This window comes from Takifugu flavidus, chromosome 8, assembly GCF_003711565.1.
Source record: "Takifugu flavidus isolate HTHZ2018 chromosome 8, ASM371156v2, whole genome shotgun sequence".
Taxonomy (NCBI): domain Eukaryota; kingdom Metazoa; phylum Chordata; class Actinopteri; order Tetraodontiformes; family Tetraodontidae; genus Takifugu; species Takifugu flavidus.
The window spans coordinates 11,777,377-11,999,376 of NC_079527.1; the positions used below are offsets into that span (position 1 = coordinate 11,777,377).

General features: G+C 48.4%; 17 protein-coding genes and 2 long non-coding RNA genes across 56 annotated transcripts in view; 8 read left to right on the forward strand and 11 right to left on the reverse strand.

Annotated features, from left to right (window-relative positions):
- Positions 1-1,131: 1,131 nt before the first annotated feature.
- Positions 1,132-18,164, reverse strand: fbln2 (fibulin 2). Of its 3 annotated transcripts, none has more exons than XM_057039810.1 (17): positions 18,015-18,164; positions 14,916-16,317; positions 10,351-10,465; positions 10,098-10,227; positions 9,327-9,522; positions 9,030-9,248; positions 8,318-8,428; positions 7,765-7,866; positions 7,039-7,170; positions 5,075-5,209; positions 4,417-4,557; positions 4,113-4,241; positions 3,421-3,546; positions 2,975-3,091; positions 2,735-2,863; positions 2,520-2,643; positions 1,132-2,430 (listed from the first exon to the last, which is right to left on the reverse strand). In XM_057039810.1, the coding sequence occupies exons 2-17, from the start codon at positions 16,198-16,200 to the stop codon at positions 2,073-2,075; spliced, it is 3,549 nt and encodes a 1,182-aa protein (XP_056895790.1). In that variant the 5' UTR covers positions 16,201-16,317; positions 18,015-18,164; the 3' UTR covers positions 1,132-2,072. The 3 variants fall into 3 exon arrangements, with proteins under 3 accessions (XP_056895790.1, XP_056895792.1, XP_056895791.1); XM_057039812.1 differs by having other exon boundaries at positions 18,011-18,084; XM_057039811.1 differs by having other exon boundaries at positions 17,920-18,064.
- A 4,787-nt stretch (positions 18,165-22,951) lies between these two features.
- nup210 (nucleoporin 210) lies at positions 22,952-41,291 on the forward strand. 2 transcript variants are annotated; one of them, XM_057039796.1, is made up of 40 exons: positions 22,952-23,580; positions 23,776-23,912; positions 24,158-24,289; positions 24,888-24,984; positions 25,160-25,310; positions 25,682-25,814; positions 26,338-26,496; positions 26,681-26,749; positions 26,833-26,939; positions 27,303-27,443; positions 27,526-27,663; positions 27,824-27,979; positions 28,241-28,439; positions 29,000-29,145; positions 29,426-29,644; positions 29,744-29,917; positions 29,985-30,177; positions 30,405-30,511; positions 30,775-30,879; positions 31,170-31,271; positions 31,362-31,490; positions 31,748-31,875; positions 32,173-32,308; positions 32,400-32,462; positions 32,886-33,065; positions 33,145-33,225; positions 33,379-33,510; positions 33,760-33,918; positions 34,211-34,302; positions 34,409-34,583; positions 34,781-34,956; positions 36,043-36,263; positions 36,430-36,566; positions 37,199-37,313; positions 37,926-38,072; positions 39,036-39,286; positions 39,662-39,866; positions 39,987-40,109; positions 40,191-40,265; positions 40,357-41,291. In XM_057039796.1, exons 1-40 carry the CDS (start codon positions 23,426-23,428, stop codon positions 40,458-40,460), a joined length of 5,649 nt encoding a protein of 1,882 aa, XP_056895776.1. In that variant the 5' UTR covers positions 22,952-23,425; the 3' UTR covers positions 40,461-41,291. The 2 variants fall into 2 exon arrangements, with proteins under 2 accessions (XP_056895776.1, XP_056895777.1); XM_057039797.1 differs by having other exon boundaries at positions 39,990-40,109.
- Positions 41,292-42,294: 1,003 nt separating this feature from the next.
- Positions 42,295-44,980, reverse strand: LOC130529521 (uncharacterized). Its single transcript, XR_008951596.1, has 2 exons — positions 44,771-44,980; positions 42,295-43,876 (listed from the first exon to the last, which is right to left on the reverse strand). It is a non-coding gene; the product is annotated as an uncharacterized LOC130529521 (long non-coding RNA).
- Positions 44,770-109,055, forward strand: LOC130529505 (IQ motif and SEC7 domain-containing protein 1-like). 11 transcript variants are annotated; one of them, XM_057039798.1, is made up of 15 exons: positions 44,770-45,529; positions 58,037-58,144; positions 96,331-96,610; positions 96,885-98,164; positions 98,473-98,634; positions 98,799-98,921; positions 99,634-99,800; positions 99,910-100,049; positions 100,880-100,909; positions 101,660-101,785; positions 102,195-102,300; positions 102,501-102,662; positions 103,022-103,198; positions 104,443-104,492; positions 105,666-109,055. In XM_057039798.1, the coding sequence occupies exons 1-15, from the start codon at positions 45,231-45,233 to the stop codon at positions 106,200-106,202; spliced, it is 3,747 nt and encodes a 1,248-aa protein (XP_056895778.1). In that variant the 5' UTR covers positions 44,770-45,230; the 3' UTR covers positions 106,203-109,055. The 11 variants fall into 11 exon arrangements, with proteins under 11 accessions (XP_056895778.1, XP_056895779.1, XP_056895787.1 ...); XM_057039799.1 differs by having other exon boundaries at positions 44,771-45,529; positions 102,195-102,294; XM_057039807.1 differs by lacking the exon at positions 104,443-104,492 and having other exon boundaries at positions 44,771-45,529; positions 105,666-105,806.
- LOC130529520 (uncharacterized) lies at positions 107,554-109,741 on the reverse strand. Its single transcript, XR_008951595.1, has 2 exons — positions 109,423-109,741; positions 107,554-108,784 (listed from the first exon to the last, which is right to left on the reverse strand). It is a non-coding gene; the product is annotated as an uncharacterized LOC130529520 (long non-coding RNA).
- A 97-nt stretch (positions 109,742-109,838) lies between these two features.
- gp9 (glycoprotein IX (platelet)) lies at positions 109,839-111,445 on the forward strand. The gene is made up of 2 exons (XM_057039838.1): positions 109,839-109,993; positions 110,213-111,445. Exon 2 carries the CDS (start codon positions 110,214-110,216, stop codon positions 110,979-110,981), a length of 768 nt encoding a protein of 255 aa, XP_056895818.1. The 5' UTR covers positions 109,839-109,993; position 110,213; the 3' UTR covers positions 110,982-111,445.
- LOC130529515 (haloacid dehalogenase-like hydrolase domain-containing 5) lies at positions 111,168-114,381 on the reverse strand. The gene is made up of 8 exons (XM_057039834.1): positions 114,240-114,381; positions 113,550-113,753; positions 113,352-113,464; positions 113,101-113,194; positions 112,980-113,013; positions 112,722-112,896; positions 112,446-112,634; positions 111,168-112,110 (listed from the first exon to the last, which is right to left on the reverse strand). Exons 1-8 carry the CDS (start codon positions 114,354-114,356, stop codon positions 111,714-111,716), a joined length of 1,323 nt encoding a protein of 440 aa, XP_056895814.1. The 5' UTR covers positions 114,357-114,381; the 3' UTR covers positions 111,168-111,713.
- Positions 114,382-114,862: 481 nt separating this feature from the next.
- cnbpa (CCHC-type zinc finger, nucleic acid binding protein a) lies at positions 114,863-118,357 on the reverse strand. Of its 4 annotated transcripts, none has more exons than XM_057039842.1 (5): positions 118,206-118,357; positions 116,469-116,592; positions 116,298-116,363; positions 115,997-116,195; positions 114,863-115,894 (listed from the first exon to the last, which is right to left on the reverse strand). In XM_057039842.1, exons 2-5 carry the CDS (start codon positions 116,587-116,589, stop codon positions 115,777-115,779), a joined length of 504 nt encoding a protein of 167 aa, XP_056895822.1. In that variant the 5' UTR covers positions 116,590-116,592; positions 118,206-118,357; the 3' UTR covers positions 114,863-115,776. The 4 variants fall into 4 exon arrangements, with proteins under 4 accessions (XP_056895822.1, XP_056895819.1, XP_056895821.1 ...); XM_057039839.1 differs by having other exon boundaries at positions 115,997-116,216; XM_057039841.1 differs by having other exon boundaries at positions 115,997-116,216; positions 118,155-118,297.
- Positions 118,358-119,358: 1,001 nt separating this feature from the next.
- Positions 119,359-127,772, forward strand: raf1a (Raf-1 proto-oncogene, serine/threonine kinase a). 8 transcript variants are annotated; one of them, XM_057039822.1, is made up of 18 exons: positions 120,142-120,646; positions 121,745-121,971; positions 122,046-122,158; positions 122,281-122,383; positions 122,469-122,626; positions 122,808-122,897; positions 123,826-123,979; positions 124,366-124,485; positions 124,561-124,585; positions 124,708-124,823; positions 124,934-125,051; positions 125,185-125,269; positions 125,391-125,567; positions 125,650-125,696; positions 125,777-125,895; positions 125,974-126,105; positions 126,676-126,810; positions 126,898-127,772. In XM_057039822.1, exons 2-18 carry the CDS (start codon positions 121,771-121,773, stop codon positions 127,036-127,038), a joined length of 2,034 nt encoding a protein of 677 aa, XP_056895802.1. In that variant the 5' UTR covers positions 120,142-120,646; positions 121,745-121,770; the 3' UTR covers positions 127,039-127,772. The 8 variants fall into 8 exon arrangements, with proteins under 8 accessions (XP_056895799.1, XP_056895801.1, XP_056895800.1 ...); XM_057039823.1 differs by having other exon boundaries at positions 124,711-124,823; XM_057039819.1 differs by lacking the exon at positions 120,142-120,646 and adding an exon at positions 119,359-119,611 and having other exon boundaries at positions 124,366-124,585.
- Positions 127,773-129,106: 1,334 nt separating this feature from the next.
- syn2a (synapsin IIa) lies at positions 129,107-136,229 on the reverse strand. Its single transcript, XM_057039833.1, has 11 exons — positions 135,695-136,229; positions 132,509-132,566; positions 132,313-132,404; positions 131,977-132,133; positions 131,812-131,901; positions 131,676-131,738; positions 131,460-131,602; positions 131,306-131,380; positions 131,125-131,227; positions 130,911-131,057; positions 129,107-130,821 (listed from the first exon to the last, which is right to left on the reverse strand). The coding sequence occupies exons 1-11, from the start codon at positions 136,030-136,032 to the stop codon at positions 130,687-130,689; spliced, it is 1,401 nt and encodes a 466-aa protein (XP_056895813.1). The 5' UTR covers positions 136,033-136,229; the 3' UTR covers positions 129,107-130,686.
- A 197-nt stretch (positions 136,230-136,426) lies between these two features.
- Positions 136,427-141,195, forward strand: vgll4a (vestigial-like family member 4a). 2 transcript variants are annotated; one of them, XM_057039837.1, is made up of 6 exons: positions 136,427-137,247; positions 137,822-137,889; positions 138,205-138,367; positions 139,155-139,380; positions 139,462-139,576; positions 139,686-141,195. In XM_057039837.1, exons 2-6 carry the CDS (start codon positions 137,823-137,825, stop codon positions 139,883-139,885), a joined length of 771 nt encoding a protein of 256 aa, XP_056895817.1. In that variant the 5' UTR covers positions 136,427-137,247; position 137,822; the 3' UTR covers positions 139,886-141,195. The 2 variants fall into 2 exon arrangements, with proteins under 2 accessions (XP_056895817.1, XP_056895816.1); XM_057039836.1 differs by having other exon boundaries at positions 136,430-137,247; positions 137,734-137,889.
- An 8,684-nt stretch (positions 141,196-149,879) lies between these two features.
- On the reverse strand, positions 149,880-158,437 carry slc6a1a (solute carrier family 6 member 1a). 3 transcript variants are annotated; one of them, XM_057041184.1, is made up of 15 exons: positions 158,099-158,437; positions 156,802-157,170; positions 156,473-156,604; positions 156,294-156,394; positions 156,039-156,148; positions 155,769-155,901; positions 155,122-155,256; positions 154,925-155,028; positions 154,092-154,216; positions 153,863-153,975; positions 153,099-153,230; positions 152,915-153,017; positions 152,581-152,681; positions 152,254-152,421; positions 149,880-152,152 (listed from the first exon to the last, which is right to left on the reverse strand). In XM_057041184.1, the coding sequence occupies exons 2-15, from the start codon at positions 157,019-157,021 to the stop codon at positions 151,724-151,726; spliced, it is 2,106 nt and encodes a 701-aa protein (XP_056897164.1). In that variant the 5' UTR covers positions 157,022-157,170; positions 158,099-158,437; the 3' UTR covers positions 149,880-151,723. The 3 variants fall into 3 exon arrangements, with proteins under 3 accessions (XP_056897164.1, XP_056897165.1, XP_056897166.1); XM_057041185.1 differs by lacking the exon at positions 158,099-158,437 and adding an exon at positions 157,953-158,092; XM_057041186.1 differs by lacking the exon at positions 158,099-158,437 and adding an exon at positions 157,637-157,794.
- Positions 158,438-159,009: 572 nt separating this feature from the next.
- tnnc1a (troponin C type 1a (slow)) lies at positions 159,010-172,978 on the forward strand. The gene is made up of 7 exons (XM_057040473.1): positions 159,010-159,230; positions 169,279-170,055; positions 171,106-171,136; positions 171,220-171,366; positions 171,743-171,857; positions 172,212-172,348; positions 172,424-172,978. Exons 2-7 carry the CDS (start codon positions 170,032-170,034, stop codon positions 172,453-172,455), a joined length of 486 nt encoding a protein of 161 aa, XP_056896453.1. The 5' UTR covers positions 159,010-159,230; positions 169,279-170,031; the 3' UTR covers positions 172,456-172,978.
- A 6,135-nt stretch (positions 172,979-179,113) lies between these two features.
- LOC130529843 (dual specificity protein phosphatase 7-like) lies at positions 179,114-182,602 on the reverse strand. Its single transcript, XM_057040472.1, has 3 exons — positions 181,896-182,602; positions 180,965-181,393; positions 179,114-180,420 (listed from the first exon to the last, which is right to left on the reverse strand). The coding sequence occupies exons 1-3, from the start codon at positions 182,263-182,265 to the stop codon at positions 180,107-180,109; spliced, it is 1,113 nt and encodes a 370-aa protein (XP_056896452.1). The 5' UTR covers positions 182,266-182,602; the 3' UTR covers positions 179,114-180,106.
- Positions 182,603-184,328: 1,726 nt separating this feature from the next.
- On the reverse strand, positions 184,329-191,365 carry LOC130529842 (5-aminolevulinate synthase, non-specific, mitochondrial-like). Of its 8 annotated transcripts, none has more exons than XM_057040464.1 (12): positions 191,172-191,365; positions 190,647-190,760; positions 186,713-186,903; positions 186,467-186,631; positions 186,325-186,396; positions 186,024-186,243; positions 185,762-185,946; positions 185,496-185,675; positions 185,203-185,367; positions 184,870-185,138; positions 184,632-184,794; positions 184,329-184,565 (listed from the first exon to the last, which is right to left on the reverse strand). In XM_057040464.1, exons 1-12 carry the CDS (start codon positions 191,282-191,284, stop codon positions 184,405-184,407), a joined length of 1,998 nt encoding a protein of 665 aa, XP_056896444.1. In that variant the 5' UTR covers positions 191,285-191,365; the 3' UTR covers positions 184,329-184,404. The 8 variants fall into 8 exon arrangements, with proteins under 8 accessions (XP_056896444.1, XP_056896447.1, XP_056896450.1 ...); XM_057040467.1 differs by having other exon boundaries at positions 190,647-190,667; positions 191,172-191,364; XM_057040470.1 differs by having other exon boundaries at positions 186,467-186,642; positions 191,176-191,302.
- spo11 (SPO11 initiator of meiotic double stranded breaks) lies at positions 187,533-188,914 on the reverse strand. Its single transcript, XM_057040474.1, has 4 exons — positions 188,661-188,914; positions 188,463-188,539; positions 188,071-188,182; positions 187,533-187,967 (listed from the first exon to the last, which is right to left on the reverse strand). The coding sequence occupies exons 1-4, from the start codon at positions 188,685-188,687 to the stop codon at positions 187,848-187,850; spliced, it is 336 nt and encodes a 111-aa protein (XP_056896454.1). The 5' UTR covers positions 188,688-188,914; the 3' UTR covers positions 187,533-187,847.
- A 4,702-nt stretch (positions 191,366-196,067) lies between the features above and the next one.
- On the forward strand, positions 196,068-211,846 carry bmp7b (bone morphogenetic protein 7b). 2 transcript variants are annotated; one of them, XR_008951626.1, is made up of 8 exons: positions 196,068-196,735; positions 206,924-207,116; positions 207,729-207,877; positions 209,297-209,500; positions 210,416-210,492; positions 210,768-210,878; positions 210,952-211,207; positions 211,511-211,846. XR_008951626.1 is itself a non-coding variant. In XM_057040069.1 (7 exons), exons 1-7 carry the CDS (start codon positions 196,336-196,338, stop codon positions 211,099-211,101), a joined length of 1,284 nt encoding a protein of 427 aa, XP_056896049.1. In that variant the 5' UTR covers positions 196,068-196,335; the 3' UTR covers positions 211,102-211,846. The 2 variants fall into 2 exon arrangements, 1 of the variants encoding a protein (XP_056896049.1); XM_057040069.1 differs by having other exon boundaries at positions 210,952-211,846.
- A 1,410-nt stretch (positions 211,847-213,256) lies between these two features.
- On the forward strand, positions 213,257-217,616 carry irf10 (interferon regulatory factor 10). Its single transcript, XM_057040071.1, has 8 exons — positions 213,257-213,661; positions 214,133-214,328; positions 214,417-214,478; positions 215,206-215,245; positions 215,322-215,426; positions 215,516-215,902; positions 216,010-216,128; positions 216,527-217,616. The coding sequence occupies exons 1-8, from the start codon at positions 213,497-213,499 to the stop codon at positions 216,635-216,637; spliced, it is 1,185 nt and encodes a 394-aa protein (XP_056896051.1). The 5' UTR covers positions 213,257-213,496; the 3' UTR covers positions 216,638-217,616.
- A 395-nt stretch (positions 217,617-218,011) lies between these two features.
- Positions 218,012-222,000, reverse strand: part of zmp:0000000926 (uncharacterized) — a 26,725-nt gene continuing 22,736 nt past the window's right edge. For all 4 annotated transcript variants that reach the window (XM_057040067.1, XM_057040064.1, XM_057040066.1 and 1 more), the window contains exons 2-3: positions 218,939-220,665; positions 218,012-218,756 (exon numbers count right to left, since the gene is read on the reverse strand). In XM_057040067.1, the coding sequence (XP_056896047.1) occupies positions 218,304-218,756; positions 218,939-220,507 (2,022 nt within the window). In that variant the 5' untranslated portion in view covers positions 220,508-220,665 and the 3' untranslated portion in view covers positions 218,012-218,303. The remainder of the gene's footprint in view (positions 218,757-218,938; positions 220,666-222,000) is intronic.

Below are 222,000 nucleotides of genomic sequence, written 5' to 3' on the forward strand. Positions count from 1 at the left end.
GCAGCAACCGCAACAAGGCGATATATTGTGATTTTCTTTTTAAACTGGTCAAATATTAACATCACACATCATCATATTACTTACATTGCTTTAATTTTACTTATATGTGGAATAAAACAAAGGTTTAGGTGCAAATATGTTGTGCGCATTCTCGATTGGACACTTTTCAAAGTTAAGTTGCAAAAAAAACTCGACAAAGATCCACACTCAGACTCGAACCACCAACCAGGCTGAGTCACACTTGGCCCAGTTTTGGTCTGAAGCAGAGGATAGAGTTTACTCAGGACCAACATGTTCTGACCCAGTTATTTTCTCCAGATTACAGTACGGTTACAGGACCACAGCACTGTCTCCTCTCTAACTATCCGCTTCTGTAACCCTCCTTCGGCCCCTCTTCCTTTGTCCTGGAGATTTTAAAACTTCCTGTCAGTGTCCCTAAACCCATAATAGATATGTGTGTGAGTGTGTGTGTGTGCGTGCGTGCATGTGTGTGTGTGTGTGTGTGAGTGAGTGTGTGCGTGTGCATGCTTGCGTGTGTGTCTTACCCTCTGTCCCTGAAACACAGCAGCTAATCTTGAAGAGCAGATAAAGCTAATTAGGGGAAAGACACATCAATCATGGCCACAGGGCTTGTTGTGGACTGTACACAACAACTGTGGCATCTGGGTGGATTTGCAAGCCATCACACACACACACACACACACACACACACACACACACACACACACACACACACTCATGCACACCTGCCCAGGACTTAATGAAGGAGCTGATTGTTCCTCTGAACATTTTTCTGCATTGAGAAGCAATTATTGTCACAAGCGGCTCTGTTAGGATGCACAACCGGCATTAATACAGCTGTCAGGGAGGCAGATGCACACCCTTTCCGATGATTACAAGACCGCTGGAAGGTTCAGGTTCAGTGAACCCTGAGGCAGGGCCAGAGAATCCCCTTGTGGCACAAATTAGAAACAAAGTAAAGTAAAATAATTGAGCTTTTATGTCTATATTGTGCAAAGATATTGTTTTGAGGTTGAATTCATGTCGCCATAACTTCATGGTGTAGAACTGTATTCAGCCTGTAGGTGGCAGTGTAACCCATTGAACAGACCATTGAACAGAGAACAGACATGAATAGAAACACACCATAATAATTTTATGGCAGAAATCAGACGCTACGCGATCGCTGATGGCTCATCTGTGTGCGTGAGTTTGGCACCAGTGACTCAGCTCACAGGCAAGGTGTGAACAGGTACGTGAACAGGTACATAACTAGGCACAGATATTTACGCTGCGACATGCCCCAGCACGACAGGATTGAATAATTCAGGAATAATCTTCACCATTTACATCGGGCGGGCCAGAATCAATGACGTGTCCGGGTCAATGAGGAAATCTAGACAGCGCTGGTGGTTTTTTTTTTTAACATTTTACTAAAATATTTTGCAGCCTGCAATTTAAGCATAAAAATATCATACATCCAAACATAATGTGTCTGATACAAAAAAATACATCATATAAAGTCATAGACAATAACATAATATAAAATACTTCAAGGACAAACTGAAAACAGCAGCGCGGGGGTCAAAGGAAGAGACTTTAAGATTAGGCACTGTAACGTGAAAACCTACAAGCACAGTGTTGTCGTATCATCTGCTGACAGCAAATGGAAAGAAAAAAAAGAACAAGGAAGCAGGTACTGGAAACCAGTGACCGGCTGGTAATTGTGCACAGAAATATCAACGATTTTTAACAGAGGCTCGACTGGTTTCTGATGTGTTTCTAGTTTTAACGCGTGGAATTAAAGAAGTAGTGCTTTGCGATCCTTAAAAAAAAAAAAAAAAAAAAAGACATGCAAATGTAGTGGATGCAACAGAGACGGACGGGAACGCAGAAAAAAAAAAGTCCGGACATCCGACTATTCCTACAGCAACGTAACTTCAACAGTACAAGATCGAGACTAACTAGTCAAACCGTTAAGGACAGATAGTGGTATGCTGGACGACACTGTTAAATACCGATACCGGAAGTCCTCTGTGAACGCATCACGTCCTCGCCGGCGCCGCTGACCCTTACATGGAGTTGCCTGTGATGAAGACGTAGATGCGGGCGTGGAAGGTGGTGAACGTGCCCTGCCGCCACAGCTTCATCTCCACGTTGACGAGGAAGTCCCGCGGCCCTTCGACCTGCCGCTGCAAGTACACGGCGCCGGTGTAGGCGTTGAGCTTCCGCGTGCTGAAGTAGTTGTCCTCGTTGCCCTGCGTGATGCTGATGATTACGTTGTCCCCCGAGTACGCGGGGGAGGGCCCGATGCGGAAGATCTGAGCGGGGATGACGATGTTGGACTGGAAGCTGAGGTAGTAGTAGGTGATTCTGAGGGGGGAGTTCTGACAGTCCAGGTAGTTGGGACAGCTAATCCGCTCACAGCGTCTGCCCGGGGAGGGAGGGACAGGAGGAGGAGAAGAAGAAGGAGTTTCATTAGAGCTCCAGACATATGCGAGACCTTGGGTTTTACGTACGTGTCGGACACTTTGCGGTAGTTCGGTGGACAGTTGAGGGAAAGGCAGCGGTATCCTCCCTGGATGTTGTAGCAGGTCTCAGCCAGAGAGCAGTTATGGGCCCCAGTGGTGCACTCGTCGATGTCTACAACACAGTCAGAGGTCACTTCAACTGACTGGATGAGGGAATCCACTTGTGAATGGCTGCAGAGACGCTCTAAAAACGCTGCGCTCACCCTTGCAAGAGCGTCCATTCGCAGACATGGTGTATCCGTATTCCGGGCAGGCGCACTGGTAGCTCCCGGGGACGTTCTCGCACTTGTAGGTGCACAGATGGCCGATGCTCTGCGAGCACTCGTCGATGTCTGGGCGAGAGGGGAGAATTCCGGTCAGGCGACAACGCTAACCGTGCGGGTCCCAAACACAGGCTTGGCACAATGATGTGACATTTCAGTGAGGGGGGAAGTGTTCCCAACCGTCGCAGGTGTGCCCATCCTGCCTGAGGAAGTAGCCCTGTCGGCAGTAGCACTGGTAGGAGCCGTAGATGTTTGCACACTCCTGGCTGCACGGGCTGGCCAAGCACTCGTTCACATCTGGAGAGTAGAGGTTAGAGCTCATTACTGTCGGAGCCTGATCAAAGAGTTTCCACCCTTACATGTAAACAAGATGATGTTATTCAACCAATTATGCTTTGTGCTCCCAGGCAAGTCACGTACAGAGTCAAACAATTATAAGCCAACCTTGATATGTTACACACCGGCCAGCTTTGATATTCTCTTGCTCGGTGAATCCGTATTGTTCACGCATGCGCGAGCGTGATGCTACAACAACTACTCGCAGCTCCAGGTTCTCAAAAACATACGGCCGCTTGCACAGACACGTACACACGGTTGAAGACACCCATGCAGGTACACACACACACCTTCACAGTTCTTGCCATCGCTGGATAAGCGGAAACCGGAGGTGCACGAGCACTCGTAGGAGCCGGGGGTGTTCTCACACGTCTGGGCACACAGGCGACCCGAGTAGCGCCAGCATTCATTTATATCTGCGAGGAGGACATCGGTGTGAGATCAGCAGGCCCGAGAGACGGCGTCGCTGTGAAGACGCTGCAAAATCTGAACCTTCTGGGAAGAGACAGCTTTAACGGACCTCAAGAGGCAAACTGGGTGTGTAAAGTGAGGGGAAAAAAGTAGGACCAGTGTCCTGAGTTCATTTGGGAATTATAATGTCATAGCGTAACGTAAATACACACAGTGATGCATTAGTGTACTTTCAAATCATTATTACAGGAGGATTAATACCGATGGTGCATTCCATCTGTGCGTGTATGAAGGTAACCAAGCATGAGCATTTTTGCTGCCCCGTGCACGCCTGTGAGAGCGTGTGATGTGAGAGGAGCAGCTGCCTGCAGATGGTCCAAACACCCAGGCAGAGCGCTTTATGATGAGGAGCACACGTGCAGGGAAGCTGGGGCAGGGACAGCGTGCACGAGATGCCCTGCGCCTGCTGCAGGACTCGCCTCTCCCTTTCACCAGAGGAACAAACAGCAGGGGGGCGGATGAACCGGCGATGAAGCCGTGTTTATCTACAAACGTGTCCCGTCGGACGCACCCACGCACGTCCTCCTGAAGGAGTCGTACTCGTATCCTGTCTGGCATTCACAGCGGTAGGATCCGGGCAGATTGTGGCACATCTGGCCGTCTCCGCAGCGATGAGCTCCGCTCTGACACTCGTCCACATCTGCAGGAAACAAATGAAAGAAAGAAACATCAACCTGTTTCTTTGAATCTTTGATTTAAATGCATCCTTCTTAATCCAACACTCTTGCCTGAACTAGACTTTGGTTGTTGTGGTGCTAAAATATGTGGACGCAACATATTAAAGTATCAAACATGCTATATAGTTGAAATCCTACCGACACATCTGGATCCATCGGGACCGGCGTGGTAGCCACGGCTACAAACGAGCTTCCTCTGACACATGTAGGATCCCACAGTGTTGATGCAGTTGAATGCTGGACTGCAGGGTTGAGTGGAGGCGCCACACTCATCAGTATCTGGAACAGAGGAGGACAGCGGAGATGTGCACATGAACGGTGACAAAAGATGCAAGAAAAGGCGCAGGGGTGCAAATTCGGTGCATGGGGTAACAGGGGGAATCACCTTTTCAATCAAAATCGAAGCACGTCGCACGGTTTCATCACAGAAATGTCTCATTGGCCCCTGACATGTCGGCGATTTTGTCATTTCTCACAGTATTGCTTTTGCACTCCTTTTACTGGGGTGTGGGCTGCCTCAACACGCCTTAGTTCCTGTCCCTGGGGGCTAATTCCACTGCATCACTTTGTACTGAAGGACATAGCATTGCCTTTTATCCACCCCTCTGCAACCCCTAACAGCAATTGCTCTGATCTCCTGTCTGGGTGGCATTTAACCCCTGTGCCACAAGCGGCATGGCGTCCAATAAACGGCCATGATTACCTATCAGCTGTGATTCCCTAACTTAAACTTCAAAATGGATGAATCTCAAACAGCTGTATCATGAGGTATTCAGAGGTAGTGAATTTTCCATACCTATACAGTTGCCCTGTGCGTCACGATTAAAGCCCAGCGAACAGCGAGGTTTGGAATTGCACCTGAAGGAGCCCACCGTATTCACACACTCGTCCTGTCCACAGTTATGGCTCTGCTGCGCACATTCGTTGATATCTGAAATGAAATATTTCACCAGACACTCGGAGTGAGGAAACGATTAACAATAAATGAAGCACAAATCCAGCGTGCAGCTGCAGAAATCTGTCGATACCACACTTGACCACACGGTGTCACTGTGGTCAAATGGCTGATTTTATGATTTTATTTGCCGCAGTTCCTTCACGATAAAGGTTTTTCTGCCAACAAAGCTTGATTTAGACTAAAATAATTGGATGATGTTAACAATTACATCTAAACTGAAACGTAAAAACACAAGTGAAGCAGCCAGAATAGCCTTATTTTAGCCTGATGAGTTACAATGTGTCGTATCTTATCTAATTTACTTATTAGTTTTCTGCCGTCTGAATATGAAAATTCACATGGTACTCCACCTACCATCCACTAATGCCTTCACTTTAATCAAAATCCTGCATCTTTGCTGTCATATATGGGTGAAAGATTGATGACCACATTCTCAGAAGGCTGCATAATAGGGTGCATAATAAGTATCAAGGGTGCTTCAGCCCTATAATTGGTCCATAGTGGTCTGGTGTAACCCAGCTCTGGCAGGCAGCCCTGCTCGCCGCTGCACTGGTCTGGTCTCTACACAGCAGATAGTGATTGAGTGTCTCGCTCCTGACAGGAATCTGGCAGGAGCTGACAGAGACAAAGGTAGACAAAAGGCAGGAAGCAGGATAAATGTGTGAGGGGTTGGCAGTGACATGACCTCCCATAATGCACCAGGTTTAAGGCATCACCAGGTGTCAACCAAGTCTTGTGCTTTATGGGAGAATTCAACCTTTTTAACCTTTAAACAGGGCTGCATTCCACATCATTCACTGCTTATGCCGACTGATCTATAAAGGTGAAAGGCAAAAAGAAGGATCCGCCATTTCTTTAGTGGAGTTTGAGTAATTGGTAGAGGAATATCAGGATATTCCCTGAAATACAGATTCTTTAGATTATAACATTGAGAGATGAACGACTCCAAAACAACCCCAACCTTTGTGGGGGTAACTTTTCCTCTAGCACCACCATGAGGTGGAGGGTTATGGCTTCAGGTAAATTATGTGCCACATTGACATGACATTTCCTATCCTACCCTATCCTATCCTATCCTATCCTATCCTAAATTTGATTATCTCGCTCAAGAAACCAACAACATGATTTATTTGGGCTGATTTATGACCTGTCTAATCTTTGAATTGTTGAGTAATGACAGGACTGATGGGTGTGATCTTTGGCACACACTTATTTGTGCATCTGTTATTAAAGACTGAATTTGGCTCTTGGCAGCAAAGTATCGATGAATAAGCCTGCACAATCTTGAGTCACAGTCTTCGTGGAAGAGGACCGAAATTGGCTTCTCGCTGTGAGGTGAAGGCGAAGGGGAAAATGTAAACTATACGATCTCACTTTGCACAGAATTTCGCTTTCTTGCCCCTGGAAACCCCGCTGCAGTTGCAAATCTAAAATCTGTGAACCCAGGCTGTGCCCAAGCCCAATTTAGCAAGGCAATAACAACGCATACGGGGAGGTTTTCTGCACCTCAAAAATGGGCAAGCAAGGAAGAACAACTGCATGTGAGCAGCTCTCTGGTGGGAAATTCCTGATTATTGCCTCTTGACTGTGCTCAACCATGGCATTAGACACTCACAGAAGTGAGGAATATATTAAGAATGTAATCAGGTTTGTAATACCTGCTCTCCATGGTGGCAGAACTGATTGTGTAACTGAACAATGTGCTTTCCTTCCTTTGTGAGCACGCATGTTTACAATGTTGGTACTTACAGTGCACTCACTGTGGGTGGGAGAGACTCGGATGCTGATAAAGAGCGCCGTACCTTCGCAAATACCATTGTTTCGCTGGTATCCCGGGGGGCAGCTCATTTGACTCTGGCACACGTAGTTCCCCACCGTATTCACGCAGCGCTGGTTCGGCTGGCAGGCGCGTGCGGACGAACACTCGTTTACGTCTGTTGTTCAAGGAGAAAAAGCGATCAACGTGTCGGCAAAGGGGGGTCAAAAGGGGAGCTGATAACCTGAACGTGCACCGCAGGAGAATCTGGGTGGATAACTTCAAAAGGAGCAGCATTATCAGCTGAGATCAGCAGTCAAAAGGAGATGAAAGAGACTGGCTGGACACCCCTCAGGGGGGACTCACAGGTGAGACCACCGAGTTGAACAATAAGGAATTTGTCACCATACTGAGCCACTGTGTGTGCTAGCATCATTAAATGTAAAGGTGTCCCAAGGGAGACGGGCCTGACAGAAGACACAGCCAGATCCCTCAGGTAACAACTCTTAATCATCTAATATGTCATTTTTATGATAAGAGTCCTTTGACTGAAGACACTTGGCCTTAAATCGTGGCAGGATGTCTGAAATCTGCTCCAGTAGGAATGTGCTTTCTTAAAATGGAGTTTGCTGTTTAATGGAGCATGACTGTCCTTCCATATCCTGGCCCGGCTCTACAAAGCCTTTACCTGCCTTCTGCCTGGTCAGTGGCCCAAAAAAACCTAAGAAACAAACAAAAAAAACTGTTTTCTCCTATTTCTCCTATTGCTCACCGGCGCAGGAGAGTCCGTCAGTCATCAGAGAGAATCCAGGAAAACAAGAGCAGTGTGGCCTTCCGCCCACTGAGGTGCACTGTTGCTGACAGGGACCATTTCCTGGGTAAAAGAGCAAAAAACACAGGTCAGATGAAATGCACAGCACCACAGATGACAGCTCCCTGGCCTGGGACGGAAAAGGAGAACACTATTGACTGTATTTCTCTTTCCAGGCTGAACCCTGACCTGGTCATATTGTGTTTCCTTTTGGGACCTCCACCCTGGTGCAATGGAAACCAAACAAGAGCAACACAAACGCTGTGACGGGCCGATTGTGATGGGGAGAAGGTGCGAGAATGAGCGGCTGCTGCTGAAAACAAACCAGCTTTTGATAGCATCTCGCTGATTGTGTTGGACATTTGTGGCACAATTAAGTTTCATGGAAAGATTGAGTTTGTTAAAACAAGCCTGGCCCACTTCCCTCTGAACACACTTGGCTGCGTGTTCCAGTTCCTGTTGAAGGCGTAAGGATGGACGAAGGCATTTACTGCAGGCGATTTTCGCTCCTTACCTTCGCAGGGGTCGGCTGGGGCAGGCGGCTCGGTGGGGGGTGGAAGCGGTGACGTGGGCTCCACAGCAGCGCCTTCGGTCTCCTTCAGCCTGTTGTCCTCCTCTGCTGCCTCTGCAGGAACAGGAATGATCTCATCACAGGTGCAGCCACAAAGAATTCCACCTCACCGGCCGCTGCGGCCTCAGTTAGAGGCGGGAACCGCGTGCAACTTTTGCATCGCGACGCTAGCGGCTGCGGATGAAAGCCGGGGAAAACTCACTGCCTGAAGACAAACATTTGGTTTTATTGGCGAGCCATGTCCCTCACTGTAATTTACAAGTTCTGGCATTAAAATCCCGTCGGGGCAGGCTCACGGTGAGGAAGTCTGACACACACGTCATGCAGAATTGCCTGAAAATGCTTTCATTCTCAACATCTGAGGAGCCCAACGCTTGATGAATTTGTCAAATAAAGGAAAGAAGCAAAGAGCAGTGTAGTCCAGGAAAGGGATGTGAGTTTATGATTAAAATAACTATTATTAGACATTATCGGCGCTCGCAGACAGGAAGGAACTCAGTCAGACCAGGAAAATAATACACTGCGAATGTGTAGACAAATCACAACAAATGGGGTCTTCCTGACAGGAACGCACGCTCTAAATCACGTTCCCAACAGCAAATGGCACAGAGCGCCACCCCGGTGACAGAAGGTGATTACCGGTCGTCCCCGTTACCTGGCACACAAGTGAAAGCATCCTCCTGCAGCACGTAACCAGGGAAGCACTCGCACCGGAAGGAGCTGGGCGTGTTGACGCATCTGTGGTGGCAGCTGTTGCCCGCATAAAGCTGGCACTTGTCCATGTCGTCCACCTCAATCGGGCCATCCACTGCGTTGCCCCCGTCCTGCTCCTCGCCAATGGAGAAGGCCTCTCTGGGGAAGGGACTGTCAGATACTGCAGCGCACAGAGAGAACCCCTTTAAATGGTGGTCCCAGATGGAGGATTTCAGGTTCGAGTGGTTGAGCGGTCTACCTTTTTGAAGCGGCGGACTGGAGGTGAAGGTGGGCCTCTCTCTGACGGCGGAGTAGCTCTCCTCGTGACCGCTCTCCTCTTCCTCGCAGCAGCTCAGAAAGACGTGTCTGCAGTGGAATCCCAAGTAGCTGTGGGGCTCGCAGCGACGGCCCTCGGCGCGCAGCTGCAGCCCCAGGAAGCAGCAGTCGCAGCACTCCTGAAGGTCAGACAGCAAGTCTTAACACAGTTCTTCTATCTCTGGACCTTCTCCTGCCACCATCAGACGCTCCCTTCATCTGTGACAGTCTGAGTGCTATATAGGAAGTTAGCTTTGTCGCGCAGCTGATATGATGTTAGCAGATGTGCGCAAAAGGCTCCTGGACTTCACGTTTGAATGATCTTTTGATCCTCTCACTCGGTTGCCCCGCTGCTCTCGGTGAGATCACCAACTGGGGTGTCTGGGAGGATACCAAAACAAAACTAAAATCACAACTACTGTGATGTAACCAGCTATGGGAGGGATGCCATTACTGAGGATCTGAGAAGAAGGGGCTGAAAAACAAATATTTATCAGCTTTACTGCTTTAATGACCCCCATGCTCTTGGGGGAAGGGGTCACATGCTGTTGGTATATTTGGGAAGTGTGAGCAAATATGACATGCCACTGTAATAAATTAACCAAATCACTTCAGCACATGCCGACTGTCAACACAGGAAAGGATGCTGGAATCAACTGTCAGCCTGAAGGTATCAATCCATTTCAACAAAAGACAGCCGGGTCGAAAAACAGACCTTGTATGAATCCGTTCCACATTTGTCGCTGACATTCTTCGGACACGCTTCGCCTCCTCTGGCTGCATTGATCCCAGCCAGGCACTGCTGTTCTCCCAGAGAGCCAACGCAGCACTGTCGCTGGGCGGTCCTGGCGGGGAAATACACAATCAGGTGGACTGAATACCCAATCCCGGTGGAATCAAATCCCATATATATGAGTATTTTAAATAATCCCTAAGGTGCAGAAGTGGGCATTTCCAAAGAGCCTTACCAGCAGATGGAGTGCCTGTCCATAGCGGGTGGCTCCATGTCGTTGCAGTGACCATTACTGGAGGCCCATTTTTCCCCCGTCTCGCAGCAAGTCTGCACCAGCTCCTTGGCGGACACTACATTGAAACACAAACACCAATTTCCAGATTTATCCCGTTCAGTGCAGCCGGCATTTCAGGGGAATTACGAGATGATTCAGCTGGAGGAAGAGAATTCACCATCACCGAATCCCATCAGTGACTGGCTCTAAGATCCTACAGGCTGTTTACGTTGGAAGCGAACGTCTCATCCCCAAAGTTGATTTAGGTGACTGGAGGAGAATGGGAATAGCAAGGAACAAGCTGTGTTTTTCTACTCAGCCTCTCGCTCTCACTGGCTGGCAGCTCTGAAAGCCAAGACTCTATAAAACAGCCTTCAGAGTTGAGCTTTTTGTTGCATCCTGAATAATTGGAGCTGGAGCAAAAAGACAGAGTCGCACATTAGCACTTCATTTCAGTTCGGGTCAGGGAAGAGACAGGAAAACCTCATGCTCCTTCAATAACAGGCCGCTGCATTCCGCCTTTGATTTGTGGCTCCTGACTACTGTAAAACACACAACTCATGACATTCATGCTTTTCCAGTCCATCAAACCTCAGTCCTGTTATCAGTCAAGCCGACCTACGGACACAACAAAAGTGCCTTTAAGGGTTCCAGACGGTCCGGCGGGCCGCCAAGACTTCATTGTCTATTACAGGCTCACCGTTTTAGCCCCACGGGCAACAACCGTTATATAAGCTGTGTGTGAGCAAAGTTGGGGGGGAAAAGTCCATCTTCAGTAAACACATTTTAGCTTTCAATGGACAAACTTTTGATTTCAGATTCAATAACTATCGCAAATCAGGGGTCAAAGGTGAAGCCGTTGCTGGGAGGCTTTAGCTCGGCTTGCGTCCATTTTGTGATCGACTGACTCCGATGCTTGCGCAATCCCAAAAGAATCAATTATAGAAATCACAAATAGATAAAGCTGAACTCTGAATTTGTTCTTAGCTCGCCAGTACATCAACATTATTCAGTACTTTTCCCACTGAAATTGGTAAATGACATCAGCTTTAGGTTAAATGAGTCTCTGATGACTCCAGCATTCAAAAATTCACATCCACCTCTCGATACACCTCTCCTGTAATTTTAGGACGGAATGACTCTTTTAGTTCGAACCAAACCCATTTATTTTCATTTTTTCCTGCCCGTGAATGTCGCACGTGTCGGAATATTTAATGCTCGATTAAAACACACTGCTGCCAGATGAAATCAGCGCTAAACAACTAATACCTACTCGTCTACGTGAGTCTTGTCCCGGTCCACAGACCTTCTAATTAACTCCGCATCGCAACCTGTTCCATCCGGCTATGCAATAATTAGCTCAGCTGATTTATCACGCTTGCACAAATATACACTTGAAAGGTGGCTGAGGTGCAGCATCGCTTTTTCCCCCCGGTCCTGTCATTATGTTTGGCTTTTACACCAGCGCTCCGACCAGATGCTTTCCTCTTTTCCAGATCCAGAACCGATGACATCACACCCCCTGAAAATATGGAGCTAGAATAACAACCAGGAAAGAGGCAGCTCTGGACATGTCTGCAGGTTTGCGTGTAGCCGTGTGCTGCTACTAATCAAGGCTCGGGTGTCATTACGGAGCCTTTGTGGACTCCGAGTGATTTACATCGCAGGTGGACGACGGAGAAGAGCGCCGACATCGTGTGTTGGCGAAGTCACGCGGCTCAAACATGTCGGAGGCTGAGTTTGGTCTGGAAAGACAGTGTCCCCATGACTTCACTCAGGTTTCAATTACTGTCCATTTATGTCCTAATCTCACTGAGGCGGAAAGCCAGTAACAACCTGATCCGTCTTTCTGTCGCCTCGATCGGTGCTCAGGCCCCAGATGATCCAGGTCCAGAGGCCTAAACGTCCTAACCGAAACAACGGACCTCAATAAACCGACGGGGCAGTTAGTTAGCTTGCGTGTCGCGTCTCCTGAAGCCACATGACAAAGCGAGCGCATGCCGGATTCATCTTTGTGCAACCTCAGCATGAGATTCCTCTGACATATTAAATTAATTAAGTGCACTTCGCCGCAAAACTCTGACCGAATATCCACAGTTGTGTAATTGAAGCGGTGATTCGCTGGCTTATTATTTGTTATTCATTCCAAGCTGGGATCACAAGCCAAAACACAGGGAATTAAACGCTGATGTTGGACCTGATGGAAGAAAATAAAAGAGAGCGAAAATATTTCACAATTAACCGTTTCTCAGCTTCCATCCCACTGCACCTTTTATTTTTTTTGCTGTCGTCGGGATAAATGTTGGGATTGACAGAGAAAAAGAAACGAGGAAGGTGATGTCTGCAGTGTCCACAGATGCAGTTCGACTGTATATAAACCAGCTCTGCTTATACTGTGTGTCTATTGTTCGACGGATCCGGAGCGTGTGTTTTTTCCGTCCTTGGACATGTGGTCCATGGAAAAGGACCTGGAAGGCACACTAAACTGAACAGGCCAAGCAATCCCGTTCTAACTGGTCTCCCCTGTAGTGGTACAGTGAAGTCCGTCATGCAGCTCTGGAATGCTCCCTCTGTTTCATCCCAGGGAAAATTATACATCTGTTTAGCCCATCCCCGCGTGCTGCGTGTACCGACAGTCCTGTTGATCCAAACAAGAGCCCCTATTGTGATTTTTGCCCGGGCAGATCCGGACCCCTTCCATTTCACCGTCCGTTCTTCCAGAAGCGTCTCTCTGGGGGACGCACTGAGGTGTTCTCCAAACGAGGCGATTACCGTGGAGACCGGGAAGCCAGCGGCCTCGCGGGACACGGGTAATCGCACCGGCTCACGTGGGAAGCGGGGAGCAGCCGTCGGCAATCAGGCCGCAACAGGGGCTTCATTCATCACATGGGTATTATGCCGCCTGCAGGTACAACCCCCAGGAAATTCTATACCAGGGCCAACCCAGCATCAGAAGGTCTAAACAATCCCAGTCCCTCCACCCCCCCCCCCCCCCCTTTCTGGGTGTACAGTGTGTCTAGTTGGAAAGAGACCGAGCAATTGAACAGGGATTAGTGCCTAAAAATAAATAAATAAAACATTCATCGTGGGCCATAACACACGTTATGTTCATGAAAATCCGTCCCCTCTTCCTTCCCAAACAACTTTCCCGTGTTCTGATGGCAGCGTCGACAAGAGGCGTCATTCCAGACCCTTGTCAGCTGTGCGTTCCTGCTCTTTTTACCTGTCATCACTCTCATTAGCGCAACGACCTTCGACGGCACCAAACAGCGCCGCTGCATCCTGACTGGCTGGAATTTTTGAACTTTTTCTGCCATTAGGGGAAAAAAAAGTTCTGGCTTCCGCTTCCAACTCAGACAGACTTCCATGAGACTCTAATTCACTGGCTTTAATGGCTGGGTTTGGTCCTGTTTATCTGTAAACGCTGAAACTTGAAAACATAAGGAGCAAAACTTCCCCCAACCTGAGCCACAAATGTCAAAATATAATAAAAAAAACAGTGCTTTTACATTCGTTCTTGCACTTCCGGAGTGCAGCCAGGTGGGGCACCTGAACAGGTCGTTTCTTATGGATTCAACATATACTATACATACCAATGGAAGTAGGGTGTTGAAAGGAAAGAAGAGTCCCGACAGGTTTGAACAGACATCATTGTGCTGTAAAGTGGACTAACCACACACCTCCAGACTGTGGGCGGCCGGGTAAAGCGCCACCAATAACAAAAAAGCCTCAAATAATTTAATCAACAACTGAATTAGAGAGGAAATATTTGCCATTGAGTTTAGTCCATTAATAAGATGGGGGAAAACTACCTTGTGTCATGCAGTTGTAAGACACTGGGAACTTATGGTCCAAGGTAACGATCCCTGGCAGGTTTAAGTGCCTAAAATAACATTATTTATTTAATAAAGCACCTTAATTGTTATAGTGTGTAATAGGGATTAGAACTGAGGGGCAATTTATTTTACCTCACGTCATGTTTTGGACTGGAATATGATGTTTTCCAGTCTAGTGTAACCGATCCTCTGGACATCCTTGTAATCACTTCATCATCTTCATTCTTTCCCAGGACTCACAGTTCGGGGGTAAAACCGGAGAACCCTCAGGTAAAAGGAGAGGGGTGTCCCTTTGGGATCTCTCGGATGCTTTAGACTCAGGCTGGAAACATAAGGAGCGGCCTTGGTTTTAATCGCTATTTACTCAACTTTGAAGCACGTGCAGCAGGGCTTCAACCCCAGAAAACAGACCTTTTGTGTTCTGAGCTTTGACTAAGGTAGATAAACGCTATCTAGGGAAAACAGCTTTTCCACGGACAATTGTTTTTCCTGGACCCCTGCCAGTCTGAACAGAGTAATTATGAATTCCTCCTGCTCAGGCAGGATGTGAGAACAAGGAAAGTATGTCTTTTCAAAATGTAGTACCCCCACCTTGTCATTCAGACGTTATATATCACAACCCTGTGTTTGATTTGCAGGAAGTGTTCAGGAGTAGGTCAGACAGACCTGGAGCTCTGTGTCTTGACGTACCTTCCGTGACCCCGTCTCCACCTGGGACCTGGTAGTTGTGGCTCTGGGGGGTGTTTTGGGGCTGGCTGTCCTGTCTCTCCTCCTTTATCCTGACAGGAGCGTGGCTGGTGGGGCTGAACTGTAGCTTGGGATGCTCCCTGAGCTCCACTGAGACCGTTTCTTTTTCGTCAACCACAGATTGGAAGCTGGCGTGGCTCCTGGAGTGAGTTGCTTGGGAAGGTTTTTGATGTTTTGGTGGAGTTGTGTGAAGTAGGTCTTTTAGGGGATCCTGTAAGACGTTTGTGCCCTCATGTTTTAGGGGCCTTTCGCCGACCTCTTTTTTTTGCCCGAGGTTCTCAGTGGTCACCTCCTGTGTGGTCGTCAGCACTGTTGTGGGTTCACTCTGAACCTCTGTGGTGGTTGGACCCATGTCCTGCGTGACCACAGCCTCTCTGGTTTCTTCTGGCTCTCTTAGCTCATGTCTCTGCTCATCGTGGGAGCTGAAGGAAGTGGAGCTTGACTCTGGGTAAGCTGCTGGTACTGTAGTAGATTCCAGAGACTGGGCCAGTTTTTGGACAGTGGAGGACATCGGGCCCGCCAATATGTTGTCGTAATTTGTTGTGCCAAGCCCGTGTGGGTCCTGCTTAAAGAGTGGGAGAGTGTTTCCCAGTGCCAGCTTGGAGTACGGCTCCATTGGGTGTGTTTGACTGGTGACAGGGCGGCTGTTAATTTCTCTGAAACGTCTGTTGTCCTCAGTGGTGGCGGCACGTACGGGCTTATTACCACTGTGAAGGTCACACTCAGGGATAAGGGAGCACATCAGCTTTCCACCTTCATTAGGACAGTGGCAAACCTGACACTCGTCCATCTGAAAGGAGTGTCCCGCCTCGTATTTTTTGTTCCCATGGGCACAGCCAATCCGTTCACACTGCATGCATCCATCTGCTGGCTGTAAAATATCAATGCAGTTGGTGGGCAGTTCAGGGCACGGAATGAAATGACAGATTATCTTCCCTCCCCCCTGAGGACAGGAGCACTCAGTGCTTCCGAAATCCACAAAGTAGGACTCCCCCTCCGGGACTTTCCCTTTCTGGAAGCCGGCCAGGACGCAGTCGTAGTACTGGTAGCCCTCGCAGGTGCAGCCCCTCTGTGTGCAGGTGGGGCAGCAGGCGCCCACCTCTAAAGTGGTCTCGAGGCAGTTGTCCATCAGAGGACAGTCCACACCGGTGCAGTCTCTCTGGCTTAGACAGCTGTCCATGAATAGGAGTGTCCAGCACAAAACTAATGCTGCCCTCTGAAAGTTCATTTTAACTTCTAAGCAAGTATGTGGAATTTTAAGACACTTCCAGTAAGTTGGTGGGTAGAAATCTCTCTTCAGGAGCAGTTTTTCTTTTCCAGGTGAGAGAAATTTGCCTCTTTTAGCCTGTAAAAAGAAACACCGGTTAATGACATCGTCTAGGTTGAGGCTTGATCACAATGAGTGGCCTGTTATTTTTGGTTTGTTTTTAAAAAACCTGTCGGCTCTAATTTGATCACCGGCCGGGGGTGCATTTTTCCATGATTTCTCTCTGACACCACAGGAGATGAAAACCAAAGTCCGACTGAGGGGATAAACAGAGCCGCTCCTGCAAACTGTGTCCGTTCCCCCGAAAAATGCGGAATTTGTACTAATACTTCACAGTTATTTGAGCCTAATATTAAATTGCAGGACGAACACCAGTGCCAAGACGTAGAAGTTTTTGTAAAAGCAAAGGTGAAATAAAGTGTAATGTAAAGCAGGAATCAGAAGCACAGCAAATTAGAATAGGAGAGGCGATATCGAGTGAATGACTGATGTGCTTTCAAATCCGAACACAATCGTAGACAAAAAACAGGTGTTTTCTATTTGACTTTTCCTGTTTTCCCTTACTTTTCTGCATCCGTGCCAATCGCACAAGATGTAGGTGGCATCTTTCCAAAAAAATCTAGTTCAGAACCAGAGATGAACTCAAAATGGTTCTGCACGACAAAGTTCTAGACATTTCCTGCTCGTATGTCTGACAAATTGAAATACTGCTCTTCAGCCCTTTACTTTGTTATCACATTATTAATTTTTTTTGCCAAACTGACTGTCCTTGGAATAGACTCCCACCACATAAGCGGAGGCCAAAGTACGGCTATAATTTGATGTTTGCAAATGACTTGCTCCATAAAGGAGGACTATAGCATTCTGGGAAGACCATGTTTAAAAATTGAAGGAAAGTGGATTGTTTTGAGTGCATTTGTCTGTTTCTGCGCTGGGAATTCCATATTTCCGACCAACGTGCTTCAGCAAAACAGCATTCTGAGATTAATGGAGATTTAATTTAGAGCTCATCTATACGGGCCATCAAAAATAAACATCTGCGGTCCTGCTTTTCTTCATCAAACAGACAAAAGCAGCAGAACATTAAGTGCACTGCAGCTCTATTTAGAGAATCAATGATCTCTTTGTGCACTGCCAGTTCAGAATCATTTTACCAGACCTTGCAGTCCTGAAAAGGCACACTGCCCGACGCTGAGATGTGTTGAGCGCAGCCCCAAACCCCCCCTCACCCCCAAAACCTCTGTTGAACGTTTACATTCCCTTTGGTGAAAAGGAAAGTTTCAACACGGCACAAAGGCCACCTGGTGATAAGAGAATCTCATGCTGTGAGTGTGGAGCTCATCGAGCTCTGCAGACTTTGACAGATTTTTTTGGAGTGAATGTTTGTCCGGCTCTCAGCCCAGAGTCCCGCAACACACCTCGGAACAGCGGCTGCGTGACTTTGCGTCAGAGCTGCCAAAAAACTGACCATTAAACTCCGTGTGCGCGCATGCACGTGCAACCCCGCATCTTTCTTAGGCGTATAATCGCGTCAGTCCCATGTCTAAATGTCAAGAAGTTAATTAAACAAGGCGCAGAACAAGGAAAAGTAGAACTTTGCTAATGACGTCAGAATGACAAAAAGATGACAAAAATGCATGTGCAGCGCAAAATTCTTAATATTATTTATGTTTCACTCACTCAGCTGCTCTGGGCCCGCACCGAAGCGCTCCATGTAATGGTGGATTCAGTTCTGCCTTTGCTTGTTTTGAATCAGTAAAAACCATCTCACCTACCTTGCGTCTCTGGGCTCTCAGCGCTGCTCTCTCCGGTGGAAAAACTTGTGCGTAAAGTTTCGCCCTGACTCCGACTCGGGAGGTTGGAAGCGCCCTCGATCTTGTTTTTTTTTTTTTTTTTTATGGGGGAGGGCGGGACAAATCTCCATAGAATTATTTCCAACTCTCTCAAAAACGTCCCTCTCTGCGCCACACTTATCCAAACCAGGAGAAGCGATGAAACGTGGAAATTTAAGGTGTTGTAGGAAAATGATTTTTGCTGGCTGTAGTTGGCGTGTGTCGCAGCGCTTTACTAATTCCTATGTTGGCTCCTGCTGCAAAGTTTGCCTTGCAGCAGGAGTGTCAGACCTTCACCACTTCATTTGATCCCGTGCTGATCGCATCAGGGGTGACACTTAAACCAGACAAAAGCTGTCTCTGGATGAATGGATCGATCGGGCAGACGTGAGGGGCAACACGGGCCAGTGGCCACTTTGATTCTCGGGTCTCCCTTGACTGATCAACGACAGAGATGAGTCAATGGTCTCATTTTGTGGGGTCACCAATGCAGCTGCCCCGCTCCTGCCTGTCTCGATCAAATCCAGCCTCTCTGTCATCACTTTCACAGATTCCTTCTCACTTTTTTTTAATCTCCCTGCAAACTCCTGAATGATAAACTTTCCTCAAATCAGGTGCCAGCATTTCCTAACTGGGTTTGCATAACTTCATCCACGGTGACGCATTGATTTTAGCTGCTTTCCTTGATTGAATATGTTCTCAGCGTGCTCCAAGTAACTCAACACCTCAGCAGGAGACGCATCCGAGCATGAGTTCAGCTGTAAATCCAGGCCGTCTCCTTATCATTAATAAACTTACTCACTTGAATATTCCCAGCACAGGGAGGCTGTTGTCACCACTCTTGTGCAGCCCTGCCCTAAAACACCCCCACCCACACAAAAAAAACCCACGATCAAATTGTGGAGCCTTTCTTCTGCTTACAGATGTTGGGCGCATGAAGAGATTACATAACGCGCATTACCCATGACCACCTGTGTTCAGTGCATGTCAGAACTAAATCATCCCTCGTGCCATTTCAACACCAGCTGCTTTCTGTTCTGAGTTTCCAATTTTGACAACCTCTTCATGAAAAAAATACCATAAATCATAACTGTGCTTTCTTGTAGAGTATGTAGAAGATTTGAGGCTTTTTTAGCTTCACCAGGTCACAGATAGGGACTGTTTCTTCTGGCGCTGGAAATGGCCCAGGAATAGCCCCTCAGCCTGCAAGATAATGTCATCTGACACACACTGGTCTGGGGAGGTAATTGCACCCCACACTGTTGTAATTTCTCATTCATGCATGTTTGAATGGCAACTTGTGCCACGATTAATCGCCCAGGCCCGCCAGCCGCAACCCTGCCTCATGCACTTTTTTTTAACCCCTAATTTGAGTTAAGGTTAGTTGTTTTTTCGTGCTCCTAACAGAGTGAAGTAATTCGTCTCGCGGCCCTTTGAATGGTGACGCAGCAGCGGTGTTAGTCAGAGTGCAGCGGTGGTGACATCATTGTCTCTTTGGCCCCCTGCTGTAGCAGGATTTTATGTTATCTGTCCATTGTGATGCATTGTCCCCATCTTCTGCTTTTGTTTAAACAGGTGGATGGAGCCTCAGTACTGCAACACTGTAAGGATTGAAAGTGGGAAAACGGGGTGGTCTCAATTGATTTATTGTACACCTCATTCCTCTCTCTCAGTTCATTTAATGACTCATTTCACAACAGCTTCTATATTCTACCATCATAATATCGTGTCAGAATTATGAAAAAAAATCTCACCAACAAAGTCCAGGCTGATGAGTTAATGAACTCTTAAAGAGTCTTGTCAGTTTCTTGACAGTTTCTCACCCTTTTGTGTAAACACACACTGCTGCATGTCTTGGAGTGAAGAGAGGAAGTCTTTAAAGTGAAACAACGCAGACTGGGAACCGTGCCGCTTTTGGGAGCTCTGCTGGGGAATTAAGGCTCAGATGTAATGTGGTGAAAGTGACTGCCCACCTGCGTCTTGTAAAGACTTTCCAGGGTGTAGTTAAATGCCTGCTTTGGGGTTGCAACCCCGCACCACAACAGCTTTTGGCCCTGCTTTATAACCAAAAAATGTTTGTTTCCCTTTCAAGTCAGCATTTTACATACATCAGCAATACGTTCACAGTCTGTAAGAGGTTAAGGAGTTGTATTTGATGTCAGTTTGAATAATAATCTGTATATGTTACATGCGCGGCAGATGGAAGCGTTTTGAAAAGATTATACCTCTATTGTCCGTGATCACGACTGTGGGAGCTGCATAAGCAAAGCCAGTCGTCTGTATCCAGCCAACCTGCACCCCGACCAAATGGCAGGGGAATTCAACACATGTACTGAAGATTAAGGGATTTAATACTCATACAGCACGGCCTCTTGGCCTCCTACTTGATTCAAACCAATCTGAAAATGAGCATTTCATCTCAAAGGAATGTGTGATATTTAAGAAAATAGTTGTGTTTTCATTATAATTGGTAATTCAACAAAATACTGGGAAAAGAGAAAGTCAAGACCTCTCTGGACACCATGGCCTTATCAGATGCTGGAGCCAGCCTCACCATTTTTTTTTTTACATGACTTGAAAAGATACCTCCCTGAGGCACAGGCTGATTTCACAGGCACAGTACCACATTTTATTATGCCTACCTACAGCAGTTTCAACCATGCCTCACACTTAGAGGACCCCTGAGCAGACAGGAGAGGCTGCTAAAACATCACATCAGCCGCTGAACGCTACACAACAACATTACCACCTAGACTGCATATTAAGCAAGCGCCACGGACCTCTACATGCAGTTGTTCCGACCAAGCTGAGCACAGTGGCCAAGAAAAGTTCCCACCAGGAAGGATGTGACTGCTGATGCATGCCAGATGAGCAGGATGCACAAGATGGAATTGCAATGCAGCTGCAGCCGTTTGTGTCACTGTGGAAAATATTGTATCTTATGCAGAAGATGTGGGTGTTGTTGCAGATCTTTTATGGGGAGGGGCGATTTTTGTTATTGTTTTGTGTATATTTCATCAAACCTGATGTGTCCGTTATGCATAAGGCAATAGAATCTGAGAGTTTACCCTTTAAGAAATAATAGATTAAATTATGCACGGCGTTTTTTTAAAAGGTTATGCCATTTAACTCAACAGAACTTGGATGCACAGTCAAACGAATGTAGCAAAAGTTGAGAAGTCATTTCACTTGATATACTGAGCGTTTGCTGAGTGAGCCCCGACTCTGCCAGGTTTGAATGGATTAAATCTCGTAACAGCCTCACCAAGGCCGTGAAAACAAAGCTAGAAATATTTTCCCTTTCAGAGTTCCAGCTGGTGCCGCGCCGCATCAGCACTATGTTGTCTAGACAGGAGCTTCTGTATGATACGCCATAAACAAAGAAATCGACGTTCAGACCTTACATCACTGAAGCCCAACATCAATTATACATTCGGCGTCCATGGTTACGGTCCAGAGGTGGAGCTAAATGCAGCGCTGAGGCCCACACAAAGTGTCAAAATAAACAAAAGTCATACCGTTCTTCTCCAGCTTCTCTCTCAAATGAAGTTATTGTGCAGAAGAAGACTGAAACAGAGTTTTATTTGACTAACATGAACGAGCCACTTCTTCATGTTACCTTGCAGCTGTCTGGTTGCCATTAAGCTGACTGGATCAGAGCACCAGACATTGATGGGCTTTCATGGCTAATGGACTCTGACTAAAAAAAGATGTCACCTTTGGCACGAAGCAGCATTAAGCGAAACAGTTCAAAACCAACAGTCGCTAATCAGGCTGCGCATTTTTCTGTGCTCACTAACTTTGTGGCACAAAGACGGCGAATGCCTGTAATAACTTCAAAGAGGATAAGATCATGGATCAGGAATAATGCAGCCGATGGAAGGGAGACTGCATAATTAACTTTCTGTTAGCAATTTGGGTTTCATCTCAGGGCTATTAATGCCAGAGAATGACCTCATTCACAAACACTCGTAAGGTAAATTGGAATACTACATGTTTGCAGAATTTTCCATTTGTTTATGGAGATAGACAACATTTATATAGCTTACTTACAGTTTTTGGCATATAGATGATGACTACTGATGCCCAGGATAAGGTACCATAATATATGTTATGCAGTTGTCAGTGACACCTAGGGGTGAAAAGTCATGCATTGTGTGTTCTTAAGTGCATGAAGAACACTGTCAGACTCTTGGGTAAACCACAAAGTGCAGAGGATAAACTGCATCAAGTTCATAATTGCTTGCTTCATCTTGGCTATTGAGACTGGTTTATACACAATTTAATTCAATTCACAATGGATAATTCAGTACGCAGTTGTTCATTTGCAAAATTTGTATAATTAAGATTTAAGGGCTCATCACATAAACATTCAGAATTGTACAAAACAATCTTCTGACATATCACTACAATTGTATTTTTTAGTATTGAAACAGTAATCAGCGTCGTCGTGTGACGTGCACAATATTTAATGAATGTATAGTGTCATGTGCAGAGACTCGACAATCATTGAGTGTAATCTATATATTTGAAAGTCAAATGCACAGGCAGACCTTGTGTTAACGTGCAGACGAAGTGACTGGGGTGGATCAGATTACACACTTGTAACCTGGATTGTAATTGGTAACCAACACCACTTTAACCACGACTGTTGTGGAAGCCAGTGAAAGCCAATACCTCTCCCTCATGGCATACAGCTCAGGGATTAAACGAGTATTTTTCAACACAGCATCTGAGCTGGAACGCGGTGTGGAAAAGAGCGTTTCTATTTCCATACAAGCAGAAAACGAATTTAACAGATTTGGAACGAGCGAAAACAAATGCGCCTGCTGCGTCTTTAAGAAAACGCGTCATACTTCCGCTGGTCCGCCCGTGCTGATGACGTATTCCTACTCCCGCATGCACGAGGGAGGTCCAGTTATTGCTAACGGCGGGATTTTGTTCGAAACATTTATATCATACGCTGTATTTATGCACTCTTGAATTTCATATAAAAGTCGCGGTTCCGCACGTATAGTTTGTTTTGATTCGGCAAAAACTACTAGTATAATTAAAGCTAAGAAGTTACATTTGAAAACGTGTGTGTGGGGAGGGGGCGCCGAAACTGTTGTCATGTGGGATTCTAAAGTGAAACATGGGCAGAAGGGCTGCGCGTGTGCGCGCGTGTGAGGCGTGAAATTGCTGGCTTCATTAGCGATGTTTGCTAGCTCGCTTAGACGTCCGCGTCCGGGCCACAGTTGAACCGTTACGGCACAAGCAGAAAGCTCGATGAAGGAAGTTCTGCTGGTCCCAGCAACTTGTTAGCGTTCATTCATTCGAAACCCGGCGAATCTCCGCAAGCTCAAGAACCGGAAATGGCAGCTTCAAAGTTATTAGTGTTGCTGCTATTAATAAGCGGCCTAGGAGTCGAAGGTTCCTCGAAATTAAATATTCCCAAAGTGTTGTTGCCCCTGGCCAGAAGCACGAAAATTAACTTCACGTTGGAGACCACTGAAGGCTGCTACAGATGGTGAGTGTCATGTTTCATGGGGCACATGGTTTGGCTGTACTGTGCACTGTAATGAGTTTATGCCAGTGTGGGGGTGGGGACAGCCACTTCAATTTCCTTTGTTTGATTATTTTTCTTCTGTCTACTCAAAATTTAACTTGCAAAATGTCATCAAACTTGGCGTGCATTGCCTCTTATACTACTTGTGTTCCTAAGGTCTTCCACCAGACCAGAAGTAGCAAGCATCCAGGCTGTGGACGAGGAGAGCAGGGGCTGTTCCCGTAAAGCTGTTCTCCAGGCTCTCTCCACACAGCCTTCCAGACTGACCAGTATCATTTTGGCAGAAGATATTGGTAAATTCCTGCACGCTGTGGGTCACATGTCATTGCTGTCTGTCATATTGGACGTGACGTGCATTTAGAAGAAGTGAAAGCCTTGCGATGGCACGCGCACATCCTCCTGCTGTCCATTCTGTGTGATATGCAAATATGAATCCATGAATATGCCTTACCAATACTGCAGGAGCATTTGTGAGGACTTGAACGATCTCTGCGGGCGTCTGCCTCCTGTATTTACCTCATGCTTCTTGTATTTGCAGTCACTGGACAGGTGTTGCGTTGCGATGCCATTGTCGACATCATCAGTGACATCCTGATTGTGTCGACCACCAGAGAGCTACATCTCGAGGACTCGCCGCTGGAACTCAAAATTCATGCACTGGATTCTGAAGGTGATGAAGATGGCGGGATTCTCTCTAATAGACCTCCAGCGGTGTTGAACGCTTTAGGAAATTATTCTGGAGTTATTAAAACAGGAAATATTAACAATGCTGCATAGTATAATTACTCCATTATCGTGCTGTGAGACATCATCGCTGTCTTTGTCTCCTTTACTCCTCTCCCAGTGATAACTGAGGGTAATAACCGGTTTACTTCCTTCGGGCTGCCGCTCTAAGAAGGCTGTTTGTTCTGTTCGACTGGTTCCATTTAGGACAGACACACTTAGCTTAATGAGCTGCAGCTCGGTCTGATTTTCTTTTGTGATGAGGACTGTTGGGTGTGTTGTCTTCTTTGTTGTTGTTAGCTTTGGTTTAAACAGCATTGTAAATTCCTTAGATGCAGGACACTGAACAAAGCATAAACATAGAATAATCAAATGCCTTTTGGCTTTAAGTAGAGTTTTAGGCTCTGCATTTATGACCTACTTATTTCACAAGTCACCGCCTGTAGTGTGTGTGTGTGTGTGTGTGTGTGTGTGTGTGTGTGTGTGTGTGTGTGTGTGTGTGTGTATGTATATAACTTCACTGGTTACACACCTTTTTGTTACAGGAAACACCTTCAGCACCCTTTCAGGTCTGGTCTTTGACTGGACCATCGTGAAAGATGTAGATGTGAATGGAATCTCTGACTCCTACAATTCCTTACGGTGGGTCTCCATTGACCATAAAAGCTGATGACATTAAATAAATGTGGAGTATTTTTGATGTTATTTAAGTCCTCTGAGAATTGAATCGCTATTGAAATCAAATGCAATGGGGACAAAATGCGATGTGTCTCAAATGCAAACTGATAGAGTGCCCCCCTCTGTTTCTCTTTTTAAGGGTACTGAAATTCTCCGAGTCAACGTACACGCCACCAGCGTATATTTCCGAGATGGAGCGAGTTGGGAAAGAGGGAGATATTATTTTGGTGTCAGGACTGAAAACGGGACATGCCAGGCTGAAGGCCAAAATACAAGAGCCGTTGTATAAGGTGCCTTTTTATGCATGCATCCCTTTTTGTTTCTTTTTTACATTAAGTTTAAATATTCTTTCTGATTCCCACAGTCATATACAGCCTTAGGTTTCTGTGTTCTATTTTTGATAAGAGAAATGAGAAGAGCTGAAGTTCTGATCAAACCGAGCCTCTGTCTGATCTCATATCCTGAAATGCATCATAGGAATAGAGAAAGACATCGTAATTGCGATGACCCCCTTTTTCTCCTGATGTAACGATAATGGTAACAGCTGAGTTAGAACTGTGTCTGTTTTTAATATCCGCGTTGGATCTTTGCGACCCCAGTATTTTTATTATTTTTTTAAAGGCAGGAAGCTGTTGTTCTGTAACCGTTGCCTGTGTTCCAGGATGTGGCAGCAGCAGAAGTGAGGCTGCTGATTTTAGAGAACGTCATGCTGAGTCCCGCTCATGACGTCTACCTGCTGGCTGGAACCTCCATCCGCTACAGGGTCCTGAAGATAAGACAGGGAACCATCACAGGTCTGAGACTTTAGTAGAGTCAAACGCTTTTCATCACTATATGTAAATCCAGAGAAGCTAATATGTGTCATAGCTGGGGGGTTTGAATAATTAAAATGTTAAATTTAGAGTATCTGTGCATTAAACATGATTACACAAATAAACTCTGTTGATTATTGCCAAGAAAAAAAGGTGACAAAAGGTGGAAATAAACATTTAGCCACCAGAATTATTCCCTGGGTAACACATGTTTAGAATGCTTTCTGTGCAAATGGGTACACGCTAATGCATGGTTCCTTCTGTGTTTGTCTTTTTTTCTTCTTTTTTTTGTCTTGTACTCAAACGCATCGCGAATGGCCAGCAGGATAATCTTGTTTTGTCTTATTTTATTTTTTTACCTCTTATCTCTCCACTCAGTTCTTCCTCTATCTATGCTGTCCAGCTACAATGTTAATGCTGCTGGTTGCATGTTCATTCACTCCATTTAAATAAGTAAATAAACAAATTAATAAGCCACAACTGTTTTTCTTTCCTGTTTTTTCAGAGCTCTCTATGCCTTGTGATCAGTATGAACTGCACCTTGAGAACAGTGTGGCTGGTCCAAATGAAAACCCAGACGTTCCTGTGGCCAGTCTGGACCAGAGCACCTCCACAGTCACAGCGGTGCAGCTGGGACACATCAATGTGGTGTTGGATCACAAGAGTATCCTTCTGGAAAATCATCCCGGCACTGTGTCTTTTCTTTTCTTTTATTGGTTCAATTTTGTGTATTATTTTAAAATGGTGTTTTCATCTCAAAATTGAGTTCTTTGGATTTCTTTCATGTGAGATAATATAAATGAGACATTTCAAATTGGTCCCTATTTTCCTTAGTAGAATCTGTGTAGGTCTTCGAATGCAAGGAGTGTCCCGATTACCCAACAGCACCCTGTTTGTTGTTGAACCAGGATATTTGGGTGAGTTTCTCACGCATTACTTCAAAAAAACATCAGGACGGATGTTGTGTAATCTAACTTTGCCTTCCCTGTAATTACTGCAGCTTTTAAAATTCATCCTGGAGAAAGCTGGGTTCTGGAAACGGGAAGACTATATGATATCACTATTGAAGTTTTTGATAAATCTGGCAGGAAGATTTACCTCTCTGATGTAAGTGCACTTAAGTAAAAAAAAAAATATATATATATATATATCTTCTACACTGTTCGAATTGTGTAGCTAATTATTTAAATGTCTATTTTTCTTAAAGGAAAAAGGCAGATATTCAGTGGTCTAGAACATTCTTTCTTTTTCCTCAAATTTATTCCATTCGCTCCCTTTAACTTTGACTTTTATTAGTGTTGATAAATGGAGGACATTCCAACAGTTTAAATGTGATTTTCCAAGTTCAACCATAGACGGCTCCAGCCTGAAATCACAGCTAACAGACACCAGATAAAAGTGATTTTGAGCCATTCATTGTTGCACTTATCACTGACTATTTCCACAAATGATGGAATTTTTTTCCTGCAGAACGTCCGTATTGATACTGGTTTCCCTTCGGAGTACTTTGAGCTCCAGGAGTCTTCTCAGAATGGATCATATCACCGAGTCAAGGCGTTAAAGGCTGGCCTCACTCTCATCGATGCTTCCTTAAGTGCTGTTGTTGATGATGTGAGTGTGTAATATATGGCACCACCTCTGTCCTTTGCTTTATAACGGAGAGGTTGACCGTTTCCTCCTCCTTCCCTCTCAGTCTGGAAAGATCCACACACTTTCCAGCCCGGTCCACAATGAACAGGATGTTGAAATCTATAATCCTATAGTCCTCAGCCCAAGTATTCTCACATTTCCATGGCAACCCAAGATTGGAGCGTATCAGTACAAAATAAAGGTAATTTTTAAAAACCTTTGATATAAATTCATTGTACTCAGATCTTTATTCCAAGCATAGATCTTCTTTGAGGCTGCACTTGTGCCGTCTCCACCTCAGAGGGAGGTTATCCCGGTGCATCTAACACCCACATGAATGTGTTCTTTGGTACCTGTCGCAGGCAACAGGGGGGAGTGGAAATTTCAGTTGGTCGTCTTCTAACACGGCTGTCGCCACGGTGACGGTGAAAGGAGTGATGACAACAAACAGCGACATCGGCGTCAGCGTGGTTTACGCCCATGATTTGCGAAACCCGCTCCATTTCGGGCAGATGAAGGTAGAGTTTGCCACGTTTCTAATGGCTGTTTAGAAATGACTCATTACACCAACTGCCATTACAAAATGACTCCATTTATTGGCCTAATTAAAGAAGTGTCACATTAATTATGAAGAAAGTCATGTTTTTACTCCACAGAGGCAACTCATAAATATTTATTCTTGCAAAAGTTAATAGGTGTGTTTTGAAAAGGTGATTTTTAAGTGTGCCTGGGCTTTTTTAATGGTTTTACTGTATAATTAAATCCCGTATTTCCTCAAGGTGTTTGTTGTCGAGCCTGTGGCCATGGACTTTGCTCCCTGCCCAGTTGAAGCCAGGGTTGGCTTGGTCCTAGATTTGCCCCTCCGGATCTTTGGCCAGATGGAAGAAGTGGAGAATAATCGGGCCATGCTGAGCGACTGCTCGCAGTTCGATCTGCAGTTTGAGGAGGAGAACCGGGGCGTCTTCCAGCTACTGGATGGTGAGTCAAGGGTGATGCGCGTGTGACTGAAAAGCCTCTTCCTTGTCCTTTTATCAAGGCGTTATAAAGCTGTTCCTGGAAGAATATTTTAATCAGGAGCCATCGTTTGTGGGTCGTACCAATATGTCGTTTCATCGCGAAGATAAAAAAAAGTTAATTATCAACTATCATCTCCCAGGCTGTATAATAAAATAACAGTTTTACCATCGAGAAAAAAATATTCTCACTGTTTTCAGTTGAATAATAGATGCCAAACTGTCGCTAGTCAGCCCCCGACCCATAAATGTAGAATAAAAAACCAATCATCTTTCACAGTATGAGCACAGTAATCTAACACGGCATTTTAAATCTTCCATGTTGAGTCATTGCAACATTTATCCATTTAAAGCTGCCCTCATTAGGAAGATCCATGCTCTCCCCCCTCCATGTATTATTATAGAACTGACAGGACTGCTGTGGTCTCCAGTTTAAGTTGTGAGACGAATGAGTTCACCTCAGTTTTAAATGGTATGTGTAGCTTGTTTTGTTGTCTTCACTGATTCTGGCTTGTCCTGATCCAGAGAGGCTGGCTCCAGGTCCGGACCACTGCAGCGGTGTCAAAGCCAAGGCCCTGGCCTCTGGCTACACCGTGCTCACCGTCAGTTACACCCACGGCAACCTTCACCTCAGCGCCAAGATCACCATCGCTGCCTATCTTCCTCTCAAAGTGAGTCCAGAGGTTTGACGTTTTTGGGTCGTCGTCATCGTGAACTCTTGCTCTCTTGGATAGTTTGTTGTTGCACAATTTCTGCCTGAATTTCAGAGAGTATCTGCATTATTTAGCAGTCTAATAATATACTTTGTGTTCTGCCTTCATTCTAATCCTCAAAGCAGAAGATTCAGTTTTTCTTTGCTAAGACATACATTTTTAACCAAAATTCTATGAATTAGCTTATTTCTTTCATTTCTAAAAGCGCCCAGCTGCATATATTGTGTTATTTCGGCAGGCTGTGGACCCTGTGTCTGTGGCTGTGGTGACTCTGGGATCATCCAAAGACATGTTATTTGAGGGGGGGCCCCGACCCTGGGTTCTGGAGCCCTCAAAGTTCTTCTGCAACCTTAAAGCTGAGGATGAGGCCAGCGTGAGCCTTTCCCTCACAAGCCCCTCATCTCACAGCTTCAACCAGCACTGGGTCAGAGCGACCTGCAGAGTGCTTGGAGAGCAGGTGGGATCCGCAGAAATCTCAGAATCATTTTCATTTCAGCTGCAGTAATTCTGTGCTTTTAAAATTAATTCGGTGTTGTTGGTATAATGGCATCTCCAGGTGCTGGAGGTGATGGTGGGAAACGAGGCCAGTGTCACGAATCCTTTTCCTGCTGTGGAGTTGGCGGTGGTCAAATTTGTCTGTGCCCCCCCATCACGCCTCACCTTGGTCCCAGTGTACACCAACCCACAGCTGGACCTCACCTGCCCTCTACTGCAGCAGAACAAACAAGTGGTAGGTGTTTCTTCACCTCTGTGAAAGTAGGACTACACCTCCTTAATTCCTTATATTACCTCTTTAGGTACCGGTGTCAAACTACCGTAACCCCATCCTGGAATTGGCTGCATTTGATCAACAAGGAAGGAAATTTGACAACTTCAGCTCTCTGAGCATCTTGTGGGAGTCGAGCCTGGTGTCCGTGGCGAGTATTGAGCCTACGATGCCCATGGAGCTTCTGTTGTTCAAGGATGGGAACAAACAAATGAAACTTCATGGTAATACACCCGCTCTTGCTTTTAACCATACAGGATGATTTTCTTTGTGTGTATTTTTTTAAAGAATGTTTATGAGCATTAGCAAGTATTTGGCTGATAATTTAATCAAAGCATTTGAAATAGCTCTTCTGGAGATGATTTCTTTAAAGTGTGTGTTGAAATTTGTCTATACAGGTGGGGTTTTTTTTTTGTAAAATTGCTCCTTTTTTTGTTCCCAATGTTGACAGGTCATCAGACGATTCTTGTCCATCATCAGACTGGCATTGCTGCCATCACAGCGACAGCTCTGGGTTACCAGGTTTCCCACCTTGCAGCTGCCAAGGTTCCCAGTCTAGTGAGTGAATATTCAACCATTAAGACTTGCCAGAATGTCCCAGTTGGTTCATAAAAATATTCAAATTATGTTTCTCATCTGGCTCCTTGGTGGTTACTAAGGAGAGATTATTTTTAGAATCAGAATGACTAAATGTCCAATTAAATAGGCAAATCGTTAAAAATCTTGCCTTCTGAAGCATTTATCATTTAACTTAATCAGTCATAACCAGTATGCAATGATGTATAATTCACATTCATAACAATAACCTTTGCTGTTGACAGTATGACCCCCTGATTCCCGTCTCAGCCACTCTGGAGCTGCTTTTAGTGGAAGATGTGAAAATCTCTCCTAACATTCTAACCATATACAACCACCCAGACGTGCAGGTAAGGACAGATTTACCGAGACTGCCGTGAATCTGCACACTTTGCATCACATGTTCAAAAGGATAAGTTTACCGTGCCCCACCAGCTCATGTATGGGAAGTCATGTATGCATAGTTTTGGGCATTTGGAGTCAGATACTGGTTGCTGAAGTGTGTGTCAGAGGATTTTAAACTCTGTTTTAGTTCACCTCCCACCCTGTTAGTGCTATCTGTAAGGCATTTGGGTCATGATAGTTTTAGAGTTTCTTTCATTAAGAATTGTCATTTAATAACTCTACAATTTTTTTGCAGGCAAACTTAGGCCTGCAAGAAGGTTCTGGTTATTTCTTTGTCAACACCAGCTTTAAAGGGATAGTTGATGTGTTGTTCCAGGAAGCCCAAAGTACAGTTCAAGTAAGCCATCTTCAAATGAGACTGGTTATTTTCCACTAAAATCCATAGTGCCCGTTCTAATCCCAAGTGTTGAATCTTTCGTGCGCCAAGGTTTCTCCTACCCACCCAGGGAACGTCAAGGTGATGGTTCATGACCTTTGTCTGGCATTTCAAGCACCTGCCACAGCCATGGTCCACGTTTCCAACATCCTGGAGGTTTCTATTCGAGTGGTCGACAAGGTCAGATTTCATCCCCCCGTAATCCTTCACCTTGGTGGGTCTAGACACTGCATCACCGAGATGATCCCTGTTATCAGGACCTCACATTCCTGAGATGCCTCAGTAATTCCTCAGCAGTGCATATGGTTGTTACCCTTTGAACACTTTCCTTCCTCGTTTTCGTGACAGGCCGTCTTGGATTTACATCATTATGTGTTTGTCCTGCCTGTGAACCAAGAGGATTACTTCACCAGTGATCCGTGTCATTCATCTTACAGGTGGAGATCGGAAAATCTGTGAGGGCTTACGTCAGGGTGTTGGACTCAAATAAGAAACCTTTCCCAGCCAGCTATTTTGAATACATGAATCTCAAACTCAAGGCAGCTTCTGCTATACTCTCTCTGGTGTAAGTAATGAGTTACTACCTTCCATAGTGACCACGACACTCTCGCCTGCCGCAGTATTATGTTAGGAAATGTAGTTGTATTTGCACACAACTGAAACTTTTCACTAGACAGGGTTCGAGTCACCCTAGAACAGATTATGCTTTTGAATTGATTTACATGTGGGACCATATTGTGCATTGTAATGTGACGTCGCATATTGATTTGTAGTGTCAGTTAGCAAACAGGAGGGGGTGCTAATAAGGCAGCTTGTTTCTCCGTATGTGCAGAATTAACGTACATTTTCACTCCATTTACAGACCGTTAGCGGAGTCTACAGAACACGATACCGCTGTTTATCTGGTAAAAGGAGTTTTCATTGGTCAGACGAGTGTGTCAGCCGTTGTTGTGGACAAAGATGGCAGAAAAGTGAATTCCTTACCTCAGCCAATCGAGGTATTATTCTGATGAGTGTCTGGTAAAATCCATCCATATTTTCACCCCTACATGTTCTGCGCTTGTTAATCTTTTTATTTTTGGCTTCCAGGTATTTCCGCCCTTCAAGCTCATCCCCAGGAAAATGACCCTGTTGATTGGAGCGATGATGCAGGTTTGTTTGATGCTAAAGACTCATTTCCAAACAGCTGGTCGCTGCTTATCTGGGCAGATGAATTTTTGTGGTCTTCCAAATGAGCCCTCTGCCATGTCTCCTCTGCAAGACGATATTTGCTTAATTGCTCTTGGTTTGAACTTCAAGCGCACTCTCGTTTGCTTCAACTCCCTTGTTAAAAAGCTTTTACCATCTCCCCAAGAAGCCAGTTCTTCATTATCTTCATTATGTATGTACGCTGATTGACGTTATATCATTTGGATTAGTTTAACATTCGAGCTATAATACCATTGAGCAAATTATTACCAGGTGTTTTACTGACTGGTAGGATGCAGTGTAATACTGATATCTGTTTTTCTTCTCTCCATTCTGTTTCTTTTTCCTTTTCTTCCTCATCTTTTTCATTCCTTCTGTCATTCATAGATCACATCTGAGGGCGGTCCTCAGCCTCAGTCCAATATCCTGTTCTCTATTTCCAATGCCAAAGCTGCTTCCGTCAGTGGCATGGGCCACGTTACCGGTGTTAGTGTTGGCAATGTCACTGTGACCGGACTTGTCCAGGCTGTTGATGCTGAAACTGGGAAGCTCGTTGTTGTGTCCCAGGTAAGTGCAACTCCAGATTGTGAGGGTTGAGGTGTGCCTTTCTTAGCTAATTTTAGATAAAATGTTCATCTGTACTCAGGATCAGGTTGAGGTGGAGGTTGTGCAACTGGTGGCCATTCGAATCAGAGCACCCATCACACGGATGAAGACTGGAACGCAGGTATTATTTTGGTATCATCAAATTACCCATTAGGACTATTGTGCCATCCTAATGCTCAGAACTGAATTATGTGCTGCAGTTAACTGATGGGGGGAGTCAGTGATCAGTGTTATTCATGGCCAATCTAATTTGTTTTCACATCTTTTTCCATAGATGCCTGTCTATGTAATGGGTCTGACCACTAATCAGACCCCCTTTTCCTTCGGTAACACTGTCCCACATCTGACCTTCCACTGGTCCACCACCAAAAGAGACATTCTGGATGTTCAGCCAAGACATACTGAGGTATCGGTATGCATCTGTGACTGAACTGGCCCCCAAAATTTTAGCGTACAGCTGCTCTTTTAACACTTTCATCTGTCTTTTGAATGTCTCCTCCTTCCATTACATCTTAAAAAAACATGCGCTGGCTAAGCCTCTGTTTAAATTCTGCCTCATTCTTTTCCCCACACCCTCTGTTGTTTTTTATTTGATTTACCACTGCTATTTTGTCATTCTTTCTTTTGTCATTCTTCTGGGGCTTGTCACCCTCAGGCTAATGTGGAGCTCCAGTCAGAGCATAATTTTGGAATGAGTGTGACTGCGAGGACAAGAGGGCGAACTGGGCTCAAAGTAGTGCTCAGAGTCACTGACCATAAAGCTGGACAGCTAATGGGGAATCAACAAGAACTCTCAGATGAAATCCAGATCCAGGTAAAAGTAAAAGGAACACTATAAAGATATTTTCAGTGCATAAGCACAGCCCCTTTTACATGCTAATCAGAATCCCCTGCTGCTTTCTCATAAATGATAAGACTATCATAAGACAGCAGCGCTGTAAAGCTGCTGAACATTGAAATATTTGGGGTTGATGACTTGTGAAGTGATTAGACTACAGATTAGTTTCTCCAAGCCTCAAACTACATAAAACTGACTCTTCACTAGTGCGGAAGCATCAAAGGATGATTCAGAAACTCTAATAATTGCAGTTTTTCCTTTCATCAAGGTCTACGACAAGCTGTACATGCTTAATCCTGAAATCAATGCTGAGGAGATACTGATGGCTCCAAACTCAGCCCTCAAACTTCAAACAAACAGGTAAGTTATAGATAAATGTGTTTTTGTCCATTATGATAATGTATGGGTGACGGCAAATGTCGTGAATCAAGTCTGACAAAACGAATTATGTCCCCGCATTTGCTAGAGATGGTGTTGGTGCAGTCTCTTACCGGATGCTGGAATGCCCTGAGCAGATTGTTATCGCTCAAGTGGATGATAAGGGATTGCTCTCTTCTGCCTCTCTCACTGGCATTTCCTCTCTGCTGGTCACCTCGCAAGAGACCTTTGGTGTCAATCAGACTCTTGTCCTCGCTGTGAAGGTCAGCTGAAGAACTGTTGTTTGTTGAGGGTTGACAATAGGCTATGGTGGTATGCTTAAACATTTTCACCCGTTTCAAATTTCAGAGGTTTTTAAACTCCAGTCACTCACTGAGGAAGATGTTGAGTTTAGAAACCTTCCTTCACCTTTCCGTTTTGAAGTGGTTAACTTCTTTGTTCTTTTTCCTGTTCTCCTCAGGTGTTGCCGGTGTCTTATGTTCGCTTCAGTGCCAGCCCTGTTCTCTACACACACACCAGAGAGAGCCTGAAAGCCTTTCCTCTGGGCTTGGCTCTCACCTTCACAGTCCACTTTCATGCCAGCACTGGAGAGATTCTGCACAGTTCCAACTCCCACCTAACATTTTCCACAAACAGGTCTGTCACCACCCTCTTCCTGTTGTTTATGGCATTCTGTGGACTTACTAACATAACTCATAAAGCGAGTGTGTAAATATTCCCCTTGACGGGGAGGGGAGGAAGGTTCCGCTCGACACTCCCTGGTTTCACAGCCATTATCCAGGGTTTGTAAGCTATAAACATCTCTGTATAGATAGTTAGCAAGGCCTCTCTTTTGTGCAAACTCACACAGCCCACATGATCTAACGTCTCCCCGTTTTTCCCCTCCGTCAGACACGTTACATCAACCCCCGAAGTAGCTCGGCAAACACTTTTTTGCAATTGCAAATGAATGAATTCAGGCAAGCGACTCGAGTAACTGATGAAATTATTTCTCACCTTAACTGCAGTGTGGGTATGAGACAAAGCCAGTAGGATACGGAACATGACCCTTCAATAAAATGACTAGATATTAAGTTATGAGTTTCAGCTAGTCTTCTTTAATCTTTTTTTAAGCTTCATATTTGAATAGGTTTATAAAATATAATTTTTGTTTGCTTGCTTCCTCTGTGATTGTGATAGTTTGACAATTATTAGTTATTAAGTTGAACACAGTGGCATTGTCCTCTGTCAGAGTTGGTGCTTGGAAAGTGCCGCGGGGTAACCCAGGTGACGGCAGAGTTTAGAAGCACTTATCACATGATGCTCACAACCTTCATTTAAAGACCGTTCAATCAAGCCCTTTTCAGATTGAGCTTTTTCCCCTTGAGTGAACTAAATTAATCAGTCAAAGAAGAGCACTGCTGCCTTTCCAGTGAGAGACTCCTACATCTTTCTGCCTTGTAAATCGATTTGCTTTTTTTCCTGCAGACGCTGACGGAATGTTTTGGGTAGAAGTATCAAAATTAAAGTTTGATGGTGTTGGGGGATAACCTGTGACTAGATTCACTTGTATCTTATCACAATTGGGATATTTGAGTGTTTAAGATGAAGTGGTGGAACAAATTAGGAGCAGGAGAACATTGAAGGGCTTTAAACAACGCTCAATACAAGCTAGTCAATAATAATTACTGTAATAATTGACTCAACATGGGATGATTCTGTCTGTGCTGCTGCTCTGTGCAGAGATGATCTGGTGCAGGTCGGGGTCGGACCCGGTAACGACACGCTGACCGTGAGGACCATCAACGTGGGGCTGACTCTTCTCGCTGTGCAAGAGAGTGGAAATGTCGGCGTTTTGGACTATGTTCCAATACCTGTGGAGCGTGCTATCCATCCACAGGAGGCCCAGAGCCTGGTGGTCGGGGACGTGGTCTGTTTCAGTGTGCAGTTAACCAACCCAGATGGTGAGACATCCCATACATGGTTTTAGGGTTCACCTATTTATAGTCAGAGAAAGGGGGGGAAACGTGTACTCTTGTAGCTGCCACCATGTTGATGAAGATAGATTAAGAGCTTTGAAGTTTATATGAAACCAGTACATTTGTAGGAACCAATTTACCCTCCCTGCAGGTGGATTCGGGTCTTGGCGCTCCTCAGCTCCGGGTGTCCTGCAGGTGGACCCCAAAAGTGGCGCAGCAGTAGCCAGAGACTCTGGGACGGTTACTCTCTACTACGAGATACCCGGAATTTTGAAAACGTACACAGAGGTACAACTCCAAGCTTATTTCCAACGATTCACTGCCAGACTCTGAGAAACCCCGGTGCGTTCAATAATGAATCTCTGGCTGTGATGAATGAGCTACAAGAACCAGAATCTGAGGGGTATGATTATGCCAACGTTGGTCTTTTTACTTCTCCGGAGATTTGGATCTTCTCTTCAGTGCGATACTCTATCAATCCTGAGGGTAATTCATCATAATGAGGCTGAGACTGCAACACAGAGACGATAGCTCCACTTTTTCATCAACACACAACCTTGTGCATCTGCACGGCTGCTTTTGAGCCTAAGACATGATGGAGTGAGGAAAGTATTAATCAGCTTTGCAGTGTAGCAGGGAGCCAAACCAACAGGTTTATATGAAAATATGAAAATGAGCCAAACGAGAATTAATGAGATTCGGTCAGAGGTATTTTATCTTCAACAACAAGGTGCTAAATATTTAAAAAAAACAGCGTGAAAGAAAACACCAGCAGAGGTAAAAGAGAACAGTTATTACATTACCCAGTGTATTTTAATCTGCTTAGTGTGCTGAGAGTGTGATTGATTGCAAATGAAGATGTAATTATTTATAACCATCATAGGCAAGGCTTGACTTTTTATATTTATATTTCGCTGTAGGTGGTTGTAGAAGCAGCTCCAAGGGCGACAGCGATGGCTCAGCCAACACCAGTGAGGAATGGCAAAGAAACCAAGGTCCTGCTCACCACCAGAGAGAGAGGAACCAATCTGATTGGTACTGACCAGGCTCCCTCTGATCCCAGTATAACTGCATCAGCTCTTGCAGCGCATGTGAAGCATAAAGTTGACAATTTGTGCAGCGTTTGCGTCGAGCCTCTCCAGTCTGTTGTCATTAACCCTCCTGTTTCGGCCTCCTTTCAACCCCCAAGACTAAATCTCGTGCACTGAAACACTCATTAATCAGACCGATCCACCGGTCATTTAGATGTCTGCGCTCTGATGGAGCTCCAGGCTCCCCTTCTCTCAGCAGGGTCTTTATTCTCAATTTTTTCAGCCTGTTCTCAAAAAATACCAACCCAAAATGAAAAATGACGTACTTCAGAAGAGAGGCACCATTTTGAGAGGCACCGGTCTCAAATGTATTTGTTTGTTGATAGGCCTGGCTTTTTGTTAGAAACATATATAAACTGATTATTAGTGATAGATGGGGATTTATTTTTCATTGTGTATTTTGTCTTTGTTGTCTCCGGCCTCATTTCAAAGATAGAAACCTGGCATCAATCTTCTTATTTAACTCTGAGGCAGAAGCTTCCATGCGGTGAACTTTAATTTGTAACTGCCTGGATGAAAGTGGACAGATTAATGCTAATGTTCTTTTGTTTTGCAGGAACCTGCTCTCCTGCCCAGACTGAAGCCATTTCTCAGCTGCACCCAGAAACCTCTCTCAGCTGCCACCTCAGCTTCACGAGTGATGCTATCGACTTTGCTGCTAATGATGTCTTCAAAACACACACCGGCTTTGACACCAGCATCGGTGAGGACCTTTTTTAGTTGGAAGCGAATGTGTTGCTGCATGGAGGAACAGGAAGTGATCATTTTAATTTAAATCATAGACTTAAGGATACCTTAGTAACATTTACATGCCTCTTTGAATATATTGAGAAGCATGTACCAAAGTAAAAGTGATAAAACAGTTAACTGACTGCATGGCTGATGGGAAGATGTGATTGGCCAGGATATAATCAATACTTTCATTGCTCTTGGGGTGAATTTGGTGGATGATACAAAGGGTTATTTTCAACATTATTGATTATGTGATTGTTTTTCTCTTCTTTAAAAATACAATCCTAATTGTTTTTGGGGCTTCGCCCAGGTTTATTGGCTTATATGGGGCGATTCTTCTTGTCTGTACCACCGGGATGAGACTCTTCGAATTGAAATGTGCCACTGAAATAAAGCAAAAAGGAAAAATACACTACATTGAAGACCAGTTGTGCATTAGAAGGCCATCTACAAGTGCCATGGCCTCTGGGGGTTCTGCATGTCTTATATCTGGATCTTGGCAGTTGATCCATGGAGTCCTGCACACAGGAAAATTAGACCTCTGTGGACTGATTTTGTGGCGGAGTTTGGGAACAAATTGGTCTGGCTGGTCAACCCGTCAAGCTCCTTATCACACGGCACCGTTGTCGATGCACCATCCCACAGGGGCGTTTTCAGGAAGAGATGGTGGATTTTACTTGGGAGGAAAGTTTGGGTGCGTTGTCATGGTCAAACAATTTCCCCATGAACGCCACGACTCAAGGTCTCTTGAAGAACATCTATATACAGAGAGTTATTGTGGTTGTTACGCACCAGTTTTAGTGCTGTAGCTGACAGTGTTTTACCTTGAATGCATAATTATGAGCTTACATCAAGGACCTGAGGACCCCACACTCTGACAGCTATCGTCGTTTCTTCTTCTAAACTCATTGATTTCTCTTTGACCTTCCCACAGGCCTCTACACCTGTTCTATCACTTTGCAGCCGATGACTGACCAACAAACCCGGGTGCTCAGCATGTCCATGACCAACCTGCTGGTGAAGGCAGTCCTGGAGGACACTGTCTCCTCTGGGGAGCAAGTCGGCGCCGTCCTGCCCTTAGAGCCAGGCCTATACTCCGACCAGACCGAGCTGCTGCTCTCAAGCCTGCATCCTTTAGCCGAACTCACCATCTATGGCCCAGATGTGGCTCTGTCCAACCTCGAGGTTGGTCAGGACACGTGTTGACAAGCTTTATGTTAACTTGTAGGGGAAGGAAAGGGGAACGGAGGGCTGCAAAGGGTACTGCAGGCAGAACGGATCAGTTGGCAACAAGGATTTTAAAGTGAACGCAGATGTTCTCTCAGGATTCGCTACATGTTCACTATGGAGTGTCAAAGCTGTTTAACCTCTGAGATGTGCAACAGTGCAGAGTTGACATCTGTATAAACCTGAAGTGGTGAAGTGGAGCCGTGCTGCTTCTCCGCCTGTTAATGTAGAAATGAGGACGCAGGAAAAAAAACTCAGTTCTGTTAAAGATTTTACAAAAGAAAAACACTTGTTTGTCTTTGCGGGTGTAATAATGTGTTTCCTCGTCTTCAGGTGGTGTCTACGTCTTCCAACGTTGCCATTGTGGAGAAGGAGGTACACCGAGGCTTCCCCAGTTTCTGCAAGTACACCGTCAGTGCCGTGGACCCCCAGGCGGCGCTCACTGCCTCTGTTTCCATAAGCAGCCCTTCATATGGCCAGACCCTTGTTATCCCAGTCACATTGATCCACGTGGCTGACCCCAGCGCCGCTGCTCAAGGTAGGTGTCCCTTCTGTGAGGTGACGTTCACCAGCATTTCTGTCTTCCATTGACACCAGAGGAGGGTCCTCCTTCAGAGCTTTGACTGGCTTTTGTGTCTCTTTCACCGCTTTCTGTCAGCAGCCGCTGTGCCTGTCGTTGGTATGGAGGGCGGCCACTCCCTGTACAGCTTCATAAACAGCTATCAGATGATGTTCTTCACCCTGTTCGCTCTTCTGGCCAGCACAGCCATCATCATCATCGGTGGGTCACAGTAATTTGCCGTCACTGCCGTAGCTGCTGTTGGTTAAAATGGCTGTTCCCTTTCTGTTCTCTCCCCTGCAGTCCTCCACAATGTGTTCAGCCCAAAAGAACAAAGTTACCCTGCTTTCACCACGAGGACGCCGAAAATGACGTCAAGTACTGTCACTGTTGGCTGTAATTTAAATAAAGCTTGTATACAGCTCATCTCATTCTTGTTTCTTCATCCCCGTTTGTGTTTTTCCCTCAGGTTTTGACTCTCCAGACAGGAATTCCTTCCACCACAGAATGCCTCTGACAGACCCAAAGAGCAGCCCCACGCTGCGTCTGTACTCTCCCGACTACAGATCCTGATGATGCCTGTTAACCATCACCACCATGTGCGTTTGATGCATGTAAAAATGTGCCTCAGTCCATCCGTGTGAATGTATTGTTTTTGTTTTCTTTACATGTTGGTACAGATGTTCAGAACTTCAGGCTGCTGAAAAACTGCATGCGTACAAGAGTGTATATGTGAGGGTGGGTGTGTAGATTGATTTTATAAATTCAAAAAAGCCCCCCTTTATTGACTGGCATCTTCCAAAGTGCTTTAAAGCCCCAAATCTCATTTCTGCTCTTCACTGTGTTGTTGATTTATGTGTTTATCCTTTATTTGTGCTACTTATCATATATAACATGTGAATTTCCATAACTCAGGACCATTATTGGGTAAATCAAACTTTATGAGCGATAAAGACTGTGTTTGGGCTGCAGCTTATTTGTCCTGTGAAGATGCGGTGCATAAACTGGGGAGCGTTTCCCATTATTCAAATACACTGAGTCAATTTTGAGCCGGAACAAGTTCACCTCCGTCCTTCTGTCCTGTGAAATCGTTAAGGAATATGAACCACCATTCCGTTTTAAATCCCGATGTCGTTTCAGTGGCAATCAAATGTGACCTATTCTCATTTCAAGAAGACATCACTGTAGGAGACTATATGTGTGTTTTCCTTTTAATCCAGATGTTTTTTTTGAATTTTCAGGAGTGTGAAAAGGAAACCTATTTATGTTATCTAGTTTTGCAGTGGGACTATTAGATGACTCCAGTATTCTCTCTGTTGATTTAATTTTGCCCGTTAAAGACACAAGTCTGTAAGTTTGTGTGTTTATATGCTTGCCTTTGCCAATTAAAGAACCTAATTCTGACGGCGTTGGCTTTTCTTGGTTATTTAACCAAATCAATTGGTCCTTTTAAAAAAATCGCAGCAATTTCCTCTGTAATTACCGAGCGCGGCTCTGCAGTCTGTCTGAATTGAGGACTTATTTCATTTCCAGTGCTGATTTAGTCTCTGGCGCGCACTCGACCTCCAATCTTCAAAAACATCCCCAAGAATTAATTTCCTGCATCAGTGCAGATTCATTTAACTGCTCTTGTTCTGTTTTCTGTGTTTGTTGACACCTGCTCCCTCCGCTAATCCTCTTTTATATTATTTATCTGCTCAGTTTGTCAGTAAAGGCCACAACCTTTATAAATAGTGGGATAAAACACGTAAATGACCCCACGTTCCAACGCCAGCGAGCTGCTGTTGTGTAGAGGAAACCGAGGGGATTAGGCTGTCGTCTCTGACTCCCGGAGGATGCGTAAAGGTCTGCAGCCGCTAATCAAACATCTCCCCATCTGCCTGCCACGCTGCTGTGTACAGCCGAGACGAGACCTGGTCACAAGGCTAATTTGTAGGCCCGCCACACTCCGGCAACACAACTGAGGAGGTCGCCGGGCTGGAATGGCAACCGTAGAATTACTTGTCATGCGGCCGAAGATGATCCCTCCCCACCTCTCCCCCGTTCTTCACCGCTGTGATGCAATCACAGATCAGCGCTGCATTGTTCTGCTGCATGACCCCGTGACCCCTGTGGGGGATAAAGTGGAAGAAGATTGATGGATTTCTGCGCGGTGGGCGTTTCTGCTCAGGCGGAGCTGCGGTGTGACCACAGCAGGGCCCTCTGAGATGCTCAGAAAAACTCTTATCTCCATTTTGCGTTGGGGGGGGGGCAGGGGGGATTGATCGGCCATCCAGCCCGGCAGGTGTGTGTCGACTTCAGTTTAAATGTGATGCGACTCAAAGGTGGAAATTACCTGTTTTTTTTCAATGGTGGCAGCGTGTGGGTTTAACGGTGTATCCACAGCTCATTAAGGCAGTCGGCCATGTTAAGCTGAAACGACACTCAATTTATTCTCTCCATTAACGCGCGGGAGCCGCACAAGCCCCGTCCTGTCAGCCCCGTGAGCAGCAGGCCTGCGTGGAGGCGTCCAGGGTGAAGGGAAAGCGGATGGGTTAGTGCGCTGTCAGAGGAGGGGATCAATGGAGGGGGGGGGGGGATTGAGCAAGACCTGCATAGGAATTGTTAAAGCTGCTGGTTGCACGTGGGGCGAAACCTGGATGGGTTGAGATGGAGAGCCTCATCTGTCGGGCTGGATGTAGCAGCACTGGTAGCACTTTCCTTGTTGCCTGAGTGGTTGATCGGGAAGAGAAACGGCGGAATGAAAAGGAGAAGCCATCGGGTTTCTGCTCCTAAATTCATATAAAAACACCATTAATGTCACTGCAAACCCAATAAAGCTCCAGCCGTGTTGCTGCTGCTTTGATTTGATAAAGAACTGGATGAAGAGAACATTTCCGTCACAGCTGCTCCGTAAGAAAATCCATACAGCTCGTACAGAGCCGGTATTTGTGACTTTAATTGTGCCTCTTATGACTGTTAGAAGAGCATATTTACCATCTACAACGTTGCTCTTGTGCGGGAGGCAGCTCACATCAATCCTGACTGCACTCAGATTTGAAGTGCTCGGGGGCCCAGCGAAGCTTCTTGGCGTCCTCTGATTAAATGATTTGGGCCCTTCTTTCAGCGTATCCAGCAACCGTTTTATAAGAGCAACTTGGCCCCACCGAGCGGCTTCGGAAAATAAATCTTTGGCTGGTGCTGGGTGATGGGACCGGGCGGCCAAAGGAAGAGCGGAGGGAGCCCGAGAGCAGAGGAGACGGGGCAAACTCCACAGAACAGGAATCAACAATCAAATCATTGTAACTACCAGCAAAGACAAATGAGTCGGGGGAAGTCTAAATATGACTCAAATCAGCCCGACGTCTCCACTTTGCACCTTTGGTTGAGATCCAGATGTAGATCCTGGATCGGTATTCAAGCCTGGACGTGACTCAAAAGCTAATGGATGGTTTTGCTGAAATGTGATGTGTTTCTCTGGGTATTAGGCCAAAGAATAAACTTCAGATCAGAGTTGGCAGCGCTCACACTGAGGTTTTCTCTTTTTTTCCTGCTCTATTTTAGTGTAATTGGACGATATGGGAATGCAGAGTCAAAGATTTTTTGATGTTTGCGGGGGTTTGTTCTTTTCTTACAAACACAAAGCACAAGAGTTTGTGGATACTGAACGTCTGAGCGAGACTCTTTTGCTGATGGAGGGTCCAAGTTTGGTACGCGTTGAATTAAACATGGCGTGCGGCGGCGTCGACGCGCCGTGGGCAGTACATCACTCCGATTGGCGTGTCAGGGCCCTCTCAGCCTGGATTATGGGAGACTCCCTGGAAAAATAAAACCCTCCATCTGCAGTCGGTGTCCTGAACCCCCCCTCCCGCTGCAGCTCGGCCTCCACATTAAACGGGTTTCATCAGTCTGGGTGTTGCCTTCGGGTGCTGAGCCACAAACTTCCAGTCCTGATTTCATCAACACAACATCCAGCCTCTGTTCTCACGGCGTCCCAGAACATCCAAAAACTAAAAGAAAAGAGGAGAAAAGAAGTGTTCCTGTAAGAGAGATGTTCACTTTGTCAAGTTCCTGAGCAAATAATGTCTCCCAAACACTTTCCGAATACTCTCCAGCTGACATTTTCTAACATGAACTGATGTGCAACTGTTGAACTCATATTTGCAACCGATATCTCTGATGCTTCTGATGAGATGCATAAAATAAGAGGTCTATATCAGAGCCGAGGACACTGAAAAGGTCGCAGACACGTCACCCGTCCTCCCACTGTAAAGCCACTGAGCCCAGTGATCCAGTGCTGCTGATCCTGGGTCAGACAGGAGGGATCCGCTCCGTTGGCCGCGCTTCAGTAGCGAGCAGAACCGTCGAACGGGACATTTCGCTCTGCTTTTTGGTGCCAAAGAAGTAAAATCCAATACAGTGTGATTAGACCAAAGAGGCACTTTTGCTCTTTGGATTGGCATGAATGCCATCATGGGGGGGGGGGGGCTGCAAGATGTTTGCCGTCACCCATGAGTAATTCCACTTCCTGTCAGTCTTATTCTACATCAATGAAAAGGAGCAGAATCTAATCCAACCTTGACACTGACTTCATGAAACACTCCTGCACCAGGGGCGCATACATGAGGAGATGTGGTGCCCCCCCCCCCACACACACACACCCGCACACGCACAGATGTGTTTTCTCAAATCCCCCTGCCAGGGCCCTCCGACAGCATCTCTCACTAGAGGGGGGTGCAGCCTGCTGGTGAAAATGACAATCCAGTCGCAGCAGGAAACGCACTCTGCAGCACCAATCTGTACGCGCACGCACTCTCTCTCACAGGCGCGCACGCACACACGCCACAGTACAGCAGCAAAGTAATCGAAACGTGCGATGTTGGCACAGCGGCAGAAGGAGTCACCTGAAATGTGCAGAGACGCGCTCCAAAGTCGCATCCGAGCCTCCAGCAGCCGCGGAGCCGCCAGCTCCGCACGCGCGCCGCGACCCGCGGCTTCATAAAACTTCGTGGCCCCGCCCACCCGACAGCCAGCGTCTGTTTACGAAAAGTCACGGGAGCAGCATGGAGGCAAGCGTGCAGAGACTGTCACAGCGCGCCGCCACTCGGAGCGATCCCAGCGCGATCCGCTCGGCGTGGCGCGTCTTCGCGTGCGTGATTGATCGTTTGACGCGTGCTGACATTCGCATCGGCGCCTAATTAGGAGCTCTGCTTTTTCTGCGGCGGGACTTGGAAAGGCTGGAAGGCGGATTTGGGATTTTGATTGATCACCCGCATCGATTTAAACAATGGCGAGGCGGAAAAGGCGCATCCAGCTGATTTGTGGCGCTTAAACGCCGCCTGGACGCCGCGGAGCCACCTCCGGATGCTTCTGCGTTACAACAGGAACAACTACAGGAGCGGAATGGAGAACCCGAGCGAGAACCCGACGCGGGCTGCGGACTATCTGAAGGAGCTGAACAGGATCATCGACACCCAGCAGGAGTTGCTGGAGAGGCAGAGGGGGCGGATAGAGGAGCTGGAGCAGCAAGTGTCCGACTTGTGCACCGAGAACGCCTGTCTGCAGGAGCGGTACCAGCGGCACCTGGCAACCTGCAGGCTGCTGCAGGGCACCAGCAGCCTGGTCACCCTGGGGGCCATCAAAGAGCACCTCACACAGGAGAAGTAAGACATCATCACTGATCTCTGAGAGTTCCTTCATCTTTAAAGTGGTTGAAGTTTCACTGTGATGCAAAATTTATGTCCAGCACCCCCCCCACCACCACCACCACCACCACATTGGCTGATGGAAGCTAAAATGAGCAGAGGTTTTCCCAGATAATTACCAATGTCGCTGCCCAACATGGTGGAGTGATGAAGGACGGACATGTTGTCTCACATCAGCTCCATTTTTTTGGTTTTTTGAGACTAAACACGTCGCGTTAGGCGTGTTGATGGTTGTATGCCTCCATAAAGGCACCTAAACTGTAGATGTTTGCATTTTCGTGCTTATTCCAACTCTCCCCGTGCTGTAACCCTCCCCAGGCTTAAAGGAGGCTTTCCTGAGCACGGAAAGGCACATTAATCCATGATCTATGGAACGGAATAACGGTAGCCCCCTCGGAGGGCGGCGAGTACTTGCAATGGAACCGTCAGGCAGTTATATTTTAGGGCCGGCTGTATCTGCAGGCGCTGCTTCGGCCCCGGGCAGGTGGGGGGGAGGTGGCGGAGCGCTAACTCAGGAGAGGCTGGTAAGAGACCGTGCTGGTCGGACACGGTGAGGGTAACAAACCCTGCCGCTGTTCCATGTTGTTGACGCCTTTTTCTCCAGAAGACGTGAACTCGCCTTAATCACGCTTGACCTTTGTGCGCCTGATGAGGATCAGTGGCAGCAAATCAATACACATGACTCCCAGCTAGCGTGAATGGGCTGTGACGTATGGCATTAGGGTATATTCACACGTACGATCTGGGACCGTGTCTGGTTTATGTTGGAGAATCGATTTTTACGCGGGGTTGCTGGTTGAACGCTCAGTCGGCCCAGGCGTGGTTGACCGGGACGGAGCGAGGGGAGAACCTGATGGATTATGACAGATGTTAATAATGTACGATGCGATCTGGGCACGATGCAGCATTGAAAATGGCATTTAAGCAATTCAGAGAATTCACCGGTCTCGATCAGGACCCATTCTGCAAAAGGTCATTTCAGAACAGAAAAATTGGATTCGCCTCGGCGTATACTTGGAAATTTAACTGTTCAGCCATCCATTTTTATATATTTGCCAAGGTCAGGGACACATCGGCAACAGAGGGCCAGAGCAGCTCAGCAGATTCATAGTTTTACACATGATTTTGCTCCAGGCTTTTGCCTATTTTGGGGTCTTAATCTCACTTTGGCTGCATATTTCCAGGGGGAGGACGGAGCGGCTGCCACGTGGCTGAAGATAATCTTTAAACTCTCAGGACTTGAATCCTCAGAACGAACCTCAGCTATTTAGATTGTAGTTTGAACACTTTATGATACGATCGTTTTTCCACCCGGACACTATTGCCACCAAATCTTGAAGACACTTTTATTTTGAAAGTCCACCAGCGTGCAAAAACCATCCAGAGGGGACTGGTACCAGACCTGCGATCCCACAGCTCAGTCTAGTTTTGCACTTCCCCTGCAGTGTTGCTGTAATCAGGAACCGAGTGATGATTTAGGGAAGCTGATGAGGCCGAATGGAAAAAGCTTTGTGTCCCTTTAGGTGATGCACGAAACCTAAAAGTTAATGAATTGTTCAGGGTTTTGTGGACTGGGCTCGTTTCCTGTTTTTTGCAGACGTCTGCCTGCTAAATCTGCTGCCTTTAGCTTAGCATGGCTGAACCCAGGACTCCTTACTGGGGGACAACAGTGGAGCGGCACCGAGTTCAGTTAATCCCTCTTTTGCAGGTTTTAAATTTTGTAAGTTAAATTTCATGACCCAAAATGCTGGTCCTCGCCCTCCACAGTAATATGCTGCAAATTTACTATCGGGTCATGGCGCCGCCGGGGGAAACAAATCCAGGCATTAGTTACAGCGGCAGGCTGCTACCCCCCCCCCCCCTCCACGGATCTTTTTTAATCAGCCGGTTCGCTTTTGTAATCTCTCCCTCCATAACAGCGTTTACCACTCGTAAACATTCTAGATCGGAGCGGCGCCCGTGCTGCATGAAGGGAGGGAAAAAATGTGATTCTCCTGGATGATCCGCACACTTGTTCGCCGCTATCTTTGCTAAATGGAACCCCCCCCCCCCCCACACACACACACACACACACACCTGCTGTTAGGAGCAAAATGCAGAGAGCAGGAAACATGATGCATGGCTGATAGTTGGACCCGTGGTGCCACGTCAACACATTTTACTGTAAAGTCCAGAGAGGAGGCGCCTGGGTAGCGCAGCTGCTCGGGTTCTCAGGATAAATGACCGCTGCACAGGTCATGGAAATGGAAACAAACGTGTTTGACGTCACACAGATATTGTTTGTGTTTATGGATTCTGAGGTGCTGCATCGTCAGCCGTTCCTCCCGCTGAGTCTTCCCGATACGCTGACGCTCTGCAGTTTTTCCCTCCTAATGGTGTTTGTTTTTAGCGCCACCCTTGCCCCCCCCCCCCCCCCCACCCACCCCCCCACGGTGGTAAAATGACAGGTGAGGGTGGAGTGACAGGTACCACAGGAGCGCTCATTTGTCCAAGGCGTCGTTTTGGTCGCGCATGGTTCGCTCTGCCAACGGCGCTATTTGGAGTGCCGGATCAGAAGAAGTGGCGAGGAGGGAAAAGAAAAGTTGGGTTTGGAATAACAATGACAGATAAATGTCAGCGTGGATCTGCTGTGATCTCCACCAGCCCTCAGGTGGTGTCACGGTGTTTGTGAGCACCTCCGTTTCAGGTCTATTACCCTTGCTGATCCACCTGCTAGCCTCCATTTAGCGTTGTAGCGTCTGGATAATACTGACCCTCATTTATTCCTTTACGTTTTCTTTACATTTATTCCTTTACATTTTCTTTACATTTATTCCTTTATGTTTTCTTTATTCCTTTATGTTTTCTTTATTTATTCCTTTATGTTTCCCCCCCCCCCCCCATCAATTTCTAAGCTTCCGGCTGTTTATTGCTGATAACCCAATAACTTAAAATGGTTCAGCCATGGAAAAGCAGCACAGCACCAGAATGTCCCGGTTCTTTTCACCATAAACCACTGTGACGTCAAACAGCCTCCTCTGGTTACTGGTGGGTTTTTTTTTACCCCCCCCCCCCAGCGTTCAAACAGCAACGTCTAACGGTCATGCTAGTACCTTGTTTGCGGCCTGCCGAGATATTTATTGAACTTAGCATGTGCAGAAGCTAAAACTGGCCTGTAATCCATAATATTCTGGCCATCTCATGTATCAACTTTAGGATTTAGTAGCTAATATTCTTGTCTTGGTTCAGCAGTTTGTTTCTCTCCTTCCCTCCCCTCACTAAACCCTCTGAATGGAACCTGTACCCTGCAGATTGGCATGTTCATAAATAGTCCCTCCCTAAGCCAGTGGCGGAGCCTCAGCTTGTTGTTTTTAGACCTCTCGGTGGGAAATACTAAAATAATAGAGGCGTACTTTGTGTAAATTCTCGCGGCTCTCTCATTTACCCAGCTATCTGTCGAACGATCGACGAGCCCGGCCAAATTTACAAGCACGCCGCCGCCATCGCTCCAGCAAAACTCCTGATGAAAGACCTCTGCTGGCCGTTGATTTGCTCTCAGATCCATCTGTAAATCAAACACACTTCTAGTCCAAAAGCAGCTCCCGGCGTGCGCCACCCATATTGGACCGTCACCCCTCAGTCGTGCTGCATTAGAGCGGGGGGGGGGGGGGGGGGGGTCAGGAGGCGCCAACCTCTGGTAACCTCGTCGAGGCCTCCAAGGTCGGAGCAAAGGTTGGCTTCTCCCTTTGATGTGTATGGCGTTCCCACAAGGAAGGATAATGGCCTCTTTAATGAGCACCGTCCGCTCTGTGTGAGGGCAGAGCTGGTAAAGGCCGCGCCCAGGGAGGGGGTCATGTGACACCGCCCAGTACCAGCCCGGCTTTTCATCTGAGCTCATCCGAGATTTAGATTTCACTGTAAAATAAATTCCTGTCAGGTGCTGGGAAATGTGGCAGAACTCACGCACAAGTTGTTTCTTTACGGCGTTCACGAGTTCCATTGTGAGGAGAACGAACAGGAACAATAAAGTTTTAGTTCATCATCTGTGGTCCCACCCCCCCTGTTCGCTCTAGCAAAGAAAAAGGAACTAAAACGGGAAGCCAGAGTCAGAGCTCTAAAAAAATATCTGTACTCTTAATGTCAGACTAGCAGAGATGTTGGCAGCTGCAAAGCAAGCAGGCCGTTCACCGGTTCACCGTTTATTCCCTTAGACCCGGACCCATAACCTGACTCCATAACCTGATCAGCTGATGCAGCACAATGATGCAATCTGTAGCAAAGCACCTGTGGGGAACAGTACAGGAAGTGTGTGTGTGTGTGTGTGTGTGTGTGTGTGTGTGTGTGTGGTGTGTGTGTGTGTGTGAGTGTGTGAGTGTGTGAGTGTGTGAGTGTGTGTGTGTGTGTGTGTGTGTCGGGGGCAACTCTATACTGCAGCATCTACTGGAAGAGCTCATTTTCAGTGCTTTTCAGTCCATTCGCATGATATTTGACATCACAGCTCAGGTCAAAGGTCGTTGCTGTTGCGGATAAATGCGTCGTACACAGCGGGATGATTAGCGGCGCGCTTGTCTGATATTGATGTTAGATTTTGGACCAGATCTGAAGAGCTGGCTCGGGTTTCTGTGACAATGGGGCTGATCAATGGGACGGGACATGTCCGCTCCTGTCCTCTTTCACTGTGATGGGTTTTATCGTACGCCGTAGATCACGTTTGACACGGTCTCGATTGAAAGGGAAATTTTAATTCCCGGCTAATGTTGCATTCATCACTGCCAACCCAACCATCCGGTCGGAGCCGGTGCCGTGGTTCCCCATGAGGGCACCTTCAGGACGTCTGTTTATAGTCCAAATACTTCTGCATGCGGGACATAAATGCAGCCGGGACACAGTGGATGTCTTCTAAAGCTCATCAGCGAGGGCAGCGTTCCCCGGCCTGACAGCAATACTGATGAGCGATGGTGCCGGAACATCAATCAAGGTCCGGTTCCTCCACCGGCGCCTTTTGTGCTCTTTGTCTAAATAATACATTGACAATTAGAGCGATGTCAGATGTGCTGATGAGAGATGAAAGAAGCCGGGCGACTGTAGGCACACTTTTCATAATTGTGTGTGTGTGTGTGTGTGTGTGTGTGTGTGTGTGTGTGTGTGTGTGTGAGACCCGCCCTTAATGCCACCGAGGGTCACACACCAGTGACTCCTCACAGATGCCACATGCCACGGTGACAGCGAAACCGGACCGACTCATTAACTCTGCGGCTCGGCCGGACACGTTTCTGCCTGTAATTGGCGGCTAATTAATACAGATCGTTTAGATCGCGCTGGTATGAACCTCACAAGTGTGTGGAATATAAAGGAGCGGCGCCACATGATGAACGCTCTTCATTTATGCGCCCAACTGAGGGAAAAAAGCAGTAAAATGGGGAACGAGTGCAAAGAAAGTAAAGCTCCGCTCATGCATCAAAGACAGGCTGCTGTGTTTCTCCTGAGAAAAATGACTCCCTTAAAGTACAATAACTATAAAATAGCTCACGTCCTGCTCCGCCGTGGGCCTCCGAGGCACCTGTCGGCGTGCGAATGAGCTGCCGCAGCCGAAGAGGCGCCGGGGTCGTTGATCATCTGTCGACACTGCTGTTAGCGGAGGCGAGAGGGGCGAACTGGCGAGAAGCGCTTTTGTGTGTTCCCGTAAATGGCGGTAAATTCGGCCGCGCCGCAGACGTGACACTTTCCCATCCCAGGTCGGCGATGGTTGTCGGTTCGGTTGTTTATCCGCAGCCGTCGTTTGGCCGTCGCAGACGCTGCGTAGTCGGGAAAACCAACCGTTTGTCTGGAATTCAAAAGAAAAATACGACCCGGTTCTGGAACGGAGAAACGAAGACTCCGATGAAGAAACTACGGAATCCAGGACGCTCAGAATCATCAAGTCTTACGACTCTTACGATGTTTTTTCTTCGTGCTTCGTCGCTCTTATCGGTGGTGGTAGAAAACGTCTCGTCTAAAAATGCACAGCGCTGTGGAGACTGTCCTCTGGCTGTAGCGCCGTTGAGCATCTTTGATTCCAAAATCGGAGCCATTTTATTCTAAATCCCTTCATTTCTCCACAGTTTGTTGAAGACTCTCATAAAAATGGAACATTTTGTACTTTCTACAGCGGCAGAGATCTAATATTTATGTTCTTACTCATTTTTTTACTGCTAAAAAAGTCACAAACCATCCAAAAATAGTGAGAGGGGCCTAATTGGGCACACATTAAAGCCCTCAATCACACGTTTGGACGTGATCTCATTACCTGAGACGCTCTTTTGCAAACAGCCCTTGCGTTTATTGCTTGAGCGTCAGATGTTTCCTCTGCTATAACAATCACATTAATGTGATGTAAAGCCACTTCTTTAAGCCTCCACCCTGCTGGATATTTCATAAAGGAACGTTAACACGTCTTTAATTGTGCTCGGGTCCGTCTCTCCTTGCAGGGGCCCGGAAAGTTCAACAGCTTGAAGGGAGAAAACAACTCGGTCTTGATTCCGAGCGCTCCTGTGCTCCTATTGTGGGATAAAAACCGTTAGGGAACAGACCGTGTAGCCGCGTGGTCGGATGTTCTGAGCCTGTGGGGAGGGAGGGGAGCCGTCATTGAGCGGGCAGACTGGCGGGACGCTGCAGCCGAGTCCGGTTGCACTGACAGTTGCAGAAAGGCTAAACGCTGAGTCAGCACTTTTCCTGCGGTGCCCTCTGCCTGTTTTCCCCCCTCACAACAGGAAATAGGTTTTCCTTGTTGAAGCAGGCCTCAGGAACACACGAGTGGCGCTCGGCGACGGCGTTTTAAAACTGGGTCTGGATTAAAGCTTTCTGTTTTCTATCCTCCCACTGGAGATTTTGCTTCTCTTCAGAACGCCATGGGAGAAACCACTCTGTGTGTGTGTGTGTGTGCAGAGGTCCGCCCGTGGGATTTGGCGTCTCGTGCATTATTTAAAAGTCTCCGTTCACATATCCCTCTTCGTAAGCCTGGGAGATGCTGTGGAAAAATCTGGGATTTATTCCTGGCTTGGATAAAGTGGAGAAGCGCCTCCTCTCCGTTGCGGCTTTATCGCAGCTGCTTGTGGACGCGGCGCCGTCCCACAGTGGTACGCGTCCAGTGAAGTGGTCCAGGCTGTGCAGCGCTGATGGCGTTTACCCAAGGATGATTACTACCACAGCCCCTGATCCCGTCCAAGCTCACAGAAACAGCTCGGTCCCATTCCTCCAGGTTTGATCTGAGCCTGAGTCCAGGTCAGAGAGCGTGAGAATCCTCCAGCCCCGTTAGATTTGGACTTCTGAGCGCTTCCACAGTCGCACGGCTGCACACGAGCACGTCTCTGAGAGATCATTTCGGGCCGCTCATTTCTCCCGGCTGATGTATTACAGGCGCTACAATCGATGGCCTCTGTAATTGCTGCGACTGCGGCGTCGGTGCGAGTGGATCTCATCCCGACATCACCGTCTATCGACCCAGCTCCAGCTTTCACCTTAACCTAATTCACGCAGACGTGACGAGCTCGGCGAGGGCGCTCGCACGGCCCTTTACGCACGTTCTTGCGGATGTGCTGGAGTCGCTTTAATCAAAGAAATAAAAGCAGCGCCGAATGATGAAGAGATCCCAGGAACCCCCCTCCAACAACGGAAGTGGCCCTGATGGTGCAGTCACTCGCTCCCACCTTGTTCCCCTCCCAGCTATAATGGACATATATTATTTTTATTCCACTTTTGGGGCCGTGGTTCACGGAACGGGCCGCGGCGTTGCGGCGCTGTTTATTGCAGCCCGTATCTAAAATGGCCTCTTAAATTGTCGTGGCTGAAGAAGCTGAGCACATTAGGCCGCGCACACGTGAGGACGTGCGGCCGGTGTAAAAAGTGATGCATGTGGCTGTAATCGCTGTCCTGGCAGAACTAGCTGTGGTTCAGCTCCGAGCGAGGAGCCATTAAAGGGGATTTAGGGTGCAGTTTGGTGACGGTGATGGACTCTTTATACGTGACCCCGCTGCCTGCCGCGCAGGAAGGTCGCCGCGCTCGGCCAGATGCCCGATTGAACAAATAACTTCAGTGGCCCGTCCTTGTAAATAATGCAACGGCGGTTATAACCGGCCGCTCCGCAGATGAGGGGCCCGTGCCAAAAAAAGCCCCGCGGCACATTTATTAGGATGCTTTTATTGTGCAAATGGAAAAATGCATTATTCATCGTAGAAGGTGGATCCTAACGGGGGCGGTGTGACACGAGCCGATATTTCTACTTGTATTTATTTTAAAAAGAGACACCGTCTTGGCTTTAAACGGGACTTGCGAGGTCTGATGAGTCTGCGTGGTGCGTTCACGATCCCGCGTAAACCACAACCAGATCAGCGGTGCTGTCGGATATCATAAATCTGTCCACTGTCCTGAATTCCTCATTATGCCGCATCGATCGGATCGGAGTGGTATTAAAGTGAGAGCTATGGAAACTTGGCTGCTATGAATTAAAAGCTGGATGGAGTGGGGTGTTTCTGACTGCCTTCATCCCCGTCGTGTCCTCGTTTCTATCTGCTCCACAAAGTCTCCAGACGTTTTTTAACTTATGGGAATGAACTGGGATTCTTGCGATGGGAGGAACTCGGCTTTTCCGGAGAGGACGCTGTGCTAACTGTGTGTCTAGGGTTTGGGCTGGCCTGATGTGGCCCCTGCTGTTGGTGTTTGTGGACACCACAGCGCGCATGTGATGAGATTTCACGTCAAGCGTCGTCCGAGGTCACGGACCTGGCAAACGGGAGCTTTATCTGCAGCTTCTCTCTTTAGCTTTGCTCTGGGATCCTGTTTTCCGCTGCTGTAGCAGGATCTGACTGTGTCTAGACAAGCTAAACGGGATGTTTCAGTGAAAATTTCCAGGCAGTCCTGACCTTCTGGAGTCTTTCTTTATAACGTCACTGTAATAAATTGATGTGTTGACTGTGGCGTCAGCTGACTGCACCAAAGGAAGAAAGAAATCCGTGTTAGGAAAGATTTTATCACAAATTTAGATATTTTATATGTGGAATGTGCGTGCAAAGAGCAATAACCCTGCAGCCATCGACGGCCTCTGACTGTAAGCAGCACATCTGGGCTGTTAGCAGTCGGTATCGGACACTTTCATCCATACTGTGGACGTGCTCCGGCCAGGCTAAGAATACAGATCTTCTATAAGTGAGGTTACGCTAAAAAAAGTGCAAATTTAATAACAAGCGGGTCAAATCTGCGGTTCGATGCCGTTCTGTCTATATTTTATGTAATCAAAACTGAACATGCACAGACATGAGGACAAATATTACTGCTTAAGAGGACCATTAAACCATTATTAGGAGGCGGTGGAGGTGTAATTATTCCCATTACAGCCCAACTGATTTACTTTCAGAGGAGTTCTCCTCATCATCCAGATTTCTACGACAAACAAGCTTTGTAAAAAAGTCGGTGCTGTTTATTCACTCTGGAGACTTTTGTCCCGATATTCCCTGATATTCTGGAGCTCCCCTTTGCTGAGATTTCCCACTTATACCACTCTGATGTTGAAACATAATTGCGTGTAATGCTTTCGTTAACAATGGTTGCTAAAGAAAACAAACCAAAAAACCACTCGCCCACTTTGTAAATGCAGAGCAGGAGGCTGGAATGAAAGCAGCCAGATGATTTCAGACATAACAAGGGTAATTTTCCTGTTGGCATCCTCCTAAAACGACCCTAACAAACCTCCATTTACCGCGTGAGAACAGCTGTAGTTTGGTTTCATATGTGATCTATATGACCTACTGGAACACGCTGTTGCCATTGAAAAGCCCTTTGCAAAATGGAGAACAGATTCATCAGCATTCAAGAAATATTCACATTAATAACCAGATAAGTGCAGTTTGTCCCACATACATAAATAATAACCTGCTTCTGGTTAATTATGAAAAGAAAAAAAAAAATGTGGCCTTGGGCGAGTTTTATGAGCTGTTGAACTGCTGAACGCCATCACTACTTAGTTAATGTCGAGGAAGTGGCTTTAGAATGGTGCACTTATGTGGCATGAAAGGTCTGTTCGATCCAGTGATATTTCATATTTAATAATGTAAGTGACACCCAGATTTATGGTCTGAGAGCTCGGAACCCATATTTTCCCCAAATTTCGCTGCTGTTTCAAAGCGGTTCTGTTAAAGTTGGCTTCAACTGTGAGAGAAAAACTGCTCGTGGACCAGTTGTGATGGGAGAAAAGTGCTTAGACGGCAGAAACCTTGGGCCGGACCCTGGGTCACCTGCCCTTACACGGGAGATGGATTCTGGAGGCAATCACCTGTGGAAGCAGCGTTCCTTTGGTGGTGTCCTTGTTTAGGATCACCTCCGACACCCCGGCGTCAACGCGCAGCGGCCTTGCCGTCGTTTACATGTCCCACGTGTTAGAACGCGGCGCCAGAGCCGGCTGTTTGGAGCGTTGGGCCTTACATTGCTCGCTAGCTTTCATTATCATTAATAATGGAGAAGCCTCTGAACTTGGCACATAAATAAATAAGCCCCGATCCCGGAGGAGCGCTTCGCATCGTTTTGATATAAGTCTGAGCGCCCGTCTGTGGAGGGAAGGGCCCCGGGAAACGGCGGGGGGAGTATCGTCACCTCGTCCGTGGCTAATGAGAGCGGGATGGCAACAAGGCCGTGTTTAATTGCTCCGCTGCTCAGTAATCAGACTGGATGAGTCTGCTGATGTGATTAGGACCCGGGTGAGGGAGTCGCTCTGTGACCCCCCCTCTCCCGCCGATTGGATTGTTCTCTGGCGAAAGTCGTCCCTGCTCCCCGGTGCACATTTGCTCGCGGCGCGTTCATAACGCAGGGGCGGCGTTCACGCCACACACTTCGCCCCCCCCACCCCCACCCCCCACCTGTTTGCTGTGATGGATGGCAGCCGCTTTGATCGAGCGCTCCAACACAGTGAGGCCATTTCACATGTTTGGGGGGGGGGGGGCATCTGTTATTGTTGGAGGCGTTAAGCCGGACGGCTGCGAGCTGAGTGCAAAGCCTTTTGTGGGGACTGTGGCATCTCGGTCTCTGCAGAGTTGTGCAGAAAGAGGGGCAGTGATTCTAAATCCCCCCCCCTGTTATTGTACAGACGACAATGGACAGAATGGGGCTCTGGTTAAATCTGTGCTGCGGTTGTTCCACAACTGTAGACCAATTAATTTAGGGGGGAAAACATGGGCCAGTTTTTGTGTGTTTGATGGTGGCGTCATTATTCTGAACAGGAACAAACAATCGACACTCTTGCAAACGCCTGAACGGACAGTTTTTACTGAAATGTCTATTTTTAGAGGCGGGTTATTTATATATCCCAGACCGGCCTGGACACGATTCGCACAGGAGCCCAAACTAAAGAACGCCAGCCCGGCGTGTCAGGGAGGAGGGTGGACAGTGGGGGGGTCACTTCACCGTTTCTCCGTCGCCATCTCTTGTTGCCCCGACTAAAAACCCTCTCATCTCTGACCTCGTGCAGGTTTCCTCCTCACCAGAAGTGCAGGATGGGTGTTCTTACCCCCACCAAAAGGACTTTCTGTCGCTGGCGTCTGCGCATCAGTCATTCTGAAGGTCTGAGCGCAGCACAATCGGAATAGCTAATGGAAGACAGAGAGGAAGTTTCCAAGTTCCCAGTTAAATTAACATTTTTGAAATGAATAATTGATCACGCCGAAAAACGGCAGCAGCCAATTACCAACAGCGTTACTGAAAGGTGTTGCAGCTTTAGCTTCTCCCACCGGCTGCGTTTGTGCTGCAGGGCTGTGCAGATTGGGAGGTCTTTTCCTCCTGGGGGAGGCTGCTGGACCGTTGCTGTTTGACTGCAGGTTGACAGCCTGACAAATGCACCACACACACACACACACACACACACACACACACACACACTCACACATACACATACACACACTGGAAAAGCACAGAGGTAAGAGCAGATCTGCTCCAGTACGCTGAACAAGCTAATTCTGCCTCCGCGCCAGGCTTAATTTCCTCCGATCCAAAAAGTCGGATTGTTTTGTGACTATGATTTAATAACAACAACATTAGACTTTCTTTACAGTTATGTGATTAGAAAAGTGTGATGATATTACTGTCGCAGCCGCAGGGAAAACAGCGGTTTGGGTTTGAATATCAAGTAGTGAGTTCAGATATAAAGCAGATCGCAGACTCGTTATCCACCAGCACAAAACCTGATGATTAAAGGGTTAAATTGATATTTCCTTTGTCCCTGAATTGCCAGTCTTTACCCTTTTGACTAAATGACATCTTCCTGAACTGGCTGTCTACAGCAGTGGTCAGCACCCCGGTCCTATAAGGACCAGCCGGGTTTTCTGTTCTACTCAGTTTTTACGAAGCAACCAACCAGGTGACAGCAGGCCCGGAACCCTGCTGGAGTCTTGTAGGTCTGGGATGAAGACCACTGGTCCACAGCCTCCAGTCTGGGGTTCCATTCTAATAATGGTTGTTCTCCTGCAGGAAACACGTGTCCCTGCCTGTCGAAGTCCATGGAAATCCCGTCAGGTTGGAGTCAGCGGGCCACAGAAGAGACGTCTCCAGGCGTGCGTGGAAGTCGTCTTCCTTGGGGTACAGTAAGAATTTCCAGCAGGCTCTCCTCTGACTTGTAACCTTAGAGGTCAGTCGGCCTTTTAGACGAATCCGCTGCGACAGCCTGACGTGTCCTCCGCTGCGCTCGCCTCCATCGTGGCTTCTCTCTTAATGATGCCGCCGTTCCATCGCAGCGGCCTTGTTTTCCAGATGTGTTCGCTGAACTGGCGCTATGGTGTAATGCACTGTGGGAAGAGACCATTAGCCTTAATTAAATGTGAGCCCGAGTTTGCGAGCTGCTCAGCCATTAGCCAGTGCTGAGCTCGGAGCTTTAGAGAGCCTCTCAGCAACACGCACACAAAAAAAAAAGACAGAGGAAAGGACGCGGCGGTCCGTTGGTGGGACAGGCTTGTGTGGCTTCAAAGGGCCGGTTTCAAAGTGGCCTCCTGCAGCCATCATCAAAAACCAACGCGCTCCTCATCCACAGCCCGCTTTTAGGATCCTTGTGCAGGCCAAAAATAAACCCCGCTGCATCATGGGAGCGTAAGCTATTTATAAAGAGCAGTTTTTCAGGAGTTTCTGATGAACAGGAACATCTGTGGGTTGTTTTTAGACGCCGGGAACGCTGCAGGAGAGCGAATTCCGGCTGCTCAGCCACGCCGTCCCTGATTGGGTCGGTCTAAATTGTTTTGCAAGTCACTTTGAGGATCAGCTGAGAGCGATCAGACAGGGTTATGGAGGCCATGACTGGGAGCAGCGCGGACGATGCGACGGAGGCCTTTTTTTTTTTTCCTCCCTCCATCGCGGCGTCGTTCTTTCATCTGGCTCCGGCGTTAATCAACCACTAAATCAGCCCGTCAGAGCTCGGCACTTTGGACTTCGCCGATTTGTTTCAGAGTGCGGCTTTATAGTTTTAATTTAAAAACAAGGCGGATATTTTCCTCGTGGAATATTGTTTCACACTCTTGCATCACCCCGTTTCTTGTTCATTTACATTCTTGGTGGGATTTAGCATCTGGGTGATGAAGAGTGGGATTGGCTGCACGAATCCCATAAATGGAGATGGATACATGCCTGACCACCTTTGTTCCCAGTCTCCCTCACACACACACACACCCACACGCACACACACACACACACACACACACACACATCCTTGTGCTTCTGTGAGGACTTTCATAGACCCTAACCATCCTAACTACCCCCCCCAGCCCTAAGCTAAAGCCCACTTTAACCCTCTTAACCCTCAAACAGGCCTTTAAACTCATAAGAACCGGACAAAAAGACCTCCCGTCCCCAAATGTCCTCACTTTCCTTTCAGAGGTTTTCGGATTTGTAGTTTTAGTATTTAATACATAGCGTGTACAAGAGCACAAACAAACACACACCCACACACACAAACACAAACCCACACACACATGTCGGACATCTGTCGGATGTTGCAGTCTTGTAAAAAAAGTTCCAGCGGTCCCTGACTTTCCTCAACTGAGTTAAAGAAAGGAATTAATGGGCCGCCTTTGGAGTCGAAGCGTCTGTTGTCGTCCGCAGAGGCGTCCACGCTCGATGCGTCTGACGCCGGTGCCGCGCTCGTCTCTGGGGGACGACCGTTCATCGGCGGAGGAGCGGCTGCTTGACTGGAATAACAGAACCGCTCCACTGGGATTCGCTTCAGTCGCCACCGCTGATGTTGCTTCCCCTCCCCCGCCCATCGCCTCTTGTTTGCTCTTGTTTCCTACCTTTGGCCTTCTCTCTTATTACCTGAGTCTTTTTCTCCAAGAGCATTTGATCAGCGTTACAGCTTCCCGAGTGAAGCTGCCCCGAAGTTCCACGGCTTATTTCCCCCCTCGACTGGTCGCGCACCTTGGAGTCGATGCAGTTAACTAATGACGCCGTCGTCGGGCTGCTGGTTATGACAGTTTTACCGCTAATATAATCAACAGTGGGTGGGTGGAATAAATGAGCTCTACGACCACAATGAGCGCACAAACCATTCAGACTGATTGCGTTCTTTCCAGCGGCACCACCGTGCAATAGCTCATTGGAATGCTCGGAGCGAAACCGGTCTCGAAGGGGTTTTATGAATGTGGGATTTGTTGCATTGAAGAGGGCAAACAGAGGAGTTCTTACTGAAAACAGAGTAAACAAGACAAAAATGTAATAAACTCTGGTGTTTTGCATATTAAAACATGAGACGTCAGCCGGGTTGGCATCGGATAGACTTTTCCATCTTTCCTGGTTTTCCTGGTTGATATGAAACTTGACTGAGGTCCGTCATTAAACGAGGAGTCACCTGCCTGCTTTAATTCCACATAGCTAAATAGAGATTACAGGATAAAGGGGGATAAATGCTGACTTTTAACTGGATCCCGCTGAAAAGGGGGACTAAACTGGAGTGTTCAGCACCCTGGACAGGGAAAAGAACCTCTGCTTCTCTTTCACTCCACTGCTCCAGCAGCAGGGGGGGGGACACCTGAACCTGGAGGAACGTCCCCCCAGCCTTTATCAGATCACCACACATATTCCTTCTTCTGCAGCACTTTAATAGTCTGACTTGGCTCCTGTCCAGACTCCAGAGGAGGAAGTCGCATGCGAATGCAGCCATGGAAACCACAACTTGGGTTGAAGGCCCGTTCACACGCGTGTCCCGGTGCTTTTCCACTGAAGGAGGTCACGTGTGACTCTTCCCCAGTAAAGCCAGTCAGGACCTAGTTACACAAAGTTTGAGCGGGAACGCTACTGGGAAGCTTCCTGTACCTCAGTGCCTGTACTTATTTCCATTTCTGTCTGGATCAGCTTCTGATCTCCTTTTAATGCCAAAATAGGTGTGTTGAAAATGCTGTAACTGCATTATTACCATCAGAGAAGCGTCACACTTCTGTCTCTGGCCACCTGCTCAAGCTCGGCAACATCCTCCTCTTTTGTGGCCGCTGACGTTTAATTTCTCCAGCTCGCCTGGTCCTCCCGAGGTTGCTGGAAGTGTCTCCATGTCAGGTTGGGAGAATGGAAGTGGAGCAGCCAATCAGACAGACAGACCAGCAGCTTACTGGGAGATAATTGCTCTATATACGCTTGATGCAGTGGAAACGAATCTGAATTCCTCTGAGGGCGACTTGTCTGAAACTTAAAAGGGAATGCCAAAAAAGGGGACGCTGTTTCTGTCTTTTAGTCTCGGGCCAGCTCTAGTGTTATAATGGAGATGACCTCATCAACAGAGGATTTTTTTTAAAAACCCGGCTTCCTGTGTGTGAGCAGCTCGCCTGAAAAGCAGGTTTTATCTGACTGGGGTTTTGTTTGTGCGGCGGCTGCTGCATTCACCGCCTGCAGCTGCCTCCGAGTTCAGTCCCGTCCAGATCTCAGACCTCTCTGCACCCATCAAGCCCAGCTCAAGGCTGAATGAATGCTTTTAAATGCCCAAGATGCTCTCTGTTCCTTTTTCCGCACTTCACGCCTCCCTTTTGATTTTTTTCCCCCTTCATGTGGCCCTTTCTCCCCCCCGACACACACATTCATTCACTCCAAATACATCTGCTTCCTCTCTGACTTGTGTATCTGCTCCTCTCAATTAAAAACCCATCTGATGTGATAAACAGCCACAGAGGCAGAGGTGAGGTTAGCAGGCAGCTCTGATTGGTTGTCTGGTGCCGTATCTGAACCAGGAGCTCCGCTTCACCTCTGAATAATTCAGATGCTTAATGATATTCATTACAATGAATGGCTGTTTCAGACGCCGTGATTATCTCCAGGCCCTGTAATAACACCTCTGCAGAGCCTATCGATTCCCAGGTAACGGCCGCGCGTTCGTGGGATCACGGACGATCTGCCGGCCTCCTGCCGGCGTGTTTTTTGCCGACGACCGGAGGCAGGAACGCAGCTCATTGGGGAGGTTGTGACCTAGCCCTGACAGCGCCTTCGCCGGGGGATCAGAGAAATACGAGCTTTTCATGCCATCATACGTGTGTCCTGTTAGCATTCCCGCTCTGGCGTGTGGTTTTCCAAGTTGCAGTGATGCCAGGAAGAGTTCTTTGCGTCTTCTTAGAAGTTTGGATTTCACCAGATGGGAATTCACAAACTGCACCGTCATTTAGCGTGGGCGTGGAGCAGAAAGGCCTCCTCCACGACGGGCCCGACCTCTCGGGAAAGCTGCCGAGTGCCTTTGAAGCTCGCAGCTACTGTTCCGTCGACACATTCCGGAGCTGTTAATTACAGGCCTCGTGCTGCGGTGCAGAGCGCGATTGTGGAAAAAGTTTTTGCTCGGAGCCGCGTGTGACTGTTGTGTTGCCATATTTGTTTGAGTATTTTTCATTGGGTTGAATCTAAAGAGGAGTGGAAGCATGAAGGGGCCTTTAAATAAGCTTGTGAAGGTGAACTCAATAGAAGAGTCATTTGTAATTTGAGTATCTTAAATGACAAGCTCATAATAGCCTCGTCCAGTTTGCCTCAGTATTCATTTTAATAACCGTCTTTCATTTGTTTAGTCTCAGTTTTCTCCTGCCAAATGTAATAAAAACGCGGGACAGGTCTAGGTTTAGCATTCTGTCGCGTCAGCTTTCCCTTGTGTTTTGAAAGGGAGTAGATTTGTGTGGTTTTTGCTTCATACAGCACATTATTTTAGCTGATGAGGACGCCGGCGTCTCGTATTCGTGTTTTAATCACCATGATGTGGTGCATATTTTCATTGGGCGATGCGTCTGAAGCCGCGCTGTTGCAAATACAGCATTTTCCCGCACTGGAATTAACAGTAAGAGCGTCTGGATTGAAGCGCGTGTTGATCTGGGACCTAGGAAAAAGCTGTGCATGGCACCCGTGTCATGTGCACTAATGCAACTGCAAGTGTCGCCGCTGCCATGTTCGCGTTTGAATAACAAATGAGAAACATGAATATATAATACCAGCACTATAAATTCTTCATATTTCTGTAACTTAAGCCCACATTTAACCATAATGTTCCAAGAAAAAAAACCTAATTAATGACCACACAAAGACTTAGCTAATTCCTAAATGTGTATTGGAAATTTTGCCTCACTGGGCTTTTATTTTCCCCTTTTTAGCAAAGGAAATGGTTTATAAATTGTGGTGTGTTTACTGACTGTGGGTTTTCAAAGCATTCCTGAGATTCTTCTCTCAAGAATCATTTTAAATTTACTGTTGCCTCAAGGATGCTGGATCAGAAGCATCCAGCTGCTTTTTATCCTCTTACATCTCGACACATTGTCTGAATATTTTGGTGTTATTATGGGATGTAGGTGGGATCTCTATTCCTTCCAGCTTTGAGAGATGATATTTTTCCCATGCACCTCACCATAACACGGTTAACCTTTTCCGATCCTTACCTTTGGAGCGCTAAGCCTCTCCGTCGCCTGTTTCCAGTTAACCTCTGTATCAGGAGAATGTGTCTCTCAAGTGGTGCTGAAGCTTCCCAAACCTCTCCAGCTGCTTTGAAACATGTCAGTTTTAGTTTGAAATGAAAAACGTAATAAAACCAGCATGAGCCGAGTGATAAAAGGGTTCTGTAGATGCGCTCTAGGTCCTCTGGTTGCTGAGATGTTCCTCTTTGAGGGGGTAAAAACAGACAAACTTTAAAACAAAGGCAACATGTTTAAACTCTGTGCGTGGCGAAAAGGTTCCCAGTTTTTATTCTCCTCTGCACAGCTGTGTAATGTGATGGAAGTAAACGTAACGTGTCACCAGTGATGAAAATACAACCAGATGCTCGAAAGAGGGGGTGTAAAAAAAAAAATCACGTGTTTCCATCTTTATAAGCTCGGCAGCTGCACCTCAGGCTCACCAAAACATTCAGGAACATCTTTTTCTTTTTCTTTGCTTTCACTCTATTAGCCTTTGTGGCGTTGCCTGGTAAAGTAGATCTAGAGGGAGATTATTGATACCGTTGCACTCCCCTCAAAGAGCTTATCCTTCCATCTGCTCCCCGCCCAGGTAATATCATGCCGAGAGCCGCTGAGAGCGCTTCAGATCCGTCTCCCCGTCTGACGGGAGGCATTTGCAATCCCACCGTTGCGTACCGGCGCTGGCGGGGACGGGAGCGAGGTGGGGAGGGCGCCCGGGAGGAGGCGCGCCGCCCCTGCAGGAAATAAGCCCGAAGAGGGCAATTGTCTGTCCTCAGCTGGTTTCGGCTCAGCCGCTGAGAAAGCCCTCGCAGAGACATCAACAATGACGCTGGTTGTGGGGTCTGTTTGTGTGAGCTGAGGAGCCGAGGGGGGGAGAAGGGCTTATGAGGGAGGGATTAGAGTGAGGGGACATGGGTGGTGGCACGCATAAATGAGACACGCAAGACAGCGTATCCAGCAGCCATGAAACCGGGGGGGGGGCTCACTCACGGTGTCATGGGCACTGACTCACCTGCTCGCTCCATGCAAGAGGGGCAGTTCACCCTGGACGGGTCACCACACTCACCATTCACACACCTGCACCCAGGGGCAATTAGGAGTCTCATACAGACCTGCAGGTGGGGTGGGAGGGGGGGGGGGGGGGGGGGGGGATCTGGAGTCGCTGGTTGTGGTTGCAAAGATCGCGATCAGCCGATCCATCATTTGGTGATATCTTAACGCGCCGTCACAGTAGCTGAAGCCTTGAGAAGGAAATGAAGGAAAAGCCTCCATTCTTTTATGGCAGATGTGGTAAACAAAGGAAGATATTTGGGTCGTATCGCCAGGGATGATCTCTGGGATGACAACAACGTGCGGTGCCAATGCTGGAGACTGTGCTCATGCCAGCACTTCAGATCTGCACAGCTGATATTTAACAAGCCCTTCTTGGAGCCTCCCATCTTCCAGTGCAGCTGTACTAACATAATCCACACAGGCGCTTTTTCGTACCCTTTTTGCCTCCTCCAGATTCCTGCTGACAGTTAGATCGCGTTCTTCTGAAAGTGCATGAAGCCTCAAGAGAGGAGTGAAGTAGCAGAAAGGCTAACGGCTAACTGCTCTGAACCCATCAGTAAAAGAGAAATCTGTGTTTTAACCAGAAATTTAGGCTCCGCCGATCAGAGATGCCGGTTTGACACTCGGGGTATTGTGGGTAACGTAGTCCCCCCCCCTCCAAAATTTGTGCAGAAACCCAGTTGGCGTCAATCTAATTGTAGCTAAACTTTGTGTCCGTCTTCTCATATAGATCAGGGGGTGTTGGACCATTTATGTGTAAATACACACATTTAAAGTAGTGAAATGTAACAGATATGCTGATGAAAGACTGCAGCAGACACATTTGCCCAAAATGTTTTACACATTATGGGTGGAATTTGGCCTTAAACACAAATAAAGTTTCTCATAGAGAGTCAGATGTGGAGGCAGATTCCGGCTCTCTGAAAACAGTTAATGAAGTTTGAAATTCTTGATATTGTGTGAGAACGGTAGACTCTGAATTGAAGTGCTTTTTTAAAAAACTTTTTAATAAAGTAATTGGTTAAATTAACTTTTGTGAGATTAAATTGGCTTACTTTGATTTAATTACTGGTAAATAGTGCTAATACTCAAGTATCGGGTTCTCTAGGGGCTCCTCAGCAGCACTGTTGACCTTAGCCTATCATAAATGCTGTAATGGCAACAACGACCCTCCGCGTGGGCCCAGAAAGGTGGAGAAACGGCCTCGTTTCTGTTCCACATTGAGAGGCTCTTTGTTTGGCCAGCTATGAAAAGCTCCTCTGTCTTCTGCTTCTCATCTTCTCAGGCTTGAGGCCAAGCCAGTGACAGAAGGAGCCTTTGCACAACGCTGTGCCCTCTGCCAAAGAGCTCCGGCGAGGCTGCGTTGCGTTGTTGCACGGAAAAACAACAGTTTCCAAACTGAAGGAGAGGTCACCGTCGGCGGGGAGTCCAGTTTGCTCAGCTGCTCGCACTAAACGGAGTGGTTACAAAAATGTTTTCGTGTGCTGGAAAAGGTTGTTTTTTTATATTTCTTCAGCAGAGCAGGATGTGCTGAAACAACTGTAAATGTGCTCTCAACTCTGTTTTATCTAAAATGCCATGAAACGCTGCTTATTGTTGCTCTTTCCACTCGGGAGGTCTTTGTTTTCCTTTTTCCTTCATCGGTGTTTAACGTTGCAACATTCCACTTGTTGTGACACGCATTATGTATTTTTCTTTGTAATTAACAGAAATGATCAATATCTGTTAATGGTAATAAGAAAATCAGGCTGCGCTTGGTATTGTAGAAGAGATGCACTGCCACCTTGTGGCGGCCAAGTGTAAATGCTGCTAGGACGATTCTTTCCCTCCCGTTTCTGGACCCCATCCCCCCCCCCCTTCACGCTCTCCGTTTAAAATATGCTGAAGTCCCAACTGTGGGAAGGGGGTGCTCAGATGAGAGCAAAGAAACATTTAATGCGCAAACATTCCCAACAGAATTATTAGAACAGCAGAGCTCAGATCCGCACAGAAACGGTAAAGATCTGCTGCAGGTTCCACGGGAGCGATGCTATTTACTGCTGTGGCGCAGAGTCAGGTTCCGGTCAGGAAGCGCTCTCTGTGCTCTCCAGTCGGCTCCATCTGGAAGCGGGCAGGCAGCAGGCGGTTAGGTGGAAGTCATCAGTATGGATTTCCTCTCCCCGTAAAAGCTGCTTTTTACGTGCCTGTAAAGCACTCTGAATGCATCGTGTGTTTGCGGGGAACCGTTCCCCACAGTCCTGCCCTCTGTTCTCCATCAGCCAACATCACACACAGGCCGGCGGAGCTAAAAGGGGCCATACGTTGACACGGAAGAGAGGGAGGCTAATGTATGCAAAACGCTCGCTGTCCTCTGAGAGGCCACGTATCCGCATGTCCGACCAGCGCTGTTCTAACCCCCCTAACCCCCATCCCAGGCTGGTCTCAGGAACACTTCTGTAATGGGCAGCTCGTGGTTGTTGTATGTCTTCCCTGTAGCTCCAGTTTCTGCGTTTACATCCTGGAGCAGCCTCAGCGCTGGTTCTGGAAGCGAAGGACGGATCTGGAGGCTTTGTCTCGCAGCAGGACGATTTGGTCCTGGAAGCTTTTTGCAGCGGGAGATTTTTTCAGCCGTGAAATTAGGGTTGTTTGTGATTTTACGAGAGGGCCGCTGCGCTGCGGGCTGAGTGTGTCCTGACTGCTGACGGTCTGCATGCACGTGCGCTTGTGCGTGCGTGCGTGTTTGCAGATACGTGTTAGCTGCTCGTCAGGATGGAGCTCAGCGTAGCCTCTGTCACTGCCCCCCTCGTTCCAGTAGAACAGGGTTTTCCTGGAGCGATCCACTAATGAAATGGGTGTGTAACCTGGCGTCAGTCATCCAGAGTCAAATCTGCAATATTGCGCAATCAAAGGAAACTCTTAATATTCACGTGAGGAGGGCAAAACCGCCACATGTCACCTGACTGGAGACCAGGAACCTTGTTCTCCTGGTACGTTCTGCAGCTCTCCGTCGTCTCACAAGAACTGCTGAGTGAAAACAGGTCCGTGTCAACGTCCGATAACCGGAACACACACTCAGCCGGCGTAATTGTCTTTGGATGAATCTACAATTAGAAACCAGACAAGTTAATTAACAAAAAGACAGGGGGCCTGATGGTAACCTTGTTCGTTAACACTGCGTGCTATTGAGTCTGCCTGGGATGAAACACATCCTCTCCTGGAGGCCCGTGAGCCATCAGCCCCCACGTGTGTGTGTGTGTGTGTGTGTGTGTGGTGTGTGTGTGTGTGTGTGTGCGTGTGTGTGTGTGTGTGGCTTTATAAGGTCCTGGTGAGAGATGTCGCCATAGGCACTCTAGCTACAAAGGTGTAAACAACAGCTTCATCATCGAGCTGTAACGAATTCTCCGGTCGCCAGCTGTTTTAATCCTCGAGAGAAGATGGATTCTTATCGCTGTTTACCCGTTTCCTCCTTCCCGATCTCCGTCTTGCTAACTTTGTGTTTTGGGAGAAATTGAGGAACTGCAAAGGTCCAGGAAAGAGTCTATCATCTTGGTCTTTATTTTATTTTGTTGTTTGGTTTTTTTTTGGATTATTTCTGCTTCGTTCCTCACATCTTTATCTCTTCCTTCGCCTGTTTTTCTTTTCCCTTTTTTTCTACTTTTCTGCAGCAGCATTTTTGCCCGTGCGGAACGATCCTCAGTAGACTGAAGCGTCTCATCTGTTTTGAAAGACACTACAGAGAAATGCATCGATTCCAGGGGAGGGAGGGAGGGAGGGAGGGGGAGGGAGGGGGGGTGTGAGAAGAAGAGAAATGGGAAGAGAGAGAGACAGAAAACAAATTGGGAGGGGAGAGAAGGCATGATAATGTGCTGTACCCCTGACACATCCTCCTGTTTCTATGGAGACCAAGGAGCCAATGGAGTGGTCCTGTTGAGGACTGTACTACTCACTGCAGATAAGAGGGTGGAGAGAGAGAGGGGTGTGTGTGTGTGTGTGTGTGTGTGTGTGTGTCTGAGGCACTAAATTCTCCCAGCATCCTCCAGGATGCTTTTTCCCCTCAGGCTCCGACGCCCCAAAACAAAGACAGACCCTCCACTTTTTGAATTCCCAGTGCTCGACAGATGACCTTGAGTTTCTCAGCTCTGTGACCCCCCCCCCCCCCACACACACACACACACTTAGCCTGCTGCATCACCTGCTGCCCCCCTACAAGCCTCCAGCCTCTTGGATGCTCCTTGTTACATCACGCCCACCGCTCTCTGGCAGCCCGTGTTTGTGACTGAGAGGGAGAGGAAGGCAGAGCGAATGTGAGCGAGCCCGTGTGCGCACGCCATCCCAACCTCGACCTCCACTGACCAGCGCACAGGATGGACAAACCAAGCGTGTGGCGCGCCGTGGTGAGCAGCACGGACCCCAGGCGGACACGGGAGCCGGGTCCCCATTCAAGCAGACCGGGCTCCGCCATGGGTTACCGCCTCTACGACATGTGAGTAGCGTGTTCGGGGTGTCGGGGCGTCTCTGGCGTGGATCCCATTCATGGTGAGAAGCAGCGATGGGACGGAAAACACATCTGTGCTGAGTCACCTCTGACATCCAGACCTTCTTCTGTCCTCTCCTGCTCCATCCCTGCGTCCTGAGTAAACAACGTCTCTGTCCCGGGGAGGGGCGGCGAGGCGGAACACGCACTCGCTGGCGTGAATGAAGAGCAAAAAATGTCGCCAGGGACCATCTCAAACACGCGCATTTGCGTGGAACGACGGGTCCTGGTTGTCATTCAGCATGTGTGAAGTCTCAGCCGAGTCATGTGAGCGATGCGTTCAGGGCTCCTTCGGTCGGTTGGAAAAATGAGTCATTTGTGGAGGACAGTGTGGCGGCTCTTAGCGGGCACATGACTCCCCCGCTACCTCCGCCGTTCCTCTGGGTGTGACTCTTGTTGTCATGGGTGGCACCGTCATGCCTGCGCCTGGGTCTGAGCTGTGATTCCGGCACGCACGTGCGTGGCACTTGTGTTTGAACGCGTCAGCTCGGCTCAGATCAAACGTGGCCAAGATAAAACATCGTCGCCTTGGGCCGTGACAGAATTTAGTATTTTTGGCGCGGTGATGTAACGGCGGTGCACGTGTAGCATTCTCCTGTCTCTGCAGCGGGACCCCAGACCTCGACCACGCTGCAGCTCCTTTCTGCAGCCGTGTGCACGCAAAACAGTTTTCCACACACGTGCTCGTCAGCTGGTGCTCAGCTGTATTACCCTGCCGTGTCGGTCGCTCACGCCGGACACGGGGATCAGTCATCCTAATGAATATGAGACCTTCACGAGTCTCCACAGAGTCCTTCACAGGCAATCTGCCCCCGCGTTCCGCTGGATTAAACCTCCGACTTGTGTACGGGGAAGCGTGCACGGACATTTGGCAGCCAGTAATTGCAGTTCTATTCAAGACAAGTAGTGTTTGATTCAGCTCAGATCTATATTGTCTGCGTCTTGGGTTTTTTATTTTTTTAATTATTACAGATGAGGCTTTTAAGCTCATCACGTGACTGAGCCGAAGGACTTAACAAGCTACAAATGAACCACTGGGAACGCGACCGCTGGGGGGGGGGGGACACGAGCATCTTATTTAGCTGGCGCTTGAAAATTGATATCGGGTCGATAAGTGTAGCTAGTTGCAGCTGTGTTCTGCATGTTCAGAGTTGGTCGTCCCTCTGTACTTGTCGATAAAGTTGCGCTGATTCTATTTGTTTTCAAGGATGATGCACGAAAGGGAAAGCTGACCAGAAGATCGGCTCATGGTGACCACAGCAGGGTTGTTTTTATCTCGGGTGAACTCCAATCCCCCAAAAATTAGCTGCATTTCCCATGTTCTCTATTAAAATGATGTGCTGAGTGCTGCCCCCTGGCGGCGCTCAGGGTCCCTGCTTCTCACAGGTTGTGTGGAGCGCACAAGCTGCGGTTTTGCTGACACCACACACAGTATGTGCACGTTTTAGGGTCTCACAAGTGATGTCTTGAATGGGAACTTCGCCGGGTGGCATATCAGCATCAGCAAGCCCCCCGGAGCTAATGCCACCCGTTCTCAGAGGGCATTCCTGCCATATAGAAACATTTCCCCTCATCGGTTGAGAGGTTCTCCTGCGGCGGCCCCGTTCAGATGACGCAAGCGCTGATGCAAACGAGTGCGTCACCGCAGCTGTCGGGGAGTGACGGACCAGGTTTGAGCTCTGCAGCTCCAGTCAGCAGCCAGCGTTGCCCTCGATATCCCTCCACCGGAGGCAGCAGGCGCAGGGCTGCATGCAGATCTGCGGAGAGTGGACTTCCTGGTCCACTTGTGCTGGCTCAGAATGTGCTGATACAGCATCATTAAATTGGACAATGTTAATGGAATTGAGTCTCATGAGCTCTTAAGTTAATTTTCCGCTGGTCCACCCTTAAAGCGGCCGATTGTTGCCTGGTCTCAGGACTTTATAGCTTATTGAGCTGCCATTTGATCTCTAGGAGCCATTGATGAGATGCCAACAACCGCCGGGCTTTCAGTCTTGCTGACGTGTGCTGCTTCACCATTGCATTGAAGCTTCCGCTTCGGTCGCCAGACCATCATGCCTTCATTTTGAAAAAGTCAAGTGAAAGGCAACTGAAGCGAGCTCTGGTTACGTTCTACCGGGACCAAAATAGGTCCCACCAAGTGTAGAATTACATCCGAGATGTAAAGAGGAGGGCTCTGTGAGGAAAGGGTTCCTCAATGGTTGGAGCTGAGGATCAAGCCTGAAAGACCTTTTTATAACAGCGATTCTGAAAATAGTTGATATGAATCCTGAGAAATGGATTTCATGGAGTTAACGGCGCATTTTCGGGAGAAAGTCAACGTGTCAGGGCCGCGGTCTTCTCCTGTGTCTCAACCCTCCTCCTGGACCCGCCTGTACGGGATGTGCCAGCCATGACTTCTTTCTGCCACGCTGGCGCAGAACTTGGCTCTCGGTGGCGTCGGCCATTTGTCCACTAAAGCCCGAGCAGCTGGACGTCTGCAGGCTGGCAGCGAGCTTTTCAGCGGGAGGCCGTGTCAACCATGTGTCGGGATTATCAAACCGATGGGAGCCGCCGGCCTCTCGGGGGCACTTTTCCGTGAGTTAAAGTTTCCTCAGGGGTGGAGCCGGTCCTGACGCATCCGTGGTTCGGGAACAGTCCATAATAATCCCCTGTCTTTGCCAACGGCAACGTCAGAAGCGACATTAGCATCTCCAGAACAGTTTTTTCCTCTGGCAGGAATAAAATGCACATACGAGGATGTTTATCAGTGTTGCGTAACGGCTGCCGTGTCTCCCAGCTCCAAAGCTGATTCTCTGGTTTTTGCCGATTCTATAGGCTGAATACTGATGACTCATCCTCACATTCAGGTTATTTACAGTAGGCAGGGTTTTCTTTGCTTTTATTCTCTGAATCTTTCTGGATGCTGTCACATGACGACATGTTGGCTCAGCTTTGGGCCCGAGTCGTTGACGATTATCAGAGATGGGGACTTTTAGAGCGTTGCAAGGCCCTCCTCCCTTCAGGAACGATGGTGCTCTTTGGTAATAAAAGAGCCCTCTGCTCATGTGGATACCCCCCCACTCCACATCTTTGTGTCCCCCAGCTTGTCTGCGTCGATGCTCAGGGGTGAACAGCCTCTCGGGCAAACTTTAACTTTCTCAAACTATTTTTGAAGTGAGGAATTTGCGCCGGACGGTCAAGTAACATGCTAGACCGCAACTCTAGAGCCCCCCCCATTTACCATGTAACAGCATCTCCCTTTTGGCAGGCGCTGTGCTTTTATCACAGATAAGAGGAAACAAAGCTGCATGATAAAGTAGCGCGGGGGGGGGGGGGGGGGGGGTATGCTGCTGTCAGATGCTCAGAGGGGGGGTTGAGACGCTGTTTGTCAAATGCAGCAAAAACTGTAGGTATGATAAAATTCTCTTCTTTGTGCTGATGTCAGTCACGTCCTCACTATGCTGGCTCCACCGGGGGAGGGTCGCTCAGTCCTGCCACCAGGGGGCGAAATGTTCTAACACATCCTGGCCGAAACCCTCTTGTGCTCGTTAAAGCGCAACAGAAATAGGGCTTCAGGTGTTTATGGATGCATTTCCCTTTCTTCTGGAGTAGTTGAATACCTTCCAGAGTGATAATCAGTAGGCGGGGCGCCCACAGGCCACAGATGCAGTAAATATAAACACCCAGTTTCTTTTGCTCACTTTGTTGTTTAACTTAATCAGTTCATCACCGAGGCTCAGGTTTCCTCTCCTGGCTCGGGTCCCTCTCGGGTGTATCAGCTGTGACCTCTTGTACTGTTCTTCCTCTCATGTGATCAGAGGACTTTCTGCCTCTTCAGAAGTCAATATCTAGTGTAAAACACTGTGAAATCTGGAGGACGACGCTCCGCCGATGGTAAAGGAGAAGGATCGGCTCTCAGCGGCGTACAGCAGCGCGGTGGAGACATCAATGGCCCGTCGCAAGGTCATTTTATCCAGACTGATGTCAGAGCTGATGCGGTTTCCTTGCCTCTACATCCCTCCTGGTCTCTGAAGCAGTATGGAATCACATCGATCCATTTGCAGCGCAGCGGAGATTGAAGTCCGGGTTGGAGGAAATATCCATCACATTTTGAAATCCCTGGTTTCTGCCTCTGTGCAAATATTGACCTGCAGCCAAATGCACGTGTTCATTTTATTCCAGCCTACTTCTGCAGCGGCGTTCCAGATTGATGTCGACAGCACGGAGGTGGGAAAGGGCGGCTTTATTGGCAGCTGCCTGTCCGACTTGCTTCCAATGTATCTATAGGCTGAAGAGCTGGAATTTACCTGCTGACAGGCTGCAAAAGAAGATTCCCAGGAAGTATTCCAGTAAAATATGCACCCGTTCTCCAGCTGAAGATGGTGGAAGAGAGTTTTACTGACCCTGCGTGTGTGGAAACGTAAGCAGCTCTGCACCTTCCTTCACCCCAAAGCGCCTCTGCTTTCGGCTCCTGCCCCACGATGCCAGCGGCTCATCTTCATCCCCCCGCTGTGCAATCGCTGCTCTGATTGGTTACCTTTCCTGAAGCCTCTGGAGAGGTTCCTGAATGTTGGAGAGGGGTGTGCTGGGTGTTGAGAGGACCTCCAGCACAGCAGCATGCCCAAATGGAACGGCATATTTTTAAAAATAGGGAAAACCTTCCAACCGGAGCCAAAACAGCCCTGAGATGATCAGCGTTGGGGTAGAACCCCATTCTTAAATGCTGAATATGAAACTATGATACTTTGGATACCGGATATGATCCTGGAAGCCAGAATGGGAAGTTGTCTTGTGTGGTCCTCTTCAGTGAGCTGTGTGTAAATCAGGGGTGAATGGTGACGGGGGGCTGATGGTGGTGTGTAGCCCAGTGGCTTCAGTGGTGTCTCCGCTGCCTACATGGGCCCTCAGGGGACCCTCAGGGGAACCTTTGTGCTATGCAGACCTTTCTGCTCCATTTGGGAAAACAGAGGAAGCAACTATAGAACCAGGTAGTGTGTAAAAAGCGTCTTGATTTTATGTTCAGTGTGTGTAAATATGCACAACGGTGTGGTCAGTTATTTGCCTGTTTGTGTTAAATGCGCTCTTTCCAGGGTTCCGGGGTGTTTGGACACCAACAGCAGTTGAATATTGATGAGAGGCCCTCCCACACCCCTTTTCCCATGACTGCTGGGGCAGGGTGGCACTGCACCGTGGCAGGCACTGGAGAAAGAACAGCCCTGTCTCTGTTCGAATGCAAAAAAAGAAAGGAATGGAAAGTCTTGCGGTGCTCCTGAACTTGCACGTCCTGCACAGTAAAGGAGAGCAGGACATATCTGGGCGTCACAAACTCATCACTGGCTCAGGTTGATGATAATTGAGGATTTCCTCAAATGTTTTGCCAGTAATTTATTGTGTTTATCTGTGCTGTTTCTAGCATCTGGATTAGCCAAATCCTGCCTTTCTTACCAAACATTCAAGCTCATATTTATTTGACAAATGTATCCATGTAACCTCATCGGGTCGTGCAACGTTGCGGCAGCCCCTCCCCACTCAGACGTGGGCCAATAACGGCCGGCTCTGCAAGGATTCCATCTGAAGCTTCAGTAGTATGTGAGTGTTGCCCGGCAACCACAATCGGCACATTACTGGGAGGTCCTGTGTGGATGGTAGCGGCTGAGGAAGAGGGAGGGAGAGGGACGGGAGTAAGGGGGACAGAGATAGGACGGGAGAAGGTTCAGCATCGGGCTGGAGGAAAGGAGGAGGCTAGCGAAGGATGGCGTTGAGCTGAAGGAGTGACGGCAGGACGCCAGAGCCAAGATCCAGCCTCTGGCTCGTTAGAAAAGTTTGCTCTTGAGGAAAGGACGGAGGGGAACCGTTGAGGAACAAGTTGTGGCGGTGAGGAACAGCTGTGGCTGCAGGCGCGAGCTCTCTGTGGATGCTGGACTGTGGACGATCAGGGACGAGCCGACTGACCTCGATAGGAGCTAAATAAAACGGAGCGGCAGCAGCAGCCCAATAAAAATACATTTCAGGAGAGGATGGACCTCCGGCCGTAACACTGGCAACGCAGACGGGAGGTTTCCTACGCGGGTTGGTGACGCTGCCAGGAGTGATGTGGTCGTTCTGGGCGGATTGAAGCCACTCGTCCAGCTGTGCCGGCCAGGCAGGAGAGAACCAGCCTGCCTCTGGAGTGCCATGCTGCCCGTGGATGCCGCCGGAAACCTCTGCCGTTTCGCCCTCTTGATTCCTTGACTGGAGGATGTGGAAGTTTAAGGCGTTTTGCCTCGATTACTGGCACGTTCTGTGTCTGCACCCCCACAGCAGCTTTTATAAGAGGTACGTCTCCCAGCAGATCATTTCAGCTCTGCGCCGCGCCGCTACCTGCGCCAACAGCACGTCCTGAGACGATGTTGAACTCTCAGGAAGAGAAATGGTTCCCTTGTTGGCGAGCCAGCTCAGTCTTTGGCTGTTTCTTTTTTAGACGGACCCAGTTGGCACTTGGAATGGTGCTGGTGGTCGGTTGAACGTGCTAGCTGAGCAGGCTCCTGCCCCGGCGGGACCCCTCTTTATTCACCTTCACCTACTGCAGGAGCTGGGCTCGATTACCGAGTCGAGCTCTGCGGCCTTGCTCGGCTGCCCAAATAGAAAAAGAGAATCCATATTTTATGAATGCATAATGCGTTTGGGGACCCCCGCCTCCCTCACGACGCCTCAGTCACGCCGCGCTAATTGGACTAATGTCCTGTAGCAACACCTCAGATGGAAAACGGCGAAACGACTTAGCGGATGCAAATATTGTCTTTATCTTCGGAGTTTTTTTTCTTGGCTGACATTTATTTCTGCAGCTTAAAGGTGCATTTAAAAGCGTGCGCGGCCCAGCCCCCCCCCCCCCCCCATCCCCGCCATCCCCCTGCTGCCTCCTGTCATGTCTGCTGCCGCCTGTCACAACACAGCTGACGCGTGCGCGCTCCTCCGTTTGCGATGCAAATCGATGTACTTTGCGAACGTTTCTCCACCAAGGACGGCGCCCCGCTTTTGGCTGCGTCTCCCACGTGTTTGTTGCTCCGTAAACACGCCCACGGACCTCAGGCTGCAATTTCAGCTCTTATTCAGCATAATTCTGAGCCCAGTGCTTCCAGTTAGAGCATTTCTATTCTGGTTTGGTGCTGCTGCACCAGTGGGATCCAACCGGCTGTGCTCCAGGAGGTTTGCTTCGTGCAGATGTTTGATGTCTGGATCAGAGGGAAGCTGATCTAGTGTGAAAGCTGGTGCGGTCTCGGCTCTGTATGCTAATGTGTTCGGCTACATAAACACCCAGTTTGTCAAAAGCATTAATATTCGGAGGATAGAGGACACCGATGATTCATTAATTATTCATCCCTTCTTTGAAGACGGGCTTTAGGGGAACCCCCCACCCCCGCCAACAGGGCGTCCTCTACAAACAAACTTAGATCTTTGCGTTCTCATTTGTTCTCTGCTTACTGCGCAGTTAAACTAGAGCTACCTCAAAATCCTGATATTATTGGGAATTGAACTATGGCTGCGCACAGTATTGCTCAACATGTGCATAATATGCACAATTCAAACGCTGCTTGTTATATCTTAAATATTTCTGTGTATTGTACATTTACGCCTGACTTATATTGATATATTAATATTGGTCACAAATAAATCATCACATTGTTTATTTTTTTGCAGCGTTTGCGGAGAATCTTCAGTTTGGGCTCGATGTTAGCAACGACTTCAAAAGACAAAGGACTTTAATGCTGCAAAATAGGTCCCTTTTTTCTCAATTTGAACACTTTATCATCCCCAAATATTCAAATCTCACCTCTCAATCGTGGCATTCAGCAGTGATATCACGTATCCATAGTTTTTCTAGAATTGGATGGTGCTAATGCTAACTGCTGGAGAGGACCCGTCACTGTCTGGGATTGTTTTGGCTGATTTTTTTCCTTTCTGTTGTCTGTGAATAACATTGTGTCAGCAATCCAGCAGAGTTACTGGAATATTCCTGTCATTGGGCGTAACTGGATGACATCGGTGTAGCGTGCAGATTGTATCCCAGCGCCAAGGCCGTGTTATTAAAGCAAGATTGTGTGTTGTAAGTGAAAACAGCCTCTCCCAGCTGCTGAACTGGGCTTCACCCTCCCTCCTGCGTGGCCTCCCCATCGAGAGCGGTGTGATTGTTGGACACTGGCCCGCGCGGCTCTCTCCGGCCCCTTCCATCTCCCCATCTGCCACTCCGATTCCCTCTATCTCGCCTTCGCTGGCGTCCACGTAAACACAAGCGCGCACGAGAAAGACGCCGCGGGCCCGGCCCATCGCCGCTGGGGAGCGGCAGATAAGTTGAGGACTGCACAGAGGAGAGAAGGAAGGGGTGTCTGCAGAGAGCAGTGGGGGCTGGTGTGTGGACCCTGATGGGTGGAGAGCTTTTGTCAAGACGAGGGATGATTTTCTTGCCGCTATATGTACTGGGACCTTTACCTTACTTGGTCATGAGGCAGCTTGCTGGTGTAGCAACACTGAGCTCACCATAAATCAGGACTGGGAGAGCTTCAAAACTACACAGGCAGAGCAACTCCGGCGCTGAAAGAATGCATTTCTCAGTGGGATTTTCAATGGAAAGCGGAGGATGTGGGGTGTAATTTGTGGTCCGGGATGGAGTGAGCACAGACTGTACTTTTTGTGGTTATTTCAGTCGGGGACTTAATACAATTGTGTGTTTTTCAACCTTGTAACTTCCCCTCGGTGCCCTGCGCGGTTTGTTTTTCCCCCCCTTTTTTCCCTCTGGCATGTGTGATGCTCCTGCTGATGTCACCGTCATATGGAACACAATGTGGAGGTACTGCATTTCCAGCCGAACTATAAGGTAGGAGACCATCTGGCTCAGGCCGGCTAAATGATGGTTGTCGTCCCAGCTGACCGCAGCAGCCTGCTGGCATATTCCTGACGTATTACCCATCCAATAACATTCCTGTCTATATGCTCAGCTTAGTGGTTTCCTCTCCAGAACCACGGAAATAACTGATCGGCGTCTCTCGGACCAGGCAAAGACATTTTCAAGGTCTCTTTATCAAGGACGCGTCTTTGACAATAGATTTAGGGATCATCTGCCCGTTCCTTGTTTCCCTCCTTTTTAAAACCCCGTTATCGCCCGACTTTGTCCTCTGACAGAGGTTTCGCCTGAATATCTTATGATGAGCAGCGCTCAGATAAACACTGCAGCCAGTGGGGGATTACCATTACTCATGATTTTCTTTCTTTTTCCCTTTTGCTTTTCAAAGGCATGCGATTATTTGACGTTGGCTATCCTGTGATTATAATGAGGTGGCCTGCAGGGAAATTAAAAAATGTAATGTTTAACCCACTGTTTTGACTTTTCATGTGGTCTCACTGTTTCCTCCCTGATGCCGCCCTTTCATGTTGAACCATTAGTTTTATTTTGTCTCTCTGGTGGACGATGCAAAATAACAACGGCGATCCCATAATGATTGCAACTGTACATCATGGCTTTCTTAGTTACTCTTACGATAAATGCAGATCTTATTTACCCCAAATGAGGAGGAATATGCTAGATTTTGTTACGTGCTAGTTCATATATGTTCCATAAAAGTGCGACTGAGGGATCGGCATCGCCCCCTGGTGGCTGACTGCACTAACAGAATGAGCTCCTCCTCTGATTGTTTTAGATGGAACCCAGGCTGCACTGGTTTGGACTGGTAATAATAAGTAATGCATGATCTCAAGCAGAAAATGGGCAAATTCCAACTGAAATATTTTGTTTTAAGGCCGCACTGCTCAGCTGTAACAGTGATACTGGACACTGGGGTCCATCTGATCTGTGTCTGCAGCTGTGTCAGACACTGGAGCGGCACCATGGCTTATTAATGTGTGTGGCTCTGGTTCACGTCAGGTCTGAAACCCACAGAGGCGCCTCTGCTCTGTCGTAGCTCCAGTGCTGCATAAATGAAGTGAGGCCGACCAATTAGCTCCGAACAGCAGGTGATTCAACATCGCGGCCGTATGATACAGCCGACGCTGACCTCTCCGTCGGTACGCTGGCTGCCTGACAAGCCGGGTCTTTTTTTGGAGGGGGGACCTGGGAGGAACAACTTGTAATGGAAAAACAGCGACCTGCCAGAGCGAGCTCTCGGCTCTGCTGCGGTGAGTGAGGAGAAAAATATTTTCAGGGTGGAAAAGTTTAGCCGCGTCTCGGAAAGCAGCTGTCCTTCAGGACGGCGGAGCGGGAAACTGGCAAATTTTCTGCTGAGCGGATCAAACTCATTTTGCTCTCTGTGGTCGCAGGAAGTCGCCGTAGTCGGATCACGGGGCTTTGACCAACCGCGCGAGGCGACTCCTTGTCGATTCAGCAAACCTCAGCCCGCCGGCCTTTTCGTACTCACACTTGTCTTATTTCTTATCCAGTGGAAATTAGCTGCACACTGCAACAATCTGTATGAACACAGCAGGCTGCACCCTTATTCATGTACTTCTATATATAATAATCAGTTGACAATACTTTGGCAGGCTGGTTTTGCAGGCGCTGTCCAAGCTACTGAATTATTGACGTCTATCTTTCTCTCAGAGAGGCACCAGCTATAAATTTGAGCCCTCTCTTCAATAACGTGGCCACCTTGTTTGCCGAAAGGTCATTGTGGCACAAAAAAGGCGGCCGACGGGCTGTCGCGGCCGCAGGGTCGCAGCGTTAAAGCGCATATTTGGAGACGCCGCGGCGGGTGATCTGATAAGCCGGGCAGCTTTTCGGAATGTTAATGAGCTGAGGAAGCTGGTTTGTTTACTGTTGCGCTGAAGAATGCTGTCTGCCAGAGAGAGAGGGAGAGAGGGCGAGAGAGAGCTGTTCATGCTCCGGGTGCAGACTGAGGTGTGAGGCATGTGCCTACATCACAACCTGAGACGTGTAAGTTGAAAATAGTCTGATTTTTGCACCTTTTACCCTAGCGATTAAAACTGGGACGGGGTTTTTTTTGCCCCCAGTCTCTGTGATCGGCCTGTTCCTGCCCTGTTTGTGCTGCTGCTCTGCATCAGATGGCACGTTGCCGTGTTTCTCTTCACAGCTCTGGCCCCGAGAATAATGAGGGTGTGTGCTGCATTAACTTATGTAATGGTGAGCGCGAGGAGGGGCAGCGGTGGGGGGGCAGCCGAGCAGGAGGGGGAGAAAAGGAGAGTGATGAGCTCATGCTGCTGCACTGCAGCCCTTTTGTACACACTCTGCATGCGCCTTTCACCGCCGTGCACGCACTCAGGTGCATGCATGCGTCCGCTGTAAAACACTCGGGTGGAAGATGGAGGAAATGACCTGCCCATTTCCCATAATTGCAACCGGGTTTATTGCTGCTCTGCGGAACGTGGCGGTCGATCGGCGCATCCTTGGGATCGCCGTTGCCCCTCTCGGTTTCTGTGAATGAATGGTTTTAGGGGTTTTCTCAGGCTCAGCTGTGAGCCAGCTGAGCATCCGGCCAGTAAGTGCCGCTAAATTCACCAACTCGTCACTGCGACAGAGCCGAGCCTCATTATCCGGAGCCCGTTTTGATTGATGGCAGGAAGGAGCGAGGAGGGGTTTAGGGTCAGGGAATGGGGGAGCTGATAATGACACCGGAGAGCATTTTAGTGTACTCCATAAAACAGAGCAGCACCTTTGGGGGCTTTAAGCTCAGGCCTGAACAGCGATGAATTAGTGGGCAGGAAAACAAACAGGAGAACATCCCAGATCCATGTACAGAACACCTATTGTTAAAAAAATATACGAGGAACTCTGCTTATGAAGAGTATTTGCATGGACTTAACGAGTGCTGTGAACATACCGTGTTCCTGCATGGGGGGGGGGGGCTGACAGGCGGCGGTGCCAGCCAGGCTGTGATGGTGGTGAATGAACACTCATTTAAGTTCAGTTGTTCTCTCACATGGACTAATTGCTCTGTGCACACAGAAATCCTCCGACACTCAAAAGGTAATTTTTTTCCCCTCCCGTCGGCAGTAGCCGTTGCCTTGACAACCAGCCTCGGAGGTCCGCGCACGTGCGTGCAATTGTGATAAATCCTGATTTCAATCTATGAAGCGTCCGTCCACAGAGACGCGCTGTGGGCGCCGGACCTTGTGCCTGTGACATCATTCGTCTGCAGCGTTTTCGACTTTCTGACCTCAGATCGGTTCTGATCGGCCGTGAGGTCGTAAGCGCTTCATATCAGCTCATTTCAGTTGGGTTTTTGATGCCACCACAGGCTGCAGCTCACACGTAAACCTGTCCGCAGCCTGAACAAGCTCCCTCCGGGTTCTCCTCCTCCGTGCACGTTTCGACTCTTTTTAAACCGCTCACCTTCCCCTCTGCTGCTCCGCTCTGCATCTGCTCCCTTTGATGAGCCTTTTGATCGGACGATGTCCCTAAACCCCGCATAGCTCTGCTTGCAGCATGGGCTATGCGCCAGCGCCCCCTGCTGGCGGAGGCTCCTCAGGACAGAGATCAACCCTGAAGTCTGTGAAAAGCTGTGGTCACTTGACATGGGCGTCCCATTAATCTCCCCCCCTGCTGTGTGGGAGAGACCACTGGGTATTTGTGAGAAAGTCAAGGGCAGAGCATGGAGAAATGAAAGAATGGGAAGTATTTTGGGTGAGATAAATGAGTCATCCACGAGGTGAAAGAAGACGAGTTAAAGCTGATTTTGTTGGCTTTTTTCCCAGATGAAGCCTCTGCCAAATGTTATTTAACTGGTCTGAGAGAATAATGGTTTTATCATGGCAGTAACATTGTTTTTTGTAAAAATATATGAATTTTGCCATCAATACAATTCTCTCTGTCTCTCTCTGTCTCTCTCTGTCTCTCTCTGTCTCTGTCTCTCTCTGTCTCTCTCTCTGTCTCTGTCTCTCTCTGTCTCTCTCTGTCTCTGTCTCTCTCTGTCTCTGTCTCTCTCTGTCTCTCTCTGTCTCTGTCTCTCTCTGTCTCTCTGTCTCTCTCTCTGTCTCTGTCTCTCTCTGTCTCTCTCTGTCTCTGTCTCTCTCTGTCTGGTTAATCTCTGAGTCATTTTTCCAGTATGTTGGCATCAGATATGTCAATCTGGAAATGTCCTAGAATTAGACAGGACTTCTTCTTCCTTTTGGCAACTGTGCTGTCCCAGCGTTGCTTCTATTAATGTTGCCGTTAGTCACAAATCAGCTGATCCACCTTTTCTAACCCTGTATGAGGACGCAGACGGCTCTTATTCTCTCCTTTCCTTAGACGCTGTCCACTGTCCTCTGCATCTCCTTCAACCTAAAGACATTTTGCTCTGCACTGATTTACCGTCAGCTCCGTGATAGATGGCTGCAGCCTTTCATGCTGCTTTTATATCGTAGTAATATAATAAAGCAAGTATAACATCAGATGGGTGTATAGGGTGCAGGAACACTGAGTGAGTCAGTTCTCCAGACACATAGTCAAGGAGATTCCACATTTTCCCTTCAGAACAGCAGGAATTAAGGATGAATGACCCAGAGTATCTTTTGTAACCATTAAACTGAATGTTCTGACACAGAGGGAGGGCTGCACATTCCCCCATATCAGCTTGTTCAGTATATATAAAGGTATAAAGGACTGTCTAATATCTCGACAGTGTTATCTAACTACGTTCTGGACCGTGCTCAGTCAGTCTGAGGACGCGTCCTGGTCAAAAGCTCTGATTTAGCCTTCGGCAAAACTCCGTGTCCTGAGGAGGGGGGAAAACACAGCCAGTGACCTTGCAGATGAAGCTTCGGACGTGTCCCCAGAGCAGCTGAGTAAATGAACACAGATTGGGGTAGAGGCATGTTTTTGACGGGGGGGGTGTACACTTGTGCAGGAAAAAGTGAGAAAGAATGAATGTGAGAGACGCAGCTGAGCGCAGCAGACAAATGAAGCAGTGGGAGGGCGCCGAGGCCGATGAGAGGCTCGTCGACGTTGAGGAGAAAATGCTGATTAGTGAGAGTAAACCAAGTCTGATTGAGCTTTCCAGTCTGCATTCAGCTGCTCCAGTATCCACAGCTGCCTGACCGACCCGCAGAGAGCCGTGACAATTTCTCATCAAGTCCTGGATCTGGCGTCCCGCTGTGGAGACACATGTGCTGAGGTACCTGGGCTCTACGTGTGTGTGTGTGTGTGTGTGTGTGTAGGAGATTTATCCCTCAAAACTCTGTGACTTTCTAATTCTTGTCTACTCTTGAAATGGCTATTGCAGAGCCTTATTTCCAACAGTAACACTAATGAATCAGCATGAAACAGCAGATATATGTCTCAACTTTCGGTCTGTACCTGCATGATTTGTAAATTTAAGCCTCTTCTGTAAAGCTGGACGTGTCTCCGCTCATTTGTTGGCCCTGGTGTCCCTCTGATTCATACTTTTGCTTGTAATCTGGAGTTCCGTCTGAGTCACAGAACGTCCTGTTAACATCTTTTCCACTCCGGAGTGTCTGAGGACCCCGTCTCCCTGGTCGCTCATGAAGAGCCAGCGTCCACGCTCGCGCTCTCATTAGCCCCGTGAACAGAATGGATGGATTAGCGAGCCTGTCATTACAGCCTATTAGATGGACGGAGCGTGAGAAGGCTTTTCACTTGTCAGCCATTCTGTACCTTAGAAAGGAGGCCCGACAACACAGAGCAGCACTGTGTTCATTGCGTGCACGGGGATTTTTTTCTCTTCTTCTTTAGCAGACATTCTCACGTGCAGCTCACCCCCCCCCACCCCATTTCCCCCCGCCCCCCAGTCCATTTCTGTCATTCTCTATTGCGTCTTTCGCTGCCCCGTGTGTGCACTCCATCCAGTCACATGTGCTGTCATCCTGTGGCAGAGTCACCGTTTCTGGTACAGTAAATAAAGGGCAGAATTCTATTCTGGGATTATTTGTAGGTACACTTGAATGTGTAGATGACCTTTGACACTGGGAGCCGGCCCAGATGATGTGCTGGAGACACACGATAGCGCGTCTCTGACTGGACAGAGGTTGCTGTGTCGGAGGAACAGACAGTCGCTTGATTAGCAAAGACAGTGCAGAACAGCAGCACAGATCATCCAAGCAAAGGTTGCTTATCCTGTTATCACTTCGGCTGGAGGATGCAGGGTGTTGCTGACTCATCTCCCATCTGTCACGCTAACATTTTTGTAGTTTGCTGCCGGTGAAAGGTCGCCGGGATGCAGTTGATCTGGTTTGCATCTAGTATATAACATGGGTAATTGTGTAGTTTTCGCATGGATTTATGCATTTATATAAATATATGGAGGAAAAAATGGATTTTCAGGTTGCACACTTGTATTTGAAGTTCCATTTCCTGCAGAGCTTCTCAGTTTTCCCGGGCTTACAGTTGTTTGTGCAGAGTAACATCCTGACAAGTCTAACCTAAGTTTTTCCTTTGTAGTTTGGGTGAAAGTGATTTGCATCGAGTGGCTGCCTGAAATCTGTTTCCTGTTTGGTTTTCCAGGGCTCTGCTCAGTTTTGTCTTCAGGAAACTGAACCACGGCTCCACTGAGGTTGCTTTAAAGTAAATGTTCATCTTTCCACAAAGAAAATTCAAATCTACCCACAGTGAGAAATACTCCAAGGTCAAGCAAACTCCCAGAAACCCGACTCGAGGAAGGGAAAACATTCTTTTGTGGCCCGTGTTGATCTTAAAGTCAGTCAGAGAATCTGGGCGTGAGGGGAAAACCTCCAGCTGATACGGACGCCTGCCTTTGATGGACGTCTGAGGAAGTTCGGTTTATGGCAGTGACAGAATCGGGGCTGTCCTCATTCAGTCAGGAAATCTCTGTTTGTAACCTCATCAAATGTCTAGAATCCCAGAAAACGTAGCAGGAAAAAGAATCTTCCGTTTATTTTCTTGTAATTCGAGGTTTTGTTATTATCATTCACCCCCACTAGACTAGAGGACGGACCACCGCGAGTGTGGTACCACGAGCTCTCCTTCAACTGATATTGACAGAAGGAGAAGCCGATGTGGGTCTCATAAGCACTTGAGGGGCTGCGGATCAGTGCGGCGGCCACCCGAACTCGCCGGGATGGTGGACAGGTGTACCACCGACGTGCATCATCCCCCTCTAATGATCCCAACCTGCTTTGTTCGCCTCCACTCTCTTGCTAATGCGCACCGTCTGGCTCTTGCCAGGACTCCTCGTTATCGTATTTCAGCTACAGGAGGAGCTGCCCAGTCAGGTTTGCTTGTTTGTGAATTAAATGGAGGCCAACATTAGCTATAGTCAGGTAGTTTATCACAGGTGGCAAATTAATCCCCACACCCCCTCGTTCAACACGCTTTTTAAAAAAAAAGAAATGCTGTGGCACCGTCTCAGGGGGAGTCTGCTTCCTGAATTACGGTCTGCTTGTTATTCGCCGTAAAGCCGGTCCCGACCTCCTGCGTGCTGTAATGTACGATCTGCTGATTTGCACTTTGCAGGCCTTGTGGAAGTGGTGGTATGAATGGAACTTGCACACTCAGGATATCTTGTTCCACTGGAATATGTCAACACGAACCCATTCCTCAGCACAAAAGGTTTCCGCAGCTTCCTTTTCGCCTTGCCGACCCGCTCGGGAGGGGTGGGGGTATGTTGGTGACCGCTCTGCCTCCTCTCATTTGTTCTCTGATTGATTGCTTCCAGATCTTCTGTTTTATTTAGCAATAATAATGATGTGCTGACCGCTCGGCGACACTGAATCTCTGTTTTTCCTCCCCCCTCTATGAAGACTCAGACGGGAGGAATCAATTTTGCAACTCTGCCGTTTCGTTCATGTTTAATTGCAACTCATCAAGCTTTCATGGCCGTTATCAGATTTAAGCCGATCCTGCGACTCTTCACATATTCATTGGCTTCACCCGCCAGCAAAGTTTCGTCACATCTTCAAAGTTGAACTTCGGCTCAAAGATGACCTGAGGTAAAACTGATGAAATTCTAGCTGTGATGGCCTTGAGCCACATTTGGGGAATCAGTTTTCATGATCCTTATTTCAAAATGCGTGTTTAAGCTTTTACTGCTCATTACCTTAAGCAGCTTCTAAAGGCCACTTTCTCAGGGGCCACAGACATCAGGGCCCCTGAAAATAGTGATTGAAGGCTGTAGTATAGTCGCTGCCCTTCAGTTTTTAGTGTTTGTCCCTTTTCCCCTGAAATAGCATCAGGCTTCCTGTGTGATTATATCACTCCCAGGAAATTAGAGCCATTAAGAAACTAAAAGAAGACTTTGATACTGAAGTTGGTGCCGTGTGGAGGAAAAGTCAACGGTTGATATTATTCGGTCGTATTGGCGCGTCTCATAGCTGTGGCTGCTGTTCTTCAATCAAAGGCCGCTAAGGCGTGACAGAACGGACACGAGAAAGGCTGCTTTTATGCGCACGGCCAACACAAACAATAGCTCATGCCAGTGCAGAGGGCCGAGCGGAGAGGTGCTCGCTGGGGCTCAATAGGCTGTAGTGTTTCTACGCTGGGCTCTGGTCACCACAGAGGCAGAGCTGGCATCGCCGGCGAAGGGCTGCCGCCGGGCACCACAGGGGGTGGACAGAGGCCCGGCTGTCTGAAGGAAACCAAAGCCATAAAAGCCTTAATATAGGCAGCAGTGTGAGCAGGGGGGGAAATCAGGCGTCAGGGTGTGATGATCCCAAGTGTGTCTCCTCACAGGTAATCTCTTCTTTATGGCAGAAGGATGCCGCGCCGACGAGCATGTAACCGTGCCGCCGGATCACGAGTTAAACATCTTGTTCAGCAGCCTGTTTACCCAACACAACACCGTTTCATGCTCGACGGCTGATGAAATCCTGCCGGTGATTTAGACGCCACAGCAACGGGAGCCGGAGTTCGTCGGCTATTTATCTGATCGCTGGTGCAGTCGGCAATGAAAGCAATCTGATTAGAGCAGCAATTATTATCATCGTAAGCCCTGGAGTCAATTTGCTCAGTTCAGGGATGTCATTTACCTCACGGCCTCACATTGATTGCATTGTCAGGCGTGCAACAACCCTCCGGCCTACAGTAGCTTTATAACCCTTCTGCTTTATATCCAGGGGACAGAATGTTTATTATTCTCCACATTGATGGATCCGTCCTGTTTGATTGAATTCTCACAAACTGGGGGTGCAGCTAATGGCTGATTGCCCACCGTAGAGCTGTTAGCCTGCAAGGCTGGATTAAAATTAATTGGAAATAGATAAATATGGCATATTTTTATCCAGATTTTCTTGCATGTTCAGCAATTACTGGAGGCCATGTGTAAATTAATTACTCATCCTGGTGCTGCAAACATGTGCCGGAGTTATTTGAGCTCTTAAAGTATTATATTCACTTGAATGATGCGGAAAATGACAATTTAGGTTGGATGATCAGGTCTACATTAGAAACGCTCGGCTGCATGCAGCATAAAGGCCGGTAAACCGGATTACACGCATGTGTTGGTCCCTTTAAACTTAAATTTAGGACACAAATGTTCCATATGATGTAATAGTTCAGTAAAATGTTGGTGTTGTTTCTGACCAATAGGTGGCGCTGTCTCTTTGAGAGCCCACAGTGGAAAGGCTGCAGAGGTCTGGCTTGTGGTGCTGCCTGTCTGTGGTGTCATGCTCCTGTTTCCATCATGACAGTCGTGTATTTTTACCCAGCGTGGCCTCCGTCACAGTCTGGGCTCGTAGGCAGTCGAAACCCTGTTTGAGCTCCCTCGCTCTCCTCAAAGTTGGCCTCCGTGAAACGCCGCACATCTGGCCCAAGAATAAAAAAAGAGGGAGCCAGAGCAGCGTTCATGGCCGTTATCTCCAGTTCATACACTGTGTTCCCTTCTGAGTGTTTACCCGAGTGTGCGTCGCCTCGCATGGGGCTATTTTTAGCTGGAGGGAAGTGTGCTGTGGTGTGTGTCTTAGCTGGGGTGGGGATTTGGAGAAGAGCTCCTGAAAAAACAGGCTGTCTGCTGAGCTGAAAGGAAAATATTGTACAGCACAATAGGAGCTTTGTTTCGCAGACGGAGATGGTAAATTGGTGCCGGTGGCACTGCGTTGAATATACATATGACTTCATGTCGGGTCCATAAACATTCGGCTGTCTCAGTTTCATTTTCTCTGTCCGTTCATTCATTCTGAGAAACGCCTGCATTCATTTTATTTGGTAATTTAGAGTCTCCACCCTCACTTACCAGCATATGTCTTTGGAATGTGAGACTAAATCGGAGGAGACTTGTCCAGAGAACCAGTACAAGGTTCAACTGGACAAGCAGCAAGTCAGAAATCACCCAGGTGATGGTTCTGGTTTCTCATTCGGATCTGTTTATATAGAAAAAATGTAAATATCCATTATTGGCCACAGTCTGGGAGGTTTTTGGGCCAGGTCATTGCCTTGGAATGTCCCAGGAATGTTCCTCAAACCATTCCTGATGGTGTTTGTGGTGTGTTGGGCCACATTATCTTCCTCGTAACTCAGTAGAATTTTGCAGTTCGAAAAAGTTGATCATCTCAGTAAAAACTGACGATGAACTATTAATGTGAAGCCGCATCAAGTAACAGCCATGAAATTAAAATGAGACGCTACCCTGCCTTTGAAGAACATTAAATCAAATATGGGCTTGCGGGGGGGGGGGATAAATCTGGGCTTCCAGCTCTGCAGACTAATCTCAGAAGTCCTTTCCTGAAGTTCTGCCTTCAGTTCTGATGGACAAACAGATTAAACTCTGCCGGGTTAGAATTACAGACTCTCCCAGACATCACTCGCTGCGGATGATCTTTTGAGCTTTTGCACAGGATCCTGAAGGCAACACATCTGCTCGGGCTTTGCTGATGAGCCCAGGCGTTCTGTCCTTTAATTACTCTCATTCTGGCTATATTTATGTGTCCGATGCCAGGTCCTTGCTACACCGTCTGCACAAAAATGGCCCTTTGTTTCTGAGATTTCACTGGGAAAGTATATTTATGTTATCACACTTTTTTTTTTTTGGAGCCCCCCACACAAAACCCTTTGTGTTCCTCCCGCCGGCCTGGATCTCTCCATCTCATTTAGGATTCTCTTGTATCAAACGATGACATCACTCTCCTAATTGTTTCCAGATGAGGCCGCGAAGTGGAAAATGGAAGGAAAACTCAGCCTCGGCCCGACTGGCTCGTGCTCAGGCTAGAGCAGATAATCAGAAAAGGTGCATGATGTCATGCAGACGGAGCATTCGGGCCCCCGCTTGCAACCGATTTTCCAGGAAGCCGATCGTCCTTTTGCCATTTCCTTTGCCGTCCTTCGCCGGCCTGTTTCTCTTTTCTTTCTGCCTGCACTTCTTGTTGTTTGCGTGACAGCATTCAGACGCAGCGTCTGCTGGAAACAACGGGACAGAGGTGTTTAGTTTGAGCCTCCTCAGTCTCTACACACTTTTCTCCCAAACACAATGGAAGAAAGAGAAAGAAGGGAGGGCAGGGGTGGGAGGAGGGGGATTTTAGAGTATGGAGTTGAATAACCATACGCAGAAGAGGAACCATATGTAGTCGAAGAAATGGCATTTTATGAGCAGAAAGTGGGCCTCTGCTTGGAATTCTCAATGACATCATTCCCAAGGAGAGTGGCGGATTTGGGGAGGGAGATGTAATGGGCCTTCATGAGACGACCCGGCTGGACTGGAGTTTTACAGGAGAGGGAGCGACACAAAGCCCCACACACACTCCCCGAGTATAAAAATCAAAAATGGTGCGGGTCAAGTTTTCCTAAATTTAACGCCTTGAGCCTGGACATCGGGATATTATTCCATATCCCACACCCATCACATAGCCAGCCTATATTGGGAGTGGAATGTAATCTCATCCATAGGTCTGAAACCCCTGCCTCTGCTGCCCCTCCTGGGCGATCAGCTATAAAACAGTAATGAGCACGTTTATTAAAACCCTCCCAAATGAAAACTTCCCCTATTCTTGTTTGTTTGTTTACTGCTTGTGACCATAGTGATACTCCCTTTTATTACATGTCCAGCCTATATATGAGGGACGAACATACACGGCGACACTGTATATGAAAACTGTGACATCACATGACACTGAACACGTACCACACATGCATGTAGAAAGGGCTCTCTAATTGATGTATGAGTATCACGGTCCCAGGAAATATCACACTATGGAAACGGCGTGTTTTCGTAATAAAACATATTCTGTTCACATTCAGTCCTTGTTTAAGCAACAGCGGCATATTAGATCCATGTAGCACTTAGTTTAGGCGGGGAGCTAGAATAGAGCACTTCTGCCTGTCGGCTTTTCTGACTCACATCACACACGTATCAGCCGCTCTGATATGTATACTTACCATTGTCTCTCCCATTTTTGCAGACTCGGATGAAAATAGTGGAGCGAATGTCATCATTTTGGGGTGTCTGGCGCTCTAGTCGTTGGACGTCATTATCTCCCTTCAGACTAGTGTGTGTGTGTGTTCCTGTTCTTGCTACATACTGAGTACCAAAATTTGCATTCTACAAGCAAAGTGAGGACATTTTTCCTGGTCTTCACATGTTCAAATGATTCTTTAAGGGCTAGAACATGGTTTTAAGGTTGGAGTTACAATTGGGATTATGTGAGGGTCAAGGGGTTAGTTGGGATGTTAGACTTAGGGCTAGGGTCTGGGGAATGCAACATGTCGATGAAAGTCCTCACAAAGATAGTACAAGGGCGTGTGTGTGTGTGTGTGTGTGTGTGTGTGTGTGTGTGTGTGAACAGGCTCCATGTGGGTCCCATTGCCCTCCGTTTCCTGTGTTGTTGTCATTACATAAAAAATACCTTTGACTCGAGGGCAGTTTGCCCCAGCCCCCCATCTCTCAGAGGGGTGATTAGCCCCTGGCCTCTCTGAGCAGCACTCAGGAGCGCAGAGACGAGGACACGGTCCCGTCTTAGGTGGACAGCGTCTGTGATGTCTTCTGAAGCAGTCTGTTTTTAGAGCAGTCACTTCTCGAGCTTGGAAGGCTCTATTAATAGAGCTGTGTAATGTTTGCCATCTCCCAGGTCTTTATGCAACAAAATGCTTCCCTGACAGTCACACACTCCCAACCTGCGTTGGGAGTGTGTGACTGTGTTTTCGGGGGTTTTCGCCTAATAACAGAAGCAGGCAGAGTCCAGGGTGGTGCAAACTGACACTTTACTGAACAAGAGTTTAAAGAACAATTTGGTTTTTAAGATGTTTTTTTGATTTTGCCATCTGTTTTTAGTCATGTCCAATGAAAAGTTTCCTCATAACCAGTTTGTGCCAGATGTGGACCCCCAGACCTTGACTTTGATATATAGGTACCAGATCAAGCCCTCTCTCTCTCTCTCTCTCTCTCTCTCTCTCTCTCTCTCTTCTCTAGTTTTCTTTCCATCACTCTTTTATTCTCCATCCCACTATCTCTTTATTTAATGGAAAAACATCACTTGTGTGCCCTTTGCTGTGCCTGATCAGCGCTACAGGAAGCATTTTATTCTCTTTCTGTCCAGCTACACCCCCCCTTCCTTGTACCCCACCCCCCCTGTCTTCCATACTGCTCAGGGCCAAAACCAGCACTCCCCTGTATGTTAGCCTCCGCCTCCCTTATACTAAACCAGCCCGGCACTGGGAGGACAGAGAGGGAGAAAGAGGAATAAGAAAGAGCTGTGTTTGTCTGTCAGAGCCAGCAGACCGCCGCTCAGCTCCGACCATCCATTGGCTCCCATGAAAAATGGGGGCTTCCGTGAGGACCGAAGAGCGGTGGGAGACAGTACATGTGAACTGGGTCTGCTGTAGACACAGCTCTGAGTGACTGCTGAGGGGGACCACTAATGTTCTGGAGTATCTGGTCTGGTGCGCGCTGTCCGGCATGATGTGGTGTTTGCAGTGTAATTCAGAGAAGACCCAGTCGCTGATGGAGCTGGAGCTGAATGGCTGGTAAGGGGGTGGGGGGCAAACGTGTGAGTTGCATGTATGTGTGTTGGGGGTTGGGGGTGTCTGTGCTCCGTGTGTGGGTTCTGTCACTGGTGAAGTTACGCCAGAGCGCCGCGGAGCTCATAATGCTTGTCTTTATTTAGTATACAGCAAAGAGACGGGCTGGCGTTGGCGTGTTTACATGCACAACAGCAACAGGAGTAACTGTGAAGCTCCAGGCGACGCGATGAAGACCCTGAACTAAAGTCGGCGTCTGCCGTTTCAACTCCCTCACAATGGAAAACGGATCATGTGACCTCTCTGAGTCACTTTACGCTGGTGCTGCCATGTCGCGCTTGCCTCACCGTACAGAATACATCTGTAAATTGGGTTATAACCCCGCCTCCACCAGCCCACCGTCCCGACTTAAGGGCATTCCTGTGGCGTTTCGTGGCCCTCCCACTCACCAGGCCACGGCTGTTTTTTTCTAGTGTGCTGTCTCATGGACAGGTGCTGAGTGCAGTGTTGAAGAGATTATCAGTATTGTTAAAGTCTGAGCCCTCGCTGCACCCGCGTGAGTGTTTTTATATTGATTAAATCCATTTTTTATACAGCATTCGGGTGGAATGAATGCTTTTATTTTTTTAAGCGGCGCTCCAGCCTCAGCTGCGGGTTATATCACCATCAGAAGATGGCCGCACCCGTGTCCCAAGGATACGTGGCGTCACTTTGGTTTGCGGCTATGCTAATTAGGCCCTCACTTCATGTCACTTTGAATAATCTGAAGCTCCGACGTTTGACATGGCAAACCCTGAGATTATCCTACTTAATGGTCATCAATCTAGACGTAAACAATTCTCCAGGTCCCTCTGCGATTCGCCTCTGTAATGTTACAACTGCAAGCTGGCCGGTTTGTAGCTTAATGCCAGTGTTTATGTTTGAAGTGCAATCAGGCCAAGTGAGTGGAAGCCATTTAGTAATCAGCCACACAGGCTGATGCTTTCAAGTGGGTTGATTTGTGACTGGATTAGATGTCAGATTACAGAGCTGTATATCAAACATACAGTAGTATCCATCAATGTCAAGTGTAAACAAGTGTTCTGAGGCTCCAGTCGGCTGTTTAGTTCCTGCTTCAGACCCTCAGGGTCTGTCAGGGTCTCTCCTGTCTGCTGGCTTGAGAATTTCTCTAATTTGCATCTTTTTTCGCTCCACAAATCCCCAACCTGCTTTCTCATTTTCTTTTTATAGCCTCTACAAAAGGGTCCATTAGCGCCGTTATTGTCCTGAAGCGGCCCATGTTTGTTTACTGGCAGGTTTACCTTGAAGAGGCCTGGACACCATCCACGTGTTCCCGCGCGGTCTCCTAAACTTTTACCCCCTTTGAAAACATTTCCTCACATCTGTGTTGCGAGGGCTCGGCGCGTACATCTGTATTTATGTGCTGTCTGAGCCGCTATGAGGAGGAAAGGAAAACATCTGCTGGTGTTGAGTCTGGGACACATGTTCTGGAGTCGGTGCGGGAAGATAAACTCACGCAAACACGTAAAAGTACAATGATGAGCCTAAAGTTCATGTGGAATTCCTTCACCATTGAGCTATCTGCTAATAAGTACGAATAAATGCCAACAAGTCTCAGTGGACAGAAAAGGTCAGTTGCACCAACGTTTTCTGCAGGTTTTCACCTACAAATGTAATGATAATCGCTCCATTTTATGACCACATATCAATGAATTTGTCATACTAGCGTTAGCGTTCATACTTATTAAAATGCCGTACATAAAGATAGATGACGTCATCTATTGTGACATCATTCACAGCCTCTGGACAGCAGCAGTCCCATTATCGGGTTCCCGCACACATGGTCGCATTTCCACTAAAACCAGACCTCGGTTTGACCAACGAGACGTTCGAAGCAAATAATCCTGTGAGGAACTAATTAAAAACAAACATTTGATCATAAATTCCAGTAATAGGAAGTCTAAGGATATATTGTTTCTTCTTATTCCACGTTATGTTGCTGATAATTAAATAAAATTTTAACAGGGCACAAACGCAGCTTCCATGTTTCTTAGTTGAGGTAATTAAGGCATCGACTGCCATGAATAAAAGAGATTTATTGAATTTGAATTTGGATCAAGTCCTTTGAGAGAAGCTGTAAACAGACATGGAAAGATCTCAGAACACAAACAATGAAACTAATTGGGAAAACATGACAGCGTTTAGCAGTTGGAGTCATCCATTCTGTCTTCTCTCTTCCCCCCCCCCCCACTCCGTAGCACCAGCCTGCACTTCATTAGTCTCATTCTCTTCCCAGAACTCCTGTAGTTGTGACTCCTCTTTTCCGGAACAGAGGAATGTTTCTCCCCCAGGTCCGGCTGATGGAACTGGTTGAGGCCTTGGTTGGGGTCCAGGTCCGTTTCTTCAGGGTGAAAGAGATGGTTGCCCCCCCGCCCTTCAAATCCCCGAATCCCATAGCTGAAAATCACTGCCAGCTGAGCTGACAGGCTTATCCATGCCTACATCAGAGCTGAGAGAGGCTCCTGGTGGATAAGGAGCCAGACGGAGCAACAGACCCCGTTGAGCGGACGCTGCTTATGTAGTGAGATAATATTTCGGCGCGAGTGTGGTCACTGACAGGAAGCGGCGTCACACCAGCTATCGTCCTTCACCTTTCACCCCGGCATTATATAAACCTCATTCAGTATTTATAGAAAGTTGAAAAACATATGCTGTTTTCCCCATCATCATCATCATCATCTTCGTCATCGTCATCCCTTCGAGCTGTTTTTCCCAGTCCTACCAGTCGGGTGACATCACTGTGGAGTATTTAATGACTTGGCAGCTAAATGCAGCGTTCAGAGTTTCCTTGGGAAGGTTGGTGAATAAGCACAGCTGTCTTTATTGTTACCCAGCTTGAGTTTCAGGAGTTTAATGTCTACATTACATTTAGAGAACTACCGAAGGCCAGAACTTGACACTCGCTCGCTCAGGTTACGTTAGCTGCCCCGATGCTGGAGACCTGGGTGCGCACAGACAAAAGTTGTAACTCTACTGGGGTTCAGGACAAAGGAAGCGGCCTGACTTTTGGCTTTTTTGCCATTTGAGTTGACATCATGAGACACTTTTTTATTCAGAATTAATCACATGAATGAGATGAGAAAGCTGCATGGATGGTGCCCACACAAAAACGGTCAGTTCAAAAACGTTGCTAAATCTTTGTGAACAATGCCGCCCACCACTGCACCACTGGGGGAAGATGTCGGGGCGTATCGCAGCTTTCAGTTTAATGGGTTAATAATTGGAGTCAGCAATCTTCTGAATTAACTGTTGGACTTGTGCAGTAGAACAAACAATCAGAAAGCAGATGGCTGAGGAGGATTCACCCCAGTGGCGGTTGTGCATGTCTGATTTTCAATGTGCTGTGTGAGGATTTATTTTACTGGTCTCCACAACGTCCACTCTGTTTTGTACCTGACGCGTGAAGCATCTCTACTGCCCTCCTCTTTGATTGATAGACAGCAACGCGTTGTTTGACAAGGTTTTTCAGTTTATCCCAGGCGGGGACCTTGATGAGAGAAGTTGTGATGAGTATTTAAGCAGGAAGATGCAGACAAAATACAAATACAAACTTTCAACGTGGCTTTGGGGAATTACAGGTTATGGTAAACTTACGACTGGCCTTCTTGAGTAAACACGTTCTGCTTCGTGGTGCTGTGACATATAAAAGCTGTTAGTTGAGAGCAAGGCCTGAGTTGTGTTTGTAAACCCTGGTGCTTCTGTACCACTCAGCATTAGCTGCTGTTCTGATGAAGGAAGCAGATTGTGTACAGAACGGGTGTGTCAGGAACAGTGAGTTGACTTTAATACGCAGGAGGAGAAACGCTTGTTGGTCTGAGGTTAGTTGCTGAGCAGGCGGGTGCAACATGCACGTCGGCTGTTTCAAAGGTACCGCTGGAGCTGTATTTGCACTGTCACCCAACCCTAAACTGGACTTTGAATCTTGTATTGGAAAAGCGTGTTGTCACTTGGGCAAACATGATGAAACCGGTCACTGATTGGTCCTTAATGCGGTTTAAACGGCGGTTTCCTGTACGGCCGGTGAACTCTGGACTTGACTGGAAGAATGGTGGACAAGATCTGGAGGAAGAGTTGGCAGTTTATAGAACATACGCTGTCTTCTCGCAAAGCGCAGAGCTCGTGTAGCGCTGCGGGATGTAAGAGTGAGTGAGTACCCCCAGCTTTTTATCGTCTTCGAGATCATCGCGGTGCGGTAAATGTAATCCTGCGCGAGCAAGTGGGTCGATGACTCCAAGGTTTGGAGCTTGTGTTTGTGGCAGCTGTCTTCTTGTGTAAAGGGCAGGTTTGTTGCTGCTGTTAGGCAGCGACAATTGAAGCACAGGTTAAACACTGTGAGTGTTACAGGGTCAGTAATGGCACTTCACTTTTCAAGTGCCTGACTGTTTATTCTGTCTCAAGGACAAACGCTTCATTCATAAATCCCTCACCGTGTTTTTACTTTTCTGTTCTGCAGCGTTGAAGGGGATGGACGGCCCAGTGACAGTGGCCCGTCCCTGGACGGGGGAGCCACCTATGGCCAGGGCCCAGTGACCCACGGCTCAGCCATCAGCCCCGACAGATTCGAAAGCCCGTTGTACAGCCAGGGGGTTCAGCCCGGGCCACAGCGGCCCCGTCGGGCCAAGCTCCAGCACTCGCAGTCCATCCTCCGCAAGCAGGCCGAGGAGGAGGCCATCAAGCGGTCGCGCTCGCTGTCCGAGAGCTATGAGCTCTCCGCCGACCTCCAGGACAAACAGGTATTTTAGATGTGAGGGTCAGATCCTGATGTGTCCAGTGTTGACACACAGGTGGAAGTGGAGGTGTTGATGCTGCAAAAGTTTTAAGCTTGAGTGTGATTTCCATTGAATTTAGCATATTTTTATATGCACCTAATGGACAGTCAATTATAACATAAGAATATACTAATAATAGACATAAAATAGACATAAATCCACATATTTGTATGGGTCAGAAGGTTATTTTCCCTATTTCTATAATAGCCTGCTTGATTAAACTTAATTTCCTGTTCAGGTGGAGATGTTGGAGCGTAAATATGGCGGACGGTTCATAACTCGCCATGCGGCCCGCACCATCCAGACAGCCTTCCGGCAGTATCAAATGAACAAGAACTTTGAACGTCTCAGAAGCTCTATGTCTGAGAACCGCATGTCCAGACGCATTGTTCTCTCCAACATGAGGATGCAGCTCTCGTTCGAGGGACCTGAAAAAGTGCACAGTTCCTACTTCGAGGGAAGACAGGTGTCCATGACAGAGGACGGCACTCCGCTGTCTCTGGTGCAGTCAGAATGTGGGGATATCGAAGTGCACCATCAGGCCAACGTGGCTTCTCATCCAGCTCCGCAGGGCGACCTGACGGACGCCATCACGGAGCTGGAGGACACTTTTTCCAGGCAGGTCAAATCCCTGGCCGAGTCGATAGATGATGCACTGAACTGTCGCAGCCTTCAGGGCGACGAGGGCACCGACCCGGAGGCGATGGGCTGCCGTAAAGTGGAGCGAGAAATGCCCTATCAGGTGAAGTCCCACCGCAGGGGAGGCGGGCGCCTGGACGATGAAACAATGGCCTCGTACAGCGATGTGACTCTGTTCATAGACGAGGAGGACATGTCCCCGTCCATCGCTCTGTCCAGGTCAGGGGAACAGCCGTCCAGCACAGAATCAGACCTCCGGTTACGATCTGTTAACTCTTCCCAGGAGTACTGGCCCATTGACCCCAAAGATGAGGGTCGTGACACGGACACAAGCTGCCGTAGCACGCCTTCTCTGGACTGCCAGGACCAGCGTCTCAGAATGGACCACCTGCCTCTGTTGACCATCGAACCTCCCAGTGACAGCTCGGCAGAGCTCAGCGACCGCTCCGAGCGCAGCTCTGTCAAGCGGCCGCCTGCATACGAGCCCCACGGCCACATCGTCACGTCGTCCCAGGCCAGCCCGAAACACATCCTCCACGGGCCTCCGCCGCGAGCTCCCTCTCGTGACGACGACGCGCCTCTGCGCCACCGGCACCGGCAGCTGGAAAGCCACCTCGCCATCAACGGCTCGGCCAACCGGCAGAGCAAATCGGAGTCGGACTTCTCGGACGGGGACAACGACAGCATCAACAGCACGTCCAACTCCAACGACACCATTAACTGCAGCTCGGAGTCCTCGTCCAGGGACAGCCTGAGAGAGCAGACGCTCAGCAAGCAGACCTACCACAAGGAGACCAGGAACAGCTGGGACTCGCCCATCTTCAGCAACGACGTCATTCGGAAGAGGCACTACCGCATCGGCCTGAACCTCTTCAACAAGTAGGTGACGGAGCAGATGCTCGACAGATGTTGGTAGCGGGGAGCGAAGGCGATGCTGGAGTTTAGACCTTTATGAGCTTGTCACAGAAGCGAAGCTTTTGTGATGACTTCCCACACGTGTGGGCAGCCTTCCAGCCGTCACTCACGATCCGCTTCGTGACTACTCATGAAACTAAATTAAAACCAAACACTAACTGAGGAGCTTTGAACACAACACACAGCTTTTTGGCTTATCGAGCTCATAAAAATGGTAACTCATGAGGAAAATGTATGTTCACCTCTTACCTTTACTTATGTGTTTGATTCAGGAAGCCCGAAAAAGGCATTCAGTACCTGACGGAGAGGGGGTTCATCCCCGACACACCGGTCGGCGTGGCGCACTTCCTTCTGCAGCGGAAGGGCTTGAGCCGGCAGATGATTGGGGAATTTCTCGGCAATCGACAGAAACAGTTCAACAGGGATGTCCTGGAGTAAGAACCATTGACTTTATTTCTGGAATATCTCCACAATGAAGCGTGGACAAAATAAAGAGTTATTCAAACATTAAGACTTGCAACACAAATAAAATGGGGAGTTCCCAGTTACTCTCTGTAACTCTCTTATGCCGACATTGTTGTGTCTCCTTCTGTGGCAGCTGTGTTGTGGACGAAATGGACTTCCAGAGCATGGAGCTGGACGAGGCTCTCAGGAAATTTCAGAATCACATCCGCGTTCAGGGGGAAGCCCAGAAAGTGGAGCGGCTCATCGAAGCCTTCAGGTTAGATCCCACTGTGGAGAAGACAAATAGGGCACAGAAAATCTGCCAGAATAATCACAGATTATTGTAACAGGCGTGTGTGTGTGTGTCTGTGTGTGTGTGTGGGGGGGGGGGGGGGGGGGGGGGGGAGGTCTGTGCTTTTGAGCTGGATTTTATTCTGCTGGCTCCTTGGTCTTAACTCTGGATAATCCAGTGGGTGCACTGATGACCAGCACACAAGATTACGGACACTTGAGGGTGGAGAAGAGTGATATTTACATAAAGATAAAAACTCTTCCAAGATCCTCTTTCAGGATAGATAAGGAGACTTTAAATCTTATGCTGGTGGAGGCTGCCACCAGTTTTCCAACAGATTTTGCTTTTATGATTTAATAATTGAAATGTAGAGAATGTTAGTCGGGGTTTTTAAAGTGCCATATCACTCGGTTTGGTTGCTTCTGGGTTTTATTTATCTGCCATCTGGCTAAGTGTTGGACACAAAGAACTGCTTTTGATTTCTCCAGAGGGCCGATCTAAATATTTGATTGCTGCGAACCCGATGTTTTGCAGGCAAAAGTCCCCAAAACTCAAACATGATGTTGACAAAGTCCCCCTGAAACCACGAAAGTCGACCATAAGAATAATAATGAAGCCATTGTGCTACAATATTTACAGTAACTCCTGGCAGCGACTTGTTGAGTATGAAAACTTTCTCCTGTCTGTGCCCCCCCAGCCAGCGCTACTGCATCTGCAACCCCACAGTGGTGAGGCAGTTCAGGAATCCGGACACCATCTTCATCCTGGCGTTCGCCATCATCCTCCTCAACACTGACATGTACAGCCCCAACGTCAAACCCGAGAGGAAGATGAAGCTGGAGGACTTCATCAAAAACCTGAGAGGTAGCGAAACACAAACACTGTTCAAAAGGCTGCTATTGCCTGATTTTCCCCAGCTGCCGTGTGCTAGTACTGCATTATTATCGTGGCGTAACTCTCCGCTCTGTGCCAGGCGTGGATGACGGGGAGGATATCCCCAGAGAGACCCTGGTGGGCATCTACGAACGGATCCGCAAGCGGGAGCTCAAAACCAACGAAGACCACGTCTCCCAGGTGCAGAAGGTGGAAAAGCTCATCGTGGGAAAGAAACCAGTGAGTTACCAGTTTGGTCTGACATTGATGACATCACACATTTAAAGTGTGACCCCAGTCTAGCAGAGATCTTTGTAAATTAACATGAACAATACAGAAAATAGCAGGTTTTTAAAAAACTGGAGCTTTGGGTATAGTTGAAAGGGGCCCGAATTCTTGTGCGCAGACCTTCACGCTGGTGACTTTAACCACCACAGAGGCCTTCAAGGCTGTCAAACATGCTGCATGTCTGTCTGATGGAAAACTATGACCTTCTGACACGTCTGAGCACGATACATTTCACTTAGAGGACGAAACGGTTGAAGGTGTGTTTAATGAACCTGTGTAACTAATGCAGCCGGTGGTGTCTCCCACACGTGTGAAGGTTAAACGTGCCAATAGCCAATGCATCCTCAGCCAAAGCATTCCTTTACGGGGAGAATTTCATTTCTATTAGTTGCCAGTGTGATGGAAGGAGTGTTCTGCCAAATATCCCTCAGTGTACTGACAAATGATCAGTCATGGCTGTTTAACTGCGAGATTAAAAGCCCAGGAGGACTCTCAGTAAAACACTTCAGCAGAAATACCACATTAGGCTTCATCTCCATGATAATTACACTACCTAGTGGTGCTCGGAATCAGTTTCTAGGGGAAGATCTGTTTTCATTGGAGCATCATTACACAGTCCTGAGGTCTGGCATCAGTGAACGTAACACGCACCCTGTACACAAAACCACGAAGCGCCGCGCAGCTGCTTTAATAGACCCAAGAATGCACAAAATATTGCGTTTTCAGGTGGGCAACAGCAATGCCGCGGCCATGTGTAACATCAGCCTTTTCTTCTCTTTCAGATTGGGTCGCTGCATCACGGCCTCGGATGTGTAAGTAGGCTAAAGAGATGCAAATTACCCATCACCCACTTGTTTCTCATGTGTTATTTACCTGCCTCTGTACGCCACGTGCAGCTGCAAGCTTTAATCTTGAAACCTGAACAACCCGCACACTCCCCGCTGTTGCTGTCCCCTGCAGTCAAAATCCACAGTTCAGAATTCTTTTGTGGCATCACGCTGCCGTGTTTACGTGTCTCTCGGCACAGCAGGGTATGCGTCACGGCATTCCAGAGCAATGCTTTCCACGCCAAGAATGACAGTCCCTATTGTTTTTGAGAATTAGTTCCCAATGTAATCTTTAAAGGAGGAATTCGGCAGTGTGGCAGGTGTCACCTAGGAATGAACGCTTTAGTTAGACACTAAGATGAAAAACTAACATTCGAAGTGCAGAAAAATTAGCATAACAATCTTGAAATTGACTCGAATGTGAAATTGAATTCCTAAAATGTAGAGCTTCCCTTTGTCTTGTCTGGCCTCTGAGTGATTCCCTTTAAAATGTCATTTCCCATTAATGAGTGAAATAATCAGAGGATTAATCCAGCATGAAATCATTAGCTGCGACCCTGGACAGCAGCCACCGAGCTGTCGCCCGACAGCCCCATGAATCAGCGCAAATGATGCGAAGAATGCGCTCAAACCCTCCGAGGAGTAAATCAGGAGAGGCTGACTTAGGTTCCTCTTATGTTCCTGGCTGCGTGGTGTCCTCTGAAGTTTTAGCCACTTCTTTCCTCGGCCTCGTAGGTGCTCTCGCTGCCTCATCGCCGACTGGTCTGTTACTGCCGCCTGTTTGAAGTGCCAGACCCCAACAAGCTTCAGAAGCTGGGCCTGCACCAGCGGGAGATCTTCCTGTTCAACGACCTCCTCGTGGTAAAAGTCCTCTTAAATCCACTGCTGTTAACCCCAGGCTCAAATATGTGCTTGGCTTCAAGCATGTGTATGAAAGGAAAACATCTCTACATTTACAATACTGCTAGATGAACCTCTGTACAGCCCACCATCAGATATATTATGGGTTGTGGGTTAAATGCTTACCATCTCTATGAGGTGCGAGGGTGGCCTTTAAAAACCAAAAAATGGGCTTTTCCCCCACCCTTAAATGACCGTAATACTAAAAGAATTCTGGCTTTAGACTCGACTGTAGTATCATGGTGAGACTCTTAAGTGTACTTGTTGGAGGAGATACAATATTTATAAAGGGATTTTCGTGATTAATCTGACTTTAGATTTATGTGCACATTGTTCCCAAACAGTGCAGTAACGTTTACCTTTATTTTAGGTCACCAAGATCTTCCAGAAGAAGAAGAACTCTGTGACGTACAGCTTCAGACAGTCCTTTTCCCTCTACGGAATGCAAGTGATGCTGTTTGAGAGTCAGTGTAAGTGTAAGTCACTGTGCCCCCCCCCCCCCCCGTCAGTGTTTACCACTGGGCTGGATTAAGCAGCAACACGTGCAGCAGGAATGAGCTGCCCTGACATTTACTCTCCGAACGCCGCACTGATTTGTCCAGTGTGCTTTAACGCGGCGTTTGATCGGTGCCCTCTTGTCTAAATGCAACCCCCCCCCTCCTCTCCGCTCCGCCAGATTATCCCAACGGGATCAGACTGACGTCGGCCATTCCAGGTGCGGACATCAAAGTCCTCATCAACTTCAATGCGCCTAACCCCCAGGACCGCAAAAAGTTCACAGATGACCTGCGGGAGTCCATCGCCGAAGTCCAGGAAATGGAGAAGTACAGAATAGAGTGTAAGCCTCCAATTACCCCCCCCCCCCCCCCACCCCCACGCCCGCTCCCTCTGTTGACCACAGGCTGTATGAAGTAGAACACGCATGGTTCTCATTACATTTCAACTGTTACCAGGAAGGCCTTTTACAGTTAACAGTATGGCTGACATGTTGGAGAGCCTTTCCTTCCTTTGACATTGGAATGGGAATTGTGTCCTGGAAATAAAGCATAGTGGGAATGCGTGAAGCAGCAGAAGTACTGATGGAATGTTAATACACCTTTTCTTCAGCAAAACAGTAGTAATGGATTTGTATTCTAGTGCCTGTAGTGTCATTTTTGTACCCCCCGCTCCATAAAGCCTTTATTCTGCTTCCTGCAGCTGAGCTGGAGAAGCAGAAGGGTGTGGTGAGGCCCAGCATGTCCCAGAGCTCCGGTCTGAAGAAGGAGGCTGGCAACGGCACCATGAACCGGGCCAGTCTGGATGACACCTACGCCATGGGGGAGGGGCTGAAGAGGAGCGCCCTGAGCAGCTCCCTGAGGGACCTCTCTGAAGCAGGTACAGCCAGTCTTCCCTTTACTTCCAGTGGCTGGTTCTCTGTATTCCAGCTCTCTGCAGCGTTATCGAGGGGATAAATATAGCAAAATGTTTCATGGCACCATACTTCTCCCCTTTTGGATCCACCCGTGATTGGGTAGTTTAGTCTGGACTTGACCACCTTGTTTCTGAGAGATTTGCCGTCTGCTTCACGCTAAATTCAGCAAAGGTGCAGAATTTCAGGTAGTCCATCCTCGACATTTCCATTTATGCTTTTATCATCACCCTTTTTTAACTGAGCTTAACCTTTCACACTCATCAGGTTTTTTTGGTTTTATTTCTTCTGTCCGGGGACATTTCACGACAACCCTGTGTTGGTTTCAAACACCATACGTCACGTAGCTTAGCGACGGTCTGCACGGCCTGGCCGAGCAGCGAGTCGTGGCGTTAGCCTCAGTCATTTCCCATCCCCGAATCTCTGACGCAAGAACGCATTCCATCCATGACAGGTAACGGTTATCAGGTGATTCCCTTGATAACGCCATGAAATCCAGCCAGGAATCTGCCTCCGTATGATCGGGAAGCAGTAGGTCAGTCAGAGCAGCGGTCCCTCCGCCCTCCTGTCGCCGCTGTTTTCTGATGCAGGATGTGGCATGTTAGTGGGGTCGTTTATGTTCAATGTTTCCATTTTTTTTTCCTTTCCTGCCACGCTCCACCCCATTTGTAGTTACCGTGTTACTTCCTCACACATCAGATATTTTCCTGTTTATCTGTGGTTATCATGTGCCATCGGCTGAGTGTGCCTAACACTGGCGAGAGCGCTCCGTCTGCCCTCAGACCTGTATATGCCTGTACATCCCATATGCAACAACCACTGTATTGCTTTTGATGTGTCTCCTTCTGTGTGACTGTAACTGAGACTGGCTTTTCGCCACTCTTGGCCCCAGATAAAGGGGGGGTATATTAGCTTCTGCTTCACATTTCAAACAGAGGCTGCAAAGTTCGGGTAACAATTGGCTTCTCCGTGCATTCGAAATTGCAAAGCTTTACAGAGCTACCTAGAAAATAGCCACAGTTACCACCACCACCACCACCCCCACCCCTTCCGAGGCCTGCTTTGTCCCATACCTGCCCATATTTGGACCTTACTCGCAGTCACAACCCACTGCAATGCCCTCTACGGGACTGGCGGGTGGCGGGTACGTCTCTAGTCGACCAAGGAGTGCTGTCGATCTCTAATCTGTGGTATTGCATGTCTCGGGCAGGCAAGCGGGGGCGTCGCAGCAGTGCAGGATCACTAGACAGCAATATGGAAGTAAGTTGGAAGCAGCTGGTATCCAAGCTACTCTCTATGTGATGATGTGCACTGTCAAAACACACCATTTATTTTTGGTCTTACACCTCCTTTTGCTTCATAGACTCAGAACATTTGTTTGGAACATTTATTTTTTCCTTCTGGGATGCCGTACGAACCTGCTTGCCTCCGTTAGCGTGCATGTTACGGGTTGCCTGCCTCCAATCCTGCCACTTTGTGAAAGCCAGAGATCTCCTGTTTTGTTTTTGGTCATGTTATGTGACCACTACGCACACTATCTTCAGACAAGCATGACACTACTAATTCCACCTCTGATCCCTGCCCCTGTTGCCTGTCTCTGTCTGTCATTCAATCACATCCCCGTGGGTTTTTTTTCTTTTTTCGTTTAGTTCGCTCTCTCTATCTTTCTCTCTCTCTCTCTGTTGCAGGGTTGTAGGTTATCCCTTCATCCATGGCTTCTCAAAAATAAATGCTGCTAGGTTCAGGGAGTAACGTAGACATCACAGGCAGAGGTTCACTGATGGGTTTCCTGGATTTCATTCCTCCATCTTTTCTGTCATTTCATGTGCCCATGAGTTCACGTGCTGGGATCCCGAAAAATTTCAGATTTCTGCTGATCTTTCCACGATGTCCCTGGTCTTTGTAGATGATGCATGAACCAAAAGGAAACGTTTGCAAAGATCATTTGTAGCGGGGGAGACCAGGCAGTTCGCAGACAAGAGCTTAGTTCCTCCTGACTGTCGGCCGAATGCTAATGTGTGGATGATGAGTTTGCCTGTCACACCCTCTGCATGTGGAGGCTCTTCATTCATCGATTATAACGAGTTGCATGTGTGAGGGTTTGGCACTTTGACTGCAATGAAGATGAATAACTGTCTTGTTCTGCCCCTGTTCCTGTTATTATTTATGCTCCGTATGTCCCCCCGCTCCACGCCACTTCTGTTACTATTTAAAGCCACTTAACTTCCTAACAGCAGAGCTCCTTTCAGTCGAGGCTAATTTTGTTCCTGGTGTTGCTGCTGCATACCATGAAAACATTTTTTGATTTCCTCATTTGCATGTATAATGAACATTTTGCTAGTTGTTTATCTGCAATACAAAAAGCTGGTAGCTTGTAGCTGTAGGTTTAGCAGCGCTGACAGACATGCTGTTACCTCTTTTTCCCGCCTCTAGGGGTCCATCATTAGCAGTCCGCACACGCGCCGAAGAGCCACCACGCCTCACGAGGGCGCCCCCCGCGGCCACCCCTCCGTCCCTAACCCGGCATCAACTTCCATCCTGGGGTCGCTTTTTGGCAGCAAGCGAGGGAAACCATCGTCCCAGAGCCACTCTCCTCTGCCCCCGCCCGGTCACCCGACCCTCATATCCCACAAGCCCCACCCGACCAACCTGCACCACACAGCACAAGTCACACACACAGTGCAGGCCCAACACCATGGTCACCATTCCCACTACTGCCAAGCCCCGCAAAACCCGCCGCCCTACCACCACCACCACCACTACCACCCGCCCCCCCACACTCAGTACCACCAGCACCCCGCTTACGCCTCGCACGGGCACCAACACTCGCACCCACAGCACAGCCACTACAGTCAGCATCCGCATCACGCGCCGCACCCCCAGCATCTTCCACACCATCACAGCCAGCAAGCGGGTTCAGGGACTGGCGGACCCAAACCCAAACACAGTGGCATCAGTACCGTAGTGTGACAAGGGTGGACGAGGAGGGACAACTGTTGACACCAAAGGGGCTGACAGCACGACTCTATGGCCTGTCCACTGTGTTCTACTGCTGCTGTGATGACACACGGGCACCTTTTATCTCACCTCCAGGTCCAACTAATATGCAGGACGGAAATTGGACACAAATCTTCCACCAGGGGCCTTTAACTAATTTGCCTGCTAAGGGCCTGGCCCCCATCAGGGTTTTGTGGGGGTTCTGTACAGGAAGAGGCTCTGCCGCTCCCTGTTTATTGTCCTCTCCATAACCTGTCTAGCCTAATCACAAGGAGGATGACTGTTTCTTTCAAGATGCTATCGTCATTTCCTGTGTCCAAGACGTTTGGAAAGGACTTCTTTGGGTTTGCAGCTCCGCCCGCCATATGAACAGAGCGTTGCCGCCTCCTGTAGAGCTCCATACGTAGTGACGATATAATCATTTCACGGTAACTTAACTCCATGGACAGGTTAAGCAGCTGAGTCGACCGTCTCAGTCATTGTAGTTCTAGTGCTGTATTTAATGTAGATGACAGCTATATGTGTTGTCTCCTAGCTCTCATTAATAAATGTGCCAATTAATAATGCATAATCTATTTAGTCAAGACTTCATGTACAGTATATTGTGCGTAAAGTAATTTGTAAGATTATACTTACAATTATTATCAGCAAAAATGAATTCTATCAGTATTATGCTGACGTTATGGTAATGCGACGTAGATCTGGAAGCAGTGGACCCCCCATGTGCATCACGGCTTACAATATATCCTGTGATTTTTGCCTTTCAAACCGATGTGAAGGAGCCCCTGGATGGCAGCTGTTGCATATTCTGAGGGCTGCAAAAGCTCAGACTTTTCAGGTCAGCTCTCACAATTGAAGGAATCAGTCGTTTGCTTTCATTTCTTCATTGTGTTTTTTTTTTTAAAAAGGGAAAAATAATGCAGATTAACTGTGGCACCAGGCAGTCTGAATATGTACTTGAGTTCATGTTACAAAATGGATCCAAAGAATGCTTGAAAATCACAAGTCTGTTGCCTTTAACATATGCGATAGCTGCTCTTCCTGACTCTTCAAATCTGAAAAACCTTTTGAAATCTTAATTTGCCTTATTTAGACCCCCCTGCAAGGTGTAAAGAGAATAAAATAAGTATTTTTTTAGTTTCACCTTTTTTTTCTCTATCATATGTGCAATATCTTTGTACTGATGTTGTACATCAAGATGAAGCTGTCCTTCCAGGTTATTTTTCCGTCTTGCCATTATTTATTTGTTTGATTGCGACCCCTGTCAGAGTCTCTTGGTCTTACGAGTGGTACCTCGGAGTTCAGTGGAACGTCTCGTGAATGATTTAGTTTTCTTTCTTTTTTTTTTTTGCATGTTCTGTTATTAGAGTGAGGCGTTCCTCTGCACATTGTATGAGAAACCAGTATTACCAGAGCAAGTTTAAGTGCAATCATGTTCAGAGAACAGAGACTTGAACTGAGAGTGGAAGTCTGTTTTCTGAGATTCAGGTTAAAAAAAAAGGAAAAAAAAAAAGATTTTCCCACTTAGAAATAGTATAAATAATTAATAACACAGGTCACAATGGGAAGAGGAATGTGTGTATATATTTTAATAAAAGGAATCTGCTTCTCTTTGGGCTAAACAGAAATATTTTGCTGGATAAGCACACGTGGAAGAACATTTTTTCAGGAAATGCAATGACACAAAATGCAAACTGAACAGAGAAAAAGGTTATATGTATAGAATAACTTTCTACAGTCTACAAATAGAGTCTATTCTAGTGTATAAATTAGTGACAGTAAACTGTTTGTCCCAATATTCAGGTTGTAAATGTATTTTAACATGAGAACACAGATTATTCTCACACATATCTACTCTCACGGTTTAACAAAGACGGACGGACACGTCACACGCGGGACATTGATGAGCTGAATGTGTCTTTCCGTTGGTTTTGTATCTTTACTATAACTCTGGAAGTCTCGACAACGTTAGCCCAGTTTGTTTTCTTATTTTCCGTGTGTTGTAGTGCTTCAAATGTCAACAGTCATTCTTTGTGAAAAAGTACCCCAACGATGCACTGCATGGATCATCACGTGTCCTTTTTCACTGTGAGCTGATGCCAGGAAGAAGAAAAAAATGCATGCGTCAGCCGATGATTTTTTTTTCTTCCTTCTTTTGTGTCGGTTTTTCTTTGATTTGGAGTTTCCCTAATGTTTGGTGTGTTCTTGTTCAACGTTTGGCTGGTAGTTACTGAAGCTCAGCATGCATTTCATCAACAAAGCCATTTGTGTAAATGACAAACCTAAATGCACTTCTGTTGCCGAGGGCTTTTCGCGGTGTACATATGCGATTCTGATGTGTGCAAACCCGATGAACTGCTTAAGAAAAGAGGGAGTTTGTCACAAATCTGTACAAGGGACCAAGACTGGGGATCCGAGAACTGTACATAGTGTGTATAGAACCAATTCCGATATCTGCAGCTAAGATCAGGATGTGTGACATCACCTCACCGACGGATCAGAGGGGTCACACGCCGACATATCGATCATCTCCAGCTGGCGTGGGCCGACATTGGCTGTAGAAATCAGAACAAGACTGTTAGAAAGCCCGCTGCCATTTAGCACCCAGCTCTCTTATGACACATTCTCTTACACACACACATCCTGCTGCGAGTACTTCGGTCTGGCGTGAGACACATTTTAGAAAAGGGCACGAATGGCCTCATTTATACAGTACGTGCATTCTGTTTGTACAGTGAGTAGTGAGTCCGTAAAGACCCCAGTTATTGTAAAACTTCAACTGTGACATTGTTAAGAACGCAAAATAAACAAATATGACTTATGGTATGCCTGCCATTTGTCTTTTTACTGTGTTGTGCAGACTTGGTCAAATCTGAAGGAAGAAATGTTCTTTTAATTCCAAAGGCTCTCATATCTTCCATTTTCCAGATTCTGGAATAGTTCCCAATGGTGCTGCATGGTTGCAGGGAAAACTGTGCCATCACACCACCTATGGGTGAAAGGTGTACCTGCTACACAGCACACACATGCACACCATTAGCTTTCTAATCTGAAACAATTTGTTTAATGCCGTCTGCATATTTTCCACTGACGATTCAGTTTTTCCGTTCCAGCATGTTTTGCCAGTTATCCATCACCTATCAATCCTCCCAGCAACATTTCCACTTGGGTAAACATGAACATTTAAACAAACCTGGTTTATTGTTGTCCACTGCAGCTCGCGTGCACACGGTGATGACACTATTCCCTCTTCAAATGCATCTGTAAAAATAAGTGCTGCCTCTTCCCTAAAGCGAGCAACACGACAGAAAATGGAAGCTAACACATAAATGTCTCCAGAACGTCACATCCACACACGCAGGAGCCTGAAGATGCCGCTTATAAAAGACATTTTTGAAGCTGCACATGGTCCACAGCTGTGGTTGGGCCCTCTGCGTCCCGGCCCAGCTGCAGACGTCGCTAATAACCAGCGTGGCTCAACTTCAGATAACTCCCGCCATTTCAATGATTAGCGCTTATCGTCCGCGAGCAGATGGGCTTCCTTCACGCGGAAGGCGCGGCGAGCGCGCGGCGCTATTGGTGCGTTCCTCGCGCTAACGTCGCTGTGGCTCGCGATTATTCCGACTCTAACAGCGGGTCGGGTCCAAACGACAGCGCCTCGGATTCGAAACGGACTTTTGAAATGCTTAAAACTGAATGGGACGATGACATTTCCAAGATGACCGGCATGAGGAAGCACTTTCAGGTGTGTTCGTCTCTTAAAGGTCGGTCCTTGTTTATATTACTGCATAAAAGCGAAACTCTGTTAGTTTTTGTTATCTCTGTATGTGTTTGCGTTCTGACAACCCATCGGTTAAACTTGATTATTTATTTATTTTTACCATTAACTAAAGAAGAACTCTCTTATTGGATGTTTAACACCTCCGTGTGATTTGTGCAAACTGGCGGTTTCGACCCGTAGTAACAGGCCTGTGACCCTGCAGGATGCTCTGGGCTTGGGTTGTTGCTGTCCTCGTCCTCGCCGCCACGTCACGTGCACGTTCCACCGCGCCACCTTGCCGATGTTCCCCTCTCCCGCCTGCAGGCCTGAAGGTGGACTGCAGCTTTTCAAACCTCACCGAGCTGTTTGGTTTACCCCCGGACACCACGGAGCTTTTAATGCAGGAGAATCGGCTCACTTCGGTTACTCCAGGCCTGTTTGACAAACTGGTCGGTCTGGAAAAGGTTTCCCTGTCTGGGAACCCATTCCACTGTGACTGTAAAATCCAGTACCTGAGGAACTGGTTGCTGAAGAATATGGCTCTTGTCTCTCAGCAACCCACCTGCGCCAGCCCAGGCTCGGTGGCTCGCACAGAGATCAGCGACCTCAGCGATGACTACTTTACTTCCTGTGCAAAAGCAAACTCTACCTGTGGCTTGTTCAACATCGTTATATCCGTGGCAGTTTGCTTTCTTATAGCTCTACTGGCCTATATTCTGAGACTGGCAAAAATGTCCACCATCACGCTGTACATCCACAAAAAACATTCTGAGCTGGACGCCGTGGCCTTGCAGCCGCTGAGGCCCAAACGCAGGAGGAGGGTGAACTCCAGGTTTTCCATGGACAGCCAGAATTCGGACTCTCTCCTCTATGTGGATGATCTAGAGAAGCCGCTTCTGAACTTGGAGTTACTGCCACAGGTATTGGACACATTGCAAAGGAGGCACAATATTAAAATAACTGTCCCTGAGGAGCGGCGTTATGCAGTGTAAGTGGTAAATAGAAACAGTGAGAGGGCGGGGCTAGTATTTGATGGGCGGGACATTCAACCACTTAGACTGTCCCCTGAAACCTGTTTCTTCCTTTCTCAATGAACACATGGACATTTTCTGATAGCTTTACAGCTAACACACATATTGGACAAACTCCTTCAAACACAAAATGAACTGGCTCAAAAGTGGGGAAGTCAACACTTTTAATTGGCATTGTTGTATCTCAAGTGTTAGCTTATAACTTTGTTTCTGGAGTTAAAACCTTGAGCATTAAAACAAATGTATGCATATTTGACCAAGGTGTGCAGAGAGGGGTCTGACAAGAGGACAATGCAGATGGACACTATTGCACAGTTTTTACAGTACCTGTATTACTCTCATATAATCATGCATAGATTTTAAATGGGTAAACAAATGACAATGGTAAGAACCACTTTGATATTAAAAACACAAATGTTATCTGAGTATGCTTCTTTAAAACTGTGTAATAAATATAGAGACAAGAGGTTTCAAAGTTCTAAAACAGTATTTTGATCTAAAAGACAGAAAGGTCAAATAAGGCTGGTTGACAGTAACAGTTACACATTTTTCTTTCTATAAATGTTGAACACTATTTTTCCATTGTCCAGTATGTCAGTATTACAGTATCCACAGTGTTGGGCTCCCGACAGGCTTGTATTTTAAATCGAAAAGGAGGCCCAGGATCACACAATACCTGTTGGGTCAAAAACTCTACTGAGGCACAAACTTCTCCCATTCAAAGATCAGGTCCACGGCTTCGTCCACGTTCTGCACAATGTGGTTTGGCTCCACCAGGCCAGGGTCGAACCTGAAGTCCCGGTGTCCGTGGAAAACGGTCTCTTTGATGCACTGACTGGCGTCGGGCGGCACCTCTGCATCTGGGCTGTAGACCCCTGTGCAGACCAGGACCGACTTGCAGGAAGTGGCGGAGGGAAGCGCCAGCTCGCTCTCCACCAGAATGTCTATCTCCTCCTCCTGCGACAGAGACGTCCTGGACCCAGTGGCAGCCAACATCGTGGCAATTGCTTTGGGGTTCTTCCTAGAGATCCGATCCTCCAGATAGCGGTTGTATAGATTGGCGCCGTAGATGTCCGTCATGAGGTTATCTCTGAGGAGTGAGAATGAGGAAGATGCCTGAGTTTATAGGGAAGTGAGTTTAGATCGTGCATGTCAACAGCCGTCATGACAAAACCCCAAACTGGCCGATTGTGTGTTTTTCACAAGGGGTGGAAGAAGTGATGTATTTACAACCTTGCACACGAACAAATAAAGCAGCTATTGCAGCGCAATTAATTAAAACCTGTTGAAAAAGCGTGTTGTTACTCGCAACAGGCAGAGACTTTACAGTCGTATGGAACGCCTAAGGCTTTATGATTCAGCTGTAAACGGCGCCAACTTGCTTTTTTCTGATAATTACATGGGAATAAAGCAAATTCAGCTTACCCGATGGCATAAAGGGAGGTAATGGGGATTTTCCACTGCCTCTGTACCGCCTGGGTTCTGATGAGGTATTCTGCAAAGTGGTAAGTGAGTTCGCTGGGTTTCCCCATGAGGGCTTCGTACTTCAGTTCCTCGCCCGTTATCTTCTTGTAGATGTTCTCCAGGCAAACGAGAAACGTCCCGTGACCAAACCTGAGGTGATACGAGCAAGGAAGGCATCTCAAACGACTGCTGTGGTTCACCGAGCCTTCGGCGGCGGCAATGGTGTTTGACGATTACCGTGGAGACTGCGCCTCGGCCATCCACATGAGATCCATGTTGCAGGCCAGCAGGGGGAGGTGAGGAATGTTTTGGGGGTTGTAGGCACTGCCGAGGTTGCCGTTGGTCAGCAAAACGTCGATGATCAGCTGCAGGTTGGTTTCCCATCGAACCGGCTCCCCGAACAAAATCACCGCTGCGATCAGGTGTTAAACATTTAAAATAGCAGCGGCTTTAAGAGAGAAAAAATAAACAGACTCTGAGACGTTCGCTGCTTACCTTCAACATTCGGAAGCTTGCCAACAGGATTGGACTTTCAAAGAAAGATGAGATACTAACATTAATCCATATCCAAACGCGTTAGTGTTATTGACGTAAGCAGGTTTCTGAGAACTCTCACCGGCAGTTTAGGCCTCCTGTTGTGATCGACCATGTCCAGAAGTGGGAAAGATTCTCTCAGGATATCAATACTGACAACATTGTTGAAGCCCAGACTGGACACGAGGCGTTAAGGACAAGTGCGTTTTCAAAAACCGGACGTCAGATTTGGTGGAATCATAATCATGGTTTTGCAGATAATATGCAAACTAATTAAAGTTAGAGGAAAGCTACTAGTGTACTAATTAAACAGCACTGAGCATTCCAGGATACTTTTTGGCAATTTCCAGGACAGGCCCCTGACCCGACACCAGCACACACTTATCATGCAACCTCTTAAACATTCGCAGGGGACTGTGGGACATGATGACCTGATCTTGGGTTATCTAGAAATAGGTCAGTGGTTTTAAAAACAACTTAAATTCAATGACAGGGGATTTGAACGCGGAAGCGGACAATTTAAGAACTCACGGGGACTCCTAAGATGTGCGAGAGCTGATCGGCTTTTGTCTGTCGGAGGCAGTTTCCAGCATTGGTGACAAAAACTACCGGCACCACGAACTGTCCCTGAGAGTCAACCAACTTCTCGAACGCCTTTCTAGCGGCGGGGATCGGCAGCCTTCCCCGCACCAGCACGCCATCGATGTCAAAGAGCAGCCCGAAACGTGGCTGCGGCTGCAGGAGGAACCAGACACGTTACCCGAAGCAAACATGCAAGGATGTGATTGACAGGCTGGGATCAGACGCCCGAGCAGGGCCGAATTCGTGTTCAACTTTAGCAGTTATTTCTCAGATCCGACGCAACGTGGACCCTTAATTCTTTTTTCCCCCTTTCAACATACGGGCCCCTGCCAACCAGTGGAACCATAACAGGAAACCAGACACGGCACAGCACGGTGTTTGGTTCCATTCTCACTAAAGTATGATAAATAACCATTCGGCAACGGCTCAAGAGGCTTCCTCTGCGTTTTTCCGGACCTGTTTGCGCCGTAAAAACAGCGTTTGAGCCGCCGCTGCGCCCGGTGTCAGACCCGTCCATCCGAACCGCAGCATCCGTGCCGGGAAGTTCGTAACACCGGGGACACCGCGCACAACCCGGCGGGCAACCGTGACCTGAGTCCTCATCGTTAAAGAGGCAGAAACCGAACGATGGCTCCGTACCTTCGAGCTGCTCTGGGCCCCGCAAAACCCGACCCGAGGACCGACAGCGGTGGCCGTCCTGGATCGCCGGTCACCGAGGCGGTAGAGCCCCCGGCAGAACGGCAGCAGCCCCCTCATGGCCTCTAACTATCCCCGGGTTGAACGGAGGGAAAGGCTGATAAAAAGAGCCCACATGAAGCCGGCTCGTTCCGGCCGCTTGTTTGTCTCGGCTCGAACGCCGACTGGGCTAAAGCGGTGACGTCAGGCGCCGAGTGGGCGGGGCCTCCAGATGCGTCTCGATGGCGGAAAGAGCCGAAGGTCTGCAGCATCTGCACTGCTGCAGCCCCCGCTGCCATTTTAGAGTCCGAGGTGGAGCTCTGCGCCTCCGCAAGCCTCCGCAAGCCTGCGCAAACGTGCCAACAGCCCGGACAAATGCGCCGCTTCACGGACACCAGCGCGCTCTCTACCCGACTCACGAAACCTGTTTTCGGTCCGGAGAGTTCGCCATTTGTCTCCTTTTACAATGGGACCCGTTTGAAAGGCTTCATTCCGCAGAAGCCCCCAGGATTTCGACACGTTGCGCATATTATAGTTGTGGTTAATGTACAAAAAATGCAAAGAAAAAAGTAATCAGACCAGAGAAATGTTCTCCCCGTGCTCCTCCAGCTTTATTGATAGTTTAAAATTACATTTCTATTTTCTAGGACTTCAGTTGCACTTTCCTTCCGACTTAAAAACTGAGTACAAGCAAATGGTATTTATACAGTAGTCTACTAAGTGATATTGTACAAAAATAACGTTTTGATTTCTGTGAAAAGATTTTTCATTCCAAATAACTCCTAATTCTGCCGTTCTGACATTACATTGATGATGTTACATTTCGCCAAGGTAAAAAAAAAAGAAAAAAATAATTCCAAAGCCATTTTAAAGGAAGAATCTACCTTGGGTTACAACTTGATATTTAAATTGTAAACAGATTTGTATAAAAGAATGATTCTTTTAATACCTCCAAAATGTGTTATACCTTAGCAATATAACATAAAGTTATAGCATGTTTAGTTGCTTGCAGGGCTGATATACATGTCACCGCCCTTGTAGCTGCTTGTAGGGCTGAAACGTATCATGTTATGAAATGTTTCCTTGTCTTTACTCTCTTGGCCAACTCGTGTCCCATTAAAACAAACCAAAATAACCATACATGGAAGTTCAGTTTCCATTTACTCCCTTCTTCTATCTCGTTTTACTGAGACTCTCACCCACAAGCTCCGAGGTCCTATAGATTCCCATATGTTGAGTCCCTCTGTACACCAGTGGCTTGGAAAGGGGGATCTTTAACAAAGCATTATACATTACACTGCTACCAAACTAAAACATTTTTTGTATTGAATGCAGAAAGATTTTTTTTCACCCCTTTCTTTGTATTACATTTCGAGAGGCTCACTGGCCTGGGACTAGCCTCCGTCAGCCATACTTTGGCCAGTAAAGAGGATTCAGAGAAAATAATACAACCAACCATCAATCTGAGAAAAAAAAACGGAGGGGCAACAGAGGGCACTGATTATGCGCTGGCTTCGATGGTGCAGTCTCTTGCCACGTGGCCGGCCTTTCCACAGTTGTAGCAGTTAGTCTCACTGGCTTTACTGCACTGCACAGCAACGTGACCGATCTCGCCACACCTGGGTAACAAGAGACATCCGTTTAGGTTAAACATCAAGGGTGAATGTAAACAGCCCGTGGGTGGGGGTGGGGCGGGCTCTCGCGGCAAACGCCGGCCTCACCTGTAACATTTCACTTTATCGCAAAGTTTCTGGATGTGGCCAAACTCGCCGCAGGAGTAGCACTTCTGCTCGTTCGCATGTTCGCAATCGCGGGCCACGTGCCCAGCTTTCCCGCAGTTGTAACACAGGTGCTCCCGCTCCCTTTTGGGCTCCTTGCAGTCCCGGGAAATGTGGCCACTCTTGTGGCAGTTGTAGCATGCTGTGGGGAAAAGAGCACAATCTAAAAAAATCGACACGGGAAAATCCCAAACAGTGTATGAAAGACTGCTATGAATGAACTTAAACTGAACATAACACCTACAGTCTTCAGGCTGATCACAGTCCCTGGCGATGTGTCCGTGCTCTCCGCATCGATAGCAGAACTGCTCTGTAACGGCACACAATCGTGTGAAACAAGTAAAAATGACGTCAGCTGTAGAGGTAAACAGTGTAACACGACACAGAGTCGGCCGAGGTGTGATTTCCGTCTTACCCTTTACTCGCCCCCGTCCTCTGGGACCACGTCCACGAGGACCGCTGGATTTAGGACAGTCCTTGATCCAATGACCAGTGCGGCCGCATCCAAAGCACTCGTTGTTGCCACCCAAGTCCATTATCTTTAAAATAATAATAATGTAATTAGATACACAATTTAAATGGAAACACGTGTCAAATGATAATCTGATTCTAAGACAGCTAATTCAAAGCTTTACATTTAAACGTCTATTTGTTCCATCAGGCTTTCACATCACACACGGTTAACTCCCAATGGTGAATCTTGCTTTTCTACACCAAAATATAAATGAGGCCTCCTCAAAGTGTGTCTGGTTAAGCACACTAACCAATTCATTACATTTAAATACCAATAACCATATGTAATGCACAGATTTCATGGATATCACCATTATGGCTCAAAGGAATCAAACTATAAAGCTGCAGTTTGAGAAACAACGTACACAGCTACAATTCTAAACGGTTTCCATTCAATGGCATAAACCCCCGAGGAATAAACCCAACTCACGGCCTCCCGGTAAACTAACAGCTGTTGATGCCACGCTTGCAGTTTGTCCCCAGCGTCAATGATGAGGAAAAGAAAGAAGGCTGCTTAATATCACAACTAGTGTGAGCACCAACGTGCACCCACCAACGTGCACGCAGGGCCACCAGATGATCCAACTAGCACCAGTTGGTCAATGACAACACGCTGAGGCCAAACTTCGGTTAGCTGACGGGGCTAAACACGTCGTCGGGCATGCGAGCAAATGAATAACGGGACGTCATTAGCGACCACAAAATTGCGTTTCAGAGGACCAACAACGTGGAGATCAAATCATGAGGAAGAGAACAAAATTAGACTGGAGGCCAGGCCTCGTTTTCTATTCATGCGCCTGTGATGCGCTAAATATTTAACAACTCTCTGGCGGCGGCGAGGGGTTGGTAATCTACCAGCGAGGGATGCGATACTAAAATCTTTCATCGACAACGTAACCTTAAAATAGTGGTGGTAGATCACCGCTTTGGAAAAGGGGGGATCCCGAGCGACTGCACGCTAACTTGAAAGGCTAACTCCAAAGGGCAGCAACATCACGTTGTGTTTTGATACATTTAAAATGGCGAAACGGGCCTCTTTGGCGAGAATAAAATAATTCAACTCGGTGAAAAGCGTCCTCGCCTAAACGTCTGCCACGCACACGAGCTCGTAAACGTACTCGGGGGTATTTTTACGCTTGCAGACAAGGATCAAATGCCAAAGGTTGGAGCTATGCTAGCACTGGCCTAGTCACGTTGGTATTTTTTTCCCTGCGCACTCGCGAGACACCACAAGCACTGCTAGCTAACACATGCTAGCAGAGCTGAGCACGACCACGACAGAGAGCGCGGTTCAGTCGACGAAAAAGCTCATTTTGCTCCGAACAAACTATCGGATGGACGGGTATTGCGGTGTTTGCCTGCGGTGCGATCTTTTGGAAGGATATCGATGCGAATTAAAGGCTAGCACAAAATTTCCCGCGCAACGTGAACACGCCAAAGTCGTTGTGACGAGTTACCGCTAACAGGCCAGAATCGTTGCCTACTCCATTTCGAGACCAGGCCAACGCGATGCGTTTGTTTAAATAAAGATATCGAGTTCTGCACGTTCGTATTACGGCTACAAACACATCACTCTTTAGAGACTAACCTAGTAGGATTTTTTCCAGGTGAATTGTGTCCGTGCTGGGTAATTGCTTACCTTTGTTGCTACCTAGCTAGTTCAGTGTTTACGCCTCCTTCTTTGCGCTACATGCGGTGTGAGCTTCAGTTCCTGAATTGTCATTCACAGTAACCAGTAAAAACTCGCGCGGTCATTGGTCACATACTCTGCCAACAGCCAATCACAGACGAGAGTGTTAGGACACCGCCTCCTGGAATCAACCAATCACGTGTGTCGTCTGTACGCCGTCCATAAATCGACTGCCTCCAACAGGACTCCTTTCGAGTCGTGCTATTTTGATTATTATCATAAACGTTCTATATTGCTGCCACTATTAAACCACCTGTAGCCAAAATAATGCATTGACACGATAGACTTTGCCCACTGAGGAGGCAAACAACGCGGCAGATACAGGGAAATGCATGTTGTTTATGTTTTTGTACTAAAGTCGAAACGGATCCACAACATCGTCATTCAGCTAAGATAATATGTGAAACGTTTTTTTTTCTATACTACGGATAAAGATCATATAAAATATTCAAAAAATTATGCTGGGCGAAAGCCTGGCGACCATTTTGCGAATTTCCCTGTTCGTGACAGATTTCAAAGAAATGAACGAGTTATCTATATATTAGTCCCAATAACATGCAAAAGCATGAAGAGTTTCTCAACAACAGTGTCATAATTATTATTTTATTATCGCCTCAAAAGTACAAATCTACATTTCCCCAAACAGGAGTGGACAGCCAAAGTCAACACTCCCAACTTGCCGAACATAATATTGCATGACATTGATGTATTTTTGTTAATTAATTTGCCTCGATTGCATCATTTGATAAATGATGGAGACAATAATGGGTGATGCCAGCATCTAAGCTTACAGACCTGAGTGCTCCGTCAGATCAATAAGTGGGGAAGAGGCTTTCATTTCAGCCTTAAGGTGGCTTTGCAAACCTCCCAAACTGCTCCTGTTATTACTACTGTATGCACTCATTATCTACAATCAGTGATGCAAATCAGGGAGAATAAGCCAGAACATGCAGCAAAAAACTTAAAATGAAAGTGTAATGTATTACTAGACAGCGCTGCCGGACTAAAACGGAGTAATTGTGATGCCCAATGGGATGGAACACCTTAAAGCTGTTGCCAATGTCAAAGCCCTGCCCTCATCTTCACTAACACTATTCAGCATTTGAGAGCCTCTTAGATGAAGTTAGATGCACAAAATAAAAGACTGGCATGAAGCACAATGTGGCCCTTTTTTTTGTTTTGTTTTTTTACTTTTTAGCTGAACCTTTTTTCGAGACTGTGTGGAGCCTCGTCGATGGTTTTGTTGATGAACCTGCCTGTGTTTATCCTCAGATGTGTCAGCTCTATTTTCCTGACAGGGGTTAGAGTACCTCGGGGGACCCGAACTGGGACTCTATGGAGATGCTGAGCACATGGTGAGTGCAGAAGCTACTGTTCCGGACTATTAATAACCCGTGTAATTAGACATAAACCGTGTTTAATGAGGAAAACATAACGACTTAATCAAAACTAGAGAATAATGTTGCTACAGTTTACCCACCAATTGCAACCTCGTGCCTTCGTTACCTTTGCATTATTTTTTTTTAAAAAGAAAGAAAATACGTCAATTGTAAGGTCTGAAATGATAACAATACAGAATATCTCCACAGTGATGCACAGTGCCGACATGTCCAGATGATGGTGCCCTGTAGTGAACAATTTAAACCATTTTTTAGTCCACACCGGTAGTGGGCGTCGCTTTGCAAAACATACGGATCGAATGTACTTTGGAAAATCTACACGAAAGGAACTCATTTCCAGGTTGACGTAGTAGAAATAAATGGGGCTATTGGTGACCCTGAACGCAGCATATGCAACCATGTGATCACGCAGCCAGCTTTTAACATGTAAACAAATGATTTATTTATTTATTTAAATAAAACCATTTTAGGTAGGAGGGCCATAATTTGTGACTGCGCACTGACGGCGGTGCCTCGCAACGCTTGTTATGAGTGCCAGGTCCTGTTTCAGTCGGTGGCGTCAGGCGGACACACGACACCGAGCCGAACCTTTTCACCTTCTCCTGAAACAGCTTCACTTTTCCAGGGCCGATGGGCGTTTTAATTTGAAAGCGCCTCACGGGACTTCAGGAATACCTCCCCACCACCGCCGCCGCCGCCACCACCGCCGCCGTGAGACTTTGAGGGGCGGACGGATTTTTCCGCTTTTACCAGCTCAAACTTTTCCTCCATTACGTCTAATCAGGCGACTCGTAAAAACATCGCGTATGACCTTCACCCCTTTCTTTGTAGCTACAACTACTTGATACGGGAGGAATAGTGTTGGGATTTTTCCGCCCCTCCGACTTCGACATTTTCCTTTTTCTTTGAATGCGTTGCAAATATGATGATGTCACCGACGCCACTTTTTCCTGAAGTTATGGCGGAGCGCAACTTTTCTAACTTCTCTTGGTAAGCAAACGCAGGCCAGTGGCCCCCCCGACACCGCTAGAATTTGTATTTCACCTCGAAACGGCAACCGCAAAAAAAGATAGGCCTCTCCTGGAGTGAATCGGCATGCGATTTGTAAGGCAAAAGATGGATCCTCGGCGCATAAACCCGTGAAGTTAAAAGGCTATAGTTGGGCTGCGAGGGCCTGCGGCACTTTCCCGGTGATCAGTGCCTCTGCGAGGCCTTGTAAAAACACTGCGAGCGTCCACGGCCGCAGCGAAGCGTACACGTATTGTAGTAGCGGTTGTTTTACTACTCAGCAAGGCGGGCCTGGCTCCGGTTAATGCCGACCTGCTGACAGTAATATCGGCTACATTTGAAGCGTGGCCGCGGAGACGTGCGTGGAGGTTATCTGGCGTGTGCGGGCGAGCAAGGCTGACCTGTTGGAACAGGAGTCGAGCCGAATGAGTCCAGACTTTGTGTCTGTTGATACCCTTTTCTGGATGGATCGTGGCACTTGTTGTGAACACAGCGCCCGCAGCCTGGTGGGGGACACCCAGGGCACTTTCTCCTCTAGGGCTTGCTTTAAAAAAACCACCCCCAAAATGGTGATAGCTGGAGTTAAACCTCCCTGCGTTAATAAAAGGGTCACCAGAGTATACATGGAAATATAAATATAGGCTGCACTTTTGTACCTGTGCATACTTGTTTTGGGGCTCTACCCAGAAGACTTTGGGCCGCTTATAGTCGTGCATTTGCGTTGCCACACAATATATAATGTTAAAGTGACTCTTAAAGAATAGGACAACATTATTTCATTAAGGATGACGCCCTTAAAGAACACTTTCTCTTTAAGTTTCCCTTCCACTTTTCAATAAAGGCTTGCAACTAACATACTGACACAACCTTAAAGTGGCCCTAATCGTTCCATCACCAAAGAGGATTAGTTGTACTTTGAGATTAAAGATTAGTCCGCACAATTTCTCGACCATGTATCTTAGACTGTTTCGTAGAACTCGGAAGCCTCTCGCCTGCAGCTGTGGCGACTCAAGGATGTGTTAGACGTGTAGCATTTGGACTTGCTGTTGGCTCATGTGAGGCTTCTCCCGTGTCCCCCAGACCGTTACGAGCACAAGGGTTCACTAATGGAGCACCTGCAAGGAGCCTGGAAGACCCTGAGCAATGGCTTTGGAATGAAGGAGACTGAGTTTGACAGCCCGTGCCTTTCCCCGACCATGGTCCAGGGCTATCCCTGCCAGCGCCGCTCCTCAGATGACAGCAAAATGCCAGACTCCAAGACGAGCAGCACGATCCGCGTCTACCTCCCGAATCAGCAGCGCACCGTGGTGAGTGGCTTTGGATTGTGAGATGTGCAGAAACAAAAGTCCCGAGGGGAATTAAGGACGTGTTTGTCCACCAGGTCAACGTGCGACCAGGCATGACTCTGCACAGCTGCCTGATCAAAGCGTTAAAGGTGCGAGGTCTGCAGCCTCAGTGCTGTGCCGTTTTCAGGCTGCATCCGGGACAGAGTAGGTGAGCCTCACGCTGCCGCCAGACCGAAACCACAAGAGTCAGATCAGAGGTTTCACACGGCGCCTCGGTTATTTTGTAGGCTTTTCTCTCTTTGTAAATCTTTGGCTCCATTTCTCTACCAGTAAGAAATTACGGATGGACTGGAACACCGATTCCACGTCCCTCATTGGCCAAGAGCTGCTGGTGGAGGTCTTGGATCACGTCCCGCTGACGACGCATAACTTTGTGAGTATCGAATGCCTTTGAAACTATTCCGCGCCCTTAAAACGTGGCTCAAAGTGACAATCAAACAATTTCTTTACGCTTTCAGGTTCGGAAAACATACCTGAAGCTAGCCTTCTGTGATATATGTCAGAAGTTTCTTCTGAATGGATTCCGTTGCCAAACGTGCGGCTACAAGTTCCACGAGCACTGCAGCACCAAAGTGCCCACGATGTGCGTGGACTGGAGCAACATCAGGCAACTCCTGTAAGTCCGTGTTCGTGCTTGCGCATCAGAAACTGACCCTCTCGCCTGCCTCTCGGAGCGGAATGTGCACGCAGACAGAACGAGGTCATTAAAGCATCGGCACCAGGGCTGCGAATCGAGCCGTGCACGACCATCCGTTTTTAAGCAACCGCCATTGACACGGTTGCCTCTCTGTTGTCAGGTTGTTCCCGTCGCCCGGAGACGGCGGCGGCCCGTCCCTGCCCCCGCTGACCTCCCGAAGAATGAGAGAATCCTTAACGCGGTTTCCAAGGTAGGACAGAGATTTCATATCAACGTGTTCCTGGAGTTTAATGGTTCAGTCTTGGATGGCAGCAGTTCCTAATGCGTATCTATTATTTAAAGCCTGGACGTTGCCTCCATTGATGGTCCGCTCTATCGGAGAGCTAATGGAGACGACGTGCAAAGAGCAGGCTCTGGTTTGTGAGCTTCTGCAGAGCAAGATTGAGATGTTTGATCACGCGACCGTGCGTGCAGATAAGATGTCGGCCTCATGTCACCATGACTGCTGACATCTCCTGTTTGGCCGTGGCACATTTGTGGCGATTGAAACTAGATTAGAACCTTGTTGGGTGGGTTTTTACTGATGTTCTCAGCTTTGTGGGAGCTTACCAGGGCAGGTGGTGACGTAACGAGGGAGGTGAAAAGAGGCTGTTGTTTCTGGAGCATTTCTGTGGTTAAAAAAAACACGCTAAGCTGCCAAATTGGGTATTTAGGCTGTGCTGTGCACTTTCAGATGCTGTTTTGGAACAAAGTTTTGTTTTTACCTCAGGCAGATTGGGCTGAATGTAACAGATTATGGATGTATTGTTAAAACTAAAGTCAGCCTGATGCTCAGATATTTTTAATGTTTGGAAGTCTGTTGCTTTTCATTTAGACCAGTGGTGGCAACTCGGCAGTGGCTTTGGGGCAAATATCTCCAAAAGGTTAAGAGTGAAGGTCACGGCCAAATTCCCGACTTCCCAGCAGCTTTATTTTGCTTTTCCCCCCCCCCACAAATTTCTCACGAGGCTGCAGTTTGCAGACGACGAGCCATAAGCAGGCGGTGAAATGGAACTCGAAATCCTCCCTCAGCAGCTCCCGCTATGCCCACTAGTCGCATTTTTTGCGCCTCAAAGCAGATTAGACGGAGTCCAGAAGTCACCATCTCCTCATGATTTCGTGCCTTGCCCCATTCGCAGCTCTGCCCATCGGTATTCCACCCCTCACGCCTTCAACTACAACACGTCCTACCCACCCGCAGGCGGTGGTCTCTCCCAGAGGCAGCGCTCCACCTCCACACCCAACGTCCACATGGTCAGCACCACCCTGCCTGTCGACAGCAGCATGATTGAGGTAATTAACCCTCTGGTCCAATCGGGGCATTCCTAAAATATCTGCTGGAGGGAGATACAGCCCTCCCGCATTCATCTCCGACATTCCAGCTGTCCCTCACCTCGCTGCTTTTCAACCTCTTATCTAGTCAGGTGATCCACCTGTGGATCTGGTTTAGTGTAACTCCTCTGACAACATACTTTTTTCTCTTCCAAGCATGTCATACTTGAATTCCCTCTCCTACTTTTTCCGTTGGAGTTCTTGCTTCATCAGATAAATTAGCTTTGCATGCTTTTGTGTATTTTATTTCCCTACTCCGTCCAATTAAAAGCCTCTTTTCGTCATTCCTTCACCCTTTTCCAACCCTTTTCTTTCCCCTGTTGTGTGGTCACCCTGCTGGGGAGTAGCTAGACTGCCTGAATACCTTCCCCAGCTCCTGGTGCCACAGATTCTGGCTAAAGAGGAAAGTAGGTATTGTGCACTTCTCCCAATCTTTTGTTGAAGCCTCGTCAGAGAGTCCCGAAAAGGTTAGAAAGCAGAACGCGTGTGTGCAGTCCGACAATCATGCATTGCTAACAGAAAGGTGTGTTTTGTCTCTTCAGGATGTGATGCGTGACCATGACTCTGGTAGGTGTTTTCTTTTTGCTTTCAGAGGTCATGAAGTATCTAAATGAATCCTCCACCAGTGGGGTAAATAGTTTGGAGCCCAACCAGAATCTCCCTCTTTTTTTTTGGTTGTATCCTTGAAGCAGGGAGTTCTCCCAACCAGAGCCCCACAGGCTGGTCCCAGTCTCAGTCCAAAGCTCCGGCACCATCCCAGCGAGAGAGGGCCACTTCTTTCAACACTCAGGAGAAAAATAAGATTGTAAGTTCTCTGATTTTCTACATATTAGGAGGATTGTGTTATTTTGGGTCGGGGGGGGGGTTGGATTTCTGGAAACGAACATCACGGTTGCACTTTTTTCCTGCACGCAGAGGCCTCGGGACAAGCGGGACTCCAGTTATTACTGGGAAATAGAGGCCAGCGAGGTGTACCTGCACTCCCGCATTGGTTCTGGCTCCTTTGGGACAGTGTACAAAGGGAAATGGCACGGTAGGAATGCGTTTCATACGGGGCCGGGCCCTCCGGAGGAGCAACTCGCAGCGCTTTCACGCTTTCACGCTTTCACGTTGCACTTAGCCGACACGTGCGGGTCAAAAGTAACCGAGGGGGGGGGTGGTTGCAGGTGACGTCGCGGTGAAGATTCTAAAGGTGACCAACCCCACGCCAGAGCAGTTCCAGGCATTCAGGAACGAAGTGGCGGTCTTGAGGTGAGCGCCGACGTAGACCAGCGTTTTTCTTCCTGTTTCATTGATTCCCGTTTAGCTCCAAACTCATCCTTCTATTTATTTTTTTTAAATTTCCTCTCCCCGTTTAAACCTTTCGCCGCAGAAAAACGCGACATGTCAACATCCTGTTGTTCATGGGCTACATGACGAAGGATAACCTGGCCATCGTGACCCAGTGGTGCGAGGGCAGCAGCCTCTACAAACACATTCACGTCCTGGAGACCAACTTCAAGATAATCCAGCTCATAGATATCGCCAGGCAGACGGCTCAGGGCATGGAGTGAGTCCGCCAGGAGATCCGATCAGAACCGATCAACCTAAAGCAACAGGGATGTCACCTCTCTCTTTCTGCTCCTTTCCAGCTACCTGCACGCGAAGAACATCATTCATCGCGACATGAAGTCCAACAGTATCCTTTCCACTCTGCTGTCCTGTTGGAATCAAATTGGACAATAAATTCCAACTTCGAGTTCCTTGACAGCCGTGAAGACATCTTCTTGCATGAAGGTCTGACGGTGAAGATCGGGGACTTTGGCCTGGCCACGGTGAAGAGCCGATGGAGCGGCTCCAATCAGGTGGAGCAGCCTTCCGGATCCATTCTATGGATGGTCAGCGATAGATCTGACGAGATCAAAACAACCTCCCAAGTACAAATAAAACAGTGATTTTATTTTCCCCCCCTGAAGTCTCCCGAGGTCATCCGGATGCAGGACAACAACCCTTACAGTTTCCAGTCCGACGTCTACTCTTATGGAATAGTCCTGTTTGAGCTGATGACGGGCGAGCTGCCGTACTCCCAGACTGGAAACAGAGATCAGGTAAGAGATACAGCTCATGCTGAGACTCTGGGGGGGGGGGGGACAGCAGCCAAACACTTGCTCTGGGTCTCAGTCCAGTTTATTTCTGAACCGCGTTCAGTTATCGTACGCGGAGGAGGCAGGCTCAGCGGCCCGATGGAGACACGATATCGCATCGCTGTGTTTACATTGGACCGGCGGTCCAACGTGCGTCTCGGAGGTGGAGCAGTTTAGCGAGCCGCGTTGCGTAACAGAGGAATAAAGTTCTCACCACTCTAAAAGGGTGAAGGGGTTCGTGGAGCCGAGACCCACCGTGGAACAGGGACAGGCTTCCTGGAGCCACTGGCCTAATTTTAGAAGCTGTAACACAATCCTGTTTGTGTGTGAGAATCAGAGTGTGCTGGTATGTTGGCCTGCGTCTGTGTTTTGGCTCCGTCCTCCCACCGTCACGGAAGACCTGATCTGGGTCCCGTTGGTGTAGTGGAGCAGGGAGGCCGTTGTCCCCGAGGTTGGGGAGCGTTTAGAGGGCACTTGCTGGGTCACGATTGACGGACATCTGAACTTTGATCCACGATCTGCGCCTCCTTTCAGATCATCTACATGGTGGGGAGGGGCTATTTGTCCCCCGACCTCAGCAAGCTCTACAAGAACTGCCCCAAAGCCATGAAAAGGCTGGTGGCCGACTGCATCAAGAAGTCCAAGGATGAGAGGCCGCTCTTCCCGCAGGTGAGCTGTTGTCCCGCTGATAGAATCCCAGCTTAATTCTTCCTGTAACTCATGTTTGTTTAAAAAAAAAAAATCCTATTCCCGTAGATCTTGTCCTCCATCGAGCTTCTCCAGCACGCTCTGCCCAAGATCAACCGCAGTGCCTCAGAACCGTCCCTGCACAGAGCCTCCCACACCGAGGACATCAACGCTTGCACCCTGACCTCCACCAGACTGCCTGTTTTCTAGAAACCCCCCCACCCCTATACCTTAAAACATGCTCAATGTGCCTCGTTCTGTCTGTACAGTCGCCTATATAGACCTAAACGCATACATGCAATCACATAAACTCCTGCTTATCGATGTACCGCGTAGGGAGGAGCACATCTGGAGGGACGCATCTGGCATTACGACACATTAAAGCGGTGCCTTATTTATAACGTAGAGGCGCCGCCGTAGCAAAGCTTTTGGTTTAAAGTGTACTGTAAATACCATGGCAACGATACATGGACATTGAAGGATTTCCCTAAAGTGGGATCTGTCTGCTCGGCCGATGAAGAGGACCTTTTAAAGCGATCCCGCACCGTTCGCCTCCTGTTTCTACAACCGAGAGCTTTTAGTTGTACAGACGTGTTTTTATGTTGTTTTTTTTTCATTGTCTTAACTGGTGACAGTAATTTTTTTTCTTCTTAATTTCAGCTTTTTTGTGGGGGTCACAGATTGTGGCAGAAGGTGAGCGCGTGCGGCGGGGAATCGAATTTGCACATTTTTGCTTATGCGCCTCGGTCTACGCCGCCCTTCGTAGCTGAGGAGTAAACCGTGGCGTAGACTCGTCCTCTCAGCGGTCCTCAAGGTCGTCTTAAATATTTAAAGTGATTTGGAAATGAATTTGTCGAGTCTATTTTCAGCAGGTTAAAAGTTTTATTGTGAACTTGGGAATAAAGTTACATATTCGATATTTTAATAAAATTAAGTTAAATTTCTTTGCCTGAGCCGTCTCTTTGTCGTTGACGCAACATGTCCTGTCCATCAAAGGTCAGCTTCGACACCAAGTCACGCTCCTCTTGTTCCCTGCAGCCAAAGTCCCACACATGTGCAAGACTTAGTGGTGGGGTGCGAAGTTTGCTGTTGGAGTGGGAGCCTCGGGGGGTGGGGGGGGGCCCAGACCGCCATGAGCCTCTGGCGGGCTCAGAGGAAGGAGAGAAGGACAGAAGCCCACATGTTATTCCTGTTCCAGGACAGGGACATCTCACACATTTATAGTAAACAGGCCGTTTTGCTGCGAGCTATATTTATGTCGTTTTCTTTGACCCCGGAGTCGTAAAAATATCACAGGGTTGTTTTAACCGTGCAAATCAGGCAATCGCTTATTGACAGTCAGCAGCAGTGGACAAAGACTGCAAACAGTCGCCTGCGCGACTATTTTTAAGCTTATTGTAACGTTTCTTGTTTTGCATTCGGACAAACCAGCGCCACCATTCAGGTGGTGGGTGGGACAGCGCCATCTAGCGGCGCGTGGGAAGAGTGCTTCGGGTACAGAAGAGTGGTTTAATACATTTTGCAACGTGTGTATTGTAATTATAAAAATAATTTTAAAAAATTGCAGGAACTACAATATCATTTTATACTGATCTACTTACTTTTGACATGACATTTATTCTTTTATTCTCTATTTTTTTATACGTGTCCATTCAACCCTGTTATTTTAATCTAAACATTCTTGAATGATTTCCCAAACTCGGGAGGGTTTATTGTCCTGTAAATACTTTGGATTATTTGATCCATGTGAGCAACCATTGAGCAACAAATGGAAACTATATTGCCTCCAACTGTTAAATGTTTGGGAGACATTTTGATAGTTGTCCTCCGATTCCTGAATTCTCAGCCTTCGTTTTAACAAGAGTTCAACCATTTACTGGTTTCTCACCGCTGCTTCTTATTATTTTGGCTCAAGTGGGCTCCTTGTGTTACTATGGTAACGTGTCTGCTCGGAGGCTTCTTGTGGAAGACCACCAGATGGCAACAGGCGCGTCCCCTGCTGGATAATTATCCATAAATGGAGTATTATGCCGACTTTTGTTGGTTTTATAAACCCAGTAATCACTGAGATATGTGAGTGGGTGATTTATCAAAAAATGTTTAAAGATTAGATTGCAGAGACTTGGAAATGCTCCACAAGTCTTTAATTCTAATCAATTATAATCGTGGTTGATGCCGCCGCTTCAGTAGGAAATCATAAATCGTCTCATTAAATCATAAGACTGGGTTAATCTTAATGACTTTAGTCGGATTAAAGACGAGCCCTCAGACCCAAACACATATTGCAAATGAAGCTTTATTGCCAGTGACAGAGAGAAATATCCAGAAAGGAATTTTAACCACCACATATTGAATTCCCATCTTGATTTAAACAGTCCGACAGCGGCTTTGGAGGGTACAGAGAGAGCAGGTCAGCGGGGCTCCGGCTGGCTCCAGTCCTGCAGGTCGGAGGAGGAGGAGTTCTCCTTCAAAGCGCACATGAGATATCCTGACACGGTGGCTGACCTGCGCGCCCCTCCCCTGGAAATCAGTGTCATGGCATATTTCCTATTAAACAGAACGAAACATTCAGAAAGCCTCAGGCATGGCTTCTCTACGAGGATACACTCACAGACACGATGGCACTTAAATAACGACACACAGCTCGCCGGAGATATTTTTGCACTAGAGCAGGAAAGAAACCGGGGGAGAAGGTGGTGGAGACCCCCCCGCTGTGGGTGAGCCAGGAGCCGGGAACACAGATTTATATTGCACTTTGCATCGGCTCACAAGACGCACAGACACCATGCAGGACCACGCCGAGCCGCGGTGCACTTGTTGCCATAGCAACACCACCACCACCACCGGGGGCCAGTATTCGGCGTGGAGGGATTCTATATGTCTGGAATGTGGGAAGAAGATGCGCAATTTCAACAACTGCAGGCGAGGAGAGAACCGTAGGAGTGCTGCGTTTGGAAGGTTGCGCCCCGTCTCACGAGTGCAAAACACTGATTGAAAGAAAAATCCCGTTTCTTTGGTTCAAAATGATACAACTACACGCAGGTTGTGGGCGAACACCTGCACGACACCTTCAAATAATAAAAACCTCTTTATATTTCTGAGCGCATATGTTCATCTGTACCTCTAGATAATCTCTTTTCTAGTGATTTCATAGACTTTGCTTTAATAAAAGGCCACACTGTATGTGTTTCTACTGGAGGCGATATATATGCAGCTGATATGCGTGTATCCTGTAAAAGTTTATGCTTCTTTTTATGACATTCACAATGCAGGAGTCACAGGAATCACAGGAAACAGCGGTGGCGCGTCCCCTTCACGTCCCAGACGCATCCGACATTAATAACTGCATTCGGTTCCATCATGCAAAATAAAAAATAAATATCTATTAGTATAAGTAGGAAAATAAACACCACTACTGTATACAGATATACACAAACCTCAAAGTGCACAATGGTCCACGGTTTCAACGATATCTAAACTTCAAATTAGAAAAACGGGGAGAGGCCGAACAGCACAGAGCAGCACTGAACTCAGTGTAGGCACAATCTGCTTTACGTGGTCGGGGCCCCCCCATCCCCCCCAGGAAAGAAACTAAACACACGGCTACTGGAACAGAGGAGACTCGCACGAGCACATCGACGGACCGACGGGCAGACATTTGGACACTGCATAGAGTTAAAAACACAGTCCAGGCAGGAGAACCAGGCTCACTTCAGCTGATTCTGGCTGTCAACAATGCCCCACACACACACACACACACACACACACACACACACACACACACACACACACACACACACACACAGCTGCGCTCGCATTCAGCAAAGGTGTCAGCAGACTGTCTCCAGAGCGGGTCGCTCAGTTGGCCTGGACCTGCTTCGGACCCACAGCGACGCCGTTACAGTCGAGGATGTACTGCAGGCAGCCTTGGGGGGGGCGCGCGACGCCGTCCTTGGTGGTCTCCGGGGGGCCGTCTCCCTTCTGGACAGCTCCCTGCCACAACAGGGAAACAGTTTCTGTGCTCGGATGCGACGGCGCTGCTGTTAGGGGCGGCCCTGGCGGCCCGGGCGGCGTTGGCCTACCTGAGAGGGCTGCATGGTGGTGGGCTTCTGTGGGGCGTTCGCTTCCCTCTCTGCCAGCTGGTTCATTTCTGCCAGCACCAGGTCGGCGATGAGCTGCCTGTCCTGGGCCTGGTGCTCCCCCACCAGGGGCATGGGGGAGCCCACCACCTGCATGGGGTCATGGCGGTCAGAGCAGAGGCGGAGGGCGGCGCCCGATGCGAGCGATTCAGCTCACCTCTGTGATGTAATCTCTGCCGTCCTTGCCGTGGATGGCTTTGACCGCGCAGATGTGCAGACCCCCGAACATCTCCGAGCAGGTGTCCACCCACAGCTTGTACCTGAGACAAAGCACCACCGTCACGCGAGGAGGGGGGGTCACGTGACCTCATGTACCTGCCGGGAGGGGGAACGCTCACCTGTCAGTCATGGCCACCTGCTCCAGCATGGCAGAGCCGGTGTTGGACTTCCAGTTACCAGATATGGAAGTTCTCCTGAAACGGGTCAAACACACATTTGCTCTTCGGTCTCAGTGGATCTGGGTACCTTCACAGAACCTGTCTTTGTGCGCACATGTAGGCCTTGTAGTCGGTGCCGATCTTCTGGATTCTGATGTCGTACTTGGAGTCCACGAGGGGCTCGGTGGTGGTGTAGGTCTGGGTCAGAGCCACCACGCTGGCGATGTCCTGGAACTTCATGTGGTTGTCCACCTTCACCTGGACACACAGGAGAAACTGTGTGTGCACAAACCTGGCACAAGAGGACGGTGAAGGTGGACCGTTTTCGTACCTTTCCGATGCCGGAGTGGGCGTGTCCAATCTTCACGACCACAGGAAATGACGGCATGCTCGCCTAACGTCAGAGAAGAGGGTTTGTTTCCTTTCCAGTTCTTGATGAATCACCTTAAAATGTCCTGGAATCTCACCATTTCCTTGTAGTTGGGGTAGAAGGTCTGCTCGATCAGAGGGAACTTCTCGCCGCCGAGCTTCCTGTGGGTGTTGATGAGTTGAGAAAACTGAAATGGTGAAAACAGAAGCGGTTTAAAGTTTGCACTTTTGGAAGGGCAGATCGCCGTCGTGGCCGCTCCTACCGCCCACGGCTTGTCGCACATGTTGTAAATGGATGCGAGGGAGTTGATGCTCGGGACGCCGCCGTACTGCAGCCCGATGATCAGGTTCCGGAAGTCCTCGTTCTGGGTCATGCTGAAGGCGTGCTGGCGGATGAGCACAAAGTCTGGTTTGAACGACCTGGAGGGTGAAATCAGGCAAGAGTGAGGAAGAAGGAGGCCTCAGCATCCGCATAGATCAGGTTTGCTGGGATGTAAATAAAGAAAGAGGCTTTTAGCTCAAGTCAGGAACAAAAAGAATCAATTGTGAGCAGTTCTTCAGAAAGGACAGAATTCTCTTTCTCCAAGTGCGCGTCTCACCTCATAATCTTGGTCCCGTTCCTGAAAACTTGCATGCTGACGTTGCAGGAGCCGTTAGCTTGCGCCGTGACGTTGAGCTCGCTGAACTCGGCCTGTTTGAAGGTGGAGAAGAAACAGGGGTTGAGGGTTCTCACACTCCCCCCCCCCCCCCCCCCCCCCCGTTTGAATTGAGCTCCTCCGGTGGAGGTAAACAAACCTGCTCCACTTTCACGTCATAATCCCCAAACACTTTCTTCCCTCTGAACAACTTTGCCCTGGTTAGAGGAGACACAGCAGGTTTCAGTCAATTAGCACGTGCTACAAGGAGATTAGCATTCAAGATTAGCCACGGTGCCACAACTGGCGGCGGGGGGTGTAAATCTGTGACTCAGCACCAACAAAATGACATCTCTGCAGTTTCTCGCATTGAACGTCAGCAGTTCTTTGGCAACAGACGTCGAAATTCCATCAAAAGATGGAAAAGTAGGAGGTTTCGTTGTGGTGTTTACGGCCTCACTCAGAGATCCCCTGGAGCGGACAGATGGTTGCGCTGTTCAATATTATAAAGACACATTCAAACATCCCCCCTGCAATATGATTATGCTGATATATCACGTTGACTGGACGTCGGCTCGTCTCCGCGGCGCCCTGCCGGCACGTCCTCCTGCACATCCTGTCTGCTTCACCAGGGGGTGCTGCTGAATAATTCATCCCCTGTCTAATTAGGGCGCTGGGGTTTATTTGGGAGGGAAAACAAGCATTAAATTATGAACGGCTGCACGATGACGGTGAGAACAAAGGCCCACGAACACCAGACTACCGAAACGTGGAGCAGCCAAGAGACGGGACGCCGGAGCGGAGCTGATGGTTTTGGCGGTTACGTCAGGGCTCCGATGGAGGCCCTTGGACCGCCCTTGCCCCGGGGCATTGTCGTGACGCATTAGCAGTAAGTCGGCTATTACTAGACGGCCATTAAAGCTGGACGCACCCGTGGGCAGCGAGCCTGGCGGAGGATCTCTGCCATCACTCGCCGGTGCAGATTTGACCCGAGTCTCATCTGCAGTCTAAAAGGTTCAAAGAAGTGAGTGAGACTTTAAAAGGGATCATATCCACCAGAATCTTCCGAAGGAATGAGGGAAATGAACCCTGGCAACTGTTGCTAACACACACAACCTGGGGGGTGGGGCGGTCTCTCTGCCACCCACCTGAAATTATACTTCCATCAAGTCCAGATCAGGACCCACCAGATTCAACTGAGATCTAGATCTGGATCACTTCGTCCAGGAAGGGGGGGGTCACCGTACCAGATTTAGCTGCTGCTAACAGACGTTAATAACACGTTTTCCTCCATCTTTGGACACAAGAAACAAGTTTAAAAGGTGGCATCGCATCTAACACCGCACACCGCCATCACCATCCTCATCCTCATCCTCACCCTCATCCTCGTCCTCATCCCCATCCTCGTCACCATCCTCATCCTCATCACCATCCTCATCACCATCCTCGTCCTCATCACCATCCTCGTCCTCATCACCATCCTCGTCCTCATCATCATCCCCCATCCTCATCACCATCCGTCCTCATCACCATCCTCGTCCTCTTCCTCATCACCATCCTCGTCCTCATCACCATCCTCATCACCATCCTCGTCCTCATCACCATCCTCATCATGTTAGGAGAGCAGTCTCACTGAACTGAGCGGCTCAGCACAAAAACATGGAGACGCTTTGTCAACATTGACGTCTCTGGACCCGAACGCTTCCATCCTGGCTGGTTCTCAGCGCTCCGGCGGCGCTCCGGCGGCGCAGCAGAGGTTTGGCTGGTGTGCAAACATGTCGGACTCCGTCCTGAAGTGATACTGAGCAGCCATGAAAAATAGATGCAGCACTTAGATGAGAGGAAGCCTTCTGAACGAAGCACTTGAGGCCAACTGGCAGGGGGACGTGCAGAGACCCACATGAGCGGCTCCATCAGACCCTCTGAGGGCAGGAAGAATCCTGGAGGATGGTGTGAGACTGACCTTTTGTTAGTGTTTGAAAGGAAAAAGATCTCTGACGCAGTTCTGGCGCGCTGGGATTTAATCCTCTTTCCTCGGGTAATAAATGTCTGCCGCCATCTCGCTGACAAAGGCCTGATCTTATAAGACGACTGTGTGGGGGTCCTGAAGGACTGTGATCCAGCCGGGTCTTCTGTCCTCCCAGGCATCACTTTCACCAGCGGGAACCCAGGTGAAGGGCCTGGTCCTGCTCAAGGTTTCTTCCTGTTGAAGGGCAGTTTTTATTGCCTCTCTAGCTTGTTGGGGGGGTCAGGATCTGGGATTCTGTAAAGCACCACAGACTCTATAGAAGTGATCACTGATTGATGGAGGTCGTTGGCCCGGTGGGACAGAAAACCCGGCTGGATCACGGCCCTCGAGGACCAGGTTTCAACACCCCCGAACACCCGTTTCAACCCCCCTAAATGTGTGAAAACAGAAGGCAGTTTTTTCTAAACAGAAACAAGCACGGAAGACTAACTGCTGGTAATTAATCCTCTGTATCGTCAGTCGCTAAACTAAAGTGATGCAGGTTTGAGGAACGGAGGAGAAAATGTCACAAAGACCCAAAACAGGCCGTCAGAAACGTCGGCTCATTTCACCCAGAGGAGCTGTGACAGTAAAAAGGAGCCGCAGTTGATTAACAATCCGACACCGTTTCCATCACTTCCCGGCGTCTTTATCTGCTTTGCTCGGTCGGTGCGGCGCCTGAACGCCCATCGATCGGTCGGATGGGCGGTCAGGCGGGTTTTTCTGTCCCGTCTGTGGTAACTGGCCATTAATACGGCCCAGTTTGGGGATGCAAATGGTGGAAGTGGGCGGCTCTAACAGGCATCCCTGCTGTAAGTGGACAGCAGGAAAAGAGACTGTTTACACCAGGATATCAGAGCAGCCCAGACAACAGCCTGTCCTGCTGATGATGATGATGATGATGGTGATGATGATGGTGATGATGATGGTGATGATGGTGGTGATGATGGTGATGATGATGGTGATGATGGTGTGGTGACTGCAGCGTGCAGTGATGTCTTTTCATTGATGGCTACATCACTCACAGAAGCCGCTAGCATCAATTATTCCATACGGCTGGGATGCAGGTCACATGATCTGCTATCATAAAGAGGGGGGGAAACCCCACTGCTGGGGGGAGGGGGGGGGATGTTGCACACAGCATACTAGAGTGGAGAGAACGTGTGCATTTATCCATATGGGGAGATGCTGCAGCTAGGGAACGTGTTGCCGTTCCCGCTGAGAAGACACAAGCTGTGGTTGCCCCTCACTTAGCGACGGTGTTCAAAGGAAACAATGGAGGACCACGGTAACCTTCAAAGGATCAAAGGGAATCATGAAAGAAGCAGATTTTCTCACCATTCCTGCTGCGGTTCATCGACGACCAGCAGAATCTTGAACTTCTTGGGCGTCGTGACCGGATTCTGCTCCACCAGCCCCGCCGAGGCGGCCGTCTGCTTCACCACGTTGGTGATGGAGCTGAAGAACCCGCCCGAGGTGGACTGGGCCGGCTGGGGCTTCCTGTCCAGAGAGGGGGAAGTGGCCGGAGGCGTAGGCCCGGCCGTGGGAGACTTGGCAGGGCCGGCGGCGGGCGGAGGAGGCTGGGCTTGCTCGGGCCTCTGGAGGTCTGTCATGTAGCCGTTCGGCAGGTTGGAGATGAACGTGCTGTCCGAGAGACGCCGGCGCAAATAATTCATGGCTGCGGCTCAGAGGGGGAGCGAGGAGCTAGCGGTGCTGGGCGTGGAGGGGGCTTCTGCAGAAGAGTCGGCGTTCGGAGGGTGCAGCTGACGGCGGCTGAGCTCTCACAGCAAACTCCCAGTTCAGCTGAGCATCCTCAGAGCTCCCCCTCGCCAGCAGTGACGTGGCGCCCCCCCTCCACCAATGCTGATGATGCTCTGCCTCCTTCCTCTGCCTCCCCTACCCCTCCCCCACACCTCACAGGCTCTCTCGAAAACGCTGCATTCTTATTTATTTATTTAAAAAAAAACAGGGGTTTCCACTACTGGCTGTCTTCAGTACACACGAGCGCCGCAGCGTGTCCGTGCCCCCCCCACCCCACCCCGTCCTCCCATGATGCTTCTGTGCCCCCTCGATGGTGCACGCCGCCCCTGTCAGTGTGAAAAGCAGCCGTGAAAGGCAAAATGGCTGTTAGGGCCGTCAGACACTGCCCGGCAACCGTCCCTGGACACAGACGCGTGCAGTAAACTAGCAGTTAACAGACTTTGCATCGACTGAAACATGCACGTTTGAACTGCTTTAATTTACACGCGCAAAACACTTTAAAGGGGTAAAAGGGCAACAGCTTTGCCACCATGTCATTTTAGATGCACTGCGCACGCCGCTGCTGTAATTTGAAACACACAAGGAGCTTTATTTGTGTACTGAAAGCAACCCAGGACACCAAACCAGATCAATAAATCAATACTCCGCATCTGCAAATCCAGATGGAGGGTCTGCATCTGCCCCTGCTGAGATGCCTCCTGCTTACCTGTCCTGCACCTGTGACCAGAATCAGAAGAGAAAACAAAGCAGACGGAATTACTGCATCAATTCGTTGCTTTAACCAGTAAAAGCATCGACATTTGCAGGTGTTTAGTCGTGAATATTGTTAGCTGCCTTATCGCCCTGCTTGTTTTGTCCAGCTGAATGCGTTTCAGGCTGTATTATCTTAGAAAATGGAGGGCTTTTGTGCGGTTTTTTTTTTGTGCTGCTGCTGTTGTTGTTGTTTTGTTTTTCGCACCAGTTCTCCGGGTATCCAGCAGGGCCGCTAGCTGCTCTTTTGTACTGGGAGAAGGTGCATGAGCGCAGCTGGGCTGGCCATGGCGATGTTTTGGCTGTAAAAAGCTCGTCTCGACGAAGGGACCGAACGGCCGCTCGTCGCTGGAACAGCGCTGCCGGACACGAATCCGCCTGTAAGTGGTCCCCCGCCGGCGGTACAAGGGTTACCCGGATTTTCTAAAAGTTAAATGGGACGCCAATAACTAAACTTGAAAGTTTGGGATTAGCCTCGTAAAAGCTAACGCTAACTTCGGTCCGTGTCGCTAAGTTAATGAGCGCACGCAAGCGACCTTAAATGAAGCAAGAAAACTTCTGTCACTGTGTGTCGAGGCGACACTGTTGTGGTGATAAATCAGGCCATCGTAGCGATAGTTTAAACTTTCCGATTTAGGCACTGAAATCTAGCCAGACGACGCCAGGCTAACTTGTAGCAGCTGAGCCTAATTACGTTTGTAGTTAGCCTCATGCTAACTTCTATGGTTTGGAGTTGTAAACGTAAGCGCCAGGAAAACATTGTTAGCCGGCTCGTTGTTCGCTGTCTGATGAGAATCTGCTTTAAGTATAGGCCAAGTTAACTTTCACGATCGCCATCTAACTCGATGATGTTTCCTCTGTTTCAGGATTTAAGGTTTTTTGTTGGCTTCGCTTGTACACTCCGCTAACATCCATGTTAGCAACTAACCTGCTCGTGTAAATGCTGTTCACTAGAATGGACCTGTTGAACTCTCAGTTCCTGGACAAGATGAACAATAACGTCGGCAAACTCTACTACGACGGTCAGTTTACGTGCTTTTTGGGGTTTACGACGTGCCAGTAATTAGTTTTGCTGCATCTTTTGGGCACAAACAGTGCGTTTGTTTTGTTGTGGTTGATGCTGACGTTTCAATTTTCCCCAGATCTAAACACACATCCATTATATTCTTTGCCTTTCCTCTTTTCCAGTAAATTAACTATTTCTATTGCATAGGGCTTTCCAAAAGTGCTTTCCGTGACTGTGAAAATGCACACGATGCACCCTTGCATGTGCCATGCTTGTCTTTTTAATAATGAGGCGGCCTGTTTTGATGACGTGCACGTCACCTGTTCCACAGGTGAGTCCAGGACGCCATCCCTGTCCACTGCTATGGCCAGCATAACTCCGCCTCCTCCGCACTGCCCCAGCAAGCGTAAATACGGCGACGAACAAATGGACGACCGGATCAACTGTGACGACGACCACATGACCAAAATGAGCCGATTGTTTGCAACGCAGTTGTAAGTAAAACGCTGCACTGCATCGAAACCTTTAAAAGCCCAGCCGCCTTAACACGTCGACCCGAGGCGATTACGCGCAGGAATGACGGCGGTCATTTTGGAGAGTGAAAGTTGAAGCACGTTCAACCTGTCGCGCTAACGTAGCTGGTGAGCAGTGGGGCGTGGAGGCAAGCGGAGCTGGATCGGTGATGCGAAGAATACAACGAGAAGAACCTGCTGGCCCGCCTGATGGGCTCGAGCGCAAGAGACGCAAAAGGATCTGTTAACTATGTGGTGATCTGCACACAGATTTCTGTTGAGAAGAACCACAAGCTCAAAGTACTCAGTGTTAAACCTGTGTGAGGCTTCAGGTTCTGTTGACAAGCTTAGATAAATGTTTATACTCCTCTTTATATCTCTTGTTTTAACAATTAGCAGGAAAAAAAATAGGAAATAATCCCCAAATGATTACTGTGATGAAATGTTCACCTAATGTTAGTTCTAGTTTGAAATTCTCCTTTGTGGAAGGATGTTTATTGGATGCGCGTCTGTTTGCTAACGAAAACGACATTTCCCAGAATGCTTTGGTGCTTAGATGGTCTTCTGTGTCGGTGAGCGCCCTCTAGTGGCAGAATGGATGCACTACCAGTTTAAATTCAGGCGCAGAACAAAACTGGAGCTGATTTTACTGTAGAATTTTACACCGTGAGAACTCCAGTCATTAGTTTGTAGCCTCAGTTTTTTGGGCTGCTTTAAAGGTGGCAAAAGATAGATAAAGTGTGTGTTTTTTCTCGTTCTCTTGTTTAAGGGCTCGTCCTTCTGTTGGAGACAACCCCAACGAGCACTGGAGACACAGTCACACCCTTACGGAGCAAATGACTTCCTCCTCCAGCAGTCTCCTTGGCAACCGCCTGTACTCTTCCATTTCTGGTTATGCTGTAGACCAGCCACTCGCTCTGACCAAAAGCAGCCACGACATGGGGGTGGCGGCCAGAGAGTGGGCCGCCGTGAGCGGGACGGCTGAGCGTCAGCAGGTACGAGGACTCGCGCGCTGAGGAGGTGTGAAGAATGAGTTGCTTGGCAGATTTTGAGGTTGTTTGTCTTCCAACCATCAGAATCGTCCCTCTGTTATCACCTGTGCCCCCGCAAGCAACCGTAACTGCAACCTGTCGCAGTGTCACATGAACGGCTGCTCCCCCAGCCCCCCTGCTGACCCGAAGAAGACCAATGGTAGTGCTGGTCCTGTCCTCAATCATGTGGAGAAACGTTCTTCCATTCTGACACTAACCAGATCTTCTGTCTGCTCCTGCCCCCCCCCCCCCCCCCCCCCCCCCAACAGCGAACACGGTGAGCGACCCCGTGATCGAGGAACACTTCCGCCGCAGCCTGGGGAAAAACTACAAGGAAGCGGAGCCCGTGTCCAACTCGGTGTCCATCACGGGTTCCGTGGACGACCACTTTGCGAAGGCGCTGGGGGACGCCTGGCTGCAGCTCAAGGCCCAGGGCGGGGGCCACCAGTCCTTCGAGCCCGACTCGTGAAGCCGAGGGAAGGGAACGTCCCGAACGCTCCCTCGACCTCCGCAGTTGGGAGTGGAGTTTACTCGCTGTCCCTTCTGGCCAAGCATCAACTTCCTTTAGCAAAAGAACAATGGTAGAACTCAGACCCCTCTAAAATTGGTCGGTCCCAGATTTGAGTTGAAAACGTTGAGTACAATCAGTTGTTGTTTTTTTACGTCAGTGATGAGAAACGACTCCTTTCTTCCCTCATTTCTTTGACCGCCAAAGAAATTCCACCTTTTCTCCTCACCGGATCCATTGAATAAGCCATAAATCCGGATTTGTTCTTTCCAAAATCTGCCTTACTTGAACCCGCTGACCTAACCGCGGGTGACATTTCCGGCCCTTTTGGCCAAAGACGACAGTTGCGATGATGCAGTTGAGACCCCCCACCCCCACCCCAGATATTAGACTGACCCCTCCGAACTGGACGTACCCACTGTTACCTACACATTCTGGTCCCCGTAGCGCTAAAAGGGTGTCTCAAATAGCTGGTTTCTATTACAGATCTTATTCTAAACTATATTTAGCAGAAATATTTTCTTTTAACAAAACTACTCACTGCTGGTACAGTCGTACTCGATCTATTTTTTGTACCTAGTTTTCATTCCTTTATGTAGTTGTGTACCTGCGTGCATCCATCTGCGATTCACAGCCTCTGGAAAGGTTGTTGTGTGGCGGCGTTTTCCTGGAGCGGCTCAATCGGACCCGCGGCTGCTTTATTTATTCCCAGCATGCCCGGCGGCTGACCTGAGAAAAGGCGCCGCAGCTCCACTCCTGTTGGGATCCGATGAGCTGCCTGCGAAGTCCTTTATTCCGCCTGTTTTGTTCTCCCCACAGGACCGTCATTGCGCCGTGCGGAATGATCTTAGACGTTTTGTCGGTGTCCGGAGCGGCCCGCGCGCACGTAGCACGGATATTCGTCATCTAACCTCGCTTGTTTTTCAATTTGATGAAAAGGTCGGATCATTTTTCCCACGACGGTTTGAAAAGAAAAGTGCAGGAACACAAACGTTTAAGAGTTTGCTTAGCTTTGGTTGTGTTGCCGTAGTCGAATTTTAGGGCTCCTGGAAGAATCCGCTCGTTTGACACAAGCGGATTCTTCACCTGTTTGGGGATTTAGACCGTTGTTATTTAATTTGTACCTTTAGACCGCCTGTAGCTCACAGTTAGCCTTAAAGAACGACTGCAGGCGTCGTCCTCACACGTTTAGTTCACCACCCAGGAAGAAACTGTCAATGTTTTGTGCTTCATTTCTTCCAAAATAAAAGTACAAATGTTCTCTTTTTGCACATTGTCTCCACCTCTTTCTTCACTTGTGTTCCTGAATCGGTGCAAAATAGAAATTGGTCGTGTTTAAAGCTCAGAAAGCTCCTGTAAACAGACGTATATGAAAAAAAAAAAAAGTCACTTGTCCATTTTCAATTTGGGCTTTGACGTCTGGGCCGTACCCGACCATTAGCGGATGACGTGCTCACACTGATTATGGTACTCCAGCAATCAAGTGTCACATGTGGTTATTTATTGAGCGCACGCTGCCATGGTAACACAGTAAGTGATAAATCAACTAATTAGCAGGGATAGGGGCCGGACAAATGTCTTGTCTTGGCCCCCGGAGGCTAGATGAGATGTCTCTGGACCGTCTTAGAGGGACAGGGTGCTGGCAACAGTTACCGCTACACAATCAGTTTTGTTAATTTTCTTTAATCGGAATGAAAAACAACACTGAAGCCACGGGACAAAAACATGACCTGAGTCCTCCACTGATGAAATAAAGGCTCCGGCTGTTTTTTGCGTTTCCGCCAGCAGGCGGCGCTGTTGAACCGCCTTTACTCCCCCTTCTCCGTCCCTGGAGACCAAACAAAACCCCGAGCGTCAGAATACTGGGGAGATTGATATGAATGCTGCACGCATTCAGCCTGTCAGTTATTTTCTGGATAACCTATAAGATTATGTTCAGTTTTTACCCGTCATGACCCCCACCACCACCCGTAGAATTGGGAAACTCCAGTTGTAAATGCTTCCAGTTGATTTCAGCTCATTCGAATTTACTCCAAAAGACACCTTTCAGATAGACCCCACCTCCTCTTCAATGTGGTTCTTGTAGCTCTCTCCCCTCTGCTTCAAATCTGCCCCCCACCCCCAACTGACCGGTGCCTCCACAAGATTAGACCCCGCATTCACCAGCCTCCCGAAAGAAGCTCCAGCAGGATTACGGAGACCAGAGCACGTGGACATCGGGGCCACGTCGGTGGGCCGACGCGGAGCTAGCGCCTAAATCGAGATGACACATCAGGGTCGTGCCAGATCCGGCGCGGCCCCTTGAGTGTGCGAGGGCCACAAGGAGCGCGACATCTGCGCCCGAGATGGAGGACTGGTCTCTAAGCGGCTGCCTCCTGTTCGGGCTGTAACAGGATGGACTGTGCTGCTCCCAGACACGTACGTTAAACACTGTCCTCTCCTGTTTGCTCTCTCGGATATGTGAACGGAAGCAACCCATGGAACCAGTGTGGCACAATGCATCCTGGGAATGGCATGCAGATCGGATTAATCCAGTTCAGTAAATGAAAGGCTCTAACGTGGCCCGCGCAGCGTTGACTCACACGTTGCGTGCACGTTAGCCCGCACAAATGGTCGGCGCAGATCCCGTTCTTCCTTTGCATAATTCCAAATTTGCTGTGCATGGCTAGCGCAAGCGGCTGCACCCCCGATCCAGCAGCATCCCCGAGTGCGCACCGTCTGGGGAATTTGCATGATTGCCTGTAGATTATTTGAATATTATCCATTCTCCCCCTCCTCTTATTTCTGTGGCTCTCTGCTGTGAGGGTGCGCGCACATCCTTGGGCAAAAGAATCTAAAATAGATCATACAAGCGACTGGAGTAGATGCACGGGGAAGAAGCGGCTCAGGGGCACACTTGAGTCATGTTGGCAAGATCGTGCACCCTGAGCTGACAGCCCAACACACCCGATTACCGAGCACGTCATTTGGAAAACGCAGCCGCAACTTTACCAAAGGTCCCAAACCGGAAGGGGGAAATTATTGAGATCCCCCCCCTCCCCCCCCCGTTCGCCGTAAAGGGCTCTCGCACACGTCACGGAGTCGTGGACGCAGTTTTGGGACCTGACGAGGGGCCTCTGCCTCCACCTATGGCGGCTCATTGTGTCATGAGGACTGCTGGCAATGGCGTAACCTTTGCGGAGGGAAGGGAAGACAACGCGGTCACTCCCGATCAGTCTCGCAGCGAACAGAACCAGACCCTGTCAGGCCGTCTCAGCATCAGCTCCCTGTTGCACAACACCGCCGACACACTCTACCAATCATCCTCTGCCTTTTCCTCACGTCCATCAGCCGAGACGGCTCCTCCACGAGAAGGTCCTCGTGCGCTCGGCCTGCATGGCACATCGATCTGGCAGGTTTCTACTCATACGTCTCCCTTCCGTCTCGGTCCTGGTCTGGTGAACACGCTCGTGTAGCTGCGTGGCGACGTCTATGTATTATGGATTGTGTAGAAATGATTGATTTAGAGGATCATCTGCCGCCCAACGGAATCATTCTGCCGCCTCTTTTGCTCCTTCCAGATAATGAATCGCTTCCAATTAGGTCACACAAATGTTGGGCTAGTATTTCTCGCTAGCTACAGGATTCAGGAGGATCGGGACCCCGTGTAATTTCCTCCTTCGACAGCAGCCTGGGTAGAATAGACTGTTTAGCCGTGTAGCAGCAGATAAACGTCTGAATCATCACTAAAGGGCTCTCTCATGTCTCATTATTGGGTTTGTTAGAGTCGATGTTAGAGCTGCTCCGCTGAGCAGCCTTAAGAGGGGAAATGACCAAAGACCAATACGAACAAGCACCCATTCTCCCCCACATCTGCTAAATCTACATCGACTATACTGCTGTCGCCTGCCCACAGCACCCCTGCGCCGCCGCCGCCGCCACCGCCGCCACCACTCCCCCCGTGTGCTTGGCAGTCACACAGTCGGCCATGTGTGTGCTGAAGATGTTACATAATGCCCTCCTTTCACTGCACTCCGGATCAAAGAGAACAATCCAGCAGAGGAAAAATTGCTCCTTGCTGTTCTTCCCCCCGTCTTCAGCACATTGTTTTGCACTGAGATTTTCCGGTGGAATCTCGACTCCGGCGTTCTGCTTCATGTCGAAAACGGCGCAAACGTGAAAATGATCAGAGGCTTGAGTGGAAAAGGAAAAAGCCAACTAGGTTAGAGACCAGACCACGATGTGACAGAGACGCTCCAGGCGCAGAGATCTTACACGTCGCGTTTGCGCTCTTTTGTTCAGATGTTCCTGCGCGCGGTTATTTCCTTTGATAAGCGCACATCAAAGCGGAAACATCAAAGGAGGTGACAAACACGGATATCAATAAAAGAAAATGGTGTCACATCAAAAAAAACCTCCCAAAATCTTCAACCCAGCTGCAGCACTTTATTCACGGAGCCCCCCCCTTCCTCGCTCGACAAAATGAAGCAATTATGATGAAATCGCTCCGCTGGTTTGGGCTTCTCTGCTCAACACGCAGGCCGACCTAATGCTACAGAATGGAAACAACCTGTGGATGAAATGGTGGCTAAACAACGCCATTGGGCGTTGTTGGACCAGTGAGCATTGAGATAATAATGGCGGGGGGGGGGGGGGGGGGCAGGTTAAAGAACGGCAGGAAATAAAGGTGCACTAGAACTCCACCATGATCCAGCTGGACAAAGTTGCATGTAGGTTGTAGGTAGATCTTTCACAGCTGCCTTTGACTTTCTAAGACTACAGGATTTGATTCCCTCCACAGAGCCGCCATCACAGACGGTCCTTATCGCCGGAGCTGCGCTCCACTGGGCCCAGGGAGCAGAGGAGCGTGCTTATCTCTGGACCTCAGCCTGCGGGGGACGTGCAGGTGCACCGGGAATAAAAGCGTCTTTAGGGCACGGTCGCACGGCTGCCCTAGTGCACATGGCGAGCGGGGCGGCTGCAGCTTTGTCAAATGAGTTGGGAGGCAGGGCGAGACTTCAGAGCGGGTTTGACGCTCAAACCGTTATCGCACCTGACACTGTCTGGTTTGGGGTCCAGCGGTGCAAGCAGCGTACGTAAGCGGCTGGTCATCTGCGAGGCGGCGTGATAGGGTATGACGTGTCACACGCCACATTTGGCTCCGCCAGGGGACGTGTTTGACAGAGCGCAGGGACGCCATTCCAGCACAAGGCTTTGCCGCAACTCATGTTCAGGCCTACGTGACGGCCCCACGTTGGCGTCTGGGGTCTAGAATGGGGGCTTCGGTCATTTCAGTGGTAAACTGCTCTGGCTTTATGGCCGCTCGTCCCATTTTCTTTCACAGATGAAGTTGGGGTTGTTCAAGTGGAGGCGGCGCTGTCGACGATGCCGGCGATGTCAGTTGAAGGTAAAGGTGGGTGTATGAGCTAGCTGGTCAGATGTGAACAGAATCATCAACAGAAGTGATTTGTGAGTGGCTGGGAAAGTACAGCAGTCATCAAGCCGGTCCTACAAGTCTCACAAGCCAGCAGGGTTTTCTGTCCTACCAGGACGACACCTGCTTTCACCTGGGACCCAGGAACCTCACCAGGCTACCTCGATGACCTCTGTCCTACACTCACTTTGGACTCTTCCGTTTTGGAGCTGCAGCTAACCTGCTAATAAGAGTTCACCCTGAACAAGTATTGCTGCACCTACCAGGTTCACATACCAAGACCACATCTAAGAGCTCCAAAACCTGGATTGTTTGGTGTTTTATGGTCTCGATTGCACTTTGGGGTTTACCCAGCTGTTGTTCACTCCACTTTCTTAAAATGTTACTGCTCCTCTAACTCATGGTGTCTCTTACCTATCGCTGTTTAGCTCAGGGCAGGGCAAGTAGGGGACGCCCAAGGACAGGCGAGGACGGACCGATGCAGCCTCTGTGGCTCTGGCCTGGCTGAACTCCCTCATCAGCGAGGACAATCCCAAAACTTCTGTGACAGCTTTGAATAGAAAGCAAGCCCCACATCATAGTCATGATTCACAGCCGCCCAAGTCCAAGTGCGCCCGGAGGCCCTCGGACCTCTTAATCATCCTGTGAGCCCGACTGTGTGTGTTGTTCAAGGAAGCAAATGAGGTCGACAGGGAGTGAATGAGCTAGTTTGCATACGGCAGCGCTTCCACAAAAGTTTCCTGTGTGTGTCAGAAGGAGTAAACGGCGTCTTAACGTGTCTCCAAAATGTCTGTCGTCGCGCACGTCTCATGCGTTTGCCTCATTTTTCTTCCTGCGTTCATAGAGGGAGGGAGGGAGGGGGGGCTGGTATTTACGCATGGGGGTTGGCTTAAATATCTGTCTTATTGGGTGCAGTCATAATGTGCAGTCAAGGGCATAACTACATGAGTGAAAATGTCATGCAACAGTAAGGATAATGCATGCAGAGCACGTGTGAAGGTCGCCCGGCTTCATTTGCATGTAACGATGTGCACAAAATAATCAACATTAGCTCACAGACAAACACCGTCCATGAACGCGTGAAGCACTTTCACAGATTTACAGCAGAAAAATAGAGTAGCACCGGTCTGGGTGATCAATATTCCTGATCAACTCGCTAAGACACGCTCATGAAATCCCCATCTGGAGTAAGCTGCAGCGCCAGGCTCACGTCCTGGAGACTGAAATGTGTGCTGGAACTTATTTAGAATGCAGATCTTTACTAAAGCTGCGCCCGGAGCGGCCGCCTCATCTAGTCTTTGTGGCGTTCCTAACCGGAATATTTGCACACATTCCCGCACTGGGAATCACTGGTAGCTTCCTGTGCAAATGCAGCTACACACATGTGCACACACTGGAGGAGTCAGTAGGCTTCATATGTATATATTTGATTAAAACAGAGTTTCTGTCATTTCTGTAAGGGGGCAGGAGAGAAATCAATGTTTTCAATTCGCCATCTATTGGAAAAGCTCGGGATGGAGGACGGGGCCGCGAGTCCCTCTGGGCAGGAACTCCAGAAGGAGCCATTCAAGCAGCTTCTTCTTCTTCTTCTCGCTGGCTCCATATCGGTGCGGGTCGTCCAGAGCGCCCACTGTGCGTGACAGCTCGGTTGAGGAGCAGCGCTGGCTCACAGAGTGGAATTCCTCCCCCTGGCTCGCACTCTGAGGCTGACGTTGCTTCCATCGAGGCACCTTTATATAATTTACAGAATGGGAAAAATCATTTGTTTCCAGACATTTCCCCTCACCCTAATTCCCTTTCCTGTGCTTGGCTTTGCCTGTTCCTCAGCCTGATTTGCATTCAGTGTCTGACCCTGAATCTACAATGACTCCCCCATAAGCCTCTGGCACACTGGGGAGATGTTATACGCTGTGACAAAAGACAACGAGCGCCACAGCAAACAGAGTAGCAGGGGAGGGGCTCCTGATTGGCTAAAATTGTGCCTCAACTTCTCTCTCATGTTCTTGATGTATCTAACAGACAGTAAAATATTTGCATCGGGCAGCAGATGGCACAGATATAAGCAATTTTCTCCATATGATGGGGTGCTGCTGGGAGCAAACCGGAGGCCTGCCGGGTTCCAGAAGAGGGGGGGGGGGTTGTTCATTTAAGCCCACAGATATTCCCAAAGCGAGTACAGTAAACCCTCGGGGTTTGTGACACGGTAACCTCTTTGGCGTTTGCTTGAGAATCCTGCATTTGCATACATCACCCACGTGCACCTCCCAGCCTCGCTGCCAGACATGCCCGCAATATCTGCTGCGTCACGAGACAGACGCCGCTTCACGTGCGGAGGCGCAGCCGGCGAATCCAGATCACGCGGTGGATGAGGAGGGAGGCTGCGGTGCATTCCTTGCACGTGCACTCTGGTCCTTTCGGGAAACAAGTGAATTCCAGCAAGGTTCATATTCAGATTAGAAGATGGAGCCCAATTAGCATATATGCAGAAAGGCTTTGCATGCTTGACATCCTCTCAGCCCCTCTGCTGGAAATAGCCACGCACACAACATCCTCTGATTGCATTGATATGCAGATTCATGCATCTGCAAAGATTAGTTATTCATTAATGTATTTGCTTTGAATTCTCGGGTGAGCGTACCTCAGACCCAAGTCTGGGGCAAAAACCGAAACGCATCGGGCCGAAAATGTCACCAGTGATCACAGAACATGCACATCAGGAATACGACGCGGGTCCGCTGACCCGACAACGGCGTGAACCCGACAACAGCACGATCGAGTAAGTCTTTTGGCGCTGGGGCTAAAAACAAAGTAGAAACCTAATTATCTGCTTTTTCATCTGCACAGCGGAACCCTCCTTTCTGGCCCCAACCGGGCTGTGAGGATTAATCACCGCGGCTCATAAGCTGTGGCGTTCCCTCATCCTTTCATAAAGGCATCATGGATCACCAGTTTGCTTCTTCAGTGTCCTCTCCTGCGGCCGCGCTGCGAGCAGTTTTTAACTTTAAAAATAGGCTTGCCACAGAGGGTGCCAAGAAATGCTAAGCACCAAACAATGTCCCCTTGCTCAGATCCTGGCCACAAAATGGAGCCCAGAGACTCTGCACCACAACAGAGTTCTAGTTACAGAACAGGCATCTCACATGGAAACGAGAACCGGCAGGATGAGACCTAACCCTGACTTTTACCTTTCATTTAAAAATCTCTTTATTTTTCATGTTTTCCATTCATCCTGTCACGGCCACTGATCTTAAAGGTAAAGGATGGAGGGCTCTCTGATTGGCTAGTGTAGATTTTAACAAACACAGCTGATGGCGTGGCAGGATCGCTGTTTGGAACAAACTCGCCTGCTTTTTAGGTGACTTCAGCAGTGTGAACCAAGCTGGAGCGCTGATGTGCTGGATCAGTCCCGGGAATCCAGACAGACGTGGGTATGGACGGCTTATATGTGGATGTTGTTGCGGCTCTCCCTGCAGAGGCCCCCCCAGGGAACCCTGATTAGAGCAACCTGACAGGTGACAAATCGTGCAACATTGTTGAAGTGTGATTGTTGTACAGGATCTTACAAATGTCTGAAAAGCAACCCACATTTTTTTCACCTTTATATTTGTACTTAACCCATTATCCCCAAGAAGAACTGATTTTATTTGGCTCCGCCGCTTCCAAATAATTGAGACCTTCCTCCATCCGGCCAACCCTTCTGAAAATGATGATCGATGGCTCCTGCCCTGATAAGACATCAGTTTGGGATGTCAGGCCGCTGACTGGTTTTCGTTGGTAATGATGCTAAATTACACAACTGGGACCAAAGGAGGCCACCGAGCCATCCATCAGGGGTGGATTCATATTAGCTGCTGTTCGGGACATTATTCAAACCCGCTCAGATACGCAGCTTTGTGTGGATGCCCCCCCCCTCCATTCTTTCACACACGCACACAAACTGATCACTACAAGCTACTAGAGGGGACATCTCATTCTTTTATCCATGGTGAGTCATTGTGGTGGTGTCAGCTGGTGCCGTCTCTTTTATCATACTGGAAGCTAATGGAAGCAGCAACTGCAAGAGGACGGGGGGAGGCACAGATAAACGAGGGGCTGTAAGAGGAGCGGGTGGGCTCGCCAGGCTCCGGGGCAAGCACTCTTTTGTGGTGTTTTTCATGGCCTCTCTATCATCTTGGGTTTAAGACACGAGGAAAAGCTCCAGACGCCGTTTCCTCCTTTGATGTGTCTTTTTGTTTCCCCGTGGCCATGTTAAATTTTGTTTTTCCTAACCCCCCACGGACAGAGCTCCATTTTCCAACCACGAGCACTGGTAACTCTGGATTGGTGTTACCAGTCCTACCTGGTGTCCCATCTAAGCAACACATCCCCCCCCCCCCCCCCCCGCTCCCACTCTCATTTTACAACATCGGGATTCATCTGTAGTGGAACAATAGCCAATTAGAGGAGGATTCAGCAACAGCGTTCGCCTGATTGGCTCGTTGGGGGTGACCCAATTTCACGACCGGAAAAGCTGCTACTTTAAACACACAGGCTGATATTGAATTTATATTTTCTATAACTCTTTATTTTTCAGTCTTTTTCTGTTTGTATAACATAACAATCGTGCTTTATCATGTGACACCATTTAGATACATATCATGTTTATATTATGTTTTACATTAGGCAGTGAGACAGTTAAAAATATACAAAACAATGTTGCTTTACTAGACATAGTTTCTATTTTTAATATAATCGTCATAATCTTCATTGTCATCATCATCTCATATATTTCTGTAAGATATGTGCTTTAGCTTCTGTGATCAAAATATTATTGCAGAAAACAGCAACTCCATTTTTTTTAACATTAAACGATAACTTCCAATGTAATACAGACATTCACAGTTACATGTTTTACACAGTACGGTTTTACAACAAAGTTCCAGAGAAAAACTGCGGTAGAGTTACTTTATACAAAATTCACAGGACATGAACCGTAGCCATTTCACATTTTCGCTCAGTTGCTTTGCTTTTTTTTTTTTTTTTCCTTTTTCTCAACGTAAACATGGTCTGCCTCGGCCGGATTCCTCTCGCGGTAGCTGCCATAAAGAAGCAAACTGACATTGTCCGAACACGCCATGGCGAAAGTCTGGGAAAATTAAAGCTTTGTGCTTTTCACTAGTAAAGCAAAGACAACGGAAACAAAAAGGGAAAGAGGCCACCCGCTAACCGGCCCGCACACGTACACCTACATATGTATTGCTGAATACATACCGATCAAAGTATAATTGATCGTTACACATGAACAAAAAATGACGACACGGAGTTGGTCCAGGTTTTTGTGCTCACGTACAAAGTTGTGTTTTGTAATCGCGCCCAGTCGTGTAAACAGACTATGGCTTTGCTGGAATTGATGCACTGGCTTAAGGCCTTCTCTTCTTCTTTGTTTTTTTTTTAGTTTGTCAGGAGACATTTCAGGTTTTTTTTTTCCACTGATGTTCCTGAGGAGAGCATGCAAAACGTAAACAGGATTGACTGTCAGCAATAAGGGGTAGTCAAGATTTCAAAATCACTTTTCTAACCCTGTTTTTTTTTTTTTTTTTTAGCATTTTTTTAAGCATTCTTCTATGTACCCTGTGCTTTTTCCAACCGGACACTAAATGGCATAGTTTTTTGCTTCCTATTGATTTTGGTCCTCCATCACGACACATATAGTAGAAAACATCCTAAAAATAATTCTAAAAATGTCTCAATCACGTAAAAGATTTCCCTTTTTTCACCGACAAAAAGGAAGGAACAGAAAAGTAACAGTCTCTCTCACACATAAGACTGGTTTGCTCCAGAGCTCCTAAACGTGAACTTTTGACTGGCATTGTGCTTACTCCGAGCCCCCCAACCCCACTCCCACCTGCCTCGTGGCATCGTAGCTAGCCTCACAGAGTGCAACGCTTCGGAAAAGAGACAACTGCGCGAGGTTCGGTAAACATCCACAATAAAATTGACGCCATCCCCTCGCTCTTCTGTGATGTCAATTTTGTTCACTACTTCATCTACGATATTCACACGGTATTTACTTGATTCATAAAGATATTCAACAAATTTCTAATCTATATCTCTAGGTTTTCTTTTTCTTTTCTCACAGTATTACACAGTATGTTTACTTTTTTTTTTAAAACTCTGATTTATGGTTGCGAACACTAACAGTCTCTGATATTGTTTTGAGAATGCAAACCAACAATAAGACATCGTTGGTCCGGGTTTACAAATGAAGGAAAACGAAAATGAAACATGGTTTGAAAATCTGTTTTGATCACATATTTCCCCTGGAGGTAGGTGAATCAAATAAAATCTTAGAAGTCCTTTGTAATGTTCTCTTTTGTCTACATGCTCCATGAGGGTTTCTTTGTCACCTACACACTGGCCTCTGCCTTGGTCAGGTTAGAGGTGGGGCTGGTCGGGTTAGGGGGGTTGACAGGCTCCGTTGGGCTAGCAGGATTGGGGGGAGGGCTTGTTGGGCCGGCAGTTGTGCTTGGGTTGGCTGGACTGACCGCGGTGGTGGTGGTGGTGGTGATGGTGGTGGTAATTGTGGGGCTTGTGGCTGGGTTTGTGGGGCTGGCTACCGTGGCCGTGGCCGTGGCCGGGGTCGGGGTCATGGGGCTGGTTGAGTTGGCTGGAGCCGGGTTGGCCGGGCTGGAGGGGTTTGCAGGAGCCGTGCTGGTGGGGCTGGCAGGGTTGGTAGGGCTCGACAGGTTAGCGGTGTTAGTTTCCACCTGCTGCTCGGGTCCGTTCTCTTGAGGTCGCTTGACGACTGCGGGTGGCCGAAGCATTATCCGAAGCCGCTGTGAAGCAAACGCAACACGGTTACATAACGGATGGTTGGGGGATGTTTGGTTACAGACACAGATTAGGTAAATTATCATGCAAACATGTCATTCCCTACCTCTTTGTACGTGCCCTTGAGTCCAAGATACATATAGATCATGTAGCCCGGTATAAGAATCATAGAGGACAGCGCCATGAGCCAGCCCACTCCCTGACCCCAACCCGGGAACACGTAGTCCCCCATTGTGAGCGGAACCATTTGTATGGCGCTGAACAAGAACACCCCCTGCGGGAGACACAAGATGTTTTATGCATCCTGACACCTCTGACTGCAGGCGGCACCGCTCTGCTCCGGCACGGCTGCAGGCTGCTAATATTGACTTTATTTATTGCTTTCATTCTTCATGTCATGACTTTGGATGTTCTGGCGTATCAGTTCACTTACGCCGACAATGAGCGGGGTGAACACCACCCAGCACAGCTTCCACCATATACAAGGTCTGTAGCCAATCATCTCCTGGATGTTGTCGTAGAACTTGTTCACACCTGGACAGACAAATGAGCCCATGATTGAAATATTCATATCCAATTTATTTCAATTTGCTGCCGGCCCGCCATGCATGTAGATGAGGACGGCGGGGTCGGCAGCATGGCTGCTCGTGACCTTGAGGCATCTCTGGGAAAGGTGGGACATTTTTCTGGCATGATGCGGCTTAAGGAGAATGCAGCTTTTGATAGAGGATTGAGTGCAGAAGTTTCAGCTGTGAAATGATACACACCATAAAACCAGGATATGGAGATGCACTCAAAGAAGACCAAGAAGAGCAGGGACATTCCACTGGCGGAGTAGTAGTCAAACAGTTTGAACACATAAAGGCCACCCTAGTTGAATGAAAAAAGATTATGAAAAAAAAAATACTGTCAGACACAAACATCACTGTATCGTTGTCAATGATTTTGTACCTGTGTGATGTTTGAAAGTCCGATCACATAGGACACCAGACAAACCACCGCGATAAAGATCTCCCGTCTACCTCGAAGGGCTCTGGGAAACTCGTCCACCAGGGCCGTGATGAAGCCTTCGACGGTACAGAACTGAAACAAGGGAGCACAAAAACGACACGAGGCATTGTGTGGTTCCAAGTTTGCACCCGTTTCTTCTTCTTCTTTAATGCGCTGCTGTTACATAAAAGGTACATGACTAATGTGTTCTCCAACAAATGACTAAACTAAATTGGTATTTAACTTGATTGTTGATGAGAAATGACAACGGATTTCATGGGGCGCAGTGTGCACCAAACCGGAGGACAAAATGCTAACGCAATCTTCTGAGTGACCAAGCATCAACGTCACGAGGGCCATTTCAGTAATAGTGCTGTTATGCAAAATCTTGCTTTGCTGCGACATTTAAAATGCAATTACAGTTTACGTCTTGTTCTGGTGTTCAGAACCACTAGCTGCAAAATCCCATTTCCCTTCCATGCTACCTATACGCACTCAAATAATAATAAAAAAAAGAGACTCAGACAGTGAAACCTGCAGGCAAACAGAGGCGATAAAGTTGCATTAAAAAGACTTGACAGCCAAAGTCAAAGCTCAGCTATATCTGTCCACAAGGAGCGAATTGCACGCTTATCATGCAGAGAACAGGGGCGAGCTGCATGATATGTACCTGCATTTGTAATATGTAGGTCAGCCCATGAGCAGATCATTTCCAAGCCCCTTACCTGGCTGTCTATCCCCAGCATGAGCAGCATAGAGAAGAACAGAATGGCCCAGAGAGGAGACACCGGCAACTGGGTTACAGCCTCCGGGTAGGCCAGAAAAGCTAAACCAGGACCTGTTAGAAATCAGGAAATCACCATCAGGGCTGCTCTGGCTCTGTGATCTGACTGCAGGCACGTGCACATTCTGAAGGTATGCCAGCAGAAGGAGGCACGTGCGCGGTCCGGTTACCTGAAGCTGCCACATCGGCGATGTCTTTCTTTGTCACGTGAGCCATGAAACCGACAATGGAGAAGATGACAAAGCCAGCAAACATGCTGGTGCAGGAGTTGATGCAGCACACGATGATAGAGTCTCTGAGGAGAGGAAATGAAAGATGAAGGGCAGAGATTTACATCGGCGTTATATGTCAATGCTACGCTGTGTTAAAACAACCAAACCAGACCGAGATCTTAAAGGGCTCTGGGTTAAATGAGGTGAATGCAGACTTTGAATGCCTAGATGATGGCAGGACAGGGTACAGGAAAAGTTAAATTAAGACAATTTTATGTTAATATATGCACCCTCAAGACACAAACTGTTGCCACTGTACACAATTATCCTCCAGACCGTCTGATAAATGATGGCTCAAAGCCTTTAAGAGGGCTGCAGATCGACCATCTTCATCATCTGATTCAGCTGAATCCTCTGCAAAAGTCGGCAGACAGAATTTAAACGCTACGTTCAGAAGGGAGGCTGTTTGTTTTCTGACGCCACGTTTGTTATTGATAAAAACTGACTGCATAATTGCAAAGCAGTTTCAGTGTGAGGAGAGTTTCCACCCTGTGTGTGTGTGTTGGGGGGGAGGGGGGGTTGAAACACAGAGAGCTGAATGCAACTGTTTTCTGTTTTTATGTAACTGAAGCTTTTGTGACCCAAAACTATGGGGCTTCTGGAAGAAAACAGCTTTTTTCATTATCATTCTTTGTTTTTTTGTGCTCTACCACACACACACACACACACACACACACACTGCTGGGGAGAACGAGATTAGCTAACATTAATCAGAGCAACGCCAGTCTTACCGGTAAACATTGTTCTTGAACGGGTTATAGCTGCCCAGAGCTATAAGTGACCCCAATCCCAATCCGTATGAGAAGAAAATCTGGGTAGCTGCATCCAGCCATACCTGAGGGAGAAGCACAAGGAGTGAGCTACCCGAGTTCTGCTCGCTCAGGCGTGCAGCACGTGAATAGGAATCACACCATAAATGGGTCATCACCTCAGATTGTTTGAGCTTTTCGAAGTCAGGGGTGATATAAAAGAGAATCCCCTCCCTTGCTCCAGGTAGAGTCACCCCGCGGAAGAAGAGAATCATCAGCATGAAGTACGGATATGTGGCGGAGAAGTAAACCACCTAGGAAATGCCAAAAGCCGTCAGCAAGATGGCCTCTTCAACAGATTTAGGGTGCGTTTGGAAAAACGTGTTACTAGTAGACGAATAAACACAGAGTTTAGCGTTGAGTGACCACGACTTCACTTGGAAAGTCACTGCAGAAGGATCAGAGGCGGGGGTGGGGAAATTTCTGACCACAGCGAATTTTGTTTGCCACGGTCACTTTCGAAAATGTGGCGCCACGGGGGAGGAAAAGGCTCCCAGCGAAGAGACGGGACAGAGCCAGATTGAAGCGTTTGGCTGTTTGTTGCTCCTCCTATCATGAATCCGCACTCAGTGAAGACACGGTGCCGAGAGAACCGGAATTAGAGGAGCCACCACCAGGCGGAGAGGGATTAGCCAGGGCCAGATTTCCACAGCTCCTCTCTCACGTCAAATCTGGATCGCGTTGACAGCAATTCAAACGACGGATGAGCTGACAGACCGGAGCGGACAAGGTCCTGGATGCACCCAGATGTAGAGGAACATCCTACCTTTCCTGTCCAGCTAACCCCCTTCCAGATGCAGAAGTACACCAGGACCCAGGCGATGGCCAACGTTATCGCCAGTGGCACTCGGAGCTGGCCTGGTTTTTCCAAGCCGTCGGTCAACTGATGCATGTTGCGCCTGCAAATCAGAGCGAGCAACAGCGAGACTATTATCCACGGAGGGAAAGGAGGAGGCTCACATATCTCAGGGATGCATGCGGGGCTTTAAAGCACGGCTCTGTTCTCAAAGCAAGAGTAAAACAATCAATATCGTACTCCCAAAACTCCACCACTGCGCTGGTGAGATTGGTCGTGTCCACAATGGAGTGGTTTGTGTAACACTTCTCTGTGTTCCAGGGATTGTTGCACGAGCTCCAAGGTAGATCCTGCAAAGCAAACACAAATTTACAGCTTTATTTTCCTCTCTGGTTGTTCAAACATGACAGTGTGACAGTGGAGGAGATGTATAGGCTGGATGTAGGATGCAGCTAGTTCTAAACCACGCAATGGAGCCTGTTGCGTAATACTTACAGCGGTGAATGAGTTGTACAGGTAGTAAATGGCCCAAGAAATGATGACGATGTAGTAAATGTTCAGCCAGAAGGAGAGGACAGCAGCAGCAAGGCCCACACCTAACAAAAAGGGAGGCTCTGTTATACCCTAAAAAACCTCACAAGCTGAATTGTTTCCACCAAATATTTATGTTGTACCCTTAAACATAGGAGCCAGCTTCCACACGCCGAGTCCACCAATGGAAGTGTACTGACCGAGAGAGCACTCCAGTAGAAACAACGGGACTCCGGCAAATATCAGAGTCAAAAAATATGGAATCAAGAAGGCCCCTGTGTGGAGAAAAGTAGAGCAGGTTAAAGGTATGTTGGGCTAAGAACGCACTGAAAAATGGCTGCACAGTGTGTTAATGAGGGCTCCTCATGCGCACTCAGTGTATTCATGTAATGGTCACACTCAATTAAATAAGCTGGGCTGTGCTGAATGGAGCGGGCTGCGCGCTTAAATCAGCTGTGAAAATAATATTTACCTCCGCCGTTTTTTCCACAGAGATATGGAAATCTCCATACGTTTCCCAGTCCAATTGCGTAACCCACACACGACAGGAGAAAATCAAATTTTCCCGCCCACGTTTCCCTATCGGGTACTTCCTTCTTCTTCACGTCCAGTGACTTTGGCTTGTCGTTGTTGGCGGCCACCTCGTTCAGCTCCGTGACTTGGCCATCCGCTTTGGTGCCGTTCGTCGCCATGTCTCTGGATTTGGCAGAGGTCCTGGCAGTCGGACGGGAGGCTTCAGCACCAGTCCACGTAGACAGCAGCTTCGCGGTTTTGAGACCTAACCTCTGGACCGAATGTCTGGAAATGAAGCCTGTGCGCGCACTCGTCAGTCGCTGTTAACCTGGAATCGTGAAAACAGACTGCGCTGAAATCTGCGGTGACTTGATGAGCTGATTTGGATATATTTTGCACCGAATTTACACCTTCACTCATCGGTTTGCAGCGATGGGAAATGAATTAAGATGACCCCAAATTTACATATTATAAAATGTGTTCTAGAAATATAAATCGCCGATAAAATGAGATGTCGGATTCAATAAACGCCAAGAATATAGAAAAAAAACAAACGGTCATGCATGACTTCTATTCAAAAATAAACATACGACGCACACTGACAACAGCCAAAACGCGCATTATTAGCAATTAAATACCGGTATGTCATTAACGAAAATATCAATTAAAAAAGACAAAAAAAAACTTTAACGCGATTTTCAGGATCCAAAATACGCACTTATAGCGCAAAAGGCGCTGCAGGATAAGAGAAAAAAAGGCTTTCGGAATGAAGCACAATGTCCACCAGTCAGTACCTGCGGGTTCTCCTGACAGTTCCCCGCGTACAGAATTAGAAGCAGCGGGGATACAGAGCTGTCTCAAACAAACTGGCACCGAACACGCATAGTGGAGACAAAGGGCTGGCCAACGCGTAAAAGCTTTACGCATCAGCCTGCAAGCAGAACCGCGCCGTTCTGTCCGATCCACCGACAACCAGGCGCGTTATCAGGCGGGCGAGCACGCGTCTCCACATTTGCACCACGCAAACACACAACAGACAATCAATAACGCGTTTAATTGATCCGAGCAGGAGCGCGCCGTGCAGGCGTGATATTGACCCCAGCAACATACCGTCGGGCTCGGCCACAGCGCAGTCGCGGCCGCTGTCTCTGCGAAGACGAGCGGAATCTTGAGGCGACCAGACTTGTCTGAGGGTTCAAACGCGCACGCTCGCGCGCACAGACAGGCGCAAGATTTCAGCACCCGGGTTTACTCACAGTGAACGTGGGATCTGTGCCGCCGAGGACGCGCTGCCTGCCACGAATCCCGAAGCGACGTATCCGCGGATTCCTCCTGTGGACGAAGTTGTAAACTCCCAGTATTTCTTGCAACATAAATAGGCTTTACTTCCATTAAAAGACCTAGCGGGACCGCGCGGCGTCACAGGAACCCGAGTCAGGAGCTGTCCAGCGGGGAACAGCGCTGAAGACCAGGAGGAGGAAGAGGAAGAGGAAGAGGAGGCTGATTCAACACGGGCAGCAGCCGCTTCGCCTTGTGCGACTGTCTAACATCAACAACCAGAGACTCAACTCCCATCTACACAGCCTCAATGTCATCTCAAAGTCGCCCTCCCTCCTCCTCTTCATCCTCATCCATTGGCTGCAAGGCTACACTTGACAGCATTTTTATTTTTTATTATTTGTTTATCATTTCAAACGTGTAAAAATGTTGGAATAGTGAAAATTCCAACATTTTAATAAAGAACCCCCCCCACCCCCCTTTTTGCCACACAGACATGCAAATTTAATAATTCCTGCAAACAGACTGAAAGTGCCACCGTCCACGATGCCAGTAAAGATAATTAATGCATTTTCCCCCCATTCACTTTTATCATTTAACGACCATTAATGTGGAGGGAAAAACAACAAATTCTTCTGCGTCCCGCATCACAAAATGTGACCCCCCCCCCCCCCCCCCCCCACCTCGATAGAAAAGAACACCCCCTCCCCTACAGTATTCAAATGTATGGCGAAGGTGCAAAAACATATGGAGGCTAATATAAGCAGCACTGCCAAGTCCAAACGCGTGGATTTGGCGTCTGCCTGCAAATTTGGCAAACAGTGATAAACGGAGCCCGTCAATAAAGGGAGGGAACGCTGGCTGGTGGTCTGAGTCCGCCTGTTTCCGTGCTCAGACAGACGTCTTCCACATATGAGGGGGTGCTTATGCGAGGAATAAAAAGCATGGATTATAAATAAAAACAGAAAGCCAAGAAAAAGGGAAAAACAGAGCTGGGACGCAAATCAGCGAGGAGAGGAGCGCGTCGTGGAATTTCCATTTCATCCCTTCTTTCAAAGCAGCCGACTGCAAAAAACAAAAAAACTTTAAGGAGCGGTCTGAAGTGGCACGGTAAGTGATCCGCCACCATTTTAGGCCCACTTGTTTGATTTTGCTTGACTATATTCGCGAGTTTCTTTGCGTGAACGGCGATGTCACGTCACGGCTTTGTTTAAAATGAGGACGCGTCCGCGCACGTCTCTCATGCCGCTGCGTGTTGAACTCCTGGAAACGTTCAGGCACTTGTGTGAACTGTGGAGGCTGAGAGGGCACCAGATGGCGAACCAATGAGGGGTGAACTAACCTACTAAATGATACCACATGAAATGCGGCGTTTAAAGTCCCATCTGGGCCGCCGCCCTCTCGGATATGGGAGTGTGAAACATGGCACATATTTATACACCTGCTGATGGCGCACGCAGGCATGTCCAATAGGCTGGTGGCATGCATGCGCAGCCAGCTGACCTCCTAACCCCGCAGCTCCGCTTTGCCTCAGCTCGCTGCTCCTTTCCAGCGCATTAATTGACTTCTCTGCGAAGGGTGGCGCCTTTTTTATGTCTTCCTGACTGAGATTGAAGATTTGGGCTGCTCCTCATTAGTGGCCCACTGGCTGTAAAATCATCTTAATGTATTAAGATTGAAGGTTCGGGGCTAAACGAGTCGGGCCAATATGCCTCTCACACAAGTGTGGTTACGTAATAACAGCTGACCCTGCCCTCCATCTTCTCTCTCCTCCATATTCTAGGGACATGGCACAGTTCTGGTGCATTTCACAGCTGCAGGGACATTTCTCTACACCAGTCTGCACTCTGAGGCCACAAAATGAGCTGATTAGCATGACGATTAGTTATTAGCATGCTAATCAGAAGCAATTCACATATTTTATTCATACTGACTCAGACTTGTTTTTCCTTCTGCTGCGGAAATGGAAAAAACATCCCCTTTTATTTTCACTGTAAACATGAAATACAGGTGTGCGGGTAATCTACGGATAGAAATGGGTAGAAATGGGATCCCCCCCCACTTCTGTTTTAACAGAATATGGTGAATACCAGCACATCACGCTGCGAGTTGCATAAGAGCCGAGTTTCTTAACCCGCTTGATTCAAAATATTGCTCCAAGGGTTTCAGAGAAATATTAGTTCACAACGATCCCCCTGTTTTGAGAGCAACTGTCTGAAAGTGTATATTTAATATAAAAAGTCTTTTTTCTCCTGTCTGATCAGAGTTTGCTTGAGCGCTGTGACAGTCCTGCTTGTGTCTTGACGAGGCCTCGATTACCACATTCAGTCAGTATCTCCTTAAAAGCACAGAAATAATTTGAGTACATGAGCCTTTGCACACCTGCAGACAGACAGAGACCTTCCCTGCACACATGCCGGCACCGTGGGGGAGGTCTCTGCAGCCTGTGGTGGCCAGAGATGGTGTAAGGCTGCGGAGGCTCGTCCCCGGGCTTCGTCTTTGCTATAGCTTTTGTGTAGCATGACCTAAATCGCTGTGAAGTGAGCGCCTCGGCAGCTCTGTCCCACCGCTCTCGCTCTTTTTCTCCCTCTCTCTGCACACACACACACACACACGCACGTGCAATCCACATACAGACCAAACAAGCTGAGGCGACAGTTTTGTTTAAAAATAACAAATATCTCCTGCCAGATATTACTCACATGCATAGTGGAGCGTGTGGGTGTTTGTGGTGAGGCGGGCAGGCCAGTGAGATTTCAGGATTAGTGAGAGAATCCTCCACAAACCAACAGCAGTACCCTCCGGACCAATTTCAGATTATTGATGTCATTATATTGATATTTTGACCGTGATGAAATGGCAAAAATGTGCACGTTTGACGCGCTCTCGCACGTGAGGAGCCGGGCGAGGACAGGTACCGACCACCGGCAGACAGCGCCGTCTGACAGCCAGCACACGGTGCGGATTCATCAAACATATGACCTCCATGAGAACCGGTATGGGGGCACTCAAATCGCTTCAAAATTTTGCACACATGTTGCTAGGCAACAGCATAATCGTTCTCCATTTCTCTCTCCTTATGTGGCTGTCTGCTGGGACCACTGTGCCGCTATCGTTGAAAATGGTTAATTAACTTCTACAGAAAGTCCATTAATGGCGCAGATTAGAAGCTTGGGAGGGTTAAGGCGCGCGGCCGGGCTACGCAGGAACACGCAGCGGCGCGGAAACGTGTCGGAGATTAAAAAGGTCCTCTGAAAGGATCCTGGAAGCATCCATCAGGGTGAGAACAGCCTGGCCAGAACAGCTAAGGGAGACTTCAGAACAGACAAACTGCTGCATCGCATCACATCTAGGTACAGCAGCGACGCGAACGTCTGTATTAACAAATGCATCTTACGGCTGTTCCCTTTCAAGCTAAGAGGCCGCCTGTGTATTTATTCCGTTGTTTAATAGTGGAAGTATCAACTGCAGAAGTTGGATTTTAATCATTTTTAGGGAACCGACTGTTTCTCTGGTCAGCTCAGCACTTTAAATGCAACACGTGTCTCTGGAAATATTTTGTTTAAAGCTGGTTGAAGACTTCTTGGGTAAATACGGTTTGATGTGAGGCTGTTTTTAACTTGATGAAAAATATTTCTTAATTTACCTGCTTAGTTCATCCAGTTTTTAATCCATGTAGCTCAAATGCTGCAGTCAGAGGCCGATATTATGTTTCATAATTAAAATGCCCTTGGTTTCTCTTGCAGTTACACTGCGATGGAAAACACATCCCGATTACACGCTTGGGAGCAGAGAAATGGATAATGAATAAAATAATAGGACAAATGACAAATGAAGAGCAACCCAACATAATCAAGTTGCGGATAATTTGGGGGAGAAGCTGATTTTCATATTACTGAGCTTCCAATGAGCAGAGATTATCCATAAAAGTGCTTCCACATGTATTCACGAGGCTTAAGGTCTTAAATTCACTATCGAGACATGAAATTTTATGTTAAATTCCACAACCAGAAGGTTTGAAGTCTGCTGGAGACAAGAAATATACGTTTATGGAGTTCCCGTCCCTCAATCCACTTAGATCCTCCAGCAGGACGACGGTCGTGTCACCAAATGATGATTTCAGCATCTCTGAATCGGCAAAATCATCAAAATAATATTTGTAATGATGTTGTTCCTAACCTGAGTCTTCCGTTCAGGTTCAGTAATTGTGATATATCACTGTTACACAACGGTTAATCCCCACAAATCCCTCGTGCCCTCACGATGATTTCACAAATCTGACTAATTATCGACACCACACTCACGTCTCCACGAGGACGTGAACGCGCTGAGCAGCACGTCAGTCAGGCAGAGCAGGAAAACGTGGCGGCGTTTTAGAGAATTGGGACCAGAGCAGCGGCAAGAGCTGATTTTAAATGAAGTTTTCATCGACACCTCAGATATCCGAGCTGTCCCTCTGTTCTCTCCGCTTCACCTTTCAAGCGCTCCCTGGCCGCACCGACCGGTCACACTTTAAATGCCTAAATATTGTCCACGGGGAGGTCGCCTGGACGCCACCGAGCCCCAGCTCTGACGCGGCCACTTTATCCCAGGGAAAATCTTAGAATCCGCATCGTCCTCCTCGAGTTGCCCCTTAAACCTTTATCATTTCAGAACTGGCGGCAGCATTCGTGTCGCCATGCACAGCGAAAACGGTCACGTTTACCAGGTAAATGGCGAGCGGCGTGTGGAACGACGGCAGGGGAGCGGTCCCTCGTAACCTCCACCAAATATAAGGGAGCCGTGACACGGAGCTCTGTCAGCGTGAGCTTCAGCGACAGCTCCCAATCCTTCCTCACTACACTGCCCCTGCTAATCCCCTCCATTCAACCACATCACTATGGAAACTGCCTGGATGTCTCACCCTCGGTGCCTAACTTGTGCCATCCAGCTGCATCTGACACCGAGGCTATAAAACCCTGCCTGATTGCTGCCAGACTCCATCGCAGCTCCAGGATTCGCTGCTTTAGGAACACTGCGAAGCAGGCGACCGCAGTGTTTCAGTCTTTATTAAGAAACCTGGCAAGTGTCCACTTTAAGGTGCGATGAGCTTATTTTCATGTTCCCGCTGCCTTGCTCATGTTTTCGCCGCTCCTGAGGCCAAATTGCAGGAGAATATTTGTCACGGCTGTAAAAGGTTTCCCAGCTTCAAAGCTGAGGGAACTGGAGGTCTGGCCCTCGGTGGAACAACAGTCCCTCGAGCACCAGTTAGAACGGGCAGAACCAGGACTGCATACCTGCAGTCAATCCACCACCGGGCCTCGTCTGCAGCCCAAGGAACGTCCCAGATCGTTCCCGTGTGACACGAGCGGCAGTTCTGATCAGCTGGAGAACAGAGCCCACAGGTGAACCTGATCGCTGACCAGTAAAAACGCGCATCAGCCGTCTGAAGCGCAGCAGCGGAGCAGCATAATTACGCCCCGCGTTGGCTCTGCTCCTCGCTGTCATCCTTCATCTTCTCACAAACACGCCAGAAGCCTGCCCAGGACACCAATTACCTCCCTGGGTGACTTTTTGTCCCAAAGCTCAGGCACAACTTGTGTCGAGCGGCGCCGCGCGTTTCATTGCATTTTCCCTCCGCGCCGAAAAACTTAGGTTTTAACGACTTTTGACTCATCATTGAGACGAGGGGAGGTCGGGAATTTAAGCAAAGCTTCTTAAAATATGAGATTTGTGCAGGGATGGTTATGAAAGATGTTCTGCTTGAAGGCAGTCAGAGCAGAAGTTGGGGGAAAAAATGATTTATTTCAGAATTCGGATAAATTCCTCGCAGGGATTTGACAAGGAATTTATGTCAAATAAAAAGGAAACAAATGCACCAAAAACAGACTCAAATGACTTCAAATAACAACCAAAACAAACTCATTTGTTAACATCCAGCTGCATCTGAACAGGCAGCAAAGAGTCCTTAGTGCAGCTGAGGTCCTTTTATAGAGTGTTCTGTGTGGTGATTGGCTGGTCTGAAATCGACCAATCAGGAGCTTTACCTGACCTCACAGGTGAAAGGCATTGGCATTCAGAGAGACAGGTGAGGGGAAGAGAAAGGAAATGAAAACCAGGCAATTTAAATGTGACTTTATTGTGAATCAACCCTGGATAAAACTCTGTAAGTACAAGAGAATACAGACAATTACACCAAAATAAGGGAAAAATGGAAAATTGATGGGATGTTGCATGGATCCATAGATCTTTAAACACAAATCATGGAGACTCCAGGTATTATAAATAAAAAAATCAATCTGGAGAACATCTGAGGATTGTTTAAAATGATTTTTAATTAATCATTTTCAAAACTAGAACAACATTTCAAACAATTGGACCCATTTAAAGCCTTTCATGCGAGCCAATGGTGATCCAACAACAGCGTTTTTAAACCTACCGGTGTTTTTTTGCTAAACGTTTAAAAGCATGAGTGGCCTCGAACGCATCATGAGCTGCCAGACTGGATTGATCGTGCTTGTCAAGGCTGAATGTAATTAGACTAATGTGTTGGCAGCAAAGGGTCAGAGGGTGAAGAACAGAGCCATGAGGTTCTCCTCATATCACATCGGGTAACTTAGAAGCAGACATCGCAAACAAATCGTGTTGTTTCAAAGTAGGAGGATTGAAGAACTCCAGGATTCACCCTCAGGGACCTGCCTGACCCCCCCCCAGAACCACACTGTCAGGGGCTCAGAAAGCCCACTCGGCAATCCAAGTGTGACCGCGAAACCGTCGTAATTAAAACGTGTGGAATATCCAAGGTTATTCAGACGCAGATGTGGCTCTAATCTCTAAAGGATTGGTATAAGTGGAGTGGGTGTAGGTGGAAATTAGGTTTCTGCTTCTGCAGACCGCTACCGCACAGCAGAATGACTTAAAACAAACCAACATCCTCTATTCTTTCCACGTCTTCACACAGTAGGTGCGTATAATTCACATAAACTGCCCTTTTGAGTCACGCGAGCTAATTTCAGCTATTTAACCCTCTGAACCGCGTTGGGAAACAGAACATGTCTGACGATTGGTCGGCGTTAATGTGCCGCTGTCACTGTCAGACGAGACATGTATGACGATACACCCACAGGCTGGATGTGCCGCATGCCTGCCGGCGTGCACGTTGGTGTAGATGCAATCACATACTAAGAGATGCACGCGAGGGTCAACTGACGCAACACCTCCGATGTCTCGTTCTCTTAAAATGGGACGGCTGCACGAGCGGCGAGATGAAGTCACTTAATGTAGATGTTGGCCATGGCATCAGCAAACATTGACCTTTCTGTGCTTCCTGGAGGCTACAGCGTGAGTCACATGACAGCCGGATATTTACAGTGCCTCCTGTCAGTGGGCCTGTCAAATCACAGCACACTTCACTGAAGCCTGCTCGGCTCCAGGCTGGACTTCAGCCGCACAGACAGCCGAAAAGGTGTTTTTTTCCCCCGATGTTCCAGCCCAAGCGTACCGCAACCCCGAATAACACGGAGGAGTACGAGCGCCCACGTGTCGGCGCCTCCATTCTCACGTACGAGGAGAGAGACAGAAGTATGTAAAGGGAGACAAAAACCATCTGCAGGAGCAAAGATTTTGAGGCCAATCAGTCTTCTGACAGGAGGACGCCTCTGGGGGGTCCGTCCGCAGACACAAACGTTGTAACTGAGGACGTCTGGACACAAAATAGTGATGAAGAATGAAATTAGACGTCCTTAGAATATATGAAACGGCCACATATGATGGGATGGAGATGCAACTTAGGTTTTATTCCATTTGGACTCGATTTGTGGAGTTCTATTTCATTTCTTGGTGGCATTTAAGTCAAAACTGCGCAAAACAACTAAAACTCAGAGGAACAAAATTCCACGGCTGATGTCAATTTCCACACATTTGTACAATTGTACAGCTCCTCACACTGTTAAATTGTAAAACATAAATCATAGGCTTAAACACTGGCTTGAACACTGTTAAAATCCAAAGTTTGATCCCAGCTAGCCTGCCTAAGAGTCAGGCGATGACGTACTAATAGAGCTAATTTAAAACATTTGTCCAGAGCACACAGATGAGGACAGGCTGGTGGCAGACACCAGGACAAAAATAAAAGCACCCAGCTTGACAACATGGTTCCACTGTCGCACTCGGGGACAGCCATGGCTTTGAGCTAGCTTTGCACTTCACCGCATTTCAAAACAGATCCCGACTAAAAGCAAAAGTTCACCAAAGACAGAGCAAAATGCCTTAGTTTTGTACTTTTCATTTCAATGCAACAAACTCGAATAGAGGAAAATTGTTTTGCGCATATACGCAGCGGTGAAGGCGTGAGTGTAGCCGTCCTTCTCTGTTGGAGCTTGCAGTGTGTGGAACACTGTCAGTAACCCTGAAGGCCCACAGATCCCATTTGAGAGAGCTGCTATTTTAGAGCAGGAGGGGAAGGTCGTGACACTGATAAATCCAAATCGGGTGCATGTGCATAAAGGGAACGACGGAAAATCTTCAAGCGCACCAATTAGACAGCCTGTATTCAGTCCTCTTGTTAAAACGGCCACATTACTATCTACATTTTTGCATTTGTTTTATCGATTTTCTTTAAAAATAATTTTTTTTTTGAGAAACTGCCTGCTTTCTATCAATAGAACGATTATTTATAACGCTTTGTCACATCACAGGTTTAGCTGATGGCAAAGCTGGAGGCCAACATGAATAACCTACAGGAAATGCTGCCTTTATATTAAAAAAATATCCCACCAGCTATGATAATGTAAAAGCTAATGCTGGCAGAAAACTCCCAAATTCAATATTTCAGCATGAATTCCTGTATTTGCTTTGATTTATTTGTTTTGCACATCACAACCGCAGCGCTTGTTTGCCCATATGTCTCAGACAGAACATGCGTTCTCTCTTGCTCCGAGGGAGCTTCATCTCTGGGAAGATGTCTTTCCTGGGTGTCTCATACTCTATTATAGGTAGGTTGGAGGGGAAGTAGGGGAAGTGGGTTTGGATAGAATGGATGGTAGGCGACTTGGTGGTCCAGTGGACTGGAAAACTCTGGCCCCTGGCAGGGAGTCAGTGCGTGGCTCTATCAGCTCTGGAGCTAATGTGGCCACTGCCTCATTAGAGCTCTGATGTAAGGAAGGCAGCGTCGCACCGAGTGCTTCTGCACAGACCTCCAGAAAGGATGAAGTGAAGCAAACTGAAAACCGCCCTCATCTCCCAAGACAAATCCCTCAATTTGGGTTAAACATTGTCACCGATCGGATATTTGGCTCCTCTGATAAAGCGCCCAGTGGACGGGAAAAGATGCTTTCAAAAGGCAGAGTATCACTCAGTACCGGCGCTTTTGACAGGTCGATCGGCAATGAAAGAGGCAGAGACGGAGAGAGGAAAGAATAGAGAGAAGGGAAGAAAAGCTGACAGCTCCCCTCCTCCCCTCTGCAATCACGGAGGTGAGGACAAGGAGGGGAGGAGGAAAGGCAGCGTAGGACCTGTGCTTGGAGCTCAGCTGCACGTCAACCCCATCATTATATCACACGAGTATTTAAATTGACATGATGTACGCTGGGTACAGTGGATCTTTGCTAAGGCGGCCCGGCTGATTCGGTGCTGCCAGCATGAGAAGGCTACACCTGAGGCGTTCCGACGTCTCTGTCATCTCCCACACAAGGAAAGGTTTTGGTCGGCGATTGAAACATGGGCTTGTGAGTCAGACAACTCTGACGTCAGAGCGCTCACGTAACGTCTACATTCTGAAGCCAAAGCTGCAGGCGCGCACATCCAGCAAACGGAACCTAATCATTTGGACTTGGCTCGTTTTAACGAACGGCCCCGGAACGCACACGAACGAACGTCGAGCTTCATTTCTGACCCCTGCTCGGGGTTTTTGATGCGCACATCGCCCGTTACGCTAGAGGCGGAATATTGAAAAATAATACAGTCACTATAGGACAAAATGTGGTGGCAGGGAGGCAAGGAGGAAGGTGGAGGGGGGAAGGGGGGGTGGGGGAAATAGCCCCGCTCATCTCCTCTCATTTTCTGCCCGCTTCTACCCAGCAGAGTTTCTATGGCAACCCCTCAAAAAGCGGTGTGCGGTGAATTGTGGATTTGAGATGCACCGTCTGATTGCGCCGCGTGGAGGAGATGGCTGACTCTTTCGTCAGCCCGAGAGGAAATTGGTGAAGAGCTTGACTGAAAAAAACCCCCCTCCAATCCATATGCTCTCGCTGACGTGTGCACTAGCAAGCTTTACATTTGAATCTCGTGCCCCCTGCAGCGCTGCCTGTCAATCCTGGCATCCGCCACGCTGCACCATCAATGAATCAGCCTGGCCGACTGGGTGGACTCAACAATATGTTTTGGTTCAGCTGATGGAGCCGATGGAGAATTCCAGGAGCCCTGAATGCACCAGCGCTGTATAGCGTGCAAAATATTTAATGAACGGCAGCAGCGACATGCTACAGGCGCAAAATGTCATTTTACTTCAAGTCCCCACAACCTCCCTGCCCCACCCCCACCCTGTCTCCAATTCAGCCCTGTTGGTTTTCGTGTATTCGGGAGGACCGTGTAGGAAGAGCTGCGTTCGTGTCCGCGTTCCAGATGGACACATATGATGTTCAGTGTGAGCTCCCTCTCGTTCGCTCCGAGTGGCTGCAAGATGCTTGTAAACTGTGCCAGTCCCCATTAGCATCCCATTATAAACCAGCATGATCACTCATCACTTAGAATGTCTGCCACAGCACGCTTGTGCACTCCTGTTTGAGCGTGAGTGTGTACGTGTGTGTGCCTGTGCGCGCAGCACAGTCGAGTGATTGAGATGGCCTTGTTTCAGAAGAATATGAAAAATCCCGCACAGAAAGCGTTGCGCCGTGTACAATTCAATTTAAACGTGTCTGCCAGTGTTTGCTTTATTTGACCCAGATTTCTCACCTACCCCACAGTTGATAAATTGGGCACTGGAGGCAGCCTTGCGCAACAATTTAATTTAGTCGTCATGTAGTGAACAGCACCCTCTGCTGACTAAATCAGAGAAATGACCTCATCAATCATGCTGAATAAGGCTGTCCGGAGACGAAATTCAGATCCCACGGAAACTGGTGCAAATGTCTTCATTCTGCTGATTTTGTGTGAATTCTAATGATCTTACTTGTAATTTTAGCGTGTCCACAACTCTGTGACCTACCAGACTCAGACTGGCAACGATTCTCAGATGGGTTACAAACAGGCAGAACCTGCAGCGAAAGCCTGCCAAAGCATCTCCAAGGAGACGACAGGTATTAATGAAGTGGCTGCAGACCACAGGCTGTAGCCTTGGTATATATAAAATAATGAATCTGTGTCTCAGTTGAAAATGGAAAGATGGAATCTTTTTGTCATCTGATCACTTTCTCGATCACTTCTACTTGTTTTTCAAGTCAAATAGCAATATTGGTTCCCCCTGGAACTATTCTCTTTCTCCAGACATTGTCCTAGTCTGTGGCCCCATCTCCTAAGACCTTGTGCACCACCCCCACCCCACCTCCACATGCAGAACCTCCAGAGTCCTCTTTGTCACCAGTTTGGGGCTAAAGGAATGTCGAGAGTCTCTCCAGCCTCGTCCCCGGAGATTACCATGCACCTCCCCGCCACCGTCACCCCTCTCCATTCCATTCCACAGTATGCCCCCTAAGAGCTGTTGCATTTTTATCTGAGCCCTGTGATTGTGACAGATTGGCCGAATGGCACAGAGACACAGACACACATTTATGGAGGCGCGAGTGGAGGGGAGACTGGTCCACTTAGGGAGGGACCAGACAGCCCCAGGCTCTGGCTATAAAACCCTCTCTGGATGAGGCCAGTGTCCTGCCCTGAGCTGGACAGTACCTCTCACCTCTGAGCCAGGCAGCAGCACCGGCAGCGACGAGCCCCCAACATGAACGACATCTACAAGGCAGCGGTATGTTTCCTCGCAGGTCTTACAGCTGGAAATGTGGTAAATTGGTTGGATTAATGCAAAAATCTGCGCGGATTAAATCTGGAAACGTTGAGAGGAACGTTGTTTTGGATGAGTCATAACCACTAATCCTCTAAGTTTGGAATAAATGCATATTAAAACGACGTATCCACCCTAGTTTAGTAGAAATGTGGACTGCTCATGTGCTTGTGTTCAAATTCATGTGAAACCCACATCAGCTTCTTCATCTGACGTGACTTAAATGTTTGACAAATCCATTCTGATGCAGCCTGTGCACGGCTTCGTTTCCATCATCCATTCCTATCAAAAGAGCCGTGGCTCCGTATAAGTCCGCTTCGATCCCTGGGTCCTCGGCCCCGCATTCGGCAGCTTCATCCATGACTTCAAATGGAACCGTCCCGCTTCATATGGCTAATTATGGCCAGTTGCTCAGACGCTCCTGCTTCCATGATTCTCTGGTGCCAGGGAAGAGCTTCAGGTTTAGATAAACCCCCCCACCCCACCCCCCCAGGCCGAATTCCAGCATTATCTGTGGGCTGTGTGTCCGCCTCCTCCCCAGGCGGTCAGCTGGCTCCCCCGACCTCTCCCATCCCAATTGAGCGCTGCAGCTGAGACATTAAAAACACACTGGAATGTAGATTACACGTGTTTGTTTAGATGGAAGTTTTCATATATCATCACCCTATCGTGTGTCCCCGCGAGCGCTTTTGCGAGTGTTTTGTGTATTTAATTTACAGTGGACGTCAGATAATAACTCTTACATAAGCAGCTGTCTCTATTTCTCATTCGTAGTAGCTTTTCCAGGATTACTGCTCCATTGTTGGGCTGGATCCACAGCCACGCTAATTTAAAACACCGTGTACTGCGGCCTTTATCTGTGGATCCTCCAGCTGGTTTATTTTTAACTCTTCCACTCACAGACTCTCACATACGATACGTAGATGTAGTGTTTTATCAGCGGCGGGCCACCGAAATGGACGGCTGGTCGGACACCATCGAAACGAGATTAAGGTTTGTTCTTTTTTCCCTCAGGTTGAGCAGCTGACAGATGAACAGAAGAATGGTGAGTAGGTTAAAAGTACTTAATTTATGTTTCACGTTGCCGTCTGTACGTTACCATAGTGACTCCCGTCTGTTTTCCCGCAGAGTTCAAGGCCGCTTTTGACATCTTCGTGCAAGATGCTGAGGACGGGTGCATCAGCACCAAGGAGCTGGGGAAGGTGATGAGGATGCTGGGCCAGAACCCCACACCAGAGGAACTGCAGGAGATGATTGACGAGGTGGACGAAGACGGTAAATCAGAGCAAGCAAAAGCCACCAGCCACCCTCGGCTGAATGATCGCTGACCTCTTTGTCGCCGCGGGGCGCCCGGCAGTTCCGTCATTGCACATTTCAGTCGAGTGCCGTCTGAAGCCTCTGGACTTAATGCTAAATGATAGACAATAATCTTATATACGCCAACGCGTGTCAGGCTGAATTAAAGGTAATCAGAAAGGACAAAAGTCAAGTTGGGTTTCCCAGGAGATGCAAAACAAAATTAGCACAGGAGGACATGTTTAAAAGGCCAATTTAGCATAGTTTTTCTCTACAATAAATCTGGAATTACAGGTTATAATATTGTCTCTGTGCTATTTAAGTGATGGAGCTAAAGACACCTGTTTGTATGCAGGGAGTGGCACGGTGGACTTTGACGAGTTCCTGGTCATGATGGTGAGGTGTATGAAGGATGACAGCAAAGGGAAGTCAGAGGAAGAGCTGGCAGAGCTCTTTCGCATGTTCGACAAGTGAGTTTCCTGTTAAACGCCCACTAAGACGTCATCACGTTGACCAAATTCACTTGTGAGAATCCTCAAGCTACCCAACCAGACGTCCAAACTTAAAATTTGTCTTTATGGTTCCTGCATTATGTGTAATTATACGCAGCGACCAACTGCTGAGTAGCTATGCAGAGTGCAACCAGGATACGCATAATATTTCACACTGATCTCAACATCAAAGAGCCACATTGTCTCACTTCAGCAAGAGTTAGGAACCCTCCAATGAAGGATGTGATCAGTCACATGACACCAGTGAGGCGCATCTGTTTTTGTCAATCGAGCGTTATCTGCGAATGCGAATGCTACGTTTGGACTCTGCAGGAATGCAGATGGATACATCGACCTGGAGGAGCTGAAAGCGATGCTGGAGTCAACAGGAGAGACCATCACCGAGGACGATATCGAGGAGCTGATGAAGGACGGAGACAAGAACAACGATGGCAAGATAGACTACGACGGTGAGATGCCTGAGGTGGAGGGAAGTTTGTGCTCCGCTGATTCTTGTGCTGAGTGCCATCTCTTTGACTTGACAGAGTTCTTGGAATTCATGAAAGGAGTGGAGTAATTCCGAATCCCAACCGCCATGGCCTCTTTCTGTCGGACACAGATCCGGAGAGAAATAACGGAGCGACTTTGATTTGATCAAATTTTGCAGCTGAATTATTCTGTTTTTGCATCGTTGTAAATACAGTTTGTAACTACTTTTGCTGCCCGTGTATGCAAATTTTGTGTAAATGTCTCCAAATTACTTTTATTTTCTATAGAAGCCTCATTGTTAACCAGTTTGGCTGTTAGAAATATCAACAATGTGTTTGTTTCTGACAAAATCTCATCTGTGAATGGCCACGGCTAGTTTACAAATGTTGTGATACAGAGACTGATGATGTTAGCAGGGCAACAAAGGCCAAACGGACCTTGCTTGACCCGGTCTGTGAACACGTTCTGATGTGCTGCTTTTATATATAATTCTGTATGTTCAAGATACCCTCAGGACTTCCCCCCTTTGTTCACCGGAGAGATGTCTTTCTATACAAATGGCCTGAATTGTGTGATTGTCTAATAAAGAAGACGCATTTGTGGAAGCGGCAGTCATCGTGTCAGTTCATGAAAACAGCCTGTGGTGATCAATTAAGAATTTCATAATTCATATTATTCATATAAGTTTGAGAAGTAAAAACAATCTTTGGATTTTAGAAGGTGAAAGTGGCAATAAGAAGGGACACAAATTAGCTAAGAACACAACATGCTAATGCCTATTTCTCAACAGTGTTGTGCAAAATGTACATAAATGCATTTTCCGGGAATTCTGGCTCATGTACACAGAATGTAAACTATTCACTTGGTTACTGTGGAAGTGTCCGGTTACAAGGTCTATTGAGACGGAGCTATTTGTGTCTCATCATGTTGGTGCCCATGTTAGGGGATCTGGATTACTGGCACAATCAGATGCCTTTGTCCAAATAAAGAATGCTATTCATCTCCCAAGAAATAACACTTCTATTGTTGTGCAGCTCGAATTCTTGCTAGACTACGTAAAATAGTCCAGCAATACGAGTGATTCATTTTGGAAATGTAAACGATTAATTTGAGCAGAGATGAATCTGTGATTTTTAACTTTTGGGAATTTGAGGAGTTTAAGAAATGAATTTATTGTGTTTGTTGTGGCAGATCATAACTTTCAGGTGAAATAAGCTCAGTTTCAGATGCACAGTGTCTGCAGTTACAGCTGTGGCCACTTGGTGGCAGTAAAAAAACAATCTTTGTTCGTTTGTTTGTCTGAATAACAGGAAACAGAAGATGAGGAAATTGCACAGCAGAACGGCCATAAACAAGGACATCAGTGCAGATAGCAAGTGGATATTGTGTGTTTGGTGAGTCTATATGCCTATAATTAAACCTGACCGTGAGCAGACATCAGTGTTTGAACCTTCACATTTATTTACAATAAAGTAATTCTAATTTCCAGAGCTAAAAATGAGTATTTTCAAATGGATTCATCATCTTTTTTAGTCTGTGTGAGTGGGTGACGTCAGTGGCCTGACCAATGACACTATTCGAGTTCCTCCCAACCTCCCTCCATCTCTCTGTGTTTCCCCCAGGGTCCTTTTACTTCCATTCAGTCCCAACCATCTGTGTTACTTATGAGATTTCCATCCACAATCGGCAGGCGCTGCTTTGCCAAACCAAAGTCTGATTAATATAACACGCTCTGTCATCTCCAGCCCAGCTGCACTTAGCAAAACGCTGATAATACGAGCTGAAATGATGTCGCGTTAAATTTCGACTGGCTGCTTTTCCATCGCGCAGATTGTGCTACTCCGCTGCCAGACTTTGTTCCTAATCTCTATAAGCCCGCTGTCAGGATGAACGGTCCTCCCGCTGTCATCAATGAGAGGCTGGGCAGAGACAGAGTGTGTGAATGAATCTGGGGTGTGGCACACTAGCGCCAATTTCTGTGGAGAAATGTTGTAGTTACGCAAGACGGGCCTGATGACTCATTCCTGCTGTTATTAACACAGACTGCTGCTATGAGCCACCTCTGATAATGTGTGTTTAACCCACACACAGACCTGGTTATTTGCTGAAACACAAACATACAAAACACTGTCCTTTATTTGAAAATGAGCAGCTGACTCCATTCAATATTTTATGTGTGTGTGTGTGTGTGTTCTTGTAATTCTTACTTAGTGGGGACCACACAAAATTACCAACATTTTCTGGACAGTGAGGACATGGAGGAGTTGGGTGTTTGAGGTTCACACAGGTTGTAGATGTAATGATAAAATTAGGTTTTGTTTGTTAACCTCAGTAGTAGTGTAGAATTTAGGGTGATAGCTGGGCTGAGAGGCTAACAAATGCTTTTCTATGATTGTATGTGGGGTCCCAACAGGGCGATGTGTTTGTTGCCTTGTAAGTATGAGTTCTATAACTGCAACAGTGAATTTCAGTGTGAGGAAGTACATTAAGGGGAGCATATGAACTCTGGTTAGCTTTGGGCATAATTTAGTGTATCCTAAACTATTAAATGGTCTAGAAATCACACTACACACTTTCTGTATCTTTACTTTGAGATTCGTAGCCATACATAACCCCTGGAAAAGTGTGGAATACCCCGGAGATAGTTCAGAACTTGGAAGGCATTAAGTACTCATACCAGCTCTGTGCCGCCCACACATGCAGACCTAGTTTGAAGCCAGCAGGCAGCTGGGATCAGAGGATTCCTGTTTTTCTTGTTCTCAATCACATGCTTTTGGACGCCAGCCAATAAAAAACATTACAGGTTAAAATCGGATCACTTGTTGTATTTACCATTATCTAAACACGTGTGCTCAGATTAATCGTGAGCTAGTGTCCTGTGATAATTATTTCAGATATTCCACTCGTAATGTTGTTTCTTTAATTATTATCTATGAGGATGTTCTGAGCTAAAAGGAAATGATGGAATATCACGAAATGCTTTCTTACACAAATACAGAAACTTGGATTACAGACAGGTTGGAAGGGAAATAGTTATGTTTATTCTGCACTAATAAATACACAAGGAAGTGGAACGCTCTTGACAAAAGTGCCGAAGGTCCGCAAGTCAAACCCGTACAGACGGAATATTGTATGGCAATGCTCCATCCCACTTGTGGTGCCGGGAACAGTGAAGCACTGTCATCAGACTGTCCGTCCATAATGGCCCACAGAACGGGGAGCGTGGAGGACGCGGGACGCCGGAATTCCACAACAACTATTCATGGCCTCCAATGAATAACGGCGATTGTTTTGCTTTAATGCACCACTGGAGGTTTTTAGCTATTTTTACCAGTTTCGAGTCTGTGTGTAAACAGAAGAAATGTTTAGCTCCCATTTTCACGGCGATGTACGACGGCAACGATACGATCTCTAGTGGGGGCTCCAGATCAATGTTCAGTCTTGGCTCTAACTCAAAACTGCTAAATAAAATGTGTTAGCATGTTTGCCCAGGCAGAAATGATTGAATTTCCATCCGCCTCTTCGGGCACTTTATTTTTAACTGAGGTAACCAGAACCATCTGCTGCATTTTATTAGGAACTTTTGGCCCGAAGAAAGGCTGCCTCATCCAGCCAAAATGACCACTAGGAGAGCCGAGCAACATAGGACGTTAAAATTGGATATAAAACCTTAAAGAACGTATACATACTTGTATATTTATGCTTTATTATAGTCTAGAACATGAAGTTTTTGGTTTGTTTTCATTAGTTCATGAGTTTTCATGGAAATTCCTCCTCTCTGAGACATGACATCATTATTTTGGTCACCCGTGTTGGACAGAAGAACATCCCGGGGGTTAAACATGCTCTTTGGCTCACTCAGCAGATCTCTAGGCTAGAGTAGGGGAACATATGGCATCATCATGGAGGCGTTCACCAACACCGTAACCGATAGATGGGTGACTTTTACCATGTGTTTGGCTCTGATGGGAGCGAGGAACGCACCCCTTCCCAGATCAAATCAAATACAAATAAAACTCTGTCCCCATTGCTCGGTGAGCATAGCCTCGTCTACATCACCGGATGGTGATATTGGCCACAGAATGAGAGACTTCTGCTCCAAACAGATGGCTGCCACTAGTATTCCATGTGGCTCTGCCTTACACATGACCCAGTATCCTGCCTGCCAAAGCTAACACGCTTCTTCCTCCTCGGAGGTGTTTACTTACATGTTTTTTCAAGAGTAGGAAGAGAGCTGGTTGGAAAAGATTAAGGTGTGGAAAAATCCCGTAAGGTAGCTTTTTGGGTGTAAAGTTTTTGGGTTTTCCGGAATCAGAATCAGAAAAGTGCGCTTCCTCTCTATACCCCCATAGCCCGTCCCAAATGCCAGTTATGGGTTACGGCAGCCCTCAACAATGGAGGGATTAAATTCCCAGCACGGTTCTGACCAGCCCTCAGATATTTTTCACAACTGTCACAGAGTGATCTAAGTGCACAGTTGATACCGGCCTGCGGCTCTTCTTAAAAAGGAAGCCAGCACGCGGGGACAGCACAGCCGCCATGATGTCATCACCTATTCAGTGACATGATGTTAGTGACAGCAAAATACAGAGATTAGGATTACTGTGCTCTGCTCGGAACATCTGCTGGACAGAGTCAAAAATATCTGCAACGCGACAGTAGCTACTGTTTATTTACGATTTATCTGAGGGGATTTGTTTATAATACATGCTTGTTTGGGTTTTTAGTGTGTTTCGCTGAAGCTAATTGCTGCATTTTACATCAAACTCGCTTATTTTGGCTATTCTGGCACATGCCGCTCGCTAAATCAGCCATCATTTCTGCTAAATGTTAAACAATGGCTTCAAATACAACCACTCTTACAAATAGGTTCAGCATGAAGGGACACGACGGCTTTAGCAAACAATCCCTCCTATTGTTCATCAGTAGCTGAAGCAGCTGTGAAATGATTGTCAGTCACGCAGTATGCTAAGTATGCTCTTAGAACCGCAGCAGGTGTGAACCAGCTATGACTGGCTTTCACTCCGCAACACACACTCATGAACACACACCCGAGCAAAGAGACATGCCCCCTTCCTCACGCCCCCACCCCGATCTTAAATCCTGTCGGACTCATGTACATCTGCTTCCCCAGCAACCGCTGCTGAGTCAGCGCTGCGCTTAGTCTCCGCTTCCTCTCCTGGGTGATCTTAACAGGACCGAAAAGTCGTCCTTCTCAAAACACATGAGCAAAACCACAAATGAGAAACTACACACTTTCTCATCAGGGTTTCGCATTAGGCTTTTAGGTTACAAGTGCGAGTTCCCCGCCGACTTTCATGATTAGCATCGGAGGGGTGAACAGCGAGTCACTAGGACCCCACGCCTTGCTTTTGAAGCTGGCAGCAGCAGCTCGCAACGTGAGTTATAATTACAGAAAGTGTAGAGCTATGATTAACTCTCAGGTCCTAGCTGGAGCCAAAACGTTGGCAGAAGTGACTGCAAAGGAGCCATTCGCATGAAAAAACTCCCCGAATGCTGCATTTTAGATGGTGTTAGCTGCAACCAATTAGTAGCTAAGAAAGAAGTAGAATATTATTTGCATTGTTGTTATTATTAGACACCAAATGCATAAATTAATAAAGGTTTTTTCCCTCCGGATGTGAACAATCAGCCCCCTCCGGAGCAAATGGGAGGAGCTCACAGGTGAGGGTACGAACATTCAGGCCTCAGCTGCTGCCAAAGCAGACGCCATAAATGACGAATATCACCCATTTCTGCGGTATTTTCTATAAATGCACAGTGCGAGTTAAAGACAGGATATTATGCCGGGATTTCACGCCCAACGTGTTCAGGCGGTGCTGCTCCGCTCTGCAGGCTGTGCTCCGCCGTGGGTGTCTCCTCAGATCTAATTATAGGCTGGCCCTGCAGGTATGTGGCCGGCCAGGTTCAGTCATGTTGGAAAATCCATCACTCCACAGCCTTTATTATCACGAAGGCGAAGGTGTCGCTGAGACAAGCCTCTTCATGCTCCGTTCCGTGGAAAGTCGGAGGATTTCAGCCTCGGCCTCCTGCTTCAACCCCGGGTCTCCGGGGTTTAGGTTAAACCCGTTTAAACCCAGTTTTAAAGTCATTAAATCACGCAGAGTGACAGTTATTGGACCGTGAAGCGCTGCCCAGCTCAACAAGAGAACACCCCCCCCCCCTTCCTTTTTTTCCCCTCCTGCACGACAAGGAAAAATCGGCCTCAGTTCACGAGATAATCTTGTCAGGGAAGGATGAAGAACACACGAGTAAAAGCCTGTAAACCTTCATTCCCGAGTCATAACTCATTACAATAAATGTACCTGAAATCATAAGAAAATGATCCATTTATTGGTTCTGGTTGTTCCCTGACACGACAACTTGGATCAGTTCTTATTTATAGTTATTTAGTCAACTTAATAATGAAGAGAAATGTCCTGTTTCGACTTCCCTTCCGGATACGCTACATGCAAACCGCAGTTATTTTATCTACGACGGAGCGCATGCTGTGTCATCTTCCTCTTCCTCAAAGTGCGGTGTGAGTGGGTGTGTCCGCCCTGTGGTATTGACAGATCTGGCCCTGTCACTCGTCTGTGTGTCAGCGGGGCTGTGGGAGACAGGAAACCCAGCATCGACAGCGGACGCGAGGCGGACGCTCCCAGGGTCGGCGACGCCCACCTAAACCGCCGTCTTTTGGTTACTTTTAATAAGGAAACGTACAGAACAAAGGCCGACAAAAAGCATTCACGTAAAAATATACCATATATTTGTCGTATAAATTGTACAGAATGTCTTGGACATTTAGCTTTACATATATACTACACATAAGGATCAAGACGGGGTGACATTCGCATCCTTCATGGTTCTGAGAAAATGTCACATTTTATGTACATCTTTCCAAACAAACCGGACAACAAGAAGCCCTTAGATGCACTCACAGAGGCCGTGACCAGATACACACATACATTTATAAAAATCCCTGAAGAGGTTCTCTCTGTGAGGTAAGAGCACACGTTTCAAAAACATCGATCTCACGCGGTTGTTCCCAAGGACCGGCGTCGCAGCGCCGCTAATTACGCGATATCCCTTAGCGTCAGAGCGACAGGTGGCTGCTGATCAACGTGCGCTCCGCTGTGCACGGCCGTTCCTTTCAGTCATGGCAGAGACGATCCTATATGCTACATCTCGATTAAAGTATGGTCAAAGGCCTCGACGACACAAGGATGTAATTACATGCTAATAACGTATAATGAGCAACAGGAAAAGGAGTGTAAAAGCTAAACTTTGTTATCTCGCTGTACTGAAGTAACCGATGTTAACGTTAGCCGAACAGAAGCCGCCTGGGGGTTCTCCTGCGAGAGAGCTGCCAAAGAACGGTAATCCAAGGATGGACGAGTGTGTTTCTGTTTTCCCCTCAGCTTGAGTACCATCAGAAGGTCTCGGGTTTGGTCCCCTACTGGCCAAAGACTCGCTTTCAGGCCGCCAAGGCAATAAAGCAACACATGAACGTCCAGGTTACAGCTGGTGAATAACAGTCGGGCAACAATCGCAGATTTCATAGAAAAGTTCACGTGCCAGACAAGAGGGAAAAGCTTCGTCCTCGTTTTAGGCTTAAGGCATCGAGACGGGACTTCATCAACTCTGCATACAGGCTTTAAGAGAAGACACTTGAGTTCTTTTTGGTACGGGAATACAGTAACTGACCGAGTGCTGGCGTCAGCCGTCCAAACCCAGTCTCACGTGGACTCCAGGGTGTCCAGCTGGAAGACGTTGTGATTGGTCGGCGTGGTGAAGAAGAGCTGCTCCGTGCTGCTGGTGGATCGGTTGTCGCAGGGGCTGTGCAGCCCCAGCGTCCTCTCGAAGTCCAGGAGCTGGCCCATGAAATTAAAGTTGGGGGAAATGTTGGACTTCTTCCTCTTGACGAAGTCGTAGGCGTCGTTCAGGGACAGGTGGAGCCGCTGCATCAGGTAGGCCACGGTGACGGTGACCGAGCGGCTGATGCCGGCCAGGCAGTGGACCAGAATGCCGCACTGCTTGGACCGCGCCTCGTCTGCCGGGGGGGTGGGAAAAAAAGAGAGGATCTCATGTCATTTTTAGATACCCTCACGTATGGAACAATAGGCCGCGGCTCTTCGAACGGCCGCGTCGAGCGTGGCCAAACCTGCCATCTCACGCTCAGCCGCCACAAACTGGAAACGGCTCTTCCTTCCTCGTTCTACCCCTGAAACCAGCGCAAACCAGTTCATAGCAAACCGAGAACTAGCACGCACACAAACGGGCCGCGGTTTCGCAGAAGCTGAACTGAAACTCTGCGGGTCCAGAACGGCGAGGGCGGCCGACGTGTCGCCGCGCTCTTATCAATGAAGCGCCAGCGGCGTTCGACACGTCTCCCGGCCAAAAGACCCACACGAACCAGTTCCGTGAACTGGTTCACGCATATGACTGTCAACAAATCCTCCACTTTACAACCCATAATTAGCAAAGCGCGTTTGTTCTCTTGACATTTCGCACTACGCTTCAGCACCGGCGGATTAAACTCAGGACATCAATGAGAAGGAGATTAAAAATAATAATTAAAATAATGGCACACCCACCTATGAAGGATATGGCCTCGGGGAAGAACTGGGACAGGTTCTGGCTCCAGTGGTCAGAAATGGGGATCTTTTTGTACCTGAAGCGGCGATCGTGCTCAAACATGTTGGGGAGGTTGGGCGTCACATTCAGAATGTACTTGATGTTGTAGCGGCCCAGCACGTCCAGGTTGGTGGAGTCTTTGGCGCAGCCCAGGTAAAGGTAGGGCAGGATCTCCACGGGGAAGGCGGGCTGGTTCCCGGGGATGGGACTCTCCTCCGATTCCGTGGCGCTGCTCGGCTCCCGGTCCGACTCCCCGTCGGAGCAGTCGGAGCTGATCCGCAGGTTTCCAAAACCCAGGACGGAGAGCGGAGGAGAGGAGCTGGGGCAGGAGCTGTCTATGAGCGTCTCGCAGTGTTCCGGGTATTCCGTGTGGAACTTTCCGAACCCACCTGGAATTCAAAAATAAACGGATTCGACTCCTTGTGAACACATGGCATAAATTTGCGTAGTTATTCAATGGAGACAAGGCTCGTGGACGGCGGTGCAAGGCTGCAGAGAACCCCCCCCCCCCCCCCCCTCCAGAGAGAGACCATTCATGAAATGCATGCCTGTTCCTGCTGGAGCAAAACATCGCGCAGCCATTTTGGAATTTTAATTGAGAATCCCGGTGACACAGAACCGCACACAAAGTTGTGAACCGCGGAGAAACACCGGCACAGAAGCGACAGTCTTCAAAACCACGTTGGCTTTTTCAAATCGGAAGGGGAAAAAAATTAATTCAAGTGACGTTTCTGCCAAAGGGAAATTGGCCACTGACGTACTTCTTTAAGATGCTAGGCTCCGCAAGAGTTTCCAGACAACCCTACCTTATTCGACACATATAAACGCCTTATTACCGGATAAAGTGCACTTGGCTGTAATTTGCCGCACAGTTAAGGGGGAAGAACTTACCTTCCAGGTAAAAGGCTTTACAGCCGTCCTCCCAGAGTTTCTGGAGGAGCAGACCCAGAACCGACGCCGGGGCACCGCAGTTCTGCCAGTCCGCCGTGCACTCGTCGTACAGGACGACCGTGTCAGTTTCACACCGCCGGAGGATCTTTTCCTTATCCTCGTGGTTGGAAATGATAGTCCGGATGGGTATGTTGCCCTTCTTGAACCTCCGGAGCATGAGCCCCGGTATGACCAGGTTTATGGCGGACTCTATGTGGGACGACTCGTACAGCTCATGGGAGCGACAGTCCAGCAGGAGCAGCGAAGTGGCCCCGGACTCCAACTCCTCCTGGAGCCACTCCACGCTTTTACTCGGCGTCGCATCAGACATTTCGGACTTGGATCATTACTAGAAGCGCGGGCGCTGACTGCATCTCAGCCGAGGAGGTGAAGGAGCGCGTCGGCCCGCCGGTGCGCGGCGCTTCTGCTGCGTTCGGACTCCCTCTGGCTGCGCCTCCTCTCCGCGTCCATCAGTGGGTCCCGGCCCGCATCGGAGGCAACGCGGACCCGCTCGCGCTTTCAATCTGAGCCGCGCGCGAGTTCGCACGCGAGTATTTAACCGCCGTTAATCTCATCAACTTCGGGTCCTCCGCACCAAGGTCCTCCTCCGCGCGCACGCACGCTCTCACCATTCCGATGCACGAGAGCTTTTTTCTTTTACTGTTTTTTTTTTTTTTTTTAGTTGACAGTAAGGCGACAGGAGGGGGCGGGGCTTATTCCTTTTGATTTAAAGCCACAGGCAGAAGCGTCTCAAAGTTGATCATCAAACCTTTAAACGCGATTAAACCGAACTTTTAACAATTTACAGCTGCAAACCAGCCGCAAAAATCAAACTAAACACCCCCCCCCCACGTGGCTCAGATGTGACTATTATTTTGCACCCCCCCCCCCCAGAAATACTCAAATATGATGCTGTTTCTACGAAATTACAGGGATATTTACTATGTAAAGGGGGTGAATGTAAACTAGAACACATTTTTTTTACATCTACACGTGTGAGGCTGTACAACGCAAACATTCGGAGAGATGCGTGTAATAAAGCAGCTATCTAGATCATCTGTCCGAGCACGTGAGTTGGGGGGGGGCACAGATGTGCAGAGCGGGATTAACACAGAATGAGGAATAGAGCTAAATCCACATACACAAACACACACACGAATGCTGGTCAGACTCGCAACAACAGGCATCGTGTCGTTGCCACACAGCACAACAGCCACCATTTCAGCAGCAGCCTCCTCTCCAGACCACGCACGCACGCACGCACGCACGCACGCACAAGCTGCGGCCTCTACTGGATTTCTGTTAATCTCTCCTGCCGGAGGTGCAGAGGTGTTTGGCTCCAGCGTGTCTGAAAATAAGAAGGAAATAATCTCTGACGCTTTATTAGATCCGACCGATCAGCGACTGTTTCCACTGTAGCTCCTGACAACCACACCAGTAAGACCAGAACCCAGGAGCAGCACTAGGACGGAGGGCATCACTGATCCAACACCAGCACCCCTTCTACTACTGATATTGCTGATGATGATAAAGGTTAAGCCAGCCTGTGTCACCTGACTGCTCCACTTCCACCAGCAGTTACATAATGTGCTTCAAGCATGATTGTGTGTGTGTGTGTGTGTGTGTGGGGGGGGGGGTTATCGTGCAAAGAGGGAGCTCTACACACACCTGTTGCGCACACAAATACACCTGTTAGATGCAAATGTGCAGATAACCACATCATTTCCTCTGCATTTGTGTTTCACAATCCACGGTTGTAAAGTGAATCTCATCTTAACCGGGTAAATGTACACATCCAATAAAACATCCAATACATCTTCTGGATTAAACAAGCAGTCTGAGAGCAGATAAATCTGACGGTTCATTTCAAAGGCTCTTTCATGCCTGATATTCCGCCTTCTCTGCTGGGCTGCAGTAAATTCCTACGTGGCATTTACGAGCAACATGTGCGGCCCCGTTATCGTGATGGGAAGCACAATATCCTGTCCTCCATTGATACCATCTTGTGGTTCATCACGAAGGCTGCTGCAAAGGCTGTGAGTCATGAGGGGGGCGGGGGGGGGTTGTCTGACAGCAGACCCTGGCCACCGCAGCTCGGAGGAGCATCCTGCCACCGTGTGGTGAGAGTTGGGACCGCACCACTGATTCCAACCAGTGACGCTTTGTTACTTTTTAAACTGTTATAATTTGCTTCCCCTTCATCGATTTCATTGGATGAAATGCTGCATCTGCTGATTCTTCTACTCATCGCTTGGTGCGAATGCACCACATCAACCCTGTTGTTCTTGTCGGAGTGCACTGCCCCTCTTTGAAATCCTTGAAACTAGATTCCATGTCTGCCAAAAGGCGGCTGCAAGACTTGACGTGTGGAAGTAAAAAGACAAGCCTAGCGAAACACGTTAGCCTCACCTTTATTGATTATTCTAACAGCGATTCAGACGATGCACTTGGTCGTTGGCTTTCCGTGCCATCAGGCGACTGCTGGTATCAGGTGACCGAGGCCAGAGAAGAAGGACTTCTCCCTCTCGCTCATGAGCTCAAAGTGGAGTGGCTGCTGGCAGAAGTGACACTCCGCAGAGGAGCGAGGCCTCAGCGGCAGACCCACCGCCGTCCATGTCTGCACCAGCCGGTCTGGAGAGAACAACAACCGTCCGTGGAACCAAGCCAGATGGAAGATCAACTACCTAACAGACATACCAACGAAGACGGCCATCATTTGTGGGGTGTGGTGCGGTGTGGGGGCGATGCGCAGCAGCTCCTCCCCTTTAGCCACGGTGGGGTGGTTGATAGCCTGGACGTAGATGTTGTAACGAGACATCATGATGTCACAGATCTGGGTGTTCTTTTCAGCATCAGCCACCTGAGAAACAGAGGTGTTCGACGTCAAAAACAGGGTTTTGTGCTGTGAACATGCAGAATAAGCCGTTGGTCTCACGTGAACGGGGATGATGTGGCTGGGGCAGGGGGTCACGGGGAGGCCCGAGTCCATCAGCATCTGCCGGAGCAGCTTCACGTTCCTCTGGTGTGTCCGACGCAGCGTCCGGCCCTCCTCGCCTTTCAGCACCCTGATGGACTCCTTCGCTCCCGCCAACAGCATGGGGGGCAGAGACGTGGTGAAGATGAAGCCCGCGGCGTAGGAGCGCACCGTGTCCACCAGGGCGGCGGTGCTGGCAATGTAACCGCCCACGCAGCCAAACGCCTTCCCTGGAATGCAAACCAACAAGTCAGGGAGACGAGCGCACGCCTGATGGGAGAGCGTCTGGCGTACCAAGCGTCCCAGAGATGATGTCCATCTTGTGCGTGACCCGGTCCCTGTCGCCGATCCCTCCTCCTCGGGGCCCGTATAAGCCCACGGCATGAACTTCATCCACAAACGTAATGGCCCCAAATTTGTGAGCAACGTCGCACATCTCCTCCACGGGGCACACGTCACCTGATGAGAGCAGAGCCGCCGTCCGACAGAGCGCCAATATAGCAGGAAAAGCCCGCACGACTTCAGCTCGACCGCATCGTTGGCAAGGTAACAGCATTTGTCAATAAAAGTGCATATTCTTATTTTACCAGCCATCGAATGCACCGACTCAAAGGCAACTATCTTCGGAGCGGAGGGGTGGGACTTCTCCAGCAGCTCGTGAAGGTGGCCGACATCATTGTGGCGGAAGATAAACTTCCTTGCGGCGCTGTTCCTCACACCCTGGATGATCGAGGCGTGGTTGCCAGCGTCCGAGTAGATCTCACAACCTTGGGGTGGAGGGGAGAAACGCCCTCTCCTCAGCTTTCAGTTGACGTGCACTCAAAAGCAAAACCCCGAGTTCTGAGGACTGTACCTGGTAGCATTTTGGCCAGAGTAAACAACGTGGAGTCGTTGGCTACAAAGCAGGAGGAGAACAGCAGCGCTGCATCTTTGCCGTGCAGGTCGGCCAAGTCGTACTCGAGTTCTCGGTGGAATCTGCTCGTCCCCGAGATGTTTCGGGTACCTCCTGCTCCAGCACCGTGCATCTGCAGCGTGTCCCTTCAACAGAAGCATTTCTGCTGGATGAGCTCTTCCTGAGCTCCTGCAACAGAGAACTAATGAGACAGTGTGCTCACATGATGGCCCGGGTCACCCCGGGGTGTCTGCTCATCCCCAGGTAGTCGTTGCTGCACCAGACAGAAACCTCCGTCTTTGTTCGGAAAGAGTCCGTGTAGCTGTCTGCCATCGGGAAGGAGAGGGCGCGGCGGTTGAGCGTCTTAAAGACCCTGTACGTGCGCTCGCTCCTCCTGCTTTCAATCATCTTTTCAAAGAACTCGTCGTATTTGAAGGTGACGGCTGTAAAAAGACAGAAGATGCTTTAATGAGCTTTAAAAATACATCAAAAACGTGAAATTCCGATGAATTGAACTTTGTCACCGTCGTGTAAATTATCCATTAGCAGCTGGGACGCTCCCGTCTTTGGCTTGTCGGCCTCAATAAGATCACCGACTAGTAAAAATACCATAATGAATGGAGAAGATTTTACAGCTGTCCAGTAAGCAAATGCACGGCTGTTCACCTTTGCATCCAGAGTCCATCTCCTGGACGTCTTCCTGCAGCTCCATACTGGCCTCACTGACCACCCTGTTCTTCTCCGCAGTCAGGAAAGGGCATCTGGGGGTGACAGCCAGGCCAGCAGCATCCGTCGGCTCATTTGGGGAGAGTTGGATTCTGTGATTTGGGTCTAATAAAACACTGGAGTTGAAGTATAACATGTGTGGACCACTTTTACACTGCAACATAAAAACGCAGGCCTGCGGCTGACCTTCGTTTGCTGGACTGGTTTTGGCCGCAGCAGCTGAGTCGGGCAGAGCTCTGGAGACCACCTCCATCAACACGGGACACTTGTGGGCATAACTCACCAGCGCCGACTTGGTGCTCAGCTTCTGGTAAACACTGGGCACGGTGCTCAGGAACGGGCATCTCTGGCTCACATTCACCCTGGCTATTCTGGATCTGAAAGCGGAGCGCAGAACCCAGTGGGCACGATTAACACATCGTTATGCCGCCAATCCCGAGATTAGTCAAGTGGTTACTCCACAAAAGGTCAGACACCAGACGGCTAATTCCACTTCTCAGGCAGCTTCGCGAGCCCACGTTTCAACAAATCAAGCCGTTCTCGTCTCCAGTCACTCTCGGGTACCTGAACACATCCCAGTCCAACTTGCAGCAGATTAAAAATGTCTTGAGCAACATGATTCCCTGAACCGGCGAGGGTGTTATCCTGAAAAGCCCCGGACAATTTTAATTCACTCGGCTCTGCAGTCAGCTGTGTTTGACAAGTGGGAGCAGGAGGGGAGGGAAGGCCTTTCTGGGATCTGTTTCCACTTCTCAAAGGACAGTGGGAAAGATATTCTGCTTTCATGAATAACCCTGAACATCCCAGCCCACATACTACAAATCTGTTACAGATTTACAGTCATACACAATGTGAGCAGATGATTCCTTGGATGATAACTCACAGCTGCAGTCTGCTCCATTAAAACAAGACTCAAACTGGAATTAATATTTACACGGTGACCGAGTATCATGTGCTTGGGTCATAAAGTGTGTAGATTATTTGGGGATGAAAAAAGAGGATCAAATTTCTTTGCTAATATTTAATGTGTAATACAGTTTTTTAAAAAATATATCTATTGTTATTTTTTCAAACCTGAAACATTGTTGAAACAAATGAGGAATAATTAGCTCCACTCATCAGCAGTCAGTGCAGCATTTTTAACACAACTAATCGTATTACACATGGGAACCGGAGAAATGATGCATTTCTGAAATAAATAAAAAGCAAACAACGGAGAATCCCTCAGAAATCTTTTTGAAAACCATTTTAAATTGAAATCAAACATTTTGCGACCAACTTGAGCAGTTTATCTTCCCGCCACTAGGTGGCAGCGCGGGACTCAAATCCAGCCTTTGTAACGCAGCTTGTTGGGCAGGTAGATGTTGGTGAGGAAATCAGGAGCAATGGCCGACAGAGACTGTATCTCAGCTTTGACTTGAGTTTGCTGCATCAGTTCCATCTGTCCCGAGAGCAAACGTTTACATTTTAAGTTTCATTTTTAACAAGTCTTTCCACAAGCAAAAGGTGAAGAGGCCACAGAGCGGGTTGCTTTTCCACCTCACCTCTCTCTTCCACTGGGGTTGGCTGCTCAAATAAGGCCTTTTGAGAAGGCTGGCTAGTTTGCATTCATCTGTCTTGGTGAGGGGGAGAAGAACGTCCTGGGGGACACGCAACCTGGAACACACAACATCGATTTCACCCACACGGAGCAGTGGCCCTTTATGATTAGAAGCAACCGTAAAGATATAGGAACTGCAATTAAACGCCCGCTGGAAAACCGTCACGGCAACAACGTGTATTTAAAAGTCAATATGGCCCCAGATGCAGCTCGACGAAGGAAAAAAGAAATGCAGGGCAACAGCAACAGAAACCAAAACAAACAATTCCCTGGAATATACAGCCATTCCAATTAGAAGCAGGAGGATGCAGGAAGTAGGGAAGGTTGAGTCCAAACCTCTGCAGGTCAGAGGGGAGGAGGCCCAACCACATAACACTGGGGACAGTCAGACTGTGGGCTTCAAAGGACATGGCCTGTGGAGACACCCAATTACAACCGCATGCATTGTAAACCCCTAAACGTATGCACGACCGTGTGGATGTACCTAAAATGTGCTTCTAAAGACATGAGGAGTGAGGGGAAGACATGACTCACCACTGATCCATACTTGTAGATACTCATGATTTCAATCCCTGGAAAACATAAAAGCACTGCAATCACTGGCACACCAGAGCAATTATCCCCATGGAACGGAGATTAGGAGGTGGAACTCTGCATATGCGTCCGGCCACGCAATGGAAAAGCGCTCCAGTGGTAATGAGAATGACGGAGAGGAAACAACAGTGAGAAGAGGGACAGCGCGGTGCCGAGCAGGTGCAGCCGGCTCGCTGGGACACGTGTGTGCCAGGAGACGTTATGCGTGTGGAAATACGCGAGGCAGCAGAGGTCCGGACAGACGGTGTCTACCGTGAGGGTCGGCGTCCACCAGCGCGAAGATGGGGATGTGCAGCGTGTCCCAAAGCTTCCTCACCATCAACCTGCTGTTGAGATCTGGGACACCTTTCCCCTGAGCAACACAGGCAGAAGCAGAACTCCGTGTGGATGGATTTGGATCGGATGTAACCAAAAGAAACACTGGGAAAACGCACTGTGATCATGATGCAAGGGGAGAGCTTCGCGCAGAAGTCGTCATCCAGGAGCCTCTGAAACGTCGCATCCTTCTCCACGATGAGGACGAACCGTGCGCACGAGACGATGTCTGGACGCGAGTCGAGGAAAAACGCTCGCACGCGCGTCCGTCCCACACAGGGAAAAACTGAGCCAAGGATACTTCTGATTCCACTAATGTTCGAGGAGACTGCAACAGCCTGACTGGAGCTGCAGCTGATCCTGGTGCCGTCGCTCTCCATATAGCACAGATCGCCTGAGATGAAGCCTTTGGACGTGGCCAACTGGGGAAAAAACCCAGTTCACCACCGGCTTTACGCTCAGAAATCAACTGGGATTGAAATGGGTCTATTCGGGAACCACAAAGGCGCGCCTACCACGTGTAAGGCCCTGCGAGGCACCTTCAGCAGGCAGGAGATGTCATCCACGATAGTGTCCACAGATGTCTGGGAGCCAAACAGCCGAGTGTTGTTGTAAAAGATGTCTCTGCGGGAACAGCAGGCACATCCAGACGAGGTCCTTAACCGATTCAGAACGCCACTTATTGGATTTACTGATGTCAGGGGAAAAGAAAACCTTTTTGTAGCGAACGAGTCGCTCTGCACGAGTTTGTAGATGACCGAGAGAATCTTGAGAAGTTGGGCTTTAAGACACAAACAGAAAGAGGTTTGAACGCGTGAAACGCTCCGACTCCACAGCTTCATATTCGGGATACGCGTTGAGGCTGTTTCCACCAGCCAGCGTAAGTGGGCAGACTGGGAATCATCACCAAAGTCGCATGTGGAATTCCACCAGGAAATGATTGCTCCAAACATCAGGTGTGTGTGTGTGTGTGTGTGTGTGTGGTCTGGCCGGGTGCAGCTGACTCCACTGGTGTGTGTTTGAAGGATAAATGCTTGAAATCATTTGAAACTGTCCCTGTGTGTGTGTGTGTGTGTGTGTGTGTGGTGTGTGTGTGTGTGTGTGTGTGTGTGGTCTCATTTCCGAATCTGTTAACATTTTAAAAGGATCTAGTGAGATAAATGAGAGATTTTTAGAACAGGCGTTTGTATCGTCTCACCGAATTTAGTGACAGACGAAGCGCAGTCGCACCGAACGCTGGTGACAGAACTCTCCGAAGTCATCTGCAGCCCCACGGAACTGTCAAAACTTGCGAATAATTAAGGACAAAATGAGAAAATTCAACAAAAAAATGAAACCCTGGAGGGTTACAGGAACGTAGACACACTTGCTGTGGGTGGGGGGTGGGGGGTGAGAGTTGATACAGGCGCCGCACAAGAGTGCATTTCCTCAAGAAATTAAACAACGACCCGATCGACGTGTGTGGCCCGAAGCTCTTGCAAAACCGACACAAGTAAATGTTGGTTGGGGTGCACAACGCGACCGCTTGCATCCATCGTTTCAAAGACAAATGGCTCCCAAAGACCTTTTGTGGTTACGTTGTCCAGAGCAAAGTGGGTTTAAACCAGTCACCTGACATTGGTCCAACTGGATCTGTTGGGAAGAAGCAGGACAGGAGCTTCATCCTTGGACAGACTAGTCACTATCCCAAGGATTACACTTTCAATGCGTTCCAAAACGTGTCTTCTGGAAAAAGAAGAGACAGTAACACTGACTACGAATTACAAAGATGGTAATTGGCAGTAGTTTCAGCATGATGATGTGGTGATGAGGTATATGCAGTGTCTATTTTTATCAGGATTTTAAAAGTGACATTTTGAACAATTACAAGGGAGTATTGACGCTTAATATTCAAATAAACACACAATTATGAACGACGGATCGCTGTAGTTTAGCCACTATAGCTGGCCTCCCCGATAGCAGGCTAATTACTCATTAAATAGTCAAAGTTACGGGTCATTTTTCAACCATTTCGTGGTAAAAATCTCGGACTTGATGGTTCATGAAATAAACAACTTCCCCGAACTGCGCAACGCTACCAGCTAGCCCAGTTTAGCATCTCGTTAGCATGATTTAGCACATTTAGCTTTCACTTACGCACTTGTCTCCCCCTCAGCTGGCTGCCAGTCAGTCATGGCTTCGACGCTGTGCTTCAGATCAATATGGAGCTTGTCGACATCAGAAAACGGTTCCACGGAAGCAGAATTCATTTTTTTGCGTAGGCAGAACAGCGCGACATAAACCCGCAAGATTTACCTGGACGATGGAGTCCGATCTGCTCCCTGATTGGCTGTTTCCAGCAGGGGAAACTCACCTTGATGTTGCGTTCACTGTCACCACTTTATGTTGTCACTACACGCCAAATATGATCATTTTGAATATGTAGCATTGTTTCAATTCAATTAATAAAACGTGATTTTTTTTATACTTTAGTAACTTTAGATATTTTGAGCCTTTATCTATATTTAAACATCGAGTTGTCACAGTTAAAAAGTACCAAAACAGTATTACATACAGTAAATATATGGACGTGCTTAACTTGTGGTTACATATTGATTCTTTGGTGTGATTCTGAGTGTGTGTAAGGCCGTAACACCTTGTGATTTTAAGGCATAGGCCTACATTTGTGGTATTTAGAAAAATCCCCTTGTCACCCTCTGTGGCTCTCAGGAATAATGAGACCCTTTGGTTGAGCTTGCTGCAACCTGTCTGGAGCAGAAGGTGTGTCAACAGTGTGTGTTTTTCTGTTTATTATGTGGAGGTTCCAGTCGGGCGGGTGGGAAGTGCGGGACCAGACCCATTTCAGCTATGTGATACAACCATGTCAGGCACTTATGAAGTGAGCACGCTCATTTCAAGCATCTTAAATGAGTAGAAAGAATAAAGAAAAGGCAAATGTGCACACACATCTTTAAAATATCAGGCCAACCAGCACCTGCGCCTTCAGGAATTGCATGCCGAGTGGGTGTATTTGCGCAGCCACTGCGGTCTTTCGGTGTGAAGGCCCGGTCGGACTGTGTGGGATCCAGGATCTAAAGAAAAGAGGTCCTTGCCCCTGACCCGACCCTGAATATTCCCTAATGTGCAGCTTTACCAAAGGTCCCCCCTTTTCCCTGAGTGGCTTTGACAAGCTGCTTCCGTAGTAATGGCTCTTAATTTCTGAGTAATTGCTATCTCCAAGTGATGAGGGACGACCCGTCAGCCAGACAGAAAAAAAAAAACCTCACCATGAGTGAGATTGCGGGTCGCGGGTCAGGGAGGGGGGCTTTTTCTCTTCTTCCGTTTCCAAAAAAGGCCGAGCCCCCCGCTGTTCCTTTGGCCCGGTGGAGAATTGTGTCGAGTGTGAGGCCCTAACCTGAGGAGACAGAGTGCAACGAGTCATGTGCTTGTCTCGGGATGAGTGTTTGTGCTGGGGCAGGGGGGGGGTGAGCACGAGGGAAGTCGGGGGCTGCGGGGTCAGAGGAAAGAGAGCAGGGGCAGTCGCTGCAGGTGAGGGGGATTAGCTGCAGCTAGAGGCCCAAAGAAACTAAATACAGATCTGTCAACCTAATCCTCACAAATAGAAAACAGAGCTGCCCTCCCCTCACAGTCCGCATAGTTCAGCACCCCCCACCCCCTTCTTTTTCCACCTCGGGCTCTTCTGCACCTCTGTTTCTCATCAGCTTTTGGCCTGGGCCAGACCAGCTCTGCTGCCTGGGCTCTAATGGCTCCTCAGATTAGCATCCCCTGAAGAGGAGCTGGCCCAAGGTCCCCACTGACTGACAGACCACTAAAGCCTCAGAGAGTGATGAGAGCAAGACACCAATCTAAATAGCTCCTCTGTCCAGCCTGGGCGGGACTGGCTTGACCTTTATCTGGCGCTCACACCTCAGTAATGGACACTGATAAGAGCGTGCAGAGCAGCTCAGTGTCAGAACCCAGAGACACACGCGCGACTTGGCGTCTGAGTGATACCATCCTGCTTGCGATAAGCTCCGCTAAACCAGGTATTCTGATCAAAAGCTTAGCTACGCCGGTATCGCAGGCTGTCGCAGACATAGCTGACGAGTCTGGAGTTCTGGAAGCAATAAATCAGGCCCGCCTCAGTGTTCCGCAGGTCTGCGGACGAGGATCCGGGGGCAGATGAACCAGACCTGTGTACATGTTAGCGGTGAGCTTGGTACAGCCTGTCACGCAGGCACCTCCTGCAAAAAACAAAAAAAAAACGGAAGCGATTTGTCTTTTTCCTCATGACCTTTCCTCAAAACGCTACACTAAATTGCAACAGTGATCAGATTGAAGGGGGCGTTGCCTTGGTAACATTTGCTCCCGCGTGGGTGGCCTGAAAGGATTGATTTAACTCGGACCTGAAATCTGGAAGCAGCCGAGTATCAAAACATCTTACTTAGTCACCTATGTAGGTGTTAAGAAGCCCTACTATTTAAAATCAAAGTTGGGTTTGAGAAAGTTCTCAAAAGCCCCTGGATTCAGTCCTCCAGGACTGGTGTGGCCTTTATTTCTTTTAAAAAAAAAAAAAAATGGTATCACGCTGCAGAGCTAAATGGGATGTAGAAAGCAAAGTATGCTGAATCTGTTTTATATAGCCACCCCCTCTCTGGGTCCGCCTGTCTCCCAGCTGTGTCTCATATGTTCAAGAGGCCCCTGGAAGTGTGAGACAGCTCCACCTGGCCGGGCTGTTTTAACAGCCCGCTGGTTTGTGCGGCAAGATCAGCGCTGCGATGCCAAATACGGGGGCGGGCGAGACAGGCAAACGAGGAGGGTGGAGAGAGGGGAAAAATGCACCGCCGCCCTCTCCTCCTCCTCCTCCTCCTCCTCCTCCTCGCACCCCGACCCCGCGCTGGTTCATTTTGAGGGTCAGTTTACCTTGAAAAGCGCTTTTACTGTATTGTCTGAAGGCCTGCCTGGTCAGAGCCAGACCCCACCCTCCCCAAAACCGCAATTCATCCACCTCCGCACATGCATGAGCCTTCAAAGGCCGGCCGCCTGCTGGGCTCTGAGGCAACACATGAAATAAATATTAATCTGACCTTTGACCACATGCCTTGAGCACCTAAATAGAGATCACCAGGAGGCTGGAGCAGGCACCATTCTTAACGAGGGATTGAAAGAAAAATCAAGAACGGGGGGAGAAATGTTTATGGAGAATACTTCTGTGGAGATGAGGAGCTGTGGAGACATCCCCGGCCAGGGTTAGGGTTAGGGAACCATCAGAGCAGCTTTCATTTCACTGTTTGGGAGTAAAACAGAGTGTCTGTTTTGGTGTTTCAGTCTGAAATACTGCTTATGATCTGCAGCGTGAGTGAGAAAAATGGGGTTCATTTGCATTAAAACACTCGTCTAGTGACACTTAATTGTGTCTCCCGACACCAGAATGCTCCCTAACTGATCTCCAGTGACTCTTGTTAACAGAATGTGAGGTTTCATGCGGAATCTGTGGGAGATTTTTCTGTGTGTGACGTCGACGGAGCGCCCGGAGAACTGTTTGTTCTGCTTCTCTGCTTTAGTTCTCCTCGTCAAAGGCCCCTCAGTGCAGCTGACCCAGCCCGGCCCCAGCCTGTGCCCACTGTTTACTGGGACTGTCATCGGGCCCGCGGAGGCTCGAACAAAGGGGGGGTCTGTTCCTATTGTCCTGCCCAGGATGCTCAAACCCTTCTCTGGGTGCAGACCGAACCCAGAGCTGGGGGTTGCCAGAGAAGCCGCGGAGGGGATTTGACCTCATCCATCTTACAGCGAGGATAAGGAAGGGAGAGAGGACAATGAGAGGGGGGCAAAGAACGTAAAGGATAGAGGGGAGCAGAAATACGGCTCTAACATAAACCAAAACCCTCTGTCGGAAACTGGCGTAATGTAAACACCTGCAGCCATTAGCTGATTCTATCTGAGGCACCGGATAGAAATATTTACATGTTCCACGCTACTACTGAAAGGCCATTTTAAAGCAAATAGAGGATTAGGTATACAGAATGAGTAGCAGCCTGTGTAAACTATCAAGCTTGAAGCCATGTTGAATTGTCATTGGAAAAAAAAAAAGAAAGCAGGAATGGAACGTCTTTGAAGCCCCGAGTAACCACATTAAATGAGCAGGAAGGTGGGCTAAGTGTAGAAGACCCTGAGACACATTCAAGCTCCTTTCCTCCTTCCTCTGTTTGAAATTACAGCTTAAGCCTTCTGGCAACCTCTCTTGCTGTGCCATTGAAGTCTAATTTTATTCATAACAATCACCTGGTGGCCCTGAAACGTCCCAGCTGCAGAGGTTGTTTCTTTTAAAGCTCCATTGTCGTGCGACTTGAGGACTTTTTGGCCCAAAGTGGTCGACCTGAGATCGCCGCTGCCCAATGAGTGACAACAGGGCCTTCCATTAAAGACTGGTGTTTAAGAGGTGCTGGGGCCAGGGGGGCGGATGGAAGGATGAAGCAGCTGCCAAACATCTGCATCTCTGCTTTGCACTGTTTGCAATGCTGCTGCTGTCACAAACTTTCAGCTCCAACAAACAGTTCGGTCAGAAAAGCAGCCCCCCCCCCCCCCCTTCCTCCCAACTGAACCATTCAACCGTGCACCTGTGAATGGCTAAATAACCGTAGCAGCATTTAAACGCATGTTGCAACTTCTCCCCGAGCACCGCGGATCCTCCCACACAGGCCAATCATTTACCCTCTGATATGGACTCTATTATTTTCCATAAGCGCGCTGAAACTGAGATGCCTATTGTCACTGAACATCTGTCATTAGTGAATCCGCACAAGACTAAACACGCTCGCAATTGTGGGGCAGGAGTGACGAAATCTGCTTTATCCCAAACCAAAGCATTACCGCACAAATCCCGTCTCAAAGCCTTCTGTATTTGCACGTGTAAGCCCGAAGAGCTTCCTCTCAAACGGGGCCAACTGCGCTGCGTCTCCATTTGAAAAACCACAACACACACGCCTTCTTCCTCCACTCCCTCTCTGGCTGCTCCTCCCCGTTGCACAGCGCCTCCTCACAACTTGTGCCTGACTGCAGCCTCCTCTCTGGCAGCCACAGAGTGAGATCGTTGCTCGCAGGTTGCGGATGAACAGGAAAGACGGCGGGAACGCGAACCGATCAGACGGGCGAGGGATCAGTCAAATGACCTTCGGATCGAATTGATGTCACTTTTCGGAGAACTTCCCTCAACATGAGGGTCCGTCCGTGACTTTGGATATTGAATACGAGCTGCTTAAAGTTCGGTTTCCACAAGAGTTTCGGCGAACAGAACAGGGCGCAATTACGCACGACTCGCACCATGGCACCGCTTTTAGACCGACGCGCTCCCGCTTTACTCGTGGTGTGGAGCTGCTGCGTCCTGGCTGACACAGCTTTCACGAACTTTAGCTTGGACAACGAGTTCCACTCCAGTTTTATCCACCGCCGGCTGAAGAGCCAAGAGCGCAGGGAGATGCAGCGGGAGATCCTGTCGATCCTGGGGCTGCCGCACCGGCCGCGACCCCACCACCACGGGAAGCACAACGCTGCCCCGATGTTTATGTTGGACCTATACAACGCCATGTCCACGGAGGGGGACGAGAACAGATACTCCTATCCGTACAAGCCCGTCTTCACCACCCAAGGGCCCCCGTTGGCCAGCCTGCAGGACAACAACTTCTTGAACGATGCTGACATGGTCATGAGCTTTGTCAATTTAGGTAGGCTTCCCATCCACGCTCAGCATTTGGGGAAATGTAGTTTCACACAGCATGACATCATCTGAAATCAACAAAAGCATGAAGTCCTAATCCAGCTGTAGGAGTTACCGATCAGACAGTCTTTCCTGTCGTGATGTCAGAATGGGGCCTTATTTAGCAGGAATCTTTTCTTTTAACGTGTAAATGAAATATGTCATTATAATCTGGTCTCTGCTCTGATGTCACACCAGCGTGCATGCACAGTATGCCAGCACCTTGTTTGCATAGGTGCAGGTTTTCAGCTAATAGGAGGAGTGTCACATTCTTGTATCTCTCTCAGTTTACCAGCTGTGCAGCCAGCTAATGATCAGGTGCTCCAGCAGGGAGGAAAAAAAGGGGGAAAAAAGGGATTATGGACTAGCAAACAGCTAATATGTCAACCATGTGTTATCTAAAGAATGAGTAAGTCAATAGCAGACTGGGTTCAAAGTGCAGTGGGTCCTCCCTTAACTCTAATCTGGAGACATCCCTCTAGACGCAGAATAACGCCAGTCAATGAGGTTCCAAACTTCAGTCGTCGCCACGCTCAGCCGCTTTCCCTCCATTCTATGTTTAATTTCGCTGTAGGTCTGCAAAACGATGCTCTCTGCATCGTTTGCAGAAATCGCACCGTTCTTGCTCTCTTTTATTGCCCTCGGCAACAGGTGAGGGCTGTAAAGTGCGATACGGTCGCAGCATTAGCAGGCGTTGGCAGATTTATGGACAGATAATGGCGCAATTATAATTCCACTTAATTCAACAAATTTGGCAGCGCCTGCAACTGCTCGCGGGCGCGTTTCAGACCTGCAGCGGCTTAGTTTAGCAGGTCGGCGTTCCGGGCGTGAGGTGGCAGAAGAAAATCAGAGGCCTACGTGAGGCGCGGGTCGCGTTTTCAAGAAATTGTGCAAGGAGTTGCCGGTTTACGCTTAACCCCCGGAAAGACCGTTCTTGCAGCATCCTGGCAAAAGGGAGGGAGGTGACACTGGCTCCTCCGCTGCACCGTGTAATTACTGTGGGAGCTGCTGCATTGTGACTATTTTTGACGGCCTGCGACACAGATGGGTTTGACCGCAGAGGCTCGCAAAGTCAAGGGCCTCGCGAGAGTCAAGGGGGCCGAGGCCGAGAGAGAGAGAGAGAGACGGGAGCTTTTCGGGGGGGGGGGGGGGGTAGAGATGGCTGCAGTCCTGTTGTTTTGAAATGAAGATGCCGAGAACAGACAGAAAGCCTAAACAAAGACGGGTCACATCAGAACACGGTTATTTGATATGTTAGAAGATCGCGGAGAGTTCTGCTGCTTCCCTGGATACTGACGGCTTCATCGCCGGGTCTTTATAGTCTTCATACTCGCCGCTCTTTGGGATATAATCTGTCACTGCTGTCATGTCTCCTTCCAGCCTTTTATCTCATCTCATATCTTCCCATCTAATACTAATCCAGGATTCATTCAGAACAGCCGATTCTGATTCTTTTCCTCCACAGAAGAGAGAACCAAGTGATACTATCGCAGGAAGTGACTCTTTTCTCTCCAAAGTCCCGACTTTCCACATTACTCATTGCGGCTTCAGTGCGCCCGAGAACTTTATGACTGTTTGTTTTATCTAAAGAAACATTCTTCATCACTGCTTGTTGCTCTTGAAGCCGCCTGTTTGCATTTTGATTCACCACAAATGACTTAAAAGTCTATCCTCTGATGCTCCCACTGCACCACAAAACCTGTGAAGCCATAACAGAAAAGACTCAAATCCCAGATTAGTTCACCACACTGCCCAAATGACTCAATTCAGGGCTCCTTCCTGTTTCCTCCTGGCCTAAGCTGGCTGTCACCGTGCGTGAGTCTTGCAAACTCGAGTGCAGCCAGCTCTGGGTGGGTGTGGGCTTTGGGACAGACCCCGGGCCAGGGACCTCCTCTCACTGGGTGACTTCACTTTAAAAGCCCAGCTGTGTAAATGGCTTACAGCATACATTCAGAATGTACACCGCTGCACGAACAGAGGTCACCCAGGTACTGGGTGAGTGCCACAATAACACACACACACACACACACACACACACACACACACACACACAGACGCACACGCACGCGTTTCTTCATCATGCAACCTTTTTGGATGACTGTGGCTCTTGAATGTGGCAGGATGAGTCTTTAACTACTGCGAATTAAGGAATTTCCTCTATAACCAACCGCAGCTTCCAGGCCTTTTTTTGCACCGGGCTGCAGTTCAGTCCAGTTCATGTTATGCAGGCACATGACAACCGAAATTTATAAAGCCGTTAACACCTCGTAGGCTGCGGGGAAATCTCCTGAGAGGGACCTGTGCTGTTTGCCTTCTGCACAGCGTCTTCATTGCCTTTCTCCGTGTGGGAGGGAGCACTTAGTCTTTTACTGTAAAAGGTTATCATGGAGACATTAGTCACAACTTCCTTATTTTCCACGTTCCTGAAGAGGCCCAGGTAAATAAAATGGCCTCGTTAAAGCCGAGGAGGTAAATCTTTAATGGACGATTGCAGCTGTAGCCCGTCAGGCACAGCCTGGTGGAGAGCCGGGCCGATGCTGGTGTGGCCGGCGAGGTCTAAGTCAGTGGAAATGAGTCAGAGTCATTTAGATTAGGTCTGTGGCACTCTAGAGAGGCATGGGTGGCAGGTCTCATGTCTCATTTTAGCCTTCAGTGGACACAAATGGGCTGGAACAGGTTTTGACGGGTTTTTTTAACGAGCCTAAACCGACCAAAACGTTGAATCCGGGGGCTTTTGGCCGCTGCCAGCACAAACAGATGAGCACACATCCATTTTCCTGTTAATCACCTCTCGTTCAGGTTTGTCTCCTGCGGTTTCCTCGCTGGAGAACTGGTCACAGAGCATTTCTTTTGTTTCTGCGTTAGCATTTTAGCCAACAAAAACACAAACATCCAGCATCTGGCATCACTAACACAACTACTCTGCAGAATTTAGTGGAATAAGACGTGAATTTCGCCGTGTATGGCCATTTTTAATGAGCTATACCTGAGTTCTGCTTCTATAACAGCCAAACTTGTGATCACTTAGCAGAGGCTAATCTGCTTATTCAAGCAAAACAATACAACACATCTGGCAATAAACACCCTGAACAAAGAAAAACAGAACAAGGCTGCGAATGAAAGTTTCTGAGATTACATGAAAGCAACAACAGCACAACAGGCCTGACAGAAAGAGCTTTTGTATGGACTTGGCAGCACGAGTGGCTGCACTGGCAGATAATTACGGGCTGATCTACCTTGGTGACCCGGCCCTCCATCATGCAGGCTCCTCTATCAGACGCGCTTGCACAGTTGTCTGCCAGCTGTGCGCGAACGTGTTAATAGCAACGTAATGGAGAGCAGAGACGGGAAGAAGCGTCTAACTACTTAATTAGTCTGGATTTATTACAGGCCTTGGCGTTCCGACCGCTCGCATACTCATACTTGCGTGCTTGAAAGCATTCGTGTCCCCCTACAGTCACGCCACATTCACGCATATATACTTTATAGCTGATAGCAGAGAGGGCCACGCTTTCATTTCCCACACAGCCCTCCAATAACTCTTTTTTTTTAACAATGCATACTCATATTGCCTCCTCGTTCTCTCCTCACCCTTCTTTCTATTTCTCTTTGCATTCCTCTCCACAGTGGGCTGCCCGTGGTGCTGGTTAACACAGATGTTTCCCTCTGTCTGCAGTCCAAAGTGGCTGCGCAGAGAAACTTTATCTTTTATGAGTCCGGCACGTCCCCTCGCTGCAGCCTCCACCAACGTGTCTGGCCAGGCCTCCAGACTGTCCCACAGGCCGCACCATCCGATACCACATTTCCCCTCCCGAACCTCCTGAACTAACAGTATTGATTATCAGCGTGGGCCTCTTAGTTTGAGTTAGCGGGCTATCATATAGTCCCTGTGGTGTCCCGTGCTGTATAGTCTCCAGCCTCCTGCTCCGGTCGTCACCTCTAGTGGTTTAACCCTCCCGTGTTAAAACGTTTCAACACTTTCTTGAGGTATCATTTCTTTTTGCATGTTTTTCCACTCCCAGCCTCCCTCTGTACGTGCACACACACATGCACAGGCTCTCTGAAACAGGCCTTCTCTCTTCTATCTTTCTAATAAGCCTCCAGACATCCTCGTCGCTCTCATCGCATGGCGGCAACTCAATTCAAACACAATTTTACACGCATTTCTTTCCTCTAAATGATTTATGCAATGACATCGGTGGTGCTCACGCATGTGAGTGTAAGCGCGCACACTATGTGAGGAGGGATGTCTCTTTTTGTCTCCTCCAAAAGGAATGTTTCTAGAGCTAATTAGTGTTATTGCATGAGCATGCTTTATTGCCTTCTGCTAGACAAGGAGTGAGCTGAAACAGGAATCTCGAGGCACTGATAACACCACCTTTCTGTCTGCTATCCATCATCGTGTCTGGTATTTACCCTAATGCCCGTCACAGGTCGATATGCAATGTTCAGCTCCGGTGTGCAACAAAGGAGACAAATAACCTGTCTCTATCATCAGTTCTTGCCTTTGCAAAACAGCTGCAGAGATCCAAGAGGAGCATGATCCATTTTTGAAAAACATTTGTTATCTGTCAGATTCACCTGCTGAACCAAGGAGCCCGGAATGACATCTGGTTGTACATAGCAGAGCCTCCGTGCTCTTGGCCAGGTCAGGACACTCGCTGGGAATGATGATGAAACACTCGGCGGGTGGGACTGCGCGATGTGGCGCGTGGTCAAAAAGGCCCAGATGTAGATGAAGCAGTGGGCGTTCCGGCTCTGCTTCGTTGATTGATAGGCCCCCTTCGCTGCCAGGAATTTTGAGTTTATTTTGGTTTTTTCCCTTAATTTCACTGCGGCTTTTAAGCTTAAAATGATTGCTAAATTGACATAATTACTCGCACGTGCATAGCGAAGCTTATGGTCAAATAAAAGCTTAGTGTTCTGAAACAGGGAACAATTTCTATTATTTTTTTCTATCTATTTTCTATTGATTCATATCGCAAGTAAATGCACCGATTATACTCAAATGCAGCAAACGCGATTAATAAGTGGACTTAAAAAATAATGTAGGCAACCAAATTATTCAAAATACTGTGGAATGTACGTTTTAAGCAGCAGAGAAGTGTGGTATTCAGATACGTCGCTTTCAGTAGTTAAAAATGTGAGATTAATTATGTCAAGGTGAGCCCGAGACGATCTGAAGGCAGAATGAATGATATTTCCCGTCTTCCCTTTCATCTGGGTTAGGTTGGCCTCACGTTATCAGTGGCTGGCAGCACATTAGACTCCCCACCACCACCACCACCCCCTCCCGAATGGGCTTCAATGACGGCAGGTACCAAGCGGTGAAGCTGAGAGAGAGCAGATGTGGGCCGGAGCCCATCCAGTCCAGATAGGCCGGCGGCTCCACCGCTGCAAAAACAAACACGGCACTTGGTACCGTGGAGGAGATGAGAGGAATGAGAGCCGGCTGACGGCTCGTGAATGTTCCTCTCTTCGCTGCAGCGGCCCTGCGTGTTTGCGGGTCGTAAAAGCTTTAGAGGCACCTACCCCGGCCCTGCCCAGTCACCAGCTGTGCCGCCTGACGTGTGTTCGCTTGTGTCAGCGGAAGCCTGGAAAAACTGAGCCGGCTCGGACAGCAAAATCAAAACTACGCAAACAACAACTCAACAACACGGCTGTTTTGATGACGTGCGGTGGAGCCGTGTCTGTTTTTTTCCCCCCCAGTTTCTGTTTAGTTAGCTTCCAAAGCTGCATTTCCCCACGTTTCCTCCCTTGTTTATTTTTAAAGGCAGCATTTAAACGTAATAAACAACGGGCTTCGGAAATATGGCTAATGCTACCATCCTGTGGGCAGGAGATGCCGCCGGATGCAGGGGGAGATTATAAAAAAAGCTTGACGCAGACACCGCGCAGACACATCTGCACCTCGCCGGGCCAGTGCGGGCATTGTATGAGAATTTTCCTGAGGTCTATAATAAGAGGCGGCTTGGCCGGTGCAGGAGGGTGCGGCCCCTGCAGCCACCAAATTAAAGAACATAAAAGCAAAGGGATGAGGGGCAGAAGGAGTAGGGGAAATTGCGGTTGTGGCTACACATCTCTGACTTGCTTTATCCTGCTGTGAGGAGGAAGTGCGGTGGTGTGAGCGGCGCTCGGCATTCCACCATCTCCGCCTCGGAGCACTTTTTACAACACACGGCACAAAAATAAGGCAGGAATTTTTATTCTGTTTACCTTATTTACTTACTCACCGTTTTTTTCTCATCTCTGGAGGAGCGAAACGGTTGAGAAATTTAAACTGTCGGGGTTGGCGAGGCCCCTTTCCAAAGGGAAAAAAAATGGATGTTTTTGAGATCGGGTCTTATAGGTCAGGGCTAACGTTGCCAGACTGTGTGTCATTATTCTACCAGTGACAGTGCACTAGAAAAATAAAGGTCTGGTGTGTAATGTCTGGCTGCATCTCCTGCAGGTTGCAGACTAGTTGGTTAGCTGAACCAAATGGAATTTTAAACTGGCGCTCCGACACCGCCGAGCAGGTACCAGAGCGGTGTAGAGAGGCTGTAAACACAGGTACGTTCCGTCAGGTCTGGGCTGTTACATATCTCATAAGTTCCTGGACCGTGATGCCCAGCGAAGCGTGGGGTGGAACTCAGGAAAGCGTGTCTGATGGCCTCAGCGAGAGGGAGATGAAGAGGTCGACAGATCTGCCGTGAGACCCCTCAGCTGCACAGAAACCTCAGCGAGGAAGGTTTGGTCTGACCACAGGTCTTAAATCTGAGGGCTTTTCTTCCTGTGGTGCCTCCTAAAGCTGCACACACACACACACACACACACACACACACACACACACACACACACCACACACACACACACACACACACAGAGTCTACAGCGGATAAGTTATAGCTGAGATTCTGCTGCTCCCCTCGTCCCAGCGCTGTCACGTCCTACAGCAGTTTAAATACATCACGCAGGCATGATGTCACCCGTAGTCACCGGCGGGCAGGATGTTTCCCAACGTAATCGCCCTTTGCGGCCAGCCGCTCAGTACCCGGGAGATCCGATCCCTTTCATTCTTTATGGGATAAACATCTTGAGCCGTCTGCGCCTCCAGCGCAGCCTGTTTTTCTCCCTCTCGGTCCCCTTCAGCTTGCGGAAATTATGACTTTCTCGTTTCCAACACCGCCGGAGAGAAGTAGATGATTATGGCACATCACCGGAATGAGTAATCCTGTCACAATCCACTTTGTCCAAGTCGAGAGAGTGACGAACGGTGGTTGTGATGAAATAATTTCTTTCTTTCCTCGAGCAGTTGAAAGGAAATAATTCGAGGTCAAGATGAATCCACAAGTGACCCAAGTATGACCTGATTTAAGCTTCAAATGGAGTTGATTGTCATGATTGTCTGGTTTGCTAATGACCGGCGCAGGTGGGATGAAGGTTGTCCCAAGGCGGCTGAAGGTGAAGGTGGGGGGAGCTGTCAGATGGGAGAAGTGAGAGTGCCTCCGCGGCCTCCCCTCCCCCCTGCTGGGAGGCGGAAGCATGTGGAGTGGGGCTGAGGGGTGTGTGGGTGCTGGAGAGACACTTGGGCTAATGCGAGCTGTCACATTTGTCCGCTTTCGCCACGGAGCCTGAGGTGTCGGAGAAGTGTCTTAGGTCTCCGAGCCCGGCAGGACAAGGCGAGGGGGTGGTGGGTGGTGGGGGGGAGTGGACATGCAGGGAAACGAGTACAGAAACTAAAGAGCCTAAATGTGCAGTATCTCAGATCTAATGAAGGCAAGTGTGAAGAAACACAACACATCTGTTTTCATTTTGAAGCATTTTAGGTTACAAACAAAAAAAAAAAGACTGAAATCATAAATCAGCCGAGTGAACCACGGAACACGGGCGATTATTTCTTGGGACAAGATCTGAGGTTTCAGCCCTCATCAAACACGCAGAGTAGAGGAGAACATGACAAGTAAACGGAGTGCACCTCGGGGGGAAATAAATCCTGCGAGATGCTAACAAGTGCGCCGTGGGTCTGGAGGATGGAGAAGCCATCGTCATCTGCACGCCTCTGATGTGTGCGGCCGAGCATGTGTGTGGCCCGCAAACGCCGAAAGATGTGGCGGAGCTGCAGATCGCATGAAGAACGAGTCAGATGTCAGAGGGCAGTGTAAAAGTCAGCGGCATGTGCATGTGCACATGTGTGCCGGTGTCTTCGCATGTGTGCGTTGTCGCGTCTCTAATTATGGATTTTCAGTAAGCCATAATGAATGTGTGACCGTGCTGACGCATGAGGCCCTGTGCTGCACAGGAAACACTCTGTGTGTGTGTGTGTGTGTGTGTGTGTGTGTGTGTGATGGGCTCCTAACTTAAGGGTTTTAGTCACACTGCGGCATCTTTGTGGGTCTGAAATTTGAGGCTCTGTATTTTAACTGTAAATTTCAGGTCCACAACTTAAGTTTAGGGATAAGGTTCGTGGTTAAGGTTAAACTGGGTGAGGTCAGGGTCAGGGTCAGGGTCAAGGTCAGGGTCAGGGTCAGGGATTCAGTTTGGCTGCTGGAAAGAAAAGGAAGTCACTGTAAAGCCCACACGTTGGCACAAATGTGTGTTTAAAGAGCTGCAGCTGAAGGAAGGGCTGATGTGGCAGAGGGCGTGGCCACCGAGGCCGAGGCGCATGTGTGCCCGTGACACAGGTGTGACGACGGCTACCGGCTTCCTCCCTGAGGAAGTAATAAATGCACGCGCTCGGCTCTGCCTACACCCCTTCCCCTCACCTAATGACTGCCATGCTGCAAAAACAGCCTGTGGGAACGCCGGAACAAAGAGCCCAGAATCACACCCTGGAAGCCGGACTTGTTCCCTCCTCAGCTGCAGATCAGGTTTTGTAGATTTTCCACTGCGGCGATGCACCTGCGTCGAGTCAGAATGACACACAGATCCCTGGCGTGCCACGACAATTAGCAGACCTCAGTGCAGACGGGACTTCAGAGGTCGAGAATGTGTGCAAAAGTCGGACCCATTCGCAGCGACCGTGTGAATGTATGGATATTTGTGGACAACGTCAACGTTTAAACACGCCTCCAGATGAAACCTCTAACGTGTGTAATACACATGGTGACCTCTTTCCTGTGCACGTTTCTGGCTCCAGTGCATCTGTGAAGCCCTCAGAATGAGCGGGGTGGGACAGAAAAAGCTTTGATTGAATTCCTGACGGCATGCACGGCGTGAAGCCCACATGCTGCGAGGCTACGAGGGCTCGGATGTTCGGCTAACGTGTCGGAACAGAAGAAAAGGCTTTAACGCAGCATCGGCGTGCGCTGCCTCCACGTAAAGTAAGAAAGGGAGACCGGGAGGGTGTGTTTGATGCACTGGGAGCCTACAGCAAATCCTGTCTTTACTCGTCTAAACTATCAGCTCACATCTCTAGAATCTCCTTTTGCTACTGGGTTTAATAGAGACAGACATGAAAGCAATTGCAGAGCAAAGTATACCCTTTGACGCTTTGATGTCGCTTTAGGCCTTGACTAGCATGGCGTGAATGGCACTAACCACAAACGTGACATTTTATTGAGGCTATAACAGATGCGTGGGGTCTGTCTGGCCAGTGATGAAGAGGGAGGTGAGCGAGAGTCAAGAGATGATGAAAGACGTGGGCGCTGACCCCTGAGACGTCACGCTGGGACAGGAACGGAGCGGGGTCAGAGATTCCAGGAGATGGGGCACGCCAAGCATGAACTCATGAGAACCAGATGAAGGGCAAACTGGATGACTCTCTGGGGCTGAGAGAGGAAGAGAGGGAGAAGAAAGGAGGGGCCCATAAAGCTGCCTGAGTGTGTATTTCTCCATCACTGCCTGCGTTCCAGATGCCCGGCTCCCAGTGTTAGCCCTCAGAAATGCTTCTCTGTGGGGCCAACATGTGTGCCGCATATCTATAGATGGTTTTAATCTGCAGCTGAGCTGGGAAGATTGTGAAGAGCTGTCAGCTGCTTGCTAACAAGCGAGGGCCGGGGGAAAATAAATTGTAAAAGCTCTGCGAGGATCAGACGCCCCGTGTCTTCCTCTTCGCCAGGCGTTTGATTCCCTTTGCACAAGCGTGCGGCTCCGCAACCTCGCAAAAAGCCCCTGTGATCCTCCGTCCACCTCCAGAAACTGGACATAAATGCTTTTCTCTGTTTTTCCTTGGCAGTGGAGCACGATAAGGAGTTCCTGCCGGTGCGGCGGCATCACAAAGAGTTCCGATTTGACCTGTCGCGGATCCCAGAGGGCGAGGCGGTCACCGCCGCCGAGTTCAGGATATATAAAGATTTCATCCACGAGCGCTTCGATAACGAGACCTTCCGCATCAGCATCTACCAGGTGCTGGAGGAACACTCGGACAGGTGAGGAAGCCCATCGGATAACCTTGGTGTTCTGGGTAGTCCCCCCTCCCCACCGTCCTCCACCTCTGCTACAGGTTTCTGTTGTCTGGAGGGAACAACGCACTCGTTTATCCCCTCGCCAGAATGACCTCGGCTCCGCCGGCGAACCAGAGCGCAGTGACACTCTATCTGCCCCACAACGGCTGCACACAGGGGAAAGATTTCACTTTCCATCACAAACCCAGAGACGAGTCTGAGTGGTTCCGTTTGTGACTTTTTACGGAGTTTTGATGCAACTACCACAACTTTCTCTGTCTCTGTCTCTGGTTCTTCCACAGAAATTCCAGCCACTGGTGGACTGTGTGTGTGTGTGTGTGTGTGTGTGTGTGTGTGTGTGTGTGTGAAAGGACTGCTCGTTTATAAAGCCATTATTGTCAATTAAGAAAATTAAGTGTTCCCCTGGGCCTCACCATCTGGACCCCCCCCCCCCCCCTTCTCTTTGTTTCAACCCGTCACACTCCTCTGACTCCCTCCCTCTCTCCACTCCGTTGCTCTGCTCCACTTTGCAATCACTTCTGAGTGCACGCTCTGTCACGGGCGTTCAGGTAACCTTGTGTCTCTTCTGTGGAACAGGGAGTCGGACCTGTTCCTCCTGGACTCGCGGGTGATCTGGGCCGCGGAGGAGGGCTGGCTGGTGTTTGATGTGACAGCCACCAGTAACCACTGGGTCCTGAACCCTGGCAGGAACCTGGGCCTGCAGCTGGCTCTGGAGAGCACCAAAGGTGAGTGGGTGTTCTTGGCAGGATGGAAGCTGCAGGTGGCCGTTTCACCAGTCAGCATTCAAAAATGGTAGATAAGGAAGATAAAGTCCCAGATGGCTTTACATTCCATCTGTGTATTCAATAAAAAAAGGAACATCTTGATAACAACTTGTTTTTGACTCACAGTTAAACTCCCTCAAACCCACTGATGCACACAAAAAACAACACAATGATGCAACACCTGGTTTGAGAATCCCAAAACGCCACCTGGTGGCCAATATTGATGCCCAAAACTGTTGAAATCTTTAAATCACATCGATGGCAGGATTATTTTTTTTATCTGGGTAAAATAATTCCTGGTAATCTGTGTGGGTTCAAATTCATTTATAATCCTCCGTCCCTGTAGAATTCCAGGGAATGTGATAATTCCTACACACAGTTTAGGAACTTTTTCAGGCAAAGTTTGAGTTTTTTCAGCAGGTAATTCTGGTAGGAAGGAACCAAGGTATTTTTCAAAATCCTGGATAAATTCTTAAGGTTCCTGAAGTGGAAAAATGGGGCTGAGTATCATAAATTATAAATGCTAATACACAGGCTAATGGCAACATAATCTTCACAATTTACATTGATTATGAGTATATTTGATTCCATTAGATTTTAAAAAAAAAAAGAATACACGATTTCATGCCAGTAAACTGAAATGCGATAAAATCAGGTGCAAAACAAGTCCTGTTTCAAGTCCTGGCGCCCGTCCCTGTGGTCAAAGATAAAGACTTTCCTTTCATTGCTCATCATCCGTCATACCCTCAGCATCATCACAAGGTGTGCAGAAAAACACAGTGCTATCATCCATCACCACAAGGTTTTGATCCCAATCGCTGGTAAAAAAAAAAAAAAGAAAGAAAAAAGCCCACGTCACACATGTGAAGGGCTTTCTTTAAGGACACCGACGGCAGGATGTTACATGTCAGGGAAAAACAGACTCTGTAATGCTTTGGGAAGCACCGGAGGGGCCCAAAACCACGGGCCCCTGTGTGTTTGAGTGGATTTGCAAGGTTGTACGCAAGCATGTGCAGGCAGGCGGGTGGGACGTCCCATCGCCGGCGGCAACCAGGAGCCTTGATTTACCACCAGACGGTGATCAGACGCACATTCTTCTGAGTGAGAACCAGATAAACCCGGCTGAAGCGCGGTACCACCCACACGTTATGTTCACAAAAGCTCCAGTAGCTACACTTTGATGTTCAGCCCCATCTTGGCATCAGGGAGGCTGACAGGAGATGAAAGCTTAGTGGGGAGCGCTGGATCATTCAGGGGGAGGGACAGCCACACCTCTGGGCCTATATGTGTTTGATTTGAAAAACCATTCCGTTTCTCTGGTGTGGATGAGATCCCTGCCAGGGGCACCTGCTCCAGTCTCCTCTCTGTCTCCCTCTGCAGGAGAGAGCGTCAATCCTCGCGTGGCGGGCCTGATCGGCCGCAGCGGGCCTCAGAACAAGCAGCCCTTCATGGTGGCCTTCTTCAAAGCCACCGAGGTGCACCTGCGGAGCATCCGCTCGGCATCGGGTGGGGGCAAACAGAGGAACCCCAACCGCTCCAAAGGGGCCAAGAGCCAGGAGGCGCTCAGAGTGGCCAACGTTGCCGGTAAGCCCGCGAAGCCTGTGTCATTTCAAACCCCCGATGCTGGTTTATGCTGTTGCACTCAGATCCCCCCCCCCTCCCACCCCAAAATCACAAGAAAAGGGGGGACAGTCTCTGGTCGGAGTCCACAAAACAGACAAGGTATCAACAAAAACACGGCGCCGGAATCATCATTCCAGCAGCTAAATGCGAGAGATTTTTCCAAGGTTTTTTTTTTTTTTTACGGGGTTGGGGGAGGGGTGGGGGTGGGGGTGGGGGGGTGTTTATGCGAAGTGCTGAAACTTTAGACCGTAATGCACGAGCTTCAAATGTCTCTCTGCCGTCTTCGTTTATTTGCACAAGCATTACAGAGCAGTCGGAGCCAGGTTCCCTGCATGGAGGTGAGGCAGCTCAGGCTTTTATGGCAGAGCACATCTGCTGTGTGCAATGGGGCAACCCGGACTCCAGCACAGGGCCCGAACGGGCTCATATAGGGGGTCCGGTGGTGGTCTTTAACCAGGTGATGAGAACCAGTGGCCCGTGATCGCCCCTAATGCAAACCACACTCTGGGGCTCATATGGAGAGATGCAGCGGTCTCAGGGAGACACTGAAGGATGAACCGTCCCTTTGTTTTCTGCTAAAAAGATGCAGAGATAATAAATAAAGAGGGGCGAGACCCTGAGTGCACATCTGTTTCATCTAGTTGGGACTCAAAACCCGGTGGGCCGAGCACTGAACAGGTTTGTCTGGAACAAGTACCGAGCTGCAGCTTATCTGGAGGTGATTTCCCTCAGTTGTCGTTGGAACAATTACGTTTGCCCGAGGACAGTGGCTCCGTTCGGGTCTGTTTTTTATCATCTGGCCCTGAACTGGGCCCTCGTCCGCAGTGGAAGGGTAACGGAGCACAAGAGCATAATATCTGTCTTTGTCTCTCTCAGAGAACAGCAGCACGGATCAGAAGCAGGCCTGCAAGATGCACGAGCTCTACGTCAGTTTCAGAGACCTGGGCTGGCAGGTATGGAGGCCCGTCTGTCTCTGCACAGGCTGCTTCTACGGTCACCATGATGCCTAAAACTGTGTTTACGTTGAGCGTATCGTGATGATATACTGAGGAACCGTCCCTCTAAGGTATTTGGCTCCTAATCCGCCCCTGAAACTACCAAAAGAATCCTGCTAAGAACAGCAGAACGGACTGAAAAGATGCCGCCACATCACCGAACCGCCGTCGTGCTCACGCCCCCCAACGTGTCCCGACCTCTTCTTGTTTTATCGCTCATTTTCCGCCCTCAGGACTGGATCATCGCTCCGGAGGGCTACGCGGCGTACTACTGCGAGGGCGAGTGCGCCTTCCCGCTGAACTCCTACATGAACGCCACCAACCACGCCATCGTGCAGACCCTCGTGAGTCCCCCGCCACAGAAACCGGGTGTGACCGGCTCGACCGCTGTCTGACGTGTCAAACGCCTCCTTCCAGGTTCACTTCATCAACCCGGACACGGTTCCCAAGCCCTGCTGCGCCCCCACGCAGCTCCACGCCATCTCGGTGCTCTACTTCGACGACAGCTCCAACGTCATCCTCAAAAAGTACCGCAACATGGTGGTCCGAGCCTGCGGCTGCCACTAGGGGGCGGCGCCGACACGCAAGAGCCGCCTGAACGCAGAATCCGAGCGCCGAGCCGGGGGGGAACGCCACAGAGACTTTGCCTCCCCTGCGACACGCTGCCCCTGAGGTGGGGGCTGCAGGAGGAATTTCAGGCTTCTTATCGTGCACACACACGGACACACACGCACACACACGTTTGTGCTTTCTACTGTGCATACGAGACAATGAAAGCAGGTCGTACTGTACGTGCGTTCGGTCAGCAATCCTTTTTTTAACGCGTTATTGTAGTGGATCATTTATCTTTAGGTTTTCTGTTCATATATATGTGAGTGTGACGTCTTCTGTGTGATACTGTGTAAATATTGTTTCCCAAACAAAGCCAGAAGTGTATTTATTTCCTGTAATGTCACTTGTGTTTTCTCCTGTAAAGCTGCCTGGTTTCTTCCGCCTGACAGCACACACCACCTCCGAGGGACGCAGTGAGGCGGGAGGTCGAAGGTCACGGGGAGACGTTCTCGCAGGCTTTTCCTGAAAAAATGTATAAAAAAACAAAAAAACAAACCCAAAAACTTGGTAAACTAAGAGGAGGGCGCTGCGAGCGCCGTCCCTACAGGTGGGCTCAGTATTTTCAGGTTTCCTCTGCTGTAACACGATCTGTCATATTTAATAACTCTATTTATTGAGAGACGTTCTACAAGTTGCTCTGACATCTCAAAGTTTGACTGCTGAACCGGTACAACAATAAACTGGGAGAAAAGCAACAGAACCTCCTCGTTTTGTGTTTACTGTGGTGGGAATGTTGGGTCGGGACGCATCCTGCTCTGATCGGTCACCCTCTGTGTGTGTGTGCGTGCGTGTCCGTGCACGGCCTGGACCCCCTCTCTGGTCGACGTCCAGGCACGTTGGGTTGAGTCGGAGCGTAATGAAATTTGCTACATGGATACGAAGATCACGTTGATTTGGGGTCTGCACGCACGCACGCACGCATGAGTATTTATTTAAAAGCTTTTAAATTCTTCCTCCGGCACGATGCCGTCGTTGGGAGAGCGCGTACTTGAGCGAACGAGGCGCCAGATGTAGGAATCAAAGAGAATCACCGGCTTGTTTGAGCGGACGAGCATTAAATGCGCCAGATGGACGAACAGAACCGGCCGATATGGAACACATTTCCTCATAAAACCTTCATCACCTCGGTTATTGTTCTCAGATTGGATGGCAGGACGGTGCAGTGGCTGCTTAGCTGAAGGTAATGTGCTTGTTTATGAACAGCTGGGCAGCGCTCCACCTCTTCTTCGGCTTTATTCTTGCCTGGAACTCCACTGAAATGACAGAAATCATCTGGACTCCCCAGAAACGTGGCTCCTTTATAAAACATTATGGAAAATATTAAATAACATTTTCAAGATGGTTCAGGCGATGAAGCTGAAGTATTTTTTTTCTTTCTTCAGCATCCACAGACATCCAGATGTTCCAGCATTTAACACTATTAAGTGTGGCCTGTATCAGATTTGCATCTGGCAGCTCTCCTGTAGACCAAAACATCTGCAGAAGTGGGGCCAGAACAGACCACGCAGAATTAGATGGGTCCAATATCAGTTTCTTTACTTCACGTTAAGACGCGTGGAGCAATGAATGCAGGTTTAAGCGAAGTGGGGTTTTAAGGGCCTTTATTTTATCCAGGTTGCCACAACTAGGTAGTTAGAAATATCTGCGTGAATATGCTGCCGCCTGGCGGCAAAGACTAGAAGTGCACCCGCCCCGCGACGAATCATTTCGGATTATTTTAAAATGAGTTTGTCGTTTTATGTCTGGTCCGCCATGATCACTGTTGTGTGACGTTCTTAACTGCTTCAGTCAGCATAATTTACCCTGAGCGAAGTGTGAAAAGGAGAAAGATCCCGCTCGCCCACACGGTTTCATTTAAGCGCGAAAGTATCGTTATTATCAGGGGTGTGTGTGCGTGTGTGCGTGTGCGTGTGAGAGATAGAGAGAGAAAATTCTGGAACTTTGACCTCTGACATCATCGTCACGTGCTCGAGAGCCAAGCTTGAAATCAAAGTCGATTTATTTTATTTGTTTAAAATGCTCCTCTTATAGGCTTTATAGGCCAAAGCTGTCTGTTTGGGCCCCCAACTGTCAATCATTCACGGCCCGAACCAAGTGGGGAAACCGAAAGTATCACAACAGCTCATAAGTTTCACTTTCGATCTTCCGAGCGCACTTTGGTTTAATGAACTTCTGCATTCACTGCGGAAACTTCTACAAACTCGGTCTAACAGCTTCAGAATTGGCAGATTTCGGGCAAATCTACACTTTAATGTCGCGTTTGGCCATTCGAGCATGGGGTTTTTTAGACGGTAAAACGCACCGAGCGAGCTGGGACATGTGTTCGTGACCGGAGACGTTGGTGTCGAAGATGGAAACAAAGATGCACATGAAAGAGTGGCTGATAGCCCAGATCGAGAGCGGCAAATATGCAGGACTGAGCTGGGAAAACGAGGAGAAAACCATGTTCCGGATCCCCTGGAAGCACGCGGCGAAGAAGGACTACAGCCAGACGGCGGACGCGGCTCTCTTCAAGGTCAGAACGTTCCCACTGAATTCGGATCGCAATCCGGTTCTGATGAAGTCATTTTGCGAGCAAATTCGGCGTCTGTTGCGGATTATTTATGGAGCAGGAGCTGTTTGGTCTCCATACTGCGCTTCAGGATTAAGGAAACGACCTGATGCCTGAATGAAATTTATTATCATTTTCAATTCATTATTTTCAAAGTCATTAAATTCAATCCTAAAATAGAACTTAATTACAAAGGTGATGTAGACTGAACTTTACATACACGTCACATATTGGGATTTAACACTTTTTTGGTTGACATTACAGCTTCTGTTATATGTTCATATCACCATTTCACATTTTTTATTTTTACCCCACTGAAGTGTTATTAAATAGAATCATTTTCACTTCGCACAGATTCGATCAAATATTCCGTAAATTGAAATCGTTTCACTGATAAATTAGCATTAACAGACCCCCCCCCCCCCACATACTCAGGCCTGGGCTGTGTATAAAGGCAAGTACAGGGAGGGGAGGGACAAGGCCGACCCCACCATGTGGAAGACCCGGCTCAGATGCGCACTCAACAAAAGCACCGACTTCGAGGAGGTCCCGGAGCGGAACCAGCTGGACATCACAGAGCCCTACAAGGTGTACCGGGTCAGCAGCAGCGGCGAGCCGCCCAGGCCTGCAGGTGCGACCAGAGAAAGGAGGTTTAAACGCTGCTGCGCTGATCCTGAGAAGGTGACGTCTCATTAATGCTGTGTTTACGTCCCCCTCAGAACCAGAAGCGGAGAACCGGGCCAGGAAGTCTCCAGAGAACCCTGTCGCCCCGGTCAAGCAGGTAAAACTGAAGCAAGATCTAATCGGCTCTAAATAACCAAACACATTCTTAAAAATGGGGATAAGTGGCGAAGTTTTGACAAACAGCTGGAGTGAAAACGAAACCCAGCGGATTCAGAGATCCAAAACGGTTTGTTAGCTTCGCTTGCTAGATTAGCATATGCGAATGGAGGTGTTCTGGAGAATCCTGAACCATCGCGGTTGTATTGTGAAGCTTCATGACGCGCGGATTGTGTGTTTGTTAGGTTAAACTAGCTTAGCAGCAATGTCTGGGCTGTCCTCCAGACATTAGTATCAAAAGACGGATCTTAGATTTCATATCATCCACGTGTGTCTTTATCAAGGCTCCATCAGACGCCTCTGGGAAATCTTGTAAAATTTGGTGTTTTTAAGGTGTAACCCAGGTGATCTCGTTTTTTTTGGGGGGGGGGGGTGTTTGCTTACAGACAGCACTAGCAACCCAGGCTAATCAGCTTTAAAGTGATTTTATACGCTAACAAAATGAACAACGTGTGTGAAACATGAGTTGAGGCCTCCTGCAGATACATCGGACATCCCAGGAAATACAATAATGTAGCATTAGCCTCTTAAACCAGTTCAGCTGTTACCAGTTAGCATTAGCTTCCCCAAAATGTGGCTAATGTCTTCATATGTAGGTTTCTGTGTTGATATAAAGGTTTCCAGATTCCTTCAGTTGTGTTTTTCCTCTGTGGTTTTTCTTCTTAAAGGAATCGACCTCATCAGGCGAAGAATTAAAGGAGATTAACGGTGAGTGGTGGAATCAGGGGAGAGGATTGAAACCTAATCAGGGCTCAGATGATGATTCTTTCCCCCTCTTCCTCAGAGACGCTAATGAAGGAGCACATGTACTGTGGGTCATCAGCGCTAACGTCGCCAAAACAGCTTCCCGCCCCCCCGACCTTCTTCCGTGCGGGTCTGGCGAGTTCAGGTGAGAGAGGGGGAAAACACGTCGCTGCAGCGCCCGCCCTCCGTCACGAGCTGCCTTTTGTGTGTGTGTGTGTGTGTGTGTGTGTGCAGACTTCCGCCTCCAGGTGGTGCTGCTGTACCACGGCCAGCAGGTGTTAAAGGTGACCACCAAGTCCCCGGACGGGTGCTTCATCCTGCAGGGCCAGGTCCCCCTGGGGAACGAACGCATCTACGGCCCCTGCAGCGCCCAGCTGATTTGCTTCCCGTCTCCCGCCGCCGTCTCCCTCCCGTCGCACCTGGCCGAGGCCATGAGCCGCCTCCTCTGTCACCTGGAGAGGGGCGTGCTGTTGTGGATGGCCCCAGAAGGACTTTTTATCAAGCGCTTCTGCCAGGGCAGAGTGTACTGGAGCGGGCCCCTGGCCCGGAACACTGACCAACCCAACAAACTGGAGCGGGAGAAGACCTTCAAACTCTTCGATGTCAACACATTTTTCACCGGTGAGTCGTCATGCGCAGCAGAGAAACACACTTTAAGTCTAATTTGTCTCCACTCTGGGGTAAAACGCATAAACCCGGGGGTTATAACACAACATATTTACTTTCAGAGCTTCAGAGCTACTTAAGAGGGAAGGGATCCAAACCTTCCATTGAGGTGGAGCTCTGCTTTGGAGAAGAGTTTCCAGACCCCAAACTTCCAAAAAACAGGAAGCTGATTGTAGCTCAGGTAGGTGCAAAAGAGGGAGGGGTTGCTGAGTCTGGATACCCTTCGGAGGGGGGTAAACCAAGACTGGAGAATTCTTATTAATGAAGGGGACGGGGAAAAGAGAGGTTTGAGTCAAATATTAGGCTTCAGGCAGAGATATATTCGTGTCCCTCCCATAGATGAGGATTTGGGCCGCTCCAGGAAACAGAATCCTAAAAAAACCAAAATCAAATTTAGATCATCTAAAATTACAGTAAATAAATAATTTAAGCTCAGCAAGTAATTCTGAAATCGCAGGACTCGGTGGAGGTTCTCCCACGCGGAAGTTGGCTCGTCTAAATTTCCGGCTGTCATAATCACATCGGCCGACAGGTGTCGCCACATGCGCACTATTGACGCCCGCCCTCTTTTAAACGCAGGTGATCCCGTCGTTTGCGCTGGAGTTGCTGCAGAGGTTCAGCCTGGGAGGGAGCGCGGACAGGTCGGCTGTCCCTCCGGCCACAGATGCAGGGAAGCTGGAGGAAGTATAGAAGCAAGAGCCCCCATCAGCGGACATGTTTGGTACAGCACAAGGGAGAAGTTGCTGTTTGTTAAATTGGATAAAAACGATTTTTCTCTAAATCTTGCTCCCCCCCCCCCAACAAATTCTCAGTAATTATTCTGATTAAGTCAATAAACACGGCAGCTTTATTATTTCAATGTGAAAAAAAGGGGAATTGCAGAGAATGATGGACACGTGAATGAAATCTATAAAGCTTTTCTCTCTTTATTTCTATTGAACATCATTTAACAGAGTCACCATTTTTTTTAAAAATATACATTTTTGTAGCTATAACATTTAAAAAGAAAATCAACAAGTAAGTTTTTTTTTTCCTTTTTGAAAACAATAAAAAAAAGACACAAAACTAAAGTGAGAGAGTGTGCTGAATCAGAGAAGATACCCGTATCTGAGTTTAAAATACGTTCCTCGTTTTTCCCTGCCTTCAAACAAATACAGTACATACAAAAAATGAGATGGGGACACAAGCGTACAGTACACGGGGGTCAAGAGCATTCACAAAGCATCAGGTTCCAACGTGTTATTAGCACCATTACTTCTATTTTTTTTTGCCATTCTGCACTTTTTTTTACCCTCCAACATTCAAATTTAATGGAAAAACACTATGAGTGTTGAGGCGATGTGGCGCAGACCTGTCTGCGTGGGCGGGATTGTCTGTTACGCAGGTTTCTTTAGTGTTCTCCCTCTCAGACATAATGTTAAGAACATATTGGAAGGTAATGCCTTGACAAGCATGGTTTTTTTAATGACTCCCAGTGATGAGAGTTTAAAAAAAGGCAAAGAGTTGCTCGTACATTCACCTTGCCTGTCCGCGGACGTCGGCTTGTAAGCGAGAAAAATGAAAAAAAGATGCGTTGCAAAATTGACAGAGAAGTTGCATTTAATCCGTTTAGCATATTTACTGTATATAACATCTGTAATGTAATATATATAGTCAACTTTTGTTCACACATGACTGCATTTCTGTCCTGACACTGGTTGAGCGGCTGTACCCTGCAGAAAAACACTGTCGGCAGGAGGTCGTGACCCCCCCGAAACAGAGAGAACACAGACAAGTGCTTGATTGTCTGACTACACGTCTTCGGTGTCAGGAAGGAGACATCTGGAGGAAAGGAGAGGAGAGGAGAGGAGAGGAGAGGAGAGGAGAGGAGAGGAGGAGAGGAGAGGAGAGGGAGGAGAGGAGAGGAGAGGAGAGGAGAGGAGAGGAGAGGAGAGGGGAGGAGAGGAGAGGAGAGGAGGGGAGAGGAGAGGAGGAGAGGAGAGGAAGGAGAGGAGAGGAGAGGAGAGGAGGAGAGGAGAGGAAGGAAAGGAAAGGAAAGGAAAGGAAGGAAAGGAAAGGAAGGAAAGGAAAGGAAGGAAAGGAAAGGAAGGAAAGGAAAGGAAAGGAAAGAGGTTCATCTCCATGATTGGGGATCAAATCTGGGGTAGGTTCAGACACCCATAAATTGCATTTTGTTGGGTTTCTTTCCGTCCCTGCAACCCTCCCTTGAGGTCTCACCATTGGTTTTCTTGGTGGGTGCAATAGAGACAAGGAGGGTGTGTGTGTGTGTGTGTGTGTGTATGCTCGCATGTGCCTGCGTGAATGTGCATGTTCATACTGACTTTGCATTTTCCACGTTTTTTTTTTTTTGTTTGTTTTACTGCCACTTCGTCAGCTTTGAGCCATGAGGTAAGTCCAGGAGGCCAAGCGCATCAGTTCTGGTTGGAGAAAGACCGTCTGGGGCGGACCAGCGTCGCTTGCGGGGACGCGGCTCCCGCCGAACGGGGGGCTCGGTGGTCGGCGGTGGGGCCGGCACGGTAGCGGGCGTGTGATGAGGGAGTGGAGGAGGAGGAGGCGGAGGCGGCATTTCTTCTCGGTGCGAGCTGCTGGACCCTCTAGATGAGAGCTGAGTGCGGTGGGCCCTAGAACTGGGGCGAGTTTGTGTCCGGTGGGTTTGGGTGGGCGTGGGCGTGAGAGCCAGACAGACGTCCCCCTCCGTGAGTTGGCGGCAGGGCAGGCCGTATTGTTGTAACGTTCGCTGGGGACAACAAGACGACCAGCCTCGGTCCTGCACGAAGAACGGGTACTCCACCAAGACCTTCAAATACTCCTGCACACAATAAAAACGTGTGACTACTGACTCATTTCTGAATTAGACCTGTACAGAACTGAAGCAAGAACTTCAATTTCATTTCACACGTCATCACAGCACAAATCAGTGATCAGATATTCTTTGATATATTAGCCCATATACTTTGGGTTTGGCATGCTGGTGAAGGAGAGAACCCTGACCTGAGTGTTGAGGTCTGTCAGGTGGACCTGCAGGTGGCTGAAACCTTGGACAACACTGGGGTAAATCAGCAACACAGTGCAGGAGCTGAGGTGAAACTCCGGGGAAGTGTCTGCGCTCCTCAGGAAGTCCTCGGTCTGCAACTCCTCCACGCGTTTCAACCTCCCACTGGCCAGCTCAATGAGAGAACCCTTGGTGAAGTGAGGTAGGAGCGGTGGAGGAGGTGGATGAAGGCCCAGGGGTGAGGTGTGGGAAGGAGATAGCTCTCTCCCTCTGTCTCTTTCTCTCTCCTGCCGTCTGTGCTGGTCACTGTGTTGGTCTTGGTCTTTATGCTCGAGGAGGTTGCTGCGTTTGTCTGCGTCTCGCTCCTCGTCCCTTTGCGGGACTTTGTCTCTGTCTCTTTGCAACCTGTCGTGATTGTTAGGCAAACCCAGGGGGGAGTTTGGCGAGTTTCTCTGACTGTGCAGCCTGGGACCCTGTTCCCTGTGCAGGTTGTAAAGAGGAGTTCCTGAGGGGTTGAAGAGAGGGTAGGCCTGGGCCTGAGGAGAGGGCTGGCATACCGATCCCAGTGAGTAATAGACCTGGGCTTCAGCTGGTGTGACCCCCAGTGGGTCCAGTAGTGACCCTCTACCTGCCCTTGGGACAAGACCTATGGGATGGGGACGAGTGGGTATTAAACTGGAGCTGCTCTTACTGATCCCGTGAATCTGTCTGTCCTGCTGTGAGGAATGTGGCTCAGGGCCTTCTAGAGCCTGACAGTCTGAGAAGAACACCCCTCCAGAATGAAGACGAGATGTCGGATCTTCCTGCTGTCTCCGCCCACCGTTGCTCTGTGAGCCGTGGGGACTCGCGTCCAGTCTGGTTCTGCTGCTGTCGTTCCCATATTCTCCGCTGATCAGAGTTCTGGAGGTTGAGGCAGTCCTGCTGCCCGGCCCGTCCAGACCGTTGGGCCTCTTGACCAAGTACCGATGTCTCATGTCAAGTAAGCTGGGGTCTTGAGAGCAGAACGGGTTATGACTAAATGTGTATGAGGGGGAGAAGAGGGAGGAGCTGTTGTCATGGCGGCCACTGTTAATGTAGGACCCCATCTCCCTACAGTCTGCTGGAAAGGGAGTCTTAAAGGAGGAAGAGGAAGAGGAAGATGGGGAGGGTGGTAATGAGAGAGCCGCCTCCCCTCTAAACCATTGGGAGTGGTGGGTGAGGGGGGAGAGGAGTGGATCATCTCTCCACGCAGGTGAGCCCGACCCCCTCCTCTCGCCGAGCGGACCTTGGAAAAGGGGGAGAGAGACAGAGGGAGAGTAGCTCAGGTGCCATGGCAGGGGCAAATGGAGGCCCGGTGATGCAACAGGAAGGGGTGGAGGGGTATGTAAGAGCTGGGGGCTTGGGTTAAGAGGACTTCTCTCCTTGTCACTGGCTCTCCTGCCTCCCTCCCCTCCCCCCGCACTGGACCGACTGCGGACTGGCACAGGTGGCTTAAACTCCAAAGTAACGTGGTGCTCTGTCGATCCTTGCCGAGATTCCCTCTTCTTGGGAGGCAGGCACTCTTTGCCGCGGTCGGGGCTGGGATTCATGGGTGGGCTCCGGCGGCAGTGGGGGCCCCCTACGAGTGGGTCAAGGCTAGGTCACATGGGCCTCACGGGAGAACGAGGGGTGCAGACAGAGGGAGAGACTACTACACAGCATCCCTGTTGGGTTCCTGTTGATTGTGTTGAACTGAAGCACCGTTCACCTAAAGAGAGACAAGAACAGAACCAAATGTGAGGGAAGCCCAAACCGAGCAAAGACATGTGACCCCAAACCATCCAAATCTGTCCTTACGTAACCTTCTTTGAAACAGGTTTGAGCTTTGTAAGTCTTTGTAAGTAACCATGGCTTATTAGTCATTACCTGTGCACATCAGGGCGCCACTGAAACTACCCGACTTTCTCATTTTCATTCAAAGGCATTTCATCACTCCTACCAGACCTAAAAATACACCCTCAGCCAAGTTCACAGGCAGTGTAGCACGCACACACACACACACACACACACACACAGACACACACAGGAGTTTTCATCTCGGACTCTCGAGGGGGATGATTGAAATCTGTAGATGTGCTTTGGTACCTCTTTGATGAACCACCCCCACGACACCCCTGGGTGTTCTCTTTATTCTGCGTAAGTGGAGTACTAGCAACACCTCTATCTCCCCTTCTCTTAAAGACACACGGACAGAACAGACACACAAATGCACCCTCGGGCGGCGGTACTCAGTCCCCCAGCGATAGGCAAAGCTGGTCGCCACCCACCCAACGGCTGGCAACGCCGCCGGTGATATTACCCATGCAGGATATGCATCTCTGCATATTAATTAGGCGTTACAGCAGGCGTGTAGGGAAATATGTGCGACTGTGTGTGTCTGCGCAACTTTCTCTCTCTTTTTTTTTCCCTCTGTGAGAATGTGTGAATGTGTTTGTTTGTTTAGGTCCTTATGTGTTTGTTTTAGTCCTCCAACGTGTCGGAGCGTTTGCAGCCTTGCTTCATTCAGCGAGAAGTGCGGAGGAGCTCCACTAAATCTTCTCCAAATCTATTAAATGAGCTCTTTTGAAGTGGTGGCTGCCGCACCAGCTGTTCCCTCCACCAGCCCCTCCACTCGCCCTCCGCGTCTCCCTCGACAGCCTACCAACCTCCCCGCCGACTCTCCGTCAAACCCGCTGTCACCATGGCAACAGTGCCCGCGCACGCATTCGGTCGGCTGCGGGGGTTATGTGGGGATACTCCGTGGAGAACCGTGTGAACTGCTGCCCAAAGAGTCTCGGGCCAGAAACAAAATAAAGTGTTACAGTGCAGCAAGCTGTTCGTGCCCGCGAGTGGAAAACTGACAACTGAGCACCGGCGGGAGGGAGAGAGATGAGACAGAGCTCGTCCAGAATCCCGACGAGTCTAAATTTAAGCAATGTTACGTAACGATTGTCATTTACCTGCCACGTGGAGCCCACCTTGAGAGCCACAGTAGCTGGAATGTTGATACTGTAAGTGGATATTGAAGTATTGACTGGAGAGCTTGAAAAGAGGTTGAAGTAGG

Bases quoted from the DNA above. Each gene is read 5' to 3' on its own strand.
- tnnc1a (XM_057040473.1), top strand. From the start codon at position 170,032: ATGAACGACATCTACAAGGCAGCG. The intron at 171,367-171,742 runs GTAAATCAGAGC...GTTTGTATGCAG, and splicing joins TGACGAGGTGGACGAAGACG to GGAGTGGCACGGTGGACTTT. The intron at 171,858-172,211 runs GTGAGTTTCCTG...TGGACTCTGCAG, and splicing joins CTCTTTCGCATGTTCGACAA to GAATGCAGATGGATACATCG.
- bmp7b (XM_057040069.1), top strand. From the start codon at position 196,336: ATGGCACCGCTTTTAGACCGACGCGCTCCCGCTTTACTCGTGGTGTGG. The intron at 196,736-206,923 runs GTAGGCTTCCCA...TTTCCTTGGCAG, and splicing joins CATGAGCTTTGTCAATTTAG to TGGAGCACGATAAGGAGTTC. The intron at 209,501-210,415 runs GTAAGCCCGCGA...TGTCTCTCTCAG, and splicing joins CAGAGTGGCCAACGTTGCCG to AGAACAGCAGCACGGATCAG.
- spo11 (XM_057040474.1), bottom strand. From the start codon at position 188,687: ATGAGTATCTACAAGTATGGATCAGTG. The intron at 188,183-188,462 runs GTTTGGACTCAA...TGTGTGTTCCAG, and splicing joins CTCCCCTCTGACCTGCAGAG to GTTGCGTGTCCCCCAGGACG. The intron at 187,968-188,070 runs GTGAGGTGGAAA...CTCTCGGGACAG, and splicing joins AACCCCAGTGGAAGAGAGAG to ATGGAACTGATGCAGCAAAC.
- LOC130529515 (XM_057039834.1), bottom strand. From the start codon at position 114,356: ATGAGGGGGCTGCTGCCGTTCTGCCGGGGGCTCTACCGCCTCGGTGAC. The intron at 113,465-113,549 runs GTGAGTTCTTAA...ACCTATTTCTAG, and splicing joins CGCACATCTTAGGAGTCCCC to ATAACCCAAGATCAGGTCAT. The intron at 112,897-112,979 runs GTAAGCAGCGAA...ACCTGATCGCAG, and splicing joins CAAGCTTCCGAATGTTGAAG to CGGTGATTTTGTTCGGGGAG.
- LOC130529842 (XM_057040463.1), bottom strand. From the start codon at position 187,312: ATGAAAGCAGAATATCTTTCCCACTGTCCTTTGAGAAGTGGAAACAGA. The intron at 186,904-187,090 runs GTACCCGAGAGT...CTCCGCTTTCAG, and splicing joins TTGGACTGGGATGTGTTCAG to ATCCAGAATAGCCAGGGTGA. The intron at 185,368-185,495 runs GTAAAATAAGAA...TGCTCTCATCAG, and splicing joins GTCGGTGCATTCGATGGCTG to GTGACGTGTGCCCCGTGGAG.
- vgll4a (XM_057039836.1), top strand. From the start codon at position 137,808: ATGCTGTTCACTAGAATGGACCTGTTGAACTCTCAGTTCCTGGACAAG. The intron at 138,368-139,154 runs GTAAGTAAAACG...CTCTTGTTTAAG, and splicing joins CGATTGTTTGCAACGCAGTT to GGCTCGTCCTTCTGTTGGAG. The intron at 139,577-139,685 runs GTAGTGCTGGTC...CCCCCCCAACAG, and splicing joins TGACCCGAAGAAGACCAATG to CGAACACGGTGAGCGACCCC.
- LOC130529843 (XM_057040472.1), bottom strand. From the start codon at position 182,265: ATGTCTGATGCGACGCCGAGTAAAAGCGTGGAGTGGCTCCAGGAGGAG. The intron at 181,394-181,895 runs GTAAGTTCTTCC...TTTGAATTCCAG, and splicing joins TAAAGCCTTTTACCTGGAAG to GTGGGTTCGGAAAGTTCCAC. The intron at 180,421-180,964 runs GTGGGTGTGCCA...CCCCCCCGGCAG, and splicing joins CGAGGCCATATCCTTCATAG to ACGAGGCGCGGTCCAAGCAG.
- gp9 (XM_057039838.1), top strand. From the start codon at position 110,214: ATGCTCTGGGCTTGGGTTGTTGCTGTCCTCGTCCTCGCCGCCACGTCA.
- nup210 (XM_057039796.1), top strand. From the start codon at position 23,426: ATGGCAGCTTCAAAGTTATTAGTGTTGCTGCTATTAATAAGCGGCCTA. The intron at 26,497-26,680 runs GTATCCTTCTGG...GAATCTGTGTAG, and splicing joins TGTGGTGTTGGATCACAAGA to GTCTTCGAATGCAAGGAGTG. The intron at 39,867-39,986 runs GTAGGTGTCCCT...GCTTTCTGTCAG, and splicing joins CCCCAGCGCCGCTGCTCAAG to CAGCCGCTGTGCCTGTCGTT.
- syn2a (XM_057039833.1), bottom strand. From the start codon at position 136,032: ATGAATTATTTGCGCCGGCGTCTCTCGGACAGCACGTTCATCTCCAAC. The intron at 132,567-135,694 runs GTGAGAAAATCT...TCCTCTAACCAG, and splicing joins GATGAACCGCAGCAGGAATG to GGCAAAGTTGTTCAGAGGGA. The intron at 131,381-131,459 runs GTGCGCACAAAG...GACCCGTTTCAG, and splicing joins ACCGACTACAAGGCCTACAT to GAGAACTTCCATATCTGGTA.
- slc6a1a (XM_057041184.1), bottom strand. From the start codon at position 157,021: ATGGCGACGAACGGCACCAAAGCGGATGGCCAAGTCACGGAGCTGAAC. The intron at 156,605-156,801 runs GTAAATATTATT...TTCTCCACACAG, and splicing joins CTGTGGAAAAAACGGCGGAG to GGGCCTTCTTGATTCCATAT. The intron at 156,395-156,472 runs GTACAACATAAA...CCTTTTTGTTAG, and splicing joins GCTGGCTCCTATGTTTAAGG to GTGTGGGCCTTGCTGCTGCT.
- raf1a (XM_057039819.1), top strand. From the start codon at position 121,771: ATGGAGCACCTGCAAGGAGCCTGGAAGACCCTGAGCAATGGCTTTGGA. The intron at 125,052-125,184 runs GTAGGAATGCGT...GGGTGGTTGCAG, and splicing joins GTACAAAGGGAAATGGCACG to GTGACGTCGCGGTGAAGATT. The intron at 125,896-125,973 runs GTCAGCGATAGA...CCCCCCCTGAAG, and splicing joins CCGGATCCATTCTATGGATG to TCTCCCGAGGTCATCCGGAT.
- fbln2 (XM_057039810.1), bottom strand. From the start codon at position 16,200: ATGAACTTTCAGAGGGCAGCATTAGTTTTGTGCTGGACACTCCTATTC. The intron at 9,249-9,326 runs GTAGACCGCTCA...TGTGCGCTGCAG, and splicing joins CAGTCCGCCGCTTCAAAAAG to TATCTGACAGTCCCTTCCCC. The intron at 2,431-2,519 runs GTACGTAAAACC...CTCCCCGGGCAG, and splicing joins TACCGCAAAGTGTCCGACAC to ACGCTGTGAGCGGATTAGCT.
- LOC130529505 (XM_057039798.1), top strand. From the start codon at position 45,231: ATGCTTCTGCGTTACAACAGGAACAACTACAGGAGCGGAATGGAGAAC. The intron at 101,786-102,194 runs GTAAAAGTCCTC...CCTTTATTTTAG, and splicing joins TGTTCAACGACCTCCTCGTG to GTCACCAAGATCTTCCAGAA. The intron at 103,199-104,442 runs GTACAGCCAGTC...TGTCTCGGGCAG, and splicing joins GAGGGACCTCTCTGAAGCAG to GCAAGCGGGGGCGTCGCAGC.
- irf10 (XM_057040071.1), top strand. From the start codon at position 213,497: ATGGAAACAAAGATGCACATGAAAGAGTGGCTGATAGCCCAGATCGAG. The intron at 213,662-214,132 runs GTCAGAACGTTC...CCACATACTCAG, and splicing joins CGGACGCGGCTCTCTTCAAG to GCCTGGGCTGTGTATAAAGG. The intron at 215,427-215,515 runs GTGAGAGAGGGG...GTGTGTGTGCAG, and splicing joins TGCGGGTCTGGCGAGTTCAG to ACTTCCGCCTCCAGGTGGTG.
- cnbpa (XM_057039839.1), bottom strand. From the start codon at position 116,589: ATGGACTTGGGTGGCAACAACGAGTGCTTTGGATGCGGCCGCACTGGT. The intron at 116,364-116,468 runs GTAAGACGGAAA...GTGCCGTTACAG, and splicing joins AGGACGGGGGCGAGTAAAGG to AGCAGTTCTGCTATCGATGC. The intron at 115,895-115,996 runs GTGAGGCCGGCG...CTTGTTACCCAG, and splicing joins GATAAAGTGAAATGTTACAG to GTGTGGCGAGATCGGTCACG.